The sequence below is a fragment of the Eutrigla gurnardus genome (genome assembly GCF_963514095.1).
Source record: "Eutrigla gurnardus genome assembly, chromosome: 11".
Taxonomy (NCBI): Eukaryota; Metazoa; Chordata; class Actinopteri; order Perciformes; family Triglidae; genus Eutrigla; species Eutrigla gurnardus.
This window is the reverse complement of record NC_139925.1, coordinates 20,703,609-20,936,809: the sequence shown is the minus strand read 5'-3', so window position 1 is coordinate 20,936,809 and position 233,201 is coordinate 20,703,609. Positions and strand designations below refer to the sequence as shown.

At 42.3% G+C, this 233,201-nt stretch overlaps 4 protein-coding genes across 9 annotated transcripts in view; 1 reads left to right on the top strand and 3 right to left on the bottom strand.

Moving 5' to 3' along the window:
• The window catches only part of wdpcp (WD repeat containing planar cell polarity effector), an 86,306-nt gene extending 81,310 nt beyond the window's left edge, over positions 1-4,996 (top strand). Inside the window, exon 19 of the mRNA XM_084020731.1 lies at positions 4,573-4,996. Within this exon, the coding sequence (XP_083876857.1) occupies positions 4,573-4,623 (51 nt within the window). The 3' untranslated portion in view covers positions 4,624-4,996. The remainder of the gene's footprint in view (positions 1-4,572) is intronic.
• A 7,761-nt stretch (positions 4,997-12,757) lies between these two features.
• Positions 12,758-20,833, bottom strand: otx1 (orthodenticle homeobox 1). Of its 2 annotated transcripts, none has more exons than XM_084021279.1 (4): positions 20,815-20,833; positions 16,422-16,611; positions 15,802-15,953; positions 12,758-14,556 (listed from the first exon to the last, which is right to left on the bottom strand). In XM_084021279.1, exons 2-4 carry the CDS (start codon positions 16,516-16,518, stop codon positions 13,807-13,809), a joined length of 999 nt encoding a protein of 332 aa, XP_083877405.1. In that variant the 5' UTR covers positions 16,519-16,611; positions 20,815-20,833; the 3' UTR covers positions 12,758-13,806. The 2 variants fall into 2 exon arrangements, with proteins under 2 accessions (XP_083877405.1, XP_083877404.1); XM_084021278.1 differs by lacking the exon at positions 20,815-20,833 and adding an exon at positions 18,879-19,141.
• Positions 20,834-22,963: 2,130 nt separating this feature from the next.
• ehbp1 (EH domain binding protein 1) lies at positions 22,964-173,745 on the bottom strand. 4 transcript variants are annotated; one of them, XM_084021552.1, is made up of 26 exons: positions 173,344-173,745; positions 172,262-172,733; positions 150,196-150,253; positions 149,999-150,094; positions 147,015-147,068; positions 124,912-125,093; positions 122,432-122,571; positions 119,897-120,013; positions 117,973-118,110; positions 116,733-116,997; positions 114,306-114,552; positions 97,797-97,975; positions 96,244-96,292; positions 89,317-90,117; positions 87,171-87,212; positions 86,695-86,841; positions 72,067-72,217; positions 69,147-69,404; positions 66,429-66,583; positions 61,376-61,514; positions 60,239-60,339; positions 56,094-56,217; positions 32,641-32,740; positions 31,648-31,721; positions 24,480-24,594; positions 22,964-24,086 (listed from the first exon to the last, which is right to left on the bottom strand). In XM_084021552.1, exons 2-26 carry the CDS (start codon positions 172,363-172,365, stop codon positions 23,996-23,998), a joined length of 3,927 nt encoding a protein of 1,308 aa, XP_083877678.1. In that variant the 5' UTR covers positions 172,366-172,733; positions 173,344-173,745; the 3' UTR covers positions 22,964-23,995. The 4 variants fall into 4 exon arrangements, with proteins under 4 accessions (XP_083877678.1, XP_083877680.1, XP_083877681.1 ...); XM_084021554.1 differs by having other exon boundaries at positions 69,348-69,404; XM_084021555.1 differs by lacking the exon at positions 69,147-69,404.
• Positions 173,746-193,827: 20,082 nt separating this feature from the next.
• Positions 193,828-217,097, bottom strand: b3gnt2b (UDP-GlcNAc:betaGal beta-1,3-N-acetylglucosaminyltransferase 2b). Of its 2 annotated transcripts, none has more exons than XM_084021911.1 (3): positions 216,826-217,097; positions 202,637-202,796; positions 193,828-197,275 (listed from the first exon to the last, which is right to left on the bottom strand). In XM_084021911.1, exon 3 carries the CDS (start codon positions 197,248-197,250, stop codon positions 196,054-196,056), a length of 1,197 nt encoding a protein of 398 aa, XP_083878037.1. In that variant the 5' UTR covers positions 197,251-197,275; positions 202,637-202,796; positions 216,826-217,097; the 3' UTR covers positions 193,828-196,053. The 2 variants fall into 2 exon arrangements, with proteins under 2 accessions (XP_083878037.1, XP_083878036.1); XM_084021910.1 differs by having other exon boundaries at positions 216,845-217,097.
• Positions 217,098-233,201: the final 16,104 nt, after the last annotated feature.

Sequence of the window (233,201 nt, the reverse complement as noted above, 5' to 3'; positions counted from 1 at the left end):
TGTTCCCAGAATCCTGGTTCCCATTTGACCCTGCAGCCGTCCCAAGAGCCTTCACCACACTCAAAGAAACAAGAGCAGAGGATAATAATGATTGTATGAAACTTTAGCAGCGGCTCACACATTTAGGGGAAACAGCAGACATACTTTGAATCACATGTTGAAACATTTTTGATGATGCTTGGAGGTGAAACTAGGTATCAGTCAATCATACTATTACTGTAAAACAGCTCAATCTGGCACCGTTCTCCTCAAAATGTTTAGATACCGATTAGGACCGTCATATTTGGCTGATAGCACCGTTTTCTGATGCCCAGCTCTCATCACCGGTCCCTCCCGTCCTTTACTTGTCTTCTTTGTCTTTTGTCAGTTTATTTTAGCTGCTATGGTTTGTTGCATGTTACCTGTTTGCCTGCTACCTGCTGGACCTACTGATCTATTTGGGCCTCTGTCATTTCTATTAAATCATCACTTGTTGCTTCTGCCGCCTCATCTTTATCTGTGTTTGTGTCCTTCTGCTGCCACTCTAAATCATAACGTGCACCTTCCTCTCAGCATACGCACCAACATTGACTCATTGAGATAACATACTGGGAGAGGAGCAAATATATTCCGTGACATGTAGAATTGAACTAACACCTTTATTGCACGTCTGTTCATTAATATCTGCTTACAACAGCACTACTGTCACAACTGTGACCCCGGGTCTGCACAATTCTCGGGATATTGGAGGATTAGAATTTGGTGGTCAAAGGTCACTGTGACCTCACCAAGATGTCTGATAGGATGGCATTTATGACAGATAAAGGGGTAATATTCATTTATGACATACTGTGACATTTTTTATTGCATATTATACAATAACTTTTATACTATGACATTTTATGACATAAAGTACATACATATTATTATTTCATTCTCATTTTTGTGATTTTATTTTATCACAAACTATCCTATGTTTTTTTTATGACACTGACATTTTTATGGCACACTATATTATCACTTAATGATATACTATACTATGACACAGTACTATAATATTTTTATGACATTTTTTATGACATACAATAATAATTTTTGTGAGATAATATTTTTGTTTATTATTACTTTTTTTTTTTACATATTTCATGATATAGACATATTTATAACATTTTAATGATATACTTTGACTTCCTATGGCATTTTTCATGACAGTATTCTTTGACATCTTCATGACATAATACTACTATGGCATTTTTATGACGTACTATAATATGGCATTCTTGACCATAGGATGACATTTTTTATCATTTTTTAATGACTATAATTTGTCTATAATCATTTTTAATTATCCATCCATCCATCCATTGTCTACCGCTTATCCTGTTTTCAGGGTCGCGGGTCATTTTTAATAAGTGTAATTTTTAATGACAAACTTTGTCATTACTTAAACTTACGGACATACGTAACTATTCTAACAATATTATGAAATATTATACGATATTTATTGTCACATACTATACTGCAACATTCTTATTTTTATGACATAGGCTACTATAATATGATTGTTTCATCACCTAGTATTCAAAGACATTTTCATGACACAACTATGATATTTTTCATGGCATACTTACCACAACTTTTTTATGACATGTACTATGACTTTTTACAATGACATTTAAGGACATACAACATCATATATTTCTATTATATTATCATGCCATCTTGGAGATCCACTAATCAACATAAAAAGCGAGACAAAAGCGCAGTGGTTGGATCAGCATGAACAGCCAGACCAAACCCAACCCGGGGCAATCCAACTCAGGCCTCCTCCACCACCCAGCCTGCTCCTGGCTGATGTGTGGATGCAGTATATTTAAGAAGGATGCAATAAGACTTCAGGCTAACCCAGCAACTAGAGATTGTGCCCTCATCTTTACAGAGACCTGGCTCCATCCTGGCTTTCTGGACCAAGCTACTGCACTTGACAGGCGGCCAAAGCGCTGGACTCTGGTGGGACAAGAGAAACTCTTAACTTGTTTTAGGAAGCCGGCGTTATCTGCCCATAGAATTCACTGGTGTCTGTTGCTGCTGTTTACATTCCTCCTGATGCAATTTGTTTTTAAATTGCATAACAGGACCACATAGTCAGCCCAACATTTTCATGCCTTTCTTGACATACTATACTATTACTTTTTTTGACATATTATACAATGACTTTATATCTGTCATTTTTATACATACAATACTATGACTTTTTTCAACATACTATACTATGACCTTTTCACTACTTTTTTTACATACTATACTATGACCTTTTCACTACTTTTTTTACATATTATACTATGACTTTTTCTGAGTTTTTTCAACATACTTTACTTACTACTGACTGACGTACTATAATATGACTACTTTATGATTTTTTGGATATACTATACTATGACTTTTTTATGACTTTTTTTCAACAAATTATGCCATGACCTTTTCAACATACTACCCTACTTTTTTCTTACTTTTTTCAACATACTATGACTTTTTTCGTCTTTTATCGACATACTATACCATCACTTTTTTCAACATACTATACTATGACTTTTTTATGACTTTTTCGACGTACTATACTATGACTTTTTATGACTTTTTCAACATACTATACTATGACTTTTTATGACTTTTTCGACGTACTATACTATGACTTTTTATGACTTTTTCGACGTACTATACTATGACTTTTTTATGACTTTTTTCAACATACTATACTATGACTTTTATGATTTTTCAACATACTGCACTGACTTTTTTATTACTTTTTTCAACATACTGACTTTTTTTCGTCTTTTTCAACATACTATACCCTGACTTTTTATGACTTTTTCGACATACTATACTATGACTTTTTTATGACTTTTCAACATACTATACTATGACTTTTTATGACTTTTTCGACATACTATACTATGACTTTTTTATGACTTTTTCGACATACTATACTATGACTTTTTTATGACTTTTTTCGACATACTATACTGACTTTTTATTAATTTTTTCAACATACTATACCAGGACTTTTTATGACTTTTTCAGCATACTATACTATGACTTTTTTATTACTTTTTTGACATACTATACTAGAACTTTTTATTGCTTTTTTCAACATACTATACTGTGAATTTTTTCTGACTTTTTTGACATACTACACTATAACTTTTTTATTACTTTTTCCGACATACTATACTATGACTTTTTTATGACTTTTTCAACATACTACAGTGACTTTTTTCTTACTTTTTTCAACATACTATTTTTCCTACTTTTTTCGTCTTTTTTCGACATACTACACACAATTCTCTGCATTTGGCACAATTTTCATGAAGAAAATCTCTTGTGAGGAACGCCGTTCAAAATTCTAAAGTTAATTTCCCTACTATGCACACTGACTCATCACATGGGCAAACACCTGCAACACAGTTTTACAATTTGCAATCAGAGCATTAGCATAAAAGTGCAACAGGTGAGCTCTTCTGTTTTGGAGCAATGGATGCCAACATTGGCAACAGAGGCAGAGCCAGAGGAGTACGAGGAGGAATCTTTTCCCCCCGCTGCTTGGCCATCGCTTGCATTGCCTGTGATGTGGATGAGGTGCTGTGGCCAGACCGAAACAGAAGAGAGGATGCGGGATAGTTGTTGTTGTTTTTTTGTTTGTAACTGTATACAGTAAATTCTTCTGGTTTTGTATGTAGACCACTGTATATGCAACTTTGTGTTGGTTGGGATGAAAACTGTGTACATTACAGTATTCTTGTGGGAAAAATAAAATATATAAAAACAATATTCTAAAATATTTTACAACACATTTATGTATGTATGTCTGTAGTGAGTGTAACACTGAACAAAAAAAGGCCTAAGTCATTATGGTAAATAGAGAAGAAGTGTTCATCGTGTTTTACATTGAGCACATCAGTGTTCAACTGGTTCTTATAAATGTCTATTCATATGATGGTTTGTGTGTGTCATTTGAAAATAAAATACCATTTTGAGAAGAAATAACAGTTTTGAATGTAAAGATTCATTTTGCAGGAGAATTGAGGGGTTTTGCCCATTGTGTGTGTGTTTTTTGATTTGTGTGTAGAGTTCTGAGAGTATGAGGCATGCGTTCAGAAAATGTGTGTAAACAATCGAGAAAAACTGTAATGCTCTACATCATTATTTTTTTACACATTACATTAATCATGGATCATTAATTATGACAACCATCCTGTGAGTCTTTAGATCATTTTATAATTGTATTAATTTTATTTTAATCTTAATGACATTTGATGACTTACTGTATGTCATTTTATGACTTTCCATGATATACTATACTTTTATAAATTATTTTGACAAACTATAGCCTACTATGACATTTTTATGACACTTTTTATAATACTATTATAGGACATTTTATGCCATATTATGCTGCACATTTTTACGACATGTTTTTGAGATCTTTATGACTACAACGTGTGCTGTTAAGCAGATGTCTTTAGAGTAAAACACAGTTTTTCTAAGTTTATAACACCTAACATTTCTGTGTTTTGTTTCCTCTCCCTCTCTCAGGACAATGAAGACCTCGGGATGCTTCAGGTCGTCCATTTAGGAATAGTTTGAAGGATACAAGTCACAACAACATCTCATATGCAAATGAGTTACTTACCTGTATTATTACCTGGCTAGGGGCTCATACAGAGCAGTAGATTACTGTATAGAAATCCACTAAAAGTTGAACAATACATAAGTGATGCAGTTTTGTATTACCAGCTTTGCAGCAAATTATACATTTCATATTGTGAAACCAAAAGCCTGATTAAACCTGTCATTGCTTACCTATGAAATTGAGATGTGAATTCAGGTTATGTTCCGTCTTCGTGAAGACTTTAATGAGATGCACCATAAAAACATGACATCTATACAGCACACACACACATCTATACAGCACACACACACACATCTATATAGCACATACATCTATACAGCACACACATCTTCAACAGCATATCACATCACATAACAAGTATGTGTGTGTGCTGAATAATTGTGTGCACGTGCTGTATCAGAATCAGGTTTATTGCCAAAGTAAGTTTTCACTTGCAAAGAATTTGTCTTGGTTGTGTTTGGTGCATACAATAAACACGTAATAAAAAAGAGAAAAAGTACTGGAATAGGAGTATAAATGTGTGTGCTATCGATCTGGTGTGCTGTGTGTGTGTGTTGTATAAATGTGTGTGTGTGTGTGTGTGTGTGTGCTGTATAAATGTGTGTGTGTGTGTGTGTGTGTGTGTGTGTGTGTGTGTGTGCTGTATAAATGTGTGTGTGTGAGTGATGTATAAATGTGTGTGTGTGAGTGATGTATAAATGTGTGTGTGTGTGTGTGTGTGTGTGTGTGTATGTGCTGTATAAATGTGTGTGTGTGTGTGTGTGTGTGTGTGTGTGTACATGTGTTTGTGTGCGCATGCTGTATAAATGTGTGTGTATGTGCTGTATAAATGTGTGTGTATGTGCTGTATAAATGTGTGTGTGTGTGTGCTGTATAAATGTGTGTGTGTGTGCTGTATAAATGTGTGTGTGTGTGTGTGTGTGTGTGTGTACATGTGTGTGTGTGCGCGTGCTGTATAAATGTGTGTGTATGTGCTGTATAAATGTGTGTGTGTGTGTGTGTGAGTGTGTGTAAATGTGTGTGTATGTGCTGTATAAATGTGTGTGTATGTGCTGTATAAATGTGTGTGTGTGTGTGTGTGAGTGTGTGTAAATGTGTGTGTATGTGCTGTATAAATGTGTGTGTATGTGCTGTATAAATGTGTGTGTGTGTGCTGTATAAATGTGTGTGTGTGTGTGTGTGTGTGTGTACATGTGTGTGTGTGCGCGTGCTGTATAAATGTGTGTGTATGTGCTGTATAAATGTGTGTGTGTGTGTGTGTGAGTGTGTGTAAATGTGTGTGTATGTATAAATGTGTGTGTGTGTGTGTGTGTGTGTGTGCGTGTGTGTGTGTGCTGTATAAATGTGTGTGTGTGTGTGTGTGTGTGTGTGTGTGTGTGTGTGTGTGTGCGTGTGTGTGTGTGCTGTATAAATGTGTGTGTGTGTGTGTGTGTGTGTGTGTGTGTGTGTGTGTGTGTGTGTGTGTGTGTGTGTGCGTGCGTGTGTGTGTGCTGGCCGAGATTACGGGCCACAGTTTTATTCATGAATAGGAGCCAACCAGCGTCTTTAAAGCGTCGCGCGGAGCCCCTTTCCTGAACAGCAGCCATGGCCGTGTCAGAGCTGTCGACGCGCTGCGCTCACCGACTAATCTGACAGCGCCGCGCGAGCCCTAATCCCTCACTGTATCGTAATCTATTTACTTTGCATTCTAAGAGGATTTCCACCAAAAAATATACAAGAAGCGATGTTGGAAACGGACAGAAGATCAGCGAGGATGCTTTTCTGCTCCTTTTTTTTTGTTTTGTTAGCTTTAAAAAAATCATTGTGTGTTCTTTGGGGAGTCAATCCGCTGCGAGAGGGATAGGTGAAAGGAATTACATTTCTGACTGATACTAATACTTCTGTTATGTAAACATCAAAATGTTATATTTCCCTTCTGATGGTGCAGGCCCGCTGCAGAGGCTGCCGGAGATAAGTGGCATCTGTCGGTGCCTTTAGTGCATCTCTTGACACGTTTATAATTTACAAACCAAGGCTGCATTATCTCCTGATTGTCTGACTTGACAGCTCGAATAAAAGCTGCAAAATTGCTTAACAGGCGAGCACGAGTTCCTCCCCGCGTGCACAGTAGCCTTCTGACATGCACACAGAGAAAGCGCCTCTTTCATAATACGGCAAACAAAGTAGAAGACCAAACGCTCGCCTCGCTCACCCTTTAAGCAATTACGTCAGCTTTGTAAAATCATAAATAGTTATGCTTCATTTAAAATGTGGCCCGCAGCTTCATTGTCAAACCGCGCCTCGCGCTCAGATCTTCGCCTCGCGATGACTCGCGGAGATAGGCTTATTAGCGGTATTAGCATAGTGTGCGGCACGCCGGAGCTGTGAAACGGCCTTGTTAACATTTGGAAATGAACCAAGCCTCCGGCACGTGCTATTATCCAGGTTATCTGTTTTTGATTCCCTACCTCTGTGCAACAGCTGCGCGCCGTTTCTGCCGAGGCCGCGTCACACGGACCGAGCGCTCTGATTGGACCGACGCTGTCTCCCCTCAGGGCAACGTTGGATGTTTCAGGCTCGTTTCACTGATCTCCACCTGCCAGAGCCTCCAAAATATTATAGACAAATATGTCAGGGCCATTAAAGACATCACAGAGAAATAATTACCTACATCTGAGAGGATCTTATTCCCGGGAAGAAGAAAACATGCAGATAGGGTTGTTGTTAGTTCTCTGTTCTCAAGTCAGTGAATGAGATGAACTTTGCAAACTTTTTTAAACCAAGAAAAGTATTTAATTAGGGTGCAACTTATCTGTATTGGATATCTGTTTTTGCTTCCTGAAAAAAAAGCCTCTGGGATTTAAAAATACAATTTACAAAGCATACTAATTTGATAGTCTATGATTAAAACAACCTCAGATGGAGGTCAGAGACTCTGCTGAGATTTAAGTTAAGATAAATGTTTAAGGCTATTGGTGGTCAACTCTAGGTCAGATATCTTCAATACTAATGTTCTTTTTAACAAAACACTTCATATCGTTTTATCAGACTGATACTTCATGACTGTCACTGATTTATATAAGAATTTCTGATGAATGTTTTGACTTTAAGAAAATGTCTGCAACTGAATTGTCTCATTACTAGACATCAGCTGAGAAACATTCTATAAATATTATTATTATTTATAATAATATAATAATGACACAGGAAATAAGCATCGCTGTAACACATCACACATTTCTTTGTCTTTGTTTTTGTCACCCAGTGATGTAAAATATACATTTAATTTGATGTTTGCCAAAAAGTAATTCAAACACTTTTCAGATTTTGAAGAGAAGGTTATTTCCTTTTCCCCACAGAGGTTAAAGGTCACGAGTACGGTTTAGATTAGATGGCTATGAATGCAGACGCAGTGTTGCAGAGTTGCTGCCCCGTGGCTCTGTTTGCAGAGAAATGTGTCAGCGAAGAGCAAACTAAAAGGAGGAGGAAATGTGATCAACACGTCAGACGGCAATCTATTGACACACAGAGACGATGTCCTCGCTGGGAAACACTAAAGCCTGCAGCCTCCATTAAGCTTTCCCACGTCTGGAGGGCTGACAGGAAAAGACAAGTTGTGACATGGGACGAGGGTCTGCTGCTGCATCCTTTCCAGATGATGTCATACCGGCCCTCCTCAAATCCCTCTCTGCTCCGGCCCTCCTTACCCATCTGATCACAGGGAGACCAGGGGGAGTCCAGGCCACTCTTGTCTGATTTCCCATCAACTACTTCAGAGAAGGAAGGGCGTGTCCTCCACTGACCCCAGAACAGCTTCACATCCTTTATTTACTGAGAAACCGTTCAAGAACTGCTTGCATCTGCTGAGTTTTGGCCTGCAAAACTAGTGACCTTCCTATCAGCTGTTCTGTGTGTTGGTGCTCATTAGAACATGTTAGCATGCTAATATGCTACATTAAGATGTTGAACAATGTACCGTCTTAACATTACTTAATTATTATTTTCATAAAGGGTTAATTTTTTTTACCCATTTAAAATCACAAAGCTTTTAAAATTATTAAATCAATTGTTTTGTCCAAATCTCCTAAAAAAAATTATTTATGAGGAAAAATGTAAGGAGAACGTTTCACTTTAAGAGCAACTTTTATTAAAACTCTTTTCCTCGCCGTGAACATGTTAGCTGCTCATGTTAGCATTTACCTGCCTCAGAGTAATAAGTTGTTGATTTCTAGTTAATCCCAACCTCGGCCTTTAGTAAAGCTGTTCGTACCAGTAAAGTTTAAAACGTCTCCTTTGAGGCTAAACTTGCTCAATTTTCTTCTAATATTTATACTCTTTTACCACAGAAGATGCTTTCGTCTTATGTGCATCCCGTTTTTTTCATTGTGCATCTATTGTCTAAAGTCCTGGTATGTGGTTACTAGCAGACCAGGTGATCAGAGCTGTTTTATTTGACATGGATGAGGTGGCCGAACCTCCCAACGCGCTCCAGGTCAGGTGACCGACGGGCCAAATCCCCCTCAAAGTCAGAGTGCTCCTTTAATTCCACTCGAGTGGAGTCAGGAGAAAGAAAATGGAAGAAAGAAGCTTGACACCGCCCTGACTGCGTCCTCGGCTCAACTTAAACCCACGAGGAATTTCACCAACGCTCTCAGAGCCTCGTCGTGTCGTAGGGACGGCTGAGCTGCCTTCCACCTTCTTTGAGTTTGGATGGTGGATTCAAGAGGTTGTTGGTGGCTTTATGGTGGATGTGTCGGGGCAGGACACACTTTGAAACCCATGCTTTGTGAGCTCGGCGTGCATATTAAACTCAACAAGATGCAAGAGGCAGAAAACAAAGCAGAGAAACTGGAGAAGCTGTACGGTTGACCCCTGATTAACCTCCCAGGTAAATATAATCCTCCCGTGAGTCACCTCTCACTCCTCATACCAGCTATGAACACACGGGGATGCCAGCGTCTGGCGACAGTCGACAGCCAATGAAAGACGAGTTTCTATTTCCTGTCCTGCATGGAAAGTAGAAGAAAACAGTCCCAGCATGCAGGCTGCTATCGGAGCATCAGCCGGCCCTTCGACTCTCTTTTCACTGGCACACACGTCTACCTACGGAGGCCTGTAAGGTCTCACCGCCCAAACACAAGAGCTTTGCTGTCTCACACTATCTTTCTCGTCTGTTTCTAGATACAAATCACAACCACTCATGCAAAAAAACAGTCCAGCGTGGTTCCAGTTCATCTCGTGGACGAGTGTGAACCAAATGTCAACAGTTTCCAGTCCTCCGACATTCAGACACCTTCAGTGGAGCAGCGAGAGGCCAAGAGGTCAACACGTTCGAGGCTTAAATACAACGCGTCACTTTGCTTTAAAATAGAGTCCTCAAAAACAGTCAAATATGCCGGTTGAACTCTTGAGTTCATCTTCAATCTTCTCAAAGCTTTCCAAGAATTTAGATCTCTAAAAAAATGTGATAACAAAAGAACAAAACTATTTGGCTGTTAGATGAAATCATCAGCTTATGACCAATCGTAAACCTTTATGGGTAAAAGTGTATATTTGGTTCTCGCTCCTCTCTTTGCGGTTCACATGATGAAAATACAACATATTTGGCTTTTCTGATTTTGATTATCTGAAATAAATATATAAATAAAAAAGCTGATGAATATTCAGCCCATAAATGTGAAGGAAGTTTAGAAGGAGATAACAAATAACACATTTTGATGCTCTTGTTCATGATAAAATGTTTACTGCATCACCTGTCCTTGTTTTTATAATCCAAACAGGAGGTTGATCATTATTTCTCCATGAAGATGTTTTTTATCTGTCTGTTGATTGAGAGATGTTTAAAGATACCAGCCTGATTTAATAATGGCAGACTTAATGTGTGTGTGTGAGTCTTTTACAGTAACACGCTGCACTGTCGACATTCAGCATTCATTCTAATTTAAAACATAAATACTCAAAATGATGAGAAAATGCACATTTTGTTTTTGTTCGTTCAAATGTCTGTTCAGCTTGTTTTCTTTGCTGTAAAATGAAGCACTCTCAATTTAAATGTAATTTCCATCTTTGCAAGTGTTTTTTTCATTCATACTTCTATATTTTTATGGGGGAAATATTCTCTCTTTTTGAATTTAATTTAGCAGCTGAGTTTGAAACTAAAGTAAATTAAAGTGGCGCCTCTTTCAGCGTCTGGCCTAAAACACACAGAGAGGGGAAAAAACCCTACATTTGCATTTTTTATAACGTGTTTGATGACAAATAGGATGCGAAATATTTGAATACTGACTACGAGAAACAGTTTGCTGCACAAACAGCTGCAGGAAATCCCGATGAAAATGTAATAATTTGCCTTTTGAATGCAGGGCGCTCATGCGGCTCTAAGTGTTTCCCTCCCTGCAAACAAGACGGGACGTCATGTCATCTCAGTTTGTTATTTTGCTGCTGCACAACCCCCTATGTTAGATTTGTTGTAGTGTTTCTCTCTGCATGTTGGAAACAAACTACGCGTCAATTATATCAGGATGAAAAGTATCTACAGAGCAGCCTATTTTATTCTCGTTCACTTCTCTCATTTAGTTTCTCTCCAAAATATCCTCAAAGGAAGAAGGTCGTCATGACGTGTTCTCCTTTTAGCACCAAGTCCGCAGGTTAATTGTTTAACTAATGTCCCGGATGTTGCAGCTTCACGTCCTCAGAGGAAACGTTGAATCACGGGATTTTAGTCACAAACGCTGTTCGCCCTCTCTCTCTCTCTCTCTCTCTCTCTCTCTCCTTCCATCAATAATCCCACGAGATTTGGTCGCTTGTTGATGCTAATCGGAACAAATCCACCGCATTTCGTGGGGTCTGCGCTGTTTACGCGTCTTGGCGCAAACATGTTGAATGTGCTATTTAATCAGCTGCTGCGACCTGCATTTAGAGAGAGAGAGAGAGGCACGAGGAGGCCTGTATCGATAGAGACGTGTATCGATCTAACTGATATGTGATCAGGATCAGATGAAGTCAGCGTGACTCAGTGAAAAGTAAAGGCTATTAAACAGTTAGTTTATTCTTCGATGAGTCATCAACAGAAAATTAACTACCAACTATTGTGATAATGATTCATTGCCGAAGACTTTGCTGCTCTTCTTTGTGTTGTGATTCTAGTTGATATGTTTGGGCAGTTTAATATGACTTTTTACATTTATTTGTCAAAACAATTCATTATCAGAAAATGATCAGAGGAAATAGTTAGACGCCTCCCTCGTGGAAGAATACGGCCTCATGACCGGACACTGAAAGGTTCGTTCGTTTCTTAGCGGAAACAACTCGTATGCGTCTTAATCCAAACAGGCGGAACCCCAGCTGTTCTTTTGGGGAACTTATTCTCACAAGGACGGCCGTTTCTTTTCTTTTCCATCATTTGCATGAAGCCTGTTGTTTTGATCGCGTCCTCTGCTCGGTGCGGCCTTCACGGCTAGAAAACAAGCTCGGCCAAAACAACCTTGCCAGAGAAGTGACGCCCCCTCCCTGCTCCTCTGTTATAATGCGTTTATGCCCGCGAGCATCGCACACGCGCACACACGCACGGGCCTACATATGACCCCCTAACCTGGCCCCACCTACGTAATTACCGCATCAGACGCAGTGAAATTCCTGCAGGTTATTTTGGAGAAACCAACTCAGGGCGCAGAGTAATTATCACGCCATTACTGCATTCAATTACGCCTCGATCAAATGTCTCCCGGCTCAACATTTAGGGCGTTTTAACGCCGCGGTTTAAAAAAAGACACTTGGTCTCCCTAAAGCGAGGGGAGATGTTAGTGTTTCAATTTAAGTCAGAGAGGATTAAAACCGGCTGCTCTCTAAAATGGAAATGCGGGGCCTACACGCGTTCACGGCTTGTATTAATTATGGACTCATTTGCATTTACCCCTTATAATTAGGAAAGAGCTAAATCTACAAGCTTTTAAATAAAAGTGTGACTAATTCAAATGAGAGAAAACAGGAACGTTGAGTTTGTAATTTGCTGGTCTACATACATCTAACAAAATAAGAAAAAAACTAAAACGTGACTCCTTGTTGGGAATCAAACTGAGACAGAAAAATAAATATGACTTAAGGGATCTTTATTGGATGAACATGTATGTAAGGGTGGTTCGCCTTAAAGATACATTCAACATTTTGGAGCTATAAATCCACATTTCCTCTCCAAAAATAAAAATGCTCTGACTCCAGTATCAAGCCAAGTGCTGTGGTTCAAACATGTCCAATAATCACGACAATGCCCAAGAGAGGAGGTCTGCTCTGAAAATGTATAGAGGTTAGAATAATAATATCCGGAAAACAAACTGTAACCTGGACAAACGCCCAGAGTAGTTCTATGTTTGAGATTTAGCGTTTTCCCTCTCAAGACATTTCAAACTGCCAAAACATTTTTTTTTCTTCGAAGTAAAACAACGTATATAAAAGCTGAACTTTATGGCCAATTTGTTCTCTTTGGAATATTTGGAAAGATTTACATACAGTTTTTTTTCTTTTTTTTTCTCCCAAAGTTGTAATAAACAATTTAAAATTCAGAAAAAAAACACCAACTAAACATGGTCACTGTAACTGACCCAAATACATATTTACATATTTCAGCTGCTCGACGTAGCTGACTAAAAATCTCTTGTCATCCTAAAATAACAAATTTCAGAAATAAAAACTATACAGGATTTGATTGGGTTTGGAGGTAAAGAGGGCACAGCGGGCAGTTCCTGTCGGTGCACCAAAGGGGAAAATATTCCTCCCATCCAGAGAGCTGGTGGTTAAAGGAGTTTGGTTGAAATTATTATTTTTTGTAGTTTTGAAAAACAGTTTGTTTCTTCAAGTCATCCAAGAATGAGCCTCTTAAAAACCCATTCTTCATCGTCACAAAACTGCTCCTGATGTTTTCTCTTCACAGGACTTGAGGAACTGTTTCTCTTCTTTCTTTTTTTTTATTTATTAAAAGACATGGAGGACGAGAGGGAGGAAAAACAGAGTCCGATTGCAGAGCATTTCTTGTTATCGTATGGTTATCTTCTGGGTAAAATCTTTTTGTCTTTAAAAACAAGCAATAGGCTAGTCTGGGAATTAAAAAGAAGAAGAGGGAGCCGACGAGCAAGGAGGGAAGAAGGGGGGGAAGAAAAGCCTGATCACAAGACTTGGAACCTCCAGGAGGCCTGGTCTTTGTAGTCCAAGCAGTCTGTGGTGTTAAAGTTGAGCTTCCACGAGGAGGCTGCAGTCTGCTCTTTGTAATCCAGGCAGTCGGAGGAGTTGAAGGCCAGGCTGGAGCCGCCGTAGGCCTGGTGGTGGTGGTGATGGTGGTGGTGGCCTGACGACTGGCTGATGTGGTGGTGCGGATGGCCCGACATGGACGAGGCCGCCATGGGGCTGAGCTGGTGGGGGTGGTGGTGGGAGTGCATGGGGGCCAGGTAGGAGCTGCAGTCCACGCCGCTGAAGTAAGAGCTGGACGGGGTGGGGTAGCCCTGGCCGTAGCCGGGGGTCTGGTTATAGGACATGGGGTAGGAGGTGGCGGCGGCGGCGGAGCCCGACATTGAACGCTGCATACAGGAGGCGTTAGAAGGAGGTCCGGGCTCGGGGAGTGGGGCCACCGCAGGAGCGGGAGCGTTTCCGGGGGAGATAGCGGGGCTCCAGATGGAGGAGACGGTGCTGATGGAGGTAGAGGTGCTGCTGAGCGCCGCCGGGCCCGTGTGATTGGTGGAAGAGGACGAAGACGAGGACGAGCCCGTGCTGGAGACGGCGGGAGGCGTGAACTGGCCGCTGCTCTCAGAGCCGGTGCTCTCCCGGGCCGGAGAGGACTTCTTCTTGGGCGGCCTGGCCTTGGCACTGCTGCCACTCTGCTGCTGCTGGCGACACTTGGCCCTCCGGTTCTTGAACCACACCTACAACGGTGAACACCAGCCAGGAGTTAGCACCCGCACACACAAACAACCTCAGCATTTCATAGAGAGGAAGAAGATACTCCTAGGCCATGCTGGGAGTACATTATGGAGGAAAATTGAGGGTTATTAGCCATCAAGGTTCATTTCCACCACGGCCCCTTGGCTCGGACCAGCCAGGGGTCTAATTTCATACCTGGTAGACGGCTCTAAGATAACAGGCTATTGGGTTTCACCACACAGTAGGGTAACTCTAGAGCACCGAGAGGGTAGGATCGTGTAGAGCATTTTGTTTCACACACACATTCTGAGAATAACTCACATTGTTTTTCCCCCCGAACGCCTTTCAAGAGTCGTATTTGTTCAACATCGTAGTGCAGCAGCACCTTTTCTGCTGAAATACTCTTCAGTAGGCTAGATTTCAGATCAAATTACACAGCTTTCAGTGAGGCTGCATCAATAATAACAATGACATAATCAACTGATTCACATTATTAATAAGCTTTTGTTATCTGAAATGTAGGTTTGTTTCTATCAATTTGTTCAGTTTTATCTGCACCTCTTCATGAAATAAAGCGTTTCAATGAGAGTTTAAACAAAAAGCTGGGTCAACAGGAGATTGTATAAATAACCAAAACCCCTGAACGCAACCGTTCAGTAAGACTGCCCCTGATATAACTAGGAACCAGTTCATTATTTCCCCAGTAACTAAACAACAAACCAGTGGGTATCACTTTTAAACCCGTCATAAATCACACCCTTATCGGTCTAATCGATCTGCACGTCCGTTATTATCCTCTTTTTTTAAAGGTGGCTTGAATCCCTGAGCTAGCAGGTCTAAAATCATCCCATTATTGGCCTCATACACTAGTTATATAATCATTCGGTTACATTCCACAATACAGTAGCTTTTACACCTATTTACTGGCACAACTGTATCAAAATTATCGATCCTAGCTTATCTGATTAGTCGAAGTTAGACTACACAAACAAGTCATTTGTAGCCCGCTAGCTAACGGTCGGCTAATGTTGAGTTCCCGTTAATTAGCACCAGTGACGACATCAACGTCTCGACGACGCAGACGGACGTTCGACGATCTGCTCTCAGAGAGAAACGCCGATACATAACTCAAACTTCACACTTTTAAAATAAATAATAAATAAACCCACAGCAGAGCAACGACAGCGTTACGTCAACGTCTGTTGAACTCTGTGGCGCGTGCGTGTGTGCGCGTGCGTACGGCTCACCTGGACTCTGGACTCCGGCAGGTTGATTTTCAGGGCGACCTCCTCCCGCATGAAGATGTCCGGGTAGCGGGTCTTGCCGAACAGAGCCTCCAGGATGTCGAGCTGAGAGCGGGTGAAGGTGGTCCGCTCCCGCCGCTGCTTCCTGGGAGTCGCTGCGGGAAGAACCGAGCGGAGGAGCGTTAATAAGACGACTAAATACACAATTAATATTAGAAATAGGAATGAAAGCTCTGAGATTGTTCTCGTTATTTTTGGTCGAGACAATTATTGTATAGATTTTTGCTGTTTCATTACTGTGGAGAAATTTAACTTTAACTCAAACAAGACATATTTAATATTTCTTTTCAAAATTGGACCAAAAAAAGTAGGCCTAGAAGGTAAACTCAGTTTAATTACTTTATATACCATCTGACATTATTAGGCTATAATGACACTCATCGTTATACTTAAATGTATTTATTTCAAATACCACCATTTTATTTTACAAAGTGGTTTGTATTTATTATTATTATTATTAGCCTAGCAACGTCTTAAGTGACTTTCTCTTACAGTTTACTGCTCCAAACTGTTCATGTTTAAACAAGTGTGTGTGTGTGTGTGTGTGTGTGTGTGTCTCCTACATGGGTAGCCCACTGAGGGGTGCAGCAGGTCCATGGCAGCGCCGCTCAGCCCCAGGCCGTTGACGCCGTAGGGGGGCTGTTTGAGGTAGGACATCATGCTACAGGCGGTCACTGCTCCACCCAGCTCAGGCCAGTGGTTCGGTTTCCCCCGATGCTGCAGCTTGACGGGACAGGGGGCCGATCCAAGTCACTGCACGCGGGAGAAAAGATCACCAACATTTAAGGAAGAACACAACGCGTTTTGGGTGTATTTTATCCAAAACGCACCGGGAATATTCATTAAATATTGTTCCATAAAGAAACTCCTAAAAGTGTTAATTGTACAACACTCATGTCCTTACAGTCGGCGGATGAGAAGCTCGCGTCCTACTCCACGATTCATTCAGTGGGAATAAATCACTAGGCCCACATAAAGTTCCTAAGAAATCGCGTTATTATTAGTATTATTATTATTATTTCGTGGCAAATGCTGACTTAGTGGAGGAGAAACTGATCATTAAATCCCGTCAGGAATATGTGGTGTGTTTGGTGAGAGGATAGCGGGGGTCAAACGGCTCCGAGACCAGCAGAAAACCCGCAACTATGGACACACAGATTCACATCCAGACCCACATTTACCCCGTTTATCACCCGATTTATTTATCCTCTTTATTCACCCTATTTACTTACCCTCTTTATTTTATTTATTCTCTTTAGCTGGAGTAGAACTGAGACGATCCAAGTTATTTCTAAGAATGTTTTACTCGATAAATCAATGACTTTCTGTAAATGTGTTTATTCGTCCGCGCCCACTTTAAATGTCGATCTACACATTTATTTATCTAATGCATTATGTAATTTACCGCACCAACACACCTGCACAGTATTTAGGCTGATTCGTATTTTAGAATAATTTATTCTTTGTTATAAAAAAAAACGTGACCATCAGATTTTTTAAATCCTCGAATAATTCTATCAAATTAATGAATCGGCCTCTATTATGTAACGCACACATTTACACGGCCAATAGTCTGCATGACCTTGTAAATTATTATCATTGTTTTCCACTTGCATCACTTTTTAAGTCATAAAGAAGAATTAAAGAGGGGGTGCACCGGGAACATTATTTTTATTTTCTGTTGCTTGTTTCCCTGCAGTTTGAATTCGCTTTATGGTCAAATGTATTTTAAGTAAAACTCGGAGAGTAAACTGTGTGTGTTTGGTGTGTGAGTGAAGGCCTGTTCGCTCTCTCTCACACACACACACGTAAACTATTATTATGGAAGGTTTTATGATCTATAAAAATCACAGCTGCTTGTCTGGAGTCTCTCTCGCATCGTTTCGGGTCAAACTTTCTGTGTATTTGGACCAACGAGGCTCCTGTAGATCTCCAGTTCAAATGATAATAAATGTGCCTGAAACTCAGTGGATATTATTCTGTTCAGAGAAACATCTTATAAGTCTTTTTTATTTAAAGATAAATTAACTTTTAGCCTCGTTTATTTGAACTCAGAGACAGAAGAAAACTCCAGTTTCTTTTTATTTCATCAGATTAAAAGACGAATTGTTGAAATTATATTTTCTGTAAAGTACACCTTTTGTTTTCCCTCCATTGCGTGCTTTTAAATGCAGCCTGTTTAATTATGGGCTGTATTAGGCCTAACCTACTTTGCCGTTTGTTGTTTGTGTCTCTGGCGCAACTAAACATAATGTTTATCTTTATTCAACAACTCCTCAAACATTAAACTAACCCGTTTCACACTCTGGTCATCCGGATTCACACAGCGACAAACTGATCACATTGATTTCCGAGTGAAGAATAAAATACACGTGTGAATTAAATTAGTGGCTGTGAAGGGAGATTATTCCAACAATGAGCTCCTAACTGCCTAAACCAAACGTGAAGCAACCAAACGTGTATTCCAGCGGCTTTCAGCCCGCATGCAGCCCAGCCGGGCCGAGTGAAAGGGCGAGATCTCGGTGCAAATGAACTCAATTAGAATTTAGATTAGACCTCCGGGGAGAGAGCGTTTCAGAAGGGCTCTTATCAGCGAAATAAATTAACAAAAACCAAAACACGCCTCTCCAATTATCTGCTAAGTGGTTCAAATGCTTTAATGGCCAATTGCTCTCGAATAAAACTCGCAGGAATGAATCGGAATAGAAATATGAAAATTATCTACTCCGGAGGAAGTTGACTGAGTTTATCCAGTCCGGGTCGGAGTCCTCCACGGTGCGGATTAACAGGGATATCCGCTAAAAAAAAACACACACACACACACACACTTAGGTGCGGCGGTGCAAACTGGAATCATGCAGCCCCAACAGGTCCCAGTTTAACGCGAAAATACCTTCTTAAAAGTGACTTCACTCTTCAGCTGCTGCTGGTAACGACGCTTACTTTTGTTGCTCGGCGTCAAAATGCGCACAAACTCAACCATAACCTGCATTAAAAGAGTAAAAGAGAAGAAACATTACCTGGGTTTTCTCCTCTTCACTTCTCCCGAGCTCCTCGGGCCGCAAGAGGCGAGCAGCAGTAAAATTATCCAGCAGTGGGAAGTCTGCGGGGCACAAACTCAAACAGCGGCCGCCTCGCTCAAACGCAAACAACAGTGTGCAAACGGAGCGGCATCACGGAGAAAAAGACGCAGAGATGAACGCGCGGACGTCGCCGCGTCCTCGGTGCGGTTCCGGGTGTTTTTGCAGCCAAATAAATCAAACTCATTTGCTTTCAGGGGGCTTGTCGTTGTCTGTCAGAGTGTTAAGGTGATTTCTAATGGAGACAGATGGAGATTGATCACCTTCTCTCCGCCCCGCGCCTCTATGAGCGGAGGACACCTGCGGATCCGCCTCCTGCAGCCAATCGGCGCGCGTCCCCGCGCTGACGGACGGCGGGGGCGGCCTATGGGCGCGCGCGGGCAGCCGAGGAGAGCCCACTCCCACTTACACCCCCTCCTCCCCCCCCCCCCGGTCCCGGTCCCGAGACCAGACCAAGCAAGAGAGGTTTACAAAAAGATGGAAATGTTTCACAGGCCTGCAGGAGACGCGGACTGTGAGCTCTGTGTGCGTAAAACGGAACTCAGAAGAATCATTCCTCATTTTGTTATTGTTTTTAGGGACGCGGCTCTGCAGGAGAGGAGGATCTGGAAACACGGAGTCTTGTAAAAAGAAAAACCACTAATGCTGCATCTCAAACAAATCTAAAACTACTAAACGGCGTGTTTGCTTGAATTACACAGTCATTAAATGTGTCGTCTTATTTAATCAAAACTCAGTTGTTAAATTAAATTAAATAGTATGATTCTCAATGTTTCAAGATAGAGACATTAATGTGGAATCGTTGTGATGAGGCTTTATATTTTTGAAGAGTGACAGAAAGCGGCTTTTCAGTTTCTAAACAGCGGGAAACACATTTCCTGAAAGGCCGCGAAGCCTCCGCAGCTTCTTTTCTTACTATTAATACAGTTATTACTGTGAATTCCTCTGTAATATTTTATCGCACCAAACAGTAAGGAAGAGAAAAGGAGGAAAGAAGTTGAATTTATCCATTTTGATTTTATTGTGAAACACCCCCTCCTCTCTCTCCCTCTCTCTCTCTCTCTCTCTTCCTCCACACAGTCCTCATGAATATTAATGAGGTCTAATCCCCATTTAGAATTACATTTGAGGATGGTTGACGTAAAGTTTAATAGGGATAGACCTTCAACTCACAGCGGAGGAAGGAGAAGAATCCACAGAAGGAGAAAAATCAGCACCAAACGCTGCGGTCACTGAATCAAATCCTGCATCTTATATGTCCATGTGTTGTTGTTGTTTTTTAAAATGTGTTTTAAATCCATCACACACACAAAACAAACAGTATTTCCTTTGCTCGTTTGTGGCCCGTGTGTCAGTGAGGGTCGTGGGGATGCAGCCCGGCTCGGCTATCCTTTGTGGATCTCTGCATAAAACATCAACTTTCTGTAAACGAGGCCGGAGCTGAAAGCGAGCTAATGTTCAGAGAAGCTGCAGGGATGGAAATGGCATTTTTACTTAAGTGCGTGTGTGAGGAGGAGGAGGAGGAGTATCAAAGTAGAGGCCTTAAAAGTCATCAACCAGAGCACTTTGACAGAGAAACTTGGACATCAATAGGTGACCAAAGTAATGTTGGATATCAGCGGTGATGCTGCTTATTACAGGCAGGATAAGGGCGCCTGAACGCACCTTAATATACACGAACGAATGTTTTTACGCACGGAACATCCAACGTAAAAACCCGCTCCGGGGACAGTGAGTTTGGTCCCAATGAGGTGATAACGTGCACAGATGTTACGTAGAGAGAGCAGATGCGTCATGAAGGGACGTTTCTGGAGGTTAATAGTTTGGGGTTTGTGTTGCCATGGCTGCCGACCGGAGCTCAAACACTTTTACGCACCTTGTTTTTTATTTCCACCGCATGAAGTCCGAGCAGTCAGAGGGCCCGCGGAGGGTCTGACCGAAATAGCATCACCCCTCTCCTCTGCACACAAACACACACAGGCTCCGTTAAATTATGCAAAAAGGCCATTCAACAAATATGGCCCTCACAACACAAAAGAGTCGGGTTATTCTGACATTTCCACTACATTTCTTGTTTTCCCCTCCTCTCTCGATGTGAGTAAGACCCCGAGATAAACCCTTGAACAAGTATCAAGTTATCAAGTTGCACCAACCTTTTGTAATAAGAGTATTTTGTCTAATCCCAAATTGCAGTTGAATTTTCTTAATGCTGAGCTGGTAAAGCCTGGGATTAGGCGGCGAGGAGAGGAGGGGGAAAAGTTTTGTCCCTTCAGCCGGCAGGATTGGAAGCGGGGATCTGCGGGGATGTTGTCGGTGCTTATTAAAACGATGATGCATACAACACAGTGCTGCAGGAGCCCCGGCGCTGCACGCCGAGACCCGGGCTCCCTCAGGTGCACCCTTTTTTTTTTTTTGGACGGCGGCGGGGAAAAGGAGGCAATGCGGAGGCCGAGCGGCGCTCAGCACCTGTGAGGTGAGGCCAGGAGACATCAAAGCTCAGGAGATAATCCATTCAGCTGAAGGATCCTCAGCTGCACAGCAGCGCCGAGGCACCGCCGCCTGTTCCGCAGCGCGTCGCTCTCATTCACCGAGAACCAGCAAAGTGACTCCGAATGTTTTTCACTCCTTCTGCTTCAGCGGGGACATTAAAGACGGGCGGGCGACGCTGCGGAGGTAAGAAGGGACCCTTTCTCTCCTTTTATTCTCTCTTCATTCCAAGAAACACACACAATGTTCAAAATAATGGATGTGTGAGTTGAAATTATTTGTTTTATTGGGTGATTATTATGATTGTTTTTACTAAACATGCAGTGATTTTTCAGATGAGGGAAATAACTGACCATGTCAAGAGGAAGAAACATCAAAACTTTCGTCAAATTCAGGAGTTCATCAAGTTTTACGCATAAAAAATTACGCTTTTAAAACAACATGTTTAAATTAATGTAGGAGCGCCTGGTATTGTGAATAATTTCAAAGGTTTCCTGCACACACACACATATGCACAAACACACACACACACACACACACGCTGCAGCTCTGGCTGCACTGAGCAAAACGTCCTTCACCGTTTTGGCTCGTTGCTTTTTATTCTCCAGATTCCAGACCGCCCTGTTAAACGCGCTATAATACAAAGTAAAACAAAGGTCCTCGGGGGACGTAAAGTGCACGTACAGTCGGTCCCAAGCAGAGAACAAACGAGTCAGCAAATTAATATGAAAGTATGAGAAATGCCGGGGAGGACTTCTGCTGTCACAACCTATTTCCCTGCTTTAATCGTGGATGCGAGGCTGCCTGCAGGGATGATGACGGTGTGGAGGCTTCAACCAGACGTTGCTTTTTTTTTTTTTATTGCAGGGACGTTTCTGTCTTTTTATTTTGACATCCAGAAAACTATTGCAAGGAAAAAAAAGGGTGGTGAAATATAAATATAAAAACTTCAGTTTTTCTTCGCCTCTCCATCCCGGGTCGCGGTGCCCGAGCCTCTCCAGCTCTGCCCCCCGTCTCCAACGCGCACAGAAGCGGCCCAAAGAGGGAGAGAAAAAAAAACATCTGCTCGGTACAAAGTGATTTCTCTAATCTTCCTCGGAGGAACCGGCTCAGCGCCGACCTCAAACAAAAACCCCAACGCCAATTTTAATTTCTAAACACGCGCAAATCGCGGGGGAATTGAACAGAGCGCCGAATAATAAGCGTCGCTAAACGCAACGCTCGCTGGTGAGCGCAGTGATAGGGGCCACTTCTGCGCAGCGCTGCAGCCGAAGGCGTGCATGCATTTCAATACGCGTTTGTTATGGGAAAGAAAGGGAAAGAAAGGAAGGAAAAAAAATCAGGTGTGGTGCGGATCATGTGGGATTGGAGGTAAAATGGACACACTGATTGAAAGTATTGGGATTACAAGTTTTAGAAGTGTGTGTTGTAAAACCGCATTAAAACTCATATTCAATAAATAGTCAAACAATTAGAACTCGGTGTTCAAATGCTTGTAAATTAAACACCTCACAGTAGAAAACAGGCCTTTGTGGAGTATGAAATCATAAGGACTTTATTATTGAAGACTTGGGTTATGACACTGGAATAAATAAACAGATAAATGTTCAACACGTAAAGGACAACTGCACAGGAGCTCTAAGTGATGCACGTGGAAGCATAATTCTCTTCTTCAGAATACAATAAATACAAACCAAAAAAGTCGTTGAGCAAAATGCACATGAGACGTGGTGATAGATTCACTTACAGGCAGCTTAAAAGGACAAACGGCAATAAATAATATATATATATATATTTTGATTTTGACTGCATGAATTCTGACAACAAAAAAAAGAGGATTTGGAAGCTATTGGTCAGAGCAGTGATGAAAATATACACCATGAGAATATTTTTAGTGTTTTAAACGTTCTTTTGGTAAACTGCTTTCAAGCCAAGACAATAAAAAAAGCAATAGGAAAGTTCAGATTTATGCAAGATTTATGAATGCGTTCCCCCTTTAAGATATTTTACAAGTAAAAACTCTAAAATGAAATAATTATAAGATATACAGTCAAGTAATGAAGTAGCTTGAAAAAACTGATATTAAATGACTCTTTTTTTTTTCTCCTTTTAAAAGTCCAACTGAAATATTTTCCCGACATGTAGAGAAAAAATAAAAATAAAAGAACAACCCCCCCATTAAACCCAGTTGTGCTGTACCTCAAACCCACTGGTCTCCACATTCAGACAGAAGAAGGCTGCGCTGCATCAGGACATGCAAACATCACACAGGGTTTGCACTGCTCTTGTCTCACATATAATAATTATATCACACACAAGTACCGTTCTTGGTAAAGAGAAGGAGCATTAAGATAAAAACGTTGTGTTGAAGTGGGACAGTTGGAGTCAGTATAAAGTTGGTGCAAAGGCAGCTTAATTCTGCCCAGTCTCTGTGACCAAAACAACAACCAGATCAGGATTCAATAACTGAGAGAAACGTCTAGGAAAGCCACTATCAAATAATAACGATACATTTCTTTCATCGGCTACATTTGTTGGTTGTGTTGTTGTTTTCCTTTCTGAAATGACAATCATTGAAGCACACACTTCTCCTCTTTCTTGGCCATCTTTCCTTTGTTCTGCTCCAGCGTCCTCTCCAGGTGCTCGTCCTCCTCCTCGGCCCTGCGGAGGGCAAAGGTCAAAAGGTCAGCTGTGTCGGGGGAAGCGGGGAGGTGGAGGTGGGGGGGTACAGACACACACACACACAAACGCAGACAGGTAACACAGTCGGTGCCACCGTACCGCCTGTTGAGTGGCCGAGCGCCCCCCTTTCACCCTCCCGGCCCCCCGTTGGCGGACGGTGCCGCCGGGCTGGACGAGATCCCGCCCATGCAGGTGTGCCGCTGCCAGGCACGCAGGAAGCACACGCAACCTGCCCTGCCATGTGTTTGCACTACGCTACGGTTGGTGGAGGACGTCTGGAAGTACAACGGCAGACGGACGCTCTCGTACCAGACTTTCCCTTTCAGACTGTAACTGGTCCCGAGTGCTGCTGGAGGATTGTGGGTAACTTACTGTTTCTCTTGGGCGTCCAGGTCCCTGACCAGCGCGTCCCGCTTGTTGACCAGTATGACCAGCTCATCCAGCAGCAGCTGCTCTCGTCTCTTCTGGGCCTCCGTCTTCTGCCAGTCTGCAACGACACCAGAGGAACAAAGTCCTTGAGAACAGGAGACCCCGAGGACTTCATTTAAAGAACCCAGAGACACTTTGACACACGGATGAAACGTTTAGTTCTTTTGTGACGGCACAAGTGAGCAGACTGACCAACTACCTCCCAGTTCAAGATGAACGTGAAACAACATTTCTACTAAGCGTTCCTGCCTGAGCTTTTCTAGTGAAGCACTTTCCAGCTCTGCATCGACCGGGAACGGACTCCACAGCTTCAACCTGACACACAGTTTGGTAAAAGTCCATCTGGTTGAAGCTGCTGGACTACATGGAGCTGGAGACCAGACCAGTTCCTTGTATATGAGGTGAAAACTCTCTCGTGAGGTTGTGTGTGTTTGTGCACAGAGCAAACACGCTTTAAGGACATTGTTGTTTGTATTGTCATGTTAATGACAGACGTCAGATGTGGAGAATCTCGTTCTCACGGGAAAATGTTGCTGGCATCAAGTCCTCAGTCAAACTTTCAAAAACACAGATGCTTTTGTTTTTATGTGTAACAAATCTCTTCATGTCCTGTAAAAAGTGCATTTGTATTTTAGCCCTAAAAAGGCTGAAACCAAGAAAAGTGTTGGTCCATTTTTGAGATTAAAGTTCAGTAAAATCATCTTGGATGGAAAATGAGTGAAATGACGTTTCTGTTTCCACTTAGTTTGCAATTAAAACTCTTTCATTTTTCATAGAAGCATCTTAAAGTCACCTCAAAAGCAAACCCTCCAGTTTGCTCCTAAATAAACAAACAAATAAACAAACAGGTGAGCCCCTGACTCTCTTTTCTCAGTTCTCCAGGGTATTTGCAGGAAGGGGCCCTGCAGGGCCCCACTGGGTCCAGGTGGGACCCCGATCCAAATCCCCTCAGCCTCTCCCTGGAGGGGAGGGGGGCTGCCCACAGGAGAGCGCTCACTCCCCCTGGGGCTCAAATATCCGCCTGGCGCCCATGGCTCCACATTCACCCAACACGGGGCAGCACTCCTCCCTAACCCCCCCAAAGAAACTGAACAGTGCATAAACAACAATTACTTTCTATTAATCAGCTTCCTTTTTTTTTAAATTCAAACAACAACCGGCATCTACATGTAAAAACAGGAAGAGTGGAACGTGTTCAGACACAGAAACAGATTTTCTGTGTCTAACAGGCAGGAAATCTCCAGCGACTCATCAGCTCAGTGTGTCTCCTCAAAACTCTCCATCCTTTCATATAAACAACAAAAAAACTCACTCCATCCCGGAGAATTCAAACAAGAGACAACTTCTGTGGAGGCAACTTCATCCCTCTATCAATATTTAACCACCTATTGATTCCAGAATAAAAGGAATGTTGTAAAATGTCACTCCCAAAATAAGTGTGGCGTTATTAAAAATAAATATCCCCCTCCCTCATTGAGTCAAATTGCAGCAGTCAGACTGTGAGTGTGTGTGTGTGAGAGAGAGAGTGTGTGTGAGAGCTTGTGTGAATGTGTGTGTGTGTGTGAGCTTGTGTGAATGTGTGTGTGAATGTGTGTGAATGTGTGTGTGTGTGTGTCACGCTGGGTCCAGTGTGTTTGTCCTGAAAGGTCTGCTCTCTCTCCATTGGCCCCTCTCGTCCCTTTGAAGTCGACCACAGAGCGAAATGAACACAGTCCCAATATTTGGTCCTCTACGTTCCTCTCTTCCTTTTCCTCTCTCACTCTTTTTCTTCTCAGGGAGGCAAATTTACTCTCCCCAGGCCTTGAATGTGTGTGTGTGTGTGTGTGTGTGTGTGTGTGTGGAGGGGGTTGATAAATAAATATTTGATAATAAATGCCAAATATGTCGGCGCCTGTATCCGTGTTGTTGTTTCTTTTTAAACAAGAGGTTAGTTGAGGATTGTGTCAAGAGAAACATGCAGATGAGTCATCATCTTTCCAGGAGTGTGAGACAGGAATGTGTGTCCACATCCGCCATAACCCCACTCTCTCTCTCTCTCTCTCTCTCTCTCTCTCTCTGACAAGGCCGGCCCACAAGAGGAGGGTTCAGGAAGGGGGAAAAAAAAAAAACTTCTCACAACAACACAGAGGTATGTAAAAAAGAAAAAATAAATCCTGCCCTTCTTCTCCTTCAGAGCACATCTCAGCCAAAAAGCCAAAGTCCGGGTCCAGGGGAGGGGGTTATGGGGGCGAGCACACTGCTGTCAATCACATGTCGCTCAGTCCCGCCCCCCTCATTAGGAAGGTAAACAATAAAGAGAGCCGATGAGAGACGTGACCAGGCAACACCGGAGCAGGGCAGGCTGGGTAACCAGACACCCAGGAACAAACAAAACACCCTGCAGCCACTCAGCGGCCCGGCCTCCACGTAGACCCGCCTCCCCCGTCAGGGAGAGGGAGTGAGAGAGAGAGGTTAAAGACTTGGAGGAGTGCGTTCAGCTCACATGGTGGGTGCGTATTCAGATAACCCTCGCCATGCACGCCAACGGTAACCATGTGAGTCTGCACAAGGCACACAAGAATGCGCTGGTTCAAATCCCCATGAACCCCTCCCAGCCCGGTCTCTGCCACGCAAAATTTATTCAAGAGAGCAAACCGTTCTCTCAAAGCGAGGAGAGACCGTCTCACGTGCATCCGTCTCTCTCTCACGTCCCGTCTCACACACAACACGACAACCCGAGGATTTGATCCACAGCTTCATATTCTGAGAGACAACGTCGGGTCGGTGACGTGGTGCCCCCCCTCCTCGTCCTCTCTACCTCCTGTTCTTGTGTAAAGCTGGTTTTATCCGGGCTCCGAGTGGAGTCAAGGGACAGAAAGTGTCAACGGAGGAGGAGAAAGTCGACAGGCAGCGGGAAAAAAGTAGATAAATACAAACAGAGATTTCATTCGGTTACGTCACATGAGAACAACACAAGTTTCTTTCTTGATTAAAGGCAAAAGTGTTAAAAACTGGAAGAATTGATGATTTTTTTTTTTTTTTTTATTAAATCCAATGTTCCTACTCCAAAGTTTTGTCAGTTTAATTCCTGATATATCATCTTGCTTTGAGCCAGAGCGCTCTATTACTGCAAACACATCAATGTTTCTTTATTTCAATTAATGTGGGCACTTTTGACTCAATCCCACTCACCCCTTCCTGCACCTGTAGATACTCACTAGTGCGTGTAGAAGTCTGCAGCTGAAAATAATCCCTAACAAATGCGAGACAGAATTGTTACCTTATAAGACGTCACAGCTCTTAGAAACCGAAACAAGTAAGTTTAGGAGACGCTGAGCGAGCAGGAAAGCCACTTGTAACTTTTTAAAAACACGGACTGAAGGCATGAATCTCAAACAAAACACACATCTGTTCCACCACATGTTACAATAACCAGCATATAATATCATATTAGCTACACTGCAGGAGGCACTTCTCAAATACTCACATCCTCTGAGGGAGTGATCGGAATATAAACATTTAAGTACTTTATCTTCGTTTTTTTCGTGTCACCTGAATGAAACAAGCTCACAGCAAATAAATACATTTGAAAAAAAAAGGACGTTATGTTGTTAAATTCGCCCCAAAACTAAAGTCCGACAACTCGTGAAGCGGAGCTACTTGTTATCGGCGGTTCCAGTCAACTAGCAACCCTGAAAGAGTTGGCGACATCATCAAAAGTCGCCCATGTGATGGGATTCCACAGTGCACCTAATCAATCAGGGTCTGTAGCGCGCCGCCCCGATGTGTTACAAAGCCCAAATAGATTTACAAATGGGAAGTGTGTGTGTGTGTGTGCGTGTTTGTGTGTCGGGAGTGTGGAGAGGGATAAGCTCCTGCATAGGATTACATATTGATTTTAAACATATAAAAAAGCTTATCATATCAAACCGTAACAGGAAAAACTCTGGGACCCGGCTATGCATAAATCCCTTTTAGATGGCGAGAGGGCGTCCACTTTAAAATACACACACACACACACACACACGCACACGGAGGGAGCCAAGACACAGTTTTGTGTGTGTGCATACATAGGTGTGAATCGGTAAGGAGATAAAGAGGGCATAGTGGATCAATTTTGTGGCAGGGAGATGAGAGTGTGGCATACAGATGGCATTTTCCTGCCTGGCATCACACCAAGGAAGGAGGCGGTTATCACTGAGCATGCTCATAAACACCGTCAGCAACAGCTCCCACCGTCCCCAAATGTCTTATTCTGCAACAGCTGCACATTTAATCAAAGTAAAAAACCAGGTTTGTCCTCCTTTTATCCTGATAAAGTGCTTTAATGACGTCGGTCAGGAAACACGGCGTCCTAGAGTGGCGACCTCTCTGGTGTTAATGTGACATGTCGGCCGTTATATTTCTATTAATAGATGTTCTCCATTAGTGGGGTCGCACCGACTATTCTTGACATTTAGCATGAAGTGTTACACAGAAATAAATTCATAACTGCCACTCTGCTCCTGCATCACCTGTTTCCCTCCATATTTCCTCTCCTTCTCAGGGACTTCTGCAGGCGTTTGAAATTTGTGTTTTATCACAAGGCCAAAAATGACTGTTAAGATAAGTAAAAAAAAAATCTAAGAAAAGTTTTGAAGAATTTGTTCTTTAGCTTCAGAGTTGATTTCTGAGGAATCCTCTCCTCCTGACTCCTCTTTCCACCTCAAAGCACTTTCCGTCTTTCTTCCTCTCATCCTCGCCCTCATGTGTCTGAGTGTCATGCAGCTCAAGTCAGCAATACAAATGCAGAATGAAACGTCATGACTTTCCCCTCTCTGTTCCGGTCTACAGAATCAAACTGGGCCGAGCAGCTAAACCCAGATATCTCCTGCTTTTAGCTCAACATTATACAAACGATTCTTTACATTTATTCTTATGTCCATGTGTACAAAATAACCCACATCAGTCTGGAAAGCTATTATCTTAATATTGTTGTTGTACCACTATGCATAGAGTGAAACTGTTAGCATTGTTAGCCAGTTAGCTGGAGCGCACATTGACCTGGCTGAGGTCCGATATGTGTGCTGACCGAGAGTCGAGTGTATCATTGCAGGGATATATTTTCTCAGCAGGTGTGTGTGTGTGTGTGTGTGTGTGTGTGTGTGTGTGTGTGTGTGTGTGTCAGGGCAAATCTTCCTGATGTGTGTGTGTGTGTTTCCTTCTCTTCCCAGACTCACAGTGCATCTCTCTCTCTTTCTGTGTCATCGACTGGCCAACCAAATCAGCAATTACTCGCACGCCCGACCATCGCTCAATGGACCTGCCCAAGCACCAAATAAGAGCTGGAGAGATGGGCGGCCAACACACACACACACACACACACACACACACACACACACACACACACACACACACACACACACACACACACACACACACACACACACAAAAAGACACATAGGTGGACACACACAAAAAGACACATAGGTGGACACAAACACACCTGTGAGATGTAAACACACAGATGCAGAAAAACAGACCAACAGATCCTCTCACACACACACACACACACACACACACACACACACACACACACACACACACACACACACACACACACACACACACACACACACACAGCTCTCTCCCCAGCAGCTCAGAACTATCTGTGGCTGCTACAGAAAGGTAGAGCCTGTGAATGTTAAGTGCCTCCCTTAGGGAGGAAAATAAGGACGGCTGATAAGTTAGTCAGCTGCAAATCCAACAAGTCCACATGAAGGCAGAGCGGAGCGCGGTGACACGACACACACCACCTCACCTCACACACTATCTCTGCTCTCTCACCTGCCTTCGTGCACACGCACACACACGATTCTCATCCGATATATAAAGAAATACACACTCCAGGAAACGTATAGACAAAAGCACACACACACACACACACACACACACACAGACACACACACACACAGACACACACACACACACACACACACACACACACACACACACACACACACACACACACACACACAGGTACAGACCTATGAACCAAAGAAACCAAAATCCTCCCATTTGACTCGAGCCGTGGACACACTGCAGCTCAATAAATATAAATAAATAAAAAGCCGTGTGAAGACAGAAGAAATCAACCCGGACGCAGGCAGCGTGGCGCCGTCTGCAACCCCCCCCCCCAACCTCCACCCCCCTGCCTGGCGCACCTCCTTTCTTGCTAATTACAATTGATTTATTATGGACCAGGTAGCTTATCAGGTGCCCGGTGAAATTACAATGGGTATCCGAAGGCTGTGAGGAGAAAGGGGGGTTAGAGACGGGGGGTGTTGGTGGTCAATGTCGAATAGCAAAATCAATTAGCATTGATTGGCAAAAGGTTCATTTTGCCAAAGAGGACGCAGTCGAAGGGGATTAAACTTCCCTGGCCCTCTGACAACTTTGATACCACACAATGACTGCTTTTCTGGCTGCCGTATAGTTAACAAGCTTTGAATAATAAAACCGCAACCTTTTTCTTTTTTTTTGTTAACCTCGCAAACCGTCTCCTCAATGTGGCTGGATTTCAAATCAGGCATCGGCCAGTCGGGGTCTAGCTGGGAAACAGATAGCATTGATCAAGTATCAGGGAGTGAAATCCCTCGCAAGCTCGCATCTTAATCCTCATCAAGGAGCCGACGCAGAATTCAAATCATCCTGCTTGAGGCTCTGGATGAAGGCTGGCCAACAGCCGGACAAAACACAAGACGGGCTGATGAAAAGTAGTGAGGAGGAGGAGGAAGATGGATCACCTGGCGGTAGCTTTGCCTTCTCCAGGAGACGGAAAACAAACTTCTTGTTTCCTCTGGCAGCTAAAAACACTATAAGCTGCATTGGAAAGTGTCTCCTTGACAATTGTTTTGCTCTTCACATTTTCCATCAGAAACTCAACCCAGAAGATTATTGTAAATCAGTAGCGATTCTTGATTCATTTAAACGGAATTGTTGTCAAAGTGCATCTAATGACACAAAGACATTTGAGTGCACTGTAACTAAGATATGGTCCGTAAAACAGAGAGGACAGATGTCTACGGCCTGATACCTGCAGACGCATTAAAGACCTGCTGAGTGTGTGTGTGTGTGTGTGTGATTCTCTTACCCTCGATGGCCAGCATGGCTCTCAGCTCTCTGTTTAGCAGTTCGAAGCGTCTCTCCAGATCGTGCTCTTTCTCCCTGTGGCAAGTTAGAAACAGAGAGTGAGAGAGAAACACGCACACACAACAAAGTTCATCAATATGTTAATGACTAAATCATTAAGCACTTAAAGAAACCTGCAATAAACATCGATTTGGCTACTCGCCTGAACCTTCTCCGGCTTCGCATTAATCTACTGCACATAACTGATACACATACTGCAGCTCACACAGCCCTGGGTGTGTGTGTGTGTGTGTGTGTGTGAGGAAAGGAAACAGAGTGAGGTGAAGGGTAAAGGAGCAGGAAAATGAACGATGAAATTAATGTGTATCCGTGGACATGCCATGAGTGTGGGTGTCTGGTCTACATGTGTCCGTATGAGTGTGTGTGTGTGTGTGTGTGTGTGTGTGTGTGGCACAAATTAAATTCTTTCCTCTTTCAGCCATATTAAAAAATGAGCTTATTCGGTCCCTAATAGAATTTCTCCTTCACAGGCGCCTTTTCTCTTCGCCTCCACAAAGAGAGAACAGAAAGGGCTAATAATCAGCCCTTCTGTCAATTGGCCACTTTAAAAGCCTCCCCTTTCCCACGATATAATGTGATTATGAATACTTCAATCTCTCCTCCACTTGCGCTCTTTGAAATCCCAACAGCGGCAAATGAAGGAAAAAAGCAGCGTGTGTGTGTGTCTCTCCACCTGTCGCAGCTGACCACATGCAAAGAGACTAGCGATGGAGTGATGATCGCTACATTTCTATTGATTTCATATGCCGTCCGCATGTAAATCAATGAGCGGATAGACAGAGGGGGTGAATGGAGTGGAGTACACTCCTGCCTCCTGAAGCTTCAACGCGTTTGAGCTGATGCTTGTAAGCAAAGTGATGTTGTCAATGTTAAAACACAGGAAAACAAACGTTTGTTGATTTGTGGTTGAGTTGTCAGTGTCTACGGTACTTACAGCAGAGAGAGCTGGTTCTGTCGTCTGATGAGTGCGTTCTTTTTGTTGACCAACATGAACCACTCCTGCATCATGGCCTCCTCCTCCTCCTTGTTGTTGCCTGGACACACAAACAGAAGAACAAGCAGTTACACACATTAAACTGCTAATGAATGAGCTGTGTTCTTTCTTCAGTTGTTTCCTTGCAGCTTTTTAAAGCCGTGAAGACGTGATGTGAAAATAGAGAAACATCTACAGTAGAGTGACTGATGGATAAAAGTCCATTTCTACTGTCTTTACATAAAAAATGAGGCATATACAAGCATACATATGAGCGAGATGAATGGCCACCAGATGTGTGTGTGTGTGTGTAAATACGCCGCTCGCTTATGTTCCTTGTGTAAACATTCACATACTTCACACCGTGTCTTCACAACGTCAATACGGCTTCAACCGGGGCGGGATTAACTCAGCGATTACCGTCGAGCGCCTTTACAGAGTGGAGCCTCACACTGTAGGGCAGTCCATATCCCACCAATCACTCAGCGGGCCTCTCTTTAGTGTAATACCTGCTCAACACACGCCGAGCTAGCAAGGCTCAGATGCATGGCTAATGTAAGCTTCGCCCACGCCTGGGGCTAAAGCTCTCTGCTGCGACTCCCTCACACGCTACAATGGGATGCCACGACTGATACGGAGGGAGCACACTGAGGGAATCTTCAAACGTCAGCCACGAGAACGGCCTCCGTCCATCGCGTTTGACCCGGAGAAAAGACGGCAAGAGACGTCCCTGAAATCAGGATGTTTCAAAAAGGGATTCAGAGATTTAAAGACCAGATATCAAGGAGTGATTTTACGTCCCGTTTGCATGTTGATGTCCTTTAATGCAGCATCTAGCACAAGATGACACACACCATCACTTATTATTGTGGTGTTTAATGCATTTTGGCATTAGGGAGGTTGGTAAATAGCAGGGAAATAAAGGGTTATTTTCAAATATACATTGACAAACACAAAAATGTTTGTGATTATTAAGACAAAATCTTTCAATTAGATACATGAATTGACATCTTATTTATGTGGTTAAAGTGACGGGATCATTAACATTAACATTCTCCTACAACTAATGAAAGGAAATGAAGCTGATAAATGTGTGATTTGATTATGTATTATGTCAATCACAGGAGACAGCCGAGTAAATACCCATCGATGTAGACATATGTCAGTGTTTGGGTTCAGTGTGTGTGTTAAAGCTGACGGGCTTTAAAATACAATCAAATCCAAATTCATGCCTTGGTGTTTTTATTTCCTTTCTCTCATTAAAGTGTTAATAAACTGTGGTCAGTTCACTCAGCACGGTTTATGTCTGGTGTTGGGACGTAAGCTTTGTGGCACTGGAGGCCATTTAAATAGCGACAGCAACATTAATCTGACACTCAGTGCGTTTGTGAAGAGAAGGAATGGATGAAAACAGAGGACGCCAGATGAAAGATGGTCTTAAGGCTTATGTTATTATCTCTTGCTGGGGTTTTTTTTTTCTCTCTTTCTCAAGAGGAAGGTTTAATAGCTGGGAAGCTACGACAGGCATCATAACAGAATTAACACTAAGAAGACATTTCACACCACTTATTTATTAATTGGGGGCCCTCTGAATAATAAGGAAGGCATTGATGCGCTGAAAGAAAAAACAGTGTTGTTTCACTCCTGAGATATTTTCTTCATTTACTGTCTCTAAATCTCAAATCCTTTCCGATGGATTCGAACATCGCTGATGTCATGTCTTCAGCTCATCCTACTGATGCTTTTAGTGCAAGACTATAACATTAAAAACAATAGGTTTGGTGCTTCATTGACGCCTGATTTTGATCACAAGCTGGGCGTAAATGAGCGATTGGGCTGCTCCGGACAGGAGGAAACCAGTTAAAACGCTGCTGCTCATTGCAGAGGAGAGGGAGTATCGGGCCGCCGCGGCATCGACGACAAAAGGCAGGCGTGTGGATGTGTGCACGGACGCTGGTGAGCGTGTGGACATTTGTGATACTCTGAGCCAGCAGATGTATGTAATTTCATTTAGGAGGGTGGAGCGGGGAGGGGGAGAAAGAGAGAGAGAAGAATGAGCGAATGAAAGAAAGCTTCAGGATTTAGTGGAATCGGGGGCTCGTGGATTACTGTAGTCAACTTTGAAACGGACGACACTCGGAGGGGGGATAAAGCCGGCGCTGACAGGTCATTCTCCTGCCTCGAAGTCAAATAAAACAAGCAAATAATAATGGCAAATATTAAGCTCCTGTGACATTGTGGCGAGGCAGGCTGGAAGACGAGGGGGGATTATAAAGCTATATCCCCCACCGCTAGCCAGCCAGCAGCTACCAGCCAACCACCAGCCGCATATTATGAAAAGGAGGGAGGGGAGGCGAATGGTGGGAGAGAAATGTAAGGGGGAGAAGAAAGAGAGGAGGTCAGAGGAATAGGTAGGATATGAGTGTAGGAAGGGTGGAGGGAGGGATGGATAGAGGCGAGGACGGTGGACGAGGAGGCGACTGGAGGAGGGAGGGAGTGACGTAGGGAGTCAGGGCAAGCAGGTGAGCGGATTCAAGGCTGAGACAGAAAGGAGGGGACGGAGGGATGTAGGGAGGAGGAGTGGTGGTGCGGGACGCTCGACAGCTGCTCAGCATCCTCCTCCTCCCTTCACTCAACCTCTCCAGAGTTGACCTCTGACCTCCAGATACTACCTGACTCTTAAAGAGACAGAAACGTGCCTGCAGTTATTTTTCACACTCAAAGCGAGTCACATTTACAGCGTCTACTGTTTATGTTTGAGGAGTAAAACTCTTTAATACCCATTAAATCAAATATTAGACACCATTTACATTAGATAATGAGAACTCCATCAAATTGGGGGCGTGGCATTAAAAAACATATTGGTACAGTAAGAACTATTTAAGTTAGTCCCTGGTGTATTCAACAATGACTGCTATCACTTGGTTAATTGCTTCTTTGTCTTATTTAGTCATTAAAATGTGAGAACGTAGTGAGTAATCGCCATCTCAATTACCAGGGGTCATTTTTCATTTTTGTGTGATAAATTCTTTAACCGATAAGTCAATTATCAAAATTGTTTTCCGTATTAATTGATAAATCAATCGACTAATCGACTGTTTAAGCACTAATCAGTGCATGAGCTGAACTGTATTATGTTACTGAAAGCTAGCAGGAAAATTAGGCAACATTCAGCAAGAAAACAACTGAAGAGCTGTACTATAAATGAAATGCAGGGTTAGAGGTTGGATTCCCACCGGGACGACCCACTTCCTTATAATGCATCCACTCGTATCATAATGAGCACCAAATGGCAAATGTTCAGAGTGACAACACTGAGAAAAAATGGTCCGGTCGTTGTTTTGTATGAAGACAAACGGTGTAAATTTCCCTGGCAGGCACCGCTGACACTGTGTCTGTGAATCCAGCCTTGGCTCTGAGAAGCTGTGGCTGCATGCTGGCTCTCAGGGGGCCATCTTGGATCAAAGCATCTGGCGGTTTGGCAGGTTGCATTCTGGGTCTTGCTGCTTGCCTTACACGCCATTTCTCAATGCTCAACAACACAGAGCAGGGCAGAGAAAATAAAACAAACACACACGAAAACAGGCCAAACCCTACTGAGACCGGAGCAATAAGTTTGGCACCAGGACAATGTTTGATCAGGACATCAAAGGATTAGTGAAATATGTCTGATGGAGACACACAGGGTTTCCCTTCCTACACTTTATCACCATAATATCATCTTTGGTGTCACTGCAGCTATCAGTGTGGCTGCGTGGTGAGAAACAAGATACAATCAACACACACACACACACACACACACACACAGCCAAGATACAAGTGATACACACATCCTGACAACCCCTCTATCTGATTGCCTGTATCCTTCTCCTCTTGTTTCACTCTCACAAACACAACCCGGATACAATGACGTGCAGCGCCGTGTGGAGGGAGTGTGACTGTTACCCTTAAGGCTGGTTAGCGAGGGTCAGAGTGTGTTTTCTATGCATCCACATGAGAGTGAGAAATAAAAGAAACGGAGAGAAGGAACGACGGGGTGAAGCGACAGCGTGAGCCTCTATAGCCAAACAAGATTAAGATAGCCATCTTGGCCACTGTTCCATTCAGTGTAGATAGGAATAATGAAACCCACCCTGAGGTGGTCAAACTGCTGCTGCTGGCGGCCTGCGCTGGTTTTTAATTAAGTGTGTGATGCTACTATGCTAGGTCTCACTAAATGCATGCAAGCAGTAGTTTCAGAGAGTAAATCATCTTGGAAAAAGCTGGCAGGCATTCAAGCAGGAAGCTAGTTGTTTTTCTATATTTGGGGATCTGTAGAACAGGTAGACAGCTTGATGCCAATACCACAAGTCTGAAGGGTTTTATTGACTCTTAGTCCCACCAAAAAGGTGCACTGTTGCACTTAAGCTGCATATAATAATTATTGCCATTATCAATTTGCAGTAAATTATTTGTTTAATCACATTTTTTATCTTAGAAATGTCAGAAAGTGATTATTTCCCAGCGGCCAAGGAGGCGTCTTCAAATTGTTTTTATTGTTCGAGCAACAAATGTCCTAAATTTATATCAAAAACAAGAAAACATTTAAGCAGCTTGAAATCGATCAATCCAATCAATAAAAGGACTAATTGATTCAGTGCAATTTGAAGAAACATTAGTCAATACTGGGGGCAACGCAGGGGTCAATCCATGACCTTCCAGATAGGAGACAGCTCTGCAACCATCAGGCCACTGACGAACAACAGGTATTCTCTTAGACATCAAGGAAATCCTAAATGAGAGAAACTCCTCTCTGTGTCATGAAGGAGGGCGCTTACATGACGGGAGAAGATGAATGAGACAAAGAGAAAAACATTAAAAGCCGTGATCACAGCACGTTCATCTCATTTCTTATCCCACCATTTTGTCATTTAATCCAATAGCTGCTAATCCAATTTGTCTATCGGACATGTAAAAAGCTGGGGAGGAGGAGGAGGAGGAGAAAGGAGGATAGGAAGAGGAGGAGGGAAAGGGAGGACGGGGAGCTGAACTCCTCTTCTGTGGCCAAGTCACTTTTGTGAATTGCTGTTTATTTAGGGACGAGCCGCGCTTGCGTCTCTCCCAGCGTCGGCTCCGTCCGACCGGCGAGCCCGTCTCGTATCAGTGGGGATCAGGCAAGATGAAAGCCGCGGACGCATGAAAGGAAACGTGAAAAAGAACTTCAGGGATAAAAGAACAGGATGAACATTGTTTCCTGTGATTAGGTAAGAGCTCGTTAAAAGGCCGTCACTGCAGCGATGTGAATATGCATGACAGGGGCCGGCCTAATCAGAGGGGTCTGCAAGGACCGGGGGGGGGGGCTGCTGAAGACTTGATTTAATTAATGTGAGTAGAGGAGTGTTTTGTTAGGACGGAGGGAGAAACTCAGCTTTAGTCACAAAGCATAGTCTTAAGTCTGTAGTCGTTGTGGAGAAGATTTTCAGTTATTTTACGTACATTTAACCGAGGGAATCCTTACTACTACTTCTTCGTCAACGTTACCAATAATAAAACCCTAAACTTAGCGTAATATAAGTAAGAATCAACCCCCCCCATCTCCTTTACATCTCACATGTGATTCCTGCTGCTCTCTCCTCTTCTATGCGGCTCTCTACTGGAGTGGTGCTGAGGGCTATTTTTTTCCGGGGAGGCTTGTTCGAGGCCTTTTTAGCCGCCCTCAATGGCACAATGGCCCCCGCGTATAGAGCAGATTCCTGCTTTATTGAACCTGTGTATAATGTCTGGTGAATGGAACACATTAACCGATTCACACTCACCTCTATGCCTCCCTGCATCCCCCCCCCCCCCCCCCGAATGGAAAAAGTAAAATAAGAAAGAGAAAAAAGGAAAACCTTCTCTCACACTGAGGCACAATGACTGCCTTTTCCACCGGTGTCATTTGTCAACCACTGCTTGCTTTACAAGCTACAAAAGAGGTGGAGGTAGGGGACAGAAGCAGTGGTGGGGTGTGACTGGCAGACGGATGAAGTGGGTCTTTTCCATACTCATAAGTGGGGCTGCAGAATTAGGGAATAGCATTAATGGTGGACGTCCGTGTGGCGATGATGGAAAACAACACGCAGAGCTGCTGAATAAATCATGGAGGATCTTGTGCAGTGATTTTGATTACCACGATCAATAATCACAGGATATCAGCATGGCTCAAATGTTAAAATATTGAAGCAGAACGCGGATATGAAATGTCAAATAAAAATAGACCAATAAGGGTTTGAGTTGAACACCTGTTGTGGTGCTAATGGTTAATCATGTACTGGGATAAAAAAGGCTCACCTGCCACCACGATCACTAACTATGGTTTGATACGGTTGGAAACTAGTCAAATCAAAGCAGAGCTGGGCCTTGATATCCACAAACATTACGCTGGTAATGATGATCGCACGTAAACATTACTCTGCATTCACTCTGTAAACATAAAACCAACAGAGTAACAGAGTAACGTAACACAGGTAACAAATCTTCCTCTAAGAAATATGATTAAACCTTTGAACTCTGAAATAGAAATGGTCCTTCAGCACTATTTTTGTGCTTATTTTGATTTCTTAAAGTATCTTCAAATGTTTCATATTCCTATAATCTGTACAACCTAAGATTAAAGGTTATTTAAGTCAATAAAACACAATCATTCATTCAAATAAGAAAACATAAAAATCTGATTTCATCAAATTTGAAGAATTAAACAAAAACAATTCTGAATGTTAATTGAACAATACTCATAACTCATTTTTTATATTCATTTTTATGAGCAAAGTGTATTGTGTTTCATTGTGCATGTAACTTAATGTCATCATCACAACGTTGTGATGCAAAAGACAGAGCCTTAACTTTATGGGTGCAAAAACAATGAATGGTCTAGCTATTATTATATAATGGTTTAGCTGTTATTGATATAACCAGTATGATGTCATGTAATGACGTTGTTCTGGAGCTGCATGAAAGTGGAAGGAGAGTTCAGGGTGGACAAAGCGATCAGCCCTGACAGCTGAGGCCGGGTTAACATCCTGAGGCCTGCTTGTGGTTTGGTTGAGGCATCATTGGTTAAGCTTGGGGATACAATATGCTTTTACACTATGAGCATATTAGATTTCATTTCCAAGAGACGAGGCTGGACAACACACACATCTGAATAATAATAAGTCATATTCATTCTGAATAATGACGATCAGTGTCGATGCTTGCAGAATAGTTTTAGCTGGCCTCTTGCAGCCCCATCAGCACCGTTTCAAGGGGAGATGAGCGATGGACGGCAGGACTGCCAAAGCCTTCTTTAATGAGCAGGAGATCCATCTCATCATGTCACTGTTTCAACATTTGTCTTCAGAGGCACATGTTGAACACAGACCGTAGGTCTGTCCTGCTGAATGTTTCCTCCTCTCATCCTCCTCTCTCTTAAACACACACACGCCTCCTTCCTATCCTCTGTATAAAGACGCACGCACACGCACACACACACACACACACACACACACACACACACACACACACACACACACACACACACACACACACACACACGCAGCCTTAGGCAAACATGTTTGACCTCAGAGCTAACAGTAGACAAACCTCCTGACGCCCCTCATTCCTCCACCTTAGAGGTTAAGCAGAGGTGGCGGCTCGGGCAAACAGAGTTCACATAATAGACTCACTCTGGAGATGAAATGCTCATATTGGGAGTCTCCACTTGCACGCACATGCACACACACACTCTCTCTGACTCTTTCTGTTGCTTGTACGGAGCGATGAAGACGAGTGTTTTTGCATAACCAATCATTCTTTAACTATTGTTTTGTTTGTTTTGTGTTACCAACATGTTCGAGAGAGAGCACAATTTAATCACCTTTAAATGCAATTTTATAGAATTAATTTATATTCACAGGTATGCATATTGACACTCTTTATTTGACCTGCTGTTCATTTAACTTCAACTGTCTAACTGTCATCATGATTACTATGAGAATCAGGAGTTAGGGGTCAACAGAGGACTTACAACGAGTGAACGCAAGAAAATAACTTTTTAAAAACCAGATGGTCATTTAAAAAGCAGTTTACGTGTTTGCATTAAACAGCAAGTAAAGTAATATCTGTATGTGTTCAAACAACAAAAAGGATCAAATGAAAAAACATTAAAAGAAGCATTTTTCAAGGATTATATTCGTATTCAAGCATTAAAATTAGGCATTTTTCAAACTCTGTAGGAACTCTGTGTTGTATCTGTACTCCTAAATGATGTTCAAGAGTTAGCATAATATGTTTCTTTAACAGGCTATTAAATAAAGGGGATAAAATGAGGTCGATTTAAACAAAAGAAATGCCATTTCTGGAGTCTTTTTTCCTTTTGTCAAGCAGAACCAGCCACACTGTGACAATCACACAAATACAATCCTCCTCCCCCCTCCTCAGCTCGACACCCCCCCCCCCCCCCCCCCCCACTCCATCAAATTGTGTTTTTGCTCCAAATCAATAAACATTATCAGAGAGTGGCAGACTATGTGCTGGTGGAGGCAGCGTCTGTCTGTTAAAGCAGACCGCCCTGTCTCTATCACAGCCCGGGTGAGGAGGCCAGCAGGAAGCACAAAGACACACACGAGTGAGGTGAGACGACACAAGCACAAACATGCATGTGAAAGTAAACACAAGATGGAAGCAGAATACATACAAACACGCTGGAGGATCAATCGGCAGGTCTTTGATGCATGCGCGGTCCTCGGGGAGTGTTTTCTCTCATCCATACACACAGAAACGGTAGAAAACAATCAAAGTGAGCAGAGTGGAAAAAGAACAGAACGGCAGCGAAGCATTAAAGTGTTTTACGATAATGCGAACGGAGCGGCACAGGCTGTTTTGACCACGCCACTCAACGTCAATAAGAAATTAAGAGAAAATAAATCCACGCGACTTTAAACGCTCCCTAACCCATTAGGCCGCCGTATCACCGCTCTATGCTTGTCAGCTCGCTTTAGCGTCAGCGCCGGAAACCCCCACTCTCTCTCTCTCCAACGCTCTACGAGAACCATTTAACTGAGCTCTAAATAAGATGAGTTTCAACCTGTCCCCACTTAGCTTGGGGCTGGAAAAGGAAAATCAGGGGGCCTGCCACACAGCATTTCTCAATTACCTTTCTCATTATTGTCACCCGTGTTCATTACTACTATTATCATCCTCCCTATTCTGTCGCACCCCCCACTTTAGGCTAGCTTAGGCCGCCGCGTTGGATGAAGAGGCAGAGCGGCAGAATCGAGAGCTTTTTCGTGAGGCCAGAGCACTTCAGATAATTAATAAAGCAAGAGGGGGCAGCGAAGAGGAGACGGAGAGTATGTGAGTGCTTGTACTGCCTGTGTAGGTTTTTGCTGAAACGCCTGATTGGGGAGCTCACCTGCCGATACCCCCTAAAAGGTATTTCATTAGCGAGCCTTTTTTACCATACAGGCAGAGGAACAAAGCCTCGGTTACGCCTGTCTCCACTCCAACTCAACGGGGCCCTCCAGGAGGCCTGTAGCTGTGTGTGGGAAGAGCAAAGAGGAGTGGAGGAGCGGGGAGGAGAGGCGAGGAGAGGCTATCCCCGTTCATAATCTCATGACAAAAGGCAAAAAGGCATCATCCTATTAACAGCGTGATCTTCACCAGCTCATGCTAGCTCCTTTCCACAGGGGGCTCCCTTTTATTATTAAGGTGAGTGGGTGATAGGGAGCAGGAGAGGCGCCTCCCTATTAGCCCTGGGACAAGGGTAGGTATGGAGGGGGAGAGACCCGATGCCAGGGTCCTGCTTGGTGCCTGGTTCTATTCTTCACAACGAGGGCCTTTGCTTGGACCTTTGGGGCCGCCTTCTATGAGGCTTCAGTGATAAAACACAAAGTGGGAGAGGTTCTTCCATCGACCGGTGGTGATGTTCACTGGGAAAACATCTTCAGACCCACCTGTTCAAACTCATTTGATTCACATGACTCCTCAGCACCACAACACCCATTAACATGTCAGGGGTCCACATTAAGGGAATGCTTGCTTCAATATTGTGAGAGCTTTCATTATTTCAGTCTCGCTCATTGACTGTAGACAAGAAGTGGACGTAGTCATTGTGATGGCACCGCTAGTTTGTGGACTACAGTTTTGAAGCCTCACTTTAGCCATTTTGGCTGTTGCCATCTTGGATTTTTGCAACCAGTTAAAGGAAGCGACCATATTTGGACTGCAGAGGAGCAGCGGGTGGATCTGATGAACACAAGCAGCAGAGCAGCGACCTTAGTGGATCTGGATCCATCTGGATTCTGGTGTGAACTACTTTAGGGTCTGTTTGACTCTAAATGGACCATACTTTACAAAATAAACATCATTCTGGATTGAAGACTTGAAACTAGAGATTGAGATCATAAACTGAAAGAATGCATGTTTAAGACACTTTCAGACAGGTTGCTGCGTCCCAGCATGAGGCAAGATCAGGCCTGATCTAACCATTGCTTAACAGAACATTGTAAAACAAAATGTAACAAATTATTAAATACGTTGAAATTGACTGAATTCTTCTTGCTATTACAATAATAAATCGAGCGACTTAAATAAACAGGAATATAAACCTTTTTTAATGCAGAAACAAATTAATTCCAGTAATGTGCACAGTATATAAACATAGCATTGAATTGTCACTGGTCTGCTGTCAGTGCATCCTTAATCATCTGCTCTGCATTCATTTTTAACATTTTGATCGATGTTCCACTAAGCCTATCCTGTACTGTTCACTGTATTGGCAGCCCTGCAGTTTGTTTGAGCTCGGCTGTTTGATCACATTAATAATCTGAATGTGAATGTCATTAATCTTACTCACATTGTTAGCAGCAGAATCTGTGGAGACGCTCCAACACGTCACCTCTGTGCTGCGGGGATGTGATATTGAATTATTCAAAAGTGATGACGTGTGTCCATGTTTGCATCTATGAACAACCTCAACAGGTATTAAAGTTAAGCAAAGAGACCTGAAGCATTAAACATGGTGGGTGACGGGAAATGTTTTCTTTCACTAAGCTGGGTTTCCAACTGCACTGGTTAAATAGTGCCAGAGACTAGTGAGAGGCAGAAAGATTAGTCTGTTTTTCTGTTTGAGTGTTTTGTCTTCAGCTCGGTGGGGGTGCTTGCCTCTAGCCTCAGGTTACACTGGGGAATTGTGGGGAAAAAAAGTAGCCTGAGCTTTGTTTGTGAACGACAACAGTGCTGGTCTTGGTGCTTCATAAATATGAATGTAATACATGTAATTATAATTCAATGTTCCCTTTTTATTTCTTCCTTTTGTGCTACTTATATGCTTTGTTCTCTTTATTATAATTTAGATTTTTTAATATTTGTTTAATTATTTGTATGTGTGTGCATCAACAACAACAGCAAAACAATAGCAGTAAACAAAACGTGGTGAAGTTGTTATGACTTCACCCAAAGTGTAGGAGAGTTATTTTCGACTGATTCTTGCTTTGCCGTCCCAACTATTTACTAGACATACAAATATTAATACATCCAAAACTAAAACAAAACATTGAAATGTAAATATCGCCAAACAAAGCTGAAGACTTTGTTCATTACTGTGAATATGAGTGTTTGTAGGTTACAGGTACTGAAATGCACCAATGCATACGTGAGAGGTTTCTTCATGTCATACACATACTCAAGATCATATTTGAGACATATACTATAGAAGACTTTCTACTTACTTTTTATAAGGTAAAAGATCATTTTAGTTTCTTTATGTCTGCACAGGTCTTCCCTGCAACAACATGCACTGCTCACACAGCTGTATAATTACTCATCTATATAAATGTTATATGCTTCAGAGAGTCCAGATGCTTCTATAGGACTTGTATCCTGTGTGACTACCTATTAATACAAAGTGCACACTTTCACTGACTTGCAGTCCGAGTCAGAATTGAGCTAATTTAGTGTGATAGAGAACTTAGAGGGACCTTGAAAAGGTTTGTGAAAGTACAGATACTGAAGGATGCACTCCTTCCAACTCTACAGGCTCTTACAACCTACACTATCACACACGCACACACACACACACACACCTCTCTCATCATCATCTTCATCATCGTCCTCCATTCTCCGCCGTAGCCCAGTAAAAAGCCTATGATGACCTGGGTGTGTAGCTTATTAACCTCCCCATCAGTTCTTATCAGCCAATGAATAGCCCCATCATCTGCCCCTCCTCCCGAATCTAAGGGTGAAAAATTTCTCCTCACGTCAGGGCTATAATTCAATTCACACACACATCATTTAAGGTGGACACACACACACACACACACGCACACACACACACACACACACACACACACACACACACACACACACACACACACACACAGTCAGAGAGGGAAAGGGATCAGTGGTAACACTTTGTCCACCTTGGTCCTGATGGGCTTCCAAGACTGGCGTGGACCAGATGTTACTGAAATTAGCTACAATCGGAGGAAACAACAGAAGGAGTGTACATGGTTTGTGTGTGTTCATGTGTGTGTGTGTGTGTGTGTGTGTGTGTGTGTGTGTGAGGGCCAGAATAAATTAATGGCTGATTTCTCCCCTCGCTTTGATGGCATTAAGAGCCCTCTTCTTCTCAATGTGCCGCGTTAAATGCTTTTCTCTCCTTCCCTCTTTCCCTCCATCTCTCCCTTCTTTTTTTGACAAGCAGGGCCACCCAGCTGAAAGCAACTGATGCAAAACGCCGGAGTAATCCCCCCCACCCGCTCCATCCACCGCCACCCCTCCCGCTATCTTTAGTCTTTGACACAGTAGCCATTATCTGTGGGATTTAGTTAAACCAAACCTTCATGTATTTGTTAGGCCCTGGGTTCGTTTTCTCCTCTGACTGCTCTGCTTGAGTGTGGCCGGGCTGGGGGGGTATTTGACACAATCACTACAGCTAGCATGAAGAGGGGGACTACAATGCCATCTAGCTGGATTCTGCTCGGAACGTTAAATATCTTATCTTTGTAAACTCGTTTGCTTTGATTGCAGCAAAAACGCTTAACTGGGACACAAGTTTTTACACACGTTAAAAGCTCTGACACAATTATTTTAAATCGCAGTGATCAATTCTCAACAAAACCGTTGATGGCATGATGTACTTCCTGACTTAGTATCACAGTAGTGAATGCAGTCCTACATGCACACCAGGAACAAACATGACTTTGATGACATGATATTTTCATGCACCATTTGTCAAATCAAATGTATAAAACTACTTGAAATAAACACAATCTAGCGATACTGTGAATCACTTACTGGCCTTTTATGTGATCCCATGATCGATAAAAAGAGTCTGAATCCCTGAATTTATACTGAGAATAACTACAATCAATGACGTCCAAATAAAACATCAATAGTCTGGTCATACTGTAATTAATCACATTACAGAAAATGCCAAATACTGATGAATTATTAGTAATATTATAGCAGTTCTAACCTGAAAGCAAACATCTGCTATAGACAGTGATGAAGAGATGAAAAAAGAAAAGATTGTGACTTATTTCTAGGAACTCTCTTCTGTAAAGCCATGCTAAACAACCGAGGCTCACATAGCTAAACGCGGGGTTATGGATTCACTGTTGAAATGTGCAGATAAGCCGGGGCTCGGTGGGGCTGAGCTAAGGTTAAGCCAGGTGGTTTAGCTCCCTGAGTGTGTGTTTACACACACACTGAGGTGTGAACCATTTGGGGAGCTTAGAGGGGTGGAGAAACACGAGTTGATTTTAGTGCTAGTGTAAACCTCAGTACCTGTTGATGGCGTTAATTGGGCCAGTTTAACACAAACATCAGCAAACATCTGTCGGGTTTCTGATCCGGGCCAGGAGTCAGATTTAACGCACTTTAATGGAATACACACTGGTGCAGTGGGGTCAGGCATCAAACGCTCTTGTGGTTAAGACAAGGCATTGGATGTCTTTTCAATTAAATAACTTATTCTTTAATAAAATATTTCATTAGATAACCACTACAACTTTGCAGATTGTCTTGTATGTTTAAAGTTATATAGTATAAATGTAAAATCAATACACGTAGAGTAACTCATAACATGACAGTATAATGCGTAATATCAGTGATTATGATGAATTATACAAAGATTATAATGTATTTCAACTACGAGAATCATAATACAATATGATCCTTGCAAAAAACAATGTTAGACGGTGAGAATTTATGAATTATTATCCTTGACCTTATAAGTCATTATAAATTGCTTGATAATATATTCTGATTATTGTTATGAAGAATGATGAATATTTATGAGTGCTCCATTATAAGTATAGTCATAATGATTCATAGACATGGAACACGTTACAAGTTACAATAAAAGGTTTGAAAGGAGTCACGCAAACAGAGGACCAACTAGCAGGATCCTGTTGACCCAGAGCAGCGTCTGTCTGTCTGTCTGCCTGTCTGTCTGTCTGCCTGTCTGTCTGTCTGTCTGCCTGTCTGTCTGTCTGTCTGCCTGTGGTCAACTTTTGTTTAGTCGAAGCTATTGTCAGATGTTATAGTTTCAGAGTTTTAGAGTTTCCTTGTAGTGAAATGCTCTGAGTGAATCTGAGTTAATCTCAGTTCCCTATGGTCAACAGTGTGTGTGTGTGTGTGTGTGTATGTGTGTGTGTGTGTGTGTGTGTGTGTATGTATATATAAATATATATATATATATATAGATATACTTTATTGATCCCAAGCTGGGAAATTAGAGTGTAGCAGCAGCATTACACACAGTGACAACACAGTAACTAAAGATAAAGAACACAATATGTAAAAAAAAAAAAAAAAACATATTGGAAGAGCAATATAAAAAGTATAAGATGTATAAATCGCAGTAGAATAAAAAAAATATATATATATACAGTATAAATATACAGTATATATATATATATATGTATATATATATATATATATATACACACACACACACACAACCTGCTGACAGACAGCTGCAATCTTTTTAACATAAGTGGCTCCGCCTGCTCCATTAGCAAAGAGAGGAGTGAGTGTGTGTGTGTGTGTGTGTGTGTGTGTGTGTGTGTGAGGAGAGGGAGGGGAGAGCTCGACCCCCCCCCGGGGTAGATGTTAGAACAAATTTGAGGGGTGTCATATTACACGCCTTGTGACAAGAGGCAGAGGGGAGGTGAACGATGAATTTGCTTGATGAATTAATATGTGGACGAGTAATGACTCTGCTAACAACATTAGTCATCCTACTTACATCTGTGTGCTGCGATTCACTAGTGTCTCCCCCTCGTCTCTCTCTGTTACACAATCTGCTGCAGCCTTTCCTTCTCCTGCCCGTCCTCCTCCCAGATGTTTGCTTAAGGGCAACAGCTCAGTCATTCAAATAGATTTGGGTGAAAAACAGCAAATCTTTAGGAGGGAAAGTCTCTGGTTTGTTCAATATACCACCTAATTTGCACTGTTTGTAAATGTGTCAAATAAATCCTCTCAATGTGCAATAGCATTACATTACAACTGTCACAGACACCAGCACTGCCACTGGCTCAAGCTTTGATTCAATACACAAATGCAAAATTGCTGTGTTTAAATAGATATTTAAATGGAAATGTATTGGGAAAGACAGCTGTTGGCATTTGTAGCCTGGAGTGTTCATTACAATGGGAAATGGGGAGGAGTGCATGTGTATGTGTGAGTGTGTGTGTGTGTGTGTGTGTGTAGGGGGGTGATGACAACGGTAGCATGGCGAGCAGCTGTGTTAGCAAGTGAATGGTGTAATTACTGGCCAAACCTCCGTCATTAACCTGCATTGTGGAGTGCCACCACACCCGTTACCATGAGAAAACCTTGATTAATTGACTGCAAATTCAATTATGTTGTTGGGTTGCAGTTTGTTAACTAAATAATTACAACCACAAAAAAAAAAGGAATCCCTCGGTGTATCTGAGCTACATACGAATATGTTCCTTTTAACTGTTTCCTCAGAGATGGAAGTGAGATAAAGTTCACATCAGCAAAACATGACAGCGTCATTTCAGACCAACAAATTAACCCTCAAGATTAACTCAAAGGAGCTACAGCACAAAAACAAGCGGACTAAAATAAATAAAGCACATTGCGTTTCATTTTCCTGCTTTGTTTGACTGTGTGCTGCGTCTGCAGCTGAGTGAAGAGTGCATGCCCTCTGTGTGTGTGTTTGTGGTTTTTTTAATGTGTAACTTGTCGCTGCGCGCGTGTGTGTATTCGGGGTTTGTATGCGCGTGTCCGTGACGATGTGTTTGGCAGCTTGCAGCGTGGTTTGTTGGACCGGCTGCTGCATGGGGTCTCAGGCAGAGAGGCGGCTGATGAAAGCATTGGCGGGATGCTCCAATAAAGAGCAGATTATCATAAGCAGCCATTGTCCACCTCCCAATTCTCTCCAACAACCCCCCCCCTCCCCCAACCCAATCCCCACTTACTCACCCCTCTGCTGAAAATGTTAATCGGCCCTATCGCTGGCAGGCGGAGGGAGGGAGGAGCGTCGGCCCGGTCACTACAACTTTAACTGACTTAGAGGAAGCGTGGAGAAATAATAACAAAAAATAAAAGCAGTGACAAAACCATCAGAGAGGAAGAACGATAAAGGCCAAACATGGAGACAAATGAGAAGTAGCCCACTCTAATTCCTGCTATAGTTCACAAACAAATTGTGCTCTCTGGGACGTGGCGAGCAGCTACACCCCCCCCTCCCTCCCTCGCTCCCTCCCGTTGACTCCATCCACCCAGCTCGTTTTATCTGAAGATTCTCAGACAATGCCTAGAGGATCCCGTTCCCTAATCTTCCTAAAAATCCCCCTTTCATCCCCACTGTTAAAGAATGTTTGAAAGGCTGACACCGAGCTGCAGAAAAGAAGGGGGGAGGTTAGAAGAAAAGGGAAAAAAAGAGAAGTGGTGCACATCTGGGAGAGAGGAGGGTGGTGTCACTGTGCTGGACTGGAGGGGGAGTCAGGAGCTCAGCATTGGTCGCTTGTGCAGAGTCCTTTGCAAGTTGACTAATTAAATTGTTTTGCTGCTCAAACATTCAAATGGCCGAGGAGATTAAAGGCATGGCCGGGAACGGGAGTGTATATGTGTGTGTGTTAATCTGTGTTCTGACCCGTTTGAACCTTTGAGTCACACACACACACACACACACACACACACACACACACACACACACACACACACACACACACACATTTTCACACAAACAAAAAAGCTCCAATCCTTTGTTTTGTCCCCTCAAAGGCAAGAAAAAGGCAATGGGTTTTTAAAGGAGTGATCCCTAGATTTCTTTTCTTCCGCCCATAGGGAAGAGTGATGCATTCGCTGCTGAAATGAATTCAAGATGACCACAAACACATTCCACTGTGGTCCGATACAAAACCATTCGATTGAAAACAAGTGTTCTTCTCGTAACCCTGACAACAACAAGAAAATGACCAAAGGCTTCAAATAGACGACGCATCTTCTTTTGGGCCGCGTCTCTCTCAGTTGCCATAAGCTTAGCTTACGAACGGTTGTGGATAAACAACAGACGCAATCTCTCTGCTCAACAATTTACATCACAATTCAAGCAGTGGACAAGCCTTCAGCGTAGCCTGTGTTTATTTTCAAATCGAGCTATATTGGGAGATTCAGGAGTCGTGATTGAAGCTTAATGTTACTTGATTTGTTTTCAAAAGGGCTCAAATTATTTGTACACCAACAAAAATCCCACAGAGGAGAAGTTGTGCAATGTAGCACCTGAAAAACAAAGTGAATGCTGATTAAAGCCACCACCAAAACCTCTCTCCCTCCATCTCTCAGCCTGTGAACCGGGGAGGGTATTATAGTCTAAACACTTTTTCTTCTGTCAGTGCTGAAAGATTAGACCGGTTATCCCATTAAAGTTGGTAAAATGCCATTCTTGTGTCTTTAAGCTCTCGTATAGGAGGTCAAGATGAGTCTGCCTACGCTTACAAGGCGGGCACGGATGTAATCTGCCCAAAGTTACAATAATTAATGTTAAGCTTCTTCGGCAATACGTTTGTGAAAGAACTGGCTCCGATAATATACTTAAAGCTGCACGCGCTGTTTGTGTTGCTGCGACGAGACGAGGCAGGGCTTGATGTGCGTGCGTATGTTTGAGTGTGATGCCTTTCACGTAGCCCAGCTTAAATCTTTAGTCAAATTATAAAGTGCTGCTGCCACAATGCTGGAACAGGACGACAGGCACGGGAAGGAGAAGGCTCACTCGCTGCTCAGGAAACAAACGTGACGCACAATGACGGCTGTGCACCATTAACACCATCAGTGTTAGGACGGCACGGGGAATAAAAGCCGGGAATAAAAGCCTGAAAAGAGGGAAAGGAAATTCAAAAGCAATCATGTTTAGAAAGAGGAATATTTCTACAACCCATTATGAGGGCAGTGATCTTAAATCACTTAATCCCTGATAGTGACAAATACAACAAAAACAATTAGATGAATCAAAATGTGCCTGCAGGCTGACTGTGATTTGGAGCCACAGGTTAAGCCGCTCTGCAATCCTCCACACAATCACACTCACACTCTCACACACTCACACTCACACTCACTCACACACACACACACACACACACACACACACACACACACACACACACACACACACACACACACACACACACACTCACACACTCACACACACACACACACACACACACGGCGATGAGGCCGGCAGCCCTTTGCGATGTGAAGGCATTGACAGTCCGTTCTGTCCCTTTCTCAGATACTGAGGGGGATAGGCTGCATGTGTAAAGTACATTAAGCTCTTGCTGGATCCCTCCTTGTGCCATTCTCCTCTCGTCGACTCGCAGACACAAAGGCAGATTAAAGGAGCGCGCGCCATAAAAACCCCGTGTCAATCTTATCGCCGTCGAGTGCAATTTTTAAACATATGTTAATCTGGGAGAGCTAAAACTCATTCTCTCCTCTCTCTGCTTGTTTATCTCTTATCAAATGCGCAGTTGGTGAGAGGCAGCTTTGCGGTGCGGCTAAGTGCCATTATTTGGATAATTGCGTCCATTGTTGCGGGTTATATAGCTATTTGAAATGGGAGGTGTGTGTAAATAGGTGCAGGGGCCAGGTAGGGGGTGGTGGAGATATATTCAGAGGGGATTTTCTGCGAAGACTACAAGATGCATTTGAATGCTTGTTCATACCTCAAGCTGAATTTTCAATAAGGAGTGTTTGATATATTTTTCTGTGTGACAATACCTTTAGAAAAGCCACAATGCCAAGGTCAGGAGCATTACAAGCATTGGCAGAAACACAATGACGATGAAAATTAGCATGCCGATAAAAGACACATTAAAGACGCCATCAAAAGTTCCAGCTTTCCAATCTCTGCAAGCTGTAGAGCAATGTGCACAGAGGTTGCAAGATTCATACCTTAAAGACAGCCGAGCAATATATTCTATTTTATATTTCATGAAGATGCAGCTTCTGTTGAAATGCAGTAATATTCTCCTCATATAATCAATAAATCCATGAATATTTGCTCTGTTGCAGGAGGAGAACGTTCTCCTATGTTGCATGTGTGAAGGACAGTGCTCCCAGTGGTGCAAGAATAACAAGTTCATTAGTCGAGGGGGGGCGCCGCAGGAATTCAAATCCCCCCCCGACCCAGCCCTGGCTTCTGATTGGCTGGCTGCGTCGGCATGGCGAGACTCATTAGAGCCCAGCAGTAATTAAGAGTTGTTAGAAAGTGAATTCTCCAACCGCAGATTAGAAAATTAAACTATTTACTGATTACATATTAATAGAAGACAACAATGGAGCTTGCCATAAGCTTGGAAGGCAACCAAGGAATAAATCTGTGTACTTAATTACCATAAACAATGGGGGCATAGAAATGGAGTTTTATGCACACTCCCTCCTGTAATGTGTCTGATATCAGAAGACACTTGACAATTCTTGTTCAATTATCTCTATTATTTAATGTGCTGTGAACTGCCTCTGAGTAAATAAATTAACCACCCCAATTACTTGGGATTCATCTGGGGAGGGCCGTGGCGTAATAGAAAATGCTGCAGAAAGCTGCATTGTGCCCAAACCGGGGGGGGGGGGGTTCGGGTGAAAAGGAGGGAGAGAGAGGGTGAGAGAAAGGAGAGAAAAACAGAGATTCACAGGGATAAAAAGGAATAGAGCAAATAAAAAGATGCAGAAGGTTGAGATAACCATAAAGAAAAAAGAAGCAACACTGATAAAGAAAGCAAAAAACCTTTCAAAAGTAACCGCATAAGTTACTTAAAACACAAAAAAATGAAGATTATTAAGGACTTCAGTACTTGTGGCAAACATTATACATGCATATATAAGCAGAAGGACAAACTTAGAGAAGAGAGGGAGGGTGAACGAGCGAAAGCATGTGATATCAAAGAAGGGAATAGTGAGGAGCAGCAGAGCACAGTGGATCTCCCCGACGCTCTGCTGGTGGAACAGAGAGATGAACAATCAGTCATGGGTCAGCCGGTCTGTCTGTTCACATCTGCCCATCAGTCCTGCAGCGCTGTGCACTACCGCAGCACCACTGCTCACTGAGCGCATGCTAACTCACCTCAAAAGGTCTGAATCATATGCTCACATGCACTATGACATCCACCCTGCTTAGAAGGTGTATGAACAACATGCCAGCAGTTCTGGGTAGAGTCCACACCAGAGCCGATTGTTTCTATTTTATATATCAATCGCGGTTCCGACTGACGGAGCTTTGAACCTTAAAACTTTTTTAGTCATGTGGATAAACATGTATAAAAGTGTGAGGATATTTCAGTCAAACAACAGCTCCCTTTTAAAAGTCTGTGCTTGGTGCACAGCATCGTGTTAGCATCAACAGAATTTCCTCATCTTTAATATCACAATCCATATCATATCCAGAATGTTAACTCCTCTTATGGAGCGGAGAGCAAAGTCTTGGTGAGCCGGCTAAAAACACATCTCTTCGGACTGCACCTTGGCTAAGAAGATGGTTCTTATACATAAACACTGCACTTATAAGTAGTAGACTGTAGTTTGGCTCAGCTAATGTACTTTCATGATTCTGTTCTGTTCTGGGCTTGAACCCCAACGGTTGAATGCACTTATTGGAAGTCTCTTTGGATAAAAGCGTCAGCTAAATGAAATGTGATGTAAGCTCATCCAGATTTGAAGAAAGTTACAGTTTATGAAATCTCTTTAATTGCATTGTGACTTTGTAAGTCCCTCAATTGAACCAGGAAGTTGGACTTTAATTAGATGTTGGGGAAATAAAAAGGAGCCCTGGACATTGGCTGGCCTCCAACAGTGCGGCTGGCAGAGGAAAAAAGATCAACATTTGCTGGTGGGACTTTCTCACAATGTACCATGTAAAAGTGCAGGCGCCAGTCAGATGTGATGGATCAATACCGGATGTTTTGCTTACAGCCAATCAGTCACAGCTTCAATCAGACATTCTGGGCCCAGAAAAAAATATCTATCATCTATGACAGCCTATAGAAAGGTGACCTCAGTGGCCGAGGTGATAAAGGTTACTTCGGTTACCACCTGTCACTGGCGCGTCTCGCTCTGATGCCTCCAGACCTCGGCCTAAAGGCACAATCCATAACCTATTGGATGGGTCTCTGGGATAAGTGCTGCAAAATGAGATATGGAAACAGAAATGGACTTTCAGGAAGTGAGCAAGGTGCTTAACATCATGTGGCAACTTTTCTCTCCCTTTGCTGCGACACGATGCCAGCGTGGCATCGGTTCCAGGTTTGTATTTTGTATCAAGCCCTAAATAATGACTGAGGCTAAATGTGCATGTTTCATTTATAAGCAGCACTGACCAGTGAATAACACATATTATATCACCTATATATGTTGCACCGCGCCATCCAGTAATCCATGTGGTGACTTTTCTCAATTTCATTCCCCACTGATGTTATAACCGAGGTGAATTTCTCTTTGTGACATCCCTTTATTATTTTGTCCTCACCTTCCCTGTTGTCGCCCTCTTCCTTTTCTAGTGAATCATATTTTTCAGGAGGGGACGGCAGGTATATATATATAATTGTCATGGCTGCGTCTGGAAGTAAATAACCTGGCTTCTTGCTGGCTAGTGGCTGGTTTATCAGTGGGTGAAGAAGAAGAAGAAGGAAAACCAGCCCTTCAGATTGACACAATGGCGTGCGCTCTGACAGGGAAAGAGGGCACAGAGGCAGGGAGGAGGAAAGCCAACACAACAAACGTTAGAGAGATAGTCTTGATATCAGGACCCAAATGGGATGTGGAAGGTGAGCTCCCCAGTTTTCTTTTCTAAAAACCTTCACTTCCATCCTCCCGCGTTGCTCTTTTGGGGGATTTTGGTGGCTAAATCCACCAAGGTGGGCACTGATATATCAGAGAAAGCATGAGAGCTGCGACTAAATCACTACAGCAAATACTGTTGCTGCACTTTCAGAACATTTGCAAAATTTTACACTTCCTGGAACCATGTTTTTTCTTTCTCCACCAGCATTCTTGGGTGAGGAATGGGATGGTTTAGTATCACAAATGGGATGCTATTCTCCAATTTCAGTTAGGGACTTAACGGAGCCAAGGCTCTTCTTTTGGCTCGGCACACTGTCTCATGTCTTAACAAGGCTTTACCCCCGGCCAAATCTTAAATAAAAACCTTCAGAATCTGGCTCCGTACGCCAAACCAGATTGCACTTTCTATGCGCGGGTGTGTAAGCATTTGTGTGCGGCTGTGGTGGATTTGTGAACTGTGTCAGTGCTCATGTTGTGTTGTGCCTCGTGTTTTTTTTTATTATTATTATTATTTTTTTTTTACATTTCTTTGCCTCTTCCTCTCGCCTCCCTTTAACTCACCCCCGTCTTTCCTTATACAGCATATCAATGAAGGCCAGATATGTACTCGGGGAAGGAGGGTGCATGGGTGTGTATGTGTGTAGCCGTGCATGGCTGAGCGCACTGTTCAATAGTGTGGAGGCTGGCTGGCTGGGGCCGCGGCTGGCAAACGGCTGCAGCGGAGACTTCGGCTGGGGCGCCGCTATCGCACCCAGTTATCGTTTCCCCCATGAAGGGCTCCCTTATCACCCCAGCCCAGAGAGGTCTCCCTTCTTCTCCCATCCCCGAGACACACTCCTTCTCTCCCTCCCTCCCCACCTACCCTTCCCCTCCCTTCTCCACCTCCCTCCCCCCGTCCCCTCCTTTCATATCCGCCCAGCGCTCCGTCGTGCAACATTCAACCGAAAGGGAGGGAGAAGGAGGGGGCTTCAAAGATTCTCTCTCGCACACATGCACACACAAATACACACACACACACACAAACTCCCTGAGTGTACATGCGTGTGTATGTGCGTGCGTACGCTCAATTTGCCAAAACAGTTTTTCCAGTGTAATTGGGCTTGGGGTACCTGTGTCCATGAGATAGCGCAGCCTCTTCTCCACGCGAGCTGCTCGGGCGTCGATGTGCCTCTGCTCGCTCTCCAGCGCAGACAGCTCCCCAACCACATACTGACTGGTGTCTTTGAACGCCTTCTGTCAACCAGAGAGAGAGAGAGAGAATGGTTATAAGAGAAAAGGAAGAGTAGTGCGATACAGCATTAAACAGAGACAGGGAGGGAAAACAGGATAGAGGGAAGAGACAGAACGAGGGAGAATAGAGAAATACAGAGATGGGACAAAGCGAAAAGGTAATGCAGCAAATGAAGAGAGAGAAGGGAAAAGAGTGAGAGAGAAGTTGAAAAGAAGAGGGGAAATGTATGAACGGATGTGCAAAAATCATCCATACATAAAACAAAAGATGAGTTTACTTTCACAACAGGAGATAAAACGGTTGCTGCCTCTTGTTTCCTCTGAGCTGTTGTTTGGCATTTTTTATATTCCTTTCTCACATCTTCAGAACCACTTTGTGGTAAAATGAGCAGCAAAGCTGTAAAAACCTCATCAAAGGACTGTGAATGAAGATGTATTGAAGTAAATCTTTATTCACACCAAACAAGTTATGTCATATAATCATTAGCCATGTTACTGATCAATAATTGATTAAACATCAAAACTGTCTATCTGTAGCATGAATCATATTACTTGAATCACAGAGGAAATACCAGAAAAATGCCAGAATTGCTTCTAAAGATGCACCGATACGGACTCAAATAGCAATGTAGTTCATTTCTATCAATGTATTTATTTGTAAAATGTTGTTTTGGTTGGGAAAGTAATGATTAATTCAAGCTTGGTGTTGCCTTACACATAACACAATGATCCCAGTCTCTTCCACACAGCGCGGCATTACTCAGCACCCCGGTAACCTCCGATACTCAGCATCCCGGTAACCTCCGATACTCAGCATCCCGGTACCCCCCGATACTCAGCATCCCGGTACCCCCCGATACTCAGCATCCCGGTATACCCCCGATACTCAGCATCCCGGTACCCCCCGATACTCAGCACCCCGGTATATCCCCCGATACTCAGCACCCCGGTATACCCCCCGATACTCAGCACCCCGGTATACCCCCGATACTCAGCACCCCGGTATACCCCCGATACTCAGCACCCCGGTATACCCCCGATACTCAGCACCTCGGTACCCCCCGATACTCAGCACCCCGGTATACCCCCCGATACTCAGCACCCCGGTATACCCCCGATACTCAGCACCCTGGTATATCCCCCGATACTCAGCACCCCGGTATACCCCCCGATACTCAGCACCCCGGTATACCCCCGATACTCAGCACCCCGGTATACCCCCGATACTCAGCACCTCGGTACCCCCCGATACTCAGCACCCCGGTATACCCCCCGATACTCAGCACCCCGGTATACCCCCGATACTCAGCACCCTGGTATATCCCCCGATACTCAGCACCCCGGTATACCCCCCGATACTCAGCACCCCTGTACCCCCCGATACTCAGCACCCTGGTATATCCCCCGATACTCAGCACCCCGGTATACCCCCCGATACTCAGCACCCCGGTATACCCCCCGATACTCAGCACCCCGGTATACCCCCCGATACTCAGCACCCCGGTATACCCCCCGATACTCAGCACCCTGGTATATCCCCCGATACTCAGCACCCCGGTATCAGGGCTGAAAAAGTCAGATCAGTGCATCCCTAATTGCTGCTTAACAAATGATCAAGGTTAAACATAAAAACTAAAAAAAAAAAAAAAACGTATCATAACTGACTGAACAAATTAGATGCTTATTGTTGCCTGCAAATGTCTAAATCAATTTGAAACATCAAATGGGCCGTCTTAATCTACTTAAATCTCACTGGTTTCTATTTATGGACATGAGATGGATATATGTGTTAAGGCATTGCTTGGAACTCATTGTTGTTAAAAATGTGGCAACTTAAGGGCTGAGAATGAAGGCAGGATTGATTAAAGAAGCAGCATTCACAATGAGCAAGCTGCAGGCTTGGATTCAGACCTGCTACACGTCATCTCAGCTTTACTGTGCTGTCACTCTGACTGCGTAGAAAACCACGACGGCCGCTCTGCATCAAAGGCTCTGATCACTCTGACACTGGTGCAGTTAATCCAACTGTGTTGATTAATCCATGATAGATTGATCATTCAAATCCCTAACACCACTTTGAGCTAGATGTACAGTCTCCACATCGGTCTGAAAGCGTTACATTAACACACATCTTTCATCATATTCTTACTTCATACTGTGAATATCCCTGAAGTTTGCACATTCCTGCACAACACTGCACAGTGCTTACATTTTAAAAATATATTGCACGTAGCTTTTGTTTTCTTTTTTGACATTTTTATTGTAATTTTCTCTTACTATGTTTATAATTATGCACCAAAATGTACAATAAATCTGATTCTGAGAATAATTTCAAATTATCATCCAGTCCTCAATCAATCGATTTAGCCTTTCACCTTTGGCTGAACTTTTATTAAAAAAAAAAAGGATTTGAATATACATTCAAATCCAATATTTACAACCCCGAGGGTTTTAAACAGTTTCCTGTTCTGAACATTTACATGACAAGAATCAAGCAGACTAAACCATGTAACAAGTTGTCTTCAATACTTATATTTGCAGTGTGGCATTAATGCACCTGCAGGTATGAAACTGATACATATTTAGATACACACCAATCACTCTATAACCATATGCACTTCACACACACACACACTATTTCTGACCCCTTTTCACCTCTGTCTCCTGACTGCTTGCTATTCTCCAGAGAAACTCCTCCGACTGAGGAAAATGTTTATTCAAATTCACTACTGAGGATGCATCCGGAAAAATATCTCCATTTTATTGCTGATGCACTTCATTTTTCTTAATGGGAAGGAGAACTAGTGAGCAGGAGAGAGAGAGAGAAAGTTTTTTTTTTCATTACACCCAGGCCAGCACTTTTTCCGGTTCTCTTTCCAGCGTGTTGCTCTGTGCACGTGTGCTTTGTGCATGTGTTGATTCCCAGCAGCCTCCTCTGCCCCCCTCCCCTCCCCTCCCACCTCCGTGCCTCCCTCCTCCTCCTCCTCCTTGTGCGTTCTCGCTCTATCACCATATTTTTCCTTGGCAAATCAATTTTACACATGATCAGCCCACTCCCCTTGCCGCGCTCGGCCCAGCCGTAATTAAGAGGAGGGAAATTACCATATATATTATATTAATGCAAACATCATTCAGCAGGTAATTCTTGGCTGATCGGGATAATGGAAAGGTTGAACACCCATTAACCCTGGGGCCCAGGCACCGGGAGGAAGAGGGTGTGTGCGTGTGTGTGTGTGTGTGTGTGTGTGTGTGCATGGGACTGGGGTAGAGGGAGCAGGGTCGAGGGTGGGAGAGGGCTGCTTGCAAAGACAGATTCACCCCAGTGTCACACTCGCATCACTGAAATAATAGCACTCTTATAGAGACACTATGTACACACAAGTTCAAATAGAGGCTGAGAGGAGAGAGAGAGAGTGTGTGTGTGTGTGTGTACACACACTTGAAGGACACGTAGGCACACAACTTCTTCACAGAGATACACACCTCTAAATGGCAGCTGATATATACCATTGTTATAATTAAAATCTGTTAGATCAATACTTGGGTGTCTCTGTCGGGAAAAAGAGGACAGAGAGAGAGAGAGAGAGAGAGAGAGAGAGGGAGGGAGGGAGGGAGGGAGAGTGTGAGAATGAGAGGTGGACAAGGTGAAGAGGAGGAGGGACATTTAAGCAGAAGAGCTCGGTGATAGATTTATCGAAGAGACAAAAAGAAAGCTGACTAACAGGAAATAAAAAAAGGCCAAGTAGGAGCAATTAAGGGACACAACCTTCTACCTTCCCTATTTCACCTTGCCAATCTCACCGCTACAGCGTCACAAAGCTCCAGCTGAGGGACCAAAAGGAAGCTGGTTGCCATGACCGATCAGGAGCAGAATTACAGTACTTACTCCGTTCCCATGGTGTGGATTTTAACATTTCTTTCTGCCTTCCCTGCTAGTTGGTGCAGGATGGATTAAGTTTAAGGCATGCACTAAAAAATCCTCTGCAAACACAAGTGATGATTTAGGGGAAAGAAAATGACGAACCTCCTCTTCAAATGGTCGGCGAATATCAAGGTCTGTTGGTGAACCTCGGTCCTCCTCTGCCTTTTTCAGATCCTCGGGAACAGACTTCTGCCTCTTCACCTCTGGCGGGATGAAGGAGTGTGACAGCAAAAATAAGTAGTGAGATACACGTAAGACACTGAGCACATGAAGCATATAAAGCCAGGACTATTACTTAAAAAGTCTGATATTCTCGTGTCAAATAAGCAATGAAGTCCTCATCTAGCGTCCAGCCTAGCCGCTGAGGAATAACAGCACTTTTTCCATATATGGATGTACGCTGTCTCTATTTATTGGTGATTCATTCAGCGGTTATGGATGGTGTGCATGTTTGCCTTGAAATCTACAATCTTGAAATTTGTGTTTGACTGTGATCTTCAGTACTCTACTACAGTAACGGTGTCTTCACAGGTCTCACTAAAAAAAGTGAATTAGACAGCTGCAGCCGAATCAGAAGCCTCACTAAGACCAAGGATGTTCTGAGATCTTTACACTTCCTGTCCGTCAAATAATTGATTTCTGACCTTCTGCTACATTTTGAGCCAACCATGATGCCCCTGTTTGGGACATGGGGAACTAAAACACGGGGAAGACATTCTGTTGTTATGCATCTGGAAGACGCAGCTCTCTCCATTCAATCAAATAATTAATACACTGCACTGTAACTTCTATTCTTGTATTTAATGCCTGTCTATTACCTCTATTATGATTCCACCACACTAACTTCTATTCTTGTATGTTATGCCTATCTTATTACTGTTTTAGCCTGTTTCTATTATGTGAAGCCTTTTGGATTGCCTTATTGTTGAAATGTGCTATAGAAATAAACTTGCTCAAGAACTGAGGACGTTTTCAGTAATATTTGTGTGACACATGATACCTTGAGTGTTGAATTGGTGACTGTGGTTAGAAGTAACAAAGGAAAAAGGCGGACCTTCTCCACAGCGCTGGTTTCAAACAGTGAACAGGTGAATCATTGGCCCTCAGCGTGTCTGTGCACGTCCTGCCGGTTACCTGCTCCCAGGTGTGAATATGCCAGTCAAGTGCTGCTGTGTGCAAACAGACCTCCCTGGGTAAACACTGTATGCATGTGTGTGTCGGTGTTGCATTGTCTCCCACCTGGTCTGCTCTCCACATACTGGCTGAAGGACTTCAGCTGAGTTTTCCTGACTGCAGAATCCTTGTTGAAGACCACCGGGCTACGCAACCGCTCCGTTGCTCTGCGCAGTCGCTCCGCTCGCAACTCTTCAGCGTTATTCTGTCAAACACAGGCGAGATATGGACAAACACGGCTTACTGCTGATGCAGGGGATTTTTTTTAGAATGTTGATTTCAAAAGTATCAATTCCTAAATTCATCATACTATACTGAGTTTAATACAAATGTAAATGAAAATTTGTTAAACCACCAGTCACCTCCTGCAACAAATGCAATCACCGGGACCGGGAATCCAGTTTCAACAAAGAAGTCTAAAAATCTATTTGTGGTTGAAGCTTTGCAGCAATAGAGCTGAAAACACAAAGAAAGAAGAGACAAAGAAGCACTTTGTTTCTCACTAAATTGCAACAAAAAGACACATCAATGCAACTACGATAATGTAACGTAATGTTATTGCATGACGACAAAAAATTGGTTCGCTGTGAATTTAGTGATGGATTGTAAAGACTTGAAGTGTGTTTTTCAGTCACAAGGTTAAACCAGACACGGATGGTGCAGCGCTGTGTTGTTCTGCTTTACAGAAGATTATTCCTTCTCCGACCAAAAATGTTTTGTGCTGGTCAGCGGGTACTTGGCTGAAAGAATATTTCTACTATCTTCACTTACTGAAAAGTGTGAGAACCAATGTTATATGTCATAGGAATAAAGGAGTGCATGGAAGTTAAGGCTCCAGTATTTCTGGAACAAATAAGACAGTAAGATTATATGCATATAGGGCACTAACAGATAAATCTAACTGCAATGTAAGAGACGAGAGAATGTGCCGCCATGATGACTCAAATTTGTCAAACTTAGAAATGTGGAAAAAAGAGAGCTCAACCCCGGACAATAGCTGCTGTAAAAAGATTTAAAGAAAATTAACAGTAAGCCTCACACCCACACACAAAAGGAAGGAGTTGGTTAAACTTCAAATTACTGCAGACTTTAAAAAAACAATGTCAGCGATTAGTCTGCTGCCTCTCCACATCTCGTCTATTATTCTGTCAGCCTCTACCAGCCACTTAGATCTGCTCTCAGGCTTTTATTAGGCAGTCGTTTCAGGATTTCACAGCTGCTCTGTGATTGAGACCAAGAACACACACGCACACCATTAGTGCACACAAAAACACACGTGTGCAAACACACTTACTGACAGGCCATGAGATAAATCTGGTAGAAGTTGATATGTTAGCTACTCACTCACACACACACACACACACACTCTCCCTCACTCATGAGAGAGACAAAAAGCAGGCAATTAACTTGACTTTCAACAAAACCTCGAGCCAGAAAATATATTCAGATTATGCAAAATGCAAAAAAAAACGCTATTGTTTTCAAAGTGAACATGTGTTAAAAAGCTACACGCTCGCTTCCTACCCTATCAAAAACGGCATGCAGAAATGCTTTATTACCAGGGGCCTCCAAATAAGCCAAGCCGAGTGGAAAAGAAACCGACTCCGGCGGAGATTGACGTTGTGGCAACGTTAATAAGACGGCGAAACGTGTAATAAAGTCGACAATTAGGGCAAACATGTTCCACTGCTTGAGACGGAGGGAGATAGTCAAGCAGGGTGTGTAGAGCGAGGAAAACTAATAGAGACAGTGTGGGCGGGGAACAAGCTGTAGACGGGGAGCTGTTAGTTTAGCTTCAGATTATTGACTTTCAAAAACAATGTCAGCAATTAGTCTGTCCTCATTTTGTTTTGTCTATTAGTCCGTCAGCTTCTACCAGCCTCCTTAAAGCGTATGTCGAGTCAAATAGAGGCAAATTTATTTATGAAGTGCTCTGTACAAATTGCCCAATTAAACATTTTAAATCATAAGGCCTGAGATTGGATGTGTGAAAGCGTGTGCATGTAAAGGAAGCACTGATGCAGCCCAGAAGAGCAGATTCAAATTACTGATTGCAGGAAAAGTGCGGAGGAGAAAAGATTGGCAGGAAAAAAAACCTTCTCTCAGCGTCCGATGGCTTTTACTTAAAAGTGTCAATCACAAAAATGTGTTGTTCAGTACCAAATTAATATGTGGTTAAAATCTGCATCTTCATCTGTTCGCAGTCAGAAGGCCAGAATAACTCTCTTTTATTCGTATTATTCCTTCTTAGTGATTAATGTGGTGGTTTGGCAATGTATTGATTCAGAATGTCAAATTGTGTACGTAGACACCTCTCATTAAAGGAATACATTGAGACTGGGTAACTTCTGTGTTTTTCAACCTGGACCCTAATTTCTCATGTTTTGTGTCTCAGTGTTTAAAACTACAATGTTATCATATCAGGGCAACACCTCACCGTACTCATAAGTACAGTATCATTAGCTGGATGGTATTCTGTCAAGTGACTGCTTTTATGAATATTTAATATGTTTGTTTGCAGGAAAAGTACAACAAACACTGATAATTGGATGTCAAAGGATTTAATGGATTAATGTTGCTGTCCGTGTCACATTTTCAGGAGCAGGATTTGTTTTTTTATACATTTTAGTGTGTTGACTGGTGAAAAACTGCAAGCCGCTGCAATATCTACAGGGAACTGTTGATTTAGCAGAAGAGTAAATCCCTGGAGGGACTGATTAGGACTCTGAGGCCGTCGACCCATCTATGACTTATTGTTTAACTGCTGTGAATCTGACATGTTCACTAGACTACAACCAGAGGTTAATCATGACAGAGGAACTCCTCTACTGGCCCTCAGCACTTTCTAAATAACCAACTATACAGTCTCTCTCTCTCAATCACACACACACACACACACACACACACACACACACACACACACACACACACACACACACACACACACACACACACACACACACACACACACACACACACACACACACATGCACACACACACACACAGAGCACCTGCCCACTTGGCTAACCCGCCGTCTCCCTTTCACACTCTGGAACAAGCAGATATTGGGGTGTCCGCTCCCTCCCTCTTTATCTCTTATCGCTGCCATCATCGCCGTGGTGATTCAGGGCTTTTGGTGTGTGTGAGTCTGTGAATGTGCATGCAGGGCGCTGCGTGACTAACGTCGCAGTCTGCTGAGCGTTGCATGGCCTTATCATGTGCTACCGAGGCTGCGCATACACACAATCACTAATGAGAGAGGGGAGTGTGAGTGTGTGTGTGTGTGTGTGTGTGTGTGTGTGCGTGTTTGTGGTGCTCCTGCGGGTCGTTCCACCCGCCTGAAGGTCTTTTGGGATGCCCAGTCCTCTTGGGACAAGACAGTTTATCCTTCTTTTAAAGGACAGAGGAAGTCAGACAACCTCTTACGCACATGTTAGTTGTAAACAAAAAAAAAAGGCTTTGATTAATAAATATTTCCATTTATTTTAGGAGTTTTGTAGGAGTATATTAATGTTAATTTGAGTACAAATAATGGCTAAATATTGCATCAACTAGGACGGGAACTGAGAACTAGTTCCACATTTTGTATGCCTGTAAGATCATCAATGCCTTTTATGGATAATGACATGCTTCCTGACAGTTGAAACAAGAAGGAGCAGTGTTTCCCATGAATTACCTAGTCATGGGCACGCCTCAGAGCCATAATGAACTGAAATATTTGTACACTTCTCAACAGGAGGGTTCTGCACAGTCTGAGGGGGGATTAGACTCGGCAGGTCAGGGAAGGATGCTCCGTGTGGGAGGATCCACATGTGGGACCTCTGCCCAGCACTGGCTAGTCCTCGCTGGGCGCCTTTCCTCCTTGCACAGGGTCAAGGTCAGCCTGGAAAAGTCCAGGGTGAAGGTGGCTTGCAGCTTCAGCGTGAGCTTTACAGTACCCCTACCCTCGCTGCTTCCAGGGGAGGGACTTTGTTTGAACCAGCCTGGTCTCCTCAGAATTACTCTCCCACAAAACAAATCTGCATAACGTTTTGAAGAAAATTTATTTTGTCATGGATAACGTTACTTTTGCCGTCATTAAATTAGCTTCAAATTAGTAAGTGGAAGTCTGCGTCGGGAGGTCGGGATGGTGTTTGTGTCAAAAAACACAGGCAATCCACCCAGACTTGTGTAGGAGCGCATGGGTAGCGTCTTGTATAGGAACGCCTATTCTGTTGCAAGTCAAGAATTTATTTGCGATTCTTTTAAGTTCTGATGGGATGGATGCGCAGCGTGTTCATCAGTTCATGATAAGCTGTTAAATGTAATGCAGTGTATCACCCACACGCATTCAGACTCTCAAAACCAAATATCAGGCAGAACATCGAACATGCGGACCGTTGGGTCAGGTGTTTTGGATAGGTGTCGACCAAGCAGTGACTCTACTTCTCTGAGGGTCAAGTGGTAACACACACACACACACACACACACACACACACACACACACACACACACTCTCCTTTGGCTGTAAAGGACGAAGCCTTTTAGGCTTTGAACACATGAGGGTGTTTATGTGAATCGATGATCAAAGACACCCTGCGTCGCCATAAGCACAGAGGGTTTCACTTGTACTGACAAACACACACACACACACACACACACACACACACACACACACACACACACACTCACCTTATTCCACTTGACATTCAAAATCAATTAAACAGATGTTAAGACTGCCCGACTACTTGCTGTTGACTCAATATTCACATCACAAGACTGACACATGCAGCCTTGTGTACCGACGCACACACAGCAACAGTCTGAAAAGGTCATAGTCAATAGAAGGGGACGGCTACATGTAATGTAGAGTATTATGTTATGATGTTCCCGGGCTTTAGGCAGACTCATATGGACACGAGAGGGATAAGCTGGGGTCTTACATGAAGTGGTCCAGCTGACTGATGTGTACACCGGGTCAGCTGACTGACAACAGGGTCAATCGGACCAATTGATTGGAGTGACCCTTTGATGGTGTGTAGCGAAGGGAGGGGGGCAGAAAAATACAGAGAGATAAAAGGAAAGCGAGGTGGAGAGAAAGACAGGAAACAAAGATATGTGTTTGGAATATGCGTGTACCTCCACTCCTTCTGCAGGGCTGACTGGGGAGGTGGAAGAGGCAGTGGGTGAGGATGAGGAGGAGGTGGAGGACGGGGATGAAGGGGACGCGACTCGTCTAGGGCTGACCTCCACCAGCTTCTTCAGCTTCAGATCCACATTCTTACTGTTTGGACCTGGAGACAGAAACACATCATGAGTACAAACAGTGTATGTATACATCAAAAACCCAATGAAACAACAAGTGTAAAACAAAGCTAAAGAGAACAAAAGCAACGCATGTCGCATACAGTACACACAAACTTTACACACAAAGTGTAAAAAGACGAGAAAAAGGGAGACATCTTAGTTTGCATTCATGTAAACACATAAACACAGACACACACACACACAGACACAGACACACACACACACACACACACACACACACACACACACACACACACAGACACAGACACAGACACAGACACACACACACACACACACGCACACACTCGGGCAAAGTCATTGATAAGTAAACTGTATGCTGTGTGAGACAGATAGAGATCTGGACAGACTAGGCAGCCTTAAGTCCTGTTTGTACTGCAGAGAGATGCTCAGGTACTGAGTGTACATTGCTGGCACTATCACCACGGTAACCAAAGGGCAAGATTGAGGGAAAAAGAAGCCTGTCTCACTTTTTAAAAACATTTTAACAGGAGACATGAGATGCGAATAGGGTGTAAAAAAAAAAAAAGAAGCTATAACTAATCACCACGAAACTTCCCACTTTGTACTTACATGAAGAGCATTATTTGTATATCGCAAGTTTAGTGATTAAATATGCAAATGGCCTATTATTTGATTTGATTTCAGAACAGAAATCTCAACATTGTATGAGTCAGGTTAAAAAATCTTGTGTGATTTTGTTGACATATAAGAGTCAAAGGTTTTTACAATAAGCCCTCAATAACCTTCATATATAGACGTTTGGTGGATGTAAGTGTTGCTGAAGTGGAGATTTCTGGCTCATAGAAAACTGCCTTTAAAGATCTGGATTTTTAAATGACATACCATTTCACTACAGGACACATCTACAGATGCAAATGGACAAAGTAGTAAATAAACACCTAAATGTGTATTTCAGATATGTTCTTTCCACTATAGTCTGAAAGACGACATGTTATTGAAGGAAAATAGCTGTAAATCGTTCAGTGTGTGAAAAATGATGTTTTTGCCTGTAGAGTCCCACCATGTTTTTTGTACCTGTGCTCTCTTTTTCAAGAGTTTAGAACATTTATAACATTATAACACTATTCCCATTGATTTAAAAAAAAAAATGGGTGAAAATATATTTGAAATACAGCAGTACAATGCAAAGGTACCACGAACAAATCAGATTTTTTGTTGTTTTTAGGACACATTAATGCTGAAATAACCTTCTCCTTTATAGCAACCCCACATTAATTTTCTCCCAAACTATCTTTCAACTCACTTTCAAACTCCACCCATGTGTCGAAGCTAAGCTCCTCCCTCCCTTTACCTCCATCCATCCCTAATTTGTTTGCTCTGTTCTTTCTGCTCCCTCAGTCTCTCTCTGCCTTCCAGTAGCTGCTTGCAGCCATATTTTCCAGGGAGCGGTAACCATAGCTCCCCTGCCAGGCCAGACCACTGCACTGAAGGAGATGAAAGAACCGAAGGCGACCGTTTCATGTGTCACCTCCCTCCGTGACACAGAAACACACATCCCATGATGCATGCATACAGATGCCAGACGTAGACACACACTCTGGAACTTTGTTACACACACACACACACACACACACACACACACACACACACACACACACACACACACACACACACAGAGAAGGACAAACAGGAGGAGGTGGGCTGCAGGAAAGTGTTGACGAATACTGAACATCTACAGGATGAAATGTGGCATCAGCTTTGGTATCACAATCACCACCATCCGTTTCTTTCAGACTGCATGAAAATGACCGGCGACAAAGAACAAAAAAGGCAACCACACACACTGTGACAGAAACAAACAAACAGAGATAGAGCACTTCAAAGCTGGAGGACGCATTTGTCTGTTTTCATGTTCGTTTCTTCTGCTCCTTCACTGTACTCTCACCTATCTCACATCGGCAGGAATTTGAGGAAGCAAATACAGTAAATTAAATACAAAACAAAGTAATTAGTTTACCTCTGAAGATTTGAGCGAATGCTTTCCTGAAGATATCATTTTATTTTTGTCGGGGGAGCACTTTTCAGAGTTTACTAATTACTACTTAAAGAAGTTTCCAATGAAAGGAAAATAGAAAAAAAAAAAACCCGGCAGCACTCAACCAATGTAGGCTGTTAGTTTGTTCCTCCTGCCTGAAGCACCAACGAGTACGGGTCAAATAGGATGCAAGGGTCAGAGTGGTAAGTAAACAGAGCCATGCACTTAAGTTAGTGAGAGAAAAAAGAAAATTAATAAGTGAACGGATAAATCTCTTTTCTCAAGATTATTTTTCAGTGACGCTTTAGACGGAATGACGACAGACGACATCTTGAAAAAACGAATATGTCCCTCTCTGTGGAAGTCTGCCTTCAAATGTAAACTCTTGAATTGCTTACTGGGTGGAGGTTGGTATGTATGAGACCTGACTGACCTCTGAACATGAAAGCTGCTAGGGAGATGAGTCAAGAAGAAAAAAGGTAAAGAAGACAGTGAAGCATGCAGCAGCACACAGCCTCAGCCAGCGATTTTACCCAGAGAAGTTAGCTCAGAGCCGGGGTTAGTAAGCTCCAGAGGCACGTGGGTGCTGGAGGTGGCTGGAAGAGGGGCCTCCAGTGGCAGTGGGTTAGTAACCAGCACAGATGCAGATGTGGCAGCAACAGCATCATCATCATCACCACCACCACCACCATCAAAGTGGAGCTGCTCTTCCTCAGCCCTTCCCTCTTCCTCACCCCTTCTACCATCGACGCCATCATTGTCATGAGGAAGTCTCACGCCATCCAAAACATCTGTGGGTGCGGAGGGAAGGAAATATGACAGGGAGCGAGTCAGGGAGACAAGGGAGAGGAGAAGTGAAACGACAGGCGTTAAATGGGTGCAGAAAGGAAATCTTGGTTAGTTTGTGTTAACAGCAATCTGTGGGAAGAGCACATGTTAACTGACCCAATTCAATAATCCTTGTATTAATCTTATAATCCACCATAAACATGTCTTCTCCCATTAAACATTTAAGTACGTTAGGCAAACAGATTGTCCTCCTAATATTTAGTGCACTCATTAAAGCACGTGGACTTAATGGTGCAGAATGGTTGCATCTAAGTGTGTGCAACTAACTAATACATCAAACATAAACCAAATCCATGGTATGAAAAGGCAGCAGACTCTACCTGAGAGACACAAAGGGATTTTGGTCGATGGGTGTGCATGGGCACACAAATATCTGACACACAAAGTGAAACCGAGAACTTTGTTTAATTCCCCCCATTCAGAGATCTGTTGCCTGCCTTTCTTTTAGGGCAAACAAAAAAACACAAAAACATGAAAGCACATATTCCATTAAGTCTCCTGAGGGGCTCAATAGAAACAACAGTGTCTCCACATTAGGAACAAAAGAAGAAAAAAAAATGCTAGAAGAAACTCAAATGGAGACCTGAGCAGCTCTAGCTGCATGGATAACCCACCATGGATTAAAACAAAACAATCAGTAAACAGCGTCCGACATTGCAAGCTCCCTCCTCTGCTATTTACTACTTGGTGGGTAGAGAGGCCGAGAACAAAGAGGGAAGGAGAGAGAATCAAAATAACAGCATTTCCTGTCTTTTTTTTTTTTCTAATTTGCTCGCTGCGATGCGAAGCGTGCTTGCAAGCGCTGTTCCTGCGTGGCTGGCTGGGGCCTAATTAATGGGAGACCATGGTGATGGAGTTTGGAAAGTTTCTTTGCGGGCAGACACTTGGAGGGGGCAGCCCGGGCTGCATTAAAGGACCGTGAATGGTGTTGAGGGGAGAGAGGGAGGAAGGCGGAGGGAGGGAGGGAGAGAGAGTGTGGGGGCTAGGATTAGCCGTTCTGCTCGGCAAGCCTTGTGTATCACAGCCAACAGCATTTCTCTCTTCTCCTCACCTCCTCCTCCTCTCTTGTTCCGTTCTTTCCTCCAACTCCATTTTTAATGAGATCAACAATTAGTCCCAATTCAGAAAAGCTGAAAGAGCAAATAAATCAAGTGCTGCCCTCCCTCTGCCCCACTGTCTCTCTTCTGTCCTTTTACCTAACAAGTTGCTCATCTAACTTCTGGTTGTTTCAGAAGTTTCCCATTTGTTTGCTCGTCTCAGAAACCCACCGACACTCTCAGGCTACCGTTTCTTCTCTTTCATCGAGGTATTCTCCTCCCTGCCTGTCTGTGTGTAAACCTGTCACCAGAGCACCAACGATCCGTTCATTTATCGATTAGTTCATTCACCAAATAATAATTGGCAACTATTTCAATGATGGATTAATCCTTTGAGTTATTTTTCAAGCAAACCATCTCTAATTCCAGTTTCTGAGTTGTGAGGACTTTCTGCCTTTCTCAGTTTCTGTATCATAATAGAGAATTTGGGGATTTTGGTCTGTAACATTAGTCGTGTTCCCATTGAATTTTTCAAGCAAATTTTAAGCAAACTTTTGAAATGTTGCAAAAGAAATGTAATTTAGCAGCGTTTGCATCAACTGGTTTGCCCAAGGTTGTAATCCTCCAGTGAGCAGACTAGAAGAAGAAGAGGTTGCAAACCAAAATAAAACAAGTTCCCTCACAAGTCATGTGAGTTAAATGTTCGCTTTGTCAAAACTTATCCATATCCCCACTTTTTCAAAAACCACCTCAAGCGAACACAAAACATGTTGAGTAACTGAGGAAGTTTTATAAACGTTTTCCGTTTCCATTCAGCTTTTCAGATGGAATACTTCAAAATGTGAACAAGTATATATGAAACCAGACATTTTTTGGGGGGGCAAACGCTTAATTGAGGAAATAATCAAAGGACTAATCAATAATGAAAAACAAATCCTGACTTGCCTCACTCGTTGACCCCCTCTATCTCCCTGTCTCAACCAAGAGGCCATGCCTCAATCTTCATCAGTCTCTCTATCGCTTCATATCAAGAGGCCTCTTGGCTTCATTTCCTTGATCGCAATTACTTGACGGATGTTGCATTCACCTTCTCCGTTGCCACTTCACATCATTTGCATGCAGCACATCCGATCTACCTGAACAGAACAACCAAAAGAGGAGGGCAATGTGGAGGAATCTGAAACAAATGACCAGAGAGTCCTAATAATGGTCATTTTCATAATAGCCCCAATTCCAAGGAAATGGAAAGCAGTGGGAAATGCACATGGCTGCATTTGCTGCCCCTGCAAGCCATTATTAGAAGTGTTTGGTATTTTGAGCATAATTCTGCCTCACAATGTGTTGTGTTGATTAACAATTACTGGGCGAATGAGACGCGGGAGGAGTCGCTGGGTAAATTGCTGCTCTGAATATGAGGGTGGTGCATTTTAAACCCATGGCCATTGTCAAATGGTGTTTTGTTTTTCTCTGAGGATTAGTCAGAACCCCTTTAGAGAGCATGATGGGAATGTACGAGTCGTAGCATGTGTGAAGGTAGTGAGTTTTAGGTGTTTGGGGGTGTGCTGACCTCCAGCAGGGCTCGCCTTGCTGCCCCTGCCTCTCTCAGTGCTGCACGCGTCCAGCAGGCTCATGTCAGACATCTTGACTCCGGATCGAGCCTCAGCTATCAGCTGCCTTGCTCGCTCCCTCAGCTGTCTCCGCCGCTCTGCATCACGCTCCTGCAAACACAACGTAATAATAAAACAAAACATGAAATCAAGAATTTCAGTTTCTCTTGGACAGGAAAATGTTACGTCATCCAGAGAAGAATTGCATCCCTCATCTTGTGTTACATAATCAGGAATGCTTATTTACAGTAGCAAATTATTGATATGATATTAAAGAAGAAGTTGTAACATTCTGTTGGAACTACAGAAACACAGTGGAGCTCCTTTAACCTCATAAACAATCTCTAAGTACAGACAGCGGCTGTCAGAAGGCTCACACACCAGACAACGGCAATCATTTATTCCTATAAGGAGAGCAGCGCTGCGACACTAGCAGGCTGAGGTGACAAAACACAGCGACAGTAAAGACAGGATCACATTTTGATGGGCTTCATATCAGCTGATAGCGATCGATGAAAATATGCCCAGATCCCCAACGATTATACCATTTCATATTATTCCCTTACAACTAACCTCCGACTCTGAACCGTCACGGACACACAAACTCCAACAAAATACATAATACGGTGTTTTGCTATTAAAATGGTTGTACACATCATAGTGCATTATGGTGTTAATAGTGTACACACACACACACACACACACCAGCTCGGCACTAGACATACAGTATTGAGCCGTCACCATCAGAGTAATGGCAGAAATGCCATTTTCAGGCTGATCCAATCTGATCCTACAGATAGCCGAGGCCACACACACACACACACACACACACACACACACACACACACACACACACACACACACACACACACACACACTTACAGAGCAAACAAGGAAACCTTGAGGATTTCAACTAACAAACACTTAACTGACGACAACCAAACCAAACTAAACACAGACTCAATACACATACAAACTGTAACCAGGCATAAATACACAAATGTCCAGGACATTTTCATCAGACTGTCATAATATGTTTTACAGACAAATAAGACGCATAACAGAGTTAAAAAAAATCAAAATCAAAAGCAACAATGATAATTAATTCAAAGCTGCTCTGAAAAGCAGATGCGGTAAAGTTATGAGGTATTCAGGCTGGTAAGTCGTGATACTTTTCAGACTGGGGTTGTGGCAGCCGAAGAGAAGTCACTTCTGGATGAGACAAAAATGGGGGGAAAATGACAGTTTTGAATCCTGCCTGCGTGGTTTAAGCCTTTGGGATGAAAACAGAAGTTAAGAGGCACACAAACTAACACAAGCTCCATCTTGCACTCGTCAACTTAAGCACACACACCTCCACACTGTAAAACTCTACCTTGCACCCCCCTCCCCTTTACCAAACATACACAACCACACATGGCCCAAGGGAGGGCCAAGCTGCATTTCCCTGTCACTGTTCTCCCTCCCTGTGGTTTCCTGTTAATCAGGCTTCTCCATATTGAGGCAGGGGTTTTAGGGCTGGCCTATTGAAGCAGCCCATTTATCCATTAACAAAACAAGCAGCGCCCGCTAATGAGCTACATCTCTCCATTTCCATGTCAATTGTTTGTTTGTAGCCATTGTTAGGCTGGGACAATGGGTCTGTATTGTAAATGACAGCAACCCTAATGCACTGTGTGTGTGTGTGTTGGAGAGAGAGAGAGAGAGAGAGAGCCCAAGGGGATGCCCACAGGGAGAAGGGAACACACCTTAGAGAGAGAGAGAGATAGAGAGATAAAGAGTGGGGACGGGAGCCAGTTCATACTGCTTGCAGAAAAGTATTGAGTATCAAAGCATAGCAAAACTTTTTTTTCTGCTTTCATTCAGCACAATTCCAGGCAACAAAGGAGGGAATTATTATTTGAAAGAAAATGGGAATTGGTATCCTTAAGTATCAAAGCATCACAACTTGATTACCTGAAGTATGCTTTACACTGTCAGCGCACCAGGTTCATTTGTAGGCGGCTGACAGACCTTTGGGGGGCAAATAAAACAGCCTTTGTTTAACTTAGCTGTAAGACATTAACATCCAATGAACAGGCCAAAATATGATACCAAGACTTTATATATAGTGGAGAGCCCATTCGAAGCGGGCGGATTGCTTGGCTCCTGGTATCGTAACCCTGCATATTTATAGAGGCCTTAAGGACATATATATATATATACATATGTATATATACATATATGTGTACGTATATACATAACTGTGTGTGTGTGACAGACACACACACACACACACACACACACACACACACACACACACACACACACACACACACACACACACACACACACACACAATTAAATCGGCAGTTATATCCATATCTGTAAACTAGTCCGAACTAGCCAGAAGGCCATCAGGTACATTACTGGTTATCATATTGCATTTGTACACGCAGGGAGACACCTGCATAGAGAACATGGTGAGAAAGAGGGAAGTGAGGATGGAAAAAGCAAGGAACTATAAAGAAGAAAAGACGGCTCTTCATGTCATGAAAAATGTTGAAAATCCAACCTTGTTTTTGCAGGCGTTTGACTCAATTTGACTAGATTAGTACCCCACTCTGATCAGCCATAAGAAACCTGAACAGAAAATGCAACTTAGAGAAACAAATTGACTCCCGAGACCTCCGTACCTGTTTTTGATTAACCCTGACCTTGATTTGTTTAACTCAATTTAACCTGGAAACCCACTGTCTCCCAAATAAACTCCTCCACCTACTCAAACCTCTTTCTCTCCTATAGTTTTCTACTGTTTTCCACTGGTCACAATTAGCTATAATGACAAATAATTACCTATTTGTAAGCTTACTAGTCTATTTAAGATTTTAGAGAACATTTTTCTTGACTGTATTTTTCAATAGAAACTGTATTAAAATGATATTTTGTGGTGTTCCACAGGGGTCAGTATTAGGTTCTCCATTGTTTTCACATAATGTTCCCAGGTCACATACATGGAAACTCAAATCATTTTCACACTGCTCCACTGATGGTAGTTAGATATGTTAACACCAATAATATATATACTATATAATTACAACGCATGGGACCTCTGTCTGTCTGTCTGTCTGTTCAAAGTGTTCAACTGATCTACTTCCCACTTGACTGGAGTGGGAAGTATGTAGATCTGCATGTTCCAAATTTAGTGCAATAGTGGACATGTACCATGTTAAATATTGATACTTTGTAAAAGAAACAAGTGCTTATAGGAGTTATAGTGTCAAAGTGTCATATTGTGTGTGTGTGTGTGTGTGTGTGTGTGTGTATACACTGCATCATTATTATTATTGCACTGCATTATTGTTGTCGGCCATTTTGGGGACAGGAAATGGGAAATTGACTCCAGAGGCTAGGATTAACAATATAGGAAAATGCATCTGACTTGTGCCGAGCTCAGTCTCCTACAGAGTCACTGATTACAACAAAAATGAGAATGTGCTTGGAAGAAGAGAAGAAGAAGGAGGGGAGAGGCTTTTTTGTGTAAAGGACAATGTGTGACATTATCTGGGATCAAATCTCTCTGCAGTTCAGTAAACAAGTGTGATATTTTAGAATAGATGTATCACAAAAGGTATAGATAGCTATAGGAACTGAAACGACAACTTGAGGTGGAACTAGGGGTGTGAATCTTTGGCTTCGATTCGATTCGATTAACGATACGGTAGTTGGCGATTCGATTCAAGGACGATTTTTGTAACGATTCGATTCGATTCGGTAAACCACGATTCGATTCAGTAACTTGTAACGAAAATTATATATCCATGAAATAAACATGCAATAATGCGAGTGAGACTATTTGTATTCTTCTGAAAGGTGAAAAATAACATATTTATTCTAGAAAAAAGTAGTCCTGCATAATATTTTATGCTGAATACAAAAATGTGATTAAACATTGCTCAGTTATGTTTAACATTATTCAATAGACTACATGCTGGCAGGGTCTTAAACGTATTAAAACATTTATCATAAGTAAGAATCACGATTCATCCGATTAAATGCATTTATATCGATTATTGGTGAAGCCAAAACGATTCATTCTATTTATTTATTTTAGCAGATCAATTTAGTTGAATCTATATCGTTACACCTCTAGGTGGAACAAATGTGTTGTTTTTTTATCAAGCAAAAGAAAGCCAGACAGCCAAGAAAAAAAAATATGAATGCAAGGAGTCATTTCCATCCATCAGTTTAGGTAAAATTCAATCTCATTGACTTGTTAAGGTTTGATGTCGGTTACCAACAGTGACATCCCAACATTGTTGTGTAGGATCATAATATGTTAGAAGTTTTTTGGTTCATAGGGAAGACTTTTTGATCAAGTTGTGATGAAATGCCATCTAGTGGGCATAACGCTAAAACGAAGCGATGATCGCACTCACTATATCCATATTTGAAAGTGGCGATACATATTGTATCTAACAATAAACACAAGCAGACCTTTGATTTGGCAGCATGGGACACTAACAACCAGCGGATGGAAAAGCAATTCGGATACAACTTTGAAAAAAAAAAAATGAAAAAAAAAGAAGCAGAACCCACAAAGCCAACCAGCCACGTCGTTACATGATCAAAGCCAGGAGGAGAGAAAGCGTGTCAGCTGGTGGTCAGTGGGTAGCTCCGCTTCAAGAATGAAGACTCAAGAGGAGAAGAGACTGTTCCCTTTTAAATGGCGACAGCAAGAACAATTGTGTACTGTGTCTTCTATTGACTGCTGGGAACCTCCAGGGGAAGAGAGGCTAAACGGTTGACTGCGAAGCTGAGACAGAGGGCTCCTCTGTGGGCCTGGCGTCAGGGTGAGGACCCCTCTCCGCTCTGGAAGCTCTTTTTGAGCAGGGGGAGCAGGCTGTCGCCTTGGTTGCTCTTTTCTGGGTGAGGAGAAAGAGGGAGGGAGGGCATGCACCAGTGGTCATGTACAGAGACCTGGCGTGGGCACACAGTGATGCCACGCACACACACACACACACACACACACACACACACACACACACACACACACACACACACACACACACACACACACACACACACACACACACACACACACACACACACACACACAATCACTATCTAAAAGGGTTTGCCAACCTCCCAGATAGCCAGCCAGTCTGGCAGCCAGTCATGCAGTTCCAGACATTTGTCATGACAGGCTAATTCACAGTCAAGAGGTGCTTTAGGTCTCTATCTTGTCCAGGCACACACACACACACACACACACACACACACACACACACACACACACACACACACACACACACAACCAATCACATAGCTGTGTAATCACACTCAAAAACACTGTTTCATATGCCAGAGTGATGATCCAGAGACGGAGGAAGTAGAACTTCATTTAAAGCCATCCTATCACAACACCAAACACACAGTAATGAGGTACAGAACCTCATTCATGTATGTGTTTTTTTTTTATTGTGCTCTATAAATAAACTGACGTGTCTTATTATCTTCTGAATATTCACAACTAATATAATAAAGAAAGACATTCCAACAAGATTGACTTTTCTAAATCCACACCAGGAAAGTACATAATTGAGAGCGAAATACTCCAAAGTAGCTTTAGTTAGCGGGGTATTAGCACAGACACATATCACTATATTTAGATATATTTGACCATTTAAACCGTCTCTGTTGCTACAGAATCAGACTTCATATGACTGCTTTGAAGCTGTTGTAGCTGACCACATTTCCATCACACTACACTCACTATTTAGGTGCTGTGGTCATCACTTCTATTCCTATTTTAAATACGCCAACAGTTGATTTGAACATATACAACAATAATTATGAAATGGCATAATCATTTAGTTACTATAACTTATTGTTACAGTAATCATTGCAAAACATAATTTAAAAAGCCTCTGCTGTGTACCCAAGAAAGATGATTTCTGGTGGAGGAGATGAAACAGCAACATAGGGGCTTATGGGAAATGTAGTCTTCAGCTGAAAACCCCAACAGAGGCTTCCAATTGAAATTAAAATCTGTCTTAATTCTAATTACACAATAAGGTTGTGCAATTAATTTAACAATATAACCATATTACATGTACTAAAAAAAACAACTTTCTAAACCCCTTATTTCTCAAATTTTAGAAAAAAAAGAGCAAGAGAGAGAGAGAGAGAGAGAGAGAGAGAGAGAGAACAGGGGTGGGATGGGGGTGGGGGGGGGGGCTTATCGGCTGGCTCCAGACGGAGTGCACGGATCAATGGGCGTGCGAGGCCCACAGCGATCAATGCATTTGATAAAGAATTAAAGAAGAGCCACTGTACATGGCTATCAAAGAACCAGGACACGGCCTAATTATGATTCGACGGGTGCGTGCCCATGATAGGGGTCTGACTGTGTGTGTGTGTGTTATACGGATGTACAATATAAACCAGTGAGATGTCAGTGTGGAAGTGGTGTGAAAGTGCGGGCTGTGTACCTGCGTGTCAGCGCATACATGCATGTGTGTGTGAGGGTTTAAATATAAGTGTGTGTGTGTGTGTATTTTCAGGCAGAAGTGTCACGTTGCTTTGGTTCGTGTGACTGTGTGTGTGTTAAATGACTGGGATTACTCTTAAGTTTAATTTTTTTAAAAGAGGGATCATAAGTAGGTGCTTTCATTAAGATGTTTTATTGCATTTTTTATTATATGGTGTCTTGTATGCGTTTTCCTGTTAGGTATCCTGTGTGTTTGAATAGAGGCCCAAATAAATGTGCTATTAAGCGTGACATAGGTCCATGCTTATCCCTATAAAAAATAAACCATAAATATTATCTTTACACTCCTGTATGAAAAAGGAACAGAATATCACACTTCAACAGGGGTTATTTTACAATGGATATTGTCTGTAAGAATAAAACTGATATGGAGGTTCTGATATGGAGGTTTCTGCACGTGTCACAAAAGGGTGTATGCACTATCAAATTACATTTTCTGAGCACATATATTTGCATGTAACGTCTGTGTAACTGCGTATCACATTCGTCCTCAGCACTGTGTGTGCGCTTCACAAGGGCACTTGTAATGTAGGACAGGTAGAACAGGTAGAGTGGAGCATCGAGACTGCTTAACACAAAACACAAGTCAGAGGAGCTCGTCAGACAAGCGAGTAAGATGGGAAGCTGTTGCCCTTTAAACAGACAGGATAATTACTGGTGAGAGACACACACACACACACAGCATGGAGAGAGAAAAGGAGAGGCAGAAAGAAAGACGGAGAACATGAGCTGAACTTTGTGTCGGCAGGTGACAGAAAAACACAGGTAACCTGTAACTGCACAACATTCTTTACAAGCAAAACGGGGCCGTCGGCTGTCAGAGGGGCTCGACTGAAAGAAGTACGGCCCCTTTTGAAAAAGTAGTACCCGACAGTCCTGATAATCAGGTGCAATATACACTATATTGCTAAAAGTATTCACTCTCCCATCCAAATATTGAATTCAGGTGTTCCAATCACTTCCATGGCCACAGGCGTATAAAAGCAAGTACCTAGGCATGACGTCTGTTTCTAAAAACATCTGTGAAAGAATAGGTCGCTCTCAGGAGATCAGTGAATTCCAGCGTGGTACTGTGATAGGATGCCACCACTGGACTCTAATGCAGTGGAGACGTTCTCTGGAGTGACCAATCACGCTTCTCCATCTGGCAATCTGATGGACGAGTCTGGGTTTGGCGGTTGCCAGGACAACAGTACTTGTCTGACTGCATTGTGCCACGTGTAAAGTTTGGTGGAGGGGGATTATGGTTGTTCTTCAGGAGCTGGGCTTGGCCCCTTAGTTCCAGTGAAAGGAACTCTGAATGCTTCAGCAGACCAAGAGATGTTGGACAATTCCATGCTCCCAACTTTGTGGAACAGTTTGGGGATGGCCCCTTCCTGTTCCAACATGACTGTGCACCAGTGCACAAAGCAAGGTCCATGAAGACATGGAGGAGAGAGTATGGTGTGGATGAACTTGACTGGCCTGCACAGAGTCCTGACCTCAACCCGATAGAACACCTTTGGGATGAATTAGAGTGGAGACTGAGAGCCAGGCCTTGGTCAAAAATGGTCAAAAATGGTCAAAAAGTCCCATAAACACACTCCTAAACCTTGTGGAAAGCCTTCCAGAAGAGTTGAAGCTGTTTTAGCTGCAAAGGGTGGACCGACGTCATATTAAACCCTATGGATTAAGAATGGGATGTCACTTAAGTTCATATGTGAGTCAAGGCAGGTGAGCGAATACTTTTGGCAATATAGTGTAGGCTAATGTCAATACAACTAGAATCATGCAGAGCCTTTCTTAATCAAGAGTTACTTTGGAAGACAGATCCGTCCGTCTTGGAAGTAGAGAATGATTAATTTAGAGTACATTTTTATTCATGGGAACTTTCACTGTTTTATTCAAACTCAAATGGACACAGGTACGGATTACATGAGTGGGGAAGGACTGACTTGACCATGCACTGATGCTTGTTTGACATTTATAAAGTAACTCAAGATCCCAGCTTACTGTACATCAGTGCACAAAAGCAAGTTAATTTGTTGTATTGGGTCTGTTGTTATTAGTCCTCTGTGAAACCAAAGCAGGCTAAATAGAAAACTAACCAAAAGTATCAATTTCACTGATACAGACGGTTTATTGCTTGAAAAGGAGCCCTGTGTTATTTGGAAATTGTTTGTCTACTTTTCATTGAATCAGGAACTAAGGAACAAGTCCTGGTAGTTGCGCGTGGCAACAGGATTTAGGATTGAAAATGATTTGATTAGTTAAATAGGAGATAGAAAATGAGCAAACAAGAGAAGCTAAACTTAACTTGATTAGCTTACAGCATGTTATGGTCACAAAGAGGGTCTCTTTTATCCAGAATGTTCCTACTGTTCTTACAAACACAAAACAGGGATATTTCCTGAGTGAAGTTTTGGGACCGTTAGGTGTGGTATCATTGTTTTTAATTATATATTAGATAGAAGTAGGCACCTATAACATGTAACGGGAGGAAGAAAATTACTTATTTATCGTCCTTCATAGTTGGATGTATTAGTATCAAATGATGTGCATTCTTATGTTATGTGCCTATATATATATATATATATATATATTATTGTACATATATTTTTGTATACCTTTTATTTAAGTGTGCTTATTTTGTTTCTTCATATGATGTTTGACACATTCAAATTTGCTCACATTAACAAACCCACATTTAGAGGGTGAAGTGTCGTAGCTATCAAGTGTATGTGGAAACACCTGCACACACTTGTAAACACGTATAAATCTCTCAAAGGTGCGCACACGCGCACACGCACACACACACACACACACACACACACACACACACACACACACACACACACACGCACACTGATTGAGTACTTTAGAGTACTTTCAATTCAAGTCAAAACAAATTATTTAGGCATTTAGCAAAGTGATGGGATTACTGGGACTTCATATGCAATGAACATCAAATATTCCTTCCGTCTAAGGACTTCATCTTTCATATTTTATCCAAACAACGAAAAAGAGAGGGAGGGAGAGAGAGACGCACACACACACACACAGACACACACACACACACACACGCGCACACACGCGCACACACACACACACGCGCACACGCAAATACACACACACACCACGGCTACAGGGTGGAAGTGAAAACCATTTGACACTCCACTTGGTCAAACGTGAACACGAGGCATGTGATAACTTGACAAAGAGAAAAGAGAAAAAGAGGTACATGTGTTCTGAAGAGGTATGCAAGAGAGAGAGAGAGAGAGAGAGAGAGAGAGAGAGAGAGAGTGTGTGTGTGTGTGTGTGTTACAACTTTCCTCTCTGATGGCTTGATCAGGTCTTGTCATGCAATTGAGAGAGCTGTCTTTCTCTTGCTCGTTAACACACACACACACACACACACACTCACACACACACAATTTAGAGACTGCCTTTGATCTCCACTCCAGCCAATTGACACACACACACACACACACACACACACACACACACACACACACACACACACACACACACACACACACACACACACACACACACACAGTCCAAAGAAACTGCCCACCAAACTATTTAGTTTCATTAGGGGCAGATTCTTCAAAAAGAAGAGAGAGAGCAGGAGAACAGGAGGGGGGTTGAAGGGAAGAGAAAAAAGGGCTAAAAGCTGGGAGAAGAAAGGACCGGCAGCCACATTAAAATGAGACCTGGAGAAAAACTATTACTGCTGGGAGAAAGTTGAAAAGCAGAGAGGACACAAGGACAGGAGGAGGAGGAGGAATAAAGGACAAAGTGTCGACAAAAACAGAAAGTGCAAAAGGCTATATTTGCATTTTCAAAATAGGCCTTTTTCTTAATTTCCACCTTCACTTGTGGCCTTTTCAATTATGGGTTAAAGCTTTTTTTAAATCCAAACACAAATATGCAATATAAGACTCTTAGTATTCCGGAGCTGTAAGATTAGCCAATGTTAGATTAGATGCACATATTTTAAGTCTATGGAGAGACGAGTTCTGTATTTGTTGCCAGCTTTTGAATCATGAAAATGAAATGTAGTTCTAACATTGAGAGCATGCCACTAAGCTCTCACAGTGGAATGTGCCACAAGTTCACAGTTCCACTTCAGTGTTAAGCAATTAAGGTCAACAAACAGGTTAACAAGTAGCCTGTTGCCCATGTGACATATTTGTTACAAATCACACTCAAAATAGCTCAGACACAAACGCTTGTCATTTTTGTGAACCTTTAAGAATGTCGAGGTTCAGCCAGAGGGCTTTGTTTTGGCCGCCAGTGACACAAATAATAGAAAGTAAAAGGGGTGAGAGGAGAAAACGAGGACATGAACGCAAGAATGTCAAGTCAGGATCAGACGACGGACAGCAGATGGGAGTAGATGACAACACCCACAGGTCACAACAGCAGAGACCCAGGAGTCCCCTCCACTTCTAAAGAGGAGGAGCGGGGGGGCGACGGAGGAGGAGGAGGGGGAGGTGGAGGTGGCGCTGGTCGGCAAAAATCAAACGGGACCCAATTATAGGAATCACAACGAGTCAGTGAGCAGGGGAACTCTCTTACCTGGAAAACACCAAGGCATTTGTGTGCACCCTCGGATGCATACCACCCTCTCTCTCACACACACACACACACACACACACACACACACACACACACACACACACACACACACACACACACACACACACACACACACACACACACACACACACACACACACACACACGGTCAAAAGAATGTGCACAGGTGCTATATAATTGCGTGCACATATTTCTGCAGAGAAACACACACAGGAGCATACGCTTGCACACAAACACACATACACTTCTCCCCAGACCTAGTGTGGATGCTGATAATTAGCCTGGCCAGGCCGGTGTGAAATTACTGTTCTCATCTGCTAATGGATGAGAAGACCTGAAGCGAATAGACACACACAGACACACACACACGTGCTTCTCCATTAATATAATAACAGTGGGTAAGACTCAAGGAGCAAAAGAAAGACAAACAAAAATTGGGGATATTTGCAATATGGATAAAGAGAGAATATAGTCCCTATATATTCTTTTAAGGAAGCTTATTAACTACCCATCTGGATGCTGTGTGAGCAGTTGGTGATGGCATTACAACATTACAATCATCTGCACTGTAACTACTCCGATGTTGTGAAGGCCACCTATGACGAGGAGGAGGAGGTGGACTCAAACTACTAGTCATCCATCAAAGAGAAAGTAGGACAGACAGCAAGATGCGATGGAGAGAACGAGATGATGCAGTTAAACACAAAGAGCAGCGAGAACAAGACAGTGAGAGAAAAAGAGGGAGGGAGTGAGAGAGAATGGGTGAGAAGACAGGGAGGGAGAGGAAGAGAGAGAAGTGAACCTGTGACCTTAGATGAAAGAACCCGTCACTGTGGGCTACAATTAGGGATGGCAGGAGGGAGAGCAAAGGTCAAGAGAACAGGGCTACACAAGTATCCAACATGTTGCTGGGAATCAGCTACAGTCACATTCATGGCAGACACTCTACAGGCTTTTGTGTTGGTATTTATGCACGACAAAGTGTACATACCCGCTGTCGATATAGTGTGGTCATACGCCGGTATGTATATGTGTTTGATTTACCGGTATCACATTTAGTGTGAGCTACAGTGACCGCACAGTAGAAAAAAGCCTCACTACTTAGATCACCAATATTACAATAAAGCAAAGACTGAAGCCACTGAGATCTGGTGTCACTCCTGTGAAAAACACATGAAATAACACTTCTCCTCTGTAATCTGTATTTGCTGCACCTTCCTTTGATTGTTTTAAGGTTGAAACACAACTGCTTTCGTCAGGTTTTGAAGGAAATACATTTCTTGTATGGTACGGATAAACAGAGAGTTTACAATATGTTGTGGAAGAAGGTGTGAGGAAGCTGTTTCTGATCACAACAAGCACAGGTGCATGATGGGAGAAAGGGTGGATTGTTCAATTCGGTGACAGATGTATGAAGTACTGCCTTTAAAGAGAATTTAAACAGCAGTACAGGAGAGTTTTGGAAGAGTTTTGTGTTAAATGTGACGATCTCATTCACCTTCCCACCAGCCACCATACCTATCATACAAAAGACACTCTTATTCTGTTGGGAGAATTAGTGCTGCTCAAGGTTATTTTGCAACTAACAATTATTTTGTTCATCAACAAAAAAAACCTGATTTGTCATTTGCACTTTGATTGCTACACCCCAAAAACAGCTAATGTAGCCCCCTCCTCTCCCTCTGCCCAAATCATTCTGTTGCCCCCACATTAGCCACTTCCCTGGAAGAATGAAGCCTGCTTTAATTGAATTAAATTATACCTTATGCATGCTAAACCGCAAAGCACCTACTTAGACGGATGGAGAGTTAAATGGGAAAGGCTCGGGCCTCTCCAGCTGATAACATGGACACACACACACACACACACACACACGCTAATCAAAACAAGACATCAAGTAATCTAATCTGAATCACTAACAATTATCAGCACATTGGCCTCGAGGCCAGTCGTATTCCTTTGATCAATGTTTTCTATTAAAAAAAGTGTAAACAACTCAATATCTTCCTGTCGCCCCTCCTCCTTTCCCTCCTTCCTTTATGCATGCGAGTGTGTGTGTGTGTGTGTGTGTGGGAGGGGGTTATTAACCAATTGTCCTTGGAAATGAGTAAGGAAATCAGGAGGAGAGGGAGAGAGAAAGAGCGGCGCGTTGGGTCTGGCTACTTTAAGGCGCTAATCTAAGTGAAGTCAGCCATCTTGCCGCACAACAAGGAACAGAAGAGGAGCCTTTTTTTTTTGTAGCTAAGGAAATATATCGGCACGGCAACAGCTTTGAAATGCTCTTTTAATTTGCTTTCTTTCTCTGAAGACTGTTTAACGCCACCAGTCCTTGGAAGTTCCTCATTTATTTTCTCAGATTATGCCGAAATGGTTATTCCTGTGGCCTGTGCGCAGACACGAACACACACATTTGCATGCCTACACGCAGACAAGACGGTCATGTGCACAACCACGCACACACACCAAGTGTATAAAACCCATCTAATTCAAGGGCATATATCTCTTTAAGGATTCAGGCAGCAAATGCAGGGGCATGCGGCTGCTGCCTTTTAGATATTTCATTACCAAAGGGTATTTATTTCATTTTACCCTCAAATCCGTTGTCGTCACAATTCTCACAAGACCCCCTCTCCCTCCTCTGAAACATTTGGAGACGTCACTGAGGATTTGACAACAGTGCTTTCCCAGGGTAACTCCTGGTCCATCAGTGTGCCCCCCCAACCCCCGTCCTCCCTTTCCTCCCAGTATATTATGTTCAGTGGAGCGTGCTCGGTTCAGAGCTGGCAATTTCACCCACGTCTTCTCTAGTCTAGTTTGCTTCGGAACAGCGATTCCCAGCCCCCTTTTACCACGAATGTACTTTTGCTGACAGCGGTTTGTGTACAACATTTACTCAGTGTTCGGGGGAAATTGAGGGACAGCAAATTTGGTCCGGATGTCAGAAAATGTGTGCAAAGTCAAGATGACCAAAAGTGAAAGAGAGAGAAATGTTAGAAGAGTGAAGAGGGAGTCCGTCCTTACTTCAGTTCTTCTAAACTGACATGCTGAGTTTGTGACGTTCAGCCGTCCATAAGAGAGTCTGAGCAGAAGTTAATAAGAAAGTATTTTTTCCGTCCTTTTCATAAAGTGTTCAACAAAGTGGACTGCCAGTGGATGAGACGGGCTTTTCCAGCATATTGCAAGTGTAGTGAGCAGCGACTAGAGAACTGTGGAAGTGACATGAGGGCGTTGAAGAGGCTGGTGGTCACTCTATTATTTGCTCCGGCACACTGAGGCGATGCAACACTACAGAGCACAGAGGCAGGGACAGACAACTGGAACTCAGGACAGCCTTTACTTACTACACACAGAGGAGGTCAAACGGGATGACCCAAACTGAGCCTCAGGTTTAAAAAAAAAAAGAAAACACAGGGAAACTATTTTGTGGTCATTTTAAGATGTGACAGACGGACACACACACCGCTTTGACTTACATCAGCGACGCTTGTGGCCCTATTTGGTGCCGTGGCGGCTGAGTTGGGGACGCTCTTGTTGCCGGCCTTCATTGCAGCATCTCTGCGGGCCTGCTCCAGGAGGAGTCTGGCTCTCTCCTTCAGCTCCTCCTGACGAGACAGCACCTTCTGTGTATAACGACAGAGCACAAGCGTTAGGTCATGAAACAACGCAAATGATGGGTTCAGTTCACTTCTGGTAATAATCACACATTCTTCTTTTTGTGTATGATGACAAAAAACAGGCCTTTACACACCGAGTATTACATGTAAACTTTGGGATTATTTCTTTATAGGGGGGGGGGCTCTTAGATTTCATGTGAGATCCAATTCAATCTTGCTTTTCACAATAAAAGCCCTCGACATACAATATTCACGAGTATTTTGCATTTTTGTGTGGTTTATTCGTTCCGCCCCCGGTGTGTACAGGCCTTTACACTTTTCACATTTGTACTCACCTTCTCAGCAGGGGGACTTGAAACAGGGGCAGGGGTTGGCTCCTTTGAAAGAGAAAATACAACGTTACCTGCTGTGGAGCCAAATACAAAGTTACAGGTTCTAAATTAAATGTTTTGTCAATACAACAACAAATAATATCGTTGACTGTTTTCTCCTTAAAGTGATGGTTTGGAGTGAAATGCACCCTAGGTCATTTCCACCAAGACATCCAGCCAAATACCCCCTCGGAAGCATTTTTAGTGATGGTCAGCATTGGTCAAGATAGCCGCTATCAGCCGAATGGCTTAGTACTAGCGCTATGGTACATAGTGTATATCTCGTAAATTACCCCACTAATAATGCATGGAATGTTACCAAACGTCTGCAGTAGTACACATAAGTTTGTACTTACAAACTTTCAAATGCCTCGTTTTGTGAGTACAGACCCTATGTGTACTACTGCAGAAGTTTGGTAACATTCCATGCATTATTAGTGGGGTAATTTACGAGATATACACTATGTACCATAGCGCTAGTACTAAGCCATTCGGCTGATAGCGGCTATCTTGACCAATGCTGACCATCGCTAAAAATGCTTCCGAAGGGGTGTTTGGCTGGATGTCATGGTGGAAATTACCTAGGGTGCATTTCACTCCAAACCATCGCTTTAAATATTTTAAAGAAATTAATTAACTTGTTTAATTTTGTCAAATATGATACCTAATAAGTGCCATGGAAAATAACACATTTTCCCCTCAAGTAGCAAGTTTTCACACAAACAGCTTTCACATGTCCTCCTCATGGTGAGCAGGTGGAGGCCGAAAAGATTTAAGACAAGCAGACCCAAAGGTAGGAGCATGTCCCCCATAATAAACAAGGCCTGTATGGGCCAGCCTACAGCCCTGTCTGGGTCCAGTGGTGTGGAGAGCATGACGGCTTTTGACAAGAAAGAAAAACACACCTAGCTTAGAATATTATCAGCAAGGTAATCCTGGCCGTATTAAAAAGGGGTGCAAAGAGGGCAAACAGAGCGTTTACATTTGGCTTAGACAGAGCCACATTACAACCAAGCTGTTTATAGCATGGAAACATGTTTATCCTACCAACAAGTCAAATATGGCCCGGGTGCAGGCGAGGATGCATCCCGCTAACTTGATAACAGCACATCAAAATGGGGTGTCATAGCTGTCATAACCCCCCTGTTGCCCCGTGACCTTTCGACTTGTAAACAGGAAGCGGTAATCTGGGGTTAACCAACGCAGGCAGCAATGTATTTAATGAGTGTTTGTGTGACTGTGTGTGCACACGCATTAAGGTGTGTGTGTGTGTGTGTGTGTGTGTGTGTGCGAGACACGAGCTGAGGTGTGCTCTGTGCAAAGCGTCGCCACGCCTGAGCAGTCACGGCACCAACTGCCATCAACCGAAGGGATGAGAAATATAATGAAAAATATAATGAAATGTCAAAGCAGGGGGTTCTCCTGGGCGCCTTCTATAGTCGCCACATGTTGAGGACCCGGCCTCGATGTGTCTGGGTCTCGAGCAACGAGACAGGCGACGACAGCATCTAATGCAGAACCGGAGAATTCCGGTACGGTCATCTCTGCAATGGTATCAGTGAGGTCGGGATTTGAAGCTTAGCGAGTGCCAGGAGGGAATGAGTGTTCGCCACATCCTCTGTCTTACGACGGATGCAGCAGTGAAAGTTTCAATCAAAGCCAGGGTGCAAGGATAAAAACATGAACAATCCATTTAGGGGCCAGGCAGGTACCTGCAGGTAAACGCTGTCAGAATCTTAATACCTGACTTAGGTTGGAGCAAGACGTGAAGAAGTCTACATCAGACAGATGGATCCGGAGATTGTTTAAGGTGCAGGATTCATAATTAGCCGTGAGATTGTTTAATGTATCTCCTACTGACCTTGAAGGACATGTTTAACTACAGTTTCTACATCCCTGCAATTAGTGGCAGCGTTGCTTCTTATTAATTAAAATAGGGGGATTAATCACATATAAGGAATGCAAATATCAAATATTCAGCAGGTAAAAGGTGATTTCAACCCTTACAGAAGTATAGTGCGAAGTAAAAAATCTTTTGAAGAGACAAAATCATAGCAGAGGTTTGTCAATAAACATAATGTGACACTTTCTTTTTGGTCAGGGTGTTTACCTGTTTGGGAGGCGTTTCTGTGTGGTTGACTGGAGGGGAGCTGGTGTCTGAGGCAGGCTCAGACTCAGAGTGACGCAGGCTGGCCCTCTTCTTCTTGATGAGGTCAGCATCCCTGTTATAGGAGAAGCCTAGTTTCTGGTGGGGTGGGGAGGCCCCTCTCCTGGTGGGGGACCCTGGGTCTGTACTTCCCTCCCTTTGTTCCTCTCCCGCCTCATCCTTCTGCTGCCTTTCCTTCTCCATCTCTCTCTCCACTCTCTGTGGCAGCTCACTCAGGTCTAAAGTGTTGGCTTTGAGGAGATTCCCCCGGTCCTCGGAGCTCGATGGTGTCACGTGGGTCGAGTCTTTCGTTGAGGCGGCTAATGCTGTGCGTGGCGATGGGACAGGGTGGGAGGACTGCAATGGACCTGCTGCTAGCAAGCTGACCGCTCCTACTTCGGCCTTCCAACCTGCCTCCGTCGCCTCTTCCTCGGCAGCTTTGGTGCCGTTAGATTCAGTGCTAGCACCACCAGCAGATTCAACAGGCTCAGAGTTGTCGTGGCGGGGCTGCACGTCGTTGAGTTCAGCGTAGAACTTGTCCTGACCTATGGAGGCGTTTGTATCCGTTTCAAAGTCGCCCACCTTGTAGGTGCTGCGACTGCTGTTGGCCTCTATCTGCACCACGTTGAGCTCCTCCCCAGAGAAGTGGGCCCGGATCTGGTACAGGTAGGTCATTACTGTTAGCTTGTCGGGAATGGCCAGTAGCACCATGTCTGACGGTTCCAGGAGACGGGAGATCCCCAGGCTCGCAAAGCCATCATACGCCTGTCAAGAACACAAACAAACAAACATTCAATTCCAGATTCATACACCAGAACAAGTAGTGCCTACCTGCACAACTGAGAAAAAAAACAGTAAAAACGTATGGGATGGAAGGATGACAATGGTTGGTGAGATTGGGGACGTCTGGCGTCAGACCAGGGTTGTATTTGGTGCATAGCATGCATGGTCCATGTGTGTTTGTGAGTGAGAGACACCTTTGGCATGACTGCTGACAGGTCATGTCAGGGATGGTTGTCCCCGATAACAGACGCAGATACCCCAAGACAGAGCGCTTAATCCCAAAGTGTGTGAGTGTGTGAGTGTGTGTGTGTGTGTGTCCTTATCGCTCCCCTACATCAACCTGCCCACGCTCTCCGTCACGCGTGTAATTGGTCTGATTAGAGTCTGATGAGAAAATACAGGTTTGATTATCAAGCGACACACAAAACCCAATCCCCCATCACCAGATAGACTGAGACAGAGAGAGAGTGAGATAGAGCGAGAGAGTGGGAGAGAGAGAGAGAGAGAGAGAGAGAGAGAGAGAGAGAGAGAGAGAAGGGATGAAAACCATTATCACAGCCAATGACAGGTAAATAAATAGATTAACAGCACACACACACACACACACACACACCTCCCAGGTATCACAGCTTGTATCTGGGCTGCTTGATAGTGTTGATCTAATTCCAACCTGTTGCAGCGCTCGTTTGTTTCACTGCCTCCGTAGATCTTCCCAGTCTATCAATGTCTCCCTCTCTGCCTGCTGAACGCTTCTCCGTGTGTTTTAACCTTTATTTACCCCAGGGATTGTTTTGAAGAGCCATCTTACTCTTTTCCAGCCCCCGTCCCCCTCCTTTCCCCGACTCCACATGTCCCCTACCTTTAATCTCGAGAAGAGCTCTATTGAGCATGTATGATTTGTCATTAATTTCCTTATTTGCGTTCATCCAATACGTCTGGGAGCTTCCTTGTACAACTAAGTGATTACTCAACCTTTAAGAATCCGTTGAGTGCTTTGCTCAAGGGTACCTCAACTGTAGCTTCTACAAAAGATATTGACTCGGTGCACTATATTATCTTGCTGCCCTTCATTTGGTTCTGCTTTCTAAAGTCCGACATTTATGCAGTAAATTTGGGCCCTTTAAAGTTCCCACTATGAAAAGAATGCACATCAATGCCAGAGCTGATGTGCGTCACCTCAAGAACATTACTGCATGTTGGGGTTGTCATGGCTACAGAGATCAAACCGATCCATCAGCAAAGGTCGCGTGTGCAGTCTCTGCGTTTCTGATACAAATGGAGATTACTGAGTTATTTGGAGAGAGAGACTCAGTGGTCTTCTGCTTTTCAGAAGAAGACAGACTCTGAAACTATGTAACTCGCACCAAAAAGATCTAAATTGATAAATAGCCCTACGGCTAACAGGAACAATTTGGGGGTGAACTGTGCCTACAAGCCCATGTGAAGGCCACTGTAACTTATTTATTATTTTAAAATTAACATGTTGTAATTTCCGTGTGTCTCTGCAACAAACAGCGTTCTTCTTTTTAAATCTGTGCAACACAATTTGTTGGCGTTGGACATCACTAAATCAGAACATTTTGACTCATATATTGCCTTTAACAAATATTGGTCCTCCTTAAATATTGCACTATATTGTCTATGGTGATTTCTATTCAATGTATTAATTGTGCAGCCCGATACCACACATTCATGTCATTATGTGTTGAAGTTATCAACAGGTGATTCCATGCTGAAGAACTACTAATCCAAACCAACACCAGGTATCTACGGTGGGATTGACCTCTTGTGTCAAGCAGAAATCAAGCCTGATGCAACACCTGTCAGTGATGGAAGTGACAGAAATCACTAGTTATCTACTGAGCATTCATTCTGTAGAAAATGAACACAGGAGGTATTTTGGACACAGCTCTGAAACCCTCTTTAAATGAAGTGTATCTATTTGATTTGCTTCTAACAGGAGACATGAGAACAGGAGAGAAATAGGGAATAAAATGTGGTTTAACTGAGAGATGTTTCTCAATTTACAATCAATTATGATGTCTTTTGTCAGGAGGAGTCTTTTTCACTCTCACCTCTTTTGTGCCTTTCTATTGATGAAAGTATGTGTTTGTGCTTGCAGAAAGAAAGAACTGACGGCGGGAAAGAGAAAAGAACAGGGAGAACAGAGAGGAGTTTGCCTGTTTAAGTTCCCCCCTCCCTCCTTCCCATGGCAGAAAGGGAGTGTGAAAGAAAAAAGAAAGGGAGAGAAGAAAGAAAAAGAATATGGGGAATAACAGGGCCTGATTGGGTTTCTAACACGTATTCAGGGGAGCAAAGTGTGCTTACATTGTTCCCCTCTCGCCCAGGGTAGGCTGTGAAAGAGAGCGACAACTTTGCTGCTCAATGGAGACAGAATGAAAGAGAGAAAGAGAAAAGAGTGAGAGAGGGAGAACGTGAGAGCTGTATGAGGAGGAAGACAGCAGGGAGACTCTGGAGCTGGGTTTTGTTTCAGGGTCGATGTTAGTCTTGACATGTGCTACAGTCTTCTTGACCTCAGTGTCACGATTTATTCTCCCCACATCTTCTCTTATAGCTCGACGAGTGCTGGTCATGTCATACTGAGACACCGATATAGAGGGAAGACTTGTTGTTTCATTGTTTTCTGTGGTAGAAGCCACGCATGTATGGTCACTGACTGCAGTTAAATCATGAAGCTGGCAATATTAGAGATGGTTATCATCAACAAATGCCAAGAAAACACCAACATCAGCGATGGGTTGCTCACAGCTCAATACTTTTTAAGTAATAACACACTTTCCCTACACAGACAATACTGGTTTGGTATTTTTGTTGCATTTGATGACAAACAAATCTTGGATCTATTTGCAATCCCAAGAAAATTAAACTAAAAAAAAAATTATCTGAAAAAAAAAAAAAAAACAGTCTCTGGTGTTTAAATGGAGTCATATACTTCTGTTACTTCTTTACGATTTATTTAGTCTATAAATGAATGATTCCAAAGAAAATATAGTCAATGGGATGTTGAAGTCGGTTTAGTCTGTTGCATTAAAAGGGAAACTCAGCTTATTGCAATCAATGTATTATTTATTTGGGATTTTACTCACAGGTATCGAGGTATCGAAGTAACCCAGTACCAAGTATTGAAACTTCTGCAGTCAAACAATACCTGCATTTGATCCTATTTGTACCCAGATCTAGAAAAAAATTACAATTTAAATGGGTTTGCTTGCAGCCAATCACCACAAGCGTGTGATTGGCCCACGTCCGCAGCAGCATACAGTCTGTGGTGGAATCGAGCGTGGTATATTTGACGGCGTTGCCAGTTCAGTGTGTGAACATGCCACCAAATGTTTGGCTATACTGAACACCTGTGGCGCCTGATCAAAATAAGTGTGTTGGTGGCATTTTACGGAACTGAATGCTTCCATTTAATGATGGTTATTGAATGAATATGGAAAAAAAGTAACAAATTTAGTACTTTTTTGGTTTTGGTATATTTTTGAGGGTACTGATATTGTAATATTTTAAACGCAGCCCGAGTCCTGATGAAGATCCTCCTATTATTGGAGAAGATGACGATATCAGCCAGCTCAACTGCTAGGTTGATCATTCAAAAGGAGGCTGTCAATGCAGCTGATCTTCTGTATTTCTCAACACTGACTGATGATGATGGAGCAACATTTTAGTCCAATTCGTATATATCATGTACTTTGGGGGAAAAAATGTTTCCCCACTTTCCATGATTCCGCTGACAAAGCCTTTGGTTTGGACTAAATGTCACCGTTGTGGCCCGCCCCAGGCTGCTGCTCCCCCCCCCCATCCCTCTCATTGACTGACAGCTATCTATCATTGTCAATCATCAAGCCCAACCCCTCGCGGTTGTGCTCAGGGAGCTTTCGCCTGGTGCTTGGTGCTACACTATCAGATGGCATGACAAATGACTTCTCCTTGGCCTCATTACACACACACACACACACACACACACACACACACACACACACACACACACACACACACACACACACACACACACACACACACACACACACACACACACACACACACACACAGACACACAGAGGTTCAAACACACAGGTGATCTCAACATGCAAACTCCTGGATCGGACAGCATGCAGACTAGCATACATACACGTTGATAATGGATCATTTCAAAGGCTGTAAGTGTTCTGAATATTCACTTCTCTCCCTTTTCCCCCACCCACCCCCAATATTGATTGTCCTTATCTGTCATAATTCAGCAGAGTCTGAGCTCATTGCAATCACTCTCCACAGATTGTGAAAGGAGGAGGGGGCCATGTCTATCAACTAGCTGTGAAAAGCAGAGATAGTTGTCGTCTCTCCAACATTTCCATTCAATAAATCCTATACATTCTAATAACTCCTAATGAAGCAGCATGGTGGAGAGCAGTCTCTTTTCATCGCCCTCTTTCATACCTCAACTTCTTTCAATGTCCTTCTTTTCCTTTTTCCTTGCTTGCTCTTTGGGGTGCTTAACCTGCCACACTATTTCTACAAACTGTTGTTGTTGTCATGAATACTTTCATATATAAAGTCAATATAATGCGGCAAATAAGTGACATAAATGTTCTTATTTGTAATGAGGATGATTTTACTGAGCTTTAGTGCTCCAAATAAAGGCACCAACAAATCACGTTGTGTGGAGGGCGTTGAGTAGCAGGTTTCATTATAAAACAACAATAAGGAGGTTTGGCAGTCCCAACCAAGATGGCAAACTATTACTCCTAGAAAGGCAGCGCAGATCAGATCCATTCTTTCATTTCTACCTTTCACAATAAAAGCCCTAGACATATTCTCAGGTGAGTATTTGTATCATTTATCTGTCAGGCTATTGGTGTGTGAAGGCCTGAAAGCTGTGTAAATGATGAAAAAGACCCTAAACAATTCAACTGGTTCACATTTAACAACTGGAAATACATTTACAATCTAATATCTTCTTTGGCATTCTCCCAATGTTGCTTATATAGATTATTGAGGGCTACATGTGCACTTTGGCACGAGGTGGCAGTTAGCTGATATCTACCCAGTACGTCTCCTCCATGCCCTGCAAAGGAGCAACTCGCTTGACCAAATGTACATCAGCAGCTGGTGTCGATCTTTACAGTGAAGCTGGTCGCAGAGCGCTGCAGCTATTCACCAGCTATCACCTTCTACGGCATATTCCCATATTACTTATATCTAGCCAATTTCTTCAGGGCTACTTGAGCACCTGGAGGGGGGTGAGGGGCAGTTAGCAGATATGGGATTGGGTCTCTCCCTCTCCCTCCACTGTGGTTATTGTCAACAGGGTAGCATTCATGCCTAACAGGGCCACCAGAGGTTATCGCTGAGCCAGAGTGTGTATGAGAAGAGGAAATCAAGCTGCAGGGACCCGACACATATCGTTCTGTGTAGCCCTCAGGGCCAAAGAGGGGACAGTGTGTGTGTATATGTGTGTGTGTGCGTGCAGTAACGGAGTGAAGGGGGAAAAAAACAGCAGTGTGCATTTGTGTGTTGGGAAAAAGTAAGGAGGAAGGGGAAGAAATGTAGGTGTGTACACCTCACCATGAGAATGTGAAGCTATGATGACATAGGGTTATTCACAGCTTTAGGAGTGAGTGAATATCCTGTATGTTGGTTGGAATATAAGAGTTATCTCCAAGCCAACATGGATATAAGTTCCCAATAAACACTTGCACGAACAAAACAGTCTAATGATAAATGTGCTCTTATTATATACACACTGGCATCAACACACACTTAGCAGAGGCAGTTTGGTAAGCTCCCAGCAGGCAGCTGAGCTAAGAAAGCAATTTACCTCTGCCAGGTAAGTTAAAGCCACGTAGACACATCACAGCAGGGGGAAGGTCTTAGAAACACTGTCATTATAACATTCTGGCCAAAGAGCATACGTGTGGTTGTGAGTGCACACTTTTGTCTGCAGTCATGTGTGTTTCCAACCCACCCCCCAAAAGCAGGAAACACAACATCCAGGGATTAATGGCAGATCTCTAAATAAGGCCAAATGGAGATGTGGATGGGAGGGAGCTAAGTGGTGTGAAGGGCCCAGCGGTGGCTGCCTCTTACCTTTTTGTTGTTTTCTTTAATATCCTGAGGATTGAGCGACTTGTAGTCTCTGGAAGAACAGTGGGGAGGGTCGGAGAGGAGGCAGGCGGGGGGAGAGAATGGGAGACAGAGAGAGAGATAGCAGGGAAAGAGGTGTGTTTAAATATGCGTCACATGTAATGGCATTAGAACTGTAACATGCAATTTCATAGCAGTGCAATCAACAGAACTAATAGAGTGGAAAATATGTAAAAATAACACACTGGAGTGCAAAGGCACACAGGCATAAACACACGCACGCACACACGCAAGGGCACACACACACACAAACACACACACACACAAGGGCACACACACACACACACACACACACACACACACACACGTACACAGAGCACAGTTTGGATGAATTATCTTCACGTCTGCTCTCGTGATGGGGCTGCAGCTTTTCCATATGTTGAGTGTTAAACACACATTCAATACCAAACATATAAGAGATCACACACACACACACACACACACACACACACACACACACACACACAGTTCTATACTTCAAATGTTCACAAAGAACTATAAGCGCACACACAAGAACAAGGAGATAAGTGATGGCAGCAAACATGCATAAACTCTGTATTCAAACATGTAAATGACAGATTGGGTCCTGCATGCCTAAGTATGTACACATCTGTCCCCTTAATCAAACACGCTGACTGGGCTGATGGATACAAGGACGCAGCATGATGACAGGTAGCTGTGTAAATATGATACCAAGTCACCCAAAGAGGCACATGAGAAGAATCTTCATCTAATGTGAACGTACTGTAACGTGTGAAGACTTTCACTAGAGAGGCACCTTTTCCTTCCTGATTCGGACTCCCTGACCTTGTGTGTCGATACAGAGTACCAACCCGATACCAGCGCATTCAAAAGGTCAGAATTAACTCTCCGATATCTATTTTATATTGCTGTGAATACATCTTCAAACAACTGTATTCATTCTTTTCTGTTTCTCTCTCAGATTGAACATATCATGATAGCGTTAGGTTAATTATCCCTCATCTAATACTTAGTTTCTCTAAATAGAGCTTGAACGCATCGTAATGTAACTCATTGGAACCTCCATTAACGTTGGCTGTGCGGCCCACTAGCTAACAGCTAACGTTAACTAGCTTTCCTACTGCAGATTTCAGCACAGTGTTATTGTTCCCAACGTTGCATTATCATGGAAAAAATAGGGTACACAAGAGTGTTTAACTACAGGTGTGTTGTACTAGTTCGGACTAGAGTAGTGGTAGTCGGGCAGGATGTACGGAACGTGTTGTTGTTCCTGTGTAGCATAAATGAGCTGATAAATGATTTGACAACATGATATTGGATCAGTGTATAGACTCACGTACTCGCTGATACCTGATCCAGCATTTTAGGCTTCAACGGAGGTTCTTGTACCAGTTTCAGACTTTAACTTTCACCTCACCTCTGGAATCTTAACAATCAGTCTGAGTTCCACCCACATTTGACTCACTGGTCTTATTCTAGCCCTGATATCGTGTGAGTGTCTGTGTGTTACATACATGTTGTCAGGTCTGAAGTGGTGCAGCAGTGCACAGAAGGCCAGCCCGTTCCTCCAGGAGGTGGTGAAGTTGGTGATCTTCACCCCGCGGTAGTTCTTGGTGACCTCGCGGCACCAGACCAGCAGAGACTGGCTGGCGTTGGGCTTCCCTCCCAGAACCGGGCTTGGGACGGGGCTGGGCTGCAGGCAGAGAGGAGGAAGAGGAGGGACATGGAGAGGGAAGAGGAGGAAAGGGAAAAATCTAATTTAATCTTCTGGAATAATGCACTTTCATAATCTGAAATGCATCGATTTAACATGGCGATATCAGTTTCATAAATTAGGGCAGTTCTTTAAGGAGAATAAACATTAATACTGATTAATATTGGCTTTTAAAGAATGTATAATGCAGATTGGAACGGCACTCCATTTCCTGAGGAAATTTAACATAAACATAAACAAATTCAATGTGTTTTTATACTTATATGACACATTAATGTTATCCAAACCCTTGGTACTTTGTCCACATTGCTGTGCATCCTGTCCTCCACATCTGAGCTCCATTCATTATTTATTCCTCAATAAAATGTTTTACTCCCCAAACCTCCACCCATCCAATTAGCTCGCTATGCTGACATACAATGAGCCCGCCCGCACGCACGTACGTGCACACATAATGAAGGGTCATGCACAAAGCCGTGTATGACCGTGGATAATGTAAACATCTTATTAATTAGCCCCGCCTTTGAAGTCTTATCTGGGTTGAAAGCTTTCACCATTAGGAGCCTTTCCTCTCCCAGACTCCAAATCCCACAAATCCTTGGTGGCGTGGAGACACTGGTCTCCTTCTAAAGTCCAGCAGAACCAATGCTATTCTGATTATTCAGCGGGCTATTCACTAATCTGGTTATGGAGCCACAGATATGGGCTAATTCTCTCAGATCATTTTGGAGAGAAATGGCCAAAATGTCATAGAGATTTCATTAAATTCACGAGAGGCCAGTGATCAAAAAGAATGTGTTCAAATATTACTATTATGTGCAAGATAATGACATTAACGTGACTAATAAGACATGTTTCAAATGCATGACAACGGGTGACTTTTAAAGTAATTAATATCAATACACAAAATAAGATGACATTTAAAAAACACATTTAGGGAAATATACAGTTACATTTTGTTAAATTGTATATAAAATACAATGTGCGTCACTGAGGCATATTAAAGACATTTTACGGCTTTCTGCGTTCTGAGTGAAAACAATTGAACACACTATCAAACTCCAGATGTTAATCTACTCATTTCTGTGTGTTTACTTTCTTGTATAATATGGGTTTAGATGACAACGGCGTCTTGATGATGTTCTCAAAGCTGGAGATGGTTACATGAGTCAAACCTTTACTTAACCTTTAGTCGTGAGAAGTGAATGAAGAGATGTTGGTTTTACACAACCTGACAACGAGTTAACCCAGTTCTTTAAAAACACACAGTGAAGCCTGGAGAAAACACAGCCTGATGCCTTGTGAAGGCCTGAGTCTGTGGTGGCCGACCAGCCCCCTCTGTTGGCCGCTTTCTTCTACTGCAAGAACAAGAGGCGACAGCTGATAGGAGACTAGGGGGACATTTCATTACAAATTTGGGGGAACAGTATTATTAGGTGGTGGTGTCTTGAAGCCTTGTTCAGAAGCCATGACAACTTGCAGAAGGTTAATCAGAGATGTACGGAAAAAAAATAGTTTATGTGGAAATTAAAAAGTGATGGAAATGATGACATCACTCCAAAAAGATGTGCTTAAGCTTAATGCTGCAACCTAAAAGTGTACAACCACACTTCAACCTAATATTAAGATTGTCTGAACCAAACGTAAAGTAAAGATTAAATTAAAAATGCCTTTTAGATCACATTACTGTCATACTATGTACCTGTTTTAATAATATATGCAAAACAATTACAAAACATACATATTTGTATATAAAAAATCCAGTCATATTTTCTTACTGTAAAACAAAATATGATGTCTGCTTCCGTAGGTTAGTACCAACCAATTTCACGATATGACATCCATCCGTCAATCAATCGATCAGCTACTTTGAGAGATAAAGGAGGTGCAACACAGCTGTGTAGCTCCGTATCACGATGCATTCCAAACCCGCCAACTTTTTAGTGGTCCGATCAAATGTGAAGGACCTGATTTAAATCCTCTCACGACTGTACGTCGCTCAAATATTCTGTTTCACTGGGAAACACGTCACAGCACAGAAGCTAAAGATGCTCTTCTGTTTCACTGGAACTTTCACACCAACTCTGTATGTAACGCCTGCAACATAAACAAGAAGAGCTGCACTGAAGAAATGTTAGTCAGTTAGCTGAAGTCTGTAAGCACCTGGACGTCTCTGGCTTTTCTATTGTTGTAGTTTAACCTGTGACCGCGAGCCGGGAGCCTGCTGAGATGCCACGAGGGCCAAATCTGATGAGAGAGACCGGAGGCCATCTCTAATAGCAACTCATAACCTTTGTACCAGTGTGTGTGTGTGTGTGTGTGTGCATGCGAGTCATGCAGGCCCCGACGGCAGTCTCAGTACAGGGAGACGGTAGCGGGAGCCTGAGGGGCGGACACTTGACATTTCCGGCTCATCTTTAAAAGTGGGCCTTAACCTTTCCCCACAGCTTCTCCAGACACGTTTTAGGCGGCCTCGACAATGCCTGCGTACCGCTCAAACAAGAGGGATAAAAAGTCAGAAAAGTCAATAGCGATTAGAACATGGGCACACTGACTGTATGTGGATAAGGAATTGTTCTTTGACTTCATCATTTTGTCACTGGTATAAATATAACACTGACTAATGTAAGGTAATTCAAGAGACCTAACAAAGAAAACACTCCTCTTGGCAGGCTGAACTAAACTTGTTCCTCCAGCTGCTTTTGCCCTTTTTTTTTGTGTGCGTCAGTAAAAGTGTGTGTGCGTGTGTTTGTAGAGTTTCACAGTGGAGTGGTCTTCCTCCAGGCCTTCCCTTTCTGCTTTTTCAAGTGACGGTTGAAAGTAGCCGTCTAATTTGAGCGCTCTAATTACCTGGGATTAGAGACCAGGTGCTATTAAAGCAATTAGACACACAGCACACTCCAGTGCCGGAGACCCTGCACCCTAGCCGGCGGAAAACACACACAATACACACCTGTGTAACACAGCCAGTGGAAACACACACGCACTAGCCAGTGGGATACACACGCTTTAAGGCTCACTCTCTCATACACACCCAGCCACCTATCGACACCAAGACGAAAACAAACACGCACACAAATTAACGTGCACCATCATTTGCACACACTACTAACTTCAATTAATTACACAGTGGAGAGAAGTTGAGGATGGTGTGTTATTTACTCAACTTTGGGAGCTTTGAATACATTTGTTAAACCATGTGTCATTTCAAAAACGATCCTTTTTCTTTTGTCCTGACAAACGTGACCCCCCCACATTCCTCACAACACAAGCGGATGTAATTTTCTCAATCAGCAGCCCGGACCGTTCCATTACGCTCTTTCCAGATAAAGGTTTACAAATGCATCTACGCGCTCAAGCTTTCATATCCATCAAATATTGAACAAATACCATATCTTCTTTTACAGGAACTGGCTGCATTTCCTTAAGACACAAACACGGGAGGAGTGAAAATTTCATGAGGAACAGAAATGCACCCTGACTTATCAAACAGTTTGCTGTCTTGCCTAAAGGAAGGTGTGCGCACGTATGCGTTGTGTGTGTGTGAGTGTGAGAGTGTGTGTGTTTGTCTTTTATCTGTCTGTGTGAATGTCACTGGATGTGTGTGTGCAACACTGACACATCCATGTAGCTAGCTCGGCTCGAGGGTAGGATTAGCGGAGAGCATTGCCTCGGCCCACAAACATTCCATATTAAAAAATGAAAAGGCAACCTTCATTACTATCAGTGGCACATAACCTCCCCTCTTCCTCCTCCTCTGCTGCTATTATACACAGCCCTAACAGCCTGGGCGAAAAATACAAGCCACTGACAAGAGATTCCATTATTCCTGATGCCTCAGTGTCAACAACATACATCCGATGGGGCAAAGAAAGAAAAAAAAAAAATGGAAGAAGGGAAAAAGGATGTGAGACAGAAAGAAGGGGGGGTTAAGCTCACTACAATGCCTGAATGACAAGATAGGAGGAAACCTGGGAATGGAAGCAGTCAGGTTCCCGTTGGTGCTGGTGTCAGGAGGCTTTTTGGTGTCAGCAATGTGATTTTGGGAGGGTGGGATGTGATTCGAGATCTGAAATCATGGGTAAAAGCGGATGAACCATGATATGGAAAATTAGAAATTTGTCACAGGTCGATCTCAGGTCTTAAGCAAAAGAACAATTCTGTAGCGCGGTTGGAAATTATTGCTTTTAGATTTGGGCAACATGCCAATATCTACTCTATGAGGGCAGAACTAATCTAAAATATCTTTTAGAGCAACTCAACAGCGACTTAGTGTGAGTTGAACTATAGTAACAGTAAAATCTCCCTTCACCAACATTATACACGGTGGGGATTGGGAGGGAACACAGTATTAATAATACTAGGGCTGTACTGAATGAGGGTTTTTTACATTCAAAGCTTCTACTGAGGTTTTTCAATGCGGCATTTAATATCTGTCATCATATATGGTGAGTGTAGTGTTAAGTAGCGGGGACAGCAAACTGTTTTTTGATCGCAGTGAAAATGTAGTTTTTGAAAGGCTAAACACCAACAATAGAGGATTACGGCAGAAAATGTAGTTTCATAAAAACATGTAGTGGATTTCTAGAATGATAACATCTATCTTTCTTTCAATAAATGTTGACTTTAGGATTATTTGAGTTATTTGTTGTGAATATAATTTATCTTTTTTCACTGACTTGTATGTACATGTTTCCGTTTGCTCTTGCTCAGCTTTGCTGTCTTGTGTTTATCTGTATTCCGATTTCCGTGCATGTATGAGAGCAACGAATAGGCTAAAGGCTAATTCTTGGTGTGTCTACTCTACCGGGCCAAGCTGAATGGGTCACCCTGTTGGCCAAAATGTAAATGGACAAAGGTGACACAAAGTTGTATACAATGAAATGACTTGAGAGTATGGAGGTCATAAAAACTGTCCTTTCAGAGTCATGAAAAAGACACAAGTGAAACGCTTTAAGTGGCAGCTTTGTCTCTCCCTCTGGGGCAAAACGCTTCAATGGAAAGTTAACTGGCCTCAACCCAATGACATAAACCCATGACTCTGTGGAGAGAAAAGAGCTTCCGTGTCTCTCCAATCTCACTTTCATGGCTTCAAAGCAGTGTCAGAGTGTCAGATTTGAGGAGGTGTTGAATCTCATACTCTTTAAAACTTGTAATCCGCTCAAGGAGCCTACGGCAAAAAAAACTCCACAGACACACACACACACACACACATTGGGAAGCACACATAAACACATGGTTTACAGTAGAAAGGCACACATACTAGATATGCATTCACACTGAATTGAAAGCGCACAGTACAAAAACTCAAAAACACCGCTTGGATAGACACAGTTTAGAAAAAGAAGGCAGATACACAGTGACGCCGTTTCCCAAGATGTAAACACTCACTTGAAAAACATTAATACCTGTTGACATTTAAGAGGATAAAGGTTAGTGCACTTAAGTGGCCTGTCCATCCTGCTACTGAACGCTCTTGTCTGATTGGCTGGGCTCCAACACGCTCAATTACTTAATTGCACCTTCAATCAAAACAAGCAATTTGTTTAATCTAGGCCTTCTATGTCCGACGCATTAGAAAAAGACAGAGCGGAAAAGACGAACGATCGCCTCGCGTCATCTTACCCATGAAATTATGCTTCGGATTTCAAACGTTGCCTGCATGAGAGCGGAGGGGAGGGAGCAAAGTCCAATCAAAACTTCAATTATGTAAATGGAGATGTGGAGTGGATGGAACAATAGTGGGGGGGTGGGGGTGGGGGAGTTGGGGACAAAAGGCAGGAACAGGAGAGGAGAGGAAATGTAGCGTGAAAAATAATACACATTAACATACAAAGGATATATCGCATTACTGTTGTAATCACAGCGAGGAGGGCTCCTTCCAAAGAGAGCCGTGAGAGAAAGCGTGTGTGACTGTACATGTCGACGTTGTAAAGTCAGGCGTCATATGAACCTGCCACCTTTGAGCAAGGCAGTCAGCTAGATGGACAATATTGATTCAAACTGTATTAACAAATCTTTAGACCACTGTTTTGTGCATCATCCAGAAGTAGAAAAATATGTAAATACATTCATCATGACGGTGATTGCTGGTGATTCACTCAGAAGCAGATATGTTTCCCATCTAGCAGTGAACCTGCAGGCCAAGACAGAGGGCCTTTCGGCAGTTGGCTACTGAGATGTAAAAAGCAAAAATCAGGAAAAGCGGTTTCCTTTTCCAGGACCATTTTGCTTCCAATGCCTATTCTGCTCCAAAGGCATAACCATGCAAAGCAGCAAAAAATAAATAAATAAAATAAAAGCAGAACAAGAGAGGACAGACAAGGCTTTGAAATTGAAATAAAAACCATTCACTGAAAGAAAAAAATGAAATAACACAGTTTGGAGGAGGCAGCCGACAAAGGAGTGACTGTGCCAGCTTGCGGTGTGCCCACCCGCCCGCTTGCACGGCTAACATGTAACATGGGGGCATAATGCGGTGTAAGCGCTGGCTTTAGCTTGTCATGGAAGCGACAGTAGCATTACCCACACTCACGCCTCTGCAAATTAGCTTTGGCTGGGGGAAAAAAGGCACGCCGGGTGGGTAGGCTTGGGATTGAGTGTGTGTATCTGTGTGTGTGTATCTGTGTGCGCGGTAGAGGTGGGGGTTGATGGTAACGAAGCTGGGATCCAGGTAGGGACAAAACAAGACAAGTGATGGTACAGATTGTGATGGTACATCCACCTTCATCTCTTCCCTCCTTTGGGTTACACAGATCCAGCAGAAGAGATTAGAAACTCTTGCTGTGCGCAGAGCAACAACTTTTTCCTGTTTTAAAGAAGGTTCCGAGTTTTGAAAACAATCTGCATGCACACAGATCCGTAACAAGGAACCGAAAACACTGTTGTATGCATGCCAGGCCAGTAGGTGGCGGTGAAACTTTCTAATAGATAGCCCTTCTGGTGCAATTTGGCGCATGTAAACAATCTGTCTCTGCTGATCACAGTAATGGTGCAACAAACCACACGGCTCGGGACAGGGACAGGTTTAGTTTACACGGCGACGCTGGAATTGCGTTTCACGCAGGATTCCACTTTGGAAAGTTTTCATTTGCAGTCCCCCAGAACGGAAACATAGTTTTGAGTATAATGTTGTGTTAGTCACCACTATACCAGAAACACTGGCAGAGTTGATGAGCTTCTCTGTGCTTTGTTTCCATGGCCGGGCCGGCCGCCTGTGCCTTTTAGTGCATGTGAGCGTGTCCCACTGGTTAACTCACGGTTGCTGCTCTGCACCGCTCTCATACGGCGCTGACAGCTGATGATGTCATCCCAACCGACGGCATGATCCGCAGCACCGACCCTCTGGCTCCCCCTCCGGTAATCCCTGTTAGCTCGGTCAGAACGATTGCCGTTGTTTGCACTGTTCGCACCTAGCTAGGGTCGGGGTCGTGTGGAGGCAATAGATCACCAATTTAGCACCTTTAAGTATATTCTAAAAGCCAGAGTCTTCAAGAATCTCTTCGCTCTTCCTCCACCTCCTCATCTTCCTCAGATAAATAAATAAGCTTTGAGAGGAGGAATAGAAAGAGCGGGTGGCTCTTATAAATCTATAATGTATTAATCTCCTTTAACTGCCATCTTCAACAAACAAATTAGTGGTGCAATGGATTCAGAGATCAGCTGTTCTGATAACGCCGCCATTTATCAATTAATCTCAGCCTGGGCAGGGAAAACTCATTAAGAGGCCACTTTAGGAATTATGTTCCGCAGGTAAAGAGGCTGACTGAGCGTGTGTACGTGTGTGTGTGTGAGTAGGGGGGTCTTGACACAGCAGTTGTGCCCCCCCCCCCACCCCACAGACTGCCATTGTCCAGTGCAGCGTGGGCTCCAAAGTGATGAGAGGGGTGATAGCACAGCCAATTAAAATGAACATAATTACAAAGTCACCCCTTTGACTCCTGATCAGAATACACATACATCAACACATACACACACTAAAGGAGGAAGGATGTGGCGGAGTGCTCCACACAGGCAGAGAAAGAGAGGGAGCAGTGTAACGAGAGCATCCAGAAAGAGTGTAGGCAGGCGATCGATAAAGACAAGGAGGAAGAAAGATGTGAAGAAGTGTCATTGATGGTGCATCACTGAATCATCGAAGAGGACACCAATCTGCCTCAAGCAATTTCTCTTTTCTTAACACAATAAGCTAACATGCTACCATTAGCTTGCAGTCGGCATGAGTTTCAGGTATTTTGACATTAGAACTAAATTAATGGACAAATACAAATGTGAACTGCCGGATGGTGCAAGATAGAAGTCCACAGCAAAGACTAGAGTAGACCAATCACTCACTGTGAATTAGTGTTGGACCAGCCGACAGACAATTCTACTAGTTTAGTAAAACGTTCAAACACTGTAAAATGTTAAAACTTGCTGGGCCTCTCTCTTGGTAACGGGTGTTGCAGCAGAACAGCCTTCAATTCCAAGTGGTAGCTAACCAACGTTAACTACTAACCGGGGTCAAAGTGTGCAAACCCTGTGATTATGACCAAAACAGGACTTCATGATCAAATCTCCAACGAGGGTGCTCAATTAAAAGCTGAGCGGATGAATCCACTCAGCGATCTACGGGTTAAGCACTGAAAATGCCACTTAGTATTTCCTATAGCACGTAAGAGCACACACCTGCATACCATAACAGGCCAAAAGAGGGGGTGCTGGAGGGCTTTATAAAGAGGCAATTAAAGCCTTATCATTTCTTCACTTGCTCTCCTTTCCTCAAACACAAGACGCACACACACATGCGCACACACACACACACACACACACACACAGTTCAACACGCACACAATATGAAAGACAAATCACTCAGACTAATTCATAAGGTACTTCGAAGGTCCTTTTTAAATGATGGAGAACGGTTGGTTTAATTCAATTAAAATGCAGCAGGGCCCACTTAAGGATGACGGGAGTAAGGTATGGCATGGCTAAGTGAGCGTGGTTTTCAAGAATGCGCGGGAGGTCTCAGACCTTCTCGGGGTCGAAGGAGTTTTCAAGTGCATGGACTTCTAGCTCCTCAACCGAAGCCCCCTTAAACCTCACCCCAAAACCCGGGATCCTTCTGGGTTTAAGCCCACACACACCTGGAGGGCTGGGGCAGATTAAGACCAGATTAAGATAAAGTTACCCCTTCTTCGGCCGCTATGTCATTCAAACCCCTGGCCTCTGTGGGTCCTGGATAGCAGGACACACAACACAAAAAGGTCTGGTTCATTCATATACACACACACACACAGGCATGACACACAAAGGACTTTCTGGTCATCCTCATAAGCCCTATTAGTCTGCTATAGAGCCTCTCATAGCAGACATCAATCACAGAGGGATTAGTCAATTCCCTCTCTAAATGAGTGGCGAGGGAGACCTCCCTTCAACTCGAAAGCAGGTCTCTCTCCTTCGGAGATTACACAGCGATTTGTTTTCATTTTGTTCCATCTTCATCGTTTTCTGTTTGACTTGCTTTTCATTTCTCTCTCTCTCTCTCTCCTGCTCTGCGTCTCCCTCGTTCTCTCCTGCTTGCAGCTTGTGAGGTAATCCTTGGCAGATAAAACTAAGGAGGACTTACCAAAGGCAGATTACAAGCAGCGCTTTGCGGAAGGCCCTTTTACACCAGTCGGCGCGGGTATTGAGGAGAGTGAGCTCTTCGCAGTGCTTAACTTGTGAACTCGACATGCACCCAACAGAGGAAGAGGTGGAAAAATGATAGCCGCATTACAGTAACTGGATCAAAATATATCCCTCGCAACACACGCAAGATTTCATATTAGTACACACGACACGCATGCTACTTCTTTTTTGGTAACCGTGTTTAAAATTATATTCTGAATGGTCCCCGAATACATCATAACACTAATGTGTATGTATTCTGTTCAAATGAAACATATCAATGTCTGCCATGTGAGACTACAGGATCAAAGGAGCTCCTCCTCCAACAACTCCACATCTGTCAAACATGGCTAGAGTTGGGGTTGCCAGGTTGCCATTGGAAGTCATTTTGACAAACTGCCAATCAATTCTTGGCAACTTTTTAACATCGTAAAAATTAAGGAAAGCAAACGGCAAAACATGCTACATAATAAATAAATGTGTAATATTTGTTGCATTAGTGATATTTAAATATTGCTCGTACAGTCAGAACCGTAACCAGACAACGCTGCTTTCTGTTTTACAAGTTAGGCTGTTTGACTGTAAAGAAAGATCAGTTAACCCGCCAACATCACCGCATGTGAAAAGTCAACTGACAAAGAACCAGAGTATTTTCAGTTTCAGCAACGAGAAGCTGGTTGACAGCCTGGTACCACTTTTAAAAGTTACTGTCGAGCTCTGTTTTCAGAGGTTTATATTTTTTGGCCGTGTCCATTTCTACAGGCACCTAAAACTGACCCTTGCACAACTTGACCCAGAACTTTACCTTCTCTAAACATCCCTCTAACTTCTTGGTTTAGTAGTCAGTAATGTCTAATGCCTTCCCACCTGACTTGATGACAGCGATGCCCTGCAGCATGAAACGACAGGAAACAACAATCGGACCTCAACTGCATGTCAGAAGAAACTGGGTCTGCTCTCTCCCACAAGATCCAATGACAGAGCACTCAGACACGGCAAATAAGAGTTGGGGAGAGGTCCACACGGGGAGAAGGCAGACATTGAGAGGTACTGACTTAGCCTTACTCCTCTCAGGGATTATTCTCCTTATATTACACAGCTTAGGGAATGTGGCCTTGCTTGGATTCAGAAATGGACTGCTTTGTTGTCTTGTTTCCCTCCTCATATTGATTCCAGGTACTGAAATGTATGCAGCTCTCCTATGATCCTTTACAGTCACATAACAATATACATTAGCTATACAAATCACACTAGACATTTTATATCTACTCTTAACTTAAGCTTTTTATCCAGAAAAGATGTTCAGTGCAAGCAAATTAGACATGCAGTGATTGATTATGGAAAGTCCGGCTCACACAGAACATATCATTTTCAAACTTCAAACACTGAGACGTATTCAGTATTAGAAAGTTACATATTTAACCACTGTTTAAACACCTTACAATTACTTTCTTGATGGGTTTCCTCTGAGACTCGTTGTTAAAGTTATCAGGGAAGATAGAATAACTTTGGACCGGATATAATGATGATAAAACGGGGGACCTTGGACTGGACAAAGATCAGAAGACCAGAGATGAATGTCCTTGTCTCCTGGGCTCCCCTCTGTCCTCCAAACACATCCCTCAGTCGTCACACCAACCTCAGTAACACTTGCCAGCGCGAGTGTGGTCCTCTCCTGCCGCGAACCCCGGTGAAAGCTAATTAAGAAATATCGCAGCCTTCTGCGAACTCAATTAAATAATGTTAATTTATTCTAATTTCAATTTGGAGGTAGTGTGAACTGAAGGAGGGGCTGTGAAAACAAAGTCTGGGAGTGGAAGGAGAGCTCTGGCCTCTGCCTCCCCCACGGCACAGGAGCTCTCACAACCTGCAAAAACTCTATTTAATTTGAACCCTTTGATTAACATAAGTAATCACACAAGCCCTTCAACTGAAGGGGAGAAAGAAAACATACCTCTAGTGTTGGTTCTCACCTCTGGAAAGAATGAGTGTGTGTGAAAAGGAAAGGGAAATAGAGGGGAAAGCGGTGAAGACGTCATGTTAGATTACCTAGGTGATATCAACAGGATTCGGTAATGCAGTAGCCAAAGAAAGAAGTACTTCATAAAGTCTTGTAAATCTACAAGTATTAGACGAGTGACAGGAACTTTAAGTTGAAGTTCATTGAGTAAATATTAGGATAATATAGAACTTTTCTGTTCAAACTTTTGCCCTCAGACATTCCAACTTTTCTTTATATGAAAATAAGGCGAATAATTCATGAAGCGGAACTTGATGAAAATCCAAAAATCAGAGCATCTAAGTGTAGAGCGGTCTAAATATGGAATAAAAAAAGGAGGAGCAGGGGATCACTGAACTACTGGGAGGGGTGGAATCAGCCCCAGGGAGAAGAGATGGACTGAATCAGACCAGACAGAGCTCACAACCCGCCCAACAGGAACTCCCTCTGTTCATTTACATTAATCCCACAGACGTTTCCATCCTTCCAGCTCCTTCACAGATGCAAAACTTAAACTTGACGCCTTGGAGGATGTATAAGTCCCAGACAGGACAAGGGACAGACAGGCTGCCATGAGAGACACGAAGCCGCTGTCCCACTTTCACAAACTTGAAGACACATTTGAAAATACTAACAGCAAAAAACAACTAAAAGTCTTGTAAGTCAAGGTAAAGACACGTATTACCTCTCTACAACCACTACCCAGAGTCCAGTATTTGTGTGTGTTATATAGTAAGAGTACAGATGCTCCGATGCTGATTCACAGTCCTCATTTAAGCCAGACAATGAGGATTGTTTACAGACACAAACTACACTTACTCCAAAAAACACAATATTCATACTAAGCTGTTAGCATGGTTAATGAAATTAAACATTCCACCAACATTGCCATTTACATGCAGTCTTGCATACTAAAGTTACGTAAAACGTCCCCATGACATACATCCTACAGCTACGCCCCTTTAAATTACTTAACTTCCCCTCCTTTTCCAACTGCAGTCATGTTGCTCCCGTGGTGTACCCTCGTTGTCACTGTTCTGTGACGTTTATACAGTTTTCTTTCTACAGCTATGCACTAGAACAGATTCCCACCCTGTAAACAGGCAAGAGCATGTGTTGCAAATAGAGCCCGACCGATATATCGGCGGGCTGATATTATCGGTCCGATATTAGGCATTTTTTCCAAACTATAGGTATCGGTATTTATAATGGCCAGTAAATGAACATTTTAAAAATAAAATAAAAACGAAACACCCTTATAAAACTTAACAGAATTTGTCTCCAGTCTTGTTGGAAGTTATATTTATGAAGCTTACCAAGTCTTTTAATACTGGTAACTTTGTGTTTGGTTGTCGTAGTTATTGTGATTTTGTTCAAAGGACTTTAAGTTTAATATCTTAAGTTTGTATTTTTATACATTATATTTATCAGAACTTTAATATATTTTGATGTTCCTCTGTTCCGTTGTGACAATTAAATAAACAAGTTTATTTTTAAACTGCATTATCATATTTTAGTGAAGACTCATAAATAACTACAAATAACTAATGTTAGGGAAATCTGTTAATGTTTTGTTACGCGTTTCTGAAATAAAATAAAAAAATATCGGCCGATATATCGGAATATCGGATTTTTTAATCAACAAACATTTTTATCGGTATCGGCCTTCAAAATCCTTTATCGGTCGGGCTCTAGTTGCAAACTGCAGTTAAGACCCCAAATTGAGACGTAGATTATGAATATGGTGCAAATATATCCTAATAATGCTCCTTCATCCTGAATATTATTGGTATATCTCATCTTAATTGGAAATTGCTATATTTGAACTTAAGTATCACATTCAGAATATTGTCATTTCAGATGAATAGTGGAATATCAGTGTGCACGTAAACATAGTCACCGCTGTCTGAAAGAGGACACGATGCCTTTAGAATCTCCAACGATGCTGCAGGTTGTACATCTACATTTACATCTCTAGACCCTGCATGTTAAATGAAATTAGCTAAGCACCGGTGGTCTCACAAGTCCCCCAGGATTGTCTCAAGACGAAACGCCCCAACAACTGGGAACCCACATGTTTGAAGAAATGGATTTGAGTTGTTCAGTATTGCCATCCTATCCTGTCCATAAATTTGCTGCTGCTGCTGAACGTGTGTTCCACTGAGCTTTGAGCTCTTGTTAGAGCTTAATGTTAATCCGATCCATATGTGTAATACCTGTGTATGGAGTAAGTGGGTGCACACCACATGTCCTGTAGATGTCCCGATTTTTCACAGGCTGCCATTGAAGTGGGTGGTTTTAATGCAATGACAAGAAGGATAAAGGTACATCTAAGGCAAAGTTTAATGCTAAATCTGTGAATTCATACATGACAAGGACAAGAGAGTTTAGCTAAGTCAAAATATGACACTATGTAGTATATTGTATAGGTATTATAGTGGCTCACATCATAATATCTCCATGATCCATATACTCTGTAACTAGCTCTTATCTTGAGAGGAAATGACGCTACTTTCCAGCCATTATACTTTCTTTTGTGATCTTTTAAATATCAGTCCACACTATCAATAATCATAGGAATATCATTCAAGAACGATGGCTATGACACTTAACTATTTGTTGGATGTAACTATGGTGATCAAGCAGTTAAAGCTTGTGTTACCGTTGCACTGAACAAATGTGTAAAATGTAAATGATATTCCAGACATGCTAATCGGTTCCTGGTTAGCGAAGAAAATATTTTGTTTAACAGAACACATAGGAGACCTCCTACACCCTTCAGGGCAGGTTGTAAATGTATAAGTGAGTATGGCGGCTTTCAATATATCAATTTCTATTCTCATTCGGAGATTAGACGTAGTTGTCTGCATACGTGTGTTTATCTCGCTCCTACATAGCACGAGCCCACATGAATAGTGGGTAGAAATAAATAGAAATGGAGAATGCACACCTTGAAACCTCTAATGTGAGCGAGGTTAGCTGTGCTTTGGGGGAAGGTTACAGCTGCCCCAGTACATACTCACTGAACTGAGCCGTAGGCATGCCAGAGACTATATGAACAGATACATACATGCATGTGAGCACACATCTACACTCTGCACACGTTCCTAGTGCCATGATGATGTGTTGGTTTCGTCTTGGCCTCTCATAGTGGGAATGTCTCCTCTTAATCCTCTCTGACTTCATACATTCAAAGGTCATCTCACAGTCTACACATGGCTGAGGCGTGTGTGTGTGTGTGTGTGTGTGTGTGCGTGTGTGTGTGTGTGTCATAGTGCGAATAAGAAAGAGAAACCTATTCACACTTGCTGTATATGTCAACAAACCCCGTAGGCCTATCCTTGTTTACTGTGAACATCCTATCTCTCTCTCTACTATTCCCTGCCATCTTCCTTCTCCTTCCCCCCACTGTTCTCCTTTCCCCCATCCTTCACTATCTTCCACCTATTCTCCTTCACTGCACCCCCCCCCCCCTTCTCTTCAATCCTCACCCACACTTCTTTCTTTGCATCCCTCCCTCCACCCCAAGCTCCAGAGGCAGGGGCATCTCTTGGCGAAGTGTGGCCCACCACAGGCCACTGGCTTTGGGTAATTAAAGTGGTTTAGGCCCCCTCACCCACGGTCACAGGCAACTGCAGCTGGGTGATAAAGGCACTGTGCCATAATTACATGGACGGCCAGCATCACCGCCCAGCTACACTAAAACAGTCAGCTAGCCAGCTGCATGGGGAGGAGGGACCTGTGTGTGTATAAGTAACTGTATAGTGTGTTTGCATGTGTGTGTGTGTGTGTGTGTGTGTGTGCGCAGGGGGTCAACACCCCCTTGTGATCGCTCTGCTGTAGTTAAGCCCCCTGTGTTTAAGCCCCACATAGGCTCATTGAGCTCCTACACACACACACACACACACACACACACACACACACACACTTTAACCCCCCAGCCAATCATTCCCCACCAGTGGTCTGACTCCTGCCGTGAGTGTGTGTGACCATCAGCCATTTAATTAGACCCAGCCATGATTTACCTAATTTAAATAAATAAATAAACATACGAAACCACCCCAATAAACAAATACCTATATTCAAATGAGGAGCTGGGGAGTTTCGTGAGCATAAAGAATGGGCAGAAGATGGGATTGTGCAGGCGGAAAAAAAGCTAATGTAAGGACCACTGGATGTGGACACACAAGCGCAAACACACACACACACACACACACACACGCATGCTTCAAGTCACGCACTTATAATAACAAATGCTACGAAAGAAGAGTCAGAAAGAAGCAGACTTTCCTCGAGCTGCAGAATTCTGGGATTTCGGGGTTCTGTTTACGTTAAAAAGTTTGTTACCATCTTAATAATATTTTACACTTATTGAATTTGTCAAACTAATTAAAACTTTGGTAATTTGATGAACATTCTGGAGGGTTTAAATAACCAGGGAAGTGGCGTTACTTAAGTATGTATTTGTGTAACAAATAAATCAACATGGACTTCTAGTCTTTTTAGAACGTCCAGCACGGGCTCCTCCCTAAACAGAGTTTAGCTTGTTATACTTCCTGGTTCACGTTTACATGAATTATATACGCATCGATTTCATCAGTAATAATGAATTAGAGTGCATTACTAAATCAAGTTAATCAGGTTCAAGTGGAGCCAGTTTACCTTTGGGGAAGAGGAGGCCAGCTCTCTACCCATCACTGCTGCGACGGGGCTGGGCCCCACCGGCTGGGCTCTCTCCCTGTCTGGGCCAGAGCTGGGTTTGGGAGCTGGAGGGCTGGGGCCGAGGCCAAGGCTAGAACTTGGGGGCGGGGGAGCCCTCCTCTTCTGGCTGCTGCCCACATCCAGGGAGGGGTCACCAGCGGAGGGCCGCACGGGGCTCGATGTCCTTGGCTCGTAGAACGGATTGGATCTGAAAAAGGAGGGAAAGACAAGAGCTGTTATATTAGAGGGTGCATGGGCCTAACACAGACTTTCACATTTAAGTTATGGTGATTTGCAAAGATAAGAGTGTGGAATTATTAATGCCTCAACAGTGTTTGTCACCAAAACGGTCAACATTACAAGAAATAATAAAAAATGTCATGCAGATTTATACAAAACAAAATACATAAGACAACAGTGAAATATATACAACACATAACACATTTGGTTGCACCACATATAAAGACCAGAAGACATCATTTGCTGACATTTCTGCATACCGAACATTCAATTAGCAGCACTATTTAAACCCATTGTTTCATTAAACATGAGGAAATTGCTACATGGAAACGAGAGTTTGGGGCTAATACAATGAACACACACAAGTGGTAAGGTAATAGAAGATGCAGGTGCACTGAGGTCAGGTCTACGTGACCTCATATCCTTACTGGCCAAGGTGGACGACTGACAGACGGACAGGCAGGAGCACGAAGGCGTGCACGCACACACAAACGCACACACACACGCATGCACAAGCACTCTTACACACATACCAGAGTGTTATCAATATACAGGCATGCTTGTGGCACTGAAAGCAGGGGCACGGCCTTGAGACATTCACTCAACATGCAACAAGCAGTCCTAAACAAACAAGAGCATTAGGTGGAGAGGGTGGGGGTGAGAGGGAGAGTGAGGCTGATTGACTAGGTATCTGTCTGAAAGAGAAGGTTAGAGCTACTCAGTGTCCATCTAACCGCAGAGCTATACGGAGAAGGAAGAAGAAAAGAAAAGCAGGCAGGCCTATAGAGCAGCTTTAACAGACCAGCGCTGGCTAAAAGACATGTGAAAGGGCTCCAGTCAAAACACCGCGCTGCCCTCTTGAACTTTCTATTCTGCAGAGAACTGCTCCTGGTTTAAGAGACAGTGCAAAAGAAACATGCCAGTCAGTAACCTGTCTGTCTTTAGACAGCCGGGAGGACTAAAGCATACGGCCATCTGTGTGACGGCTTCGCTCAACAGCCAAAACCTACTTTACATTTGCAATTTAGGCATGGCCACTCATCTCCAGAGACATCCCCAAAGAATAACATTGTGTTTCCAGCTCTTAGCCCACATCCGCCCTTATATGCTTTAAAGCGTGATTTTCAACACTACTGAATGTTTAAAATGTTGCTGGGTTTTAAAACTCCAGGGATGATTGTAATCTTCACAGGACACATTGGCTTCTTGATTGGGTCAGTCACATGTTCAACAGTGGTAACCAATGACAAGCGTTGCTGACCTGGTTGTCTATGTGAATCGCTGTTCAATTCTGTCGTTTTTATAATGTTACTACTGCCTACTTGTGCAGGAGGCACGCTATTATTGCAGTGATTTGTGAAAATTCCTGTGTCCGCTGGCATTATCAGCCCTACGTTGGCTTATTACTGTGGATGTAGCCTTAGTCACGGATTAAATTAAATCATCAGTGTCACTACCAGTTCTGCTTTCATTGATTGATTGTTTTTTGGATAGGAGCCACATGCTGTAGAGGAAAGCGTAGGGATGTGAACTAAAAATGAGCAGAGTCTGGGAAGGAAGTTAAGGAGGACGGCAAGGAGGGGAAGTATGGGTTGGGGGACAACAGAGGAGGCAGACAAGGTAAAAGAATGCAGTGAAACAACAGGGCCCTTGTTCCCGTTGAAAGAGCTGCCTCGTCACTCTGCCCTGATGGGGGGGCTACAAGTACCCCTTTATAAGGAGGGGTCATGCTAACTTGGCCTGCCAACAGTAACCAAGCTGGGCAGCCTGGATCCTTCCAGGCTGCTTCTAGTATGGTATACTGCTATAACCTCGTCAGTAGGCTGTTTTGCTCAACAATTTTAGGAAAGTGCATTCATCCAAATACTTGTAACAAACAATATAACACAGGCTTCTCTACGCTGACATACACAAAACGTTAAATGCACCATGCACCCGCAAGTGGCTTCAGGGCTCCTTTTATTGTGCAAAAGCACTACTTTAATATAAAATGGGGGAAAAAAACAGGACAAAACATGCACTCCTTCCTTAATGACACTCTGTCATCTACCATGATATTTGCCTTGTCAGGGTGCACGTTTCACCATTTCCTGTCAGCTGATTGAGAGTACTGGAAGAGGAAGAAATAATGAAGACGTAAGGTCTTACTCGTCAAGTTCCTCCTCCTCGTTGTGTGAGGTGTCGGCGTACAAGTACTTGCTCATGTCGACAGGCCGTACTCCTTTCCTCTGCCTGGGCTTGGGGGGTTCTGGGTCTGGCTGGAGGTCCGTGTCCTGGTCGGGCTCATCGAAGGGGTTCCCTGGGGTTGTTTCTGCCTCGGGTCCATCCTGCTCATCGAACGGATTTGAGGAGTCTTGGTCATAGAAGGAATCATCATCAACCCGCTGCCTTAACACCGGCTGGGCAGGAGGCTCTGTTTGGCAGAAAGTAGAGAGCAATGATTCTTTATTTGGTAGCTTGTCACCTCAGTGTTGTTCAGCAGATGGGAGACAAAATAAATATGACAGTCGACTTGGTAACTATCTAAGCATAATGAACTTGCCTTCTCACATTGTTTTTTAAGCTAACGTATAAAGAAATATCTGAGCCACAAATCAACCAGTGGATTCCCTCCGGATAGTTTTTTATGTCAGTAGTATTTTCCATTTCCTTATACCGACTGACGTTTGCATGTTGCTTATCCATATTTGGTTTACATTCCTTCACTTGGAATACAATTAAGACTAAGATGTGGTTCTTTGTTGGAGCATGATGGCTAAAGTACGTGGGGCACAGACACATCACGGTTGCATGCCAGATTCACTGTGTGCAGTTTGAGTTCTGCCAATTATAATGCAGGTGGTTATGCAGGGTTTGGAAGGGTGAGCTATATTAACTGGTTCCGAACTAATTAACTTGTTTGATGCACATGATTGATGCTGCGTCGCATTACCCCTGGTAAGATGATGGTATTCATTTTAAGAATTGTTTTCAACAGATTGCTTATTTTTAACACAGTTCTGTCATTTTTTAAAACGAGAATTATTTAACAATTCAAAAATGTTTTTGCGTGCTCAGATCCACAGCAGACACAGCTGCTACTGTATAAAAATAGCTAGCGCACCACGCCCCCAGAACAAATTAAACTACAGTTCCGATTATATAAGATAACAAGCATCAAGTGGAAATTTTCAAAACTTTTCAAAAATAAAATCCCTACTGGTACATCTTGCTACTCAGGTGGTCAGACATGAACATTGGTTTAGCTGTCTGACTGAACGCCTTCCCACTTTAGTTACACATGACGACACACACATCCAAAACTTGTATCACGTCACTCTATAGACGCCTAAAGAATGCCTAAAATTTCAAGTATTACAATATCCATCCATCATTGAGTTGAACATACCTTCCTCGTCAGGATCATCGAACGGGTTGAGGTGGTTGGGATGAAGGTCGTCGTCGGGCTCATCGAAGGGGTTTGTGCTCATGGCAGGAGACGCGTCCTGATCCTCGTCTTCCAGGAAGTTCAGCTTGTTGATCAGCTCTGTTGCCACAAAAGTGTCAACAGTCAAATACACAAGTGATAAAATAACAGCTACAGAACAGAACATTTCCCAAAATGAAATGAATAAAAACATCCACAAACCCAAATATACCGATATCTGCAGTTTGGAGTGAACCATGAGCATAAAGACCGTTCAGTCTTGTGCAAGTAAACCCTCTTGCTGGGGAGCGCTGCCTAAACTTCTCTGTGCTCCTCACCCCACTTCAATGCATTTACAGCAGTGGCATTCTGGGAACATTTGTGTGGGATGGGGGGGGGGGGGGGGGGTTACTGGGGGAGACTGGAAAGGCTGTAGAGAGTTGCTATGGAGATCTCAGCTGGAAAGGCTGAGAATGGTCCACTTCATCTTCATCGTCCCCACTGTAGCTCAATCGCATGCTGCCAGGGTGCAGGTCAGTTTGAAAAGAGTGTAAATGTGTGCGAGGCAGATGCCAAGAAATGCTGCTGAGCGCTAAGAGAGTCTGAGACGTGAGACGTGTCCCTTGGTCTATATGTAGGGCGTCTGTGTGAAGTGGTGGGAGCTGATAAGAGGTGCAGCACTTGTCCTCGGCTCTTACTGACGACATTCATGAACCTTTCTGGGCCATTGAAAGTGTATTTACATCTGTGTGGAGCATAGTTTGTGACTGTTCACCCTCCGGGCCTATATGTTTCACAGCTTCTCCCGTTGCCATGGTTATCAACCTCCAAATTACTATTCAGACACGTTTCATTTTTTAAACTGTTAGGTGGCCGGGTTCATTTCACAATGACGACCTCGCCCGGCTCTACGTTATCCCTTACACATTATGGGTTATTCTCCGATAGCGCTGGTTGTGAGTAGAGGTTTGAGTGCCGTCCTGGTGCTGAAGCAAAGGGGATCGATATTGATTATTAGATTATTGATTAATTTGTTTACAGGCCGAAAAATGAACAAATTTGTTTTATGGGCCATCGCTGTAATTACTCTCTTTCTGCCCGACCAACTGAGTGAACTGACTGACGTGAGAATGTGTGTACAGGAGGCTAAAATAAGTTGGGGTTTATTACGTTTTACAGAAAGTATGCAGATTTCATAATGCAAAAAGATGAATTATTCCACTGAATTGTTTAACATGAACTACTGGTGAAGAACCAGCCAGCAAAACCATGTGGCAAGAATGAACATTTGTACTGCACATAATGTGAGACCATTTAAAAGTACTGGACTTCCGACGGATGACCCTGTCGCTCTGAAGCGTCTCACCAGCTGGAGCCCCGTGGGGAACACCAAAGATCCAATACTCAGGTCAAAAACATGTTCTTCCAATCGAAAACTAGGAATAAATATTTTTTGTATTCTTGAAATTATGTTTTGTTTTGTTTTTTGGTAAAAGAGCAGGTTGTTTGGATCCCATGTTACTGATCTGGTTCACTACCAATTGCAGCAAAAGAATAGTGAAGGTAACACTGTCAAAAAAAAAAAAAAAAAAAGACAAGGAACAAAAAAGGATGAACACCAACTGATGTGATTACAACACCTTGTACAGCACCACATGAACCAAGATAAATCGTACGACCACAAAACCACAAAACGATCACAATACGATGTCGAGGAGGATCGGGGGCGTTTGAGTCAAAAAAAAGAGAGAGAGAGAGAGAGACAAAGAGAGGAAAGCTGGAAAAGTAAGGATTAAGAAAAATGAATACGAGGACAGAAATGGTGGTAATGAGTGGTAGTGTAGAGGTGACACAAAGATGAAAGAGGAGTCAGGACGAGAGAGGGGAAAGAAAGGTGAAAAAAGACCTTGGGAGGAAGCGGCAGGCTTAGCGGTTGCTTTGCGTGCTCGCTTTAGGACATCATCATCATCATCATCATCATCCCCATCTAAGCAGCTGAGGGCATTCAACTGGTTTACTATCTCTGTAAACGACAGGGCCATACAGGAAGGGAGGAAGGAAGAATAGCGGTGAACAAGGCAAAATAACACATCCCATCCAGAAATGTCCACACACACACACACACACACACACACACACACACACACACACACACACACACACACACACACACACACACTCCATTAAATAACACACAGAGAGTTGAAACAGTGATTGTATATCTAGTATATATATAGTATATATAACACAGTGGTCGGCCATACACACATGGATTTTTTTCTAGAAATAAAACCCATTCAGTTCATTATCAGTGCCAACGTTCATTAAATACAAAAGTAATAATTTGTTAAATAGAGCGTGCTATCCATACTTCTAGGCTGCAGTGATAAAGTTCCTGCTCTGTACAGCAGCAGCAGAATTGCAGGATTTATGTGACGAGAATAAGAAGAGTTGACTGTAGGGATGGGACGATGTAAGATGTTATCATGAATCGAGATTAAAAACGCTCACAATAAATGAAAACTAATCGTAGAGAATTTTCATTATTGGGATAATCGTGAATGTCGTCATAAATTACTTTAAAAAACTGTCTAGTTTGCATCATAGAAGTAACAATTATTTAAAAAAATAACGGAAGCATCATGTAATAAAAAAGACACACACGTTGCCATTTTTAAAATATATTCATTGTTTACTTAAGCAAAGAGATTTGTGATTTGACTAAACAAAAGAACATTAAAACCCCGTCAGGTTCACTAAATTTTAAATGATGCTGCCCAAAACTGCTTCTTAAAACCTCTTCCTGGAAGTCAGACCAGCTGAGGGGCACAACAAATCTGAAGCTGGTAGCCAGATGGGTAAAAGTTATTTCAGATGACTGGAATAAGGTTCCTAATAGCATTCAAACATACTACAAAGCCAGTCATTTAGAGATTGTTCCCCTGTAAAGACAGTTGTGTTGGCAAGGTTTTATGATACCGATTTAATGGACCAGTTTTGGCTTCAAGGGAAGTGTGTACTTCAGCCTGTTGTTAGAATAAAGCCTGTTAATGCCTGACATGAATATTTTCTGTATATACATGTTTTTTTTTATATGCTTTGATATGATGCTCATGCTGTTTTCCACTAACTCCACCACCGCTATGACACCTAACTACAACAAGGACCACGATGGTAATCATTCCTGTGTTCCTAGATGTTCTTCTAACTTTGCATTGGTGTTGTAACCATAAAATGTCCAGTGTAATCGGTAGCACCAATGTTGTGTTTATTATCTGGTAGGAACACGTGTTCACCTGCATGCTTTGGTTAGCTCAGTCGTAGCATAGCCAGAACAGTCTTCAATAGATATACTAACTTTGACAGGGAAAGGCTGAATAAAAGTACCTCTCATTTTGCATTGTCCTTTTTTCACTAAGCTTTCATAGCTGAGGTTTCTAGCTGGTTACCTTGCACATTTAACACTTACACACAAATACATACATACTCAAATTCTCAACCACCCACAACATATAGATTCATGAAAACATACAATGCATCTTTTTCATATTCTCTTTTCATTTTTTTTTACATACTGGATGTAAAAGATAAAAAGAGGACATATGTTTAGCAGCGTATGGCCTGTGTTAGTATTGCTGGCGTAGCTTGCTGCTTGTTTTGTAGGTAGCATCCATGAGAGGAATACAACAGTGGGGAGTTTTGGCAGCTTGGCCAGGCCTTTGATTCACAGAAGCACGCTAGTGAAGCATCGCTGTAGGCGCTCAATGCATATACATTTAAATGAGACAAAGAGCAGGGAAGGGCAAAGAAAGGAGAGAAAGCATGAAGCTTAACATGAAGAGAAGTTGGATTAAGCAAAGCAGGAGGCACCAGGGCCCGTATATAAGAGCACAGAAGGAATCCTCTACATGTATGTATGGAAGACACCGTCCACCAACACGGGGTGAACACAGGAACAAAGCAAGGAACAAGGAGTACAGCAGGGAATTAAAGCTTAAGCAGTAGGAGAAAACCAAAGCAGACAAAACAGTGTAAATTAAACTCATACATTTCTCAACTCATTTATGCAAGCATACAGAAACTTAGAAACACTAAAGAAATGAAGAAATAAGGGAAGTTGATGCCCCACTGAAGCCTTAGTTCTGGTTTTATAGGAGAGTTTAGGAAGATAACACTGACATTTAGAACATTTGACTGGTTAAGTTGAATTGCTAGCTGCCAAAACAGCTCATTTATCAGACCGACTTACCGTTAACAGGGCTTTGACTGACAGGAAAAGAGGGATCCCTGTAAAACGGGAATGCTGACCAGTAGTAAACACATTCCTGTCTAATGGATGACTCCAGCTAAGCAGTAATCTGGGGGACTTTGATCAATGTCAGCTGGTGTATGTCAGCTCATTAAAACACCAGACATCATACAAGTGCTGTGTGTCATTCACCTGTGATCTTGGCAGCCTTCTCCTCCTGGTTAACCCTGTTCTCCTCGTCCTCCTCATTCTCCTCCTCAAAGTCGTCCAGGTTGCCGATGTCCGCCTGCTTCATGCTCATCAGGCTGGCCAGGCTTTGCATGTCCTCATCACTGCACCATAAACACACACACACACACACACACACACACACACACACACACACACACACACACACACACACACACACACACACACAAAGCCATGTTCATAGGTCGAAACGGCACTCAAAACAGATACATAATATACATAACGGTTTGAAAATGAAAAGCAACCATTTTTATGGTAATGACATATCCTCAATAGATTAACAACTACCAGGGATAAAAAAGAGAAAATACATAATGCATAAAGGGATGAATGAATAAACGAAAATGCATCAGCGTTGTATTTTCAATGTGGCTGCTGGGAGACGGAGGAACACACAATTCAACACACAGATCTCACCTAACCAGCTGCCAATAGCTGGATTATCATAGCTTTCCATCCTTCTCTTTCTGTCTCCACCTTTTTCACATTTCTTCACTTCAGACCTCCATCTCTACACCTTACTTCACTTCACTCCTCACATTTTAAGCTTTTGTCTCTCATCCTCCCTCAACCCCTCCTCTCTCATTTCCCCTCCGCCATCACTTCATTCTACAGTTATTCCTTGCATTTTATGTAGTCTTGTGTACTCCCCCTCAGTCCCTCAAAACTACCGCTCCATCATATCAATGCATTCTCCTCTCTGTTCTTTGTGTTTGGTGTTTCCCAGGCCCAGAGGCTCATTTGAACTGGTGTGATTGAGTTTGTTTGTGTGTGGTCGACATCATTCCCCGAAGGGTTAACAAGGGTTACGCGCCATCGACCCGCCGTCCACGCCACAACAAAGGCCTTGTTGCTCTGCTCTCACTCAGAATGTGTGTGTGTGTGTGTGAGTGTGTGTGTGTCTGCGCCTGTCTTTGAATGAAAGTTGCTGCTATCAAATTAGAATGAATAACAGACGGCACACACGGTGATTGAGAGTGTGTCCTCAAATGAAAGTTGGTGATATGAAAGATGAATATGTGGGAATGAATGTGATGCTGCAAACACTGTGAGTGTTTAAATTAAACTTTGTGCAATCAAAGAATGGATGTGTGAAATGTGTGCACATACATTATGTGCGTGTTTTGATATATTTTGTATTATAATTAGAACACTATATTTACCCAGACAGATTACTTTTACACAGAGGAGGATAACACATCTGGTATTTCTAAAAGAAAACTAGGTCTAGGGCTAGCTACCGACCTGGTTTACGTCCTACCCACTATCGAAAAACTTGGAGGAAATGGTGCTAAATGTTGGTGCTTTATGGTAGTTACACCTTTGCCTTAGAAGCAGAGAAAACAAGACACACAATGTATAATGTTGGTGCTGTTTTCATACAGGCTCAGTGGTGATTCTGTGTTTTTAGATGAGCAAGATCAGAGGATATTGTGTTAAAACGGATCGGTGATGCTGTTCTTCCCTCATTGTTCTCTGTGAAGTTTACATGAAGCGGTGTAATGTAGCCCCGGTGCATTTCATGTGGAATGAGCACCGCATCAGACCTAAAAGACAGCCTTTTATATGCTAGACTGTGACATATTTTTTTCTTTTTCAGTAAAAGCTCTGCAGTGGATCTAGTTTATGCTGATATGAAGAGTGATTTATGTGGATTTAGAAAAGAAACTGGTTTCATTTACACAAAGTGTTTAAATATATATATATATATTGTTGAGACATCTCTATCGAAATCAAGGTATCGGTATCAAATCTGTTCTGACGATACCCGGTCCTAAATGCCACTGGTTAGAACTGACATGGAAAAGAGTTGAAAGAGCTGCTTCTTCAACAGGTTACAACACTAAGATTCTGCTCCAGCTCTTCCTCCACACATATTTAAAACGTGCCACAGAGAAGAGAGCAACAGCTGAGTTTACCAGCCACCAGAATCTTCCGTCAGACTCTCCTTTTCTCTACTGGGAAGACCGGAAGTCTGGCAGAGTCATTTGAAGCACATTTATGTCCCTTTGAGAGAGTCACGGTGGCGGCTCGATGGGTGTGTGTGTGTGTGTGTGTGTGTGTGTGTGTGAGAGAGAACACAGCCATAACCATGCTGCAAAATATTACTGGTTGTGTCTGAGCCTTTAGTTAAGACAAAGAGCAGTTACTCTCGCCAACACTAACCAAAGACCATAATGGCATAGCCATGGCAAAACAAAATCAAAATATACGCTTTCTGGATCAGCTTAAACCTCAGGAAAAAAAATGGAATAGGAGCTTCAACTTTCAACACATTTTGTTTAACTTTTCAGATGACGAGAATCTGACGCAGGATTCTTTCACACATGTAATCAATAAGCAGTGTAGCAATCACAATAGTCAAAACTGAAATGATACCCCAACTCTTAGAAAAGGAGTTCCTTGAGAAGACCAAGACTTACGTGGCCTTTCCCTCACGGAGGAAGATGCAGGAGAGGGAGAACTGCAGCGTGGCCGACACCACCTTCTTCGACAGGGGCTTGAACTTGAGTTTGACGTCCGTCTGTGTGGGCATCGGACTGGCGTACTGTTTCATATTTATGCTGCTGGTGGCCAGGGCCTTCCTCCGCCCTGATGGAGACTCCTGGAGAGGGAGAGACGATGAAGCACATCCAGGTGAATATACAGTAGACCCATATTACTCAGTGCATAGATTTGATACAGCAGGGACCCAAGGGAAAACAAAAAGTAAAAGCAGCATTTTTGCAGCAGGATATTCTGCAAGACCTCAAGAGGTTTGTTCATTTTCATCCATCTTTAGGGAACAAGTATTTAAGTGCAGGATGACTCATTTTAATAATTGCATCATTATTTTTGCAACATCCAGCTAAATAATGGTTGGTCACTGTCGATTGGTCAATACAGAACAAGCTAAAATATGTGCCCTCCTGCGTCCCTCATTATGAATTCAGTTGTGAAATCCTTCCTATCAAAAGGTCCATGCCGAAGCCATTTTTGCTGCACTTCTTTTCAGAGATGTGCTCTGGGCCAGGGGCTAGCAGTCAAATTGGAATTTGGGAATATGCCACAGACCAGGTGATAAGAGTTATAGAATCAGTGTGTGTGTGTGTGTGTGTGTGAAATAAGAACTGCCGGAGAGCCTTGTCACTGACTGCTAGATATGGAAACTAAACAGTTGGGGATGCTCCAGCCTTTTGTCTGCCCCCCGTCTCTCTCCAACAGAAACTGATGGGTTTTGTCTGCAGCAAGTCTGGCTATGGCAGCGCCATGCTGTCAGTGAACAGCAGACTGGTTCACCTCCGTGCTGTGTTGATACCACTCACGTACCATGCCCGTCCTTTCTCTGTTTCTGCAGATTCTGTTTTTGTGATGGGAAACATTTTCCTTAGTTAACTGATATGTGTTCATTTGCATGACGAGAGAGAGACACTGGTGTACACGTGTCCCTTCACAGGCCATGTGGAATGAGAGCAGCAGGCAGTGGTAACACACATTTACCCTCCATTTAGATCCATCTGTGTTCCCCTTTTTGTCTCTTTTTCACTGCATGGATGTGGAAAAAAACGGCACATGTAGCCGTACACACTCCTACACGTGCACACTAGTTATTATACCAGAGAAAAATACCTTCTAGTCTGATCTGTGAATAGAGCCCTGAGGATTCATCCTCTCATGCGCACAATGCCGAACAAAGCAAAGCAGCTAGCTCTCTCACACAACACCAGTTTGAGAGCACATATACATATACACATACACTGGCGTGTACCGGAGATAAAGCGATACAAGCTTTACATTGCCTGTTTCCTGATGTCTTCACACACACACACACACACACACACACACACACACACACACACACACACACACACACACACACACACACACACACACACGGACGGACACACACACACACCTCAGTGGTTTTGGCTCTGTGGGGAAAACTCAATCTCAGCCTTATCGCTGAGGACTGCAGGGTATTCCTTCATACACACATACATACCCACACAGTTGGTATCAGTACAGAGTGGTAAAGCTATTGGTAATATAGTAAGAAACTATGTAAGCTCCAAATAGGGACTAGAGATCTGTGGGCCAGCCAACACCAACAAATACTGCATGTAAATGAATGCAGTGACTTCAATTCTCACTATTTCACTATTCATTAAAACATTACTGGCATGGATGCTACACAAGGAATCATGCAAGTAGCCAATTATTTCCATCAACACCATCAAATGTGCTTAATATCCTGTTCACAACATTAAAACAAACTTGATTTGTGATTGCTAATCAACGTGTATTGATAAAGTTATGTCTCCCTGCAAACCAAAAAGTGATAATCTGACAGAACAACACGATGGTTGGGTTCTCTCCTAACTTCTGAGATGGCATGTGTGTTGCACACATACAGCAACGTCTCTGAATTATGTTTTCTGTGTATTTTTAAAAAATAAATCGATTAGTTGTTTCTTAACTTGCGCTTTCTCATGATGCAGTTTCCCATGACAGCAGTCAGCGCTACTCTTCTTTCGATCAATATGGAACAAGTAGAGTGACTGTGTGAAGAACTGATTCATAACTCATTGGAAGTATCAAGTCAGTGTTGACTATCATTCTTTGTAGTGAGTGTTACGGGCTGAAGAGCCATGCAGTTGGCTTGTGGGGTCAAAAGTGGTTTCGTCAATGAAAGGTTGACAGCGTGAATCCTAGACCTGCCGAGAAAATTCTTCTTTCCAAGTGCAATTGGCCGAGACATTAAACCCAAAATTGTTCTGGTCAAAGATGGTCAGAATCTGTTTCTCTAACCGCTATCCCTCTGTTTCTTTTCCGTCCTTCCATCTCCCAGCGTAACATCTCATCTAGCCCTCCTATCCTTCCATCTCTCTCCATCTTGCGCCTCGCTGGAACCAATAATTAAATAAAAAAAACTACAGAAGAAACCAACCGATGGACTGGCGAGGCCCCTTGACATTTCGTGCTGACATTTGAGCCTTGCCGATTTAGCTGGGGAACATAATGACGCATCATCGACCACACAACCAACCCGTAGCTTGTCCGACGAACAGACCATCAGGAGAAGAGAGAAGATGGGGAAAAGAACTCTCCACCTCCTATCTCTCTGCAGATTACACCCTGGCTATTATACTAAGCTAATAGCGCATGTAGATACGTTATGAATGAATTTGCTAAATGCACCAAACACTTAAGAAGAGGGGATTTAGCAAAAAGGAGGATGGGGAGGAGAAGGGGGGGAGGGATCTTGAAAATAGGAAATACTTAAGGATATGCAAATACCCCGGCGTAAGAATGGAATAACCGTTTCAACAGATTTGAGTAGGGACAGCAAACAATGGAAATCTGCTCTATTTCCCCGGATGCTGCTTGTCAATCAATGTGTGCGTGCATGTGAGTGAGTGCGTGTTTGAGGAAAGAGTGAGGGGGGTAGCTGGGATTAGGGTGACTGGGAGGTTGTGACAATGTGTAAAATGAAAGGGAAGGACAATGCAGAAGTTTAATTTATTACAGAGAGGATAGGACTATCAATATGCTCTCTCTTTCTGAGCCCAGAGAATGGCTAAATACCTGTGTGTGTGTGTGTGTGTGTGTGTGTGTGTGTGTGTGTGTGTGTGTGTGTGTGTGTGTGTGTGTGTCTCAGCAGGAGAGAGAGAAAGAAGGACAGGAAAAGAGAGAGGATAGAAAGAAGGAGGGAGGGGGTGATGGCTGTATGCTGCCCCCTAGCTGCATCTCAATAAAACTGCAGAGCATCATTTAGGACCAACAGTTAGCTCCGACTTCAAGCAAGATACAAAAAAACAAAAAGAGCAATCAAAACTGAAACTGACCTAAAGTTTCTCTGCTCTGCTCATTATTTTCATAAATGACTATGAATGAATTTCATTCAAGAAGGGGGTGTTTGTGTTAAGAGTTCCCGTCCTGCCCCTCTCTCCTGGTGCCAGCTGGCCCCAGATCGATCCACAGATGCTCCCCTGGTGGGGGGGCAGGGGTCAGGACAGGAGGGGTGCCCGGGGGTCCTGCTGAATCCCTCTGCCCCAAAATGCCAATGGGACGGGGCTGGAGGAAGGAGGGGCGGGAGTCCTTTTGTGACTGAGAGATGGATTAATTAGACTGAGTGCTAAAAGAACTTCTTTGACTAGACCTGGCCTGACACACACACACACACACACACACACACACACACACACACACACACACACACACACACACACACACACACACACACACACACACACACACACACACAGTTCAGCAGTGTTAGCACATGATGAACAAAAAGAGAACCAATCAGCTAATGGTTTTTGAACACATGTGTCACCAGTCAATTGGTTTCCAATTTTAATGGCCGATGTACCATATTGATCCGATCCGTATAATCCCACTTTGACGAGCAATTCAGACATCAACATAACCTGTTCCGAGACTGACCAAGTTCCCAAATATCTCCTTTAATTTGAGATTTTAACTATTTGTGTTGTGCTCCTGTCACGGAATGAAAAGAACAGATACAGATGTTAAAAATGTCAAAAGGAATTCCTTAATACAAACAGGAACTAAGGTTACATGATACATATACTGTGTCTGGTACAACTTTATTCCTTACTTAATCATTTTGAAGTATTCTACATAGATTTTACAAGTAGCAGACATTGAGAAATGTTCAGTAACCTGCACGGTGGCTTATTTTCAGACTCTGGCTACTGCCATTGGTGGCAGTGTGTATGATACAATCAATGTGTCAATAACTGAAGGGAGTGTGTGGCGAGGTTTAGTATATTGTTGAGGAAAATAGAAGATAAATCATGGCTGCGGTATCGCGGCAATAAGTGATGAATCATTGGTTCAACGTCAAGCAGATGATTATCTGACTAAAGCTTGCAGCCACAAAACAAAACAATCCTAAACTGGATGAAAGGGGCAGCCTGAGGTCATCCACACTCAGACTTCATTATGACTGCACATCTGAAAAGTCAGATTTGACGATGTACACTACCACAAACTACGGTTGTCACATGAAACGGTTTTTTCTTTCCTGATGTCTTTTCTTCCAGCCGTTTTCTAACAAAACCTCAACCTAAAAGCAGATAATATGAAAATTGGGGTTTCAAATGTTCCACTTCACACTAAAGTGTACACAGGCCTTTGTAATTTGTATTCACACGGATCAGAAAAAATAAAAGCCAAACTCAATTTACCCTATAGAATAACCCTGAGGTAGCAGCGATTAGCCCTCCGACCCCACGCCCAAAATCAGCTGGCTCTGGTTGAATTCAGCAGTCAGCAGATTGGGGGTGGGGGTGGGGGTGGGGGAGAGCACCGCGCTATTCCTCTCGCCTCAAGGTCACAGTTATTGGAAATGGAGACATCCAATGTGCTCACATCTCTCTTTGAATCCGCACACAATGGAGTGATTCCTCTGTGTCAATTTGGCCTCCCCTGATAACTGATAAGGCAGGCCTTTTTTACATACCACCTATGAATACCGCACTATAGGCGTTAGAGACACACACACACAGACTCAGATTAAGACCAATTTATTCATCTGCTACTATTATATGTGAGGATTTTTTTTCCCAGAGAAGTGTGTATTTTTAAATGCAACAATGAACATAAAAGGCATGCAACGCTATCACTGTGGTTATGTGAATTACAATAACAATGGTCTTAATAATGGAATGAACTGTGCAAATGGCTTTCATGTGTATTGTCAAATGGACACACACACACACACACACACACACATACTGACACACCAGTAGCAAAAAGGACCACGGGATTTTCTCTCAACTAGAAGAACCACCTTGTGGATCCGTTTTAACTCAATCCCCCCAAAATGGGACATCTTTGGCTGACCACCTCCTCATCCCTGGGGGGCACGAGCAACAAAAAACGACAATGTTGACAAACAGTGGAAGGAAAGTGAGAGAAGTAAGAGAGCGGAGAGAAGATTAGTCACAACAAGAGCAGGATTAGGCTAGTTTTAAAGGGAAAGGACCACAGATTACAGGGCAGTGTAGTTTTGGTTTAGAATGACTCTGAGCTCCAGACATGGAGACCTTTCTGTATAAAGAACCTGGACCTGGGACAGACTGGTGTGTCTACTACCGGGTCCAGGAAGGATCAGTACGGGCCTCCAACTCACGAGGCAAGAGAAGCAGATGTGTTGGTGATGGTGGGGATGAAGAGTGTGCCGAAGTAACGAGTAGTAAAAAGTATGAAATTATAGTCCGTTAAGACGATACGCAACTTTAAAAATGCTTGTTTCGTTTGTTTCACCAACAGTCTCTGGTTTTACTCCTAGTTTGTTCGGTCTCTGTATGAAACGTTCAGATACTATCCCACGGTGCCGGGAGGCCACAGACCGCTACCCTGATTTTTAGCTGCTGATTTCCTTTAATGATTAACCTCTGAATGGTAATCGAATCGAATCGTGAGGTGCCAAGAGATCCCCACTCCTATGAAACGGTGTCATGATCACCTGAAAACTGCACAAAGTGGCATTCTGTGCTATTCTGCTTAATGGCATCATGTTGTAAAACCTGTTAATTCAATCCATTTCAACTAATGCTTAACAGATGATATCTCTTGCTTCTGAAGCCAATATGCTCCGTTTGCCAGGATGATGATCAGCCAAACAGCCAATTGTGTGTTTGTGTGCGACAGAGAGAGAGGGGGATGCCTTTAACGCCGATGGCAGCAGATGAAAGGAGTCAAAAACCAACTGGGAGAGGAGTGATTTATTTGGGACTAACCTCTTGCTCAGCCAAACACAGACACAGAAATACACTGAAGAACTGCAATATTTTCATTAATATTAACAACATAACATTAATGAAACCTCCAGATATAAGAGCTATCATCTCTACACCAATGAGCCAACAGGGTGAATGACAGTCACCCTAACCTCCTACTCCCCCAGTCTCCGATTAGGTCACAATTTCATTTAATGTATATTTATGTCATTCCTATGTGCTCTGTTTGAGCACCTGACACACACATTAACACTAAACCCATTAAACAAAGTGCAAAAAAGCAAAGCTGACTGGACAGGGATTACAGGAAAAGCATGGCACATCCACAAGTGTACATATTTAATGAATATATTAACAGGGGAGCCTTAGAAGCGATTTTGCGGCATGAACATGAAGCAAATTGACATTTAAACCTATTCAGGATGAGATCAGGATTAAACTAACAATTGTATTATCAATTTGTTGTTTAGTAAATAGAATGTCAGAAAATAGAGAAAGACCGATCACAATTTTCAAGGCAGGGTTGGAAAGAAATCACAAGCTAACTCGCCAAATACTGCAAAAATATGCAAGTGGCTGCTATTGGCTTCACTCACCTGCCGAAATACTTAAATGGTTGGTATCGTATAGAATCCACGATTCACAGCGGCAGGTGGACGATGGAAAGAAATTCAATTTACAGTTACATACAACATGAAAAGGAGCACATACTCAAAACTTAAAAGCACCTTTGTTTGATAAATGACAAACAATTATGACTGATTATGGCTTTTCAACAACAGAAATCGTTCCACTGAAATCTACAATCATCTGCTTTATCGTATTTTTTAATGAGTTTGCATCATAATTCATAACCAGTAAAAATGCTTGGATGGACACCCAGCCAGTATCTCATATCCCGTCTTTCTCCCTTCATTTATGTCCCTCCCACCCTGCCTCCCTCTCTGGCGTCTTATCAGTGTGTCCAGGGTGCCCTCCTCTCTTCGTCTCTCCGGGTCTTTCTTTTGGGTGGCCCTCAGTGCCCCCCACACACACTCAGACCTAGAGCATGCACTTCAGACAGGGGGCTAATGGGAAAATAAATTACCAGCAGGCAAAAGCCCTGGCTCTGCACTTCTGCTGGAACGAGAGAAAGGGACACGGGGGGTTGGAAAGAAGGGCTGGTGGTCAAGAAATGGATAGAGAGAAGGGTAGAGAAGACAAAAATGAAAGACAGAGAGGTGGATAGCAAGGAGACTGATGGAAAGAAAAGCAGAGAAAGATGGAGAAAATGAGGGAGAGGGGCTGATGGAGAAAGAAAGACAGAGCCAAGTGGAGGAGGCAGAAAGAGAGAGACAGGTCGATGGGATTATAGCAGGAGTTCATCCCTGGTGTATGAAGTGCCTGCTCATCACTTTTCCCACAATTTCACCATCTCTGGCCATCATAGAGGCCTAAAATGGCCAATAACATAACATAACATAACACACACACACACACACACACACACACACACACACACACACACACACACACACACACACACAGTCCAGATATCAGGACGGCAGACTCACCACCGAGTGTGTACGTGTAAATTGGACAGATTTGCGTGCATGAAAGATGATGGAGTGGTTGTGTGTAACAGAATGAATGATGATGAAGAAAACAACCACAAAGAGCTGACACGACGACTGAATCTGGCTCAATCTGTCACCATGACAGCGAAAGACTAACGACAACACTGACTTTTATAGTCATAAAAGTTACAAAAAGAGCATCACAAGCTTTACAAGCTGAATAGAGGGGGAAACATTAAGTTAAGGAGTCCCCTCTTCTGACCATTTACACTCACTTAATTATTTTTTAAGAGTTCGTTTTCCTTTCAAGGGGCGACAGTTGCTATCGACGTGCGATAACAGAGAAGAGGGTGCTGAGGAGAGCATGGGTTTAGTTGATCAAACTCCCAACAAGATCTCGTTCTCTAAAATTAAATATTGATTTCCAGGTAAAGACATCACTGGGACTTTTGGGGAATCAGAACCTCCACATCCATTCAATTCTCCCTTTAAAGATCTGTTTGTTTTAGCTGTTTAAGGCAGGTTGCTGAGATCTGACAGAGCTATGATAGGGCCCTAATCCAGAGCAAAGCTGATTTGCTTACGGGGGGAAGAGGGGGTTAAGATGGCCTGTGACAAGAAACAATTGCCCCAAGTGAGAGTCTGCCTCTCTCCCACCCTGCTCCATGACAAAGGTGTACTCTCCATGCTAAGTGACAAATCTGGGGAGACAAAGAGCATTAGCAGGGCGATGCTCTGCTTCAGTGCTTCTGATTGTGGCCAACTCAAAGAGAATCTCATATGGATTTTAAAAAGAGGAGAGGGAGAGATTAGAATGAAAGAGAAACAATGAACACCTTCTACCAAGGGGAATTAGTGGAGGGATTGGATAAGGAGCTGGTGTGAGAGTGTGTGTGCATGTGTGAGAGTGTGTGTGCATGTGTGTGTGTGTGTGTGCATGGGTGAGCGCTTGGTCTTTGAAATCCCTTTTCCAAGAAAGAACAATATAGTTCCCCGATTCTGTTTATGTTTATCTAACATGTGAGACACACTCACAAAAACACGGCTCCCTCTCATATCCAAATGTGTACATCGTGGATGAACCATTTAGTTGATCAATTTTGGAGAAATATTGAAACAGGAGCATAACCTTTAATATACAGACTGATAGAAAGGGGGGCAAGGGTCGCCACACTGCCTCCACAGGGTTCCTACTCCTGTCAACTGATAACGCAATGCTGCAGGCGCATTTACAACAAAGCATACGTTGCAGACGTTGTGTCCCTGTAATATCCTTTATCGTCTCACCTTTGCTCAAAAGGACAATTTGAAGCCCATTTTGACACCCCGATATCAGCAATTCTCTTCGCCACATCTCCTCAACACCCATGGGTGTGCGCCTTTACTGGTAGACACCTTGAATTCCTGACCCCGTCCTCTCTGGGTGCTGTGCTCCAAGTACAGATTTATATCCCAAACAGAGACAGAGACATGTTTGGGGATCAGTCTAACTGTCAGTGGCTGGCTTAGCGCCGGCATCAGAGCACATCACAAGACCCTATTCATTGCCACTTAGCAGAACAGTCGCCTCAGTTTGCCAGAAACCGTGTGTGTGTGTGTGTGTGTGTGTGTGTGTGTGTGTGTGTGTGTGTGTGTGTGTGTGTGTCTGTTCACTCCCTTAAATGCTCTATACAAGGACACATTGGCACTGTGGGCGGATCTTGACGAGATAATGTCTAACGAGTCACCCTACGCACAAGTTTAACCTAAGTTCATCACTTGATTCTTTCGCCACCACTGCCAACGCCCACACACACGCACACACACACGCACACACACACTGCATGCATCTACCGAGCGAACGCAGGCCCAGCGGGTCAAGCTTGTGGATAAACAGGGGGATTTGCGGAGGGCAGTGTTTTGAGGGCCACACAGGTCTGTCTCCATCACGAGCAGCCATCTAAAGTCGCACAGAGGAAAAATAAATAACCCAGAGATGGAGATAATAGCGTTCCGCTGTCTTGTCTTCGCGTCACACCAGAACTGCCTGACCACCCATCATCGCCGTGTAAGACGTCAAAACAAGACGAGGTGAGGATGAAGACAGGTGAGGAAGAGTCTGATTAGAGTTGTCCATGGAGGACAGGTGGCAGGATGTGAAGACCTCGGAGATGACTGATAACGGACAAAATGGCACGACTAAGAGCCTCCGATGAGACGGTAGCACTACGAAATGATACGAAAATAAAACCTTAAAGACACATGAACTGTTGGAAACATCAAGAAACAGATCATTTAAGTTCATGACCTCATTAGCACTTGTGTTCTGTAACGTGTGGGGGTGCAGGTCGGGGCTGGATGTGTAGTTACACATCCGGTTTAAACTGATGTCACTGAATGAGTGACATGGCATTTACAAATGCAAGGCAACAAATAGCACACCTTGAAGAAATAGCATCTCAGACTACCTCCTTACTCACTTGATACAGTACACCTCTGCTGAACCTTGCCAGCTAGTGTGTTTGTAGTAGGATGTGTGTGTGTGTGTGTATGAGTGCTTAGGTGTGTGTGGGAGTCAGTGTGTCTTCTGGGTCAGCATGGGGACAGGAGGCAGTGAGGAGGAGGAGGTACAGCCTTATTTCTAGACTGGCACAAGCCTGGACACAGCGATCTGGCAAACCTCTGCAGGGCCCGGCCCTGCTTGGACTGGGACAACAGCCATCATGGTACTGGAACAGAAAATGGCTTCCTTTGAGTTAATATAGAGTCCCCTGAAGGATGCACACAATGATATTACGTGGCATAATCGTCATAAACCTACCAGGATGCCCAAGATTTAACCTTTTTACTATAATACACCCACAGAACTCTACACACTGCAGACAGCTTGTTATTCCAAGTGTGCAAGACTGTGTAGAAAAGTTACAATGTGGTTGCATTTCCTGTGAACCATGATACTGTATCAAGTGTAAATACTGAGCTTGATTGCACTGATTTTCACCATCCGTGACTGGACTGAATCCTACGTAGAGTTCCTTCACTCGTAGGGATGCCATTACACACAGACCTGGATGCACAGAGAGTATATCCATATTAACTGGCAGTGCACAACACATCTTGTTAACTGAAGATGTGTGAATCATCCGCAGTTTGGAACGTCAACATATGGAGTCAAAACACACACACTAACTGAGGCTGTGTGAAGGCCACACAGGTAATGCGGATGTTTCCCAGGTGACACTTGTGTTTTGATGTTTATTTTGGGGTCAAACATCACACTGTATGAGGCAAAACAAAACCTGTTTGGGCCGGTTTAGACTCCGCATGTGCGTGCACGGGCTAGAAATGTATCTATATGTGGATGTGTGTGTCTGCGTGTGGGATTATATTTACTGTATGTGGACACATGCCGTGAGTCTGTGTGTGTGCCTGTTTGTATATGAGAGAGAGAGACATTATGTCTGTGTCTGTGTGTGTGTAAGTGTGTGTGTGTGTTTGCTGCCGTGTCTGGTGACATCTGCTGCGTTGTTGGCTGTGAGCTGAGAGCAGCGGGCTGCAGGAGCCTCAGACTAAGGAGATGAAAGCCGAGGTCACAACCTGGACCAGTGGGACGAGACACACTTGCTCTCAACGACACACAAATACAAAGTCACACATGCAAACGTAAAGACACACGTAGACAGTAAGTGTGACACACACACACACACACACACACACACACACACACACACACACACACACACACACACACACACACACACACACACACACACACACACACACACACACACACACACACACACACACACACACACAGTATATACAGCATGCGGGGGGAACAACCACACAAGGACGGAAGCGTAGGAAAAAACGGCAAAGATAAAACAGCAAAGCAGACAAAACAATATGATGAGACTAAATACAAAGCTACACGTACACATAAAAACACACACAAACAGAGAGACGGCAAAAAGATGACGCAAGCACAGAGACAAAGCTCTCTCACATCATCAGGGGCAACAGTTTAATCAGTTAATTAACAAACACATGGATGTAAGCAAAAACACACACACACACACACACAGATAGAAGATAAGGTGTGTGCCAAAAGCTTGAAGAGCCTGTGTGTGTGTGTGTGTGTGTGTGTGTGTGTGTGTGTGTGTGTGTGTGTGTGTGTGTGTGTGTGTGTGTGTGTGTGTGTGTTTTGTTGACATATTAGAGTCAAAGGTTATTATAGCAGGGATTTTGGATCCCTCTTTGAATCATTCCATAAATCAATTTTCTCCATATTTTTAGTAATTCATTGTTGTATAAATCAAGCTATGAATGACAAATGAACAACGCCCTCAGTAGAAACCTTCAGAATATAGATAGGAATGAAACTGGAACGTTTGGTGGATGTAAGGTTTAGTGCAGAAGAAAAATGTGATAATAGCCTTTAAAGATATGGATTGGGAAATGACATTCTGAAGAAGTGTTCTGGAATCTTATGTTTTAATATGCAAAGGAGCCATTATTTAACGGTAACTTTTGGTGAAATTAGGTGAAATCTACAGATGCAAAAAGACAAACACCTAAATTCGCCTTCGCTTAAAGGTACAGTTACAAAAAGAGCAAACTGATATATTTTTTTCAGTAAGCCATAGGGGTGTGCGATACGACGATATTAGATTGTGAACAATTAAAATGTCTCAAATGTCTCCGTGCTCTACCTTTCCAGAGAGATCGTTAGTATCGTGCTACAGAGCCTGACTTCTTCCCGTCTCATAACAACAAGAATGGCGGCCTTCATGCTTGTGATCGCACTGCAGCAGATATAGAGTGGCGAAGTCCCGCCTTTCTATTTCCGGTACATGGGACCTAACAATTAATTCCTGATGCAGTATTCCTATGGCGAGATCAAAATTAGTTTCTGGTCCCGTTTGAATTGTGCCATGAATTTCACATGTTGTTTGTGGTTTTTAAAGATAATTTTTCATGTAAAAAAAAACTACGATTTATGGCGTAGAAGTTAGATAATGGTAGGTTTTGTGTGAGGCCACTTTGTGAACTACAGCTTGTTGCTGCTCTCGGCACGAGTGAACCGAAAGCATGACCAGCCGTACCTGCTGGAACGGAACATTCAGGAACAAAACACACCGGTACAATTTTCAGAGAAAAAAAAGTTGCAGATTTGCTACTTACGCTTACGATGCTAGCGAACAACCAGCATTTATGCTAACTCACTTCCCAAGAACGTCGCATTTATTTTTCCGATTAATACATCACAAAGTGTGACAAAGCCTTGTTACGGGACTTAGGGTGATGGCTGTTGATGTAAGCCTGGAACATGCACTATTCATATTGTTTGAAACTGGCTTTTCCTCATTGATGTCTTGTTCGTTTCTATTCTACTTGTCATGTTTAGTAGAATGTTACATACTGCTACCTCAAAAAACAGGAAGTGAATAGACTGGTTTTGCTGAGGTTCTGTGTCTAATAAGCTACCTGACTGTTACAATTCCTACCAATGTTAGATTTTGTTGAATAAAAAAGGGCCCAACATGAGTTCCAAGAACTCAGGTCATTTGGGGTTTTTTTTGTTCCTATATCTCAAAGCCATTTAATCAAACATTTTATCAAATCTTCTTCTTACATTCAAGAAGATGGATTATTGACTAATAAATGGGGTTTATTATACAAATGCTTGTGATCACACACCAAATAAAGAATAAAACCACTGTGACTGTTCTGTCACAGTCGCACACAAATAAGACACCTGCACAGAGACGCAGTCACAGACACACACACACCTCATGGTGGTAGCAGTTAGTCAGCAGACCAGCCATGTGATGGGGTGGTGTGGTGTGGATTAGGGGGCCAGTAAGCCTATTAGGGCGACAGGAGGGACCACCCGGCCTCCATAGCCACCTACAACACACTGACACACACACACACACACACAGAGCACCCTACACAAATCCAAATACATAGTTCTCTAGACACACACACACACACACACACACACACACACACACACACACACACACACACACACACACACACACACACACACACACACACACACACACACACACACACACACACACACACACACACACACACACACACCTCTGACGTTGTGGATTTTTTTTTGTTTTTTGGGCTAAGAGCTTAATTCTTTGGAGTAATTGGCTCTATATTGTGTGTGCGTCTTCATTTTCTTATCCAGCACATAATACCGTATGTGCTCCAATGAACAAAAATAATACATTTTAGCTGCACAGTGGCAGAAAATGGCAGCGTTTAGAGTTGTAATAATTATGTGTGTGCACCTCAAGTGGAAGCGATGTGTGTATGTGTCAGCATAGGGGGGGGGGGGTCAAGGCATGGGGGGTAATCACCAGCATCTGTTGCCTCTCCTCGGGGCGATTAATTAGATTAAATTAATTTAGAAAGCGTGTGTGAATGTGTGATCCCATACTAAGATCCCCCCGCCTGCCTGCCAGTGACACACACACACACACACACACACACACACACACACACACACACACACACACACACACACACACACACACACACACACACACACACACACACACACACACACACACACACACACACACACACACACACACACACACACACACACACACACACACACACACACACACACACACACACACACACACACACACACACACACTATAAAGCATTTATTATACAGAATTAACACTGAGAGCACACACAAACAACACACTCTTTAGCCTTTTGAGCTCTCCAAACTATTCAAGAAATGGGAAACGAGCAAAGGTGAAAACTTTGGAGACACATGCGTGCACACGAGCGCAAATTAATCCCAATTTGTCGGCCTCGGCGCTGGAGAAACTTTTGGGATTTCATACTTCATACCAGCTTTTGTCACCTTTGCGTGAATAGCCAAGGGCTGAAATAATTGTGTTTTTCTTCCCCAAGGCCCAGTCAGCGCTCACAAGCCACTGGCCTACGTAATGTGTTCCAGACAGAGAGAGGAGAGGAGGGGGAGGCAGTACACACACCATGGCTGTGGGTACAATACAGCGAGTGGGTGTGTGTGTAAAGGTGATGGAGGCAGGTCGGCCTGTGTGTGTGTGTGTGTGTGGTTGGGTGTCATGGTTTCTCCCTGTGTGCGGTGAGATGACTACGTGACAGTGTGTGACTATATGAGTGTGCGCCAAGTGGGAGGAATGTGGCGTAGAAATGGCCTTAATGGAGTTGGATGAGGTCCACAATAGACAGGACATCAGCTCAGAGAGGGGACTGAAAGGGAGACAGAGAGGGATAGAGAAGCAAAAAGGAAGCAACATGGCCGGAGGGGTGAAATAAACTTAAACGTAAGCCATGATTTACAAATTCCCTTAATATACTGCACATTAAATAAGTCAAACATTCGTCTGTATGTGTGTTAAATGACATGACATTTAATTAAAACTAGCAAATACCCTTCAGTACTCAAACCTGACTCCCACTGCCCTCCACACCTGAACTCACAAACCCCTAAATGTGGTATTTGTATTTCTGTATTTGTATCTTGTTTCTTTTCCACTCGTGTCTGAGTAATTTTTTTGTATTGTCCAGCATTTCATTTTTTTAATATCCAAAAAGCACTATATAAATCCTATGAATTATTATTATTATTACTTATTACCAGGTTTTTAAAAAATGTTTGTATGTGTGGGGAGAAATTAATAGAGATGGTTGAAACCATGAGCCTTTAAAGTGGCAATTTCAAAACTTGCTGAAACATTTAGCAGACAGGCTGTTAAACCAGTTTAAGCAATGATTTGGCGTTGCAGCCGTGAATTTGGAAATTCCTCCTTTCTTGAAAGACATTGATGAAATGTGAGTGAAAAAAAGGTGAAGTGTGACTTTAAATAGAAGAGAGATAGAGGGGAGGAGCAGGGAGAGTGGGCCTTGGAGTTTAACACTGTATATTCAATGTCTTCAGATATGATAGCTTTTCACTTTAAACACAACAGTCCTGTACGTGCGTGTGTGTGCGTGTGTGTGTGTGTGTGTGTGCGTGTGCGTGTGTGTGTGTGTGTGTGTGTGTTATTTAAATCCTCCCTCAAAGCTTTGAAGATGAGGGAAGTTGGTTTACCATCTCCAGCTTTGGTTGATATGCAAACACAGAGAAAATACACAAAGAGACACACACACATTAACCCACGTACACACACATATTAACACCCCCCCCCCCCCCCCCCCCACACACACACAAAAGAGCCTGTCAGCACAATGCCTTCAAATATAGCTGTCCAATCTTTTGACTCTCAATTTGCACACCTTTTTGATAATACGTGCCTATTTGAAAAAGGGTGAAAGGCAAGGGTAGCATGCAATTTAGAGATACTACCGTGTAGCCATTTTCAGCCTGCCAGCTCTCTCTCTCCCCATCACTTTCTCTTCTTCACTCTCTCTCTCTCCATCTTTTGATTATGCGATTCGACTTGGCAGACGAACAAATAGAGGAGAGAAAAAGGTAGTGTTTGACACTGCCATTTTCAATGACAAAATACAATCAAACCAGGGCCAGTAATTCGACGGGGAGGGATTAGCCTCGCGCGAGGTTGGGCCCCCAGATTAAGACGAAGCCACAGCGCGGGGATCTTGAATTTCATCATCTCCCGCGCTCGGGCACAATGGCGTATTCTTTCCCTTTCTCCGCTGTCGTCTGATGAGGGTCAGGAGAACTCACCTCTCCTCTTCTGTTCCTCCTGCTCAGAGCAGCACTCGGTGCCACATTCATTCATCCCTCCTGACTTTATATTATCTCAGATACCTGACAGGTGGGGGTGCTGTGTGAGCAGGGGGACCTGAGCCGTCTACACACTCCAGCACACACACATGCAAACTCAGAAGAAAATATGACCGGACATTCACAAACATCTAATATACTTGGATACCGTAGCACCTTTCCTCACAGATGCTCCAGACAAACATACAAAGATACCTTTCCTACTGACATACAAACACTCCGGTGATATAAGGGGGTGATCCAACCATTTTTTTCAGTCAATACTCGAAAAGGGTTTTCACAGATCTTTGGGTAGACTGCCCTCTTGTGGTCATTTGGTATTCTTTCTTAATTCCTGCTCATCTGCTCTGTTAATGGTAAGAAACTGGGAACCATCAAATTAAAAGACACACTGGAGTCTGCTTGAGGTATTTCTGAATGTTTGGTTCATGCCTAAAAATAGTTTTATTCAGGTTAGTAAATAAAAGGAATATTACCATTTACTGTTCACATACAGCGCTTATGTGAAGCTTGGGATGCTTTTCCTTTACCAACATTTGCATTTCTCTCCATCCATCTGTCTGTCTCACTTTAGAAGAAGCAGTGATATTACTCAGCGATTCGACTGGTGTAAGTCACAGCCGAGCACCACTCTGGCACTTAAGCACCAAACAAGGAAACAAATGTCTCACGAGTGAATGCTGTGTACTTTCTGTAAAATATCTTTTAAGTAGAGCATGCCAATGTAACATTGAAAAGCAGGACGAAACAACACACTGCAGCGGTATCAGGATTTGGGTCTATGATGAACTGGTCCATACCTTTAAAGTGTAATCATGTGTTAAGGGAATAGAAATGGTTTTCTAAAAAAGCTATTCCATTAGTAAATCTGTCTCATGCTAACTAGGGTTTGTTATTACTCAACATGTTTAGGCATTTAGTAAAAAGACTGCAGTCCATGGGGTTTGGGGGAACAAAAGTAAAGCCGTGTTTTCACCAAGAAATTCCTGTGAATTTTAGTCTCTGGAATAAAAGGTCCCTTCATTCTATCGTAGTTTCCATAATGGTCTAAAGGACTGGACGCTGACAAGGTGGTCACACTCTGCAGCCTGCAGTCCAGTGTTTCCACCTGTTTCTTCTACAAAACACAGGAAGAAAGAAAAAACACTTTTATTGTCTCACTGCGAACGACATTTACTGCTGCGTAGTATTCATGTGTTGGATGTAACGTCTACACGATAAATCATCTGTTGAGTGTTTTATGGTTTTTTATTTGGGCTTTAGAAAAAAAACTGATGTGAAACTCCAAAGTAAAGCCCAACTTTACTTTTAATGTTATGAAACAGAGAGCTTCTCATACTGAAATGGTCCTAAATCCTGGATCAATAAGGAGCTCAGTTTAAAAATGTATCAAAAACAATACTAAAAACAAATGAAGAAACAAAAGAATCCAAAATCAAACATAATGTAAACAATGTTTAGTTCTAACAATGATTTGGATATTTTTAAATATATCTTTACTAATATATTTACTAATATATTTACTTTCCATCTTGTGTAATGCGTTTTATTTTAGTTTTTCCAGAAATGTTTTTTGGAATTTTGCTTTGTACTTGTTTGTACTGTTGTATTTTACTTGATGTTATGTATTGTATAAAGTGATCTTAAAAGTGTGTTACAGATTATGTTCACTTCATGTTAAATGTAAATTTAGTTGCTGGCCATTACATCTGAGATAATAAGACTTGTGGTGTGTTTCTTCTCCCCACAGCCAGGGGCGTAGCCATCATTTCAGAAGTGAGGGGGACAGATTGTTCAGGAGGAAGCCCACTTCTATTGATTGATTTATCATCCTGGCATTCAATTGCGCCTCTCCTTAGCAGCTGAACACCCTTTGCCACACTATGGCACAGACTCAAGTAAAATGAGCAAAAATCTAAATTTGAAGCTGCCAAATTCAATACACACAATAGTCGTGGGACGTGTTTTAAAGCGGCCACTAAAGATCCGTCCTCTGCCATGTCTCTTTCTGACGCCTCTCCTCGACTGCCTGGTCCCTGTCCTGACCCTGAGCTTCTCTCTCCCTGCTGTCTCTTGCAATAATATGGATTAGAATGAGAATAGTAGTTGTGAAATAGCTGTGGAAGTCACTGTTATGCTGCAGATATATTTTCTCAGCTAATTATTATCTCTCCTCACCTGTGAATCCCCTGCATGACTGAGTGCCTTCTTGACCACATTCTCCTCCCTGCTCTTTCTATGAAGAGAGCAATAAAGATCACACAAATATATGTGCAAAAGCAATAGTGAGCACAAAAGCTCAGCGGAAATTAATGAATGGGTCTATCCCTAGCATTAAGTAATTTAAGGAAAAGTCAGGAACTCAGAAATGTATGGGGTTGTATTTTAACAGTTACATTTATTTGAAAAGGCGAGGGGGACCCCCTTACTGGTTGTAGCGTTAACTGAGCTACTGTATATTGACATCTAATTAATTTAAAATAATTTAGCTAACATTATCATCAGGCAACAGCATGACTCGACTTCACAGTTCCTTTTGAAGAAAGAGTGCAAGGGTTTTTGGCTCTTGCTGGCTGGTTTACTGAACATTACAGCGCTGCCGGCGTACGTCTCAACTCTGTGACGCGATCAGTATGTCGCCGTCTATTCATGGTGCGCTGACGGGGCGGTTTTTTATAATTGTGCCCGACACAGATAACACCCACAGTGAGGTTACGGCCGTTCTGAGGCAGCTGAAAATTGCTAATTTCATAGAAATGCAGAACGGTGGTAAGTCTTACTAAATTGTATATATTCATTGTATTTTATTTACTTCTTATGTATTTAATTCTATGTATTCTATTTCATCTTATTTTATCATCTTAGATTTATTTTATCAAGCCTATTTCATTTCCCATCTTATTGTCATTAATTCTGGCTTTCACTGTATTTATGTTCTTTCTATGTCTATTTTAATTGATTGTAAAGCACTTTTTGCTGCATTTGTTGTGTGAAACTTGCACACAAATGATAATTATGATTATGATTATACATATATACTTATAAATAATAATGATTAAACATCATCATCACCATCCCCTTAAAACCCCTTTAAAAGGATTTTCTAAATAAAGACCTAGCTCCCTCTACATCTGAGGGTATATGGTTGCCTCCTCCCTCCCTCCCTCCCTCCCTCCCTCCCTCCCTCCTCTGTGCTCTCCATTCCTGCTGTCAGAGGGCTGGTGAGGCTTTGATCTTTCTGCCATTAGTCAGGTATGCAGAGACACAGGCAAACCCACAAACTTGTCTTTTTCTCTTCCTTTCTTGCTCTCTCCCACGCTCTGGCCAGAGAACACCAGCTGACCTGCTTGTCTTCTCAGCTTTCTATCAAAGACAGAAAGGTAGAGCCGCTTCTGCTGACGTTTCTTTGAGCTTGACGTGGACAGAAAGTGACAGTGGCAAAGCACTCAGCCAGCTCTCCAACTTTTCACCCACATTACAGAAGTTCAAAGATTCATTCCTGCCAACGTGCCATCACTTTGACGCAATAGCAAATGTTTCCTTAAAATGCAGGTAATCTCCTACTAAAACGTGATGGAAAGGAAGCGATAACTTATAAACACTTAACTTCTTCAGTAAGCTTCTTCAAAGCCAGCCAAAACAAAGTCAGAGCAGGTATCAATCAACTTCTGGCGTGTCACATTCTTCACTTCTTACTATTACAGCAGTTTTTACAACACATGTCAAGGCCTGCATTTCTCAGAAACGTGGAACTCTCTATGAACATGCTTTATGTCAAGCTTCTCCAAAACCTTGACACAACATAAACAAATGTGAGCTCCAGAAAGAGACGCTTGAAAGAGTGTGCACTGAAAACGGACGCCAGGCTGGTCCTGGGATCTGTATCAAGTGTACGTCCAGCAGAGTGGCTCCTCCTTCAACTACCAGACCAGAACAAACGCCTGTGCCAGCTTAACACGTCACACCCTGAAGTGAATCCAGACCAGATCTAAAGGCACTGCTCTGTGGTCTTCTTGACCTCTGATCTCACAGAACAGCACTGTTGATTTCATCCCTATGCCGATTAATATTGACACTGAGATGTGCTGTTATGTATGCCACTGACTCCCACACAGATAATATTTCTAGAAAGGGTAACTTTGATTTTTCCTTTTTTCCTACGCTGTAACCAAAACGAGCTGTAAGTGCATGTAATGGCAATATTAATACATCCATTCAAAGTGCTTGTTTTTGCCACTGACAGGTATCATGGTGTATAGGACACAGAGAAAAGAAAACTCTTTACCTTTCGCTGGGTTTGTTATCGTGTCTCACTCAAGCAGAACTCTTGTTGTGAAATGTATGAATACTCTGGACGTAAATAGCGATGCCAGCTTGTCCCAATAGATTATATTGCAGCCTGCTTACCGGCTGATTTCTATAGCGCTCTCCCTCAATACTGGGCCAATGTCAGAAATTGTCCCCATTAGTCAGTTAGACTTAGCATTAACATGGAATAATAGGGTCCATGTTGAGAAGTACTGAAGTTAGTGTCTAAGAGTTTAGGAGACACCACATCACAACACTGCCACAGAAAGCAATAGTCACACATTTTTGAAGAACTACAACTTTGTTCTCAAAGCTAAAACAAGATTGGCCAAATACAAAGACCTCATTTGTCCAACATGTCACAGAACGGGCTCCAGCAGACATAAAACACAGAAAATCACTTGTGAACACAAAGTTCCCAGTTTCTTGGCAACTGGTACATGTTAGTCTCTCTTTCCTCCCTCTCTTTACCTCCCCTCCCTCTTCCTGCAATCCAGCCCTTCCATTTTCCCAAACCGCTTATTCAACTCCACCCCCTTCTCCTTTCCTGTGTTTGGTTATTCACCTTGACTCCTAGTTTTCATCTGCTTCTGTTACTCTGAACAGTAACGTGAGCGATGAGACAAAAAGGTAAGAACAGGGTATGTTGAATTTTAAAACCCAGATGAACAAATTAAAAAAATATATGAAATAAATGGATACATAACTACTGCCAACCCTTGTTGGTAGTTAATATACAACTCAATATTACACAAGCACATCTGGCATTTGCAGCCTCAGGATGTGGCGTGTAAATGACACTTCATAATTGCACCTAGAAATGCAGGCTGTTTCTGCCATAAATACATAAAAATAGACTCACTGTGGTCATGCATGTATGCCAACGGGATGCAAGTTACCACTTATGCTCCCATCCACTCTGAGAGAAGCATGTAATAGCATACCCTGACCACATGGTGGCAGAGCCTTCATATGTAATGCAAAGAGGATTTACCTCGAAAATAGTTGAGAATGAGGAATTACGTTTTTGTTGCGTTTCAGTTTAAAGTTGTCATCACTGGTCATTGTAAATAACGGTCTAGGTCAAAGGGTCCCTCTCTTCCACCCATGAGGTTAAAGAAAGTAAAAATTTAATTAAAAAAAATAGTACTCACATTTTCGATGACAAACGTCCACTCTTTGTCTTCAAACTCCTCTGCATGGGGGTCCTGCAAGAGCAAAGCAAAAACAAAAAGCATCTTAAGTAACACTTGGTTGTGAAGCAATTCATGAAGAGGATTTTCCTCTGGTCATAAAAGTTTCAATAGACTCACAACACAAAGCTGCGACACAGAAACCTCAGTTTGAGAGTGGCAGCTCATCGGCACTGCCAACACTCTATATTGTTGCTCCATTCACCCACTGACCTCGTTTGTCTGCCCTCCTTCCCTTCTCATACACGTGTTGAATGTATTGAATTAATGAGGTAACTTCTAATTACATGACAATGAGCTACAGACTGCGTTTGCAACTGTTGCTCAGTATATTCAGTTGCTTGAAATTCATGTTGTGCGTCTATCTGGGTTCAAATCGTCAAATCGATTCCTCTTAATGGGCAAACAAACGTCAAACTCTGTCTGGTCCACTTTGCCCCTCTGTTGATGCACTGTACTTGTGTCTCTGTATGGTCTCACTTCCTGCCTGTTTAGCTGTGCAGTGATAAGAGGAGACAGTAATGGATGCAGCAAGACAGCAGGCCGCCCTGTCATACGACCTTCACTGCCCTCCAGAAGCACTTAAACACAACCACAAATCACTGCTACACACAAAGCCTGGCAAATGCACGCTTAAACCAGTGCTGTAACACAAAGATGCACTTGGCACTGCTGAAACAATAGGTTGAATTGTTAATGCAAAGCTACAGTTTTCATTGTTAAAAGCAGGATAGTTTCCAGGGTGTGATGCCGTCAGTGACCCAAGGTTTGCAGCCTTGCATCATTCAGTTCTCACCATTGAGTACCCGGTGCTCCTTTTAATGTAGCTTCCATGTGTGTGTATGTATGTATATATATATATATATATATATAAATATAAATGTGCTTTTGTCTTGTCCAAAATCTAAATGGAAACAAAGACAAATGTCTGTCTTTTGCATGCAAAATACCACATTTTCTATTCTAAGTGTATTTTATTAAGGTTAAGGTTAAGGCTTTGCTGCCTTTCTCTAAATGGTTTACCTTGAGTTTAACTATTAAAATTAGCGAGTTGAATACTATACTTTGGGCTCTAATATGAGAATGGCATTTGCTGTTAGCATTTCTAATCCTGTTGCTTTTCACAGACAAAATGATTGATCAACCAAATCAATAGTGTAATCGCTTGTTTCAGCCCCCGTACTACACCTACACACACAGACAGTCTTTCTGTCTGACTGAGCCTTTGACACGCCCCAGGAAATCAATATTCCTGCAGTCTGGCACATCACTCAAACACAACACGGACATGGACACAAACACACAGTAAGTCATACAGCTGCCTCATCTTTCCATTATTTCAGTCCCACATAAACTGCCTCTAAAAGCCAACAGAGTCTGACACTATCAGCTATCTCACTTTATGGTGTTGTCTGCAGTGTTTTAGTGCTGCTAGTAAACATACGCTGCAGGGCACTGACAGTATAACAGCTTTTTTTCCTAACATATTGCTGTTCTAATATGAACAGCGTTATGTTAAGCTTTGAGGTTTGGAAAATGAAGCTGTGTAAACATGTACAAGCTTCACTGAGGACTGGTGCTCACTCTGCTTTCTGAACATCATCTGCTATGATTGATTCTGTCGACAGAATGAGGAGTCCGAACACTGCCCAGCTAGGTTAAAAAATGTATTTCGGTATTTTCTTGCCAGCTACAGAGTTAAATGAATACTGCCTGCTGGTGTACATCTCCCCTCCCAGGCTGCAATATTGCTGAGCTCAGCCGTTTTCACTGCAGAGCTTCATACGGAGCGTATGAGAGCATCTTCAAATCACTGCTAGCGTTTAGTCGACACACTGCAGAAATATCAAAATAGTGAGACATTACAGTTTTATAGATTCACAATGGCATTAAACAATATTTGTTTTATTTTAAAAAGGCATACTCAAGCAATTTAATATGGTACATCCATAAAGTTGGGAGACCATTTCACTTGGTTATGAAAGATATATTCATAACCAACTTCATCATCACGGTATAAAACCAAAGAGGGAATGGTGTTGATGTGGTGGCTACAGACAGTCGCTCTCTCCTCCTTCCTGACCGATTCTTCTCTAGTTTCGTGTTCTGCTCGTGTCCTTAGGTGGAACCTGCAGGTAGTCCAGCTCCTCCAGCGGGGCCCATCCATATGTGAGGTCACAAGAAGGCTTGCTGTGTCTCCCAGCACAGTCAACAAATAGCAGGAGATCAAACAGATGTGGGTGAACTGTGCCTTCAGTGGCTTTGATGGCTTCTCACTACAAAAACAGCTTTATTACTTCCTCTGGGACAGGAAGTGGAAGTGGGCCCAGATAGAGAGACACTGTTCAGCAGTGCTCAGGAAAACTGAGTCAGTGCGCACGAAAGTTAGACTTCTTCCCATGAATACTTTTAACCAACATCACAGTGTTGGCTATAAGTCAGTAAAAAGCTACTACACAAAGAATAGGCAGGTATGTACTTATTTGAGCCAGGAGAGCTAGTTGAGACACTGGGAGAGGTAATAAGACGCTGAGCTCTGATACTGCCTGTCAGCACAGAGGCCCAGCATGTTTAAGTAAGCCAGGCACAGTGACAGATACTGTCCATACAGGTGTGTTATTTACAGACACAAATGTATTACTGCACAGAGCAAAATATTCCTTTCATGCACAAACGTCAAGACTCCATTCAGAAAGAAATTCTAAATTACACAATATCATTCATCTAATATCTATAATAAATGCTGTTTATCTATTAAAAAAAATACACAATGTGCTGCTTTTGGGTGACACTCATTTACTGAAATCCAACACATCTTAAAAAAAGAGTCAAAAACTGGTGCTAAATCTCCCAATTGTAAGGCAAGTTAAGAGTGAGATATTTGCAGTCATCCAACTTAACTATATAATGCTTGTCTTAGTGCCAATTAAAGAGCTGCACCGTACCTTGAAAAGAGTGACTGTGATCTCAATGTTCTCAGGTACAGGCCACACCACCACTCCTCTGTAGGGATTCTTGATACCAGGCTGCCAGCTGTGGGACTGCAGGACAGATGGAAAACAATGACAATATTTGCAAGTGAGGGAAAAAAATTTATTTTATCGTTTCTTTAAATTTCGTTTCAGAAAGCAAATATACAAACCTTGGAGGATTTCCGTCGACTCCTGCGAGTCCAAACCACCACCAGTTTGTCCGGTTGCCTGTGAGAAAAGAGGGAGAAACACATGAGTGACAAAGGCAATTGTGTTAATTTATCAATCCATCTAGCTCCGTCTCCATCTACCTACACATCAATCTAGTAACACCGGCAGTCCAATTGATGAGCTTGTAGCTTAATACCTCGAGTTTAAAACCCTGATAAGCCTTCTGCTGTACACACAAACGATACACACACCTGCAGAGACACTCATGGTATGAATAAATCATGAGACACAGCTAAACCTGGCTTCGCCTCTGTGGACTGCAGCATACACTACAGAACACACACACACACACTACAGAACACACACACACACACTACAGAACACACACACACACACACTACAGAACACACACACACACACTACAGAACACACACACACACACTACAGAACACACACACACACACACTACAGAACACACACACACACACTACAGAACACACACACACACACACACACACACACACACACTACAGAACACACACACACTACAGAACACACACACATACACTACAGAACACACACACACACACACTACAGAACACACACACTACAGAACACACACACACACACACACACACACACACACTACAGAACACACATACACTACAGAACACACACACACACACTACAGAACACACACACACACACACACACTACAGAACACACACACACTACAGAACACACACACACACACACACACACACACGTTAGTGTGACAGGTAACGAAAACTGAAGCAGGCTGAGACTTACGACATCACAACCCAGTCCAGGTCAATCAAACTACACTGAACTGACAGGAGAGACAGCGTTATCCGACAGTCACCTCTCCAGACACTTTACCTCTCTTTCATAGTCAATTCACACAAAGAAACACAGTCAGGGTGTTGAGACTGACAAGACTCAAGGTGTACATATTTGTCATAAAACAATATCAAAGTGATGCATGATGTGAATACAAGAGATGCAGGTCTTCTTAAGTTACATAAATTCCTTAAACCATGGCACACTATTTTGCATAGTATATTAGGCTAAAGCATGTTTAGTCAGTGCAGCAGTCATGGTCCGCTCTGCTATACCAGAGTATCATCATGAGAGAAAGAAAGTAACTTAAAAGAAGCCTTGATTTAAATCAAGTTGTAAATATTCACTGTATAGTACCAGGTTTCACTTTCTCTCTCACACACATATAAAGCACACAATCACAAACATGAACCCCCATGGCCCCTTGAGGCACCAGGAGGAACCCAGGAACCGCTGCACCAGGAGGAACCCAGGGCCTGCTGCACCAGGAGGAACCCAGGACCCACTGCACCAGGAGGAACCCAGGGCCCAACGTTCACCACGGCGTCTCCACACTGCTTCATGTCTGTCACTTGTTCTCAGTGTGAACCTGATCTCATCTGTGAAGAGAACGAGGAGCCAATGGCAGACCTGCTAATCCTGGTGTTCTCTGGCGAATGCCAATGGTGCTGCACGGTTCTGGGCTGTGAGCCACCATCACGGAGTCTGGTTCTAACAGTTTGGTCAGACACAGACACACAGACACACAGACACACAGACACAGACACAGACACAGACACAGACACACACACACACACACACACACACACACACACACACACACACACACACACACACACACACACACACACACACCAGTAGCCTGCTGGAGGTCATGCTGTAGGGCTCTGGCAGTGCTCCTCCTGTTCCTCCTCCACATATGGAGCAGATAGCGGTCCTGCTGCTGGGTTGATGCCCTTCTACGGCCCTGTCCAGTTCTCCTCGTGTAACGGTCGGTCTCCTTGGAGAGCTGGACTACCTGTCAACCTGATTGGACTGCAGGTAACACCTCATGTTTCAGGAACACTAGCAGAACTAGAGAAGAGGGGGTTGTTTTGGGGGTTGTCTTGCTTTTGCCTCTCTATTGCACCTGTTTCACTTTAATTTGCAACAAAGCAAGTGAAACTGATTCACAAACACTTGTGCTTCCTAAATGAACGGATCAATATCCCTTAAGTTTAACTGACTTGGGGTTCCCTTCATTTTCTTTGAGCAATGTATTACATTATATGCACTTCATCCGAAAAGCAGCCAAAGCAGTTAGCTAGCTCACGAGTTGGCAAGTCTCGACCTGTTTGCATGTCACTCCGGCTGCATGTGTATATTGTAAAAGTATGTGGTGAAGTTCTGGAGCTGAAAATATTGATCTTTAATTCTCATATTAATATTTTATTAGGAATATCCTGGATTAACATCAGCCCTAGGATGACCCTATTTAGTGCATCGGACATCAGCATGACGTGAATAAAGCTGTCAGGAGGACCAGACCTTTCATACATTTACACCCCTAATCCAAATATATAGGTCAAACCATGCTTTGGCCTTTGGTCATAGAGAACAGGGTAGCAAGGTTAGCAGATGCCAATCTACAAGACAGAGTGCAGTCCCTGGTTTTGCAAGTATCCACTACATGCTGCCGAGCTCACTACCGCCAGCTACCACACTGACACTCTGTTACGGAGCCTGACCTCTGACCTCACAATGGAGAAAAGAAAGGGAGCAAATTGCCCTCTAGGGATCCAATTAAATCATTTATTCTCGTCCTGTCGGACTCTGTTAGAGCCCGACCAATTAGCCCTTATGATGGATATATCGGTATAGGTATTGGACCACCACATGGACCATTTCTGCTTTGAAAACATCTACTTCAAACAACTGAATTTATTCACCACAGGTGTGTAGTACTAGTTTGCACATGAGCAGTACAAACACATCCATACCTCCTATGGTACCGTATTTTGAATAAATGGAGCTGAAAGGTATGCCTCCTGTGGCCCGTCTGTGTCTTCACTCGGTCACTGACACTAAAAATGCAAGGCTATTCTATACAGAGTCAATGCAAAGATGCAAATAGATGAATGACGCAATACAAATTAGGTGAATGTTGTGATTCTCCTGTCATTACAGAAATGGAGACAGTAACATATAGTAGCAGTCTGTGGTCACCCAGAGCTCTACGATTGTACCTTACATCGGTACAGAGACGGAACGAAACTATAAACCATAGACACCACCACACACTTCATAAGGGATGATGGAGAAGGATTACTCTTCTATCCGTCTTTACGTTGTTTTTTAAGAAATTGTTGCATATTTAAAGTTTCAGCACAACAAGCACAACTTTATGTGAGCATGGACCCTTGCAGAACAACAGTAAAGCAGCCATTGGAGGAAAAGAATGACTGACTGTGTGACAGAGAGAAAGAGCACATAAAGGAGAGGGAAAAAGCGACAAAAAAGAAGAAAACACCAAGACAGAGAGGGAAGGAAGGAGGAGTGAGAGGGGGAAAGAGAGGAGAGGGAGAATGACGGGCAACAATTTCAGCCTTGAGGGAGGCCTTACATAGAGAAGCTATTGTCCAACATCACAGGCCATATAGCAGAGCATGCAGACACACCAAATATCACAGCCATTTTTTCCCTTTTGCACAGTACACGCTGTACTAGGAGAAAAATGTAAACCATCCGTCCCCCAGGCTAACCGACTACTTCACAATCCCTCACGTTCAGCTTCAACCTCAGGTCTGCAAGTTCTTTCTGTGATTAACAGGAATCAATAAGCTATCAGAGAGGCAGAAAGAAATGAGGATACACCCTTTATGACACCCGTAACACTTCATCAGTGTAATCCTTAGATTTATTAAACTGTAGTAAACCAATTCAATGATAATGTTGGCACTCTGCTGCACCGCATGTGGGAATGCCAAAAAAGGTTGTTCCAGTTGTTCTGGAAAGACAGTCAACCCGGTCTCAGGTATAGCTAGACATCCCCCTCAGGCTGAAGCTCTGTATGTTAGGTATCTAACCCGATACCTTCCCAGCCACAAGACACTGCCAGACAAGCCCCTACAAAAAAATACTATAGCTCCTTTTCATAGGTTGTTGTTATTATTATTAAATATCTGATGATGAGGATGGAGAGGTGTTGAAGAAACGTGTGAGTTCTTCACGCAGGCCTTAAAGATGGGGTATGTTATCCTGTTCAGAAGCACTTTTTGTTATACTGGGTGAAATGGCCCGTCTAATTTCAGAGGGATCAGTACATTATGTCATCAGGAAAAGGAAAGGAATTAAACAGAGCTCTGTGGCCGCCATGGGACTGAGAAAACAAACAACCAATCTGCGCCCCTCGCACCGAAGGGCGCGGATTGGTCGGAGTAAAAAACCAATCAGATGCCTTCATGTCTAGTTCCGCCCTCCCCGCCTAAGTGCGAGTGCACAGCCTTCACGTCTCGCTGATGCCGGAAGAATCAGCTTGGACGGACTCACTGACGGGGAGGGGGGGGGGGACTTAGAGGAGGCAGGAGGAGGTGCTATTTTCAAATCTTGCTAGCTCTCTTGCTAGCTTTCCAACATTACATACCCCAGCTTTAAGTTTAACTATTAGGAAATTAGTTAAGTAAAGGTAATGTATTGCAATGCATGTGGGTTTCTTTGTAATAATCCGGCAGTACATTTTTTCACTGTTGATGACTGAGTACCGTGAAAGGCTAACACTGTTTCCCACCACTGGATGGATTTTACTGAATGTAGAAGAAACAGTATTGGTTTTGTTGAATGTGAGCTTCTCTTGTATCAAACAACATTAATACCCAAATAACCTAAAATATGGTCTGTACAATAACAATATTTAACTCCCAGCAGATGGGTCACAGAGAAGGAAATGAGAAAGAAAAGAATTGTCTTGGGTCTAAAGCTCTGATATGATAACAGGAAACTTGAATTATTGTCTTGAGGTTTCATGCATCGGGCCAGAAACCAGGGGTTCCTGGGATATTGCATTCACGAGAACTGGATGGACGGATAGATGGACATAATGTGTGAAGGTAAAATGATAACACAATGTTCAACACAATGCTTTCAATTAAAAAGATGAACACAAACTGTGTGTGTGTGTGTGTGTGTGTGCGTGCGTTGGAGAGAGAGTAAAAGTGGGTCAGTTAGCTCAGCAGGAACTGAGTTGAGAGTCCTCTGAGACTGACATAAAACACATAAACTCTCCTACACTTACATTTAAGGCATTTAGCTGCAGCCTGCAATAAGTGAGCGAGTAGCATGATGTTTTTCTTTAGCATCACTTAGGAATCCCGCTGCAGGAAGTGAAGAGGTTCAGATGGCTAAGATGTTCATATACATAACCAGTTGCAGACTTTTTCATGCAGACATTTTGAATCATTTTTACTTTTAAAAAGTACATATTCCTTTAAATTTGATAAACCCACTTCTTGGTGCCATTTCTACAATTCAATTACCGGTACTATATTTTCTAAAATCTAAATGTTACAGCTCCATGCTACTCGAACGTTCTTTTGGGAGTGTCATTGCGTTACACCTCGTCTACTTGCAGTGGAGACAGCATCTCGGCAGTGGCTGCAGTACTTTGTCAGTGTCTGCACTGCATCAGCTCAGCCACAGTGCTGCTAAGCACTCTGAAGCATTATGTCAGCACTCACAGCTCAATACAAAAGCATGTGCTTATGGGCACAAGTATAACAAAAAAAAAGTTAAAATACGCTTTGAGCTGCAAGACGAAGTGAAGCAGTGCAAGTGTAGACTGCAGAGTTGTCTGTTCCATCAGATTGAAATCAGGAAGGAAGACACGGCTGAAAGGTGTCCGTTCAGTTAACTATTTAAGATCAGGGGAAACAGATGGGTGGTTTTCAGTCAAAAAAAAAGTATCATCCCATGATCTCTAGCTGGTATAGGATATAATATGTAAGTTACACAGAGATAACAATCAAGCTGGCTCATCAAAGAAATTAGTTTGGCAACTTGGCCTTCCATGGTTGGAGGGTGTGTCAGGATGTTGCGGCTGCACTCTCTTTCCTGTAGGAGGAAGGAACCACTTCACATTTGATATGACGGCCCACAGATCAACATCACACGCACACGCACATGCTTGTTATTGATAAAAAGGAGGTTCACTACAGAAGGTTGTGTCTTATCTGTGACACAATCAAATATTTCTACATTTTAAAGGTCCTATATTATGAAAAACAGGTTTTCTCTAGTCTCTATGACTATAAACTGGTCCTCCCTGTCAACTCCCAGGATGAGGAAAACAAGCGACTCCTGCATGGTCTCTGCAGCCCACCCCCACTGGTACAACGGCACTCCTACGGGCTGTTCAGATTTAACTCCTGTTGTTACGTAACGAAGGGAGTCATTTGCATAGGCCGAACTCCTCTGATGATAGGAGACATCCGAGAGGGGGCGTTCATCACCGAGGTGAAGTTCGGTGTGTCCTGCAGTGTCGTCGCTCACAGCTAGACACGCAAATTGCTCTGTTGATGGTTGTACAAATCAACATTAGTGCTTCTATTCTGTCCCAGCTACAGAAGAACAGAAGAGACAGTAGTTGCATTTCATTTTTAATGACAATATGCCGGCTACGGTCCGTGTTAGCTTCTAAGTGTGTACTCACTACTTCACATCGGACTGCTTCAGTAAAGAGGGTCAGTACAAAGCTGGCTTTGCCTCGACTCTGACCCTCTTATAAGGATCTGTGCTCACCATACAGGACCCAGGAACTTCACCTGAGCCACTATAGGTGAGCCATAGCGATACATCCACGTAAACATTGGGGCATGCTAGCACTAGCGTACGCGGCATCGTCTCCGTCTCGCTCCAAGTGGGCGATGACAGACAGACAGCTCATTAGCATTTAAAGGTACAGACACAGAAACAGCCTGTTCTCAGCAGAGCTCATTTGAGCAACTTTTAGACAGCTGAAATTCAGGACCATGGATGGGTTTGGGGCAATGCATATGGAATACAGTGTTGTTGGACCTCTGACAGCTGTGTGAAATTGATGAAAATCAGTATAATAGGGGACCTTTAAGTGATTCCAGCATGTTTTAGTGCCATTTCAAGAGTTGAAGATTTATCAGGATAATATTGTGAATCGCAATTGTTTTGGTGATATATGAAATACATTTTTCGTATCATCCCACACCTACTTGTGACATATTAAAAGCTGATATGATTACAATGTACGGGGATCATAGGGCTGCACGATTATAGCCAAAATAAAGAAAACAGCAATATTTCAAAACAGTTTCATTTTGGTCCTAAAATCTTAAATAATCAGAGCTCAGCTTTAACTTTCATGTTGTGCTATATTCCAGTCGACAGGGTGCATAGACTGCAGCATGACAGCGCCGCCAAAGTGAAGCCAAGACAACTTGATCAACCCTTTGTGGCTCGCTTCTAGTTTATCAAGTACTTAATTTGATATGCAGTTGAGTTTTCTATGAATGGACTTTGCATTTTAAACGCCATTATCGCTGTTGATCATGTTTATGGAATTGTGGGAAGCCAAAATCATTATCGCGATTAACATTCAATTTATCGCTTGGATCGTAACATAAATTTAAGGCATAAAAAAGATGAGAAAACACACTTATTTCTCCAACAGAAGGGGAAAACTGATACAGGTGTATTAAAAAGTGGGCTTTGGTTAGTTTGACTTTAAGTAGCACTTACTGATACGGCACTCCAAGTCTCCATGCCCTGGAGTGTATGATCTCAAACTAAAGATTGATTGTCATTCTCACCTTTCAACTTTCCGTGCTAGCAGGATCTGCGTGTGTTCATCAGAGACAGATGTGAGTGTTAAAGTTTGATCACAATGGCGTGAAGAAATTAGGACAGTCAGGGTGAAAAGGGAAGGTAACAGGCATGATAAGTAGCTGTGTTGGTGTAGTATCATTCAGACTACATTCTGACATTATTTAGAGGAGGAAGAGCTTTGAGCCTACCTGTCATTCACAGACATTGAGAGGGAAATGTAGATTTGTTTCTGTTGTAAAACAGCAATTGTGAAGCATGAAGCATCACAGACTACAGCGCTGCAATGCATACTAAAACAGACACTGCTGCAATGCAAGCACACCGACATGTAATGTACCGCTGTGTAACTGCAATGTATGAAAGGGTATTATCTTGTAGAATATTATAGGACTGAGGACTGCAGTATGATACACGCAAACGGCTGTTGAATATAGACTGCTGGGCTGCGAGAGGTGAGACCCAATGTAATGTATTATTATTTATACATTATCACTAACCATATATTGTCCTTGTGCAACAGGGATGTACAAAATATACATTTTGTGTAAAAAAATGTGCGACTCTACCCTAAACTGGCATAACAAAATCGGTGATTGAGCTTATACCAAGTGCATAAAAGCTTTAACATTTGCCGTTCTAAACACCTTATGTATTCTGTCACACAAACACATTAAATTATGAGTTATAGGTTTCCAATACGAGCAATGGCAAATGCTTGGATTTAACAGCAGGACACAACCCCTGCAAATAAATGCATTAAATATTGCTATACAGTAAAATAAATACATATCTCCATGAGCAGTTATACAGACCAGGACTGAATGGAAGACAAAGAGTGCCAACCACAAAAGCCACCAAAAAAAAGGATAAGGAAAGCTCACCCACTGACAGGTAATCTCTGGGATCTGCAGTGATAGAAACTTTGCAATTTCTGAGTCAGCAAAAACAATAGTTGAGAGTGGGGAGTGACAAATGAAAGAAAGGGATAAGAGGAAACAGAGAAGGGTGCCTGCTGCTCTCACGTTGCTGTGCCATCAGTCAGAATGTGGCCTTTACTATCAAGACAGATGTAGCAAGGCAAACACAATCTGTGACTGTCACACCCCTGCCTGCCTGCCTGCCTGCCTGCCTGCCTGCCTGCTTCATTAAGAATGTATAAAGCTTTTTAACAGGGTGTGATGGGCAAGGGAAGAAGCATTTCTGAAAACCACTTTCCCACTGATTTAATTTCCTGCATCTGACCTCTCATTGTATGCATTTTCTTGTTTTTTTTCCCACTTTCAATATTATTCAATATGTCATTCAATTACTCTCATTTAAAAAGAAGCTGTGTCTTCAGCTGCATTTAGTTGAAACAAGAAGCAGACTGAGCATAAAGAAAAAGTAGATCATGATATGCAAGTGGTTGGAGAAGTTTCTATTGGCATTTTGAAACATTTTGCACACCCCTAAAAAATGTGCAAACCATCGCAAAAAAACATAATTTTAACTGGACTTTAAGAAGAACACAAAAACAACAACTTTGATGTATATGCAGAAATAAAAATAGGACAAGAAAATGAGAAGTGTGTGTTCCTCGTTTAATTCTTCTAGTTTCCACCGACAGTCCCTTGACCTTCAGTTATAGGAGAGTCAGTCAGTGTGTATGTGGCAACCAGGAGCTCGGTCAATGACATGGAGTTAACGTTGAAAGCATTAACACCAGACACAAGTGTCTCGAGTGATTATGCCTGTTTGCATGTCTGATACTTATAAAGAAAGTGTGTGACCATGTGTGAATATATAAGACATTATTCTTTTGTGATACTGACAGTAATCACCTCTTTGCCAAGCTTAAATATTGGAATTGTCAATCAATTCCATACATTTAAACCAAAACTAACCTCGTCATAGCTTCACATCTGACTTGGACCTTTAAGATTGGCAGAAATGTATTAAGAAATATATTAAGAAACAAAATATTTATACCATGATATATGTTGATATAAACTGAAATAAAAAAAATATTGCGATAACATATTTTTCCATATCACCCAGCCCTAGTTTCTTCTATTTGCTTTATGGCCAGATTTGAAAATGTCCCTGCCCTTGGATTCAGTGTCATATCACTCTTTTGATGAAGACTGTTGTTAACATCAAAGCAGCATATGATGTGCAAATGAATCATGATAGATAACTTGAATTAAAAGCTACATAGTTGGATGTGAACTGTGACTGCAAAAGAGATATTTGCTCCTAAAGTCATCAAGCATGAAGTCTTCTTTTTTAAGCATTTTACATTCAGTAAGCAAGCCTGCTTTGTTTCTGCAGTGTATTATTTTTGATTAATTAACAAAGTTTGCTTAAACAATATTTGCATTGAGACAGTGGTATATGCTGCAAGAGAAGTGTACACATTGGGAATGTATGCATCTTTTCGTCTCGTTGCTTTAGTGGCTCGTCTCCGACGTGCTTTCATTCCTTTCTTATCACTAGATTGCTGCATTGGCGGGGGAGTCCACATTAGCTGAATGACTGAAAAAGCCTCTGAGGCTCTGAGAGGGCAAACTCAAATCAAGTATTTCCATCTTTCCACTGTTTAACTCTCGTGAGACAGAAACAAGGCAGATAATCACTAATGAAACTCTGCTGCAGATCTTGGCTTCTATAAAAAAAGGTAGCCACCTTTTCTGGAGCAAACAATACAGGATTCTACAAGCTTTCTCAAAAAAAACATTGTTGACTGAATGAATGTGAAAATTAGAAGGAACAGGGGAAGAGAGAATCAGAAACCTATTTGAAACATGACAGCAGAATGATAGTAATCAACATCGTCTCCACACAACAAAATAACACAATGACGGCCTCAGGGAGAGATCATCAGGCACAGTAGTAATCAGTTAGATCATGTGTCCTGGATCATCTCCAAAATAAAGAAAGGAATAATAGGCAGCTGTCTTCCAGTAGGGTAAATCTCCCTATACCAGCAACACCCATAGGGAGAGACAGTGGGAATCATGGCAATCACGTGCTTAAGAGCACCGGCAGAGAAACAAGCAACATGAGCAGTCAGGCGACCGTAGCTTCAGCAGTCATCATGTTAATGACTCATAACAGTTATTTAGCCTGAAAAACATTTTTATAATATTTTTAACAGAAGATAAGCTTTCATGGATGCTGACAAATTCTGTTTTTTGTTTTTTTTGCTTTCATTTCATCATTGAGCCAGCAGCATAGTCTCTTCCTGCTTCTAGAGAAGGACGTGTGATGTGTTCATCCATTACATGTAACTCCTTATCCTATGAAGGGTTGGGGGGGGCATTGGGCGAAAATAGGGTATACCCTGCTGGACAGATCACCAGATTCAAATTGGGCTGAAACATAGAGAACGACAGCCATTCACATTCACACCTTCAGGCAATGTAGTCATCAATTAACCTAACCTGCCGCTGTGAGGCAACACTGCTAGTCATTACGATGCCATGCCACCCAAAGTGATCATTATTCCACAGAATTCACAGCAACAAGACTAAAGAATCTAAGGAATGCATTGGACTTCTGAAGGATTGGACCCGCCAAAGTGTGGGTCTGATAAATGACCACACTCTGACTACAAGGTGATCAATCAGCAGCTCCCAACTTCTTCATCAGTCCAGAGGGCAGGTGCCATATAGACCGAATTTACTGGCCGTCAGAGAGCACATCTATCTCACCTATTCTCCATTTCACAGAATAAAACAGGACTATAAGGCCACGTCCACATGGAAACTCTTTTTTGTGTGTAAACGCAGAAGTCTTGCACGGCGACACACGTCCACACGGATCCGGAGTTCTTGGTGTCTGCAAACGCACGTTTTTGAAACCAGTTCCCAGGGTGAAAAAGTAAAAAATGGTGCCCTTGCATTTCGTGTTCATGGTCTTGTGTATGGCAAATACGCATATGATGTCATCGCCCCACCCCTCGACGTCTCATACCAACAACAACGGCGGCCTACATGCTTGTGATCTGCAGCAGATATTGAGCCTATTTGGATTACTAGGGCAAAATATCCTGCTCCTCTTCCACAACGCTGAGCTAAAAAGGTTTCGGTTTCTTCTTCTACTGCCTATGTTTGTATACACCACGAAAGCTTTGTGCACATGCTCAGTCTCTTCTTCTCCATTTTGGTGTATTTTTGTAGCAGAAAAGCACCACATATAGGCTTGAAATATGTACAAAAGTACAAGAAAACTGTGGGGAAAAAGATAGTTTTGGTACGTGTGGATGAGGCCTAAGTTTTTCAGCTTCAGTAGGTTGCACATCTTAAATTCCACCTGCACAACTACATTTTAAGTTGAACTATTTTTAACTACAGGGTTTCCTGAATGTAACACCAGTACATTTGTGGTGTTTGATTTGCCATCCTGACACACATGGGACACTTTAATCAGCCTGGAGATGCTGCTGCACCGCTCTGCAGGCTGATAAATGATGAGCAGTCTCCAGGGCCACGTGTTTCTCTGCCCAACAGCAGAAGAGACAGACCCACCAGCACCGTTTTCATCACATTTAACACCCCATTGACTGCTCCACAACCCTGCAATGTTTCTTGTCTTTTAGTTTGTGTGTGGGAGGGTGTGTGTAAATGCCCGTTTGTGACCATAATTGCAGCACAGAACAACTACACTTGGGCGGATTCCACTGCAAAGCAGTTAAAGTGACATTATCGTAGCCGGAGAGATGAGGGGAGGTAGAGAGAGGAGAGCTCAAGTAATAAAGGAAGGGATGGAGGAGAGGAATTAAGATATTAAGAGATAATAATAATAGATTGGATTTGTATTAGGGCTGCACGATTCTGGAAAAAATGTGAATCACGATTTTTTTGCTTAGAATTGAGATCACGATTCTCTTGCACGATTTTTTTCCACAAAATGTTTATTGCACTGATGAACTTTAACAAAACAAAAAAACTTGTTGCTTTGGCAGAGGCATAGTAGTAGTTCTATCATTGGAAGATAAGTAATTTTTACAAAAGTAAAAAAAAAAAATTGACATGCGGGTGATAGTGAATCAGGCGCTATAAAATGAACCGTCAGGCTCAAATACGGCTCGATGGTCCGACTGGACCATAAATCAGATGTAGCGGGAAAATGATCAATTTCCCACAATTCTGCCTCGACCACTGCCCGCTGCTTATTGTACATGTTCGGGAGCGCAATGTTTGAAAAGTAGTTCCGGGAGGGCATCTAGTACCGTTTGTTGTGAGTGTTTATCATCTTACGAAATCCCTCATGTTGTACAGTGTTTATCAGTTGGCCGCTCTTCATTTGCATAAAGTTAAAGTCGAATCTACTTTATGCTAATCAGAGGAGCCGGGCTTGACTCGCCGCCTCGGGAACACTCACGAACGGTCGCCAAAATCTTCTAAGCCGAATGTTGTCGATCTAGGATGATTGACAGGCGCTCTCCTTCATACAATCACGCGCACACTTCATGGCTGCACCTGATTGGACGATCGCTTTCACAGCTGTCCTGTCTGCTCCGGAGTTCACGCAGACCAACATGGCGGCTCGTTTGGAAACTTTCTCTTATTTTACGAAAATAGTTCACCGAAAGGTGTTTCTGAAAACATTTTAAGCGAGAAATAAGCTATGCAGTTGCTGAATCTGTCTTTATTTTAGATCGACAACATTCAGTTTAGAAGATTTTCGCGAGCGTTCCCGAGGTGGCGAGTCGTGCCCGGCGCAATGAATGGGACGCGGAGAAACACCGCTGCCTGTGGACACGTACCTTCTTTCCAAACACTCAACTGCAGGCAGCTTCCTCCACTGTATCACGTGTTGTAAAGACGCTTTACCATAGGTTGAGGGAGGAGGCAGCGGCAGTGCTGCGTTTGGGGGCGCTTCAAAAAATCCGGAAGGAAATAGGAGCATTTGTGATGCAGCTCGAGATATAAAATGCTTCAGAATCGCCGTGTGTAGAAATGAGATCACGTGTATGTGTGAATCGAGATCGCGATTTTTTAACGATTTTTTGTGCAGCCCTAATTTGTATGGTGCATTTCAAGACACTTAAAGCGCTCTGACAGGGTTTCAGGTTCCATTCATTCACACACACAGTCATACCTACTACGATAGTAGCTGCCCTGGGGCAGACTGAACTGAGAGGACGAAACACCTGGCAGAATTAAATCACCAGCAAATGCTTTCATTAATGAAGTGATAGGCAAGCACACAAATTAGCCAGCTTAGCTTAGCTCAGTATCCACTATCAAAACAGCCTGTGTATCTGCCCTAGTTTTGGCATTTAACTGGAATCAGTTGAGTTCAAATCTCCACAAACATTCAAACATAAAAAAGTCAAATCCGATTGAAGCCTTAAAAATCAGACTTCAGTGAAACACTTTTAGAAACCAAAGATGTAAGCAATAACAGTATTATTTTCTCCGACACCTCAAAGCCAGTGATAGCCACATTGTGGGGTTGTGGTGCATAAGAGAAAAGATTACATCATACTACAACCTGGCAGTGAAACCATCTCCTGGTGCCAAAGTTACACTCAGGAACGCGTCAAGGCCTTTGAATTTGAATAGAATGGAGAGCCACGTCAGACAGAGCTGGCAGGAAGACGTGTCTCTGGCAGAGACATGATGGACACTTGCCATGAGGAACACATGTTCAACAGAAGACAACATGTCACAGCCTGACACACGCTGGTCACTTCCACTGAAACAGTGAAGCATTACAGAGAAGAGCAGAGAAGCCCAGCTGCAGAGAGAGAAACTGCAGGGGAAAACGGCAGGTAGAGCAGGTATATTTTCACAACTGTCTCTGTCTGAGTTTGAATGCAGTGTGAGTTTTATGATGCTCTGCTGCTCACACAGCTGATCTCCCCGCTCTAACTACCCCTCCAGCAATGGCAGCCAGTTGGTCATTTTCACATATTGCCAAACCATATAATCTAGTAACTTTAAGGATATAATCATTGTACAGCTCATAAATAATCTCCTTTTTGGGAGATAGAGATTCCAATTGTCCATTGCATGTAGGAAATTCCCATCAATTTTCTATAACAAAATGAAAGAAGCAAAAAAGCATGATTTGGGTGTAAAATGAGGGAACTTAGGTCGATAGTGTGTGATCTAAGTGTTGTACCACAATCCACAGGTTAAATGCTGGAAAACAAATCAATGAATACACCACAGGAATCCACAATGGGACCACGGAACACTTCGTAGGAGAAGTGTGAATCTACTCCAGTTTGGTGTGTTAAGAGTTTCTAAGAGTGTGTGTGTGTGTGTGTGTGCTATCTTCACAGTCCTTGATTGATATGAAGACAGCTGGGTCATTCCGTGTCATTTCATCAAATGCCTCCCACCTGACCATCTCAGAATGTCCTGAAAAAATTTGAGTACAAAGACGCACTTGTTAATAGGACAAATCCAAAATATTAGGTCTCTACTGTCAACAGTTTCCTCATGAAACGTCATTGAATGAAGGGTAGTTTAGACGGTTTTTGGCATCATACTCTGAAAAGCCATTTTTAAACGGCATTATCTGGAAAACTATCTCACCTGTGGCCTTCAAAATTTCTACAGTGTATACCTGTTACGAATAGCCTCCAGACATGAAATATCAGGGGTGTAGCTCAATTATAACCTACTATGGTAGGTACTTAAAATGAGGCTTGTTGAAATAAAGTAGTACATTTGAAGAGTGGCTGAGCTCCCATTTTTACAGATAAAAGACTTCTATCACTTCTGCCTCTATCTCTGGTGTTAGCTTAAACATTCTACAAAATATGGTTTCTCTCAGATGATTAGTTTCACGGATATTAAGACTCAAAAATGGAAATTAACACATCTTTGCCCAACTTCAGAGTCATATTCCAAAAAACTGACAACACTTATCAGGTCCAAACTTACTTTTTTTGAAAGATCATATTCTTGTTAAAATCATATTAAAAAATCAGGAGGGTGTTTTGCCTCAATTTGTCACAGTGAAACGGCCACAAAACCCCCACCAATATCAGGATTTTAAAAAATCACTGCGACAAATGGAGGCAAAACACCCTCCCAATTTTTAAATATGATTTTAACAAGAATATGATCTTTCAAAAAAAGTAAGTTTGGACCTGATGCGTGTTGTCAGTTTTTTGGAATATGACTCTGAAGTTGGGCAAAGATGTGTTTACTTCCATTTTTGAGCCTTAATATCTGTGAAACTAATAATCTAAGAGAAACCATATTTTGTAGAATGTTTAAGCTAACCCCAGAGATAGAGGCAGAAGTGATAGAAGTCCTTTATCTGCAAAAATGGGAGCTCAGCCACTCTTCAAATGTACCACTTTATTTCAAAAAAGCCTAATTTTAAGTACCTACCATACTAGGTTATCATTGAGCTACATCCCTGATTTTCTATGTCTGGAGGCTATTCGTAACAGATATACTCTGTAAAAATTTTGAAGGCCACAGGTGAGATAGTTTTCCAGATATTGCTGTTTAAAAATGGCTTTTCAGAGCATGATGCCAAAAACCGTCTAAACTTCCCTTCATTCAATGATGTTTAATGAGAAAACTATTGACAGTAGAGACCTAATATTTTGGATTTGTCCTATTAACAAGTGTGTCTTTGTACTTGAATTTTTTCAGGACATTCTGAGATGGTCAGGTGGGAAGATTTTCAGAAATTTGATGAAATGACACGGAATGACCCAGCTACCATCCCTGTTTTATTATGTGCTTGTGAGGGAAGCGGTCTTGATTAGCCACGCTTGCAAAAAGCCATATAGAATTACCATGTAATCAATAGCGTCTCGGTGTCGTTTCCAGAAAATAACTCAAACCCTCACCGCGCGTGTCAACACGTCTGCCAGTGCCAATGACATGTGTTGGCTTTTGACGATGTTTTCAAACTATTTTCTACCAGAAAGGTTGACGAGCAACACATTCTTACTCGAAAGCACCAGCCCCAGAAACGTGTGCCTCACTTACTGCTCTTAATCAACTAACACAGTGTTTCAGAGGGTTTGAAGCATCATATTGTAATTTGTAGACAGTAGAATACAGCCCAGTCTAAAACAGACAGATAGCAAAGCACAACAACACAAAAACAGAAACAAAGAGAAAGCAGAAAAGGTTTCAGGATACAATCCTTCCAAAAGACAACTTGTTACATGGGTATGAACGAACAATCTGCAGGGTTTGTAAGAATCTGAAACGATTCACAACATCCAATAGTCAAATTTGAAAAATGTTTTTAACTACAAAATAACCTTCATATCGCTAATACTCTACAGTAATCCTACACACCAAGTCAAAGCTGTCAAGCAAATCATTTTGCACACAATTTATTTTTGAAATAAAAAAAAGAGTTAAAAAGGCAGCTAATCTAAGACTTTTTGTAGCATAACTTTTTGTATAACTTCTTGAAGTCAGAGAATTGAGAAATACTAAACTTAACTACTTTAGTAAAAATGATTAACTTGTGCAAATTCAGCAGGAATAAATGTTATCTTCTGTCTTAGGTTTGCTTTTGAGTGTTGAGTATGTTATTGCAATGAGGTGACAACATTTTCAAATAAATAAATTCTGTAATATTATACACTTTTCTCTGCCTTCATGCCATCATTTGCCACACCATCTTTGTTCACACACAGCAGACAAGAGTAGATCCTGAAATTAGCACCACTGTGTACTGAACCAAAAATTGATTTTGAAAATTGTGAATTGTGATTCCAAGAATCAAAATCAAATCATATCATGAGATACATAAGGATCACACCCCTACTGACTAATGAACTTTACTTCTCACTTAACCAACATGGCAAGTCATCGTCAGGCTCAAGGTTTGAGTTTTAATACTTTCATTTGCCATAAGAACAAGACTGCACGCTGCATCATCCCAATAAATGATATGATCAAAACATAAGGTGTGTGTATTACATTCAAGAACTAGCAAAAAGCTCTGACTGACCGAAAACAGAATTGGATGCTTGAGATTAAACTGCATTAAACTGAAAAAATGACCCTACAAGACAAGCGAGGAGAACAACAAGCAAAAAGCAGCACGCACACAAAACCCACACTTTTCCTCACATCAATTGAGTGAGACTTATCAAATCAAGTACCGATGCTAAAAGGCAGCTATGGTGCTCTTTGGACACAGTTTTAAGAGATGCAAGAGAGAATAGGGGGGAACAATGAATCGTCCAATTTGTGGCTAACTGCTTAATAGCAGCCGGAGTGAGCTATCAGAGCATTAAAGCAGGCAGAATGCTCCATCACACCAGTGTGTAATATTTGCTTAAGCCTTAATGAAAAATGATACAAGCTTCTCCGAGCCTGGGCGAGTGTGGAAAACATTATGTTCTCACCGGAAATTCGTTTTTCACCTATGTTGAAAATGAAACAGATTCAATAGACATGATGGCAAGCAGGATATTTGCTCAGCTATATCTTTGTGTAGCCGATGAACCTTGGTCAGTGGCATGACTCGAGATACACAAGGAGGAGGGCTCACTATTATCAAACCTTTGGCCTTAAAAGCAAACCCTTTAACATCCGTGCACCGACATAAATAATTTATTTCACAACTTGGATATGTGACTGATTCAATGCACATCATGACTTTACATTATAACTTGTCCTTTCAATCATTTATTGTTATCTGATGTTGAACTTTCCTATTATCACCCCCTCATTGATTGAATGTACATGCCTGACTGATCCAGCTCCAGCGCATAGCTCCATTCATGACAGTTATGGAGCCCGTCAACCAGAGATGAAAAGATTTACAGATTAGCAAATATCAAGAGGGAACAAGTGATGGAAGCACGTACATCTAAATGAGGCGTCAACATTTAGAAAGTCATCAGATTACACAACCAATCACGAAAATATGGTACAGAAACATGCACGTGTATAACAAAATCAATAGCATACTCATTAAAAATTAGTCCCCAGGTTTATCTATGTCTATAGAGGTCAAATTTAGAATTTAAACACTGCTACTTTGGTGCCAGGGAGGCTCGATTTCCAACCATGACCTGAATGTTTATAATTACCTGCTACAGATGAAAGGCAACAGAAAATACAGTTCATTTTTTATCAAAGATCTTATATATCAAGTTTCAAAGGGCAGTGGGCTATTAATGGGGCTTCATTTCACTGGCAAACAAACACTGAACTCATTAATGTTTTAATGGTTGGTCTGAATTGATTCTAGAGTCAGAGGAATGCTAACTCCCTCTGCTCCACAGAGGAGTCGACTACAGCAACTAGGGCAACAGATAAAGACCAAAAATTACTTAACAGACATGCATAAATGGGATAAAATGGAACTCCTGTTCTTTCACCACTTTGCTTCCATCTCAGGGGGGAAAAGAAAAATGGTCTGAATATGTGGAAATTTCTCTCAAGTGGTGAAATCATTGATTTGCTAGTAGTCGGACAACACTCTCTAACAATCTGCCTCTGTCACCAATTCAGAGAGCTCGTTTTACTACTGACAGATTACTGCAAATGCTACCAGAAACATCACAAAAACTATGAGCAGGCTCCCATCAACAGACCAGAGCCCTCCTTACATGTCCATCATCTTCCATCTGCAGATGCTTCTGCCTCCTCTTAAAAATGTACATGTATTTGGGGTTTTCCACAAGGGACCATATCAATTATCGTGTTACCTGGCAGGTCACTCCGCTACAAATTATTGTAACTACTGGGAGATATAAAACAAAAGTTGAAAAGTATTTGCAAAAGGACCTGAATGGAGTGAAGTTCCATCCAGAGAAAGAAAAGGAGGCCACATTACCTGAGCACATTAAGGAAGATTCAAGCACCCAAAAAATCATTATGGCCAGAAAACGCACATGCAAGCTCACGCCACGTTAACGAGGTACACTCAAATGCACCATGAAGTCAGTGCGAAAGTGCATTGGTGTAAAGAAAAGGGGTACACTGGATTTATAACACATGACAAAACGAGAGCATCACTGCGAAACGGAGTGCGGCAAAATTATCGTTGGAAGCAAAACCATAATCGAGATTAAAATGTAATTAAATCGAGCAGCCCTATTTTCGATGTGGTTGGACTGAACGTTGTACGAACTATTTCTGAACCCCAGCGCTAAGGCATGGGAATCAACATGAAGAACCACACAAAGCGGAACAGACCCTTGAACTTCTTCCCTACGGATTGTTTGAAGTGCCCTTAATTATCCAGATTTCGACATTATTCTGAGTGTCAGCCAAGAGCGCAACATGCTTTCACATTTCACACAATGAACATTCAAAGCACCCACAGCTTCATGTATGGGCACACATGCAGCAAGTGTTCCACATTTCTTCCTGTTACTGGAGTTTTTCAAAGATTACTTCGGAAGGCTTCAGGATTTGAGATCCATTTGAGCTCTGGGGACTGTTTCCAGTCTGCGTAGATGGAAAGTTTCCACTGCAACAATAACATACCGTACTGATGAAGTCCAAGGAAGGCAGAAAACGTGTGCCAACACTTTCTCGCACATATACACACAATTGAAGAGAAGCAGAGAGGCAACACTCTCAACCACAAGTTGGATGCAAAGGCAGATACTACCTGTATCCGAGGTTATTCAAACACAAGGTGATGCAGTAAAGCTGAGATTTAAGATGAGTGGTAGCAACACACCAGCTAGCAGCAACTGATGACGGACTTTTTACTTGAAGTACAAAAAACTGAGCATGGATTAATCCATCTCCAAGGGTTGCTAAATTTAGATGTTATGTCTTTATCACCGTTATCACAAACACTAAAGATAAGGACTACATTTAACAACAAATACATATTTCTTCCGTTGAACATAAAAGAGTTCTGCTCAGCCTGCAACACAAAGCGCCCACCCACCCTTTGCTCTGGGAAGAGATGTACATTTTTCTCATTCCATTCTCCAACACGTTAACATCTGTCCCAGGTCTAAGCTCTGTAGGGCTGTTAGTCACGCATACGGCAAGCCGATTGAGAATCCATGTCTGCAGGCTACATCTTTGCTTTACAAGCCCCCCCCCCCCCCCCCCCGCTTTTCCCTCATTACAGAACACATACCTGCAGGCTCAAGTGTAGCATACAAGCACCTACCCCCACCGACCCAGAAAACACACCCGATAGCTCCTCCACCACCTTGCAGTGTTCATTCATTCTTTAATTCAGAAATATCTTTGGGTTGTAATTGTATACAGAGGTTGAAGCCATAGGAAAACAAGGTACACTACTTAGGCGGATTGTTGTTGTTGACACCATTGTGCGGACATCTGCGGTCATTGTTTCTAACACTTTAAACGTATAAGTCAGGGACACTGTCTCTCTTCAATTGTTAACTGGATATTTTTATATATTATATCCAATGTTTCCCATAGTTTACCTGCCCCACAGCCAAATTTGTTCTGCCACAGTTTCATAATGATGAACATATTTTTACTCTTCTGGGTCTGTGCAGTCTGCCCGGGGGAATCAACTTGGTGAGTCCGGGATGGTCGCTCTGTGTAAGAGGAGGATCCCTATGAGCACAACGTTCTTCATAAATCTACCGGTAATCTCTTTGTCTCATGGATGGTGCACCAGATTTCTGTATTTTACATTAAAATGTACAATATTTTCTTCCAGGGGGCACGTCCCAAGATCCCCCCCTGCCCTTGAAGGTCAGAGTGTGGTCCACCCACCAGTCTCACAAAGTCCTTTGGGAAACACTGATATTCATGATTCTTGACTTTTGTATCACTTATTTTTCATTATTAACCAAAGGAAAATTGCTTATTTGAAAACCTACTTGTCAATAAACTGGTTTCTTCTTCTTTTGGTCATATTTTATGTAGATACACATGAATGACTATACAACTAAACACCTGTAGTAATTTAGCTTTCCACACATGCTCTGTTTGCTGATATAATAGCGCAAAGTATGATCATTTTCTCATAGTTTCCCTTATTCCAGTGAGGTCAGAAGTCGAGATCAGATTCCCTACAGCATCCCTACAGCTAGTAGGCGTTTAGTGGTTTGCTCAAGGACATTTCAGGAGAGCGGGGGCAGCTTGAACCCAGCCCTTTCAGGTTGATTTCAAGGGAAATCTTTGCCACCCTCTTTTCATGACTCAAACCAAACAAATGCAACATTGGTGCACAAGAAGAAAAAAAAAACAGCAATTTTACAAGGCAGCCGGGCCCCTCCCAGCATGCAGACATGCCTGCACACCAAGGAGACTGAACGTGTGTGTCTCTGTGTGAATTATGACCACCAAGAACGAGAGCAGCATTCCAGCACACACACGCACACACACGCACACACACAGAGAGAGAGAGAGAGAGAGAGAGAGAGAGAGAGACAGTTTCATAGGGCTTAAATGACAGCACTGTGGCCAACCGTTCTTCCCCAAAACTCACCATTTCTTAGTGCATTCCACCATCAGTTCCTGATAGGAAGCCACGAACTGGAATTTGGAGGCATGCTTCCCCACACGTTGCAGTCTCTTCCAAACCGAAGCCATGTTTCTTTGGGAGCGGGTAGTTTCTGTGTACCTATCCCGTCCTGGACTTCCTTATTTAGGCTTCCTTTGCACAAATCCACACTTATGTTTATAGGTATCTAACCATATCCAACCCCTGTAAACACATAATTAACGTTTTACCAGAAGCAAATTAAAAAAATATATAAGACTGCAGATCCTATCGTGGCTGCTGGTCTTTAAAAACTGCCTGATGAATCCAAATGTAAGGACACAGGATCTCTGCAGCAGTGGTCGAGATTTGATTGAACGGCGCGCATGATGTTGGGAAGAAATTTACTCCGTCATTTTGAAAGGCAGGATGAGTAATCCACTTGGTATTAATGAAATATTTCCATCTGCTGATCTTCCTGCAAAATAAAGAAAAAAAAAGGCACAGTCAGTTGAGCAGCAGCAGGACTGTAAAGCACAACCCCGGCGTCCCGGAGTATATCCCCACTGAGATCTAACACTAAACGTTAACCGTCCACGATAACGGGATGCTTTGTCCGCGTAACGGCGTGTCTGTGTCTGGTTTTAGCACGGTAGATGTTAAAACAAGCCAGCTTATCTACATCGCCAACACACCACTTTGTTCATGTGTAAGAATGTGTTGGGGACTCGGGCACCAGCACTTCTGCTGCCAGCACGGCGTGCAAGGGGGGGCTATGTACTGATTCAGCAAGCTAACTTGGGATGTTTGATAATAAAACAATGTGTATTGAAACACTGACAGAAAAACAATGACATTTCACGAAGAGAAGTCACGTTAACCACCCTGTTTACAAAAACTGCACCGAGAGACACCACCCGAAACTGAGACCTAAATAAACATTTTGTAAACATGGAGTATTTGGTGGAATGTCTCTGAATCCAGGGAGTAGTCCGAGCCGTTGCGCTCCGCTAACCAGAATGATTCAGCTGCTAGGCTAACGAGTTTAACATGTGAAACTACGTTAACTGTGCCTGTATGACACTCACCTTACGGGGATATCCAACGCGTTATCCGTAAGGTGGCCTCCTCAGCGGCGATGAGAGATGGCGAACTGTCTACAACAAACTAGCAACCTAGCGAGTGTGCCCTGCTCGCACGCTTATGATCGCTTTCGTTGCAGCAGTACCAACACCAGCCATACAGCTAGCTAGCCTGCTAGCGGCGACTGCTAGCCATCACAACACGGCACGAGCGGAAACCGCCGCTTGCCACTTGACACATTTGCTCCGCGGGTAAGCGCAAGCTCCGGCACTGAGGGCTGAGTCGGAACCGACACTGAATTGATCTTGTCCTACAAATAAAAAAGTTAAACAAAAGTATTCCGAGCCCAGGCAGACATTCCCACAGCAAAGTAGTCCAACTGTTACTGATAGTTTGACCGCTCTGTTCCTCGGAGTGAACACAGCACTAACAGTTCAAAAGGTTCCTGTCCGGCGTATACAATAAAATACTGTGTAGCTGTGGTAGTTAATAAAAATATGGATATGTATGAGCTAATTTATAATAAATCTATAGTATATCTAATCCCAGTTGATTTTTGCCTTATTTAAAACCGCATATTCGAAATAAAAGCATATGCTCTTAGTCTCCAAGTGAGAACTATATTTTATTTTGAAGGCTAATCTTTATATATCCGGTTATGTTCTATGTTTGTGCGTTTAACTTGATGTAAATGCATCTCTCCATCATTTCGCCTGCCGCTTGAGTGACTGAAGGGTGAAGAAACGCCCCCGGGCATCAGCCATTGGTGGGATTATCACTGTTTATTGATTGTTTGCCAATTCATGAGACATTTCTGGGTTGTTGTTATCACACTAGTCAAATCCAACATCCTTCAAAGACCTTTAATCCCTGACTGCTAGTGTAAATAAATGCTCTCTGGCTCTGGCTTTACCTTGGAATGACTGCGGATGTCAAGCAGATATGGACACAAACATTAATTTGGATGAGTATGAAGTCCCCAACATTTTAATATAGATTGCACATTTTTTTTTTAATTACTGACATCTATCATTAGATATTTTTACTTAAGAAAACAGCAGTTTCATTGACATTTTAAAGCTTTATATACAATCCAATTTTATACAATGCATTTAGTTAACACGGGACACTATCATCAAAGCCCCATCACCCCCCTCAGGTTAGTGCTAATGAGGATGAGACTTCCACTTCCAGGTCCTGTCACATTAAGACGTGAGTGTTAACCTTGTACTCCTGCATGCGGGGGGGTCTTTTTCACATGTTGAGAGGAAATAAAGCACCTACCATACATCAGGAATCAATACCCCCTCCTCCACACACACACACACACACACACACACACACACACATACAAATCCTTCACTGTCCCTGGCTGTATCCACAGGCTTGTAAATTCATAGCACTGCTGAGGGAAATACACTGAGACAGATTACATTAATCTCAAAACAGATATGGATGTAATAACAGGAAATTGATATTATATCCTTTTATATGCTGCTCAGGGTCATAAACTGCAAGAGGGTGGATGTGGATGTTGTTTGTTTGTTTGACGGGACAGAGCTCCAGTATTCAATAACACAGAATAAGTGGTTCTAGTGCACTTTTGCTCATTATAAACATTCACCCTGGAGCTATATCTGCTGTTTCAGTGAAGTCATTATTTCTCAGTTCATTAACAGTTACTAGACAAAATGCTGCTGTTAATGAATTTCCACAGAGGTTACAGGCCACAATCAGAGATTTGTTTCTCAAAACTATTTCGGATTTTAATATCCATATATTTTTACACAATAAAAAATATATGCACCTCTTAATCAAATTGCGGAGAAATATTTTGCTAAAGACCGTCACAATACAAAGCAGTATATTTCAGGTCAGCTTTCATTCACTTGTTAACTGAGAACATTTCGGGGTTTAGGGTCAGAGCCGATTTGACAGCAGGGGGCCTGCTGATCCTGCTGCTCCGTGTCGCCTCTTTTTACAGATTACAGGGAGCCTCCCTCCAAGCGTCAAGGAATGCTTTGATGTGACAAGTGACCCGGTGCTAAATGACGCTTTGTCTGTCTGCCCACATGTCAGCAGAGGCCTCATTTCATACATAACACAGGAGGAGGACGCGCCTGCCGGTGTGTGTCTCTGTGAAAGAAAGAGTGTATTATGGAAGGACAGTGAGAGAGAGAGAGAGAGAGAGAGAGGGGGGGCAGTGGCAGAGGTCAAGTGGAGCTCTGTATGTCTCCCAACACCTTCCTTTTTTGTTTCCCGAAAACAAAGAAAAGATCATCTGCATCTTTGAAAGCTTTCTTGGAGGCGACTGGACTTTTAGGTCTCATCCAAGAGGCTTCTTCAGTTCTGAACTCTGGATGAACGGCGACGCAAGTCCAGCTGCCTACGATAAAGCTTTCAACAACTATGACCTGGACGACTGACACCATTCACAGACGATAATCTGCATCCCCCGTTGCCTAATGATGACTTATATTTTCTACATTCATGCTGCTTTAATGCCTAAATTATTGTAGAAAAAGAACAGGCTATTCCACCCCTAAATCAACAGAACTACTCTAATGCTACACCAGGGAATGCTACACCAGTCCCATGTGCAAATGGGTTCCTCTCGGCCTAAAACACAAAGTGGGGCGGCGACAGAGAAGAGCACCATCCGCCCCAACTGAGATTTGCCCTATTTGGCCCAAATATATTCTGTTTCCAGATCCTGTCCCTTCTCCAGCTCGAGGAAATGATGGATTCAAACTGAAGCGAGACAGAGAGACACTGTCCAGACAACGCCAGACACGATTAACGATCGACTGGAGTCAAAAGCAGGCCGTCTCTGCTGATCATTTGTGTGGTCTGATTCCAAATATCATTATTACTTCCCAGAGTTCATATGACGACACCGCTCCTGCTACTAAACTTCTCAACACGATATTATGAAGCATGTTGCAGCTTTGCTTTTGTGCAGAAGGAATTCATCAGGTGGAGTTTAGTTCCACACCTAACTTCTCTGTTTCCCTGTGTGGAGCCTGCAGAGCCAACAAAAACACGTCCTGCAGGATAAGACAGCTCTTCAGGGGCAGACACCCTGACGTTTGGTGTTAGACCACTTGAAAAGACCTGCTAACAAAGCAGAGCCCTTTAGATATAAGCCAAGTGACTCTGAACCACTTCAGTGGAGCACAGATAGCCAAATAGTATCGTGGTGGTGGACAGAAAATCAAGTGCTGAAGCCTTTGAACGTGAACACTCTCAGTTACACTCTTTATTAAGAGTGTGTTTGTACTTCTTAGTGTGCAGAGGCTTGTGTGCTGTGTTGTGTGCTTTTCTGTTTAAGAGGTCATTGCTACTTCTAATCACTATTAAATCAGTGGAGCGAACTCAGAAGGAATTTGAAAGTCATTAGGCCACGCAAACGTTTTTTCTATTCAATAATAGAAACACACATACAGATTTACAGATATATGAATCCGTCTGCATTTATTTGAGCATTATCCTCGACGAGACACAAGTCATGTGACATTTTACACTCTTCCCGTGTGAAACAGGAGTCTCAAAACACAAGGAGGTGGAGATGCACAAATATGTTTCCTCCAGATACAAATCCCTCTGCATTTATCTGTGCATTGACTTTAAGGAGTTACGTCACTTGACAGTTGTTTGTGTATAAATATGTTTGTTGTCTGTCTGATGTCTGTTTTGGACTGTAGTATAACATATCAAACCTTGAAAAAACTCACTGCCCCCTTTTAAATCATTTCATTTTTATCATGTGACTTCATAATTATTTCATCTGCCACCCTAATATGTCTTTGCTCTATTTTTCTTTTTTTGTATTTGTATTTTAATTTGTTAATTTATTTGTATTTGTTGACTGATCTTGTATTTTATTTCTCATGCTCTCTATTTTTGCTGTTGTTTGTGAAGAACTTTGTAATGCTAGTTTTCAATGATGCTTTATAAATAAAGTTATTGCTATTAGTATTACTATTATCATTAAAGAGACAGTGTGTAGTATTTTGGGGCATCTTTTGGTCTGGTTGCAGAATCTCCACTCGCTCCTTCCAGACTGTGGTAACATGAGCCGTGCTAAACCGTGGTAGCGCCATCTTTACCATAATAACCCTACTTTATGAGCAACAGAAGTCAAATGGCGACTGGTGGTAACATGATTTTATACTCTGCAGCTCACGTTACCACAGTTTAACAAGCCTGCCGGAGAACTACGGTGGCCTTCTGGTAAAACATAACAGGGTCTGGTCCGTTCAGCGCTACTGTAGAAACATGGCGGCGCAACATGCCAGACTCTGTGAAGAGGACTCGTCCCCTTTGTAGATATGAAGGGATCATTCTAATCTGAATAAAACACAACAATTCTTAGATCCAGGTGTTTATGCACTTAGGAAAACATACTTATGAACATTATATTCTTATAGTCCCGCTGCTAAATCCTCTGAAATGCTACACACTGGCCCCTTAACACATTGTGGTTTTAATCTGATTCATGGGATTTGATGGCAATAACAAAAATATAGAAAATAGTGTGGTATTTGGAATTATGATGAGGAGGGAATACTCCAGAAAGCTACACCCCCCTCTATCAACAAGGCAAACCCTCAAAAGCAAACATGACTATAACTGATTCACAGAGGCAGCTTGCTCATATCATATTCTCCTCCTTCCACAGATGCCTATTGCTGCTTGTGTCCCCGTGGAAACGGGAGAGCCAGATAAGCATCTTCGGCTCTGATCTGCACCATCCTGGCACATGAGCTCATGGGTGTCTGCCGGCGTCTCGGTTACAGGAAGCCTCTCTGTCTGTGGATGACTGGGTTTGCAGACGGATGAAGGGCGTGGTACTGAAGCCACAACTGGGTTAAATATGGATTTGATTTCTATGCGATTTGGTTCCATATCTCACAATGCAAATGCATTCAGAGCTACTTCCTCCCTCCTCTCATCACCCGTGTTTCTGTTGGTCAGGGATGATAACAGAGTTGATTCCAGTTAGAGCTGCAACCATTAGTCAATGAATCGTTCGATTATCTATTATTCAAGTGTTGACGGTTTTGCTTAGTTTGACATGATAAATGGTATATTTTTAGGATTTGGACTGTTGGTTGGATAAAACGAGACATTTCAAATTGTTATATTGGATGCCAGGAAATAATTCTGGGCATTTTTCACTGTTTTCTTTTGATAGAGATGTGAAGTCCTGCCAAGTGACCCCCGTGGGACCTTATTTTGGAAAAAAATATGGTAGTCAATGGCGAGAAACAAATATTTTTTTGATGCGGTTTGAATTGTGCCATGCATGACACATATGAGTCTCAGCAGTAGGTTTGTTGTATTATCATTTAGTTCTCAGTGAGCTCATCTCTCACCTCTCACCAGCACGTCACCAACACGGCCGTTACATTCTTGCTGTCTCAGAATGAGAGAGCAAGGAGTTCCTTCTACAGGAGCCAGTTCACATAAAGGCAGAAATCCATCAAAGACAGAGGCAGAGAGATCTCCACCAGCAACAGCCCAGAATGCAATGCAGCCATACGTTAGATTTGAGTAAGGGAGTGAAAGGTGTTATCATACAAATATGCCGATACCCTCGTTGTTGACAGAAAGCTCCCATCTGCTCTCCGAGGGCCGGAAAACAAAATTAGTCAGCTGAAGTATAGTTAGACAATCAGGTGGAGGGAATAAGAGTACAACAGAAAGTAAATTATTACAAGCCACTCCATCACTAAGCAACGTCTGCAAATGGATATTTAACAGGGTGAAAGTGGATCAGAGGCTGGATTTTGACTTTTATAGACACGTTATCCTCGTTGTGTGACACCACTGCGGTCAGAGCACCTCAATCTGCTACATCACTCTGACATTAGAATTAATGAATCTGCTTTGCTGCTGAAGAAGCTTTTCAGAGAAAGCAACTTTCACACTCACGTGGCCAGTTATCAGATCCAGGGAAGCCTGGACAACTGATGCCTCGTTTAAAGAATCACTTTTCCTCCGGAGAAACACGGTGCTGCTTATGGCCTGCAAGCTGCTGATAATGAAAGCCAATACATCACATTCCCATTTTTATGCTGACAGAGACATATGGGCGGACAGTATAGCTTCATAATGATTACAAAATAAATGTTTACTCAAGCTGTCATGGTTTAAAATCCCATCTTCTGCTGAGAGCACCAGATCGGAATTATTTGAACGACCTGCAGTTCAAGGTGCTTATTTTTTTTTCAAAACTATAGCAAAAAATCCATGAAGCACTCTGCGGCTCACATTACCAGATTTTACGCCTGGAGTCTTCAAAAACACTCAGGCATCTAGATTGCAGCCCTCCGCTCACTCCTCCTTCAGGACTGTGATAACATGAGCTGCTGAGTGCAAAACCATGGCAACGCTGTTCGCCTCACTCAGGGGCCCTCCATACCACAATATCATTACTTTAGGGGCAATGGAAGTCAGACAGTGGCTGGCGTTACCATGGTTTTATCACATGGTTACCACAGTTTCACAAGCGTTTCACAAGCGTTACCTGAAGGCCTCCGTAGGCGTGAAAACGTGAGGTTTGTCTGTTGTGAGCCACCGTAGAAATATGGAAGTGCACAACCGTCTGCTAAATAATTACATTCCTTTACGACTAAACTGCACTCACCATGACCTTTCAAGGGGAATGCATTTTCTCCTGGATTGTGGTCACGGTTAGAAACACATTGTTAACGTTGTTAATAAAAAACACCACAAAACTACTTGGTTAGGTTTAGTAAAAACATGGTTTGGCTTAAAAAATACCATGAAATTGAGAAAAAGAAAATAGAAATGCAACAAAAATACTTGTTTATGTACAGGTAAAAATGAATGATTCTTAATTCTCAAATGAAAAGATATTTATCAATATAATATTACATTTCTGCTGGAAAGTCCCTTGAAAAGCTGCACACTGGCTCTTTAAATGAATTGGAAAGCATCCACCCGCTGAGGGAGTCCGAGAAATGCCTAATGTAGCGATGTGAATGTGTTATCACGCAGCAGTATGATGGTGGAAAATACAAAGTGCATGCCCTGTTAACCTCCCCGACAGAAAGGGAACAACCCAGAGAGATGTGAAGCAGCACACTGCTGCGAGATCATTAGCTAACAAGCGTCAGTCGGTATCGGCTCACTGAATGAACAGTGACAGTCCTGCAGACAAGTCACTCTCCAGTTACTCTCCCCCAGAGAGAGCTCTCCACTCCCATTCACACAACCTGAACAAAGGCTAAATTAGTCCCTGGATGGCTGTCTTGGGGCCCGAACCCACTCGGGCGGGGTGGAGAGCGCAGAAAGTCTTCCCAGTGAGTCTAGATTAGACTCTTCCTATATTTAAATAGCTTGTTAATTAGCAGGGTGGCTGGATGAAGTCATTAACGTGTTCGCTGCGGGAAGTAATTCATCACCACAGGGCTTGTTTAATGTGCTGAAATCAATACAACCTCTGCGTGTCTTTGCTGTTCCTCATTGGATTTGCTTCTGGTTGGAAAATGACCTGATCTGCTAAATGAGACTCTCAGGATGTTCTGTGCTGTTTAATTGATTAATGAGTCATTTTTCTTGAGGCAGTCCAGCGGTGTGGCTGTAAGGACGACGGTGTCAGACCACCACGTTGGTCCAGACTGAAACATCTCAAACAAACACGGTACCTTTTCCCAGGAGACCGCTGTTCATGTCCCGTGCAAAAGTAAAATTGTCATTCTTTCGTTAGTCGCTTCGTTAGACGCATTGAGAGTGTGTTGAATGTTCAGTTGAATCCACTGAAATATTTAAACATCTACTGGATGAACTGGCTCAGCTTTTTGTACAGACATGAAATGTCTCGGCAACTATCGGATTGTAATCTGGTATGCACATTCTTGTCCAGCGACATTGTCCGGTCCAAATCGTCACTTTGCTCAATACTTTGGTAACAAATATCTGCAAAACAGCTGCACTTTGTGTTTAATGCTACTACGCAGGTTTTAACATGCTAAACAATAAGCATTGTCATCACAAGCATGTTAGCATGCTGATGTTAGCATTTAGCTCTAAGCACAACTGTGCTGTATAGCTTCACAGAGCTGCTAGCATGACTGCAGAGTGGGATTATTTTTTACCATATAAATATGATTGATTGAGTGAGCTTCCAGCAGCAGGAAGAACCAGAATAAAGAATAAACAGAAGACGAGCCAAATTGTTAACTCAGCGGTTCTTCACTCATCATTCTTCCTTAATCAAAGTCGAAGACAGTTTGTTTGTAGTCCTCCTGCACATAAATGAGCTTGTTTCTGTGGGGCAGGTCGGGTCAACTTCCTATAAATTAGAAAATAAGGGGTTCAGAGCTTGTTCCTCATGACTGAGGACACATTGTTCTGCTGGAGGAGGAACGGAGGGTCACATGTATTCATGTACCAGCACCTTGGGGCCTGTGGTGCTAATCGTTTCAGGGGCGAAGAGTGTGCTATTCATGGCCGTTTCTAAGGGAAGAGGAAGTGTTCCCCGTCTCACTTCCTCTTCCCAGGTTTCCACAGATATTCTGCTGATTTGAACGGTTTCCATTCACTTTCCTGGCTTCCCCCTCAATGTTAACGAAACAAAACATTAAAGGCTCAGCATTTTGAGCCAGCAGCATTCATGCAATTATCCTCTGGTTTGCATTTTTTTCATTTAGCTCTGACAGAGAGAGAGAGAGAGAGAGAGAGAGTTTGCAGCAGCAGCAGAAGTCAAGTGCTGCTGGAAGTGAACAGAGTTTTGGCTGAGGAGCCCATGAGAGTCTCCGAGGCGAGAAACACAACAATCAGATGCTGGGTGTGTTTATGTATTTCTCCGTTTCCTGCCTCGACGCAGGTGGCGGTGAATTCCCTTTTCTATTGTTGAACCAAGCTGCATATTGGACGTTAATGTCTCTCCTCCTCCAACCACTTTGTCAGAGAAGATGGACTACAAGTTTCTCGCTGTTGCCAACAAACAAATAAGAGCAGTTCCTGTCTGTGAAGCGTTAGCAGTGAAGCATTCATTCCAGGCGACAGAAGGCTGACAGTGATTTATAATGCTCAGCTGGCGGAGAATAAAGTGCGTTTGAGCTGCAAATACAAGTCAAATCAAAGAGATATGAAGCAACAGATATGAACAAATCCTGTTCTCAGTATTTCACAACAGTTGTGAAATGTGTCCGCTTGCGTTCTGAGGAGCGGTTGCTTCATGAGGTCATAAGTTCACAGTGACAAATGATTCTGGCAGCTTCATGTCATTAATATCCTTCAGTAGGGATATTAAACATTATAGTTACATTTTTGTCATCATGACAGCACTCACTGATACGTTCACTGTAAATGTATAGCCCTGATTTAGCTACATACCTTCGTTTATTAATGTTAGGACCGGAGGCTCTAATCTGGTTCACAAACAAGCTGTGACGAAGAGTTTTGACATGTCGATGCTGTCATTTATTTAATCTTGGTTTCCTTTGTTATTGTTGCTGCGTTCACGATAGGGCTGTCATTAAGATGCTGATTATTTTCTTGATTTATTGCTTAACTGTTTGATCTATAAGGCGTCACAAAATACAGAAAAGTGCATTATGAATTCCTAAAGCTCAAGTTGAAGCATTTCAATGTCTTGTTTTTTTCCGACTGACAGTCCAAACCCGACAGATCACAAACATTTATGTATCTCATAAGACAATAAAAGAACTGGAGAATGTTGAAAACTGAACTTGTTGTTGTATAAAATACAGAATTACTGATCCAGCACTAAAACAAAGATCTGTGTTTAATTATGCGATTACTCTGCAGCGGTGCTGATGATTGCTAATAATAAACAAAGTTTCAGTCAGACACGTCTGACTCGCTGATGCAGCCCGTGAAACACTGCTTCTATTGTGCACACTCTGCAAAATGTGAAAAGTTTCTGATGCTCTATGAAAACTCGCTCCGTCTCCTCCCTCACACACTCATATTGGCACATAATTGATTTGTTCTGGAGTTTATTATCAGGAGTTTTTCTCTCTGGCTGTCCAAACATATTGAAGGCAGGAGCGGCGAGCTGGAAGACTTAATAGTCTTGGCTGTTTTCCCACACAGACTAAAAGCAAAGAATTTAACAACGTGGAAGAAAAAGAGAGACTGAAAGGAGAAAAGGGGGAAGGAGGATGCATCAAACATCAAGCCTGAGTTCATTATAAAAAGCTTTTTAGTAAGGAAATGAAGACCAAAAGTAAAAGCATATAAAATGGATTTGGGAGAGCTGAGTCCCTGTTACTGTCAAACTGCCCTCGAGCAAGACACTCGGAGAATCAATGCCCATCAAACTTCCTTTGATGAGGTTTAAAATAAAAAGCTGCAGAATGAAAGGAGACGGACGAAAAGTAGCTGCTTGAAATAGAAAGAACGGAGGATAAGGAGAGACAGCGGGAAGCCTATATTCTCCTTGGTCGATCTCCAGCGGGCTGCAGATCTCGCGGCCCACTCATTGCTTGCAGGTGTAATAACATGGACTGATCCGGTGCCGGGGTCGGGGGTTCAGCAGCTCACAGGGAAGATCTGCTTCTAAGCCCCTCTCCTCTGGAAAACAGCAGCTCAGCTGGTAAATATCTCCGTCTCCATCAGCCGCTCTGAAGACGACATCAGGAGACTGTTCATGCTGTTCTGTTGCATTGAATGAGTTTGAGTGTTCTGGACTTGAAGCCACACAGGCGCCGCGGCCGCTCGTGTTTTTAAGGTGGAGCTTTAAACTCCAGTTAGTGGTTCAAGCTGCAGATACGGAGGCGATGAATGATAATATTTGGTAGAATGTTATTGATCTCTGGAGGGGAGTTTTCTTCTCTACTGCAGGTCAAAGGTCAAAAGTCAGATTTGAGTCTTGCTTTGAAAAGTCTCAGTGATATAAATTCTTTCCCATTTTGATCCCAGTCTGCAGAATAATATTTGTGCTATTTAATTAAAATTAATTCCACTGTCTTTCTATATTTATTTATTTTTCTTGAATTTATATATTTTTACTTAATTCAATAAAAAAAATGTAATATATCTATAGGATATAATCTCAAATGAAAACACTGTGCAATCAAAGTTTTTTCAGGCATGAGGAATTAAAAAGTGAGTCAGATCAGATAACTGGTGTAAACTGGGGGATTAAAACCAGATGGTGGTTAACTCGTCACTTATTTCACATCCACCAGGACAAAGAGCGATGACACAGAGCTTGATTGTGTAACTCTATGTTTGTAGTTTGCATTGTTAACACCGTCGTCCTGTCGAGACGTAGCGACGTAGCTCGTGGAAACCAGCGTGGTGAGCTGCTGCCTCCACCAACTGCCCCTGTGCTCCTTCGAGAACGGAGCATTTGAAGTGTTGCCACCGACAACACGATTATGTTCAGCAAACACAGAGGCCTCCTGGGTAACTCAATCAGAATAATTCAATTCATTACTTCTCTAAACAGGCCTCTCTGCTGTAAGTTGATTTAAGACAGTTTACGCAAACATAACTAAGGGACAGCTGGCTCCACGTTTAGACAACGCTGCCTCAGTGAGTTGGTGGAGAAGACAAAAGGACCCAAATGCAGCTGAAGAGGCAGCAGAATGATTCCCACAGCAGTATATGAAAGAGTCCTGATGCAGACAGGTAGCAGGTCGGCAATGAGAAACAGTGGAACAGAAACATAAAACAGGTGACAGCCAATCAAAACAGAGAAACGCCAGGAAGGCAGGAAGTGAGGTGATCTGATACAAGATGAGAAACATTTATTGTTGGATATTTTTTACTCCGTGCAATTATAAAAAAATCTCTTCATTATTAGTTTCAAGCCACCACAGTTGAAGAGGAGAAGCAGCAGGCTCTTCATCATACTGCAGAGGTCACAGCCCTTTAATAGTGGTTCACAGGGCCTGGTCTAACCGGCCCTTTTAATATGAACTATCTGTACTGATGAAAAGGCATGCAGCCGAGCAGCATCCTCCTGCAGTGTTTGGATGTGGAGCTCTTCCTCCTGCTGTGTGCTGCAGCAGGGTGGAGTCCCGTCAAAGGCCCATTAATAGTCAGCATGCTGCTGCAGCGACACGCTGAAATGAATCTTTGCATTTTGATTTCTTTTCTTCCACGAGTCAGGGTGGTGATATCCTCAGCTACGACTCTCCGGGGGCGCTCTGCTCGTACCATCAATTCACTCTGACTTTTCTTCCCCCCCCCACCTTGCTTTCTTTCTCCATCTTTCTCGTAACACATTTTAAATTCTGCACCATATCTTCTTCTTCTTCTTCATCCCTCGTCAATTCTCTTTTCCCCAATGGATGTGTAGAATTAGAGCACAACTCCCTCCCTCTGAGCCGTATGATCATTAAAACCAGGAGGTGGACCATCCGTCATAAGTCCCTCCACCTTCAGTATGCTCCTTCTACACCTTGTTGAGGTAAATTGCTCGTCTTTGCCTCCTGTGAGCAGGTAATCATCAGCAGGATCATTCGTTTTTATTACGGTAATTTGCTATGCATTTGTCTTTTCTTTATAATTATAGTTTAAATTAGATAATCAAGATAATATAAACTTTTTTTTTAAATGTGTGTCTGTTGTCTATGTAAATTGCATGTTTGTCTTCCAACTGTGTATTTATTGAAACGTTTACATATGAGGCATTTCACACACCCTTACTTCCACTGTTACATTTATTGTATATATTATTTTTGTGTATTTGTACATCGTCATATAACAGCCCAGCAGTTTGTGAAATAGTAACAAAAAGCTATCTATTGGTTTCGTGTACTGGGACACTTTTTTCAGCACTGAATCAACACCAATGGAAAGTTCATTAGGGTCCTTTTCAAAACTTTCCAATCATGTGCACCTTTATCCCCATTTGTGCGATACATCGTCAGGAGACCACAAAGACCTGCATGACATACAAATAAGACGTAGTTTGTTTGTAGTTTAGCTCCAATGAAAACTTCTGACAGTGTGGATCCACAGGAACAGACGCTATTATGAACCTGTTTTCGATGCGACGAACAGACGAAATGTCACTTACAGTTGTGTGTTGATGGCAGAAACGGTCTCAGACACTGTATCTTTGGCTGAACCACACTACCTGTCATATTGTGGCATTCAAACATCAACAAACACACATTTCCTGCATTTGAGTGATTTTGCTGTAAAGTGGAGATTTGGATCGGAGTTGTGACTCACTCCCTCCATATCCTGTCCTCCACCAGCAAACCTCCACGCTCACTGTTTCCTCCACTCTCTGTTTCCTCACTGTTTCCTCCACCTCGCTTGTTCCAATCTGGAAAAAAGAAAACCTTTCCATCATTTTTGGTTGTAGGAATGAGACTCAGGCTGAGTCCTCTACAGTCCTCTACATGGTCCTCTATATAGTCCTCTATATAGTTCTCTACATAGTCCTCTACATAGTCCTTTATATAGTTCTCTACATAGTCCTCTATAGTCCTCTACAAAATCCTCTACATGGTCCTCTATAGTCCTCTACATAGTCCTCTATATAATTCTCTATATAGTCCTCTACATGGTCCTCTATATAGTCCTCTACATAGTCCTCTATATAGTCCTCTATAGTCCTCTACATAGTCCTCTACATGGTTCTCTACATGGTCCTCTACATAGTCCTCTACATAGTCCTCTATATAGCCCTCTACAATCCTCTACATATTCCTCTACATAGTCCTCTACATAGTCCTCTACATAGTTCTCTACATAGTCCTCTATATAGTCCTCTACATAGTCCTCTACATGGTCCTCTACATAGTCCTCTATATAGTCCTCTACATGGTCCTCTATATAGTCCTCTACATGGTCCTCTATATAGGCCTCTACATGGTCCTCTATATAGCCCTCTACAGTCCTCTATATAGTCCTCTACATATTCCTCTACATAACCCTCTACATAGTCCTCTATATAGTCCTCTACATAATCCTCTACATGGTCCTCTACATGGTCCTCTACATAGTCCTCTATATAGTCCTCTACATGGTCCTCTATATAGTCCTCTACATGGTCCTCTATATAGTCCTCTACATAGTCCTCTATATAGAACTCTACATAGTCCTCTATATAGTCCTCTACATGGTCCTCTACATAGTCCTCTACATAGTCCTCTACATAGTCCTCTATATAGAACTCTACATAGTCCTCTATATAGTCCTCTACAGGGTCCTCTATATAGTCCTCTATATAGTCCTCTACATAGTCCTCTATATAGAACTCTACATAGTCCTCTTTATAGTCCTCTACATGGTCCTCTATATAGTCCTCTACATAGTCCTCTATATAGAACTCTACATAGTCCTCTACATAGTCCTCTATATAGAACTCTACATTGTCCTCTACATAGTCCTCTACATAGTCCTCTATATAGAACTCTACATAGTCCTCTTTATAGTCCTCTACATGGTCCTCTATATAGTCCTCTATATAGTCCTCTACATAGTCCTCTATATATAACTCTACATAGTCCTCTTTATAGTCCTCTACATGGTCCTCTATATAGTCCTCTACATAGTCCTCTACTTGGTCCTCTATATAGTCCTCTACATGGTCCTCTACATAGTCCTCTACATGGTCCTCTATATAGTCCTCTACATGGTCCTCTATATAGCCCTCTACAGTCCTCTATATAGTCCTCTACATAATCCTCTACATAGTCCTCTACATAGTCCTCTATATAGTCCTCTACATAATCCTCTACATGGTCCTCTACATGGTCCTCTACATAGTCCTCTACATAGTCCTCTATATAGTCCTCTACATGGTCCTCTATATAGTCCTCTACATAGTCCTCTACATGGTCCTCTATATAGTCCTCTACATAGTCCTCTATATAGAACTCTACATAGTCCTCTACATAGTCCTCTATATAGAACTCTACATAGTCCTCTACATAGTCCTCTACATGGTCCTCTATATAGTCCTCTACATGGTCCTCTACATAGTCCTCTACATAGTCCTCTATATAGAACTCTACATAGTCCTCTATATAGTCCTCTACACGGTCCTCTATATAGTCCTCTATATAGTCCTCTACATAGTCCTCTATATAGAACTCTACATAGTCCTCTACATAGGCCTCTACATGGTCCTCTATATAGTCCTCTACATGGTCCTCTATATAGCCCTCTACAGTCCTCTATATAGTCCTCTACATATTCCTCTACATAATCCTCTACATAGTCCTCTATATAGTCCTCTACATAATCCTCTACATGGTCCTCTACATGGTCCTCTACATAGTCCTCTACATAGTCCTCTATATAGTCCTCTACATGGTCCTCTATATAGTCCTCTACATAGTCCTCTACATGGTCCTCTATATAGTCCTCTACATAGTCCTCTATATAGAACTCTACATAGTCCTCTATATAGAACTCTACATAGTCCTCTACATAGTCCTCTACATGGTCCTCTATATAGTCCTCTACATGGTCCTCTACATAGTCCTCTACATAGTCCTCTACATAGTCCTCTATATAGAACTCTACATAGTCCTCTATATAGTCCTCTACACGGTCCTCTATATAGTCCTCTATATAGTCCTCTACATAGTCCTCTATATAGAACTCTACATAGTCCTCTTTATAGTCCTCTACATGGTCCTCTATATAGTCCTCTATATAGAACTCTACATAGTCCTCTACATAGTCCTCTATATAGAACTCTACATTGTCCTCTACATAGTCCTCTACATAGTCCTCTATATAGAACTCTACATAGTCCTCTTTATAGTCCTCTACATGGTCCTCTATATAGTCCTCTATATAGTCCTCTACATAGTCCTCTATATAGAACTCTACATAGTCCTCTTTATAGTCCTCTACATGGTCCTCTATATAGTCCTCTACATAGTCCTCTACATGGTCCTCTATATAGTCCTCTACATGGTCCTCTACATAGTCCTCTACATGGTCCTCTATATAGTCCTCTACATGGTCCTCTATATAGCCCTCTACAGTCCTCTATATAGTCCTCTACATATTCCTCTACATAATCCTCTACATAGTCCTCTATATAGTCCTCTACATAATCCTCTACATGGTCCTCTACATGGTCCTCTACATAGTCCTCTATATAGTCCTCTACATGGTCCTCTATATAGTCCTCTACATAGTCCTCTACATGGTCCTCTATATAGTCCTCTACATAGTCCTCTATATAGTCCTCTACATGGTCCTCTATATAGTCCTCTATATAGTCCTCTACATTGTCCTCTACATAGTCCTCTACATGGTCCTCTATATAGTCCTCTATATAGTCCTCTACATGGTCCTCTACATGGTCCTCTACATAGTCCTCTATATAGTCCTCTACATAATCCTCTACATAGTCCTCTTTATAGTCCTCTACATAATCCTCTACATGGTCCTCTACATGGTCCTCTACATAGTCCTCTACATAGTCCTCTATATAGAACTCTACATAGTCCTCTTTATAGTCCTCTACATGGTCCTCTATATAGTCCTCTACATAGTCCTCTACATAGCGGCCTCCTCCCAGGGTGCTGATTGGACACAAAAGCAGATTTAGGTGTGATATGATCCTGAGATTCTTGTATGACATCCAGCAAAGTGAGCAGGAGTTTAATTAACGTGCTGCAGAACGACCCAGCCTGGTTGTCTGCCAACTTGTCTTTCTTCACACCTGCAGGCACCAGGTGATGATTTCAACATCCACGACAGGCTTTAAACAAGTATGCTGTGTTTGCATGTGTGTGTCAGACAGCAGGTGAGAAAGAGACGGACAGACGGGGTCCGTGTGTGTTTGACTAGAATGTGCTGCTTTAGTCCCAGAGAGATTCCATTCATTTGGAAGACAGATGAGGAAGTCATCAGTGTGTGTGTGTGTGTGTGTGTGTGTGTATGTGTGTGAGAGCGAGAGAGAAAATCGCTGCTCCCATCAATTTCCGAGAAGCTCTGGTTCATCATCCCGGCTTCCTGGCAGCGTGAGGATGAAGATGATAATAATGATGATGATGCCATCCCTGAGTCAGGATGTGGTCAGCTTTGATGATTAACTCCAGTCAGTCAGATTTCAAGGTTTTTATCTCATCAAATCCAGTCCCAAGACTGGCCGAGTCAACAGAAACTGGTTTTATTTTCTTTTGATGATCTTCCAAGTGACTCTTAACCTTTTACTTCACTAACATTAATGTTGTAATTGTGTTTCTGTCAAATGTTGTACCAGTTCAAAAAAAGGGTCAATGCTCAAGAGGGTTAAAGTAAATGTATTTCTCCAAAAGTGGAAAGAAGTGAGCTCAACGTGAAAAAGATGATGATTATTATGAAGCACTGCAGACATAGTCACATACATGAGCAGTGTAATGACTCCGTAAAATCCCAGAACACTTCATTAAGAATAATTAACATGGACGCTGCAAGGCTCCGCCACTTAAAAATATAATCATAAGGCCTCGAAGACGACGTGGTCCCAGCTTTGTAAGAGAACACTTCAATGTCGTGACAAAAGACTTAAAAACAGCTCGTCTGAACTGCAACTTATAATCAGAAATCACTGGGTTCCTTCTTTCTTTCTCTTTCTTTCTTTAAGGAATGAGTCCTAAAACTCAGAAATAAGTTAGCGTGTTTGCTTTGGTTTTTGTTAGATGCCTGAAAGAATAATAAAAGTGGAGCTCGTTAGTGAAGATTATTGATTCTGAGATCACCGTGTCGTCCTCAGAATCAATCCCAGGATCCAGGATGCAACATTAAGTTTCAACACAGTGAAGCAGATGACGGCACAGATGTTTCTCTTGGATTTTACGAGTCTCGGTTCTGTGAAAGGTACAGAGGCTCAGCTTTCTTTGGCTCCGACTGTTTCACAAAGTCGTCTCTGGATCTCTCCAGAGCCAGATTGGTCTTTCAGAATGTCCTTAAAAGGCCATTAGATCAGATAATAGTGCGTAGTGGAGAAAACACACACACTCCCGTGAACCTCTCTTCTCTCCCACACCTGCACCAGAGTGCCACCGCCTTAGGAATACGGTCGTCATGACGACCACGTCCCATCTTTCCCGTAACCCTGTGTGAAGGAGTGGAGGTTAAACACCCGTGAGAGGGAAGGCCAATGCTGCTGTTTGTAGCTGATGGCTGTGTGAGCCTCACCATATTCAACAAGATCATTCTCATTTCCATCAGTTTGCTGTTGTACAACTTTAACCTTATAAAACACACAAAAAAGGATACAAAAGCAGTTGAAAAGCAACAATCAGAACTTTCCATCTACATTTTTGTGGATTTAAGTCACTGCAACATTTCTGACGGTAGCATTTAGCTCAAAGCACCGCCTCGTAGTCTTGTTGAAGACAAAAGAGGTTTTCAACTAGTTGTGAAGGAGAATGTGCTGCTGTTGACGTTGAGCAAGGCACTGAATCTCAGTCGAGCTGCTCCGTCGCTCCACCATTCCTTTCAAAATAAGACCTACATGGGAATGAAAGGTGATTAAAAGACTTATTAGGACACCGTAGGTGTTACTGGATGAGTGATTGGCAGCCTGAGGATAATTATATCAGATGATGATGATCTATATCAAACATAAAAGCATCAATTCTCAGCGATGGGAGTAGATATACATTGATGTTTTCATTGCCTTGTATTAAGAGCTCTCTATTTTATACCATTACACTGCATTCCCTGGCTAAGTGCATGTTGTCTTTGCCAGAAAGATGAATCATCTCATTTTCAAGGGCGTCACTCACCAAACAAATGGTATATTATATAAAATAAACATATACAATAAAACAATGTACAAAACAAACAAACTAAACAAGACAAAATCCATCCATCTATATACAGTATATCTATATATTTATGGAGAAACCCCAGACCACCATGGGGGCAGTGGTGCATCAATAGCAATAACAAAGATGTTACTGTGTTTATTTTTCACCCTGTCTGCTTTGCATGTTCTTTATTTGGTCTCTTTCCTTGTGTGAACAGACTGAAAGCCCACTTTTAATCATTATGAGGATTTGGGCTGTTTATGTCAGTAAACAGAAAGTTTGTACACTGCTGCCCTCTGCTGGTCAGGTGCTTTCATTGCATGATATCTTGCATATCTCATTTTACACTACATTTTATATCTAATTATATGATTATTTTGTATTTCTTTCTGGATTCGATCTTTAAACCTGTTCTATGTGCTGCAGCAACAACCTACTTGATCTCTACTGAACTCTAGTTTTATATTTGCTAGACTGTTTGTTTGACCGTGGTTTCCATCAAGAAAAGAACGTTTTTGTAACAATTGTTCTGAATACTTTATGCTCTTCGAGCCACTAAACATTCACATCAGTGAAGGAACCTCCACTCTTTGGTTGAACACAAAGGCTGTCACAAGTAACCATTTGTTTATTGGGTTAAAAACGTTACAAATCACTGGTTAGGGAGTTATCTGTCATTACTGCAGTAATTAGTCCAAAACAATGTGAATGTCTTAATTTTAGTTGGTTGGTTTTAGAATAACTTTCATCTATTAAATATGTGCTACAGCAGAAGAGTGCAGACGGTTTGAAGAAATTACAATCGATGATTTATGTTCATTGACGATTAATCTTTAAATGTTTTTCTCGATTTATGAATTTGTTATTTGGTTTTTAAAACATCAGAAAAAGGTGGAAAAATCAATGTTTTCCAAAGTCGAGGATGATGACCTCAAATGTCTTTTGCCCAAAATTCAAAGATATTTAGTTTCCTGTCACAGACCAGTAAATAAATCAGAAGCTGGAACCAGAGAATTTGGATATTTCCCTCCTTAAACAAGTTGTTCTATTTTGGGGACATTAAAGTTTTCAAAGTATTTTCTAAAAACATAAAACATTTAGTATATTTAGAACATATCTACTTGACGCTTACCCCCCACAATATATTTGTATTCCAATAAAAATGCAGAGATCAGTATATACAAAAACAGCAAAATATCACTTTATTGAAATAATCAAGTCATTCTAGGTATTTTTAAAAAAGCGGTCACACTTAACAAGGATGATAAGCTTACACATACAGTACACACAAACATCAGGCACAGATTTGGTAATTATCTCCGACTAGTGCAGGTGTAACACAGTACTCACAAGTATTCTCAAATACCTGTAAACGTGAGTAAATGGCTTGTGAAAGCAGGGATCCGAGGGTTTCTCTCCGCGTAACAAACAGATATTCAATCCGAGTCACTTGCAATACATCTCACTGCATGTTGATTTCCATGTGATGTTTCTCTGCAGCTGCTAGATTACCCTTCTGCCAACATCTACAGAAACTCAGACAGACACACAGAGTGTCCAAACACAAGTTGTGTAAAAGAACGGGAAGAAAATATCCTTCAAAATGAAAACTGTGAAGCAAAATTCCAAAGTAAAGGGCAGTGATGGATAAAAGTTTTGAATTCCAACATGAAAGCCGAGAGGACAGAAACGCCAGACAAAGAAACCCGAAAAAGAAATCCCTCCATAGCCAATCATCAGACGGAAGTAACAATTGTGATAAAAACAATGTAAACATTTCAAGCAGCCACAAACTGTGTGCAACAAGGACAGAACGTAACCTGTTATGATGTGTATGTGAGTGGTGGGAAACCACGGTAACGGTGAAGACACATACGAGACTCAAAGACAGCAGGCGGCGCTTCGGCCCTCGTCTCCTGTTTTCTCTTTTTAGTGTTCGTTTTATCTTATCTTATAAGGAGTTAGATTGATTCTAGCTCATTCAATTATTTAAATAGTGTCCCCTAAGTCGGTAATACCAGAAACAAAAGTGTGAAGATTAACCTCTGATTGTCTTAAATTTTTTCTAGCTTTTCTTGTGTGGAAAACGACAAACTATTTGACACCAATATAGGCTCAACATAACCACAAATAATGTAATGGGACATGACAGTCACACGAACTGAGAGATATAAAGCTCTTAAAGACGATTTGGAGAGAGACTGAGATAATGCACGGATGGTTTAAATGTGGAACAAAATAAATTAGTCTACAGTTTTGGGTCACGGAGATGCCAGTGTCTGAACAAGTTAAAGATCACCGTCCTGACCAGCAGAGGGAGCTCTAACAGAGGCATAGGATCCTCGCCCTACTTCTCTCAGATCACAGGGTTCAGGGTCTGACTGAAAAATATACTCTCATGGACCAGGTCTAGTGACATTCTGAGTGTGAATACTGAAGAAAGATCCACTTCATCAACTGAAAATGAAACGTGAACTGACCCTAAACCTGCACAGAGATACAACTTCATGAAACACACTTCTGATCTTTTTCTAACGGTGTTTGACAAAAGAGCATCTCCTGCACTGAGACATTTAATATCACAAAAGACGCATCTGAAAACTCTCACCAGCGTGTCCGACTGTGTCTCACAAACAGCTGACAATACGTAACGTAGATGCATATTAAATATGTGCAGCACTTCTTTCACAGAGCGGGTAAAGCCGCACAGTAGTGGGCTGAGCATTGACCTTCAAATAACATGAAGACTTTCATTCCAACAAACGTATGTCAAGTGTCAAGTAACGAAAGTTTAGATGGCTTAGACATGATGGTTCCACCATGTTCCCCCTGTCTTTTAATGCACGCTTTGACTCTATTTCACCAACATCACAGTAAAGCAACATTTGACAGCATTCAACACGTCCACGCAACAGCGGCAGACACTCCTGAGGCAACTTAAAGCGAGCGTTTCAGACAGAAGCTCGACGGTGGCAGCTTGAAATATCTCTGAAAATGCACTTGGGGTTCATATGTGTGTATTGTGTAAAGTGAAAACCTGAAGCAGAATTAGACAGCATTTGGATTTTATCATCCGTGTCAAAACCAAGCCCAGACCTGCTGAGCTGCAGAGAGCTGGACTCACATTCCTGTTTCCTGAAAGCGAGGAGTGTATTCACTCCACAATTTGCATAAATGACGGGAAACTGAATAAAAAGGAAGAGAAACTGAGTGATAAATTAAAGGAAAGTCCTTTTTCCAGGAATGAATAAACGGTTTGGAAACTAACACAGATGGTGAACAAAACGTTTGTTATGAGGAGAAACTGGTTCAGTTTGAGTTGGAGCGAGTCACAAGTAAATACTTTAGGGAGTGTGGATGGGACTAGCAGCACAAACTAAGCCTCCAGCAACAATTACAAGGACGTGTTCACCAGGAGGCTCTTTTAAAGGGAGCAGCAATAAACTGCCGTTGTGGGAACCACTGGTTGTTACCGACCAAGTGAAGTTTTGAGAGCTTCACTCGTTCTCGTCTCTCGTTTGAAATGTTTAGACACTCAAGAGTGTTGCGAACATGAAGGGGTTTTCTCATCCCTGTGTCTTTCCCAAACTTCGTCTCTTCTATAATACAGCATTGAGATGCTCCATCGCGGAGCTCACACACAGTGTTAAAGCATTATAAAGGCCATATAAATAGTTGTGATATAAATATGTGCACGCAGAGACAGACACAGCCACTTTGGTAAAGCCTCGTTGGAGAGTAAAGCAGGGTTAGCGCATCTACGGAAGTCTGACATTAAGTCAAAAATACTATGGTGGCCATTTTGAAAACATCATTCCTCATTTGCAGAGGCACAATGCATCAACTCCATGCCGAGGCTCCAAATGACCATTAAAATAACATCTCAACTTAAAGCTGCCAACTCTTAAGTACGGACCCGGTTCAAAGTCAAATATTTGTCATTTTGACCTTTTGGGAACAACCTCAAAATGTTCTTCTGCAGAGCCGTCACTGGCATTTCAGTTCAGGACTACTGAGCCAGGCCCAGATCTGGATCATCTCCTGCGGCGTCCTCGGGTGAACCAGCATTAAACTCTTGTAGGCACAGGGGTTTGACCTGTACTTCTCCTCTATGTTAAAGGTCCTGAAGCCTTTGTGCTTCTCGGGGGCCAGCCCTAGCTTCCTCAGACACATCCCCGTGTAGACGTCATCTATCGGGTAGAGCGATACATGCTGCGACACATTGTGCAGACGGGCGGCGATGTCGCCAGAGTAAAGGTACCCGCCTCCACCTGCATACGGAGGGTACATCCCGATGTACATGCTCTCTGGGATGAAGTATTTGACCTTCTTGTCACGGTGCGGCCCCGCGTTGGTGATCACGTCACCCACAAACAGGTCCCTGGCTTTGGGCTCCGAGAGGCCCTTGAGGAAGTCCAGGATGCGGTAGGTGTTGACAAAGACGTCGTCATCGCCTTTGAAGATGAAGCGAGCACCGGGGCAACGAGTCTGAATCCACTCCAGGAACAGGACTTCTTTGACAGTCAAGTTGAAGAACGAATCCCTGTAATCCCACTGGATGATATCTTGATGGCGAACGCTCTCGTAATGCAGCATCTCCGACAGATCCGGGTGGTTGTCCCCAGCTGTGGCGTTGCCGAGGAGGAAGACGGTAACCACCGTCTGATTGGCCATTACGCCTGCCCGTCCCCAGGACTGACGGATGGCCTGGCGGCGGTCGAAGTGCGGTGCCAGGGACTTGACAGCCAGGAGCAGGAATGGTGGCTCCTTACAGATGTCAGGCTGGTCCACCACGATCGGGTAGGACCGGCAGTGCATGTAAATCAGGAAGTCCTTGAAGCGGCCCGGTAGGGAGTTGTAGTCTTTCACCTGAGTGGTAACCCTTAAGTTAGGCTGGCAGGGGTCAGAGGTCAAACTGGTTTCGTTAAGCCAGTCAGGCACTTCCCCGACACTGTAATTAGTCCTCAGGACGGGATTGTTCTGAAGGTCCAGAATCTGCTGCTGGCGGTTCCAGAAAGACGAACTGGGAACCAGTTTGCTCCAGAATGGCTTGGAGGGGATTTGGACCTTGTTACCGCTGTCTTTGTCTTGGCTGCTGTGTCGGGAGATGATGATGAAGATGAAGAAGTTGACCATCATCATCACCATCACCACAAGCTTCAGCCTCCTCCGCAACAGCGCCATGACAGTGTCCTGCACCCGTCACCACCTGAGCAGAAACACAGGGAGAAAGAAACAAAGGTGAAGGACTTCCATCTAGTTTCTTGTGGACAATATGGACGTCTTACCGAGAAAACAACTTATACCACTTCACAACATCAGATACACAAAGGGTCCAATAAAAGAGCAGATTAACAGCTCAACAGTGCACATTTAGGGAAAGCAGCCGCTGAAGAAAGAAGTTGCTGTTGTCTGGCTGTTGTTTTGTCGTCAGTGCTGCAGGTTGCATGATACAAATGATCCGATTATGATGAAAGATAAAAATGCAAATCACTTTGTTAGAAGTAGCCTGGTAGACTGACAGACAGACATGAACACACACACAGACAAAAGAGCCGCTTGTGCAACGAGTGACATATCGCTTCTCTTTTGGCCAGTGTTGACAGAAAGCCGTGATGATTTCTCATTATACAACACGTAGATCCGACCGAGCAATCTGATTGGTCAATCAGACATTTTAGAATGTGCTCAAATGAGCGTTAAAGCACAGCTAGCCGTGCTCAAATGAAAAATGCCTCATCACTGTAAATATCACTCCGCCTTATTAGTAATTACGCAGGAGCAGTTACCAAGCAACACAGGTAGCCTACCTATCTAACGGTAGAGCTAAAACGGCTGTATTGACCTGACAGAAAATGGATCGGTTTAATGAAAGCAGTATAACCGTTAATCATTGTAGATAAAGATCAGCTGTGCTGATGAGTCGTTGACATGGCAACTGCTACCGTAACGTTAGGCTACTAGCTTAAAATGACTGTAAAGTCGGCAGACGTAATAACTATATCAGTCCATGAAAAAAATATTTTTACCAGTGGATATCTTAGTTACAACATGATTGAGCTAGCAAAGCAGTTGTGTGTTGCTTTGTGTGGTATTTATTCAGTTTTGGGAAATTGCGATGTCTGAAGCTTATGCTTTCGAGACAGCTGCAGACGTTGGCTGTCAGCTGACAGGGACTAGTTAACGCCAGACGTCATGTATTTCCATTGAAACGGGGACAAACACTAGCAAAACACTTATACTTTGAGAGCGTATTGTTCCACATCATTTTCTAATATATTTTATTTTTATTGTTGGTCGTTGTATAATCGCATTATTACACGAGAGGGTGTGTAATAATGTACTTCAGTGATGCTAACGGAACTTGGCGCAAGCGCCTCGTTCCTGACCGCATCACTGTCGTGACAATAATGACGGTAAAGCACACCCTCTCGTGTAATAATGCTTAAATCAGCGCAGTGATCATGTGCGTTCCATTCCAAGGAAAAACAAGATAGTCATTGCTTTTATTTACGGTCAGTTAAGCTGGCACATTGGCCAAGTGTGTACTTATTTCTTTGTCGAGAAGGAAGCGCTGAGAAAAAATATTTTAGCCACAAGACCGTTGTGACACATGAAGATGATGTGCAAAGATTTCATGAAAAACTGCTGGAGGAAACTTCAAAAGAGACCTGCAAATTCAGACCAAATTTCCAATCCTCCTGACAAGAGCCAGTGTCTCAGACTCACTCCACATAAGGTTTGCCAACAGAGCCTAAATCCGTTTTTCATAAATCCCTTTCTATTAACTATTGCTGCACTTAAATTCCCACTAAACTGTCCAGCTCTGTGAATGTTTTCACTTGCTGTGTGACTTCTCACAATCATAAAGCGTTAAGAGGGATTTCTGGCTACAGTCCAAACTAAATACACTAAAACAATTAGACAATGATCCACCATAAACAAGGTTCACCTGAGCTCATGTAACAAAGCATGCTGGTTGGTCATTTGCATTACAACTGCAACCAGTACTGCGACCAGTCTTTTACCTATTTAATTACATTCATTTAATAACAGCAGAGGGCAGTTTCATTGAAGCCAAATATCACATCCCCCCACCCCCCTAAAAAAGAGAAAATGAGACGTTCCAACAAACAATATGCCCTTTCAGATTTGCGTCTGCTTCACGTTTCTTTTTTGGCAGGCTCAGACCTTCTCTGCCATGTTGCACTCTTTTCTCTTCTTACTAAAACATGTCTTCTTCCCTCTCCACTTCTGATTTTACCGTTTCTTCCTGAATTCATTGAATTTCTTGTCGCACAAACACTGAGTAACCAAAATGATCCACTTCTAGCTAGCTGGCAGTGGAGTGGCGAGAGGAAACGTGGGAAGATTCAGAGGGGATGACGTGCCCGGCCCCAGATCCCCAGCCACTACATGATGTCTTAAACCCCAAGGCTGCCAGGATGCCCCAGTCGAACAGTTTAATTTTAATCATCAGACTGTAAATTACATGCATCTGTAAACAGCACTTCCCATAAAAACACTGATGAATGGATGATGATAAAAACACGAAGCAGTAAGCCTGCAGTTTTGCTCTGAAACTGAGCCAACAGACCGGAGGGTGAAGCCAAAAGTCACGACATCTGGGAGACATTACAGTCATTTCTGTCAAATCCTACAAAAGAAAATACCGCCATGATAGCTAAACGCTAAAATCTGCATGCAAACATGCTCACGATGACAATGTTACCATACTGATGTTTAGCGTGCTCACCATCTTAGTTTAGCATCTTAGCACAGATAGCACAGTTAGCACTACGTAGCAATGAGGCTGTTGGGAAGGTCATTTGTTTTGCAGGTGATGTTGGCACCAGATGAAAAGTGAAGGAATTAAAGTTACAAAGTTCATTCTGAAGGGGACACGGATGTGTGTACCAAAATTAATAACAATGCATCCAATAGTGACACTTTTCACTTAAAAAATAATAAAAAACGTCGACCATGTCCAGATTGTCACGTCACCTCTGGAGACCTTGAAGGTCTGTGCAAAATTTCAGGGCAATCCATCAAATACCTGAGATATTTCAGTCTGGTGGAGGACTGCAGCAGTTAGTTTCATTATTGAGAAATCTGTCAATCATTTTCTTGATAAATGGTTTAGTCTATAAAACATCAAAGAGAAGAGAAAAAACAGCCATCACAACTTCCCAGAGAGGAAATGATCCTGAAATAGGTTGTCTTTTCTGACCAACAGGTCGAAAACAATAAATAGTTTATTTGTAATGTATAACATAACAAACACAAGCAACAAATCCTCTGACAAGCTCTATATTGACAAAGAGAGACAAATGTAACAGCATGACAGGCGTTGTGGCCATAAAAAGGTGAGCATGAGTTAAAATAGATAACCCAGTCATGCTTCAGTGGGTTCATTAGCTTCTGCACCACTGAATGCATCCTTCCTCTCTCTGTATCGTGTTGCCGTATCGGCCTCCTAGCAACAACTCTGCACTGCTGCGCCCCTGTTTGCTCTCTTCCAAACTCCCTACAGCTTGTTTACCCCCCCATTGTCCCCCTCACCTCCTCTACCTGCCTCCTCCTTGTTCCCTTTCAGCCGGTGTTGTGAATTGTGCTCATATTAACGTGAAAACAGATGAAGTCCAGTCACACCCCCACAGGACGATGATACCGAATCCTGGAGGTATATGCGTGTTATATTACTAACAAGTACAAACACAGTCATAGCGTTTTCTCTTTGGACTCCCTCCTTTCTCTCTCGTTTTCTCAGGCGTAAGTAAGCTTTCCTGTCCACTGCTACCCCAAACAAACGAGGAGACTTCTGGGAAATTAGTGTGTGGGGGAAGGGGGGGGGGATTCTAAAGAAGGAACAACATGTTGACAAGACCACGGAGCTTCTGGACGTTTAATTAACCATCAGTAGTGCAGGTCTAAACATACACCGACCTGCATCAGCCTAATGGAACATCTGGCTGGTTAGAAGACATTTAACTCAGCCATAACACTGTAACAAGTTAGCTTTAGACAACGCTTCCATCAGTGGATTGCTTACTACGTTTACTGGACTAATATGAAAACTGGCCTTGAATTAAATTGTACACATGGAAACCAGTGACATTCCAGTTTAAATGCCACAGAACGGAGCAGATCTGTGACTGGCTGAGCCCTCATCACATTAAGTTAAAGCGTTTTCCCTCCAATGTTCAGATGTTTCCTTCCTGCTGCTGCTGTGGCTTCTACCAGGGGTTGTCATTTTGCAAAAGCCAAAAGGCTGCAGATGTTTTTTTTTTATAGAGATGTATACATAAGAACGGATTTAGATGTAGCGCACACGACACATGAACCAAAAAGCGGCCTAACAGGAAGCACCGGAAGATCGTACTTAATAGTCGTACAGAGTGCCCATAAATGGGGAGAGAGTGGTGCGTCTGCTCACTTTTTACTGTGTGGAGATTCTTAATTGTTTGATATGTATTTAGTAATGCATGGGAATGAGAATGTTAGGGCTGAACCAAAGTCAGATTTCTGAAATTCAAATCAGATTTGAAGATTTGACTACTCATTCCTTTTTTTTTTTTAATTTATGCTATCTGGTGAGTCAAATGCAGCTCACCAGTTTCATAACAAATCAAAAATCTGTTTACTTTAACCAGTGGGTTGGTGGTAACAGGTTTAACTGCTAATCTAAATGCTAATCTGCTGGAGAATGCTAATGTGACACAATCAATCTATTTTGCATAGCATGCTGTTATCCTGTACCTTCAGCTACAGTTGATCATGTCGATGGATGCTGTGGGACTAAAAAGCAGCTGCACGTTTCTGAGCAAAGTCAGTTCCTGTAGTATTTAAAGTGAATCTTTTTCTTGTTTTGGTTGAGATGTATCACTGCGAGTACCAACTAAACATTTTAAAGCAAGTTGAAGAAACAGAATAAACAGAGAGCAACAAACAGAATTCACCAGGGTCTTATTTGTTTTTTTTTTTTTACAACCAATAAACTGATTTTTAAAATCAATCTGGAGACGATATTGAGGTTAACATTCTACAAATTATCTAAAAAAATGTTCTTACCATTCATGGACAGTGCAGGTTAGATCCTGGCAACAGGCAAGCTGTTTCCAGTACAGGTCTGCGGCACACTGATTACATCTGGCAGTCATTTACTGGACAATGCCCACCTGTGTTTGACCATCATGGTTTCCACTCATGAAACGCCTCAGTGAGGTGAGGCATCTCACCTGTGTGGGGGATGGGTGTGAAAACAATGGCTGTGCAGGTTAAAAGGGATGTGTGCCTGATAAGTGTGTGTCCCGGAGTTTAAGGATCTAAATGAGTTTCAGGGTTCTGTTCTGTTTGGATCTATTAAAATACCTCTTAATGGAGTTACGTGTTAATGAAATTAAATGAATATGGACATTTTCTTGAATGCATTTGTTCAATCGTGGTCACACCAACTGAATGGGTTGATGCAATTTTAAGGACACACAATTATTTCCCCCCAAAAATTGCAGACTGATGTGAATGTATCACCTATGTGCTGCATGTGTTTCTGAAAGTGTGCACATCTTACCTGTGCAGGTTAGAAGGCCTCCTCTTGTGTCGTCTGAGTGTCTCCTCTCAGCTCCCTTACCCCATACTTAGCCCCGCCCTCTGGTGAACAGCAGCCAATGGGAAGACAGGACCAGGGAGGGAGGGAAGGTGAGAAGGAAGGGAGCGTAAGACGATCAAACCTGAAAACAGATAAAACAACCTGTGGGTCAACATCTGTGAGGAAAATGATACACGTCTACCACATGAGGAACTACAAAATCCAGTTTGTGTTGAAATTGATAAAAAAATATTAATAAGCAGAAGGTAGAGAGTGTAAACAATTATTATTTGACTAGGTGATGGTCTTTGTCATCATCATTGCTATCGATTGGCGTGACCTAATATGATCTGGTGGTGTGTCTGCACCACCGGGGTTCAGCTGCCAACCTTGCCACAGAAGTAGCTGTGCAGCACTAAGCAAGCATATAAACTATAGAGCTGCAAGTCGGTCAATAGAAAATTCATCCGATAACTGCATATCAGACTGGAGCCTGCCTGTTTGAGTGCATGTCAATGTCCCGACTGACAGCTAAGCACATACAGGAACAGGTGGAGCAAAGACAACAAGACCTCATGTTTGGCAGAAGGGTAATCATCAAGACACTAATCACTAAATATACAGGATACAATGCAGACCAGTCTCACTGCCTCCCTTGTAGAAAGAACTCAGGAGTTGCTTCATTTACTTCGAGTTCACTGTCACAGATGTTCTTCCCATCACAGATCCCAGAGGCTGCTCAAATAGTTGTTTTCAGAGATTTTCATAAGTTTACAGACATTTGTGCTTGCCCTTGTCATTTTCCCTCTTCAGGCTTAGAGCTCTTTATGTTCCAGCCTCCCATACTCATGTAGACATGCTGCTGCATGTGCGTCTGCTGTGTTTCACATCTATAAGGAGGCTCAGGGGGTCTCAACCCGGGATCACAGTTCTGTGCCGTTTTCTGTGAAGCATGTCCATAACAACGCCTTATTACTTCACCAATCCCGCTGGAAGACAAGGTACCTCTGAACTCATGAACGTCTATATTCATGCGAGTTATTTGAACATCAAACAATTCAGATGACCATTTGTGATAATATTTTTTCACATTTACGTGTACGAGGTGTTTTGAAAGCCAACAATCTTTCTGTGCTACTAAAAACAAATATGTAAACAGGCTTGAAGCCAAAAACAGAAGGAAAGAACATCATGAGTGCCGTCACCTGACTTTAAAAGAGTTACAACACCAACAGGAGGTTTGTGAAACAAGCACAATCTGAAATAAACAACAGTGGTAAAACACCGGCAACATTGGTAAACTGGAAAAAACAAAATCACATCTATAATCTTTAGGTTTTCCAGAGGCACTCATATGGAAAGCTCCCTTTAAACACAACTGGGTTTTTGTTAATCATTAAACCACTGGTTCAATATGAGGGGTCAGCAGATAATGAGGAAATATCACCTTTCACTATGTGAGGTTAACGTACAAACAGTCTGAAATATTCATTTAAAGATTACCCAAAACCCAAACATGTTAAAGGAAATATGCGTGGAAGAGTTAATCAACAATGGAATGTCTACATTTTCTGAAAGCACTCTAATCTAAATATTGTGCAGTTCACTCTCTGTTTGTGCTTCCGCCTTTGCAAAAGAAAAGTACTTCAGACTTTTATCGCCTGTGTGACCTGTTCAGGAACTTTCCACCTTTAATCCCTGGCTTCAACTTTTCTATTTACAAAGGCAATCAAATGTCACAGGGATCTTTGTAACGTAGTTCTTGTAGCACATATTTTGACAGCGTTGGTTTTTAAAAAGACCAAACCGTCCTGCACACGGTCGATCACTTCACATTCAGACAAGAGCTCGGCCGATACATGAGATGTATGTGACCGGATTGGTGCAAACAATTTGTCAGCCAATACGCAGCTGGTTGCTTTTTAGCCAGTCAGTCTCGGATATTTTCTTTTGCCGGTCACATTTACACACACTTTCAGCACGCATGAAAGTTTTATGTTGGCACAGACAGTAACGCCACAGCCACAAGCGCACACTAAGTAAAAACTAAGATTTGGTGAGGGTAAATTATAACACTATTATAATGCAGTCAAATGTAATCTTGTAAAATGTAGCCTTTGGGGAGAAACTTGAATAAACACAGTTGTTTGAATGAGATGTTTTCACAGCAATATAAAATAGATGTTTTAAATAGATTAATTTAACGGGTCATAATTCCATCTCTAACACTAGCTCGACCGTCTTATAATACATAATTAGAAGTAAAAGTATGGCCATCTTTTTAATAAACAGTCATTATGTCATTAAAAATACAATCATTTTTTCCCTAATCATCAGAATCAGCAAGTCAGACGGAATCTGCCAAGACAATTGCCATCTGCACGTCTCGACAGAATAGCAAAACTAGGATTGAGGTGATTTGTAAATAGTGCCACTGTTACAAACTTTGTCCAGCAGACAGCACTGACCGATGCCCCGTCAGCATGTATCCTGGTCTTCTTTTAGATAAAAATGTTTTTAATGGATTCATAGCAAGATCTTTATTTTATGCTAAAAATAAGTGACAACTGCTATATTATACATTTGATTATAATGATGACTAAACAGGCTGCCTCTTACACTACCTGCCACAAACAATTAAAAAGAAATTTCAGAGCCTTGTGACATCTCAATCATTTTGTGGGTTGTCTCACAGCCACAGGGCCTTTGTTAAAGCAGCAGGTGAACGCATCACCTTAAAACTGGAAATAATATTCTGGTTCAAGGTCATGTTAGCTGCCATTCCTGTTCACAGCTGAGAACACAACTAATGAAGCAGCACCTTTTAGAAGAACCTGCTTTTCCATTAACCACACTTCAATGGCAGTAAAGACGTTTTTCCTAATGTTGAATGCAAATAGGTGTGTCCTCTGCACTAAGCAGTTATCTCTGTGTGTGCTGTCTGTAGTTCGCTCATGAGTGCACACACACACACACACACTTACTGCTGCACTATACCTGCATCTCTGGCTCAGTGCAGTGCTGTGCTGTGTGTGTGTGTGTGTGATAGCAGATAAAGAGGCGAACAGCAGACAAGTGTCACTTGGGTCATGTCAGGTCGTTGGACAATGTTCAACTCTAAACTGGCAGAGGGGAATCAGTCAATAAGAAACAAACACAAAGTGAAGGGGCAATAAAGGCTGCACATGAAGCCATTGACATTTTGGTTTAATCATTTATCTGTGGGAGTTTCCGAAGACAAAATATCATAACTAGTGTTGGGTATGAAGACCTGGCTCAAGACCCTCCTCACTGCTACTCTGTCAAGCTGTGAAAGCTGCCATGGAGCCCACACTGTCACTCCATGAGTTAATATCATATCACTTTTGGAAAAACTGTATGTATCCAGGATGACAAACTTCAGCAGTGAAAACAGCTTAAAGCAATAAACTTAGAAGCTAAAGCAACAGTTCACGTAATATAAAACAGCCATCATCTGGAGATCGAGACAGAAGACAATGAAATTAAGGAACAACAATGTTCCTTATTTACTGTTACAATAACTAAAAAGCTTGCCTGATGTGTAAACATTCAGCAGCTAGCGTAGCATAGAAGTGCTCAGGCTAGTTAATGATATGCTCTGCTATTACCTCCACAGGTTTTTAGGCAGAAACAAAACATTTTAGAACTTAAATCTTCATCCTCTCCGGGTAATGGAATCACCATTACACAATGTTTAACCATGAGAGGCTCCAAATCCACAAAACCGGCCGAAAAATTAAGCAAATCTGAAACAACTGTATGAGAGTCTATGGAGCAGAGCTTGGGCTAGTTGTTGGATATGATTGGCCAGTCTGTATACAAAAGGCGGGCCTCAGCAAAGGATCTCCATCCAATTTTACTAACAGCTATTGGACACAACGTCACATCATCTTTTAGCCATGTTTTACTTGATATACTGCTCTCATGTTCTACTTTTTAAATCCCACAGTGGAGTTCAATGTAACGTCCTCAGGGGGAAATAGAAAGAAAGGCAGCCATGCCACGCTAAAAATGGATCTGCTGGAAATACTGCCCGTCTAAACGCGTCCTATAAAAGGCCTTTGAATAAACACAGTAGAACCTTTGTTTACACAAAATACAGTAGACTCATTTTACCATTACTTCTTTAGAAGAATATGTTAAATCTAGTAGAAGTCATTGCCAGTTATCTTCTTCTTATCTTCTTTAACTTTTTAACTGCAGTATGTCTTACTTCATATATTTGACGCATTATTTAAAGCCCTCTCAACTGCCTTTTTGTGCGAAAATAATCTTCCATGTCCCTGTGTTGTAATTTGTTGCACACAGAGCCCATCCCGCACATGTGTAAATTACAACTCTCCAAATACATATGGTCTTATATTCTCGGTCTGAAGAATAGACTAAAGAGCATGTTACCGCATGAGGGAACGTGGGTCTAATAGCGAGATGGTGCGAATAGAGAGCGCCATAAATAGCCTAAGAGCTGAAACCGAGAGGTGCCGTCTCCCCACCAAATATCGACAGTATTCACAAAGGGCTAAAGGTCCCACTTAAAGTATTACAGTAATTCTCACATGCGCGCGCACACACACACACTTTGACTGAGGATTTCATAAGCTTTTAAAACAACCTCTGGTTGTTTTATCCTTTTTTGTTTGAAACAACAGGGTTGAACATTTAAAGTGGAGGATCCTGTGTGCAAAATAGCTACATTATGTCTAAATAATAATTCTAAATAATGCATATGTACTTTGATGAATGGTGAGGTTAGGGACACTACAGCAGCATTCAGCCGTTGAGGGATACATTACAGCATAATGACTGGAACCAGGATCCCCTGGTTGGTGTATTGTGTAGGCAAAATCACCCGGGCTCTACTGCTGAATGGTTTTGTTCTCCCAATATTTTGTGAATGTGTCCACACACAAACCCACACCCACACACACAAACCCACACCCACACACACACACTTTAAATAGAATGGAATTTCTAATTATCAACAAATACTTGTCACTCTAACCCTGCATACTAAAGGCCACCTCTCTCTTTGGCGTGTCTCAATCACTCACACTCAACGTAATCTGTACTTAAAGATATGTGTGTCAGTGTTTTTGCGCATGCGTGTGTGAGTGAGTGAGTGACAGACAGACAGACAGACAGACAGACAGACAGAGAGAGAGAGAGAGAGAGAGAGAGAGAGAGAGAGAGAGAGAGAGAGAGAGAGAGAGAGAGAGAGAGAGAGAGACTGGAGTGTTGTCATCAGTGCTCAGTTAATGCATTACATAAAACATGCCAAATTTAATCCAGACACATGACTTGCAGTGTGACCTGGTGAGCAAAGACATCTCAGGCTGCTAAAATAAAGATGTACTATTACTGACATTATTATGCTTGAGAACTGTCGAGTAGTAGAGTAGAGATATAGAACAACCAGCCAGGTTTACGATTAACAGCAATTAGAGTAAGAGTAAAAACGGAGAAATATCCAACTATGACACAATCCAATCAGTTTATCATGCACAAACAACTTGTACGGCTCATGATATAGGATACAACTGGTTGGCCCAATGCAGCTGCTTATAGCCCTCACTGTCATCAGGCACCACATCATTAAGAACTATTTTCCACTGTTGAAGCTGACATGTCAAACTTGTCAGCAAGCAGTTGCCCATTTTAAAATATCTGGCATGTTTGGGGCGAGATTATCATTGATTTAGAGGCTTGGGTGATTTGACTAAAATATCAACAGAATATTAGTTGGTTTCAAATTCATTCAAGTAACTTTCCCCCTAAATGTTTTTTTATTTTTTTTTTTACATTAAAAAGTTTGATTGGGATTTTTAAATAAAGCTTTGAATGTCATCATCACCCTAAAAAAAAAAAAATGATTGTGTAATGCAATCATATTTGCAAATGTATGCAAATGTGTTTATGGTGCAGTTTGAGTGCTGCTGTCAAAAGAAAGACACCACAACATATCATTGTCAATAAAGAGCTAAAAAATAGTAACAAGTGTTAGGTCCTTGTCTGGGGGGGGGGGTTAGTGGGTCATGCTATGCAGAGTCGAGGTGAAGTCTGAACAGGTGAGTCTTGAGCCTTTTTCAGAAGATGTCATGTGACTCTGCTGTCCTGACATTGGTCGGGAGTTAGTTCCACCACTGAGGCACCAGAACAGAGAAGAGTAGGCTTTACTTTTGTTCCACAGCGCTGGATTTCAGCAATTTATTCAATTAAGTGGACTGACAAAAAGCCTCAGTGGGCAGTGAAAAATTGCAATTTGTAACTAATGACAAGTTATTAAAGGAAGGCAAAGAAATCACCAGAGAAACACAGTCCTTATCACTGAGTGCATCTTAAATGTAGGATTATGTCTCACTGTCTTGTATGCCTCCTCCAACCTGTAAAGACTGTCCAAAATCACTTCTCAATGTAAAACGATGTGATCGTTTCACTGAAATACATCGATTTGCATAACGTGAGTCTGTGCGTCACATATCTGGGTTTTAGACAAAAACCGGACAATGTAGCGATCTATAAACTCTGAAGATTGGAAATGGCTTGTTGCAGTAGGACAAACGCATATTACTCAAGTGATTAAATTAATCCATGTCATTTTAAGTTTTAAGTCAAGTACTTACTATGTAAATATACCAATTCTCCAGTACAGGGAAAGTTTTTCTACGACGTACAGTGATTAATTGAGTCGCAGCAGTCCTTTGAAGTCTGTTTTTTCTCTGATCAAGCATCTGACAAATAGGATCTTACTGTCTTGTTACATTTGTTTGTTAAGTAAAGATGATGGAATAAAATAATTGCATATTAATTATATATAATTAGTCTTTAGATTGGTCCATTAAAACATAATCTTTATTGTGGCCCTACACCACGTGAACTTAAAGCACCAAATTATAATCTCTCTCCCAGATAAACACATTTAATCAATGAAGCACAACAAGCAATCAGAGAAAAATACTTTATCAAAACATTGGAATGCGTCTTCAACTGTCAGCTGCTGGTAAAACCCCACCCTTCTTTGGTTTAAAAATGTTGTTTTTGCGTCATAACGTTGCGTGAGCGCTGGCTCAGACACAGCCACCTCACCCGGTACACTTCCTGTCTTCTGACATGACACAATGAGCTGCAGACACATTCCAAAACAGGATGGGGAACCGTCTATATGGTGCATCTGAACCTCCCCGAACCTCCAACCAAGACCACAATCACATTACCAGAATCAGATTATTATTTTTCATGTGGAATGAGTTTGAGTAAAATTAAATAAGGAGAGACTGACCACAACTCAAGTGATGAAGCTGGAGCCTTGGATGACGTTGACCTAAAATAACTGACAAATAGTGTAAATAAAGAGCCAATTGGGAACAAGTTAAGGAAGTCTGCTTGGCTACTGTGGAACATCAGACATCTAGGATAACAAGTTTGGATTATGAACTAAAAGCGGCTAAATAAGTAGCCTCCCAGTCCTCAGGGACTGGGAGCAGGAAGAGTGTATGAAGAAGAAAGGGTAATTTCAGAATATTTTTTGTGTGATTTCATTGTTAAGTTTCAGCGTCGAGCTGTGCATGTGAAATGGTTGGGCGTAAAAAGTAGTTCCCCTGTGACTGCGTTATAGCTTTGTGCTCACATATCGCCCTACTGCAAACAGTCATATCCTGTTCCACATGCCTGCCTCATTAACCATCTCATTGTGTAGACTGTTAACAGAAAAGAGGAACCAAGAAAAAAATAGTTGCCACACCAAACGGTAGGAATATTAGACACTGGGCATGTCACTTTGCGTTTCCTCTAAGGGAACAAACATAACCTGAACCTGTCCATCGAAACTTAGTCATCACAACTTCACAAAGCCAAATTTGACAAACTTAAATGACTTGTTTGGTCCAAGAAAAAGTCCAAATCCCCACATATTTAGTTTCATGCTATAGGAGGCTAATAAATAAATACTAAAATTTAAGAATGCAAAAACTTGGGTTTTGTATTTTTGGTCAGATGAAACAAGACGTTTGATATTGAATTACTTTAAGCCAATATTAAATAAATATTCCTATGAAATAAATCTTTAAATAAATAAACGAGGCCATAAATATACAAATTAACGTTATATAAATACACATTTACTTCATGGGACTTTCATTTCATAATTCTATTTTTCAGTTATTTCTATGAGGGGAATTTTCTTTCATAATGTCACAGTTATTTATATCAGGGGGATTTTATTTCATAATGCCACATTTATTTATTTCATGGGACTTTTATTAAATAATTCCACATTCCACATATTTATTTCAGGAGATTGTGTGTTTGCTGCAACCCCGCCCCTCTGGAATTCCAACCCCCCCCCTTAGGTCCGCTGAGTCCGTAAACTGTTGAAAAAAACCCCCGTCTCAATACCCATCTCTATCAACTTGCCTTCCCTGTGTAGGGGCGGTAATGTAATGTAAGCACCTGTAACTTTGTTTTAAAAGGTGCTTTATAAATACAATCTTACTTACTGACTTTTCATGATCTCTCACACACACACACACACACACACACACACACACACACACACACACACACACACACACACACACACACACACACACACACACACACACACACACACACACACACACACACACACACACACACACACACACACACACACACACACACACACACACACACACACACACACAGTCAGTACCAGAACTGTCTCAACTGCCACATCCGTTCTGTGCTACCCAGTATGCCTCTGATTGGCTGTACTGGGTCAGCCGGCAGCTCGCAACTAACAGTGCAAGCTACAGCAAAAGTGCTGACAGAGCTAATAGTGTTAATCTGAGGGTGGTGTTGAAGGGGTTGGGGCGCAATGCTTCCACAATGACAACGCTGTTAAAAAATAAAGACACCAAATCAACCAAGCAGAAAAGGCGGCTGCAGCACAGACCTGGCAGAGTCTGTGCTGTCTGGGATGAAGGCTTCCACCCACAGACAGTGTGTTACTTCCTAAATGATAGTCCGCATAGTGTGCTGTGGTACAAAACCATTACAACAAAACTGACGGTCCTCACGGTTCTAAATGCACTTACATAGTTGTGTTTGAAACTTCAGTTTGATCAGTGTGCTGAATGCATGCAAGGTATCACTTACATAAAGGCTCTCTGTGTGCATTGGCCATTACAGGCAATACTGGTATCAGTTTTTATCTCCCCCTTAATGCCTATCAAGAGTTTAAATCCAGTGATGTATTTGCCATAGACGGGAGCTACTGCTGTCGGTAAAATGACTGTAATATTATGGATTAGTTGTGTCCATGCAGCAGTACATCCCTGTAAGCTGGTTTTAATGGATCTTGGAAAACAGCAGCAGCCCAGCACTTAAATAGCAGCTGCGGCATCTGACTTTGGAAAATAAACATTTGAGTTGAGACTCATTATAGGTAGGAAGAAAAAAAAGAAACAAAGCCTACAATTCGAAGCCTGGACGTATTTTGAGGGTTAGATGAAATCTTGATGGAAGAGTAATTAAAGAGCTTCTTTTTTGTTCCGTGTTGTTTTTTTCCCTCCTTTCACTTTGCTTCTGTAGTTTAACTAGAGAGAAAAGATGCAGACGGTCTGCAAGTCAGTGGGCAAAGCGATATTTATCAGAGTAGTCATTCCTGACTTCTGTATGCTCCTTGAATAAAACCATTGTGCTTGTTTATTGTCTTACATTATTCAGAAGAGGAGGTCGTTATTGGTTAGTCATTGCACTGCCCTGCATGGGGTTCTACCAGGAGTTTAGCCTGGCTCAGCAGGAAGGATTTAAGCGAGAGGAACGTGTTGAGCCGTGCTCTGTCTAATGTCCATTCAAAGCCATCTTATTGATTTAGAATGTGGAAATGAAAATGTGGAAGTGTGATTTATCTAACTATTTCTTGGACGACGACAGCTGCGGTGAGTGACTACAAGCACTACCTCATGCACATTAATGCTGTTCTCGTGGTCAAGCTAATGGTTTGGTAAATGGATATTAAATGACCTGTATTTCTACAACACTTTCTAGTCTTTTCTACCACTCAAGAAACATTCTTTACAGTTTACATTTACCTATTCAAACACATTCATACACTGATGGCAGAGGAGCAGCCTGCACACCAGGATCTAATGTAATCAAACTCAACATTGACACGCCGATGGCGCAGCCTTCAGGGCGATATGGGTTTTCCTCTGACTTAAGTTCGGTGAACTAGAACCTGTGTTGCATCCCTAAATTCTGTATGGTACATTTGAGTAGTTAAATGCATCGATCTGGTTCACTTTCTACGCCAAATTAAAAAGGCTGGATAATCCATTTTGTGTTCACATAAACTATTTAAATCGGTTGTATGAATGGTAAATGAATGAATGCGCATGCACACATCGCAATATGGTTGCAGAGACAAAGTATCATGCGGCCCTGGTTAAAATAAATTAAGATAGAACTTTATTTATCCGGAGGAAATTGTTGTGACCTGCAGCTTGGCTGTCAGCTGGTGCCGTAGCAACATTAACACAAGACGGGAAAGCCAGATCTGCAGGTTGCCCCTGATTTTAACTGAAAGTGAGTCATTATGCAGAGATTCATTGTTTTAAGAACAGACACATAGTGTGACTACATGAACATTCCTTTAAGTTTAACCAAAGGAAACCAATACCAAGAGGAACACTTGAACCGATTGACTACTGAGCGTTTCTGTAAACATATGCTATGTTTGTATATAACCGGCTCTCATTTGCTTATGTTAGTTCTAAATGGGTAGAAATTGTTAACATGTGAATGTTTATTATATTGTAGCCCTCCCGTCTGCTCAACTGTAGACTTTTTATTGATGTTATTCTGTATCATAAATGTACAGGCAATGCCTGTTTTATTTGCAGATTAGTTGGGTGAGCCTATCTAAAATGTCCAGACTTACTGATAAATACAATCACTCTAGTTTGGTCTGAGTTGTAACCGGAGAAAACGTTGGTGGTAACCAGTACAATTAGGGATTGTGTGATAATCTCTCTAAACAGGGCAGGACAGCTTTCTATGTCGACATGAAATACGATGTGGTTTATGGTACAGACCTAATAGGATGTCCCCATTAGCAGCAGCCCCGGGTAGCTCCAGATCTCCCAATTGGGATGTGCTGAATTCACTGACCTTAAAAATGAGAGGAAGGCTGGTGAACAGCCAGATCTTTGAATCAGCTGCAGCCTTTAACCCAAAATGCAGTACTCATTAAGCACTAGTGTTCAACGAACGCTTTCTGCTATTAAACATAGCCACATTAATCCATCAATTGACATTTAATTAATTCAATTTATATGGCGCTTCTCTGAACCCAAAGACACTTTACAAGTTCCATTCATTCACACACAGTCATACCGGTAGTGGTAAACTACGATAGTAGCCACAGCTGCCCTGGGCTAGACTGACAGAAGCGTGGCTGCCATTCAGCGCCTACGGCCCCTCCGACCACCGCCTCAAACATACAGGAGTTATACACATTCACAAGAGGCAAGCTGGGTGAAGTGTCTTGCTCAAAGGCCACAACGACCATGATACAGTGACAAGGGCGGGGATCAAACCGCTGTTCTTGAACACATTCAGTAGAAACTCTGTGCCTAATGTACACTGCTGTTCAAAGCTTGATTTGTTACAGTCAGATGTCTGAAAGGACTACTATATTTTTGAATTATTTCGAGATTAGATTGTAGAACATCTTCTTTACAAATAGATATTATTTTGTGCATGGAGTACAAAACGTTCAATGGTTAAACCAGACTGACAATTTAAAGAGCAGAAAGAGACAATGATCCCTCTGAACAACAGCTGAATAAGACTAGATGATATCACCATTCTTTGTTAAAATAAATTTGAAGCTTAACATCGAAATGATGGCAGATTTAAACAGGAACAGCTTCCTGTTTCAGTGTCAAGTGTTTCACAGTAAAGTGTGCATAAGCAAAGACATTCTTAAAACGTCACAAGAGAAATGAATGGATAGTGTAGGTTTAGTGCTACTCCTGCTTGTTAGCTTGAAATTGGATCACAAATCATCAGCTGAACAAAGTTGTAACCCATTCAATCTAACCACTACGCAGACTGCAGAGGGCCCAAAGAAAAATGGCTACCCAAAATATTTAGAGCCAAAATAAAACAACTGCTGTGGCTCAGTAAATATTGAGGCAGTGTAGATAACTCTTATTACTCACCCATGTTGCCCTCCACATCCCGAGAAATTGTAATCAGCCACAGCCAGGAATGTTAATGGTTAATTTAGGTGGTGCGGATTAGGTCAAATGAATACATGAGTCCTGTATGTTAAAAAAAAGGTCACAGGTTTGATTTATTCAACAGGTAAATACACATCTTGTGACGGTCAAAGTGTCCTTGAACAGGAAACTGGAGCTTGTGCCCGCTCACTGAGCTGGACAACAAATGTCTAAAAGCAAGCACTCTACATGGTGTGGAGAAAGTATTGATTATTTATATAGTCTGTCTGATGGCAAAATGGCTTTGAACTGCCAAACTGTTGGACCATTTGGCAAACTACCAATTCCTGTATTTAAATCGAATGATCATACAATATAAACACATCAGCATCTGTTAGTGCTGTGCTGTCATGAACAAAACAAAGAAAAGATACCCAACCAATCACTAACCGTAGCAACTTGATACTGCAAATGAGCAACAAATTAGATCTCTAAAATCCCAACCACACAAATGCACCATTTTGACTTCCTTTTACCTGATGCAACGCATAAGATAGACATACGGTATGTACATGCTGTTCCCTATTGGGCTACTGACAAGCTACTAACCATACAGACAGAGACGAGGTACAGAGATAAACAAAGATAAAGTAAAATAGCATTTATCATGGCTACAACCAAGTGTGAGGAACAGAAAAATATAAATGCAATTCAACATAGGAATCAAAGATAATATAATTCATGTAGTTTGTGATGGAAAAACTGAGACAATCTACCAAACGAGCCAATCACATTGCTCCAACGTGTCATATTTTCCACATTAAATCGGATAAAAGATCAGGTTTTCCTTGACTAGATGGAGGCTACTCATCGAAAGGGTGGTTTGGACTTTTCTGTCTAAACATAGCAGGGATACTCACAGGGCTGACAAACACACACATCTGTGCAACAACTTCGGAAAATGTTGCTCATGTGATCAAAAACCTATTGTGAAGAGCATGTATGGCATCAGAGAGAGAGAGAGAGAGAGAGGATAGATGGAGGCAGACGGGAGGAGAAAGTAGTAGACCACTAGATCTGGACTAGGAAATGTAGGTTACCAGACACCATAAGACAGCCAACAGGTGGACAAAAGCATCATTTATCTCCTTCAAATATTGGATGAACATTGGCCTGTTTTTCTGCCTCAAACATATTTGTTCATGTCAAGTCTCCAAGGCTCCAGGGTAGGGAGAAGATTTTATCACCACGATAAAAACACAAAAAACACTTGCAATAAGTTGATTGTGGTGAATTTCCATTATTGGGAGGATTTTTAATATTATCAAGTGATTAAAAAGGGCAAAGCTGTCTAATTCCATATCCTGGTAGATGAGTGAAAAATAGAGCCTGGTTGAAAAACATACAATAATTATTATTTAAGAAAATATATACGGGACTCCCTATTTATGTAAGTGTGACGTGAAAATTTCAAATCGTTCCGTGCCTTCTTCAGGAACACTTTTATTATAGGCCTACTATACTATTATTTTTGTTATTGTTCACCATAAATCAACGTGTTGTTTAGTCTAAAAACGTCTGGTAATTGTAGAAACACAAGAGGCGGATGTGACCAGAAAACCAGTGAGTGTTTCGCATTTCGAGATTGATAAATGCCTCTAAACGAATGATCAATCATCAGAGTGGTTGACTTAATCGCTATTGATCAACTAATCGATTTCCACTAGGCTAACGTTACTCCTTAGAGCACAAAACATCAAGGTTAGCATAACGCTTTAACTTCCATGTTGACGTTACCGCTTTATATTTCTTTGGCATATCGCGTTTCTTTTCCGAGTTTCAATTCATTCAGTAATCTTCATATGCAAAGTCCCGAAGGAAGTAAATAAAAAAACACACGTTAGTCCCCGTTCCAAAGTACGCCAGCTAGCGTCAACGTTAACATACCTAGTTAGTGTTAGCTTACTTGTGAGCGCTTAGATGGTCTCTGCTGATATGAACGTAGTTTCTCCTGACAGAAAAAACTCCTCCGAAACTGGAGCAGCTCACTCGTTTTCAGCCGTCCTCCGTCACGCCAACTGGCGGAAAAGTGAAATATAATCCACGGGACTTGTTTTCTTTTTCTCGGTTACTAAACGTCGTGTTCTTTTAAACCGTGAGTTGCTCCTGTGTTCACTCCGCAGACGTCTGAAGTCTCGCTGTTAACAGGACCGACTTCTTTCAACGGTTTCAACGGTGATACGCTGCGCTGTTGCTCCTGGGCGGAGCGTCTCTCTCTCTCTCTCTCTCTCTCTCTCTCGCGCGCACACACAAACCGGTTGAGGTAGCCTCATTTCATGAAAGTGAGCTCAGCTGTGAATACAATAGTCATTTAAGTATGTAGATTAATGTAGTGGGGTAAATATGGATCATTTCCAATTAAATGTAACGGAGTGAACCGGAAGTAGCAGAAAATACACAAGTAAAAGTAGCACCTGAAGTAGTAAATGTGCTGAGTTAGTTTCCACCATGACCCAGTAACATGCTTTTATAACAATTCCTCTCCTTCATATAAAGCCATTTAAAGTCCTTTACTAACACAGTTCCAGAAGAGAGACCAACTTCGATATTCCTTGTTATATGCAAATATGAGTGACATGAAACTTCCATATCGTCCCATGCCCATGCCAGGTTGAATATATTCATAATGCTAAGCTAAGCTAACCGACTGCTGGGTCCATATACAGACATGAGAGTGGTATCATCTTCTTTGAATTGGGCAGTGATTTTCTCAAGCTGTTGAACTATTCCTTCAAACACCTGAAAACCACACAAACATGGACATTTAACGTAAATTAACCGAAATGTATTGGATACACCCTTCAGTATAGAGCAACACTGTCACAAATCATACACTTGTCTTGACCACTTAAATAACAAGCATGTCATGTTCACTTCTTCTGTGAAAAAAATGCAACCTCATGTTCCATTTAAATGTAGCATTAATCTTTAAAACCCATTAGGCCGCTCAATTTCTCTGAAGAGACCGGCCACAAATCCAGGACCCTTTTTGGGCAAACATATGCCATCTTCTCTTAAAGCAATAGTTGGACATTTTGGGAAAAAGCAACCCGATCTCTGCAGACATCTGGATATCAGGCTCACAATTCCATTGTCTCTGTGTTTGCTAGTCATTACGCAAACAGAGAGGCGACGGTCATCAGTCTGTCAACAGGGATAAACTGGTTACACCTGTCACACTTCAATGGGAGTGAAACTCTTCAACCTTTCAGGCAAATACCCTACAAAGGCCTGAGCATTTTTATTTGTTCAAAATCCAATATGAACTGTAACTGGTGGACGGAAGTAGAGAAAATAAAAGAGAGGCAGATACTTACCAAGGCAGAGAATCCTTCATTCTGTTTTTCTTATTTCACTATTACCAGCCGAAACTGAAGGATCCATACAACAGGCACCCAGATGGCAGTTGGAGGTGTGTGTTGTGTGATGGGTGTGGCAGTCTCCACACAGCAGGGGGACAGTCCCAAAGGCTGTCCTCTTCTTTAATGACCCAGGCCAAGACAAAAGGGGGTCTGCTGTGTGCAGGACTGGAGGCTTACATCCCTCTGTGGGATAGACCCACAGCTGGTCACCCCATGGAAACAATGGGCACCAAGCCTGTGCTCATAAATAATAAGCCACATATGAATATGCTGTTCATGCATACACTCCAAAGTCTGACTGGAAGTTGTCTTTTCACTGTTATCACTCTTTCCATGCAGGTAAAGCGAAAGAACAAACCAACTAACTCTCATGTCACAGTTGCAGGCAAACAAATGCTATGCTGCAGCGACAAAGGAGGTCTCCTAGTAACCCAACTGCAATCTGTGGTCAAATACAGAGCTTGTTAGCAGCCAAAATGATCTGAAATCGCAGCAAAGAGGAGCAACTTATTGTTATTTTCAGAAAGCTACTGTGACCCAAAGCATCCTGGTCAACAATTTCCACTGTAACATCTTTCCCTCAAATGGAGCAGGCGAGAGTTTTAGAATTATATAGATATGCTTGAAGTGAATTAGTACTGGCGAGCAAAGATGGAAACTACAGTCTTTTTCCACTTTGCCTCAGAGGCTCCTCCGGGCATCTCCTCCTCATTAATCCTGCTACTGCAGTAAGTACATATACAGCAACCATTTGCACAAATGTTGTTTAACAGCGATGTCAACAACATGTACCATTCACTTTCATTTGGAGTTCACTGCAGGGCTAAAAGGAGGCTTTTCTTGTTGTCAACAGAATCCATGAAAAGATCCAAACCAACAATAAACTGAGTTCAGTGTCGTCTCTGTGCCCAAAAGTCTGATAAAGAGCAGCTAATTACGATTGTCCCAGAGCTCCTTTGTTGTCCCAAAATACTTGAAAACCACCCGTGTTGCTAACTTGCTTTCAAATGGTTTGTTTTTACTGCAATCGTGAGAATACTTAAAGGGTTGGTTCACACTTTTAATACTCACATACCGGTATGTACATATAAACAGTTTTTGCTTTCTTGTAATAATGGGATAATGGGGAGAGATGGGGAACACATAGTCCTTGTTGTGTGCAAAAATATACTGCACAGTTTATTAAGGAGGTTTCACCTAAACTTAACTGTAAATGGCAAATTTTTACACTTCAGCCTTTGTATGGATTTAACAAACTTTGTTAGCATTGGACGGAACCAGGTTGCAGGCTAGTCGTAGTGCTTAGCTAAGATAAGCTAACTGACTGCTGGGTCCAAGTATGAGAGGGGCAGTGTCGTCCTCAAAATGTCAAACTATTCCTTTAATAACAAGTAAGTAATAAGTACCTCTCTTTTGTCGGTTTATGTTTGTAATACAAAGTAAGAGAGGGGCTAACTTATTGTTGGTTTTGGTCAATAAGAAAAATATAAAATAACTGGAGGCTTATCCTAAATGTCTGTATTTTCTCACATGATTAAATATACTTGACACTTAATATCAACATTCGTAATATCCAGAACATCATCACTGCATATTTTTATATGACAAACATAGCTAAATAAATATTAATGAAATTGAAGTTGTTCATAGTTTATAGTCTGTTTCATGGTTTACAATAAGCATATGATAGATATAGTGCTACTAACTATTATACCAAAACAAGAAAACAAACAAAAAAAGAAATCCTGCCTTAAGTAGGGGTTTTTCACCATCTGTAATAAAGGTTTGTCTTTATTTTTCTTTGTCCAAAGTTCCCATTCCCCATGCAACACATTGTTGGAGGGCCCAATGTCTCAAGGGCCCCGCCACCCTACTGGCCCCATGCAGACCCACTGCCTGTACTGTCTATATTTGATCTCCTGCCTCTTTCACCCCTTTTCAGTCAATCTGTCATATCTATCTAATAAAAGGCACACATATTATCTTTAAAAAAAGAAAACCATGTCAGCCGACAGGAGCAGGTTCATGTTTTTGTCCTTCTCGGGTTGCCGTATATTTCTTACATTTCCTCCAGTGTTTATCTGCTGGCAGAATGAATCAATACTGTATGAATATTTGAAGCATTAATAATGATATGATGGATTACCATAATATCAAAATGCATTCTCATCCATAGGAAATGATTCCAGTTACCGACAACAACTCACATTTGTCCTGGATGTCATTATGTCGGAGAGATAATGGCTTAATTTACCACACCACATGCTGTTGGTTGAGAGCTAATTGCTTCTCATACATTAGAGTCACCCACCGATCACTGTGTCATCAGGACAGAGGGCAGGGGCGTTGATCCTGGCTAACGACGCTAACAAGACGGGATACGATGGCCGGCGGGTGTGAGGGAGCCGTCAGGCAGCCAGGACTCATGTGTCTCTTCTGTCCACCGTCCAGAGGCTCAGGTGGTCATGAGGCGCTGTTTGCTGTGTATGTGATCACCCAAGGGTGTCTGCAGAGCACATGCTGCCACCCAGCTGCCCGTGTATCAGGTTCAATCAAAGTGGGACGAACACACACTCCTGTTAATGAGGGTGAGGAGAAGCTCTGATGACACAGGTGATACAAACCAGACCGACGTTTTTTAAAAGTGTATCAAGTTCACGTCTCAGTAGCGACTGACGGGAAGGCTTTGCCAACATGGAACAAATGATGTGAGCAGGACCAATGATGAACGTCATGAAGACTGGACTTCAGTCAGACAACGAGGATGTTTCAGGACTGCAGACTGGCCAAGCATCGCCCCAAATAGAGTGCTGCCGGAATGAATCAGAAAACCAGGACATTTGTCAACGTTTTTGCTCTTCCTGTTCTCTCATTTTGAAGTCAATGGTGTTTATTTCGATGTGTTTTTTTTAGTGGTGCTCATTTGTGAAGATTATCTGCACAACTCATAAACTTGTGTTTGCCAAAGAGCAAATAATCCAAAATCCAGTGGGAATAAACCCCATTGGCTTTCTGTTGAGGGAATCAGTGCGATGGTAACTTCCAGGGCTGCAAAAATGCAGCATCGCTTCAGTACTCTCTAAAACACTGTTTACTGTCACAGCTGGATACAAGTTATGAAAGTTATGAAAAAACGTGTAAAACTTTAAAATGAACGGAATGGTGTGTACGGTTGCAGCCTCCAGGGTTACTGAGCCTAGACACAGTCCAGCTAACACACACACACATACACACACACACACACACACACACACACAAACACACGCACACACACACACACACACACACACACACACACACACACACACACACACACACACACACACACACACACACACACACAGCTTCCAGTAAGACGTTAATGTAGAAAACAAAACAAGTTACACTCCTTGTAATCCTTTTTGTGTGCTGAACTGTTGTGCTTCAACATTTGCCACACACACACACACACACACACACATAGAGAACAAGTGTGCCTGCATATCAGTGTCTAACAGGGTAATAACAAAACATTTAGACAGATAAAACACGTGCACAAAATCTGCAGTTGGAGATCCTTAAATAATTTACTGGCAGACAAAGTTTTTACCATCTTTGGATAAGACAACATGCTATTTACTGTAAACTACTTCTCAGAAGAGTACAGCTTTTATTTATACCTTACTATTCATTTAAGTGGCTGCAGCTACAAGTTTTATTGAACAATTATCTCATGTTCAAAGTGCTAATAAATGATTACTGATGTTGAAGTCACTCATTATGAAATCTAAGCTAAACACAGAGCTGAGGCAAAGCAAAGATGTCTGGTTTCTCTCTACTTTGTTTACAACATAAACACGGCTATTTTGACAACATGAGACAACAATGTAAAAAGTAAAACCCCAGTGCTGTGAAATATTTCAGTCCAGGTTCAAATGATAGGCGTCTTTTTGCTGTCTTGTAATTTTCACACCAGTGTTGAAAATGATGGCTGACATCATGGGGGGAAACCAAAATGCAGCTATAAATGACACTCTTTAAAGCATCAAACGGATCTATTTTATGCTGCACAGACTCATACTGTATTCTGTCACATCTGTGTCCTGACCTCAAACAAGTGATCATGTGATGCTTCACACATTTCATTTCACATTCAAGTTCTATTGCATTAAATTAATTAAATACGGGTCGTGGTTTATTTGGAGCCCAAAGTGGTCAATATTAAATAATTAAACAAGAAAAATACATAGTCATATGAAAACAATTGTGTAAAAAATATATCATTAAAATAATCATTTGTGAAATAATTCAATATTATGTTCCTATTTTCATAATAAAAAGCTCTACAGAAGTATTTTTTCAATTTAATTTTTCAATTTCAGCTGATGGAATTGCATTGTATAATGGTGAGTTGAATAATTTCACAAATTGTTGTCTCATTTTTTAATATTTTACACAATTCATTTGTATGATTATTTGTTACGAAAAAGTCTCTATTTATTGAAGATTGATTTACAGTAGATTGTCTCAAGGAAGCCTTAATGTGGCTTTTAAACACAGGAAGCTGGAGCATCGCTCAGGGCGACTGAGGTCGTCTGAATCACAACAAGCTGCTGATGGGGGCATCCAAGTTTATGATGGGAAATTCCTGAGACGTCTCCGAGCAGCAGAGGCATTGTTAGTCTGGGTCCGGCATCTGTACGGTCACAAACATCCATAAACACACAGTCACAGATATTTAAGATGCTTCCTTTACATAAAACCCACAAAGAGCACTCTGAAGGGAAAAGCAGCTCAGTTGTTTGTGCAACAGGTGAGGGTCATGGGAAAATACTTTGGGTGAGGCTGCGGGACGAACGGCTCAAGCAAACCATCACGCTCATTCGATCAGGCCAGCAGCCGTGCAAAATGAGCTCGAGGGAATGCTTCAAGGCCATGGTTGGATTTTATATGATGATACGCAATCACACGATATTTACCCCAGCGCTTCGTGGTTAAAGCAGACGGCTGAGGTGTGGAGCAGCTGAAAGGCTCCTCCCGTTTCTTATTTTTATCCCTCGTTTTGGTGGTTGAAATATTCCCCTGTGAAATAGGACGACCCTCCGAGACCCTGATACTTCAACAGTCGTCATCGATGGATTAGCTAGCTAGCTAGAGACATCAGCATACGAGGGATTTTTTTGTTTGTTCTAAAAAAGTCAATAATACATTGAAAGACATGCATCTGAGATAATACGTTATCCTTATTTAAAACTTTACTAACAAAGAAAAGATGTACTTTCTTGCTTTGGAGAGCCTCTGATAAACCTCCAACCACGTCACCCTCGTCCTCTATCAAGCAAACAAGCAAAACAGAGGGGTCGGCCTCAGTGGGTAAGGGGAATGCTGGGAAGTCTAAAGGCATGCAGGCCATCAGACACGGTGGTCATCACTGAGTTTACATTCAATCAAACACAAACACTTTTAGAAATATTATGAATACCTAACAGTATGATTCATGTATATGTTAGACTTAATATATTTACATTTCTATTCCTGGCAGGATGTTCAATAAACATAGGCCTACATTTAAATGCTGTAGATCTGCACTCTAAAACATTGTTTCGGACTGGAAAACATCCAAAATACACATTCAGGTGTTTATTTACTTTGTCGATTCACGTCGGTAGAGTTCTCCTAAATTCTCCAAAAGCCTTTCGATAATGCCTCATTTACATATTCACACAAATGAAAAACAAATTTGGACCTGGCTTTATCCAATATTCAGAAGTTTGTTGTGGAAATGTATGCAACGTAGCACATATTTAATAACATTTCTGTAAACTTGTTAAAGAGAAACTGGGGCCGTTTCATGGTGATGTCTATTAGTACATGTTTTTGTTCATTTGGGGTTTCTCCCCTCAATGTGCATGCAATATGAAGAATGAAAAAATACAAATAATGTATCGACTATTTCTGCTATATGATTTAAATCTTGCAAACTAAATAAACCCTCCCAGGAAAAGCTATGGTTGAAATGAAAACTCGTTTTCTTCTTGTCGCTCAGTAACTCGGGTTGGCTGCAAGAGGAAGACTGGTTGCGATTCTTTGTCATTTGTCTGCTCGAGGTTCCACTTGGAGCAACAATGGCAGCTTTGTAGCTTTTTATCCAGATCCTGGCAGCGATGTCCTTTGGTCCTATGACTTTGGGTCCCGGGTGTCCGCCGGGTCGTTCCTCCAACACAATCCGAGCCCTCTTTCGCTGCGATTGGTTCGGCCAAATCAGAAGGCTGTGTGACCATGGGCGGCTGATAAAACATATCACCGCTATATCAGACCGCTCAGTTGGAAAGTACACGCATACATTAGCTGCCTCCACCGATGATAATACACCATTAACTCTCCACTAAAAGCTCTGCACGCTCAGACAGGTGTTCTCAGTGATTCTGCTGAAGCAGATCTCTCATCAGGTTGAAGTCGGTTGGAGCTATAAAGCTTTTTTTCATGGAGGACATTTTGACAACACAGGAGAAAAAACTGAGAGCAGATGAGTTGGAAAAAAAACCATACTGTATCTTTAAAAACCTCTGTGCATGAATCTCATAGAGCCTGACAGTTATGGGCTGATGGGGAAGTTGAGGGTTGAGCAGAACTTAGTCTGAAATAACACATAAAGGTTAACAAGTGATTGGTTAAGAGAAAACAGGAAGAAAGCTGATTGTTCATTTACTGAGAGGGAAGCTCTTTTGGCAGCATGGCAAAGAGGAGATCATTTGGAAGAATGAGTCTGAGGAATAAAGGCAAACATATACTTATAAAGTCTAGAGCTGGACCTCAGCTCTGTACTGCTGAAGCATGTTATGTCAAAATTCATAAGTAAAAGAAAATGTTATGTCAAAATGTAAAATACAAAAGATATGAAAAGATTATGATGAAGATTTTATCCTAGGTAATGGGGGCGGGACTAGATAAGCTTTGGCTTCTCCCGCTTTCCCTTTCGGCCACGTGTAATGTATTATTTTACATGAAGTGTGATGATGAGGATCTAATTGACATGCCCGAAATAAACAAATAAATAAATATAATTCAATAATGTTGCATTAAGAATACGTAACTAGTTAAATTAACTTTAAAAAGTTCAAACAGTTTGGTTCTATATTTCATACATCTTTTCAAGCGACTGTGTTGACTACTGTCCACCTTAAATACTAAATACATCTTCTCAGTTCCACATTTCAGCAAGCGTGACCATGCAAACACGCTAGAATAGACGTTCACACCAAACGCAACTGTTCACCTCGCGTTACTCCTGCTAGTTCGAACACGGGATCATTTGTTTATTTCCCTAGACGTGCCAGAGAGGAGGGGGGCTGACCTCCATGTAGACACCGTCAAGGAGTGGATTTTTACATTAAAAGTTTTTATTTTTTTTACTGTCTGACAGTCTGTCCCACTCAGTCCTGGTTCTGGTTCTCCCGTGCCTCCCTTGCAGGCCCAGTAAAGTAGTCCTGAGTCTCCAGCAGAGTGGTCAGCTCAGCTCTCTCGGCCCACTCTCATGGAAGTTCTCCAGAAATGAATGTAACTCCCAATTGAAATACATACGTTTGAAAGTTTTGTGTGTTATGACTAATTATGTCATGCAGCATGGTAATAAGGACTTTTGAATCTATCAGTAGACATGCTGTTACAGGAATGAACATGTCAGTTGGACTCAGGTCCTGACCCGAGGCCAGTATGTGATATTTCTGGTTCAATCATTAGCCATGACAGTACCCACTGTGACAGCACGGTTAGGTCTGCACAGGATGTTCTGCCTTGCTGGTTGAAAAAAAATGTAGCAGCTATCTGATTTGATAAAGAGACTCATCTCAGGCATGTCACAATGACGTGTGTTCTCCATTTTTAACATTTTGAAATCATGTGCTTTCACCACAGACACCACAAAGCTCCGTTTCCAGATACTGAAAATGCTGGTTTCAGATCTCTTTAACATCTAAAATCAGGAAGGGGAAATCGCTGATTGTATCCTCAACATTTGACCTAAAGGGTCGCGGCACGTGATCAGATGTGTGGAACTTCTCATGACTTTAGTTTTGAAGCGTGTGTCGGTCTGCATCGTCTTTGATGATGTGGTCAGGCAGGGGGAAGCACAGACACGAAAGAGAAAAATCTAATCAATGGGACATTTCTAGTTTACATTCAGACAGATGGAGGAGCCACAGTTATATTTTCAAATCGTTTTTATTTCAAGTTTAGACTTTTCAATTAGTTAGCTAGTTTATTTTACTTTCATGTTTTTAGGAAGTCTTGTTTTCGGGTTTTTTGTGTTTTACAGGAGTTTTAGTTAGTTTTAGTCAGTTTTTGTCATATAAAGAATAATTTTAAAAATAATCAATAATATCATGACATCTATCCATTAATCTTAAACTTTTAGTGTGTGGAGCCGCAATCCTCTGTAGCTTTGTAAGCCCGCCCACCCAATCAAACAAGAACAAGACAATTAAAATCTCTTAAACTTGTGTTAATAACAGAATTTCTTTCAGGGATCTAACCAAAAACACATTTGAAAAACATAAATATGCTGAATAATTTACAGGTTTCTCTCCCCTATGTTTCAATAGTGTGGCGTTGTTCAATAAAAAAATATATATGCAAAAAAAACAAAAAAACAAAAAAAACAAACAAAGCCTTCATTTAAATTACAGCCATTAGCGACTCATCCTCTCAGATCCTGTTTAATCCCAGCTATCACGGGAGAAGCACTGAAATTAATCCGATGCTGTAAGCGAAGCCTGTCTCATATTACAGAGATGGACAAAGACGGAGCGATTAGAAGAGACAAAGCGATGCGTCACGCCTCATTGAACGCCGGTGACTCATACTTTTAGTTAAGCATGCTGTAACGTCAGCAACATATAAGAGCTGTATTTGCTAGTTTAATGATATATAATATATAACGTTTGTCCTGATCAAACTGGGATTTATGCAGAAATTTAATCCAGTTATTTGCAACTTCATTGTTTAAAAGTTAATGTCATTTTTCTGATACGACCTAGAAATGAACATTCATAACAGGATGTTAAAGAAATTTGTAAAAAATACGTTCAGCTTGTTTTTCCAGTCAAGTACGTTGAGCCCACAAACGTCCTTGATTTGTACAGGGAAATGTGTGTGTGTTTCCAGGTTTTCAATGTTTCAGTGCATGTTAGCATATTAGCTTTCTGTTTGTGTAGAAGGGAAGAGGAGACCGTTTCCATAGAGACGTATTGACGCCTCGTGGTTAATGGAGGGTGACTGTGTCAGCTCCAGGTGACAAACAGTTTTCTCGTTACTGATCACACAGAGTTAGTTACACTTTATCTTGCACAAACACAGGAACAAAAAAAAAAAGTTTCCTTTCAGGGCCTTGAAGGTCTCACCTGTTTGCCTAAATGACATGTTGGTTTCGTGTATCTAGCCTTAAAAATCTACAGGTGCGTAGAAGAGGAGGTCGTTACTGTGCAAGATTTATAGGAAATCAAACCCCACATTTGATACTATTCTAGGCCGTCATTTTTTCTGCCATTCAATTTATATACATTCAGAAATCAACCCTCTACATAGTGTTTATTGGTGGTGGTTGAGTCCACCATTATAGGATTCAAACTGCTTTCAATAAATGATGCATGAACGTAGTCCAGCATTTTATCTCTCTTATCTTTATCTGCGTCATAGCTTTATGAAGTTTCTGATAATAAAAAACAAAACATAGGCGACTGATATGCAAGTGCTTGCAAAACAAAAAGTGGTGAACCAGCCTCAAGAACGGAAACGCGTTTGGCACAGCAGTTAGAGACGACTGTGGTTGTTCGGCCAAAACTCCCCCAAAATATGTTTTTTTAATGTTTTTTTTTGCAAGAGTGTAGTGGAAGAAGGAGAAGAGTACAATCATTTGTGTTCAAATCAAATTAGTACTAGCAAGCATGAGGCTATAATAATAATGATAATAGTATTTCAGCTTTGGAACATTGTGCATAATGCATAGAGAAGTGGAGGAACCGGCCTCATATATACATAGACACCACTGACACCATTTCATTTGTCTTGACGGTAAGTGTGAGCTCATCTGACTTAGAATTTGTTGAATCAGAGCATCAAAACAGTACATTTTATAATCTACTCTAAAATGATCTTCAACAACAAATCAACTAATAGAATTATAATTGAAGCAAAAGTGAAAACTAATTCAGAATTGTGTCCCTACAGCACATTTAAAGACAGTTGTAGGATTCAACCTTCTATAAACACAGATCAGTGAATGTTTTCTACACACTCCCACACTTTATTTCAAGTCTCTTCACAGAAACAAGCATGTCAATTTATAACTTGGTTGCCGTGAGAATTCCTTCACATGGAGGAAATGCCAGAGATACCAGCTACTATACCACCACGCTTAATGTCACCATTTGTATCCGTGGTCCTCCCACTCTCCTGGAAGCTGCAATTATCCACCATGGGCCTTCCACCACGGCTGTCACACATGTGTTTAGAATGTCATTTGAAGACGGACGGAAACAGACTGATGATTTTCACATCTTTTAGTTACAAAAATAAAGATTTTTTTTATTTTTTTATTTTCCCGATTAGGAGTACACCTTTATAGTCTGACAACACCACCCCCTGATGGGCAGGAGGACCCAGAAATCTTCCCTTGAGTGTAGTGTGGCTAATTCTATCAGCTGAATAATGCAATAAATCTGTTTCTGAACCCCTGGTTCTGAGCTCATCCCTCACTGAATGAATAAAACCAAACCTAAATGTAAACAACGATCTGTAACCTCAACAAAATGATCTAAACCCAAACAATATAAAAATCAATCAAACTCAACGTGAAACGCCCAAAACAAATCGGTGAATTCCACAGTGGCATAGATAACACAGAAATATGAGCACAAACATGCAGACGCCTCTCTCTCTCTCTCTCTCTCTCTCTCTCTCTGAGATGCAACATGTATGTTGCAACGGCCATATATCACACACACTGTGTACTTTGAGCTGTCTGGGAAACATGTTAAGAATCTCTGCCTGTGTATCTGGTTGGAACACATGTTTGAATGAGAGAACCAACCAGACCAACCAGTCTGGTGTGTACTTTTTTGTTGGTGTGTACTTTTTTGTACTATTTTTTTCTGTACATTCCTGATGGCTGATTATATCCAAATACAGTGGAAACTGCTCATAATGACCACAGTTACAATCATCAACCGCATACTGTATATGCTGGTGCAGAATCATTCCTGCTTACTGTTTAAATAGGGTCTTTTCATATTTGAATGATCCCCGTGAGGTAAAAAAAACCAACATAAATTATAATGAGGCCCGTTAAAATTGGATGCACAAAATCACAAAATGTTCTGCATTTGACATACTGACTTTACCATAAAAGATTTAACACCCCAACATAGTATGGAATGTGTTTCCTGATCAATTACATTCTTTTAAAATGTGTGTGTTTTGGACACAGAAGCAGCAGACTCAGGATATTCAGACAATTCAGTACTTTCTTCGGACCAGAGATCTCCAAGTTTGGACTCGTTTCACTGGGTGACATTGAGACGGAGTGGGCGTCCCTCAGCACGTCCTTCTTGGTGTTACATTTGGTGCTGCCCTGTTGGTAAGACCAAAAGGCATCTCACATGTAGAGGCCGGTGGGGGTGTTGAATGCAGGCTTCAACTCCTTCCCATCATGGATCTGGACCAGGTGGAAGGCCTTGTGAAGGTCTAGCTTGCTGAATTTTTGCCGATTTTAGAGAGCGGGGCGGCCGATTTATAATGCCGATACCATGTTTTTGTTATGTTTTACGTTACAACTCATCTATGCATGTGATAATTAAAGAACCTTGAAATAATAATTAATTCATTAATGATTAATAATGACAACAAAATTGCTATCGGGGGCGGGACCCACCGACGCTAGAGACCAATTACAGATCAGTGGTGGGACCTCACCTCAGACGGGGTGTGAGCGTTGGCCGATGCCGATCATCTCAAAATGTCGTAAATCGGCCCGATAAATCTGCCAACCGATTATCGGTTGACCACTAGTGAAGGGCCGACGAACCAGCAAATGAGGGATACACACAAAGGCTGGCAGTGTGGCGTCATAGGGCAGAGAACCTCACTACAGGAAAACACAGGCAGGATGGCAGAAACACTCACACTGAAGTGTTACCAGAGGAAGAAAACACCAACCAGCCAGACAGAAACCAGGGGCGCTGAGCAATGTTCCCAATACACAGTGACTTTCGGAGGAGGCCTATTTTCTGGTGTGCAACATCATCCCAGGTCACGTGCATGTGCATATAAGTGTCATTAAATAACAGCGTTAGCCTTCTGCGTAAAACATTAATACTGCATGCAATAATAACGTCAGTAATATTTCATATAGGCATGATAATAAAAACGTAGGAATCACATGAGAAGTTTAATAGCCTAATCCTAAGCCTTTCTGCTTCTCATACACACCCCTTCAATAACAACACATCACTTGAACAAAAACGTTGAGCATTATTTAGCTTCCTTAACTTGTTTTTAACCACTGCAAAATAAAACTGCTGTCCGCGGCTCGCAGCTCCCTCTCTCTCCCTCTCTCTCCCTCTCTTGCTCTTTTTAGTTTTGAAGTAGTTGAGTTGTGCCTAAAGTTCTGTTTACAACCAGAAAAGTCAAGCGCGCTACTGAACTGAATGAAGTGACCTCCACTCAGGCCTGACCCCGTTCAATGATGAGTTCAGGTGGCTACGTAAATCTAGAATTAGAGTGCAGCGCCACGACGCATGGAGGCCGCTGCAGGAATAAACACAGAACTGTGTTAATCAGACAGGTGTTTGTGAAATGACAAGTAATGAGCAAATAGACACAACATTGACATATTTATACTATTGTTTTTTTATTTCGGGAACCTTCAAGTACAGAAAATAAAATATAACTTAAGTGGACAATTTTTAGGGATCCCCCTAAATGTCTCATTGGAGGCTTTTTGGGAAACTTCAGGCTTTTCAGGAGCCCCCCCCCCCATGATTTGAACTACGGCGCTGAGGGAAATTCCGATATCCGGGATCCAGGCAAGATGACAGGCAGGGTCAGCAACAGGGAATCAGTCCGGAGAAAAGTGAGGCGTTGAAGAACAATCCGGCAGCGAGTGTGTGTGAAAAGGAGACTTGATACAGGTTTGATTAGTGATTGAGAGCAGCTGTATGCAACAGGTGAGTGGGGCTGGCTTGATGAGGTGGGAGTGGCTGGCAGGCTGCTGAGGTGGAGACGGGGTGAATGGAAAAGTAGTGAATGGAAAAGTAGTGAATGGAAAAGTAGTGAATGGAAAAGTAATGAATGGAAAAGTCTGCGGTGAGGCTGAATGCAGAGTGAGATCCCTGGATTAGCTGGGTTGAATACATAAAATGACTACACCATTAGAGTTAAGGGACTTTTGTCACCATGGTTACAATAATAAACACATGGTGAAGGTTTAGGGAACGATCATTTCCAGAAGAGATACCAAAACATTGGATAAAACCCATGTTTTTTTATTGACATATTAAGAGTTAAAGATTTAACAGAGGGAATGATGGATGTTGCTTTGTGTCACACATCAGTCCAAAACACAAGCACCAAAACTCAACAGGAAGACAAAACCAAGGAGGGAACATCTACAAAAGTGTAAATTGGTCAACAAGCAAGGTGTCAGGCAGGACCAAACAGGTAAAGAAGGGCTGGATGGCTCTGCGTGGATCGTGACAGTCTGGCAGAGGATGAAGGAGTCTGGCTGGTATAAAAAGAGTGGTTGATGAGGATAATGAGGAGCAGATGTGGAAATGGGCAAGGCAGCTCAGGTGAGGGGAATGAGCTGATAGCATGTAAGTGATCAGGAGACCAGAGTAAAAAAAAAAATAACTCCATCGGAAATGTAGATATGAATGGTAGTCTGAGAATAAAATATATTTATGACTTTTAAAAATATGGATTGTTTATTTCAGACATTTTGAAGACACGACAGTGAATGGGGTGAAAATATTAACTCAGCTATCACCATGAAACTTCCCCAGTTGATTACTGGCAGTAAGACATTTGCATTAAATGTACGTTTAAAGCAAATGTATTGTTTGCATTAAAACTTTTCTTCCATGTTATGTTATGGTAACTCTATTTAGAAAAGATCTATAGATACAAATAGACAAATTAGAACAGAAAACACCTAAATATGTATTTTTTTTATGATTTCTTCACTAGTCTGAAAGATGACATGTTATAGAAATTAAATAATTAAATAATTTTGCCTTTGCCTTGTTGCCTTAAATGTAATGTATAGGCCATTTTATTGGCAGGATGATCAAACAATGATAATAACTGTACAATTAAAATCATTATCTGACCTTTGCTTCCAAACTAATTTGTTGTCTGCCTCAGTCAGTTAGGAGAGTTGAGTTAAACTATCCCTCAATCTGAAGACTCCCTGAAACTGCCATCAAACCCAGGAAGCAGCCAAACTGGAAACTCTCCAAATGTTAGGGGAATGTAGATAATCAACCTTGTCAGCAAGGGGGACATAATCAAACGTCTTACATACTTCCTGGTGGTGTATTCCTGTCATGTGATTAATGCTAAAGCTTAGTGACAACGTCATGATGCCCAAAATAGTGTCCTGAGAAACCCTTTCCAGTGAGAATCATAGCATACTGCTTACAGAACAGAAAGAGGGGGCGGGATGGGAATACTACTGAGAAAAGTGAGGAAGAGGAATGTTTGGGAATCAGACAAGAATGTGTGATTTAAAAGGAGAAGTCAAAGCAGAGTGTTTTTACCACTTGGTCCATATGCCCTCCGACGTGACCTCTCGAAACTGAGAATCTATCTGGTATCAAATCAGAAACGTGATACTAACCCGAGCATGACGGTGCAGAAAGATGCTGC

Excerpts from the sequence above, each read along its gene's own strand:
- otx1 (XM_084021279.1), bottom strand. The coding sequence starts at position 16,518 with ATGATGTCCTACCTCAAACAGCCCCCCTACGGCGTCAACGGCCTGGGG. Across the intron at positions 15,954-16,421 it reads CCCCTCAGTGGGCTACCCAT|CGACTCCCAGGAAGCAGCGG; the intron begins GTAGGAGACACA and ends TTCTTCCCGCAG. Across the intron at positions 14,557-15,801 it reads TGCCGGAGTCCAGAGTCCAG|GTGTGGTTCAAGAACCGGAG; the intron begins GTGAGCCGTACG and ends TCACCGTTGTAG.
- ehbp1 (XM_084021552.1), bottom strand. The coding sequence starts at position 172,365 with ATGGCTTCGGTTTGGAAGAGACTGCAACGTGTGGGGAAGCATGCCTCC. Across the intron at positions 150,095-150,195 it reads GTCGACGGAAATCCTCCAAG|TCCCACAGCTGGCAGCCTGG; the intron begins GTTTGTATATTT and ends TCTGTCCTGCAG. Across the intron at positions 122,572-124,911 it reads CTCCGTGAGGGAAAGGCCAC|TGATGAGGACATGCAAAGCC; the intron begins GTAAGTCTTGGT and ends TTTATGGTGCAG.
- b3gnt2b (XM_084021911.1), bottom strand. The coding sequence starts at position 197,250 with ATGGCGCTGTTGCGGAGGAGGCTGAAGCTTGTGGTGATGGTGATGATG.